Source organism: Rattus rattus, chromosome 9 (assembly GCF_011064425.1).
Source record: "Rattus rattus isolate New Zealand chromosome 9, Rrattus_CSIRO_v1, whole genome shotgun sequence".
Taxonomy (NCBI): domain Eukaryota; kingdom Metazoa; phylum Chordata; class Mammalia; order Rodentia; family Muridae; genus Rattus; species Rattus rattus.
In genome coordinates, this window is record NC_046162.1 from 50443902 (window position 1) to 50732259 (window position 288358).

Below are 288358 nucleotides of genomic sequence, written 5' to 3' on the forward strand. Positions count from 1 at the left end.
TATGCTGTGGCACGCACACGCGCGCACACACACACACACACACACACACACACACACACACACACACCACACACACAAATAAATGTAATAAAACTTGAAAAGAAAATAATGGCTCAATAGTGGTCTGTTAGTCGTAAAACGCGCATCTTATGCTGGGCAGTGGTGGCACAGGCCTCTAATCCTAGCACTTGGGAGACAGAGGCAGGTGGATCTTGGTGAGTTTGAGGTCAGTCTGGTCTACAGAGTGAGTTCCAGGACAGCCAGAGCTACACAGAGAAACCCTGTTTCAAAACAAAACAAAACAAAACAAAACAAAACAAAACAAAACCTAAACCCACATATGTTTCATAAAGAACAGATGTTACCAGTGGGGAAACTGAATTTGAGGTATAGGAGACTGCACACCATCCTCATGTTTTCTTCTGTGCATCTGACACTATTGTAAAAATAAAGCCTATCTTTAAAACTACTTATATATATATATGTATATATATACATATGCATATATACACATATACATATATATACATATGTATATGTATTACTGCAGTGTAGGTAAGGGCTAGAGAAATGGAGCAGTAGTCAAGAGCTATTCCTGCCCTTCCAGAGGACCCGACTCCGGTCCCCAGCATCTGTGTCTTACAAACCCTGCTGGAACTCCAGCTAATGGTGATCTGTTGTCTTCTTCTGGCCTCTGGGGACACTACATGCAGGTGGTGCGCAGACTAATATGCAGGCAAAACACCCACATACATAAAACAAAAATAAATAAAACCTCAAAACAAACATTTTTACAAAAGTTACTTCTAAAGCTACATAGTCAAAAAGAGAAACCCAGAAAAGCTTACTAACTTAACACTGAATTCGTCTGAAGATATCTCTTCTATGGCTAAGCAATTTGCATTTGTGTTCCTTCCTTCCGTACCACAATGACAGTGACATAGGTTGAAAAGGGTCTGGACTCACTGCCAAAAGAGTTTGAAGAGATTTGGCAGTAGCTAATTATCTGTGTGACTTCAGATTCCAGTGTTGGAGACACACATTTGCTAAATATTACAGCAGAAACAACTAACACAGACCAAATCTCTGGACACTTAGGCAGAAGTAGCGTTTGAAGCTGGGAGTTCAAGATCAGTGTGAGCAACACAGTGAGACCTCTCAGAACAAAAATGAAAATAAGGCAAAGAACAAACTGATGTGGGCTGGAGAGATAGCTCAGCGGTTAAGAGCACTGACTGCTCTTCCAGAGGTCCTGAGTTCAAATCCCAGCAACCACATGGTGGCTCACAACCATCTGTAATGAGATCTGATGCCCTCTTCTGGTGTGTCTGAAGACAGCGACAGTGTACTTACATGTAATAAATAAGTAAATCTTAAAAAACAAACAAACAAACAAACCCTAATGTAGGAGATTTGAGAAGCAAAGACAGGAGTTCTGTGTGGGGAGAGAAGAACCCTGGGAGGTACTGAGAGGTTAGATGGAGTGTAGGCTCCACCCCCAACCCTCTCTGAATAACCAGCCAGCAGTATTAGCTGTGGTGGAGGATGGAATTAACACTCTCACTGAGGGAACAACCAGAGTCTAGCTCACTGCCTGAGGTCAGAAGATGTTGAGGGCTGGTCTTGCTGTCTATTGTCTCAGTATGACCTGGAGCCTGCAGGTTGACCTGTGACTCCGCCCCCAAGTTATTTCTCATTGGTAAACTAAGATGCTAACCGTCAATAGCTGGGCAGAAGAGACATAGGTGGGCTTTAGGTTTCCTGGGCTTGGGACGAAGAACAACCACAAGGGGAAGGTTCAGGAAGAGGAAGAAGGAGAAGCCACCATGGGTTAGAAGTCAAGAAACTGTGAGTTAAGAACAGCTAAGATGAAACAGTAAGTAGTAATGAGAAGGGTAGACTGACTCCAGGACAGGCTTCAGATTGGCAATCTAGGGGGGACTCCAGCACAGGCAAGGGCCCTGGAGAGAACTGAGGACTACTTTAAGTCCAGCACAGGCTGAAGGGAGCTACTAAATGAATAAAAAAACAAACACAAAAACACACACACACACACACACACACACACACACACACACACACATACACAAAACCCAAAAAAACCTCCCAAAAAACAGGCTTCAGGCAACTCGTCAGAAACTGCCCAGTCCACAGAGGCTATCCCTGTCACCTGGCCTGAGGCAAGGACGATGGGTCAGCAGCACTTTCCAGACTTCCCCAGCAACAGTTTTCAGTCCCTACTAACAGTTTTCAGTCCCCACTCCCCAGTAATGGAATGTCCCTAGAGATAGAACAAGATATAGGTCATCTATCCCAGAACCCCCTAATGTGTTTTAAATCAGCTGAGCTCACATGGCTGTCTGTCTTGGTAATGGGAGACCCCAGTATGCTGGACTTCTGCAGAATAAAACACTCTTTGCATTTATATACTATTTGAGTTCTCCGGTGAATCATGGACCTGTACAGTAAGTAGTGATTCAGGGTTATCGATAGGAAAGTAGATTCTAATAGGATAGAGGGTAGGTATCTGCTCAGTTCTTATGCTGTTTAAGGCTTATTGTAAATTTAAAGGTTGTGTGTATCTTTTTTTTTTTTTTTTTTTTCGGAGCTGGGGACCGAACCCAGGGCCTTACGCTTGCTAGGCAAGCGCTCTACCACTGAGCTAAATCCCCAACCCCTGTGTGTATCTTTTAGCTGGGAGCTAAATAGTCTACGATGGGGTAGAAACCCAGGATAGGATTAAATGATTTCCACAACAAGAAGGTCCCAGGCAATGCAATGAGATTGGGAGAAGAGGTAGTATGACTGCTAATAATATGGACTCAGTAGGCTGGGGAGATGGTTGTGTTGGGAAAGGGTTGCAAGCACTAGACCCAAGGAATGTCTCATTTCCTTGAACCTATGTTTAAAAAGAAAAGCCTAGCCTGGCAGGTATGGTGCATGACTTTAATCCAATTGCTTGGGATGCAGAGTCAGACAGAGCTCTGTAAGTTCAAGTCTAGTTAGTCTATCAGAACAGCCAAGGCTACGCAGAGAAACCATCTCAAAAAACCAAAAGGAAAAGCCTAGTGTGGTGGCGAACATTTGTAATCTCAGTGCTTTGGATCCCTGGGGCTTGTTGGCTAGACAGTTTAGCCCATCCAGCAAGCCCCAGGTCCCAGTGAGAGACCCTGTCTCACAAAACACAAGGTGAGAACCAGGCATGGTGGCAGATGGCTGTGCTCACAGCTCTCAGAGACAGCTGGGTTTCTTGGAATTCCAGTCTAGTCAGGTTTACATGGTGAATTTCATACAGCCAGAGCTACATAGGGAGACCCTTTCTCAGAAACACACACACACAAAATCAACCAACAAACCAAAACCAAGTTGAGATGATGAGAGAGGAAGCAAACAGATAAAACATTTAAAAATAAATTTAAAAATAAAACAAAAACTAAGGAACACAGGTTCTGATAACAAAACCCAAGGTTGATCTAGGTTGATCTCTGGCCTGCACATACAAGTGCTTACACACACACACACACACACACACATACACACACACACACACACACACACACACGAGAGAGACAGAGAGAGACAGAGAGACAGAGAGACAGAGAGACACAGAGAGAGAGACAGAGAGAGACAGAGAGAGAGACAGACAGAGAGACAGACAGAGAGAGACAGAGAGGGAAGGGGGGAGGGGGGAGGGGAGGAAAATGGGGAGGAGAGAGAGAGAGAGAGAGAGAGAGAGAGAGAGAGAGAGAGAATTTAAACTCAAAAGTATAAGAATGAAATCCAGCCTCGGTTAAAACACTTGGTCACGCTTTTTTTGTGAGAAACTGGGAAGATTCATTTTGCCAAATGGTTTGTAAATGATATTGTTCTGTTTAGCACTAAGTTTGAAGAAGGAAGGAAAGGTTACGCTGCGGGAGGCCGGCCAGGTGTTACCCGAGATCTAATTTAGAATTCAGTTACATTGGCTTGCCTCCCTGATCTCCTCGCTGTCCCTACCATCCAGGGAGAAGGAAGGGATGAGGTTCCTGAGATACTCATCTGTGAGAGCACAAGAGGCTTTTTGTTACATAACCTCGGAGGAATGTAACCTTTAACCACAAGTTCGGGATAGCCAGAAAATTTGTAAAACATATTGATTGTGACAAATTGTATGTGTCTAGTTAGACTACAAAATATGCTTGCTGGAGGCAGCCGGACTCACCCACATGATCCGAAAAGAGTTTAGCGGTTTGGCGACAATTATGGTATTATTTTATAATGAAGTATTTCCCAAGCAAAGACAATCAAAGAATTGCCGGAAGACCTGGAGAGCCAGCCCTGAGGTTTTGAAGTAAGAACCACAACTAACCTTGTGGCCTGCAGTTGCCCTTGTGACCACATCTCTGCTGCCACTCTGCTGTGGTATTGGAAGTGGAAGCTGGAGGCCCCCACTGGCCCTGTTGCGACCTCTAACACCACCTCCACCATCCTATGCTCCACTACCTCTGCTTCCTTCCAAGCTTTAGAGCCCAAACTAGGGACTGTGCATCCAATTGGTGGTGTGGTGGTTTGAATAAGAATGCCCCCCATAGGGGTTGGGGATTTAGCTCAGTGGTAGAGCGCTTGCCTAAGAAGCGCAAGGTCCTGGGTTCGGTCCCCAGCTCCGAAAAAAAAGAACCAAAAAAAAAAAAAATGCCCCCATAGGCTCATATATTTAAATACTTAGGGAGAGGCACTATTTGAGAGGATTATAAGGATCAGGAGGTATGGCCTTATGGGAGGAAGTGTGTTAGTGGGGATGGACTTTGAGGTTTCAAAAGTCCCAGCCAGGCAGCCCTGGTCTCATTCTTTGCCTATGGATCAGGATGTAGCTCTCAGCTACTGCTCTAGCACCTGCCACCATGCTCCCCACCGTGGTGTAAAGTGGACTAAACCTCTGAAACCATCAGCGAGTCTCAGTTAAGTGCTTTATTTCATAGGTGTTGCCTTGGTTATGATGTCTCTTCAAAGCAATCGAATAACGACTAAGAAGGGCCGTAGTAGCTGGTGGTGCTGCTGCATGCCTTTAATCCTAGCACTTCGGATGCATAGGCAGGCGGAACTCTATGAGTTCGAGGCCAACCTGTTCTACAGGAGAGTTCCAGGACAGCCAGGGATACACAGAGAAACCCTGTCTCAAAGAACAAAAAAAAAAGAAGAAGGGGAGGAGGGAGAAGAGGAAGAGGAGGGGGAGGAGGAGGAGGAGGAGGAGTGAGTATGTCCTAGGTGCAGAAGAGTAAAGGAATCTGGGGAAGTAAATACCTAACAATTTTAGACTTTTCTTTAGTTTTTAGTGTGTGTGTGTGTGTGTGTGTGTGTGTGTGTGTGTGTGTGTGTGTGCACATATATCCACAGAGGGCATTGGATCTCCTGGAGTTTTGTGAGTCACTCAGTGTGGGTGCTGGGAACTGACCTGTGGTCTTCTGGAAGGAAGAGCTGTGCTCTTAACTGCTGCACTCCTAGCCCCACAGTCCTGGCTTTTATGCTAGGAGGAGGATTGTGCTAGGAATGTTGCAATGGGGTTTCAAATATAGGGAATACTGTGAAGCGTCTTCAGTACATAAGCGTTTCCAAATATGAATAGCTAATAAAAGTGATGTCAGGCTTGGAATGTAGGTCAGTATTAGGGGTTGGAACATAAAAATCCCTTGTGTCTTGTTAACTCCAGCTATATTCTTAGTCTGTATCTGTGCCCCAAAAAGGTGAAGGTTGGAAGAGAACACGGCCTCACCAACTCACTGGACTCACTTGCAACCCCCTGTTGCAGCTAGCAGTGGTGGCACACACCTTTAATCCCAGCACTTGGGAAGCAGAGGCCGGTGGATCTCTGTGAGTTGGAGGCCAGCCTGGTCTACAGAGTGAGTTTCAGGACAGCCAAGGCTACACAGAGAAACCCTGTCTTGAATGAACAAACAAACAAACAAAAAGAATTTGCAGACTAGTTTATCCACTGTCTTAGTAAGAAGTTCTCTTATTTTCTGAGCTAGCATTATGTTTTTCTCTCTCTTCAAGTCTCTCACATCTCTCCTTCACCAAATGGTGATTTAGTCCCCTGAGAATGCAGACGAAATCAATGGTGTCTGTTGAATGCTTCTCTTCCCACCAGTACAACCCTTGCATTCATCTTCTGTATCTCATCCCCTCTCCCCTACTCGGCTGTGCCTGTGATCTCCCCTTTCACACTGTTCCGGATCATTCTAGTGGAATTAACACATCTCTTAATATATCCCATGACAAACCGCAAACGAAACAAAAGCTTGCTTTGAGCCTGCGTCCTCTTCCACCTTCTGACTCTGTTCCCTTTCCCAGCAAACTTGGCCATTCAACTCTCACACTCTACGTCTCCAACTTTGCCTTAAATGATTTCAATTGAGCTCTTGTTTCACTGTTCAATCAAGGTCACTAATGACCTACATCTTGCCAACGCCAAGGTTTGTTTGTTCTGTTGGCATCTTAATGAACTTCTTAGCATTTGGGCCTGTTGAGTGCTTGGTCCATTCTGAAACAAGTTTGTAGGATCTCAGGGCTACAAGACATGCACACGCGCGCGCGCACACACACACACACACACACACACACACACACACACACACACACTCACAGACTCCTTTCTCTCCTCTTTTTCATCTACATGGCCTCCTGAGAACTCTAGCCAATCACTTCTCTCTGTTGTTTATATTCTGTCTAGGTGATTTATGATCTCTTATTTTTTTTCTCTACAAATTTTATCCTATTTATTTTCAACTTGTTTTGAAAAATTTCAAACTTACCCCAAAACTGAAAGTTACCCCAAATAATACTGAACAAGCCATATGCACTCCAGTAAAGCTCATCAACTGCTAATATCTCCCCAAGATTCATGCATTTGTACCTTCCCTTTCTCCATCCCTTCCCTCTCTTCTGTCCTGCACATTCCAAAACTGGAGAGAAAAGATTTTCCTAACTATTATACTATGTAAGAGATTAGAGAATAAGGCTGGGGAGTAGCTCAGCAATAGTGTGTGTGCTTAGTACACAAAAACCTCAAGTCTGGTGCCCAAGACTACAACAAAGAGAACAAAATGAAAGAAAAGAAAAAAAGGATTAGTAACATTTAATATCCAGTTCATGTTAACATTTTTTTTCCAGTTTCTAAACTGGGTGTCATGGCACACACCTTTAATCCCTGCACTTGGGAGGCAGAGGTTGGGGGCTCTCTATGAATTTGAAACCAGTCTGGTCTATGTAGTGAGTTCCAGGATGACAGGACTATACAGAGTGGCCCCGTCTCAACAAAACAAACAAACAAACAAAAATCTACTTTTCCAAATAGTTTATTATATAATAAATATATAATTTATATATATATTCAACATATATTTGTATATATTCTGAATGGACCAAACACTCAGCAGTCTCAAATGCTAAGGACCTCAGTAAGATGCCAACAAACAAACAAACAAACAAACAAACCTTGGCTTGGGCAAAATGTAGGTCGTTAGTGACCTTGATTGAACAGTGAAACAAGAGCTCAACTGAAATAGTTAAGGCAAAGTGCTGAAAAAGTAGTGGGGAAAAATATATACATACATAATATACATGCATATATACATATACACATACATACACACATCATATATATGTATATATATATATATATATTCTCCTTTAGGATTGGCAAGATGAGTTTAGTGGCTGAAAAGTGCTTATCACATAACCCTGATGAATTCTCAGATCTCTCTCTCTCTCTCTCTCTCTCTCTCTCTCTCTCTCACACACACACACACACACACACACACACACACAGACACACAGACACACACACACACACTAATAATCATGCTGCTATTGTTAGAGGTTCTAACTGTTCTATTGCTGTGAAGAGACACCATGACCACAGCACCTCTTGAAGGCATTGAGTTGAGGCTATCTTATGGTTTCAGTCCATTATCATGGTGGGGAGCATGGCACCACGCAGGCAGACATGGCTTTATATCCATGATCCATAGAGTTTTATATCAGATCCACAGGCAGAAGGAAGAGAGAGAGAGAGAGACACTGGGCATGGCTTGGACTTTTGAAACCTCAAAACCCGCCTCCCAGTGACACACTTCCTCTCACAAGGCCATATTTACTCCCACAAAGCCACACCTCCTAATCCTTCTCAAGTAGCACCATTCCCTGGTGACTAAAGCATTCAAATATTTGAGCCTATAGGGGCCTTTCTTATTCAAATAATCATATTCCACTCCCTGACCCCCATAGGCTTGTAGCCATACCATAATGTAAAAATGCATTTAGTCCAACTTCAAAAGTCCCCATAGTCTATCACAGTCTTAACACTGTTCAAAAGTCCAAAGTTCAAAGTTTCTTCTGCATCTGATCATAGGGGAAAAGCCAACTTCAGCTTAAAACCTTTTTCCCCCTTTAAATCCAGGATTCAACTAAGATTTCCCCATTGTACTTGGTCCCTATCCTTTTACTATAGACTAAAAAGTCATGCTCTCCTCCCCACCTCTCCTACAAAGTAACCTTTGTTTTTCTTTTGCAACATTGTCCTTTTTGAAGAGTATGCTTGTGGTGATTTGAATGTTGAATGGCTCCCATAGTCTCACATATTTGAATACTTGGTCCCCAGTGGTGGAACTATTTGGGAAGGATTAGAAGGTATGGTCTTGTGGGGGTGTCACTGGGAGCAAGTCTTTGAGAACTGAAAATAACTCTCCTAGCTAGTATGGAGATACATGCTTTTTTTTTTTTTTTTTTGTTCTTTTTTTCAGGGCTGGGGATTGAACCCAGGGCCTTGCGCTTCCTAGGCAAGCGCTCTACCACTGAGCTAAATCCCCAACCCCTGAGATACATGCTTTTAATCCCAGAATTCAGAAGGCAGAGTCAGGTGGATCTCTGAGTTCAAGGCCAACCTAGTCTACATGGTGGGTTGCAGACTGGCCAATGCTACCCAGAGTCAGTCAGTCAGTCAGTCTGTCTGTCTCTCTCTGTCTTTGTCTCTCTGTCTCTTGGTTATATTATAGACCAAGATGTATGTGAACTCTCAGCTGCTTTTTCACTCTGCCGTCATGGAGTCTAGCACTCTGAAACTGTAAGTCAACGTAAACGTGTTCTTTATAAGTAGCCTTGATCAGGGTGCTTTAGCACAGCAATAGAAAACTCATGCTGCTCCTGGACGATCTGTGGTGATACATAACATTCGACCTGGGCAATTTTGCCTCCTAGAGAACATGGCAATGTCTGAAGATGCTCTCAGCTGCCACAGCTGGGGAAGTGGCACCTGCACCTTGTGGGAAGAGACCAGAGAGGCTGCCAAGCATTCTGCAGAGTAAAGGAGAATCCAACGAAGCATGACCCAGACCAGAACATTATAAGTTTACATTAAATGAGCTTTAGGAGATTGAATTCAATGTTAGAGTACTTGCCCTGGGTTTGATCCTTAGTTCCTGCAAAACCAAAAACCAATCAACCAACAAACAAAAAGATAAAATTACAACAACAACAACAAACAAAACCAAAACCAAAACCAAAACCACTAAGTAATATTTTTAAAGGTTTATTTATTTTATCTGCATGTACACCTTTTGTGCAGTCCTAGAAAGAGGCCATCAGATCCCATTACAGATGGTTGTGAGCCACCATGTGGTTGCTGGGAATTGAACTCATGACCTCTGGAAGAGCAGACACTGCTCTTAACTGCTGAGCCATCTCTCCAGCCCATAATAGTAACATTTAATGGTTTCTCTTTGCTTAGAACAGTGAGAACTCAAAATGTATCTTATATTAGATCAGAAGCTCAAAGCCCTAAATCTGCCCTAATGCAAAAGGGGAAAAATTGCAGGGACCATTGTTTTGGAACAAGCTAACAATTGAGATAGCTGATCTTCCAAAAACCTCAGGACTCCGGAGATACTAGCCGTATTTTCCAAATAGACTAGTTTCAGTTGGCATGACAACCAGATTCCCTCTCAAAAATCCTTACATAAAAGAAGAAATCCGAGGTGACCTAACGAGTCAGCAATTCCTCTGTTGTCTCTCTAACCTGACTCCACCTTACAAACATTGGCTTTGTGCTGAGGGTCCGCAGCCTAAATCTATCCCCCTTTAACTAGTTCTACAGTATAGATCTTGAAACTACACAGAACCTGTGAGGGTCAGCAGTAATTCGAGGGGACAGGAGAGGTCTGAATTGCACCCTTCCCCCAACCCTCTCCATATTAAGTTTGAAACCGGCTGCACAGACTTGCCCTAGTTTTATCTGTCTGGCAGCTACCACTCCTACGGTTTTTTCTTAATTTGAACTGGCTCAGAACTCACCAATATGAATGGTCCTACCCCCAGGACGTGGAGAGGATAAGCAACATTGTTTGTTTTACATTAGTATCCGATATGGACCTGAAAAGCTGATGAAGGAGATGTCTGTAGAGGGGTTTGATAATCTCTCATTTACATTTGAGATTCTAGAAGGATACATGCCCATTAGTACGCATGCCTAAAAGCACCTGAGGCAGCCTCAGTGCGTCACTTCCGGCTGACCCTGGGGCTTTTCACTTGGTGGAAATGAAGTGCGAGGCGAAGCTGTGAACAGTGTCTGGTCATTGTAAATGTGGCCCTTAGTCAAGACTTAGGCTTGTTGGTTCAAGGTTAAGGATATCATGACCCAATTATTAGCTGGCTATTAAGTTATTTGAGTGGGCATTTCACAGAGTTAGTCCTGGAGACTCATCGAACAGCAAAGGCAGCAACAGCAAAATGAAACGGACTGGTACTGGGAATAGGATAGGGGGATTTGATTTCCAGAGTTTCCATGTTTTATTATTTAGAATAGTTTCCGCCCCGTATAGTAGTAGAAACCTTTATTCCCAGCACTTGGGAGGCAGAGGCAGGAGAATCTTGGGAGTTTGAAGGCAGCCTGGTCTACAGAGTGAAAAAAATGCCAGAACAGTCTGGGATACACAGAGAAACCCTGTCTCAAAAACAAACAAACAAACAAACAAACAAACAAATAAATAAAACCAAACATCACACACACACACACACACACACACACACACACACACACACACACACACACACACACACACACCCGAAAACATAAAGTATACCCAAGGGGCAAAAAAGTCAATGAAAGGTGTAAGGAATTGGACTTACTAAGAGTTTTATTTTAATTTGTTATTTACTGTTTTTTGTCTGGGATTTTGAGACTGGGTAGCCCAGGCTTGCCTTGAATTCACTATGTAGCTGAAAAAGCCCTTGAACTCTTGATTCTCCTGCATTCAGCTTCCAAGTGCTGTCACTGAGGGAGGGTAGGTACTATGTATCTGAGATTACCATTGTGTTCAGTCACACCTGGCTCTATTAAATATTTTAAACCAGCCTTTAGCAGTATGGCCAATGGGGCTGGAGAGGTTTATTCCAGCAGTTCTCAACCTGTGGGTTTTGACTGCTATGTGGGGGTCTAATGACCCTTTCACAGGGGTGCCTAGGACCATGAGAAAACACAGGGTTACAGCACTGGGAGGGTTGGAAACCACTGGCTTAGTGGTTCAGACCAATGACTGTTCTTGCAGAAGACCTGGGTCCGGTTCCCAGCATCCACATGACAACTCACAACCATCTGTAACTCTCGTTTTAGAGGATCCAAGAACCTCTTCTGGCTTTCACAGGCACTCCATACACATGTGGTAAGCATACACTCAAGCAGCCTCCCATGTATCCATACATGCAATTAAAAACTTTTTTTTCAAGACAGGTTTCTCTGTATAGCCCTGGTTGTCCTGAGAGTCATTCTGTAGACCAGGCTGGCTTCGAACTCAGAGATTCACCTGCCTCTGCCTCCCAGGTGCTGGGATTAAAGGCACAAAGAAAAGGAAACAAATATATCCAAATATGACCATTAAGGAAGATACTCACGACTGGTCAAAGTGTCTGTGGAGTGCTCAGCCACACATGGGACATCTAATCTATGTCACATATTTCCCCAAGGCTCGGGGACCACTGTGAAATATCCGGTGGAAAAACCAACAGCCAGAAGTCAGGGAGACTGGAATTGAACAGTGTCCTCAGGACCATTGCACCTGTGAACTCAGTTGTGGAGGCCTTCACAAGATGGAACCAGTCAACATTGCAGTGTGGAGACAGGAGGAACTCACGAGGCCACACTTGTAGCTGAAGAGCTGCTACTGTTAGTTGATGGTTTAGATGGGAGGGTCAGCTTTCTTTAAGGGTGTGATCCCCGGTAGATCTACCACCCTCTAGTGGATGGTTCCACACCCATAGGCTATGGCAGTGAAAATGAATTTGGTGACATACATGCATACATACATGCATACATACATGCATACATGCATACATACATACATACAGAAAAAGGAGAGAGTACACAAAGTGGGGAGGGGATAAGGAAGTGGGGGTGGATCTTGGAAGAGTTAGGGAAAAGAGTGGATAGTAGCTCTGCTCAAACTATATTGTATGTATATATAATATTCTCAAGGAATTAGTAAAAACATATATTTTTAAAAATACCTATGTGGGGCTGGAGAGGCGGCTCAGTGGTTAAGAGCACTGACTGCTCTTCCAGAGGTCCTGAGTTCAATTCCCAGCAACTATATGGTGGCTCACAACCATCTGTAATGGGACCTGATGCCCTCTTCTGGTGTGTCTGAAGATAACAACAGTGTACTCACATAAAATTAAAAAAAAGTAAATCTAAAAAAGATACCTATGTATTTGTATGTATGTACACATGTTTGAGTGTATGTACCTGTACCACAGCATGCCAGAGCCTGCATTGGATCCCTAGGAATTGGAGTCACAGATACTTGTGAGCAGACACCTACACTAAGTAGGTGCAGGGAACTGAAACTGGGCCCCCTGTAAGAACAGTAAGTCCTTCCAACATTAATATATTTAAACATCATTATCAAGCGGTGGTGGGACAGCCCAAGCTACGCAGAAAACCCTGTCTTGGAAAAAAAAAAAAAAAGCACACAGACTTCTGAGTTCAAGGCCACCTTGGTCTGCAGAGGGAGTTCCAGGACAGCCAGGGCTACACAGAGAAGCCCTGTCTTGAAAAACAAACAAACATTATCAAAGTTGGGTGTGCTGGCATGCATTTTAATCCCAGTCCTGGGGGAAAATGCAAGTGGATTTCTGTGAGTTTTAGGCCAGCCTGATCTATATAGTGAATTCCAGGGTAGCCAGGGCTACACAGAGAGACCCTGTCTTAAAAACACAAAACCAAACAAACCATTCTAATAGGTGACACATATTTTAATGACTTGAGTATGACCGAGGACTAGGAAGTGAAATGAACGGTCTGACTTCTTGGCTTGCAGAACTCTTTGCAGCTCTGTTTTAATTTAGTAAAACCCATACCATAAAGTGGTCAATATGAATACTCTGTGGCTGTGGCCTTCCAGAATATTCTATCAGAAGGTGTTTGGTTTTGGATCCGGGAACAAGGAACTGAGGTGCATGTTTTGTGTATCAAAGCGGACCTGGCCCCCAGGTTCTCCCAGCATCCCTTAGTCCCTATCTAGCATGCCCTGCCTCCAACCCTCTGCTTCCAGTTCACCGGTTGCCCTTCCGGAGGGACTCTTTAGGTCTTCCCCACCTCACCCTCTGTGTCCTCTCTCTGCTAGTTCCCTTTCTGTCTTCCCCTCCTCTCTTCCCGATGGTGATTTCACAGGCCTTGGTCCTTGGAGCCAGTGAGCTCACCTGCCCCAGCGCAGCTTCCCAATAAACCTGAATTTAGTATAATCTAATCTGGTTTAAATTGGCTCATTTAACTGGCAGAGAAATCACTTATCAGAAGGGGATCTGAATTTAGCTATTAGATATTTTTTTGGCCTTTGAATAAAAGCAGACCAATGCCTGAGATGTTTGGAAATGTTTCTCAGGACCATTCCTCGGTTGCTACATTTCTTTATTGTTTGGTCTTTACCTCCAGGATTGTTCCCAAAGCGATGAGGTATGCCAAGAGATTCAATGCTGTCTTCTGGCCTCCGTGGGCACCTGTCACACATGTGGTACACCTATATACATGCAGGCAAACATTTACATAAAAAAATTTAAGAAGAATTTGATATTTTTAAAAAATGTCTAAAACCCGACCCGAGAAGCCCCTTCTAAGGCGGAAGCATGAGAATGATGCCTTACAAAAAGATTAACAGGAAGTTAGGGGACAGGCACGGTTGCATACACCTTCAATTCAGGCCTTCTGGAGGCAGAGGCAGGCAGATCTCTGTGATTTTCAAGCTAGTCAGGGGGCATAGTGAGGCCTTGTCTTAAAAACAAAAGGAAACAAAAACAAAATTCCTGCAAAGCAGGGTGAGAGATAGGTCAGTTGGTAAGGCACTCGCCTGCTTGCACTGCCAGCACAGGGCCCCAAGTTTCAACTTCTAGAATTTATGCAAAAAAGCAACATTGTAATCCCAGCAGTGCCGAGGCGGACAAGGAGAATGGGAGGTTGCTGGCCAGCCTGTCTAACCTCCTTGGTGAGATTCAGGCTCATGAGAGGTACAATGAAGGTGGATGGCTCCTGAGCGATGACTCTTGAGGATGTCTGGCTTTACCACATGAACCACATGAACCACCCGCACACACATATACAGACTGATGGGTTCACTACAGAGTTATTGTAGTCAGAACAGTGTAGAACAAGCTAGGCTTCATTATAAAAATCAACAGAATAGACCTGTGCATTATGGTCAATTGATTTTTTGTTTTGTTTTGTTTTTTTAAGATGGGTTTCTGTGGTGGTTTGAATATTCTTGGCCCACGGGAAGTGGCACTATGAGGAGCTGTGGCCTTGTTGGAACAGGTGTGGTCTTGTTAGAAGAAATGTGTCACTGTGTAGCTAGGCTCCTAGTGCTCGAGCTCTGCCAGTGCCAAAGAAACCTTCCTGCTGGATTCCCGTGGCGGATCCTCCTGCCTTTGGATCAGATGTAAAACTCTTGGCTCCTCCAGCACCATGTCTGCCTGGATGTGCCATGCTTCCCACCATGATGATAATGGACTGAACCTCTGAAACCGTAAGCCAGTCCCAGAACTCACTCTATAGACTAGGCTGTCAAGTTCACAGAGATCCACTTGCCTCTGCCTCCCCAGCCCAGGGTTTAAAGGTGTGAGCCACCATGTCCAGCATTTTTTTCCCCTTTGAGAGGGCATTTCTCAGTAGCCTCCTTCCTTGGCTGTCCTGGAGCTGTAGACCAGGCTGGCCAGGAACTCACAGGGATCCACCTGCCTCTATTTTCCAAGTGCTGGGATTAAAGACATGAGCTATCACTGACTGGCCAACAATTGATTTTTATCATGGATATCAATACATTTCATTAGGGAAAGGCACTGTCTCTTTAACAAATGGTGTTACAAAAATCAATATGCTTGTGTTGCAGAATAAAATTGGACTTTTAACTCACATCAAGGAAAAAAGTCACTGAAAATGGGGTCAAAGACTAAAGGAACTATTGAACTCATAGAAGAAGAGATAGGTACAAGCTTGAATCAGTCAGCAGTCTCTCTCTCTCTCTCTCTCTCTCTCTCTCTCTCTCTCTCTCTCTCTCTCTCTCTCTCTCTCTGTCCTGAACTAGCTCTGTAGTCCAGGCCAGCCTCGAACTCACAGAGATCTGCCTGCATGTGCCGTGCTCCCCCCAGCCCCCAACACCTGATCATGGGGTTTTATCTCAGCCATAGAAATGTAACTAAGACGATATATTGGACTTTATCAAATTAAAAACTTTGGTTCTGCAGTGCAGTGCTGGAAGTGTAACTCAGTGGTAGAGCAGGACCTGGAATCAGTCCTCAGTGGAAAAAGCCCATCGTGGGTTGGATGTTCTTAAACTGTAAGCCAAAGTAAATCTCTTCTCCTTTAAGACATTTCTCACACATTTTGTCCTGTGGAATGAAAGGCTGATAGACAGCATTGGTTGAGTAGCGTTAGGGGCATTTTTGTGCACGGCTGTGAAGGTTGGCATATGAGCTTTTATAAGCAATATGCTTTCCTTTATAAAACGTATTTGTATTTTATGTATAGGAGTGTCTTGCCTGCACTTATGAATGGCGCATGTATGCAGTGGTCATGGAGTCTAGAAGAGAGGGTTATAGCCTCTGGCATTGATGGAATAAGGGTAAGTCACTGCCTGGGTACTGGGACCTGAACCTGGGTCCTTCGTAAGAGCAACAAGTGCTTTTAACTGTGGAGTCATCTCTCTTAACCCTGGCGTATATTTTCATTTCACTTGGTATATTCCCGGCTAGAAGCTGGTATATTAGAAAAAATACAGGGCTTATTAGAAAAAATACGTATTACAGATGTTGAATCATTTGACAACTCCATGCCTAACATTTTGAGAAACTGCCAAACCAGCTTCCAGAATATCTGTAAAATCCCTTTGCCTCAGTTCTAGAGTTCCTGGGATTATAGGCACCGTGCTACTAGACCAGTTCAAATGACCTCATTTTCAGCTTGTAACTGGCAAAGATCCCTGTCTGTATCAATTTCTTTTCATTTCTGTGCTAAAACACTGTGACCAGAAGAGATTTATGGAAGAGTGTTTACTTTGGCTTACGGTCCCAGAGGTGGGCTTCACAATGTGGGGGAGGCATGGCAGTAGATGACTGGAGGTCGAAACTGAGATGTCTCATCTCTAATCACACACAGAGAGCAGAGAGAGCAAACTGGGAGTGCTGTGAGGCTAGAAGCCCCCAGCAAGGTTATACTTCCCAAATGTTCTCTATCGCCTCCCCCAAATTGCTCCCTCAACTTAGGCCCAAGCATTCAAACAGCTAAGCCTATGGGGGGCATTTCCCACACTGCCTTTCTTACCTGAGTTACATCAAAACATGTCAGATTTAAAAAAAAAATTATTAATTTTAATTTATATGAGTACATTGTAGCTGTCTTCAGACACACCAGAAGAGGATAGTAGATCTCATTACAGATGGTTGTGAGCCACCATTTGGTTGATGGGAATTGAACTCAGGACCTTTGGAAGAGCAGTCGGTGCTCTTAATCGCTGAGCCATCTCTCCAGCCCCTTGTGTCAGATTTAAAGTCAATCTTTCATATCCCTGGCATTGGCTCCAGAGTATCCCCCATCTTGAGCTGAGGATGCTCAAGATCATTATGTTCAAATCCATAGCGGTATTGTTTGAATGTCCCTTGGACGTTACGTGTTAAAGGCATGGTTGCCAAATCACAGGCTTTTGGGACATGGTTGACTCTTGAGGACTCCGACCTACTGGATGGATTTTGATTGATAGATTCATAATATGATGGCCCTATTGGGAGGAGGTGGAAAACTGGGAGGAGGTAGATCATGGGGTCATGCCCTGGAAAAGATCTACCTTGTCCCTCACCATTTCCTAGTTCTTTTTCTTTTTGATTGTCAGTTATGTGGTGAGCAGTTCTACTTTGCTGTGCCTGTCTACCCCGACGCTCTGCCTCAACAAAAGTCCAGAAAAGAGCCAACCAACCATGGACTGAGGGACATGGTCTTGGAAACCATGAGACAAAAGAAACATTTCCTTCTTTTAATCGTTTCTCTCAGGTATTTGTCAGAATGAAGAAAAACACACACGGTGTTTGTGTATCTCCCATGCGATGCTTCTGTAACAATTAGGGGTAAAATAAATCAGTTCACAATATTTCTCAGGTCAGCCTGGAACTCACTTTCTACCCCGGATGGCCTTAGACTCCTGGCAAATCTACTGCTTCAGGCTTCCCAGTGCTGGAGTTGAAGTGGGAGCCACCACACCCAGTTTTTGAATATACTCTAAGTCAGTGGCTCTCAACATGTAGGTCACAGTCCCTTTGAGGGTCGAATGGCCCTTTCACAGGGGTCACATATCAGGTATCTTGCATATCAGATATTTACATTATGATTCATAATTAGCAAATTTATAATTATGATATGGCCACAAAGGAATTTTATGACTGGGGAGTCACCACAACTTGAGGAAGTGTATTAAAGGGTCTCCACAGTTGGAAGGTTGAGAATCACAGTTCTAAGTCATCTGTAAACTACTTACAGTCCCTAGTGCAATATCAAGGCTATAAAGTAGTTGTTATATCATATTGTTTAGAAAATAATGACATGAGAGAAAGTCTGTTAAACATTCAAAACAGATGAGCTTCCCTTCAAATACTTTTGATAAGAAGTTGGTTGACTTTTAGAAGAATCCATGGTTATAGAGGATCGTTATGCAGAGGATAGGATGTTAACTACCACATTGCCAGCACCCTCGAAGGGTAGGCTTTTAGGAGGAGCCTTTCCAAATGGCATGCCACTGCCCCCTCAGTTCCTAATCATTTTTGTGATTGCCATTATTCTTCTGTACTGACTCTCTTCCTGTCTTTTACTGTTTATTCACAAACTTCCCTTTTTCCTGTTTTGTAACTTTACATAAATTGAATTAGAGGATTTCAGTACATTTTTCTCTTAAAATTATGTTTGTGAGGACTAGGTGCTGTGGCAGGCGCACGCCTATGATCTTGGAAGGTTGATTTGGAGCATTTGAGGAAGGCCTGTGTTACATAGTGAATTCCAGGCCTTCTCATGCTATGTGGTGGGGCTCTGTTGTTAGCGAAATAATTTGCATTGATTACATGACTATATGCTTACTTAATTAAAATAATTGGGGTTCAGAGGTAAGAGCACTTGCTTTAGAAACACGAGGGCCTGAGCCCAGATCTCCACAGCTGTGTAGAAGCTGGCATGGCCATGCATACCTAGAACTCCAGTGCTGAGGAATTGTGGGAGACAGGAGGATCACTGAGCTTGATGGCTGCTGGTGCAGGTCAACAGTAGGGAACTCCAGGTTCAGTGAGAGAATAAGGCAGAATGTGATAGAGGAGGATATCTGATGTCCTCTGGCCTTCACACAAACATGGCAAACAAACCTGTACACATAGATGTACACACACACACACACACACACACACACACACACACACACACACACACACACACACTTCACCAGGAAGATGGTTCAGTCATTAAAGTTCTTGCCATATAAGTATGAGGAACCAAGTTCAGACCTGCAGAACCCATGTAAAATGTATAGTTCTAATCCCAGGTCTGGAGAGGTGGGGATAGGCATCTCCCTGGAGTTTGCTGGATAGCTAGTTAAGGAACTTCACTCACGTTAAGGAACTTCAGATTCAGTGAGAGACCTTGTCTCAAAAAAAATAAGGTTGGACTTTGTTTACAGAAATCAATCTGGAACTGACTTGAAAACTCCCTTCCTCTTGGCTAGGATTGCATTTGAGGCTTGCTCCACAGGAGACAGTTCATGCCTGGTATTATGGGTTGAAAGCCCACAGCTAAGGATGTCAAAAGTCATCCTGTTGTCTTGCTAAGTGGACCTGTGGTCAAACTGCCTCCTCAATACTTACGTTTATATAGAGAGATTATTGATACAGCCAACTTTGACCAGAGAAGCTCTTTGCAGTGGGCAAGAATTAATGCAGCGACTCATAGCTGGCTGAAGAGCTAAGAATACGTAATTATTGAATGCTTAATGGGACATCCGTCTCATACCGTCATCCTCCGACCCTACAAGGCTAACCGGACATCTAGGAAGAGGGGGCAGATAATGCGTAAGAGCCAGAGAATGAGCAGAAGTGCTGTGAAATGCTGTCTTCAGGACCATGGCCACTGCACTCACGAACTCACCTGCACATGATCAAGCCACCAAGAGAAGTCAACACAGGGGTTGGAGATATGGCTTAATGGTTAAGAATACTTGTTGTTCTTCAGGGGAGTTGGATTCAATTCCCAGCACCCATACGATAGCTCACAGCCGACTTTTAACTCCCAGGTACTCACTTGGTGCACATTTACACACATAAAATAAACTAGAAAGGAAAGAAAGAAAGGAGAGAAGTCATATAAAGCAGGGAGGGAGACATAAAGGCCTGCCTGGGCTGAGTGGGAAGGGGGAGGAGGGTTGTATAAGATCAAGATACATTGTTTACATGTATGAAATTGTCATACAATAAAAGATACTCTGTTAAAAATTAGGTGGAGAAAAACTGAGAAAGGTACCCAAGATAGACTTCTGACCTTCACACGAACACAGATATACCTGAGAACATGTGAACAAATGTACAAAAATATATCACACACCACACAAACTTAAAAGTCAGATGTAGTCGGGTATACCTGTAATCACCGTACTCAGGAGGCTGGGAGTTTAGGGCCAGCCTGGGCTACAGTGTTGCTGTCTCAAAACCAAAACAAAACAAGACAAAACAAAGGCATCTCTGTTGATGAATATTTGGTCCATTTATTTATTTGATGTATAATGAAGTATAACACTGTAAATATTCTTGTGTATGTCATATTTCACATGCAATGTAATTGACGATTGATTATTTCATGTTTTATTTCTTAATTTCCTTCAGAATAAGAATTAACTTCTGGGGGCTGGAGAGATGGCTCAGCGATTAAGAGCACCGACTGCTCTTCCAGAGGTCCTGAGTTCAATTCCCAGCAACCACATGGTGGCTCACAACCATCTGTAAAGAGATCCGATGACCTCTTCTGGTGTATCTGAAGACAGTTACAGTGTACTTATATATAATAAATGAATAAATCTTTAAAAAAAAAGAATTAACTTCTGGGGGTTGGGGATTTAGCTCAGTGGTAGAGCGCTTGCCTAGCAAGCACAAGACCCTGGGTTTGGTCCTCAGCTCCAGAAAAAAAACAAAACAAAACAAAACAAAACAAAAAAAAAACGAATTAACTTCTGTTGCTAATGTAGGCTTTGAGCATATGTTAGTTTTCTCCAGCATGTATCTAGGAATGGCATCTGGTTGTTGGGTCTTAGGGTTTAATAGAAAATAGGAAACGGGACTGGGGTATAGATCAGTTCGTAGAGTGTTTGCCTACAAGGAACAAAGCCCTGGATTTGTAATTCTAGCATTTGGGAGGTAGGAGGGTCAGGAATTCAAGGCTAGCTTGGGCTACATGAGAACCTGTCTTTAAAAAAAATGAAATGAATATGAAAATGTATATAACTCTTGGTCCTTCTTGCTTATTTCAAAATTACCTTTTCAACTTTTGACATAGGGGGCTCTGACGGTCCCTAGCAGATGTCTGATCATTGCTGAGTGACCTTAGTCTTGAGGACCAGGCTGCAACCCTGATTACCAGTGGCAATAAATATGCCACTCAGTCAGTGGAAGGAGTCCCATCTGTGGAGGACAACAACATCTGCTATCTTTATGGTTCCTGCCTCCTATTAGTCACTGCAACAGGACAGACGATTACTGAGTTGCCTGACTGGGGCCAAAGGTCTCCCCGGTGTGCAAGGATTTGCTCATCCAGGAAGGTCAGATATCAGGGGTGGGTGGAGACAGGCTTCATTTGCTCTGTCAAAGTCATACCAGGAGATGTTAATTGCTTAAAAATCTAAATATAATCCCCCTTAATGTTAGCGGGACCTCAGGCAAAAGTACAAATAGATGACTACCTATTTAAAACTATAAATCATTTCAAAGAACTGGGAACCTTGCTAGAGTCTAGTCTTCTACTTTGACTAATGTGTACCATTATGGTTTGAAAGTAGACCTTTGCAGTGACTTCGGAGCAGACTTGAATTCAGAATTTTTAGAATCAAAATAAATAAATAAATAATAGTAGGACCTATCCTGAAATTCCAGCTTCTCAGGAGGATGAAGCGGGATTGCAGAAGCAAGACCAACCTGGGCAATTTAGGGAGAGGGTGTTTCAAAATAAAAAAAATAGAACAAGAGTTACCGCTACTGCTGAGCGGTGGAGTGCTTGCCTACTGTGCTTAAGGTTAAATCCTCAGGACTGCAGAAGGGAAAAAAGACTAGCATAGATTCCTGGCCTTTGGGGGTACGTGCACTCGAATAAGCTCATGAGAGGAGCGTAAGCCCTGGCCCCGTTCCTAGCCTGTTGCCATCCTTCTTTCCTCACCTGTCTTGCACCACGAAAGATCCGTGAGCACACACAGCAGCTCAAGTGTGTAAGTGCTATGCTGCCTCCTCCAAAAGCAGCTGCCCTTTGGCACGCTGGGAAATGTCTACACCCTGTCTTATAGAAAAAGTAGAGATCACAGCTTCAGTTACCCAGGGAGGGAATTCTGGGCTCACGGGAAGGAAAGTAGACTTGGTTCCGAAGTGCCAGACTGTGTAGACTCCTTGTCCTAGAGAGACAGCAAGGACTGAATGGGGCTGGAAAGGGATCTTTAAAGTCTGGAGCCCCCGTATGGCTCTCTTGCCCAGGCAGAAAGGTTGTGCTTTCTGTATGTAGTTTCTCCTGTCAAGAGTGCAAGCACTGTGTCTGGCTGTATCTCCAACAGCTTCTCTAGGCTGGGCACGTTAAAGACAGACATAGTGGCTTAACGGAAAAAGTACACTGGCTTGCACAGCAGAAGATCTGGGGTTCAGACCAAGTTCTGGCCATAACAATTCTTCCTACGTTATTGCCTCATTTAAACTTTTCTTAGCCACCGTATTCATCAAGGTTATGAGGTTAAGGGACTTTCTCAAGGTCACACAACTAGGCAAAGTAGTGGCTGGGTTCGGGTGCACCACAGGGTCTCCTCGCTCGTCTTTATTTTTTGCCTAGGTCATGGGAGCTACGAGCTTGTAGAGTCTTTTTGCCTTTGCAGCCACCAGCCTCCAACACCCTTAGCTCTCATCAGCCTCTCTCTAGCTCCCAGGCCTGGACCCCTCCTCCCCGTCTCCCTCCCTCCTGAGGCCCCGCCCCTCCCCTTAGGCCAACGTCACGTGCCAGCCCATCCCCCCGCGCCTGCGCACTGCTTATTTCCCGCTGTCAGGATGAGGAGGCGGAGGTCGGCGCTCCGGTCCGTCTCTGCCCGAGGCTGTGGCGGCGCCGGCGGCTCCAGCCTTAGCGGTTCCTCCCTGGGCGGCGGCGGCCGCGGCTCGGTCGACGCGTTCTCCGCCAGCTGAGTCCGCCGCAGCCCGGGACGCTGCTTCCCCGCCCATCCCCGTTCCCCGAGGCCGCCCACTGGCCATGGCGCAGCCGGGCCCGGCTCCCCAGCCTGACGGTAAGGCGCCCACCATGGCGGGCGCGGCCTGCCCGGCGCTGCGTCGTGGGGGCCCTTGGGGCAGGAAGGGCCCGCGCTCGGGTCCGGGGGTGACCCACGGGCTGGAGGCGGGGGCGCGCGGGCGTCGCTTGCTGGGGCAGCCGGGCTGGGGAGGGGGCGGGAGGCACGCGCGGGCGGCCGCGGGGAAGGGCGTGGGGAGGCTGCGGGGAGCCGGCGGCGGCGGTGGAGCGCGGAGAGGAAGGTGCGGTAGGATTAGCACGTGGGTTCCTCCTGTGGGGAGGATGGAAATCGAGAGCATGTGCTATATTCCTTAAAGAAAAGGCGAGCTCTCGCCTCGGTAGTGGCGGTGTGCCCTCTCGCCCCACCTCCGCCCCCGCCTCCTCAGGCCACGCTCCAGCGCTCTTTGCACTGGACTTGTAAAAGTAACTGGGATCCTAAGGATTTAGCATTCTTTGAGTGGTAGAGTTGCTTCATGGTATGTCCAGGCTCCTTTCTTAGTCTCTTAGGGCCTCAGTTTCTGACGCGCGAAGAGTGCTTTTGATTCATGTCTCTTTATCGAGAAAGATGGACAAGTCTTGGGCCGTGCGATAAAGATGGCAACGTTCAAATGTAAAAGGATAGTTTAGTATTATTTTGGGAGTGTTAGGAATGAAAAGGTGCTCGAGAGGGCCGAAATTGAGGAGTCAATCTTCCTTTCGTCTCTTCCTTTCAGGCGATGGGGGTCTCACTTTGTGGACCTTGTTGACCTGAAACTCCTGAGCTATCCTCCTGCCTCAGCTTCCTGAGTAGCCAAGACTTAACAGGTGCAGGGCAGATTGTCTTAATAGTGCTCGTATTGGAAGGGAAAAAAAGGTCTCGTCCTAAATAAGCCATGATGATGATTATTATTATTAGAGCCTTCATGACCTTTCAAAGGACTGAGTTCTGCGATCACATTGTTTCAGTTGTTGTTGTTGTTGTTTTTGTTGTTGTTGTCGTCAACCTGGAGTTATGTTTGGAAAGAATGTACTCGGTCCTTGGCAAGATCTTACTGTATCTAGTTGAGAAAGTTCTTTCAGGTATATGTCTGTAGTTGGCTTTTGTGCTTAGCATCTTTACCTGTAAGTGGAATGTTGGGATATGGTGGTTGGCACCAGAGGTACTTGGCCTTTTCCAAGAGTAGTCTCTGAAATAACCTTTTGTGAAAACCTGTTTGTTCTTGCCGTAGGGGAATTGGAAACAATGTTATCAGATTTTGAGACTCTTGCTACTCTCTGGGAAGTGTTCTCTGTAGACTGTTAGCCTCTAGTTTTGGGTTTTGTTAGTTGCCTAAGGGGTAATGTCCAGCCTTGATTTTAACTTGCTTGCTGTTCCTATTCCAATACGATAAGGGAGGTGTTTCTGGTGGGCTGTCAGGAAACGAATTTTTTTGGACTTCCTTTTAACTCTCACCTTTTGTATTTTGTGTCAGGGAGGAAAACTTTACAAACTCTCCTTGTTACTGCAGACAGAGGCAGCATAGAGAAAGCTCTGGCTTCTGGTTGGTCTACTTAACTGGCTGCTGCCTTCTTTTGCTTTTCATGGACAACTCAGGTGACATGAGTCTGGACTCTTAATTTCCTGCCTCTTTCCAGATATGAAATGGTCTTCCCTACAAATAGGCAGAAGTGACTAAGCACTTCACAGAAGAGAGGAAAACATTAGCTTTGAGGAATCTCATATTCTCTCAGTGTAGGTTTACTTCCTATTTTTCAAATTATAAGACGGTGGGATGAGATTAAGTTTACATACGTTGTAATTTTTTTTTTTTTTTTCGGAGCTGGGGACCGAACCCAGGGCCTTGCGTTTGCTAGGCAAGCGCTCTACCACTGAGCTAAATCCCCAACCCATACGTTGTAATTTTTACTAGTATAAGTTAATGTAAATGGGCAAAGGTATCTATCAGTTCACAAAAGGAGAGAGAACTTGGTATGTTTGAATTTTGTGTCATTGTCTGCTTATAAGTTCATCTTGCGGAATTAATTTTTCTCTTTAGTTGAGTTCATATCGATAACTTTAATTAAAAGCACACTTTAATTTCTTAGACCTGCTGAGTTAAAAAAACAAAACTATTGGAAAATTCCTTTGCATCAGACCAACAGTAAAACATAACTACTTTGCTTTCACATCATTTTGGAAGCAGTTGCCCACTGTTTTTCTTTTTGACATACTTTTTTTGTATTTTTCATGAGTATTTTAAGACAATATTAAGGTTTATTAAGAGTATATTTGTATGTAATTGGTAAGACAAGATGTAACTATTTAATTTTTTTATTTCATAATTCTTGAAGGTTTTGCTTTTAATGATGCACTTTGATAGATGCCAGTTGATTAAGTTATTTTCCATTGAGAATTCAAAGACAAGTGTAAAAATTTCTCAGATTTCAATTTAAGCTAAACTATATTTTAGAAGTATTTGTCCTGATTTTACTTCATTAAAATTAAATTTTTAAGAATTATATTTATTTGTGTGTGCTTGTATCCATGTCACAAGAATGTGTGTGGCTGTTAGAGGGCAACTTGTGGGTGTTGGTTCTCTCACTTCACCATGTAGTTTCTGGGAAGTGAATTCAGATCATCAGGCTTGACAGCAATCATGTTTACTTGCTGTGTGTTGTTACTGGCCCTTTTATTTTGTTTTTTTATAATCCTGCCATTAAGAAATTGTATGTAGGTCTGGAGAGATGGCTTAGCAGTTAAGAGCAATGGCTCTTCTTCCAGAGGACCTTAATTCCATTCCCAACAACAACATGGTGGCTTCTATAATTAGGTCTGATGCTCTCTTCTGTCATGCAGACATATAGGAAGACAGAACACATGATATACATGAATAAATAATTTAAAAAATTGTATGTTAGAAAAAAGGATTTTGAATGTTTCCCATAAAGAAATGATAAATATTTGATGGTATAGATATATTTAACTTCGTTTATACATTTCATCATACATGCTAGTTTCAAAACATGTACCCCCATTGATGCTTTTACTTTATTTTTATGTATAAGAATGTTTTGCTTGTATGTGTGTTAGGATGTGCATGTCTGGTTCTCTTGGAAGTCAGAAGAGGGCGTCTGCTTCCCCTGGGATTAGAGTTACAAATGGTTGTGGCTGGGAATTTAACCCAGGCAGGTCCTCTGGAAAAGCAGCCAGTGCTTTTAACAGCTGAACCATCCTCTCTCTAGCACTTCATTGATGCTTTAATATATTAGAAAAAATACTTTAAGAAGTAGCAGTGTATCCTCCCCATTTCTCAGATTTGAGGTTTCTGTTCTACTCTTTACTCATAGTTACACAGATGTGTTACTTTTAATCCCTGAAATAGGTAATACATACATGACCTACAACTTTCTTGTCTCACTTAAACGTTATGAATCATTACTATGTGTGTGTAAATGGTCATATGGCTGTGTGATATGCCATAACCATTGTAGCTACTTGGTTATCAGGGAATCTTCATGTTAGTGAGGGGGGTTGCTATTGTAATAGTGGTAGTGCTCCTAGATGAAGAAACCGAAGCACAGAGAAAATGTTTGGAGTTACATGCCTGGAGTTACAGTAAGTTAGAGAGTCAGGAACCAAACGCAACTTCTGATGCCAGGTTTGTTTACTAGATGAGACAGATTGCTGTCTGTTTTCGTATTACATATACTCTGTCTCATTCTTACTATTCCATCAGGTGTGTGGCATGGATGGGGTATTTGCTTGTTTTTTATTGTTTTAATAATTTTTTTTTGCTATTTATGTGTATGCATATTTTGCCTACCTTTGTCAGTCCCTTGTACCCACAGAGACCAGAAGAAGGGATTGAGTCCCTGGGATTGGAATTACAGATGGTTATGAGTTACCTTGTGAGTGGTAGGGATTGAACTCTGTAGAGAAGAGCAATCAGTGCTCTTAACCTCTGAGCCATCTCTCCAGTCCCTATTTTTATTTTTATTATTGAGAAAGGGTCCCACTCTAGTTCAGCTGGACCCCAGTTTATGATGACCTCCTGTTTCATCCTCTGGAATATTGGGTTGCAGGCATTAGACACCCTGCCTGGCTGTGTTTTGAATGGTGGGCTGGCAGGTTGCTTATCTTCATTTTACAAGCAATGCTAAAATGATGTACTTGTAGTTTTTTCTATTGGGATTTGAACCCAGGACCTTGAGCATGCTAAGCAGGCACTTTACTACTGAGCTGTCTGTCTAGTTTTGAGACAAGACCTCATTTTACCACAGGCAGGCTTTGAATTTAAGATCCTCCTGCCTCAGCCTCCTTAGTAGTTGGAGTTGCATGCCTGCACACCAGTATCTTGCTTTTATATCTGTAAAAATACTGGGTTAAAGGACACATTCTGAGTGATTCAAATGTTAAAACTGCTGCTAGATTAAGTTAAAAAAAAAGTATCACTTTACATACCTGCCAGGGTGAGAAGGTAGGTTTCTCCTTTAAAAGCTCTGGATAGTTATTGTTTTAAATTTGTCTTCTGATAGATTAAAAAGAGGCTATTTTTATTTCTGTCTGTTTGTCTATCTCTTTTCTCTCTGTGTGCCCCCTCTCTGACTCTGACAGTCTTTTGCTAGGTAGCTTAAGTTAGTCTTGAATTCACTATATAGCTTTGGTTCACCTCAAACTGCCATTAGTCCTACCTCATCTTCTAAATGCTGGGATTACAGACATGCCCACTATGCCTGAGGAATTCCTTAATTAACACTTTGGTGCCTAGAGTATGCCAACCCCACTGTTAGTCTCTAAGAAATACAGAGATAAGACAAACCCCAGACCTGGTCTCTTCCTAGGCAGTCATTTAGTCATTAATTAGATTATTCCACAGTTGGGTGTAAAACCATTTATTTAACTATTAAAAATGTGTATTACTTGCCAGGCACAATTCTCTATAATTATAATCCATAAGTGGACATGAGAGGTAATAAATAGTCCTGCCCTAATGAAAGGAAAACATACCAGACAGACGCAAGTCACAGTAATAAATGTTCAGCAAAAAGGCAGCAGAAGCAATGGGCTAGTTTTATTTATTTTTATTACTAAGGTGTATATGTGTTTATGGGGTGGAATAGGTTCACATGTATATAGGTGCTCACAAAAGTATATAGGTGTTAGATTCCAAAGAGCTGGAGTTACAATTTGAACTACCTGATGTGGATGCTCAGAACTGATCTTGGGTCCTCTGCAAGAGTCAAATGATCTGCTAAACCTTCTCTTTTGCCCTGGGGTTGGTTGTAAATGAAATGTTCGGAGTAGTGATATTCTGATGCAGATGAAATCTGTGCAGAGACTTGAAGGACACAGTAGAATTAACTGGAAAGATATCTGGAGGAAGAGGAGTATTATAAAGGGATCCATGTTTGCAAAAGCTTTGAGGGAGTGTGTTTGACATATTTGAAGAGGCCATTGTGATTGGAATGTTAGGAGAGTGAGGGGTGATAGTAGTGGGATGTGAGATCTCAGAGATAATAAGGTGAGGGCAGGTTTTGCACGGCCCTAGAAGCATTTTTTTTTTTTTAAAAAAGATTTATTTATTTATCATATATAAGTACACTGTAGCTGTCTTCAGATGCCATTACAGATAGTTGTGAGCCACCATGTGGTTGCTGGGATTTGAACTCAGGACCTCCGGAAGAGCAGTCAGTGCTCTTAACCGCTGAGCCATCTCTCCAGCCCCCTAGAAGCATTTTTAAGATTGGCTTTCTCTTTGGGTCTAGCTCTATAAAAAGTAATAAGTGAGTCAACCCATTTCACTTTGGGAAAACATTGAAAAGGTTTTAAGCAAAAGAGTGATGGGACAAAGCAAAAAAAGGTGCTGGGCATGATGACTGGAGTTTGTGATCCCAGCACTAGGAGGCTGGAGTAGACAGATTGCTACAAAGTTTGAGGCCAAGCTGGGCTACACAGTGAGAAACTGCCTCTAGAAAGAAACAACAAAAACCCAAGTCCTGGGATTGCTGGATTGGCAGTAGGGTAGGGTTTTAGGGAGACAAGAGAGGCCTGAATCTAGGAAAGGTGATGGAGTCTGGACTGAGATGATAGATAACCTGTGGGTTTGCTGATGCATTTGGATGTTTGGCAGCTGATAGAGGAGTCAAGGAATCCCAGAGTTCTGCCTGAGGACCTGTGAGAGGCACACAGCTCTTTTGAGGTGTTGGGCCATTTAGAGGAGGTAGTCCTGGTGTTGCTGTCTCATGATGATTGGGAGTCTCTTTCTTTGAGCAAGGTATGGAGTGAATGAGAAGGTATGGAGTGTTAGTGGGCTGACCTGGGTAGCTTTATCCATAGAGATGAAAGAGATACTGTTGAAGGGTTTGAAGTAGGGAGATGACCTGGTAGCTTTAAAAAGTGTATTAATTCACTTGTTCATTTCCACAGAGCTATGGAGTGAACCCAGGCTTTTTCTGTATACCAGCCCCCTCCTCCCCCCCCCCAAAAAATCCTATTCCCAATGCTTTTATAGTAATTTTTTTGTTTAGTATTTTAATCCACCTGGATCTACTTCCACTCACATCCCTAACAGGGTTTCTTAATATAGCCCTGGCTGTCCTGGAACTCACTCTGTAGACCAGGCTGGCTTTGAACTCATAGAGATCCACCTGTTTGACCTGCTTCTGCCTTCTGAGTGCTGGGAGTAAAGGTGTGTCACCCCGTCCAGCTTTATTATAAAATTTAAAAGGGAAAGTTTAATATAAAGAGTTTATAGGTTACCTACTAGGAGAAAGGAAAACCTTAAAGAAGATAATACTATAACAATACTAGACATGAACAATTTTTGGGGGTTGGGGATTTAGCTCAGTGAAGACCCTGGGTTCAGTTCTCAGCTCTGAAAACAAAACAAAACAAAATAAAAACACCCCAAAACAAACCAAAAACAAACAAACAAACAAACAAACAACAACAACAACAAAACTCAAGGTAACTGGAACAATTTCTGCTTCCGAGGCTGAGGTCAAATATCTAAGGAAGGGATACAGTTCAGTTCCTTTGCAAGAGCAGCATGTGCTCATATCTCCAGAGTCATTTCTCCAGCCTGATAGACTCTTAATGTATAGCCATTAAATTGACTTTAATCTTTATAAGAGTATCTATAAACTTTTATTGTTTATTTTTGTATAGTACGATTGTGCAGGTAATGGGATGTTTGGGGAATATAAAAATGAATGCTACACAGCCTGCCTTCCGAGATATTTTGACTTAGTGAAGCAATACCCTTGGACTGAGAAGATGTCCAAGAAGATAGTGGTAGTTCTAGTTAGTAGTATAAATTTTGTTCCTCTTGGAGAGGAAAGCTTGCTGTCTCCTTATTTTAACTGGATTTGTGTTTTATTTTTCTTTTAAGTGAGGTTTGCTGTAACATAAGTGGCTTTAGTTTTGTTTGTTAGGACCACCCAGAAGAAATCCCAAGCATTCTTTTGCATGTCATTCTGGGACAGTTTGATGTATGGGAATGTTGTGTTCTTTCTAAGTATTTGGTTATTGCTTCCATTACATGACTAGGATCTACTTGCCATTCTTTTTCAGGCAGATTCCAGTTGTTAGAGACTTTTAGTGGAATTCGAGATAATGGTGTTCTTTAGATATACTTAACCTATGGGAAGTAGTAGAAAGTCACATAACTATATATAAAAGGAATCTTGGAGAGTAGTCAACTTTCTCATTTTATAAATGAGTCTAAGGACTGAAGATGAAGTTGTGGACTGGAGAGATGGCTCAATGGTTAAGAGTACTTGGTTGCTCTTCCAGAGGTCCAACACCCACATGGCAGCTCAAATCTGTAATTCCTCTTCTAGGGGATCTAACACCCTCACACAGATGTACCTGCAGTTAGAAACACCAGTGTACATAAAATATAAATTAGTAAGTTGAAAAAGAGAGATGAAGTCACTTGTATTCTGACAGTGTTAGAACTTACAAGTTGAGCTGACACTTTTCTTCAAAGTATTGCTTCTTTGATGTAGAATAAACTTTCTTCAGAAGCCTCATTCTGATGTTTCCCGAAAAGAATCATTAAATTGATAGGTGCTGATTATAGTCAGAACACACTAGAGTGTCTTGATAATTAGCCCCCGTGCCCCAAGATTTCTCTTCTCTAATCTTGGTTGTTCTGGATCTCGCTCTGTTGATAGGTTAGCCTGGAACTACTTCTGCCTCACTGTGCTGGGATTAAAGGCGTGCATCACCTAGCCCAACCTAATGCTTTCATTTAAGGAATTTATAGATAATGCTACAGAATGCTTCTTATGGAACATAAAAAGTCAGTAAATATACTCACCATGAGGAGAAGGCAACTTCTCTGAGTGATAAGTAGTATCTTCAGCATAATGCATGGCATAGAGTAAGTGTGAACAATAGCTATTTATTGAAAGAAACTGACACAAAACAGGTGATTGTGAAAATATGGTCACACTTTCTCATCCACAATATTTTGAATATACATAGCAGAGACATCTTGTACCATTCAGAAAGTTAGGTAACACAGATCTTCCACTCACACTATATTTTATTTTATAGTAGAGAGAGTGGTACTTGAAAAGAATCTTGAGGGTTATGAAGAATTTTTGACAAATGAGTAAGTAAGTTAGTTCATGGATGCATGCAGTTTACCAAGATTGAATTAAGGAGAAATAGCAAATGTTAACAGTCCAGTAAGAAGAGTGAATCAGTACGTCTGTCATAGTATAAAAGCCCAGGACCTGACAACTCTACTGATGACTTGCATCAAGTATCTAAAGTGCTTGCACAGTTTTGCTAAAGCTCCTTAAACATTTGGAAAGCATTCTTTCAAGTTCATTCTATAATGCCTGCCTTACTCTATTGTCTAAATCAGATGTGGACACAAGAAAAAAACCTGACATGGTGCTGCTGAATGACTGTAATCCCAGCATTTAGGCAGAAGTAGGTGGGGCACTGGGAGTGCAAGACCTTGCCTCAAAAACCAAGACAAAAGCCAAATTATTATTCTTTCTTTCTTTCTCTTTACTCATTTTTTTTTTCTTTCTTTCTTTTTGGAGCTGAGGATTGAACCCAGGGCCTTGTGCTTTCTAGGCAAGTGCTCTACCACTGAGCTAAATCCCCAACCCCATTCTTTTTTTATTTTATTTATTTCATGTATATGAGTACACTGTTGCTGTTTTCAGACACACCAGAAGGGGATATCGGATCCCATTACAGTGGTTGTGAGTTACCTCTGGAAGAGCAGGCAGTGCTCTTAACCCCCAGTCCATTACTTTTTTTTTTTTTTTTAAAGATTTTTTTTTTTATTTATTATATATAAGTACACTGTAGCTGTCTTCAGACACACCAGAAGAGGCATCAGATCTCATTACAGATGGTTGTGAGCCACCATGTGGTTGCTAGGATTTGAACTCAGGACCTCTGGAAGAGCAGTCAGTGCTCTTAACCACTAAGCCATCTCTCCAGCCCAGCCCATTATTCTTAAACACAGATGCGGAAATTGTCAGGAAGCTAATACAGAGCAAAATTCAGTGGCATATTAAAAAAATATTATTCACCTGATAAGTGGGATTCATTCAGAGGTGCAAGGATAGTTCACACAAATAGAGGTGACCACATCAAGAGAAGTAAAGGACAAAAACCATAGGATGATTGATTATAGTAATAGATATAGGAAAAGCATTTGACAAAAGTCAGTATCCCTTGGCAGAAACTCAACAAATTAGGTGTAGAATTCATAATATAAGAACCACCAATTTTGACAAAACCCATTGCTAACATCCTAAGTGGGAAAATGTTGACACTGGAAAAAAAACCACAGATGACCATTTTATCACTTATATTTGAGATAAAATGGCAAGTCTTATTCAGAGCAATAGATATGAGAAAGCAATAAAAGGTATCCAAATTGAAAAGAGGTTAAACTATTAGACTCAAGTATAGAATACCCCCAGAGAATTTGGTTCCCCAAATAGTAATATTCAGAGGTGGGGTTTTGGAAGAAACAATTGGTTCAGAGGGCTTTGCCTTTACCAATTACTCCACTGATATGTTCATAATTTATGGTATTATGGAAAGGTGGAAGAACTGGGAGATGAGGGCTATTTAGAGGAAGTAGGTTACTGGGAACATGCCTTTGGAGATTATATCATGTTTCAAGATACTTCCACTTGTGTTCTCCCTTCCTGGTTGCAATGAAGCATTCAGCTCTTCATGCCTTGTGCCATGATTCTGCCATAGCAACATGGCCTAAAACCTGAAACAGCCCAAATCAGTCTATAAATTGTTCCTCTCAGTTGCTACATTGGCAGAAACTTACTTCTACTTAGAAAACTCTGAACATGTGGCTGGAGAGATGGCTCAGCGGATTAGAGCACCGACTGCTCTTTCAGAGGACCTGGGTTCAATTATCAGCACCACATAGCAGCTTACAACTGTCTGTAATTCCAATTCAGGAGTTTGACACCCTCACACACACACCTACATGCAGGTCATAGATAGATAGATTTATTTTGAAAAGGTAAAAAAACTTTGACGATGACACATCTAAACACACAGAAGAAATTCAGGTGTAGAATATAAAATCAGAAGTGAGGGTGGGGAGTTGGCTCAGTGACTGTGCATTTGAGGGACTTTGTACACTCAATCTCTAACACTGCAAAAATAAAACAGTAAATAAGAAAGGAAAATAAAAGTAACTTCATACCCTAAACAAAACCTGTAGTGTTTTTATGTACTAATTTCCCTATATCTTAGAAAAAATAAAATTCCACTTACAATAGCTACACAAAGGAGGTGACCTATCTCAAAGCTAAAAAATTATGAAACATTGTTGAAAAGAGGATACAATTAAAGTATCCAGTGTTCAAGAGGTTGGAAGGGTTAACATTGTTAAAAATGTCCACACTAAAAAAACACAGACCATAGCCTGCTGTTGTAGTTGCGATACAGGTGCAGCAGCACACCTTTAATTCCAGCCATAGGGAAGCAGAGCTCTGAGTTCAAGGCCCACCTGGTCTACAGAGTGAGTTCCAGGACAGCCAGGGCTACCCAGAAACCCTGTCTTGGGGGTGGGGGTGGAAGCAACAGACCAAAAAAACTCTCCAAATATAAGAAACTTAGTAGTAAGAAAAAAATATTTGAAGAGTCCCCCCCACCTCCCCAAGGCATGTTTTGTGTAGCCTTGACTGTACTGGGACTCACTCTGTAGACTAGTCTGGACTCCAATTTAGACATCCCCCTGCCTCTGCCTCCTGAGTGCTGGGATTAGAGGTAGGCACTATCACTGCCAGGAAATGAACAGATTTTTCTTAAAAGAACACACACAAATGGCTGCTAAGACACATGAAAAAATTCTCAGTCTCACTAATCATCAAGGAACGCAAAGAAATCACAGTGAGATAATAGATCACTCTAGTTAGAAGACAGTTCACAACAAAAGGAGGTAAGTATGATGGGCAATGAAGGAAAGAAAGTGCCTATTCACTGGTGATGAAAATGTCCATTATGAACAACAGCATGGAGGTTCCCCACAGTTAAAAATACCATGTGATAACCGTGTGTGGGGTATGTATCCAAAGTACATGTAGTCAGTATGTGAAAGATAGTTATGTTATTTTTGTAACACCTCACCCAATCTATGTATATATTGAAAAAAGACTATTGAGTCTTTAATAGGAAATTATGTCATTTGTGATGACGAAAACCAAGTTGGCATTACGTTAAGTGAATCCAGACGTGATCTCACTCATCGGTAAATTCTTAAAAACGTTGACTACAAAAGTAGAAGGCAGAGTCATCATCAGGGCCAGCATGATGGCTCAGCAGGTTAAGGTGCTTCTAGCTAAGCCAGACAGCATAATTTTCATTCCTAGAACCCATATGTGAAAGAGAGAATTAACTTTCTCAAGTTGTACACACACACACACACACAAACACAGAATAAGTTTAAAAGACTGTGGTTATTAAGAGCTGCAGATGGGAGGAGTTGAAATGCTAGTCAAAGAATACATACAGTCAGATAAGAATTTTGAGAGATCTTTCATATAGCACAGTGACTATAGTTAATGATTTTATATAGTATTTGTCTTAGGGTTTTATTGCTGTGAACAGACACCAGGATCAAGGCAAATTTTATAAAGGACAACATTTAATTGGCACTGGCTTACAGGTTCAGAGGTTCAGTCCATTATCATCAAGGCAGGAGCATGGCAGTGTCCAGGCAGGCATGGTGCAGGAGGAGCTGAGTTCTACATCTTCACCGGAAGGAAGCCAGGAACAGCCTCAGCATCCTTAGAGGAGCTAGGAGGAGGGTCTTCAAGCCCACCCCACAGTGCCACACTTCCTCCAATAAGGCCACACCTTCTAATAGTGCCACTCCTTGGACCAAGTATGTGCAAACCATCACATTCCATTCCCTGAGCCAAGCATATGCAAACTATCACAGTGTTCTTGGAAAATGTTGAGTGTTGGGAATATAACTAATTTGTCAGGATGCTTGTCTATCGTGTACAAATCCTGGGTTCAGTCCCAAGCACTACATAAATGGGGGGAGGTGTTGTGATTCATACTTATAATCAACATTTGGGGGCTGGAGGCAAGAAGATTAGAAGTTCAGGGTCATCCTTGGCTTTATAACAACCATTTCTTAAAAAGTACAAATGGTTGTGGGGTGCCCATTACTAAAGTGATAAATTTATGAGGTCATGAATTTTGAAGCCTAGGTATAGCCGTTTCACAGGAGACACACACACACACACACACACACACACACACACATACTTCATATGGAGACACACTTTCTTAAGAGTATTATGATGTACATAGTAATTTTTATCTGTTAATCTTAAAAAATAAAGATTTTTTTTGATAGTTGGAACTGATACCTGAGAGGAGAAGGAGAATCTTTGTGAGGTAATGTGCAGGGCAGTTAATGGTTTGGTGGCGTGGGACTATGGGTTTTGCTCCGAGGTTTAAAAAAGAAGATGGAACCTGAATAGTGGAAAAGTTTATAACCACCCAAGTAGTTTTGAACCAACCTACCTTCCTTCCCTTCCTTCCTTCCTTCCTTCCTTCCTTCCTTCCTTCCTTCCTTCCTTCCTTCCTTCCTTCCTTCCTTCCTTCTTTTCCTTCCTTCCTTCCCTTCTTTCCTTCCTTTCCTTCCTTCCTTTCCTTCTTCCCTTTCTTCTTTCCTTCCTTCCTTCCTTCTCTCCCTCTTTCCCTCCCTCCCTTCCCTTCCCCTTCCTTCCTTCCTTCCTTCCTTCCTTCCTTCCTTCCTTTCTGGTTTTTTAAGACTGGGTTTCTCTGTGTAGCTCTGACTGTCCTGGAACTCACTCTGTAGATCAGGCCATCCTCTAACTCAGAGATGTGCCTGCCTCTGCCTTCCAAGTCCTGCGATTTAGTTGTATGCCACCACTGCTCAGCTGGAGCTTTGAATTTTCTAGGTAATATGGAGAGGGATGGTTGGCCTAAAGTCAGTGGGAATGAGGCAGAGACAAATACTATACTGGGGAAAGATAAACCTGCTGAACTTTTGGTAGAGGATTCAAATGGGGAGAGATTGACGAGACTCTTAAGAATATTGACATTCTGCTAATTTGGACCACTTAGGGAATTTGGACACTTAGGGAAGGACACATTTAGCAGAGAACTAAGTTAGGTGTCAGATATTTTGATAGAATAGCCATGTAGTTATCCAGTAGATGTACATACAGACTTGGAGTTTGGAGAAGAAATAAGGAGTAAAATGTTTAGAAATCACCAAGGACAAACAGTGTTTGGGGAGAATATAGTCAGCGAAGAAGGTCACAGATAAAACTTGGGTTGGACGAGGAAGAGGAAACCAGTGACCTTGTGTTTTTAAGGTTGGGAGAGAGGGGCTAATAAGCAGAAATTGTAATTAGGGGAAACTTGAAGGGGCAGGAGGATGGTCAGTACAGAATACACCGAGAAGTCAGATGAAGGCAGACGTGGTCGTTGAAGTCAGCAGGTGTAGGTTCTCAGAAGAGTGAGTAAGGAAGAAGCACAGAAGCAGCATGTATAGACACAATTTAAGACTTAGGAGATAAATACACAGATGTTAACACCGCTTGAGGCAGTAGTGAGATTGTGATAAGGACATGAAGTCTGTGCCTGTGGACATGCATGTGTGTGTGTGTGTGTGTGTGTGTGGTGTGTGTGTGTGTGTGTGTGAGTGTGTGTGTATGTGTGTGTGTGTGTGTGGTGTGTGTGTGTGTGTGTGTGTGTGTGTGAGTGTGGTGTGTGTGTGTGTGTGTGTGGTGTGTGTGTGTGTGTGTGTGTGTGTGTGTGTGTGTGTGTGTGTGTGTGTGTGTGTGTGTGTGTGTGTGTGTGTGTGTGTGTGTGTGTGGGTGTGTGTGTGTGTGTGTGTGTGTGTGTGTGTGTGTGTGTGTGTGTGTGTGTGTGTGTGTGTGTGTGTGTGTGTGTGTGTGTGTGTGTGTGTGTGAGTGTGTGTGTGAGTGTGATAAGTGTAAAAGATTTACATTTGGATGCTGGAGAAACTGCTAGAAGAAAAGAAGAGGTTAGACTTATAAAGAAATGGACTAGATTTCAGGTTTTGATGGGCAGTGAGATGAATCAAGAGCATGGAGTTCAATAAGAGATACAGGGCTTCATCCTTCACGAAAGGAAAGGAGGCCAGGGGTGATGGTATGTGCACCCTTTAATCTCAGCACTCAGGAGGCAGAGGAAGGTGGATCTCTGTTAGCTGCTTTACAGTGCGAGTTCCAAGACAGCCAGGGCTCTACAGAGAAACCCTAAAACTCTTATCTCTGGTGGGATGGTGGGGTGGGGTTGGGTGAGGGAAGGAAAGGAAAGGATGAGTAAGACAGGCAGCTGAGGTGGAAGAGGGAACTGACTAAATATATGTGGCATGCCTTCTTTCATTTTTTTTTTTTCCAGCTACATACGATTAGATTTCTGTGAGTAAATAGACCACCTGCCTCTATTCATAGGGGTTACAGTTCTGAGACCTCAATTATATAGTCAAGTAGATTATAATGTTTGTTCTTTTTTGATTCTTCCTGGGTTATCTTAACCAAAGAACAGAGTAATTTGATTTTCCCCCGAATTGTTCTAAAGATAATTTAGCCAGTATAGTTCTAGATATGTAGGAGAGAAGCCAATTCATTTACAAACTGACACAGGCATTAGAATTTAAGTTCCTATGGATATAAATGTGAAAGGTTGGTAGATAATTACCTGGATTCTTGATTTTGAACCCAAATTATTTCCATTCTTTTCCTTAAACAATTGGAACTGGAGCTAGAGATATGGCTCACTGGTTAAGAGCACTGACTGCTCATCCAGAAGTCCTGAGTTCAATCCTCAGCAACCACATGGTGGCTCACAACCATCTATAGTGAGATCTGATGCCCTCTTCTGGTGTGTCTGAAGAGAGTGACGGTGTACTCATACATAAAACAAATAAATCTAAAAAACAAAACAAAACAGTTGGAACTGGAGCATTTTGCTTTTGTGCAAAACATTTTCAGGTATCAAGGTGAGTAGAAGCTGGGCTTGGTGGTGCTCACCTTTAATTCCAGCACTTGGGAGGCAGGGGAAGTTGGATCTCTATGAGTTCAAGGTCTACAGAATTAGTTCTAGGAGAGCCAAGGCTATATACAAAGAACCCTGTCTTGAAAAACCAAAAACAAAACAAACAAACTTGCTTCCCAAGTACTGGGATTAAAGATGTATGCCACCATATACAACCTTATTTAATTCTTGTTTCTTTGTGAGCTGTTTAAGTTACATTTTTTATGTAGTCTTTAAGTTATTTTTATTTCCTACAATAATCAATAGTTTTAGGTAAAATTCTTATTGCCCATAGAAAACAAAATGTAGAAGTGAACTATTACATATATGTATATATGTAACTATATGTATGCATGTGTGTGTCTATTAGTTGTTTGTTTTGCAATTCTGGTGTCAAAACCAAGGGTCTCACACATGCTGGGCAAGCCTGCTGCCACTCCACAGTCCCAGCCGGTACTGTACTTGGACTGTTTTCAGCCATGGTGGTTTGTCATGGAATCGCTGATTCTCTTGCCTCAGCTTCCCAAGCTTTCTTTTGTTGCCAGTTAGTAATATTTCCATCTGAGATTAACTGGAAATACAATTTCTAGTGGTTTAAAATGTAAAAGGTTTAGTTTCTGCATGTACACCTCAAGAAATGCTGTTTGTCTCCTCAGACATGTCAGAGATCCATACTCCTATTTCTACTTTCTTCCGGGGACCAGTTTACTGCTATGGTTTGTTTTTTTTCCTCATGTAGAAAAAAATTGGTTTTGATTTCTTTGGGGGTATATTTGATCTTTTTGCTTTTTTACTGTTTTCTTTTTTTTTTTTTTTTTTTTTGGGAGCTGGGGACCGAACCCAGGGCCTTGCACTTACTAGGCAAGCGTTCTACCACTGAGCTAAATCCCCAACCCCTACTGTTTTCTTTATTACATTTGCTGACTTTAGGCCTGTGAATCATCCTGTTTGGTAATTCCATTTTTTTTCTCCCTCTATTTTTTTTTTTTTTTCCTTTTCTTTTTTTTTTTTTTTCGGAGCTGGGGACCGAACCCAGGGCCTTGTGCTTGCTAGGCAAGCGCTCTTCCACTGAGCTAAATCCCCAACCCCGGCAATCCCAGTTTTTAAAGAAATTTCCTTAATAGCTTTACTTTCCTTTGTAATTCATGGAGCTATCTCACACATTTTTGAACTGTTTAACAAAATGAATTACACTAATGGGTTTCCTAATGCTATACATCTCTAGTGTATATGAGATAAACTCTAGATGGTTTTGATGGTTTGCTGTTCTAGTATGTAGCTACATTCGACTTGCAAATCTTTGCAGTTATATTCTTGAGATTGGCATAGTTTTTTATTCTAATCTTTTATTCGATTTTGTTACCCTAACTAATGTAGAAAAATAGATTGGAATTTTCAAGACAGTTTAGTATAGGAAATACTTATTTCTTTTTGATTGGTAGAATCTGTTCTGTTCACATTCGGGTTTCATCTTGAACTAAGGTAGGTAGAATATTTTGTGGAATATTTTCTTGTTGTTAGGCACTGCAGATCCTTATTCATGGGTGACACATTCCAAGACCCCAGATGGATCTAAACCATGGGGAATACTGAGTCCCATATATTTTATGCTTTTTCCATATGCATATGTACCTATAATAAAATACAAATTAGGCCCAGTATGGGATTAATAATAACTGATTATAAAACACAGTAACTATGTTCTGTAGTAATTGGGTAAATGTAATAGTGGAGCAAATGCAGTCTTTAGCTTTCTCAAAACATCTTTTTGTACTGTAATCTTTTGCCTAAAGGAAGCATTTTACTGCTTCCCTTTTACTTCCATAAATTGTTAGCATTACTATTTTATGCTTTGACACTATCATTAAGTAAAGTAAAGGTTACATGAGCAGAAGCTTGTGATAGTAGCTAGCAAGTTACCAGTGGGTAGCATAAACTGTGTGGATGGGGGACAAAGAGATGATTCACATCCTGGGTAGGCTGGAGTGGGAGGGTGTGAATTCTTTATGCTGCTCAAAAATGTACAGTTTAAAACTTATGAATTATTTCTGGTATTTTTCCTGTGGTACTTTGACCACTGGCATTGGAAACTATGGAAAGTGAGACTATAGACAAGGGATGGGGGAGACCTTAGTCATTTTTCACTGATGTTTTAGAGTCTCAACTGCTCTGCAGTCATTAATATTTCTGGAGCGAGATCTTTACACACATTCCCATAATCTCTTCTCTAGGATAAATTTCTAGTAGGGAAATTGCCTGGGTAAAAGTTACATAAAAATTTAAGACTTTTACTATTGTAGCCATTTGTCATGAAGTGTGCCTTGGAATCGTAGGTTGGAGTAACACTAGTTCTCACTTTGAAAGATGGAGTTAAAGAGCCAGCTTGTAAGAATTGTGTTTTATTCCAGAGCTTGTTTCTTAACCGTTTTGCCACACTAATTGTGAAGTACAGAACAACACTGGGCTATTTGTTTAGTTTAGAGTCTCATTTTTGTATCCCTGACTGACCTGGAACAAACTATGTAGACAAGGCTAGCTATGAACTTACAGAGCTCTTCATGCTTCTGCCTGCTGAGTGCTGGGATGAAGACGCGTGCCACCATTCTAGCAGAGGTGTGATTCTGAATCGTTAGCTCCTGTTGTAAGTCACCGTTTTTGTAACTTTGAGATTTTTTTCTTACCTGGCAAATGTTAACATGTGTATTCTTTCCTTGAATCTTGTTTAGTTCTCATGTTCCTAGGCTTAGATATAGTCTTTACCTACTTATAGGTAGGTTGATAGCTATTTATCAAAATTTCTAATCCTCCTCCCGGTGATCTTGATAGTTCTGAAAAGTTCATAAATAATCCATTCAGTTTCCTTGTAAATAAAATATAACCTTTGTGTTATTACTAATTTATGATGAATGCCTGGTAAGTAACCCCTAATGTAGACTTGATACTATAGTGTTGCTGTAGACAGATGTGGAGAGAATGAAGTATATGTCAGTTTACATTTTCTGTGTTAACTGTACAGGGGAAATTTGATTTGTCTTACAATTTAATCAAACATGGTTCTAATGGACAGTTTATGTTGCATCAAGCTTTGTTCTTATAAATAATAAAACTTTAGGCTATCCTAAACCAGTTATTTTATATTAAAGGTATTAATGAGATTTGTGTTTTTTATTAACAATTCTCCTTTATGAATTGTTTATCTAGAATGATTGAGAAATGATGTTATATGAGGACATTGTTTTTCAGCTGATTTAAATTTACATCCCCCAAACACTGAAATACTGAGTCATAAAAATAGCCTTAAACTCAGGCATTTCATCCCAACACTCAGGAGGCAGAGGCAGAGGCAGGTCTATCTCTGGTTCAGGCCAGCCTGGGTTATATGGTTGACACAGTACCCTGGAGCTAGACCAAAACAACAACATCAACAACAAAAAAATTAGCATGTAGGTGTACCGCTTTCCTTCCATGTGTCATGATTACTAATGCCTGGGAGTTTCATTGATAACTCTTTATCTCCTTTCTTGTATTTTAAATATTCTATTACCACTACTACCACCACTACAGCTACCACTACCACTATTAGCACTACCACCACCTCCACTACTTTTTCTTCAGATGTTGATGATAATGATGGTGTGCACCATGGGGACACATCGTAGGGTCAGAAGACAACTTTTGGGAGTTGGTGCTCTTCTTGAATCCTTCTGAGGCAGGGCCTCTCTTATTTGTGCTGCTCTGTATGCTCAGGCTATCTGGTTAGTTAGTGTGCTTCTAGTCCATTTTCCTGTTTCCATATTTCAGTGTAGGAGTGATAGGATTATGGGTACAGATAACCACATCTGGTTTTTGTGGGTTTCAGGGATCAGACTTAAGTTGTCAGGTTTATGTGGTAAGCATTTATATCCCTTGAGCCATCTCTCAGCTCTGTCCTAGATTTTTATTTTTACTTTTACTTTTTAAATATGTGTGCATGCATATGTGAGTATCTTCCTCTGGAATGCTGCCTGCTTCCTTTGATACAGGGTTTCCTTCCCATTGGCTTAGAGCTTACCAGTTTGGCTGCTAGTGAGTCCCCAGGATTCTCCTGTCTTTGCCTCCCCAGCTTTGGGATTACAAAGCACACTGCCATGTTTGGCTTTCTACATAGGTTCTGAGGGTAGAAAGGCAAGCACTTTACTCACTGAACTGTTCCCACAGCCTGAAAATAGTAATTTGCTAGCTTGAATTCTTGTAGAATGCAGTGTGGAAGCCTGGAGGCTTGTTACCAAGTTGGGCCATCTCATCTGAAAGAGGTGTGAACTCTTGGAGATTTATTTCTCTCTGCTCATTGAGTCTGAAAGAGTGAGATTTTGAGATCATTCTAGTGTACAAGCAGACTGAGCTGGCCAGCAGATAAGGTTCAGGCATCTGTCACCATTGTGGACAGCAATTGGTTTTGTTTTTCAATGCTCCAAAGATAACTGTCACTGTCTGAGGGGCTGTCCTTGCTTGAGTTTAGCCTTTGTCTTTATGTAGAGAGGCTCTGGAGGATTGTGACCTGTGTATCTCGTACTGTCCTGTGCAAAGGTAATAAAAAGGCTGGTACAGCTCTGTACTGATGTATTGCATCTGTTTCCAGAGGCACTGGCATCATTCAAACTCCTGTGTCCAAGGAGTTATTGCTGTCTGGAATTGACAACCACTATGCATGGGGTAAAACAAGAGTATGTTGGATTTATACTCATTGCCACTCTGGGCAACTTTGCCAAGGCCATCTTTGATGCTATCTCCAGCAAGCTGGCCTTTGGAAGAGAGCCTGTTTAACAAGTCTCCCCTTCAGGGATTCACGACTGTTTTGTTAAACATCCATGTCAGGGTCCCTGTGCAGAGGACCCAGGTTTAGCCATGGCTGAAAAAGATAGGTATTATTTTATTTGTCTTCAATTTTTAAAGATTTTGGTTATTTTATGCAGGCACCAGGGATTTGAACTCAAGTCCCCATGCTTGTGTAGCAAGTATTTTTACCTGCTGAGCCATCTTCCTACCCACATTTTTTGTTTGTTTGTTTTGTTTGGTTTGGTTTTTTGAGACAAAATGTAGCTCAGGCTAATCTGGAATTCTTGAGCTTTCTTCAGCCTTTTGAGTATTAGAGTTACCGTGATCAGGTAACTTTTTTTTTTGGGACATAGCTTCTTTCTTGTCATTCATGCTGGCTTTGAACTTGCTATGAAGCTAGGCTGACATTAATCTTGTACTTCTGCCTTCACTTCTCAGAGCCGTAGTTGCAGGCTCATGCTACCACACTCAGTTTATAGGTTGTTGGGGGATCAAATCCAGGGACATGTGCATTTAGACAAGTGCTCAACATGTTTTGATTTTTTAAAAAAATTTTTATGTGTTTGAGTTTTTTTTGCTTAATGTATGTACACCCAATGTGTACCTGACCCAAGCATCAGATCTCCTGCGGCTGCTGTTATAGAGGGGATGCTGGCAACTGAATTGAAGTCCTCTGCAAGAACAGACAGTGCTCTCAATCCCTGAGCCATCTCTCCAATCCTCGAGCTTTACTTTTGATGTGTGTGCGTGGGGGGATATATATGGGGCTCTTTATTTCATGCATTTTTTTCTTGAGCTCTGTGGTCTGCTGAGTATCTTCTGGTTCAACTCTGGTACCTGGTACCTGGTTTGGCTCATCAGAATGCAGCCTTTCTTTCCTAGGGTGTCCTTGGCTATATGAGTTTCCCTTCCAAGTTGCCTAGAGAATTTCTGCTCTTCCAACTCCTAATGGCAGCATGCCATGACCTAGGCTGATGTTGGCAGACAGTTTCTTTTCCCAGTTAGGTGTGGCAAATATGTGGCCTGTCTGCTTTGTCCGCTGTCCTGGCCTGGCATATTTTTTCCAGTCTGTTTTTATTGTATTTTTACATGGTTCATATTGTGCCATACATAATTTTGTATTTTGTTCTTTTCATTTATATTTTCTGGCTTTGGTATCTTATTAGATATACCTACAATAGTTAAAAATTTAACTTTTTGCTTTTTTTTACCTCCTCTCCCTCTGTCCTCCTCTCTTCTCCCTTCTTTCTTACAAGGTCTGTCTCACTCTGTTTCCCAGCTGGGCTTGAACTCCTGGGCTGCGGTGTCTTAGCTGCCTGAGTAGCTGAGTTGTGCGCACATACCCTGTGCCCAGCAGTAGTTTCATTTCAGAATTTGGTGACAACGCAAGGGATTTCAGGAATTTTTTTCTCCCTCCTTCACTGATGCTCTGTGGTTTGAAATGGGTGTCTTTTGGATCTTGAGTAAAATCTTCAAATAAAAGTTTCTGGTTAGAGTAAAATATGGCCCAGACTTCTCCTTTCCTTTTTCTAGCTTTGTGTCATAGAACTTAATAAAGTGTTTCCTTTTTTAGAGGTATGTAGTAGGACACAGCTCAGGGCTGGAAATTGGTTTTAAGTTATTGCACATTCTTTCATATCAAAATTAGGGAAAGCTAAGCTAGGCAACATGGTGTGGCCCAGTCTTTCAGTCCAACACTTGGGAGACAGAGATGACGGAGAGTTGAGACTGTTTCAGTAAACAATAGTAAAACTAGGAAGAGTCAAGTATGTAAGGATTACTGAATCTTTTCCTTATTTATGATTTTACTTTTCTTTCACTATTGGTAGTGCTTAATTTAGACATTTTGAATAAGTGACTTTTTCTTTTTGGATAATAAGCATTAGAGGTAGCCACTATCTTGAAAAACAAAACCAAACAAATAAAATAAAATAAAATAAAGTAAAATAAAATGGACCACAGAGGCTTTATTATATGGTGGTGTGGCAAGCTCCTTTAATCACGGAATTGGCAGCTTGTGGCAGTTGGATCACTGTGAGTTCCAGGCCAACCTTGGCAATTTAACAAGTTTCATATTGGCCTTGTCTTAGGCTGGCTACATAGTGAGACCCTGTTCTTTCTCCTCTTCTGTCCTTGAAAAATAAATTAATAGATTAGCCTTAGCATCCAATGATTTTCCCCCTTAGTACTCCAACAAAGGTAATGACATGTGGACTGTGTTTGTTAAGGCTGATAGACTAAAACTCTGAGCTGCTCAGTTCCGAAAGGCTTAATATTGCTGAAAGCTGGTGTTAAGGCTTGTTAATTGTGTGTTATGGGGAGGGTATGCCCTGGAGATCAGTAAGCATGGACTTGGATGAGAATCCTGAGATCAGGGGTGACTTCTAGTCTTCTGTGGCTACAAAGGGGTTTGATCTCTGTATTTCTTTACCCATTAACTACTCTTAGTTTAAAAATGACAGCTAACATTTACCATTTTTCCTACACTCCATGTTAAGTACTTTTTGAGCTCTTTGCTAATCACTGACTATTGAGTCATCATGTTAGGACATAACACAGCACTTGCATTTGGTGAGCTACTTTCAGTTGGATATCTGCTGCATTATGATACACCTACTTATAAACATCTGTCTATTTGGGGTAAACTACTGACTCTTGGACATGTGATGTTGAACACATGCTTGTAGAAAGCGGTTATTTTGGCCATTCTGCTTTGTAGAAATGCAAAATGCTTGGAGTACTTGAGATTGTTTCAAAAGTTACATAAAAGCAGAGTGAAAATTAGGGAGTTGCTTGATACACCCTCATGGATCATGATTTCTGGAACTGCAGTCTGTCTTAAAGATTGGAGAGCCAGTTGTGGGTGTGGACTTGGATTTGAACTTGTGGGTCAGAGCCAGGATGGAGTAGGGAGGAGTGGAAACACAGTGTTTGGCTGGAAAAAAATTAAAGACAATTTATGTGAATGTATGACTCTATAGCCCAGGCTTGCTTGGGACTACACTAGTCTAGCTTCATACTCATGATAATCCTCCTGCCTCAGGCAAGTGCTGGGCTTAAAAATACAAACTGTCATGCCTCGCTTTGGCTGTAATTTTAGGAGCTGCATTTTTGTTTTTTGTTGATTCATTAATTGTTTGACTTAAATGTAATGATGAATGGCATGTGTATGGTTTGTTGGAAGATACGGATGACATAGGATGTAGGGAAAGGTATGAATAAAGGGCCTTTTAAAAATGTATTTAAAAATTTAAAAGCATGTACATTATAATTTGAAGTACATGTGCATTGTAGAATAATTTCCTTCATTTGTCAGAGGCCTTGTTTATTTTTGTAGTAGTATGTGTCAATAATTTTAGTGTTCTATGGGAAAGCTATTTATTTAATTGTTGGGATGTAACAGTAACTACCAGCAGAAATAAGGCACTCAGAGACTAAATTAAATCCCCTTCATGATTTTAAATGGTAAACCTCCTTCCAATGGTTATCCTTCATATATTCTTCTATATAGCTGCATTCTGATATATTTTTCCCCCTCCACTGTTTAAAAATAAATCAAGGTTTCAATGGTTAGGTGTCATTGTCTGACTATAGAGCTACCTCAGAATAACTCTTTCCTGTTAATGACATGGAGCTCATAGCAGCAGTCTTTCTTCCAGCTGTGAGTTGTACTAATGCTGTCAACTCTAGTGGAGCTAGCCTAGGGGTATGGGGATTAACAAATACAAGGCTTGATTTAGTATAGGTTAGAGAAATATATCCTTATTGCAGAGAACTTTGAAAAGAAAATTAATGAGCCATAGTTCTAACTATTGGTATACTTCTAGCCTTTTAAACGTATTTTATAAAATCAGCTGTGAATTGAGCAGTGGCTTAAGGGTAGAGTGTGTCCTTCAAAGATAATCCTGGTTATAATGCAGGCAGATCACTGTCGTTTCCAGTGGTTTATAGTAGAGAAAAAGGACCCCAGGTAGCTGAGGTAACTAAACAGTGGTTGGCTAGTGTTGATAGATATCTCCTGAAGGGATTATGTTGATAACCTTAAGGCTGAGTCAAGGGTTTGTGTTTTGACCAAAACAGCCCCTGGCCTGGACCAGAATAGACAAACAGTGAGCTCCAGATCTTGAGCCCCTAAGTAAGGAATGTGTCCACTCATTGTCAGACTATGGTCAGTCCTTATCTGAAAACAGATGACCTGCCAGTATTGGAGCTGTGACATAGAACCACAGGTTTGTGTCTTTTCCATATGTAATAATTTCCATGTAATGTAATGGGTCTTTTGGGACTGGAAGGTTAGTTTCTATTGCTGTGGGTGTCCTAGTCAGGATTTTGTCCAAAATAAACCAGAAGTAGCAACATTGACAGTGGGGTTAGCTATGGGATAAATAGCTTAACTAAGTCAATATTTAACTATTCCAACCATGGACTAACATTCTGTCAGTGTACTAAAGGGTGTTAGTAGGAACTCTTTTCTCTTTTGGTTCCTTAAGAGAAGGGTCACATTAAGTCACCTGAGTACTAATTCACTCCATGTCCTGGGCAGCCCCTCTTGGGGAAGCAGAATTAGCATCAAAATACAAACAGCACCAGGCCTGTCCACAACACTTCCCCCTTTTTGTCCAATTAAAAGATTCTTTTATCTCATATAAATTGAGCACAACTATTACCATTCTGTAATGTATAAAGTATAAGATACATTTAACACCCAATTCATTAATTTTTGTCTATTAAATAGAATACTCTGTTATCTATCCTGTCTTAAAAAAGGTTTATAAATCCATATGTTATGTCCCAGTTAGCTTGTATACTATCTGAAAACCATCTTCTCAAATATATTTTCTCAATGCTAAATTGCCTGGGTTGGCTACGAGACTATAACTAGTCTTTCAACCCCATCAGAAATCCAAGAGTGACCAATCTATCTGAAAATTTAGGAAGCCTAGCACAGCTTCCAGAACTAAGACAAACTGTAGAGACATCTGCCTACCTATACAGCCACAGGATGCCAGGGAGTTGGAGCACCAGTCTTCAGCCTTCTGGCCCAGGATCATCTGACAGACCTTGGTGAAACAGGAATTACTAAGGACCAGCTTATTCTGTCTCAGCAGAGCTAAGCTGTTCTAACCTGTAACTGTGTCCTCTCAAGAACAGTGCAGGTCTGTGAGAGAAATGGGCAGTTTCTGCCCAGTGGCCACCGAGCCACAGTGCACAGCCTCACCTGGAGATAGAGATGCTCAGCGGCTTCTCTGAATCCCAGCTGGGGAGCTGTGAGGAGCAGATATGTCACAGCAAGTGAATGACATTAAGTGTCACATTCCGTGGATTTATGACATTTTTGAAAACTGTCTACGTAAAGTAATCTGGGCTGTTGTCTGTTAACTACTCTCACCTATTTCTAAATAAAATATCTTGAAAACACCCTAATAGTAAACTCAGAGCCACGAATTTGCTATCTGGCCCTTAACTCAAAGGCTTAAACATCTCAGATCAGTTTGTAATGACATTTATAGAAGGACTGGGTTCAAGCCTTGTACTTTTAAATTTTTTTGTATCAATAGAAGAAATTTATACCAATGAAAATCTTGAATTTGTATCAAAATAAATTCTGTACCAAAGTAGTAACTATTAAAGATTTATACCAAATGAGATTATGACTACACAGTCAATTCTAGCTATTTCCTCCCTGTTCAAATCATGACCATTTCTAAATTCCCTAGAAAGACAACTTAGAGTAACCACTTCCAGACTCCCAAGTCAGGGTACTGGGGAGACGACTTTTCCTAACTACTTCTAGCTGAATATGGGCACTGAGGCATCTTTGAAGGGGTTGGGGAAGGATGGGGAAAAATGAGGGAGTTGGTTGGCCTTAAGAAGGCCACACCAATGATTGTTATAGTCTTGGATGTCAGTGTCCTGCCTGGATCTGGCTGAAAGTCCAAGAGATGAGGAGTTCAAGCAGGTCAGTTCAGCACGTCTGATGATCAGACTCACCAAAGCTGTATATATAAATAAATCTCAAAACAAAGTTTTGTATCATCAAGATAACCTTTTTGTTCTTTTAGTTCTTCAGGGGGTCTCCCTTCGCCATATCTGATCCATATAACTCTGGAAGGTATATAGACACTAATCACCGTTTCTAATAATGCAAAGACAAAACCTTTCTCCCAAATCAACATATCCTTCAGTCGGCAACCAGGAAAGCTTGCTTCTTGCCTTCTCTTCTAGAGAAATAATAAAACAACCACAAAACTCATAATTCTACTTGTTTTGATAATAAAAACAATTCAAGACAAATGAAGTAAACTAAACAATACTGTATGAGCCTTTTTTAGCCCTGTTCTAATTTGTCATGCCAGGATATTAACCCAAAATTCCCATGGAGCCCACGTTCAAAGAATATGTTATCCTGCAGGACTTCAAAGTTTCCTTAAAGCAATTGTTTTTATACAATCTCCCTACTATCCTAAAAAACTTACTGTATAAACCTATTGCTTATTTTATAATCCTATTCTCAGGCCTTTTTCCTAATCTGTTGTACCAGGATAATTAACCCAAAATTCCCTGTGGAGCCCACATTCAAAGAATATGAGTTTGCTGAGACTGTATTATACCGTCTGTTGTGTTTTCTACCTAGAGCCACAGACTTCTATTTAGTTTATACCATCTACCTGTCATGCTCTCTGCCTTGAGCCATAGACATCTGTCAGTACCTGTTCTTAGCAGGCAGTTATCACTTCTCTACTTAGGCGTTAGTCATTTTCCCTATCCTTGTTCCTAACCGCAGGTGAAATTCCCCGTGTAATTTGGACAAAATCTGTATATAAATCTATTTTAAAAATCAAATAATCCCAATTTTATAAATTCACAGTTCAATCAATATCTGCTCCAAGAAGCAGGCAGCTTCCATTCTCTGGCTCTCTGACCCAGAGCAGCCATCTTGTCTCTTTTCACAGCAGGGGATGACAGAGCCCTCTTTTTTGTTTCAAGGTTCCCCAACCTTGAGCTAACACATGACTTGACCTACCTCGCTAGACAAACCTCCAAGTTTCCAACAAGATTTCTAACTAAAGGCTAAGAATCTTAAATTTCTAGTGGCTTCTTACCTGCCATGTTGAAGGCCATCTGTAGTGTGAAATAATGAAAGGCAACCACACTACCGCTGGCAGTGTACTGGCGATCTGTTCTCATCTCTCCACACGACTTGCTAAGTTCCCATGTGTGGGTTGCTGTCATGCCAGCCCCACACATCTGAATTCACATGGCTAGCTGGGTGCACTTTGCCACCTTAACTTTCTCTCTCGAACCCAGCTGAGTCACTGCATGAAAGAAAGCACCACACAATCTTAGCTTAGAATCAACAGGTAACACAATTGCTGGCCTGAGCAACTGGCATCCTAATCTGTAAGCCACTCTAAGTTAAATCCTCTGGTAGTGGGTCCCAGTGGATGGATCTGCCATTTGAACCGTGGGGGAGGCCTCCCCTACCTACATGTTGGCCTCCACCTGTCTCCGGTCCCCGTTAGGAGCTCTTATATTGAAATTGGCTTTGTTCTCTGTGATTCTTTGTTTCATTATATATGACTCATTCATAGTATATTATGAAAGCCTAATAGAAGTGTCTGGCTCTTTTAAATAAATCACAATTTATTAGAATATGATGGGTTTCAGTTTCCCTACTAGTTTGATGTGTAGCAGTACATAGCTGGGTGATTATTCTTATAACTTACAAACCTATTACTTGTTAACTAGTATTTCTTTTTTCAGTTTCTCTTCAGCAACGGGTAGCAGAATTGGAAAAAATTAATGCAGAATTTTTACGTGCACAGCAGCAGCTTGAGCAAGAATTTAATCAAAAGAGAGCAAAATTTAAGGAGCTGTATTTGGCTAAAGAGGGTAAGTTTGCCAGTTTCTTCCCCAACTTTCCTGCCAAAATGTTAACTGTCTTAAATGTAAATTTCTGATAGTACAGTATTTGTTTGTCATTGAATAAACCATGATAGTGTGTGTGTGTGTGTGTGTGTGTGTGTGTGTGTGTGTGTATGTGTGTGAGAGAGAGGGAGGGGAAGGATGGAGGGAGGGAGGGAGAGAGAAATAATGCTTTTTGGAAGTAGGGTTCTCAATGAAATTGGGGAGCAAATTGAAAATGCACCATTAAGGTTTGTCTGTTTTCTGACCAAAATCATACTTAGTTGTAGTTGGCTGTTCTTAACACTTGAGGTACAATTCCTGGTTCTGTTGTATAGAAACTGACATTTTATGGAATTTACTGAACAAGTATTCAGTTATTTTCTCAGTACACTGTTAGGTACCTGCTCTGTGGGTTCATTTATTTAGGTGCTGGACATGCGATGGGAACATGATTCATGCGGCCCTGTAGGTAGGTTGAACTAAAGGTGAGGAAAACAGATGTAGAGTCATCGTTAAGGATGAACATTGGAAGTAAATCTGGTGGGGTATCTAACTAGGAGGGGCAGAGAAGGTGTTTGCATTCTAGGTGTTGGCTTAGAAGCAGCATAGATATGGCTTCCATTGTGGAACAGCTACAGCAGCATCAGGCTTACCTGGGAAACTTAGAAATGTACATATTTGGGTTGTATTCCACATTTCCTGAGTCAGAAACTGGGATGAGGGTCTGGTGGTCCAATGGTCGGTGTTTTAACAAGCTTCCAAGGTGATTCAGAGGCAGAGTTTCTGATTTACCAGGACTCTGGTACCCCGCAATTTGCATTTTTAGCAAGTTACTAGGTGATACTATTATTAATGGTTAGGCTCACTTTGAGAATCATTAACCTAAGTCATTTATTTATTTATTTATTTATTTATTTATTTATTTATTTATTTTTATGCGAGTACACTGTAGCTGTCTTCAGACACACCAGAAGATGGTTGTGATTTGAACTCAGCACCTCTGGAAGTCACTGCTCTTAACTAGCCATCTCTCCAGCTCAGCTCTTGTACTTTTTAATTGAAAAAATTATTTTTGAAAAACTTTTTTTAACTTTTTAAAAAAATTATGTACATTAGTAATTTGACTGCATGTCTGTGTGACAATTGTGAGCTGCCATGGAGATGCTGGGAATTGAACCCAGGTCCTCTAGGAGAGCATCCAGTGCTATCTCTCCAACCCGGAAAATTTTGTGGAGATAAAATTCTATGTTTCCCAGACTGGCCTTGAACTGGTTACATAGTTGGGGGTAACCCTGAAATTCTGATCCTCCTACCTTTACCTCCTGAGTGCAAGGCATTAGTTTGGTACTTCAGTTTGAACCCAGGCTTCATGCATGCTAGGCTGTATCTTAAACTCCAAAAGTAACATCTTGGGCTTGAAAGTCTTTTTAAAAATAATCTTGTTAATGTGTGGTAACAAAACTATGGTGTGATAGCACACACTTTTAATTCAGCATGACCCTTTCCCTCCTTCTCCATCCTCCTTTTTTTCTTCCGTCTCCCCTCCTCTCCCTTTACTTTCTTCCCTTTCCTTCTTCCTTTCCCTTCTTCTCCATCCTTTGCTTCAGATAGGATTTCATGTAGTTCAGGCTGTCCTTGGACTCTTCCTAATCTCTCTTGCCTTTATCTCGCAAGCACTGGGGTTACAGACATGTAGTCCCATGCTTGGTGTAAGTGGTGCTAGGGATTGAACCCAGGGTCTTGTACATGTCAAGCAGACATTCTACCGAGTTGCATTCCCAGCCCTTGTTCTTTCATATATGCTTATGCAAATTTGTTAGCAAATTTTTTGCTATATAGCACTTATTCCTAAGACATTCAGTCCTTTTTCTTTTTTTTTTTTTTTTTTTTTTTTTTGTTCTTTTTTTGATGGGGACCTAACCAGGGCCTTGTATTCCTAAACCACTGAGCTAAATCCCCAACCCCCAGTCTTCTTTTTCTTAAGTTTATTTCTGCCGTCAGTTGACAAGGTACCACCTTAAACTCTGAGCAATTAATGTGGTGTCAGGATAACCTATTAATACATTTAATGCATGAATACATACACACACACACATACACACACACACACACACACACATATATGTGCATGATCCTAGTATTTTCTCTGATGCTAAGTTCACACTCACTATGGTCATGGTTTATGCTATCTTTTCCTCCTGTTACTTCTCACACTAATATGTTAGTCATCTTTCTTTTTATTTATTATTTATTTTTATGTGCGTGGTTGTTTTGCCTGCATATATGTCTGTGTACCATGTGTATCTGGTGACCATGGAAGCTAGAAGAGGCCATAAGATCCCTCAGGACTGAAACTAACAATTGTGAGGTTATCATGTGGGTGCTGGAAATTGAACCTGTATCCTAGCTTCTCTTTATTCAATAAATTATAGTTAAGCTTTAAAGCTTATTTGATTTGTTTTTCGTTTCCCTCTGTTCTCAAGTTAAAATGTAAGGTTTTCCCATTTTCCTTGAAGTTATTTTTTTGTAAAAACTTTAACAAAAAAATTAAGTGCTCCTTCCTTTCTGTCCCTCCTTTCTGTCCTTTTCTTTCTTTCTTTTTTTAACTTTTGATTCTTTATGAATTTCACATTATGCACCCCAATCTCATTCTTCTCCCCGTCCCTCCATATTTGACCTCTGTCTTTGCAACCTCCCCCTCCAAAGAAAACAAACGAAACAAAACAACAACTTACTTTGGAAGCTTCCGTGTGTCACACAGTATGCCCCTTTGCCCAAACAACTTTTCTTGCAAAGTTTCATTGCACTGAGTTGTTGGTCTGCTTAAGGACTCTGGCCCCTGCCACATTATCAGTTCTAGCTCCTCACTGGGGCTCCTTTCCACTGTCCCCTCGTTGCCTGTGCCATGGAGGTCTTGCAGCTTTGGTTCTGGAGAACCAGCCCCTTCATGTGCTCCTGCAGTTCGTAGAGGAGTAGATGCTGGCATGGGCCAGCCAGAGCCCTGGATCTGGGCCTGGGTGGGAAATGGGGGCTGGCTCACTTGTGCCCAATCACCAGGGTCAGCTCTGCAGTGCTGCCCAGGTAAGTTACTAGGCTGCTCTCCCATGAGGCTCAGGCTAGGGGTGAACTTGATTTTCTTTTTTTACTATGTGTGTGGGAGTGGGTGTTTGTGTTAGAGCTTGTATGTGGGGGTCAGAGGACAACTTTGGAATTAGGTCTTTGTTTTTACCTTTTTTTAGGTTTTTGGGATCAAACAGGTTACCAGTCATGGACAGCAGGAGCTTCTACCCACTGAGCCATTTCACTCACCTATAGCTTCTAATTTTGCATATATTCTCAGTTTTATATCTCTGAATTAAACAACTTGCTATGTTAAAATTACTTTAGTTAACTGTACTTTATTATCTGAAATTGTTAACAAATTTAAGCTGGCCATAGAGAGCGCTGAGGCAGCTTTTTACAAAATGACAGAAGGAATTCTATGATCCTTTTTCTGAGACTTCATAAAGGCAATATATATGATATAGAAAACATCAGTGTTGATTACTTAGTTTTTATTTTGAACACTTGCCTGTATCGTAGTAAAAATCAAATGTGACGCTTTGTTCTCAGGAGCAGCTCATATTATTGTACCTGCTCTGAAGGTGGAAGCCAGACTCTTGATCACTCTAGGGCAGAAGCAGTAGACAGCAGTGTGCTCAGCAGTCTTTGTCTTTCAGCAAAATAGGGCAAGGTGACTCATTAATCCAAACACTGCTTTTCCCCTGGAAGGAACAGTTTTGGTACTTCTGTAATTACTAAGCTTGCTTAGACTGTCACTGTGTTATAAGCGCGTAATGAAGATTATTAATAAAAGATGACGTGTCTGCTTTTTGACTTCTCACTGCCTGTTTTTGTGTTAGTATACATTTTCTTCAAGCTGACATCAGTTGGGAATATTGTAAAATTTTGAAATGTTGTATTAATTTTCTATTCAACTTTAAGGTATTTTTATTGCACCGTTTCCCTTTAAAAAGCTTCAACCCAGCACTTAATACTGCAGCAGTGTTTGTGTTTTAGAAATCCTCAGTCCAGAGTGTTAGTCGGACCCTACGCTCTGAAGCTGCAGAAGAAAGGCTGTGCAGGAAAATGAGAGAAATGGAGGTGGGGTTTTCTAGTGGTGTCCTAAAGGACTTTACACATGGCCATAATTTACAGTGTTCTGATGCTTTTAGACTGTCAAATATGAAAAGCTTGGTTTGACACATTGTTCACTGAGGTATGGATATGAAACAAGGAATATTTTAAATATTTAAATTATAACTATTAAGAAAAAAAATGAGGGCTGGGGATTTAGCTCAGCGGTAGAGTGCTTACCTAGGAAGCGAAAGGCACTGGGTTCGGTCCCCAGCCCCGAAAAAAAAAAAAAAAAAGAACAACAACAAGAAAAAAGATGAAAACTAGTTAGAAAACTTGTATACAAAATACAAAAATAGAGAATAACTCATGCACAGTGGCATCTGCATGTGAGCCCAGCATTTGGCAGGTAGAGTTAGAAGGATCTTGAATCTGAGACTAGCCAAGGGATTGATAGCAAGAGACTGTCTGAACAATAGCTTCATCAATGTCAGCTGATCCCAGGACATTGTATTAGCTCCTCAGATGACTGGAATAACATCATCAGAGTTCATAAGAAAAATGATTGTCAATCTAGAATTTTAATATTTAGTTGAGTTCAAGTGCATCCTTGAGGAACACAAATGCTAAGAACATTTATCACTGCATGGGCACCAAAAGAGAAGTACGTGGGGTATATGACTACTTAAAAACACTCCAAAAACCATTGCAGTTCACATACACAAAAGGTTTAAAAAGCTTTAAGAAATGTCTTTTGGGCTGAGATTGCTCAGTAGCTAGTATGTTCTTGGTGGAGGATCTAAATTTGGTATGCGCTCACAACTATCTTTTAACTCTAGCTAGAACAAATCTGATGCTCTCTTCTGGCCTTTGCTAGCACCAGGCATACATATGTACTTCAAGGCAAAATGTACTCATGTGTAAAATAAAAATAATACTAAAAAAAGTCTTCTGGGGGTTGGGGATTTAGCTCAGTGGTAGAGCGCTTGCCTAGCAAGCACAAGGCCCTGGGTTCGGTCCCCAGCTCCGAAAAAAAGAAAAAAAAGAAAAAAGAAAAAAAAAAAAAGTCTTTTGGAAGAAACCAATAAAAATACAAGCTTAATTACAGTTGTTGGACCACTAATACAATGACAAAAGTAGAAAGGAATGGCATATTTCCTCATAGATAACAAAATAAAAAGAAATTAATTACAAAATTAAAAATTAAGGAGATTGTTCCCTTTTTGAAAAACTGTGTTTATTTAAAGAATTGTTCATTATTTGACATATTGAAATATACGATATTGAATATTGATTATGATCCATAGTATGCAGTATGATGGATTAGTACCAGTATTTTCAAGTTTTTGTAAAAAGTAAACTGCAAGGGACATTGGATAGGTAGTATTATCTAGACCAAGATAAAACTTAGAAAAGATGTAACAAGACATCACAAGAACTTTATGCATGCATCTCTTTGAAATACAGATGTCTAAATCCTCACTAAATGCTTGAGAATCAAACAATGCAAAAGAATCAGATAGTGACCAATTGGACCGCATGTTAGAACTGCAAGGTTGGTCAAACTCATACTCATTGTAATAATATATCAGTAGCATAGAAACCAGGCTGGTCATAGTGGTGCATACCTTTAACCCAGCACTCTGGAGACAGAGGCAGTTGAATTCCTGTGAATTTGAGGTCTACATAGAGAATTCCAGGACAACCAGAGCTTAAATAATAAGACGGGACTGGTTTCAAAAAACAAAAGATAAAAACCAAAGCACACAAACTTCCAAGTTGATAAAGGAAAAGTAATTTTTAAGACTGTACACCTATTCATGATTAAAAACAACAAACTAGAAACAGAAGAGAATTTGCGAACTTGACAAAGGGCATTTGCAAAACACTCATGCATCAGTTTATGTCTGTCTGTCTGTCTGTCTGTCTCTCTCTCTCTTGTGTGTGTGTGTGTGTGTGTATGTATGTTTGTGTGTGTGTGTGCGCGCGCTCGCTCGCACGCGTGTGCATGTGTGCTTATGTGACACACATATGACATGACAGTAGAAGGGGACTGTAAGGGACAAGGAAGAGAGGTTTTAGTGGAGGAAGGGGTTCAAGAGAATAATGAGGATAGAGAAAAAGACAGATTGTATACAAAGACAAAGTTTTCATGCAGAAACTATATAAAATGACACAGCAGAACGGGGACTATTTCTGGTAGAAGAGCTTTGAAGGGATTATGGTTAGGGTTAGAACTAGACCTTTTACTAGGATAAAATATGAATAATGATAAATTTTGGGGAGAATGTCAAAAGGGGTGCCAAGATGGATTTTTAAGAAGTAAAGAGTTAGACAAGTTATTAGCACATAGGAGGCTTCCAGGAGAGTTCAGGCACTAGAAACATACAACGTTGCAGGGTCTTTGAAGAGGGGAGTCATAATATGTACCTGTGGCAGAATTGGCAGTCTCTTATGCCTTTCTGAGTATTTGGGGTTTGGGGTGTTCACAGCACTAGCCTGCAGCCTTTTCTTATTTTCGCGTGTATTATTCTCAAGCAGGGCAGGAGTCAGGGAATGGGGTGGGGAATAGGGCATGTTGCCATCAGTACCTGTTTTGATGTGAACTCACTTTCCCAGTTGAGAGGTCTTGGCACCTGGAAGTCTTTTAGCTAGTGTCTCAGAGGGTGCCTAGTAGAGAGAGACGAAAGGCTGGTATAGATAGGTATGTGGCCTGCACAGTGGCTAGATTCAAATATTACCCTCTTATGAATGGTTTTTTAATCCAAGCATGAGTTGTTCCTTTCCAAACCTCATGAGTACTATCTTTACTATCTGCCTTTCTATTGGATTCTGGTTATCCACACTCGGATCAGAATGAACCACTCTATAGGATACTGAGGGTTCTCTGTTCTAAAACTCAAAAAATTTCTAACATATTCCTGCCATGAGCCATCTTGAAATGCCTGTGAACCATGTAATGAGGTTTATCATAGCCGTGTACCACTTTTAGTACAGTTATTCTATATTAGTTTTCTTATCATTATGGCAAAATACCTGGCATAGTTGGGGAGATACAGGAGACTTAGGTCAGGGATGGCATGGCAGGATGCATGTGAAGTGGGTGATTAGTTACGTTGGATCTGCTGTCATGAAAAAAATGCTGATGCGTGGCTTACCTACTTTTTAAAATTTAGTCCAGGATCCCATCCCATGGGGTGTTAACAGCCCACATTCAAGATGAGCCTTCCCTGTTCAGGTAAACCTCTGGCAACACCAGCCATACATGACCATAGGAGTTCCTTCTGGGTGATTCATTATTAGTCAATAGTGAAGACTAACCATCACAACGCTCTTTCTAAATCAGAAGGAAAGCTCTGTGTTAGAAACAGGTAAGCAGAATATGGTGCATGCATACCTGAAATCCTGTTACTAAGGAGGCCAGAAGGATTGAGAGCTTGTAGCCAGCTAGTGTTAGTTACATAGTGAGAGATTCTGAGGAAAGGAGACCTAGGGAAATTCTAATCACTGATTAATCTTATGAAAAGATATTCAAACTCCCTACAAATAAGGAAGTATAGATTTAAGAGTTGAACATTTAATGTTCATGGTAGTCATGACTTTTTTAATGGAGAATTGGCAGTAAGAGAAAACAGATACATTCCCACACAGGAATAATAGGCTCTTATTTGTTTTCTTTGCAGTGTTAGGGACCAAACCTAGGACCTCGTACATGCTAGGCAAATGCTACCACTGAACTGTATTATCGACTCTACACCTCTATAATTTTGAAAGTCACAACCAAGTATATGTTCTATCTAGGCTTACGTCATGTGTTGTACATCTGATATCAACTTAATATTTAAGAGATTGTAAAGAATGACTGAGAAAGTAATCTTAGCTTTATCAACTCTAATTAATATGTAGTACGTCTTTCTTCCATTCAATAGTCTTGAAGGCTTACTCTTGACACTTACCGTACTTACAGACATTTATAGAACACCATTTTCTCATTGCAACAGCCCTATAAAGTGGCCATCTTTAATCTCCATTTTGTAGATTTGTATACTTATACCTGAGTAGTTAAATAAATTGATTATTAGGGCTAGAGCGATGGCTCAGTGATTAAGAACACTGGTTGTTCTTCCAGAGAACCCAGGTTCAATTCCCAGCACCCACATGCCAACTCATAACTGTGCAACTACAGTCCTGAGAATCTGATGCACCCTCTTGGCATTCAAAGGCACCAAACAAACATGTGATGCACAGACTTGTGTAGTTAAAACACCATATACATAGAAACAAATTTAAAAGAGGATTTGATTATGTTCATTTAGTGAGAGGTAAAAGCCTAAATATAGCACCAAAATTGATCTTTCCCAGTGTTATTAGATAGTTTAAATACTTTGTTTTTGAAACCCAGCATGCTTTGTATTTCTATTAAGGTAGCTCCATAATCTATCTTAGCATTTTAAAATTCAATTTCTTCATTTTTGGGGTCTGATAAAGTGAATTACACATTAATGGAAATCTTTTACTTTTCCCCAGAGGATCTGAAGCGGCAAAATGCAGTATTGCAAGCTGCACAGGATGACTTGGGTCACCTTCGGACACAGCTGTGGGAGGCGCAGGCAGAGATGGAGAATATCAAGGCAATCGCCACAGTCTCTGAGAACACTAAGCAAGAAGCTATAGATGAAGTTAAAAGGCAGTGGAGAGAAGAAGTTGCTTCACTTCAGGCTGTAATGAAAGGTAAAGACAAAGATCAGGTTTTAGACTTTCTAAGATCAACAAATTCTAATGCTTGACACCATTTTCATGACCTTAAAATGTGTTTGTGGTAACAATGCATTTTAATGCACTGGTAGTGGTGGTGCATGCCTTTAATTCCAGCACTCAGGAAGCGGAAGCAGGTGGATAACTGTGAGTTTGAGGCTAGCCTGTTCTACAGAGTGAGTTCCAAGAATTCTCTGTTTATATTAGGCTTTATGTATTGTCATCTTCAAGATGTCAAGTGAAAGGGAAACCAGAGGTGTTGTACTGAATGGGTGGCACATTACTGGTGTCTTTAACCGATCTAATAATGGAGACTTAGAGAGATAATGTATTAAATGAGGGTTGGAGTTACTTGTACAGTTTAAAGCAGGCTTTAATTAAACCTGGATTTTTATTTGTTTAGACTTTTAAGTATAATGTATATTTGTATGTGAAATATTTGTTTGATGGCTAAGAATGTCCTTAAGGCTAAAATGGACTTTATGGAATGCTCAACTTGTGACTCTTGGTCTGAAAGAAGTGTAATAGCGTGTGTTGCCTCTTTCCTTTCAGCACAATGCTTCATTACTTACTTCAGTTTTCAGAATAATGACAGAATGAAATAAGGTGTTACCTTAATTTTTGGGATCTTGGAATTAGTTAATACTTACAAGTGTGCACGAATGGTAACTGCCCTATCCCAGGTGGTCTTTGCATTTGTGTTCTATTTTTACATAGCATTCCTTGAAATGAAGCAATTAGGGCTACCTCTGTTTCTGAGTCCAGCTCACACTAAGGGTTACTCTAGTCTCGTGTAGTAAGTCTGACTGTATTGGTTTATCTGTACAGAAGTTAATTTTTCTCATCGGAATCAAATCCATCTGTAGGTAAGCTAGAAGCAGTCTTAACAGTTCTTTTACCCTACCCATATCCTAGACTTTTCTGACTATCTGTGTTTATATAGTTAACATATTCTTTAACATTTCACCTTTGCTTTGTGGCTGAAAAAATACTTATACCTCCATCAGTCTACATTAAAGAAGGAAAAAATTTCTAGAAATCTCCATTCTCTATCTTCCTCAAACTTTGTTGACAAAGTATGTGATTACCTTTTACTATAAGGAAATTGAAATGGAATTTTAAGCCTCTGTATTTAATTTGTGCTGTGAGGTAGGTGATCCCATTAAGCTACTTTACTCAGCTTGAAAGTGTAGTATTGGGTTGGGGATTTAGCTCAGTGGTGGCGCTTGCTTGCCTAAAGGCCCCTAGGTTTGGTCCCAGCTCTGGAAAAAAAAAAAAAAAAAAAAAAAAAAAAGAAAAAGAAAGTGTAGTATTTATATCTAGACAGCATAAATTCAAAGTTTGGTCTTGCTAGTAATGAAGAAGGAGTAAAAATTAAAGTTGGAGAGATGACTCAGTGGTTAAGAATGAGTGTTGCTTTTGTAGAGGATCTGAGTTCAGTTCCCAGCACCCACAGTGTGGCTCCCAGCTGCTTATAACTACAGTGGGATCTGACACACTCTTCCGAGCTCTGCAGAAACAGGTATGCAGATAGTGCAGTACTCAACGCATATGTAAAATAAAGATAAATCTTTTTTAAAAAAAGAATTCTTACTTGTCAGGTGATGTTTCAAGACTGTGTTAAAGAGAAAGTTATTTTGTAAAGATAGAATTGTCCCAATTTAGAATCTTAGGTTTTGTAGTAAAATATCCCAGAAAAAATACTTATTTTCTTACATGCTCACAGTTATAATGAAATGCTGTATTTGTTTTGGGGGCCACAATACAGTGTCAAAGAAGGTGGACTTGGGAGAGGGTCTTAGGTGTGAGCTGATAGCTTCACTCTGAACCTTCTCTAGGTTTTCTTGTCAACAGCATATGGAAATCCGTTGTGAAGATTGGTGATGAAGCAACACAACCCTTATCTCCACTCATAATGAGAACTAGGATGTTTTTATTGTCTTAAGCCCTTACATAACTGAAGACTCTAATGAACAGACACTTGCCCTGTGATGTGAGCATGGACTGTGTGGTGTTTTGCAGAGACTGTGCGTGACTATGAGCATCAGTTTCACCTGAGGCTGGAGCAGGAACGAGCGCAGTGGGCACAGTACCGAGAGTCTGCAGACCGGGAGATAGCTGACTTAAGAAGAAGGTTGTCTGAAGGTCAAGAGGAAGAAAATTTAGAAAATGAAATGAAAAAGGTATGCAGGAATATCATTCACTTATAGAATTAGAATACTTGAGTCTAAAAGCAAGTGTTTAAAGCAAAGTGTTTAAAGTGTTTAAAGCTGCAGAACTGGAAGTTGAATGCTGTACTCTCTTTGTGCTGAAGGAGTTGCTTATGTGCTAGCTTTCCCCTCCCCCTCCATACTACATGTGACTGACTGCCTAACTGTCTTCAGATCCTTGATGGGGTGTCATCTCTTCATGAGGTTTTCCTTTCCTCTATTTACGCTTGCAGCCTATCTACCTCTTCCCCTGAGCTTCCAGGACTCTCCTGGTTTTCTGAACCCTGCTTCAGGTTTTTCTTTGCACAGCATATTTCCTCATAAAACAGAGGTAACCTTTTAGTGTGTTTGTTTACTGCTTTTTTTCTGTTCAATAGAATGTGAACTCCATGAGAATGTAGTCTTTATTTGTGTATATTAGGTGGGTAGGATGGTATCTAGCACATAAATGTTCAGTGAATTCATGTTGGTTGAGAGATGTTGCTCGGTACTGTGTCTAAACAATATTTTAGAACCCTAGTTAATTTTTTTTCAGCACACCTTGGTTTCTTTGACAAATGCTACATGTATTATATCTGAATAATACCATACAATACCTTAACACAGGCAACTAGATGACAGAAACATTTTATCATTGTGAACATTAAAAATACTTATCTTGTGTGTGGATGTGTGTGCACATGTGTGCCACAGCAAGTGTGTGGAGGTCCGTTTCAAACCAGCTTTAGGAGTGAGCTATCTTCTTTCACCTTGCAGGTCCTGACAGGCCATCAGGCTCAATGGGAGGAGACAGTGTTGAGCTGGCTGATTGGCCCTCATTGAGAACATTTTAAGCAGCCTTTAAATAGTTTGCAGAAATTATTTTGTGAGTTTGTAAACACAATGCATATGTGTTTTTAAGATCATAGAATAATTAAAAATTAAAATTTTGAAAATGGTTAATAATGATCTTTGGCTAGTAATCCTTACTCTGTTCTTTATATAGACATGTAATTATAATCATTATTCTTTGCCACTTTAAAAAAGTTTTAAGTTGGGCTGGAGAGATGGCTCAGCGGTTAAGAGCACTGGCTGCTCTTCCAGAGGTCCTGAGTTCAATTCCCAGCAACCACATGGTGGCTCACAACCATCTGTAATGAGATCTGGTGCCCTCTTCTGGCCTGCAGTCACATATGCAGGCAGAATGCTGTACATAAAATAAATAAATCTTTAAAAAAAAAAGTTTTAAGTTTTAAACTAGCTTTTATTTTTATAAAATTTAGTGTGTGTGTGTGTGTGTGTGTGTGTGTGTGTGTGTGTGTGCATGCGATGCTAGCGGTTAAATGTCAGGAGTCTTCTCTCTTTACCTACTTTTTTAAAAAAGATTTATTTATTTATTTTGTGTATGTGAGTACACTGTAGCTGTCTTCAGACACACAGAAGAGGGCATCAATCCCATTACCGATGGTTGTGAGCCACCATGTGGTTGCTGGGACTTGAACTCAGGACCTCTGGAAGAGCAGTCAGTGCTCTTAACCTCTGAGCCATCTCTCCAGCCCAGCTATCTCTCTATTTTAAAATCTTTTTAAGTTACATTTTTATGCCATGTTTTGATTATATTTTTGCCTCCCCCAACTTCTCCTAGATCCTTCTCACCTCCCTCCCCACCCAGCTTCATGTTTTTTTCTCTCCTTCTGAAAACCAAAACAACTTCTCTCCATCCAAATGAAAATCAAACAAAAAGACAAGAGGACCCAAAATACCAAACCAAAACAAAAGAACACAGTCAGTTTTGTGTTGACTTACTCCTGGGCATAAGACCTGCCTTGAAGTGTGGTTGATATGTGCAGTGATACTCTGTTGGTAAAAGCTGATGTCCTTTTGCCAGCAGGTATCAATTGCAAATAGCACCTTGGTTAGGGTGGGATTTTGTATCCACTTCTTCTCCCTGCTGGGATTTTGTCTTACTTGAGCTTGTACAGTTCTTGTGTGCTGCCACAGTCTCTGTGCATTCATATGTGCACCAGCCCTGTTGTGTCTAAAAGACACTGTTGTCTTAAGTTAACTATTCCATCTTGATCTTCTGCATAGTTACCCGAGTCCCCAGGGTATGGGGTGTGATGAAGACATCTATTTAGGGCTGAGTGCTCCAAGGTCTCTCACCCTGCACATCGTTCAGTTGTGCGCCTCCATGTTGATAACTCTTATCTGAAAGAAGCAGCTTGTCTGCGAGGGTGGAATGATGCTCTGTTCGTGGGTATAGCAATATGTCCCTAAGAGTCATTTTATGACTGTGTTTCTTTAGTAGAATAACAGTAGTAAGCTCTTCCCTAGGCCAGTGACCTATTTAGACCCAGGTTCTTGGCCACTTTAGCAGTGTCAGATGTTGGTTTTATCTAAAATGATATGGGCTTTAAATTCAGTTGGGGCAGGAGTGGGGGTAGGAGTGGGGCTGAGTGGTTACTTCTGTATAATTTGTGCCACTGTTGCACCGGTATATCTTGCAGACAGGTCACTGTTCTGTTCTGTTCTGTTCTGTTCTTGTCTGTCTGCCTGCCTGCCTGCCTGCCTGACTGTCTTTTACTTGTTCACTTTACATCCTGTTCAGTGTGCCCCTTCCAGTCACCCTCTCCCCTTCTCCTCTGAGTGAGTGGGGGCACCTTGGATATGTCCCCAACCCTGGCACTTCAAGTCCATGCAAGGCTAGGTGCTTCCTCTCCTACTGAGGCCAGACAAGGCAGCCCAGCTAGTAGAACATGTCCCACACACAGACAACAGCTTTTGGGGTATCCCCCACTCCAGTTGTTTGGGACCCACATGAAGACCAAGCTGCCCATCTGCTGGGAGGCCTAGGTCCAGGCCATGTCCATCCCCTCTGCTCCTCCCCACAGCTAACTTCTAACCTCCACACTCCCCTTCTGATCCCCTCTCCCATCCAGTTCCCTCCTTCCATCAGCCTTCCACAACCATTCCATTCCCCCTTCCAAGTGAGGGACAAGCATCCTTACTTGTGCCCTCCTTCCTATCCAGCCTCCTTGGGTCTGTGGACTGTAGCCTAGGCATCCTATATTTTATGGCTAATATTCACTAATAAGTGAATACATACTGAGCATGTCCTTTTGGGACTGGGTTGCCTCACTCAGGATATTATTCTCAAGATCAATTATATTTGCCTGTTAGATTCATGATGTCTTTTTTCATAGCTGAATAGTATTCCAATAGTGTTTCATTGCGTAAATGTACAACATTTATTATTATTATTTAAGATTTATTTAGTGTATGAGTACTGTAGGCCAGAAGAGGGCACCAGATCCCATTACAGATGGTTGTGAGCCCCCATGTGGTTGCTGGGACTTGAACTCAGTACCTCTGGAAGAGCAGTCAGTGCTCTTAATCACTGAGCCATCTCTCCAGCCCTATTATTATTATTTAAGATTTATCTTTGGCTCCCTTTGCCCCATCTACTGCGAGAATGAAGACCATTCTTAGCAATCAGACTGTCCAAGGGGCTCGTAGTCATTTTGAAGGGCCTCAGGGGAACTCTGCAGAGGGACTTCAGTCACATCAATGGAAAGAAAAGGAAGAGACTGTGGGCTGACAAGTGGTGGGGACAGAAAGGAACTGGCAGAACCATCCAGAACATGATCGAGGCTGTTACACTGGGCTTCTGTTACAAGACGAGGTCTGTGGATGCTCCTTCACCATCAACATCGTTATTCAGGAGAATGGGTGAGAAAAAGACACCCACAGGGTTCAGATGAGAACAGGTGTTGCTTATTTTGTCTCTCAAGCCCAGATGACGAATTAAAATCCTTGAAGGAAATTATATTGAACTTGTTTCAAACTCAGCAGCTCTGATTCAGTAAGCCACAACAGTTAAGAACAAGGATTTTGGGAAGTTTTTGGATGGCACCTGTGTCTGAGAAGGGAACCGTGCAGCAGGCTGACGAGTGAGACCTCAGTTTCCTGGCTCCAGAAACAAGATCCTGATCACAAGGATAATGTGGGCTCTTTGGGGAGAATAAAAGACTTATATATTGGGAAAAAGAAAAAAAGATTTATCTTTGTTTTGTCTTTCATAGTTCCATACATGCATATACTGTATCTTAGTCATACTAATTTCCAGCTTTAAGTTCCCTTCCTTTCACCATCTACCTTATCTTTTTTTTTTGTCTGTCTCTTTCATTTTTGAGACAGGCTCTCTGCATCCTTGGCTGGTCTGGAACCAGGCTGGTTTTGACATGGAGATCTACCTCCCAAATGCTGAGATTAAAAGCATGTGCTGTAAGAGCCTGAAATCGCTGAGGGAAGACCCCAGACTCAGATACAAAACCAGAGTTCATTCTGCAGGACAACCAGCATGCGGGGCCAGCCATTCTTTGAAGTGGTGACCCCAGATAAAGGCATGCAGCCTTTTTTTTTTTTTTTTTTTTTTGCAGGCCTTATAGGGAACTGGGAAGCTCTAGAGAAGGATTAGATGATCTAAAATTTCATCGGTGGGTTCTAGGGATTCAGTGGTCTGCATTTCTATGTCATGATCATTCAATCATGTGATGGAATAGGGCTACCCAGTGCAGATGGACCATTCTGAGATAAGATATTTCCCATTTTTTGTGGTTATTCTCAGGCTGTTCTTTGGGAGGGGGTTTTATGGTCTTGTTCTGGATTTTATAGTCTGTTCCTGAAGCTGGTGCCTTATAGCCATTTTTGGTCCTCAAAATGGAGCAAATGGGGTCCTTAAATGAGGACAAGTGGGGTTTTATATTGTCTTTTCAGTGCCACCACATTGGATATTTACTTTGTGAGACAAGGTCTCTCATGTGAAGCTCACTACTTGGGCTAGATTGACTAGCCAGTGGACTCCTCTACTCTTGCTCTGCCTCCCAGTGCTGCCATTACAAGTGTGAACAACTGTACTTGACTTTGTACATAGGTCTGAACTCAGGCCTCAGACTGCTTGTGTAGTGAGCCCTGTATTGATTGGGTCAGCGCCTAGGCCTCAGTATAATTGATTTTAGTTTGTATATGTATGTATGTAGGGTACATATATATGAATGCAGGTGCCTACAGAAACCTGAGATAATGGGTCCCTTGGAGCTACAGTTACAGGTGGTGTGAGCTGCTTGGTGGATGTGCTGGAAGTGAGACTTTGTGCCTCTATAAGAGCAATACATGATCTTAGCCTCTGAGCCGTATCTTTAGCCCTAATTTTTATTTTTTAGGAGTTTCTTATTAAGTATAATATTGTACCGTTTCAATACATTCCATGCCCAGTTTTCTTAACATTTTACCGTATAGTATGCTATACTTGTTAGAGTTAACAAAATAATGCCTATTCATCATTATTGACAAAGGTTCATTCTTTGCATTCAGATTGTATTGTTTTCATCCAGTGTCCCCCTCCTCTTCCCTTCCTGTTTGAGCCTTCCATCCAGGAAGCCACACTGCATTTGGTCATACAGTAGCGGCTTCTCAAGTTTTCTTTTGATTTTAATGAGCTTTCTGCTTCTTTTTATTATTATTATTGTGTGTGTGTGCTGTGTGTATATGTGTTCAGACATGCATGCGGGGGCCAGAGAGCCACTTTAGGGAGTCAGTCTTCACTGGAATCTGAGGTTTGAATTCAGGCGTGTACAGTTGGTGCCATCTCACTGGCCACATGTACTTTGTGCCACTGTTCGTGGGTTCCTTAAAAGTTTGTTCATGGGCTGGAGAGGTGGCTCAGTGGTTAAGAGCACCGACTGCTCTTCCAGAGGTCCTGAGTTCAATTCCCAGCAACCACATGGTGGCTCACAGCCATCTGTAATGGGATCTGATGCCCTCTTCTGGTGTGTCTGAAGACAGCTACAGTGTACTCATATATAATAAATGAATAAATCTTTTTTTTTTAAAAAAAAAAGTTTGTTCATATGATACCCAGCAGGGAAATTATGAGGTCTTTTGTATAAGTAAATATGGCATATGCTTTTCTTCCGTCCTTTGCCTGTTGATTCTGTAGAGAAACCTCAGCAAGCATCCCAAACAAGCCTTGACAGTGAAGGTGTTTTAAGCTAACATGTCTTTTCCAAACAGAATTCAGTTCAACACAAAATAAATAGATTTTTGTAAGGATCAGGGAACAAAGTGGCTCTGAAGCCCTCTTAAATTTCTTTTGTGTGTGTGTGTGGGGCAGTATTCCTCACATTAGTCAATATAGTCATTTCTTTATTCTGAACAGTTTAGGGTAAGTTTGAGCTTGTTTGTATTAGGTAATGCAGGAGTTCCAACTTTTTGAATTTTTATCCTTTTTTGTTTACTTATTTTCATTTATTTATTTTGTCCCTCACAGTATAGACAGCCTGGAACTTGCTATCTTTACCAGGCTGGCTTGAAACTCACAGAGATCCCCCTATCTCTGCTTTTTGAGCATTGGGACTGGGACTAAGTGTGTTTGTTTTTGCTTTTTGAGGCAGAATTCTGTAGCTCTGGCTGACCTCGACTTGACATGTAGACCTGAGTAAGCTCTACTTGAGTGAGACCCCCTGCCTCTGCCTCCTGAGGGTACACTCAGCTCTTGATTCTACCTCTTACATTTTATAACTGAATTACTCAGTAGAGAAATCAGCTATGGGGCTGGAGAGATGGCTCAGTGGTTAAGAGCATTGACTGCTCTTCCAGAGGTCCTGAGTTCAATTCCTAGTGACAGTGTACTCATATAAATAAAGTAAATCTTAAAAGAAAAAAATCGTCTATGTTACAGTGAATATTTTTCTATTTATTGTCAAATTCTGAGTGAAATATTTGAGAAAACCATAGTTAGACTTTGACAGTCATGGCAATAAACTATTTAAAATGTAATTGGCCCTGGGAGCTGGAGGTAGAGGCAGATGTTGTGCTAGGAACTGAACTTGGGTCCAACGGAAGTGCAGAAGTACACTGCACTGAGCCATGTACCTGACCACACAGTGAGGTTTTATTCTGTTATAAAGATGAACATCATGTTATTTGCCAGAACCTTGGGCCAAATATTATCAGATATCATCAACAAAATAAGCTGTACTCAAAAAGACAGCTATTGTACTGTCTCATCTTGTAAATGGAATCTAGGGTGTGTGTGTGTGTGTGTGTGTGTGTGTGCGTGTGTGTGTGAGTGAGAGAGAGAGAGAGAGAGACAGAGAGAGAGAGAGACAGAGAGAGAGACAGAGAGAGAGAGGGAGAGAGACAGAGAGACAGAGAGAAAGATTAAAGATAAGGGAGGATCTTGGTAAAGGAAGAGTGAGGAGTGAGGAGAGTGAGGGTGATTGATGGCTCATGCTAATCCGTCAAGTATGTGATGTGATGGACTGGAAAGAAATGAGGTTTGGAGCCTATTATTTTGTAAATATTATGAATACATGCTAATAAAAATTCAAAGAAAAACCTGAAGAAAAGGAGAATTGGTACTCAATCTTATGAATGCTAATACAATATGTACTATAGTTGTTATACTGATTTTTAGAAAATAGACTCGGGTTTCTTCGAAAAGCCATCAATTAGTTACATTTTATCCTTTGTAATCATAGGCCCAAGAGGATGCCGAGAAGCTTCGCTCTGTCGTGATGCCCATGGAGAAGGAAATTGCAGCCCTGAAAGATAAACTGACAGAAGCTGAAGACAAGATTAAAGAGCTGGAGGCCTCAAAGGTTGTGAGACGCTCTTACCCCCTGCTCCAGTGCTGAGAACAAAATTAGTGTCGCTTAAGAAGCAGTGCTGGGAAATCATTTAGCCTTGCATCTTAAGAATCTTAATTTTTGCTTTAAACTCAGAAAAGCAAAATGAAAGTAAACCCCTGTGTGGTAATTTGGCTTTTGGTTATTTAAACCCTCAGTGATGACACCTAATCATGAATGAAGACTAGTGTCTCATTTTATCCAAGTGAGACTCAACTTCTATTTTTTTCCTACTCTTTACCCTGAAACTCCTTTCTTGGTTTACTGAGACAGAGTTGGTCTGTGTAGCCCTGGCTGTCCTGGAACTTGCTCTGTAGATAAGGCTGGTCTCTGCCTCCTGACTGTTGGGATTAAAGGTGTGCACTACCACTGCTTGGCCCTCTTTTTTCTTTTAACAAGTTATCTTTATTGGCTTATTTTTGTAGACAGGGTTTCATGTAGCCCAGGCTGACCTTGAACTTGCTGGGTATTCCATGCCTATATGGCTCTGGAGCTCAGGGCTTTAGGCCAAGAACTCTGACAACTGAACTACATTTCTAGTCTTAGTTTTTTTACTGAGGAAAAGAAGCTGTTTATAGTTGAGTATTTTCTCATCCTAGTTCGAGACATCTTTTAGAGAGGGTGCACCTCCTGTTGGCCATATACACAGCATGGCTGGGATATGGCTCCTTGGTGCAGTACCTTTCTTGCATGCTCAAGGCCAAGAGATTGATCCTCAGCACTGCATAAGCCCAGCATGGTGACTGATGTCTCATAATAGGATGTCGAAGCCAGAGGACCTGAAGTTCAAGGCCATCTTCAGCTCTGTTGTGAGTTTACATTTATCCTGGATTACATGGGATGCTGCCTTTAAAAAGCCAAACCAAACAGAAAATGAAGTGGAAATATTAATGGGGTATTACGTTTTTTATGTCTGTTTTTAGTGCTGGAGATTGAACCTAGGGCTTCACTGAAGTATGTTAGGCAAGTGCTCTACCACTGAGGAAATTCTTCAGTAATGAAAGAAAATCCGAGGTTAGAGGTGCAGTTAAGGGCTGACACTTGACTAGTGTGGATGAGGGTTTGGGTTTGATCTTCAGTACTAAAAGTACTAAAAGAAAATAGGGTCAGCAAGATGGCATGGAAGATAAAGTTGCTTGTCTTCATGCCTGATGACCTGTGTTTGATCTCTGCTATCCACATGATGAAAAGGAGAAGTTGTCTTTTCATCTGCATGTTCCCCAACTCTGCCCCCAACCCCCACTTTAAATAGAATTGTTTGAAAATCTGAGAAGAAGAGTAAGAGAATGTAAGAGGTAAATAGAAGACGGGAGCAGGTGAAATGCTGACTTGCAGCCACGTTGTGTCTATATAATTCTGGAAGCCATAGTAGGTATGATTCCTGTGCAAGATTGGATTGCTAACAAACCCTGTTGCAGAAGCAGAATGGTACATTGTGTTCATACCTCCATGAGGATTTATGTGGAGTTAATGGTTGGTAGACGAGGAAGAGACTTTTTTTCCATTGGTATAAACAGGGATAAGGTGCCCATGTTTCCACAATCAAACTCTCACTCAGGCTCAGGTGAACAACTTACTGGTCACAGGAAGGAAAAAAGACATGAAAATAGAAGAGGGGCTGTGTGGGGAGAAAGGGGTCAACAAGGCCTCAGTGGGACGAGAGGGCAACGGAGCAGATGTGATCAAAGTGCAAAGTGTATATGTAGGAAAATACCATCATGAAACCCATTATTATGTGTGAATAATATATGCTGATAAACTCATTAAAACAAGACACGAAACAAATGGAAAAGATTACAAATGTATAAGGAAGGAATGTAGAAACAAATGGAAGTGTATCAGTATTAGTAACTGTAAGCTAATATAGTCTACAAGATGGTCAGATCAAGTTTTAGGAATCTAGGACCATGAAGATGGCTCATGGCTCAGTAGATAGTGTTTACCACCAAACCTGATAACCTGAGTTCTTCTATATCTTGAACCCACACATTGGAAGGAGAGAATAGACTCATGCAAGCTGTTCTCTGACCTCATGCTCAGAGCACTCATGTGTGCCCACCCCTCCCCCTCACACACACAGAAAAGACGACTCTGTTTTTTTATATGACATATAACTAAACACAAGGTAGGATTGATCATAAAGAAATGGAGAGATGGCTCAGCGGTTAAGAGCACCCGACTGCTCTTCCAGAGGTCCTGAGTTCAATTCCCAGCAACCACATGGTGGCTCACAACCATCTGTAAAGAGATCCGATGCCCTCTTCTGGTGTATCTGAAGACAGCTACAGTGTACTTATAATAAATGAATAAACCTTAAAAAAAAAAAAAAAAAAAAAAAAGAAATGTGGTTTGAGGGTGTGAGTTTAAGCAACAGAGTGAGATCTTGTTTCAAACAGAAAAGTAGAAAAGAAAGGGATATATTTAAAAAAATCACACATGGTGTAAATTTAATGAAATGAAAACTGCTGTAATCAAGTATAAGATAAAAGAGGTGAAGATGGAAAAATAGATAAGAGCTAGAGAGAAGAACCCAGCCCCTGATGGCAGCTCCCAACCATTGTAACTCTGCTTCCTAGGGATCTGGTGTCATTTGTGGTCTCTGGGCACAAGCACACACATAGCATTGCATGGATTTGTGCAGGCACACACAAACATAGAAAAAAGATCAACAACAAAAGAGAGTAGAAATAAGGAGATAATAAGTATTCAGTAGTCAGAAATCAGCATTTAGTAACCTGGATGACTTGGTCAGATTTCTTACTTTTATTATCCTTTGGTTGTTCAGCTGTAAAATTAGAATAATAAGGGAGGTGAGGGTACGAAAAGAAGAAAAATTTATGGACAATATGACTGTTTACCTTACAAGGATACACATTCAAATTAGAACATGCTTCAGGTAATGCATGGGGAAAAGTTATTATTTCCAGATACACTATGTTTTGTTTGTTTGTTTGTTTGTTTTAATGAAACTCACAGTTGGCTGGTTGGTTGGTTTTTTGTTTTTTTGTTTTTATTAAAGATTTATTTATTTTTTATATATGAGTACACTGTAGCTGTCTTCAGACACACCTGAAGAGGGCATCAGATCCCATTACAGATGGTTGTGAGCCACCATGTGGTTGCTGGGATTTGAAAACAGAACCTGGCTGGGGATTTAGCTCAGTGGTAGAGCTCTTGAAGCAAAGCCCTAGGTTCAGTCCCAGCTCTGAAAAAAAAAAAGAAAAAAAAAAAAAAAAAGAACTAAGTGACTTGAACACAGAACCAGCAGTCAGTGCTCTTAACCACTGAGCCATCTCTCCAGCCCATATACTATATTTTATTTCAGCATTATATTTATCTTTTAAAAATAAAGTCATAAGTATCAAATTTCAAAGAATTAGTGTTATATAGTCCAGTACTCTAGTTACAGATTATTTATAATAAAATATCTAGAGATGGGGAAAAATTGCAAACTACTTAGGATGGCGTAAATATTACATGTGTTCTTTTGTTGTGAGCTAGTGAGTTTCTGAGGGTTGCTTCAGGAAAGGTGTCATTTAGTAGTGGTTACACCACTAAAGAAAATGTCGTTTCCTCTTTCAGGCACCACTGACTGCACATAAACCCTCAGGGACAACAGAGGCCCATCACGACAGAACGGTGGCAGGATTAATCTTGTGCAGTAGTCACAGCTCTTCTGCACCTGCCATTTCCTGCCCTGAATCATTTTTACAGCTCTCCCCCACTTCCTCTGGCTCTCACACTCTCTCTATCCCCTCATCTACGTGGGGCCTTGGAAAGGGATAGGGATGTGTGGTTTAGGAGCTGGCACTCAACATTAGCTTCAGCTCAGTCCTTTGCCCAGTTGTGAGTCTACTACCTGCCGCGAAGGAAAGAAAACCTAGAGGGAACATTATTCTAAGGGAGTAAGCATAAATATTCAGAAGGCATTTTGACAATCACATGATGCATACTTAACAAAAGAACATTAGTAGTTTTTCCATTTGGCCTATGACCTCCACAGCCATGGGTACGTTTTGCTTGACTGGTTGGTTGTGTGGTACTTGGGGCCTACAACTTAGTGACAATTTTCTTCCAGCAGCCTACATAGCACCTTTTAGTATTCTGGAAGATGATAGCCAACAGGAAGGAAGCGTCCCTCTTAGCCTCATCTTGATTTCTTTATAAATTTACAACCAAAGCAGGTAGTGTCTTCAGGTGGGATGGTGACATCTACTTCTGATAGGCAGCAACAGCCATGGCCAATACTTAACAGTACACTCTGAAGAGAAAAACAGTAAAAAGTGAAAATAAATGGAAGGAAATACAGAATAGCAGAAATTAGTGAAATAAAATAAAAACTGTGGAGAATGGGGAAAATAAAAAGAACTGTGAAGAATGTCGACATAAAGAGAGAAATTTGTATAGAAAAAAATCAGGAAAGTGAAAAAAAAATCAGAAATGGGGTACGACTCCTGATCTAAAAATAGTAAACACTATAAATAATGTTACACAAGTAAATTTGAAAAAAAGATTTTAGGGCTGGAGAGATGACTCAGCAGTTAAGAGCACTGTCTGCTCTTCCAGAGGTCCTGAGTTCAAACCCCAGCAACCACATGGTGGCTCACAACCATCTGTCATAGGATCTGATGATCTTCTGGTGTGTCTGAGGATAGCTACAGTGTACTTACCTACATAAAATAAATCTTAAAAAAAGAAAAAAAGAAAAAAGATTTTCAGAATTCTGTTGGTAAATGCTAGTAATTCCAGCACTTGTGAATCAGTGGTAGAAGGATTGGGCTGGAGAGATGGCTCAGCCGTTAAAGGCTAGGCTCACAACCACATATATAAGAGTGGTAGAAGGATTATACTGTCAAAATCAGCCTAAACTAGTAAGATGTTTTTGTAAAACAAGACTAAACAAGTTATTATAATGGGTTATACAGTTTTCTTCAAATTAAAATAGAAAAGCTAAAATAGTAATTATTACAGAATCAGCAGCTGAAAGTCTTTTTTGGTGTGTGGAATATGCATGCATGTTGTGGGTGTGTCTGGTGTATGTGCACTCAGGAGGCAGAGTCACTGGAATCTCTGTTTGTGGGCTGAAGGACAGGTAGGGTGATGTAGAGAAACAAAACAGAGTGCAGCCACATAAGGAGTAAAGGAAATGCAGATGAAAGTGGGTTTCAAAGTGTACAAAGCTCTAAAGTCTACAGAAGAGATTTGTGTAAGCACTCATGGTTCAAGTGTACCAAACAGGTCCAGCCGCTCTCACTGCACTAGACATTTGTTGACTGCTGTAGGGTTCTGACAGCTCCTGCTGCTCACTTCCTCTTTCTCCTAACACCATCTGCTGTTTTTGGGAAGGTATCCTTAGAAGTCCGACCTCACCCTGTCTTTGCTGCCACTTGTGTATCTTTATTCTTTTTTTTTCTTTTCTTTTTTTCGGAGCTGGGGACTGAACCCAGGGCCTTGCGCTTGCTAGGCAAGAGCTCTACCACTGAGCTAAATCCCCAACCCCATAACCTTTATTCTTAATTATTTTTTATTTTTCTTTTTGAGGTGTGAGTGTATGGGAACGTGTCTTACAACATAGCCCAGGGTAGCCTGGAATTTGCAGTAGTCCTGTCTCAGCCTCTTGAGTGCTGGGATTACAGACATGATAATCTCTCTTAATATCTCTGTCTCTGTCTCACTGTATGGCCCTGGCTATCCTGGAACTTGCTATGTAAACCAAACTGGCCACATGCCTTTCTTTGCTTCCAGGAGTGCTGGAATTAAAAGCCTTACATATGGTTCTGATTTGAGTTGTTAGGGGTGTGTGATTCAAGGATATTTACATGCTGTGCTGCCATTCAGCACCTTCCTAGTAATAACTTTCAGGTGTTAGAAATTCATCTTATTGTTAATTCAAAGAGGAGTGTTTTCTAAGAAGTAATGTGCAGTGGAATCTGATTATAAGTCATCCTCGTTAGAGCTGTTGCTAACTATGCTACTTTCACCTGGGACAGGTGTTGAAGAGACTGCCTTACGGTGTTCGCCTCTGTCACGCTGGCCAAATGTCAGCTTCCAGCACAGCGCGAAATGAGCATTTTCGTTCCTGACATATAATAGTCTAGGAGTAAATATTACTGAGACCACATGAGCCATGAGCTTGCTGTTTTTTTTTTTGTTTGTTTGTTTTGTTTTTTTTTAAAAAACTCGGGAGTCCCTAGACTCTTTTTTTTTTTTTTTTTAAAGATTTATTTATTTATTTTATGTATATGAGTACACTGTAGCTGTTTTCAGACACCAGAAGAGCGCATCGGATCCCATTACAGATGGTTGTGAGTCGCCATATGGTTGCTGGGAATTGAACTCAGGACCTCTGGAAGAGCAGTCAGTGCTTTTAACCTCTGAGCCATCTCTCTAGCCCCCGAGCTTGCTATTTTAGCTTGAAAAAAGGAGATAGTGCATGAAAAAGATACTGAATTTGAAACTAGGTATAAGCATTTTGAAAATAAAACAGAAAGTTACTCATACATACTGAGTTTAGGACAGACAGTTTATATGACAAGTAAAACAAGTGATACTCTCACCCTACTTTTTTTTTTCTTGAATGGTATTGCATTTTATTTTGGTTGTGCCTGTTTTATGTATGTAGGCTGTGTGGTTACCAGTCTGAGTATTACAACAGGAAATGTATTATGAAAAGATAGGATTTAAAATTTTTCAGCATTTATTTGCCTTCAAGTTTGTGTGATTATTATGAGACCAGTTAGCTTTTACATCATGACTTCTCTTTTGAAAAAAATAGACTGTCATGATGCACATGTGGGGGTCAGAGGTCAACTGTAGGCAGTCAGCTCTCCTTCTGCCATGTAGGTTCTCTGGATCTAAGTCCGATCTTTAGTCTTAGGGGCAAACACCTTTTACCTGCTGAGCCATCTCGGTGTCTTAACTTGTTTAACTTCTATATGTATTGATCAAAATGAATCCACTTTATAAATGTAAAGCACTTGAATTACCTCCCCAGAAATCAAAGAAAAGTTGTAAGAATGTTATGCCATTTCTATAACAGAGGGACTGAGGAGACATAATTAGGGCTGGACTTCAATCCCTGGAACCTATAGGGGGAAAAAAAAAAACCCAGGTGTGGTGGGTGTATTAGCACTATGGAGAAGGAGAGAAGGAGAGAAGGAGATAGGCAGATACTTGGGGCTTAGTGTATAGCCACCCTACATATACTAGATAAGTTCCAGGTCAGTGACAGACCCTATTTCAAAAACAGAATAAAATAGAGCCTCTAGGTAGCTGGTACCTAAGGGATGACACGTATAGTTGTCTGATTTACAAACATGTATGCATATATGTGCACTCTCACACAAATGTGCTTGTATGCATGCACACACACAAGCAAATCATAATTTTGTTGATGAAAAGGAGAAACAAGCATATGCATGAGTTGCTCTATAAGTACAAATTAGAACGACCTTTTTGAAAGCATGATATAAAAGAATTACATATAATTTTACCTATATATTTAACCTAAAGAATTATGGCTAGTGTCTCTCAATTCTGTTATTTTCTAAATTTGTATTCTATTTTCAGGTTTAAAATTCAGCCATTGAGTTGGGGATTTACTCAGTGGTATTTAGCAAGTGCAAGGCCCTGGGTTTCCCCAGCTCAAAAAAAAAAAAAAAAAAAAAAAAAAAAAAAAAAAAAAAAAAATTCAGCCATTGATATTTACCTTATTTGCCATTTCTACCAGGGTTGTAAAGTTAAGCTTCATACTTTCAGGTTAAGGAACTGAATCATTATCTGGAGGCCGAGAAGTCTTGCAGGACTGATCTGGAGATGTATGTAGCTGTTTTGAACACCCAGAAATCTGTTCTACAGGAAGATGCTGAGAAATTGAGGAAAGAACTGCATGAAGGTAAATAAATTTATGTCTTGTATATTTTCACTGTACCCCAACTATGTAAGTAAATTCATATTGATTAATGACAGCATCACACCCTAGCCCACCAATGCAGCGTGCTAGTGATGCAGTCTGAGCTTTGTCGTCAGTTTGAAAGCCTCTGTGAGAGCTGCTGGAGGAGTTCAGATTGTTAAGGAGCCTTTCCTTCCACCACTGTGTCAGCAATAACTTCAAAAGGCGTGAGCTCTGGGCAAAACGTGCTGATGTTAAAGTGCTTTTCTGCACAGTATTCATAGGGAAGTGGATTAGCAAAAGTGAGAGTGGGGTAGAGAGCATCTCATGTCCAGCTGTCTAAGGGATGGTTTTGACTTCACTAATGAAGATAGATGAACAGCGCAATGTACAAGTGAACGCTGTATTTCCCCAAACTTAAAAAATATGAAGAAGCAACTGAATTTGGATGTGGTGCCTATAATCTTAACACTTGAGAAAATGAAGTAGAGGAATCATTAGTTTGAGACCAGCTTGGACTACAGAGTGTGACTCGGTCTCAAAAACAAACAGAAGCAAACAGACATGGATTGGAGAGATGGGTCAGCAGTTAAGAGCACTACTGTTCTTAGAGAGGTCATCCTGTAGAGCTTTGGTGGGCAGCTCATAGTTGCCTGTAACTCCTGCTCCAGGGTTTCTAGTCTCCTCTTCAGATCTCTGCATGCACCTGTACTTGTATGTATAGAATCATACCCACTTATATATATATATAATTGAAAATTAAAAATACAATACTTTGAAAAATTATTTTTTACTTTTTTTTTTAGAGATTTATTTATTTATCTTATGTATATGACCACATGGTCCTTGGCACGCCAGAAGAGGGCATCAGATCCAATTATAGATCATTAAAATGAGGAAGTAAAACCAGTAATTTTTGTTGGTTGGGGTCTTAGTTTGGTGGTGGAGTACTTGCCTAGGAAGCACAATGCCCTGGATTTGGTCCTTAGCTCTGAAAAAACAAAAAATTTAAACAAAAAAATGCCAGTGATTTCTGTAACTGATACATATAGCTCATCAAAAAAGTATCTTGGGGTGGATAAGATGGTTGAGTGGTCACGCCTGATGACTCGAGGATCCATTGGGAGGAGAAAATGACGTCTACAAGTTGTCCTCTGACCTCTACATACATATAACCTACCCCACACACAAAGCAAGAGTGTCCTGAAAAGAGAAGAAAAGAAGAGAGATAAAAATTGAGAAGCAGTATAACAGCCTAACACAGGTTCCGGTCTCACTGGGAGACCAGGTCTGTTCAGCATCATACCTGTTCAGCAGCTGTGGGATGGAGCACCATACAGCTGCCCTGCTGGGAGGTGGACTGAGATGTGGCAGGATCAATAATGGAGGCAGAGGCAGACGGGTCTCTTAAGTTCAAGGTCAGCCTGGTCTACAGACTGAGTTCCAGGACAGCCAGGCTACACAGAGAAAGAAACCCTGTCTTGAAAAACCAAAACCCAAAATAGAGCATATTAAAAAAAAATTGGAGGGTGGGGCATTTAAAGAAATACTAGTTTGGGCTGGAGAGATGGCTCAGCAGTTAAGATTGCTCTTCCAGAGTCCTGAGTTCAATTCCCAGCAACCACATGGTGGCTCACAACCATCTGTGATGGGATCTGATGCCTTCTTCTGGTGGGTCTGAAGACAGCTACAGTGAATAAATAAAATTTTTAAAAATGTTTTGGAGGTAGAACCTGCCGAGACTGTTCCCAACTCTCAAGCTCCCTATTAGCTGGGACTGCAGACTTAGGCCATTATACCCAGCCGAAAGAAGTCATGGTCACGTGGTGCTTTTAATATTTTTGTTGTTGCTTTCTGAAGTCAAGTTTTAAGTGTTTTATGAAGCCTGGAACCAAACTCCTGGCCACAGCTAAGGGAGTGAGTGCAAAGTGGTTCAGCAGGTGTGATGGCACACACCAGAAAATTCCTAGGCTGCACAGTGAATCAGTCCTGTCCCGCGTCCCCACCCTCCAGCTAGTTCAGCAAATCCGTGGACAGAGACAGTAAACAAAATGTGCTGCTAGCGTCGCAGACCTGGGCAGGCCACAGGGCTGTTCAGTAGATAGAGATCATGCGTTACCATTTGGGTTGTGAGTGAGCCTTTGAAGGCTTTCAAAACAATGTGTTTTCTCAATAGTACGTTTGTCCATGGTATATCACGTGTTGTGTCCCAAGAGAACATAGAGATAATTACCATAGCTATAATAACAGCTCTAAGTTCTGCAGTAAAGCAACTCAACATTTTTAAAAATTTATTCAGGTTTTCCAAAACTTAGGAAGCACAGAAGTTGTTTGTTCCTAAGGGCATACTTGAGGTGACTTTGGTTTCAAGGGATGGTGCGGGAATAGTTGTCTTATTCAGGTGTAGATTGCTCCTTGGTGTCAGTCATGAGTAAAGCTCACAGAATAGAATGCTGGACAGATCTGTAGTAGACCTATGCTGAAGAAATTGCCTACCATTAAAAATGCAGTGTGTTTAGGGTTGGGGATTTAGCTCAGTGGTAGAGCGCTTGCCTAGCAAACGCAAGGCCCTGGGTTCTGTCCCCAGCTCTGAAAAAAAGAAAAAGGAAAAAAAAAATGCAGTGTGTGTGATTGGGGGTGTGATGTGCTCCTGAACAGTTTGCCATCTCTTGGAGCAAGAGCGACAACAGCACAACCAGTTAAAACACACGTGGCAGAAGGCCAACGACCAGTTTTTGGAATCTCAGCGCTTGCTGATGAGAGACATGCAGCGAATGGAGATCGTGTTAACTTCAGAACAGCTCCGACAAGTTGAAGAACTGAAGAAGAAAGATCAGGTGAATAGTCCTTTTCTTAAAAGATTGATTTTATTTTTCATTCTATGTATGTACGTCTGTGTGTCTTTAGGAGGGGTGTTTGCTTTAGAGTACATTGAAGGAGGGTCGGGGGTGGGGCTGGGGGAACAAAGGTCCTTTGGAGTTAACAGTTGGTTGTGAATTTCCTGATGTGGCTGCTTGGAGCCACACTCAGGCCCTCTGCAAGAGCAAGAGGCACTGTGGAGTGCTGAGCTTCCCCTCCAGCCCCAGACAGCTGTTTCTTAGACAGAAAAGATGTATTTATTTTTGTTGAGCGTGTCATCACTTGGACTTTGAGCATCCTTGTGATTTTACTTTTAATGCCACTTTGAAAAACTATAGTAGCTACCCAGATGTGGTGGCATACACTTACAGTCCCAGCCCTCGGGGGTACAGTTGGAGAGCGGTGACGATGAGAGCAGCAAAGCTCTGCTCAAAAACCAAGCAAGCCATTGGGAGGACTTTGTCCGCTTACACACTATCTCATATGTGGGACTGGGTTAGAAATAACCTTCGGAGACAGAAGGATGCAGCTCTGCGTATTTCTGGGAACATTTTCTCAGCAGTACGCACTTCTCTCAGAATTCTGAGTTTTCAGAGCAGGCTAGATGTGTGGTATGCTTGCTTCAAAAGTCTGACTAAAATGTGATAGGATGGGAGTAGTGGCTTATACCTGATGTCCCAGCCCTTAGGAGGCAGAGAAAGGAGAATCATGATTTCAAGGCCAGCCTAGGGTAGGTAGTGAGATACTGTCACACAACCAAGCCCACTGGACAATGAGTAACGAAACACTAACACTTTCTTATAGGAAAAAGTGCTTGTTTTAGATACAAAGTGAGGTACTTAAGAGATGGTTCCTTGGTTAAGAGCACTTGTTGCTCTTGCAGAGGTCTTAGGTTCAATTCCTAGTAGTTTATACCATCCACTCTTGTTCCAGGGGATCAGATGCCCTCTCCTGACCTGTGAGAACACCAGCAGTCATACGGCACACATACATACATGTAGGCAAAACACATAAAATAAAATGAATAACTATAAATATTTTTAAAAATACAAATGAAATAGTATCAAGTGTTCAAGCACACTCAGTTTGGTAGTAGTGTCTTCTAGGTTAGTTCTGTGTACTGTGACCAGGCACTTAGTATTGCCCTCCCCATATAACTTGTACAACTCGAGTATTATTTTACACCTGCTTTCTCATAAGCACTATCTTGGGTGTGTTTATATTCCAGTTCTGCCTCACTCTTGTTAACTGGTAGCATAGCGACCATAACTGATTTTATCTTCTTTATAGTGGACATCAAGAGCTGCCTCCACTCTTGGGCCTTCTCCATCTCAGATAGTGTCACAGCCAGTCTTCTCTGGCATAGTGTCTATGTGTACAAGTATTTTCCTAGACTAGCTGTTTAAAGTGCTCTCTGCTTTTTTAGGCATTAAAATATTTTAAAATGCTATATGTGACTTAGGTTAGATTTTGTTTCTTGGTTTTTATTTTAATTTTGTTTTTAAATTCATGCTTAAAATGTAGATTTTTAATTTCATCACTGTCTTTTACTTTTAAAATGATTGTTGAAGCCCTTCATTAAAGGTTATTGTTAGTGGCATTGTGCTGAGGCTTTATGAAGCTTCTCTCAAGCACTTCTCAGCCACCTAAGACTTTGTGAGGCAGGCATTACATAGCCATGCCTGTGGTAGCCTAGGAAGCAAGCAAAGGAAGGTGATGGCAGTGCGCACGCTTGAGCAGGTCAGTCAAGAGTTTAATTACTTGATAACGACTTTCTTGTTCCTGCCTTCACTTTTCATGGACCTGCCCACATGTCAGTCTGGTCAGCCCTTTGCTCTTCTACCAGAAGTCTATTCTTTGAGGCTTCTGTCTTACAAATAGAATAGTTCCTTTCCCCTGGAGCCCTTAGTGGCCTTCTCTCATTCAATGAGCAGGTTCATCTTACTGTCTTTTAGGATTCAGCTCTAGAAGTTATATCCGTTGGGTTCCCTTCGCTGGCTCTTTTAAATGAAACCAAAACTAGTTTGTATTTTTTTCCTTCCTGCAGAATTCTGTGTGTACTTTTCTGTATAATCATGTTTGTTCCTCCTCACTAGACAGAAAAGATGTATTTATTTTTGTTGAGCGTGTCATCACTTGGACTTTGAGCATCCTTTTATGTTTTGTATAATCTCTTATATGCTATCTTTTTCCTCTCCTCACTTCCCTCTTTCTCTTCTTCTTTTAGTTTTATGAAATAAGGTTTCACTGTGTAGCACAACCTGGCCTTGAATTTGTGCATCCTGACTTCAGGTCACTGGGATTACAGTTCCCATTGGTAGTACCAGTATGTTTGGTAGTAGTTTATATATGTTTTCAGTGGGGGTACGATGTTGGAATAACTTTTCCTGCTGTCCTTGATGAGAGAAGGTTTGTTCTGCATAGTCTCCTGTTCTGGATTATCTGCAGCAGGGAGTTGCTTTTCTTTTGTTTGTCTGTCTTTTTGTACAGTGTGCGTTCTTTTTTTTTTTTTTTTTTTTTTCTGGGCTGGGGATCGAACCCAGGATCTTGCGCTTCCTAGGCAAGCGCTCTACCACTGAGCCAAATCCCCAACCCCCACAGTGTGCGTTCTTAAATGTTATTTTCCGATTTGCTTACTTTGTGCTTATAGTAGTGAAATGTTATGACCAGCGGCCCCTTCTCCTGATTACAGAACAAATAATCTGTCCAGTTTTCATTCTCGGAGAGATCTCTGCTCTTGTCTTAAGTGGAAGAAGAACTATATGATGCTTACATATAGATTACCTGGGTGACTCAATGATGCTTTTTCTTCCTAACTTTTAGGAGGAGGATGAACAACAAAGGATCAATAAGGGAAAAGATAACAAGAAAATAGACACTGAAGAAGAAGTAAAAATACCAGTAGTATGTGCTTTAACTCAAGAAGAATCTTCAACCCCATTATCAAATGAAGAGGTAAAGTGAGTCAGTGACTACAGTTAGTTACTGTATGCTGGGTGGGAGAGGCTGAGCTGAGAGACTTTCTTTGAGTCCAAGACTTAAAGTATCTCAAAAAACTTTTATACATAAATTCATAATTTTAGTTTATTTCTACATCATGTTATGTTATGTATGTATGTTATGTATGTGTGTTAGTGAGGATATCGATTGCTGTGATTAAACGCCAAGACCAAATGTCAGGTCACCCCCCATCATTGAAGAAAGTCGAGCAGAAGCTCAGGGCAGGAAGGGAGTGTCAGGAACTCATGCAGAGGGCCATGGAGGAATGTGGCTCTGGCCTCATGGATTAGACTGCCTGCTTTCGTATACAACCAGGACTACCTGCCCAGAGTTGATATAACTCAAAATGGATTGGTCCCTTGTACATCAATTAATTAAAAAATGTCCCACAAGCTTGCCCAGAGGCAAAAGCTCTAGTGGGAGCATCTTTTTTGAGTTGAAGGTTCCTCTTCCTGAATTACTCTAGCTTGTGCTGACTTGATAAAATAATAACCAGGGCACCTTGCTCGTGTGGAAAGTACATAGATGAAAATGAGATAAACGTCAGCTGTTTTCCATTGTAGTTGCTCTTACAGCATCTTAACACTATCTGAAACATACTGAAATTTCATTCGTCATTTAAAATTACTAGCTCTTTCTTTACTGCTATTTTCAAATGTCATACATCAGAACAGGTTTCTAAATGGTCTGTTTTTTGGTTTTGTTTTGAAGAGGAATTGGAGGATTATTGAATTTTTTTTTCAATAATAGATTTAAGCACAAAGTTAATAGAAAGGAGTCAAGGGAAAGGATAAGACATTTAAATGTGGACTTTTCAAAATTGTCTGATGTCCTTTTACATATATATATATATATGTATAATCTTTTATACACACACACATACACACACACACACACACACACACACACACACACACACACACACACACTTGAATGTAGGTGTTTTGCCTGCATATGTGTGTGTACTATGTGCGTGCAGTGGTCACAGGGCCTTAGGTCCTCTGGAACTGGAGTTACAGATGTCTGGGAGATCCCAGTGGGTGCTGGGAATCAAATACACATGGAAGAGTAGTCAATGCTCTAACGAGAACCACATCTCCAGCCCTGGTGACATTTTTAATGTGAATTTTTAATATTGCTAAATACTTGCTTTTTTGGTGGGAGGAATGACAGGGTCTTGCTCTGTAGTTCAAGCCAACCTTTCTCTCAAGGTTACTCCTTCTTCAGCTTCCTGAGCATTTGGGATGATTACAGAAACTTGTCACTTGTTCAATTCTAGTGTTGGGGTGTGAAAACTTGTCACTTGTTCAATTCTAGTGTTGGGGTGTGAGTTCTGAGGGTAGAAGGTAAACTTTGGCAGATGACATTGAAGTTCCGAGGAAGAATGCAGGTGCTGGGAGGGAAGGACAGAGAGGCCCAGAAGTACAGATGTGTCAGATGTCTGTTATGCCTGTAGTCTGCCATCTCACATCTGCTGTGTGGCAGGGCCTCTACACTGAATGTCCGTCCTCCTTAACCTTCCATGCTCTGCTGCACCCTCACATTACTGTCTGGCTCTCTTCTCTTCCTTAATTGTGGTTGTGGTCAGATCACTCTAGTACACAAAGCAGCACTCACCGCCATAACGCGTGTCACTGAGTAGAAATTTGTGTAGACTGTTCAAACCATTTGAAAGAAGAATTTTCTTTCTAATTTTAAATTGGTTGTGTGGGCACATTTATGTGTGGGTGTGACGGTTTGTACATGTGTGTACACTGTCTGGAAGAGGTCATTAGTACCTCTGAAGCTGAAGTTATGAGTGGTCATGAGCTGTCTGACATGGATTCTGGGAACCAAACTCAGGTGCTCTGAGAGAGCAGCAAATGTTTTTTTTTTTAACCACTGGGTCATTTTTTTAGCTCCAAGAAGGTTGGTTTTGTTGTTGTTGTTGTTATTGTTGTTGTTGTTTTGTTTTTTAACAAACAAACATTTGTTTTAGTATGGGGTGGGCGTGTGTGGAGGCATTCAGCATACATGTGGAGGTCAGAGGACTGTTTTTTCCCCCTCTCATTTTGTGGGACCTGGGGATCAAATTAGGTCTTTTGGCTTGGTGGCAAGTACCTTTACCCAGTGACCTATTTCTGTGGGCCAGAAAGAATCTCCTAATAGCCATATTGGTCATTCTCTTGTGCCAAGTTGTCCCCTCACCCGTTGGTTCCTTCATGTGGAATGCTTGCTTCCTTCTTTCTGCTTATTAAATGTTCTCCTGTTCATCCTTCACAGCTCATGCTGACGCTCCCTCTTTAGTAAAGGAAATAACTTCTATACCTAGTGCCTTTGGGGTAAAAATTAATGATCCTCCTTCCCCAGTTGAGTGTCCCTTCTAGCTTTACCTTTTGTTCTTAACTTCACTATAATTAGGCCTGGCTGCTTGTGATCCATACGTGTAAGTCCTGTTCGTGTCGTCTGTGTTGCTGATAGTTACACTCATAAGGACCATGGCCACAGCCCGGGGGTCGAGTGCTGGCTTACTGTGTGTAAGGCCCTGTGTCTGACCCAGCGTTGGAGACGTGGAGACTTCGAGCACACACTGCCCTGACTGTCAGCTCCTTTTCCAGCTGGGGAACAAGTTGCAGTTCAGTTAAGCGTATTTGCCTGACAGGTATCTTGTTTCTGATCAGTTTACAGGTTTACTCTGAGCCATGGCCAGCACAGTTTCAGGTGCCTTGTAATTTCATGTTTATTGATAGCTTGACACCAAAAAAATTCTGGCAAATACTGAAAAGTATAATGCCATTGTTTTTGTGCATTTTTGTTGTTTGTTCTGGAGCACACACCAAAGGCTCCTTGGCTGATTTTGCTCTGCATTTTTAATCTTAGAATTCCAGGAGAATGTCTGTATCTTTGTATTCAGCCAGATATTACATGGTATTAGCGCCATGCAATATTCTACCCAGCAAAGTTTAGAAAACAGGAAAGGAAAATGTGTGATTTATAAAGAAGTATTTTTCTTATGTTTGTTTCTGTTTTTGATAGCTTTCTCCTACCAAGCGTATTATTTCCCAGACTTTAACTTATAATGTTGGCTTTCTGCTGGGGATGCTTTGCCACGTATAAGGTTCTAGGTTCAGCTCTGCAGCCCTCCACTCCACTGAGTGAGTGAGTGTGTGAGTGAGTGAGTGAGTGAGTGTATGTGAGTGTGTATGTGAGTGTGTGTGTATGAATGTGAGTGTGTGAGTGTGTGTATGAGTGTGTGAGTGTGTGTATGAGTGTGTGTGAGTTTGTGTGTGTGTGTATGAGTGAGTGTGTGTGTGTGTATGAATATGAGTGTGTGTGTGAATGTGAGTGTGTGAGTGTGTATGAGTTTGTGTGTGTGTATGAGTGAATGTGTGTGTGTATGAGTGTGTGTGTGTATGAGTGTGTGTGTGTGTGTGAGTGTGTGTGAGTGTGTGTGTTTCTACTTTCAGACCTGATACTTTGCATTTTCAGTGTTGAATATAATTGTCTTATGTTCAGATTCATGATAATTTAATTTGGCTGGTAAACTAAAATCAACATGGAATACTTTGTAGACTTAGATTTATTGCTAAGGATATTTACTATTTTTAAACAATCTGATGTCATCTTTATTTTTGTACTTAGAATGTGCTTTTTCACTATGAAAGGAATAGGAAAATATGGAGTATTTGTGAAGTGCAGGAAGGACTTTACAAATAAAAATAATTGTTTTGATCACCCAGAGACAACTGTCTCTAGTTTTTCGTCATGTGTCAGTCTCCTCTTTCTGTAGCCTTTCCCAGGATAACGTATGTTCCCACTTATTTTGCTTGTTTTTTTTTCCTTTATTTTGTTTGAGACAGATCTTTATGTAGCCCAGGCTGGCCTTGAGCTTCTGAGCTTTTTGCCTCTATTTCCCATGTGCTGGGATTACAGGTATATGTCATCATGCCTGATTGGTACTTTGCAAATATACTCTAATTGTTCCTGCATGTTTATGAGCGTTCTTATTTGCTTAACTCTACTTTAAGAATTGTCACCCTTAAACTTCTTTTAACCCATTTAGTATAATTTTAATATAAATGTTCCATAATCTCTTTGGCAATTTCCCTACTACTTTGTGACAAGGCTTTAGTTTATGAGGTGGCTGACAGCGTAAGGAGGTGACAGCATGGAGGTTAGTATCTTCGGAACAGTTTGCTATTACATTTTCTGTCTTTTTTTTTTTTTTTTCTCTCAAGCCCAGTATGTGTTAAATAAATACCGTGTGTGCCACTGCTGTCTGTCACCATCACATGCCTTCCCTAGAAATGAGAGCCATGACATGCCATGCAGGCACGGAGAGGAACTCAGGCCTGGCGAGTTTCAATAGTTCTGGCAGCCTTTGGGTCTGTCATAGGGATTGCTTTACTTGTTTGGGATCTACTGTTCTTGGTGATGTGGAGCAGCAGAAGTAATGGCTTGGTGAAAGTTGGGGCTATGGGTCTGAGACTGTTCAGTTTACATGTGATGAGTGCTAGGGTACATAGTCTCTGCCTGGCCAGGAAGGACTCCAAGATGCCAAAACACGATGAACTGTGGAATAAACATGGGTAACATACTGCTTATCAGATTCTTTATTTTTTGCTGATGTTAATGTTTTTATTAAATAACACTGTAATGTTATTTGTAATATATAATCTTCCTTGTACAAAAAAGTCATTGTAATGGGTCTTATTCAAGTTCTTGGAAAAGAACAGCTGAGTTTACAGGCATTAATTAACATTTTTAAGATAATATAAAATATTTTGGAATTATATATTAGACCGCAGAATAGTCTTTTGTTTTTATATTATAATTTTTCCGTGTCATGGCACGTCTGTGGAGCTAAGAGGCATCTTGTGAAATAGGCTTTCTTTTTTGACCATGTTTTAGGTAAAGCACAGAGCATCAGGTTTGGAGCAGGTGTCCGTAACAGCTGAGCAGATAAATAAAACAGAACAACTTTCACTTCCCTTATGCTGTTTGTGTCTCTCATGCTGTTACAGCTAAGGTGATCTAGTCTGTCTCCCTCCCTCCCTCCTTCCTTCCTGTTTTATTTGTTATGTGTATGTGAGTACACTGTCTTCAGACACACCAGAAGAGGGCATCAGATCCCATTACAGATGGTTGTGAGCCACCATGTGGTTGCTGGGATTTGAACTCTTAACCACTGAGCCACCTCTCCAGCCCCAGTAGTTTTTTTTTTTAAATTAAATTTATTTTATTATATTATTTTGTGTATGTGGGTGTTTTGCCAAATATGTGTTTATACACCATTTGTGTGCCATGTTGGATTTCTTTGGGACTGTAGTTTAAATATGTTTGTGAGTCAACATGTGGGAGCTGGGAACCAAACCTGGGTCCTCTGAAAGAGCAGTCTGTGCTTTAACCACTGAGCATCTCTGCAGCCTTGATTGTTAGGGTTTTGAAGTTTATTTTCATTTTGAAAGTTTACAGAATGGGTTTTTAGTTTACTTTTGTTATTATTCAGGACAGTTGCCATCAATAGCTTAATTAAACTGGTTTTGTTTTCCTAGCAATTTGAATTTCAAATGAGTAAAAATATTTGAAAGAAAAGAAATGGAGAAATTAACATAAAAAATCAACTTTTTATTATACCAGATAACAGTTTTAAATCACTTGAAAATAAAAAACAATAACATCAACAGGTGTATTCTTCAGTTTTTTTCTAGTTGGTTCATAAAATGATTTTAAAACAAAAAATAGGTCCAACATGGTGGCATAGTACCTTTAACATCAGCACTTGGAAGGCAGAGATAGACAGATCTTTGTGAGTTCTAGGTCAGTCACAGCTACGTGATGAGACTCTGTCTAAAGAGGGTAACATTATCTTAAAGAGTTGTTGGGACTAAAGAGAAGGCTCAGCAGTTGAGAGCACTGGCTGTTCTTCTAGAGGTCCCAGGTTCAAGTCTCAGCACCCACGTGGCAGCTCACAAGTGTCTACATGAAACTGCAGCTCCAGAGGATCTGATACCCTCATACATATATGCAGGTAAACACCAGTGCACATAAAATTTAAATAAGTAAATAATTTTAATCTTTTAAAAAAGGATTTATTTATTTTATGTGTGTGTGCCTAAATGTATGCACATGTACTACATGTGTGCAGGTGCCTGCAAAGAGAAGGGCATTGGATTCCCTGGAACTAGAGCTACAAGTGATTGTGAGTCACCACATAGGTGATGGGAGCCAGACCTGGTCATGCGCAAGACTAGCCAGTCCTCTTAACCACTGGCCCACCTCTCCAGCTCCAGCCCAAGAATGACAATTTAAATTAAATAAAATTTCAAAAAACTTGTTACCTTTCTTTTTTTTTATCATTTCATTTTGACATTTAGCTTGTGTGCATGCATGTGAATACATCTAGAAATTAAAGGACAACTTTCTGAGTTGGTTCTGTCTTTCCACCTTGTGGGTCCTGGGGATTGAACTCAGGTTATCTGATTGCAACAAACCCCTTTACCCGCAGAACCATGACCCTCCTTGATCACCTCCCCCCCCCCCAAAGGCATCTTTGAGCCTTGGCTGGCTTGGAACTCATTCTATAGACCAGTCTAGGTTAGCCTTGAACTCAGTTAGCCTCCTGACTGCCTCTAGAGTGCTGGAATTAAAAGCATGTGCCAGCACCAGCTTCTCATTGTTACCCCTCATGTGTAATTGCATTTACCTCTTATACATTTTTAATAGTTAATATAAGTAGATGCTTAAAATGTGCATATGCAGCGTAGAATTAGCAATTCCAAGTGTGCAGCTCCTAGGCAGTTAATATGTTCAGTGTAGTTACTACCTCTGTCTAGTTGAAAACGTTTCTATCACCCTTCCCCCAAAAGGAGAAGTTCTATACCTCTTCGTCAGCCTCTTGCAATTAGTCTGCTATGTCTTTGTATTCTGGATATTTCCCATGGACAGAGTCATGTGATTTTCACTATATTTCTGGCTTCTTCCCCTTGCTCTGCATGTTATCTTATGCCTTGCTTGACACTTGGCGTCACAGTATGAGCTTCTGCTCTCCTTCCTGTTCTGTCTATGCCTGCCTTTGTTCATCTCCCAGACAGTGGTGTTTCTTACTCACGTTGCTCTTGACTACCACCGTCTGTTACTCTCACTGTAGGGTTTGCCATGGCACCTCTAGTCACATTGATCTTTTGAAGACAGGGTTTCTACATAGCCCTGGCTGTTCTGTAACCCAGTGTGTAGACCAGGTTGGCTTGGAGCTCACAGAGATCCCTGTACTGATCCCTCCTAAGTGTTGGGATTAAAGTTGCATTTAGTTATCTTTGTACAGTGGTTCTTGCCAATTGTCTGTCCAAAGACTTCTCTGTCCATCTGTCTGGTGAATGTCTGTACTTGGGTATTCAACAGACACTTCACACTTGACACCCAGCTCTGAGTTACGTGTGATGTTTGCCAATTCTGTCTCCTGACGAGATGTTTCTCCTTGAAGTCCCAGAGCATGAGTTCATCTCGGTCTTTTATGGTTCTGTACAGTATTATAAGAGCCCATTTACTTGCTTAAACTCTCAGGAAACTTTACACATCTCAAATTAGAAGTTGTATTTTGTTCACATGTCTAGTCTGTGCTTGAGTAGTACACAGCATACAGAAGAGATTTACTTGATAAATTGTTGTTAAGTGATTATATGAAAGCAGCAAACTGATTATGTGTGGGTATTTAATGTGTGGGGAGATATATATATCTTGGTGGTTATTCTGTTTGGGAATTCAGAGAATTATCTAACTTGAAAATAATGTATTTTTCACATTTCAGGAGCATTTAGACAGCACCCATGGGTCAGTCCATTCCTTAGATGCAGACTTGCTGTTACCATCTGGAGATCCATTCAGTAAATCGGACAATGACATGTTTAAAGAGGGACTCCGGAGAGCTCAGTCTACAGACAGCTTGGGAACCTCAAGCTCATTGCAATCCAAAGCTTTAGGCTATAATTACAAAGCAAAATCTGCTGGAAATTTGGATGAGTCGGATTTTGGACCACTGGTTGGAGCAGATTCTGTGTCTGAGAACTTTGATACTGTGTCCCTTGGGTCACTGCAGATGCCAAGTGGATTTATGTTAACCAAAGATCAAGAAAGAGCAATTAAGGCAATGACACCCGAACAGGAGGAGACAGCGTCCCTCCTCTCCAGTGTCACACAGGGTATGGAGAGTGCATATGTATCTCCTAGTGGTTACCGCTTAGTGAGTGAAACGGAATGGAATCTCCTGCAGAAAGAGGTGAGATACTCTGTCCTTGTTTCTTTTGTTCTCTCTTTGTTTTGAGACAAAGTTTCATGTAGCCCAAGCTAGCCTCCAAGTTACTATACAGTGAAGGTGACCTTGAAACTCAGAGGCTGTCTTGGCCTCCTGCCTGTGACTCCTCCTTCAGTGCTGTGACCACAGGTGTGCACCCCTGCAGGTCCTTCTCTCTCTGCAGCAGTCAGTAACTGATACTCATTGCTGATTCAGGACGCAGCTCCCAGAGTCCACGCAGGCCGTGCTGCCAGCAGGACTGTGTTAGCACATACCCACCCCTTGTCACGTCTGCCTTAACTCTTCTGTCTGAGAAACACACAGGAAGCTGGCTAGCCAGTGGTGTTAACAGCATCACAGAGCAGCCTGAATTTGCGTTTTCAGTTTACTGAAGCTGAGGGAATGCCATGACTCACTCACTCATTTTCCCTTTACTTTTAAAATGTAGAAGTGCTCAAGCACCTGATATAGAGCGTGGGTTTAGGGAGGATTGGGAAACGTGAGAGAGGGGGAAAAAGGCACCCTTGATGAAAAGTAATTTTTCTCAAAATATTTTCAGATGTAAAAATTAGGAGTTAAGAATCTCATAGTGTCGGGTGTGGTGGCACACAGCTTTAATCCCAGCACTCAGGAGCAGAGACAGGAGGGTCTTTGTGAGTTTGAGGCCAGCCTGGTCTGCAAAACGAGTCCAAGACAGCCAGGGTTCGGTTACACAGAGAAACCCTGTCTGGAAAAACAAAACAAAACACAAAGCCAAAAAGGAATATAAGTTGTATTTCACACTGCTTTACAGATCCCACGCCCTTTCACATAGCTCATCTTTTTGAGTTTTCTGATCATAAATGAGGTAATCGGTCACAACTGTGCCCAGTTACAGATGAAGACACTGACTCAGAGAGAGCGAGTGGAACCTGGGTTAGAATCTAGGTGTCTGGCCTCAGTGCGTTCCCTTCTCAGGGCTCCGTCTCTGTGAAGAAGCACACAGTAAGTGGAGCAGCCTGCTAACCCACATACATGGTCCTTGAGCCATGCAGGACATGTCACAAACATGGTCCTTCTTGGAGCTTGTGATGGGGGCTCGAGTGCACGGTGTAGCACCTCTTGCTTGCTCTGTGTGTTCTTCAAATGTGGTGGCTTGTGGCCTTTGGTGCTAAGTTGTGGCCCTTGTTTTTCTACCATACTTGTACTAGAGGTTACAACTTTTAGCATCTGACTCTATATTTTGTCTTTTTTCCTGTAAATCTCTGCAGCATTTACTCTGTGCTGTGCATTGAGTAACATTGGTAAGAATGTGCATTCGTTCTTTGAGTATGAGACAGAATTATTATTTTTTTGGTTGATAAGTGGAAATTTTGGTGCCCTTCAGGTACATAATGCTGGAAATAAGCTTGGTAGACGTTGTGATATGTGTTCCAATTATGAAAAACAGTTACAAGGAATTCAGATTCAGGAAGCTGAGACAAGAGACCAGGTGAGTTTCATTAGAGCCACAGAGTTGTCTCTTTTCCCCCCCATGTTTTATGAGGTGTATCTATCTGATTATGGAGTAATCTAGCACATACAATGGCAACAGTGGCAGCTGATTTCCAGTGAGAGCCCAGTAGGACCTTGGGTATCCATTCTTCATTAGCATGCCAACACCGTGCCAGCCAACTCAGCCCTCAGAGGTGCTAACAGCACTTAGCACCGTTCTCTGCACTCCATCACCCTAACCTAAACCTGATGTTGGCCTGATCTCACCCTCACAGTGAACTTAATGGTACAGATACGAGGGAGGCAGAATTCACCGTGGCCTTTAACTGTAAAAGCCATCCGGATGTCATGGTGACCAGAATTTGGATTTGTTGCTACTGCCTGTTTGCTGTAAACTTGTTGACTTGACTAATGGTGATTCATAAGGACAGAAGTTAAGCTCCCTCAGGCTTGGACTACTGGACTTGAGAGGATCATTCTTTTCCAAATACAGAGTAGAAGAGTGGGACATTGGTAACAGTGTGGGGTTTAACAAGAGTAGTCTTGTGGGAGTGTCAGGAAGGAGTATTTTTCTGTGGGTGTTATGAAGATTACTTACTGCCTTTGACATCAGAACTGAAGGAGGTTAGAATAAAGATCTAGAATTTTCAGGTGTCACTGGTATTCAGTTCCTCATCTGTAGTTTTTTTTTTTTTTTTTTTTAATTGATAACACGCAGGTGAATTTCTAAAGCTACTTAAAAACTAAGGTAATATGGTTGGCTTCTGATAGCCTGATGTGGGCAAGGTCCATCTTGGACTCCTTAGCTATTTCTGTAGGCTTCTTGTTTGCCTGGTGTTTTACTGGATCCCAGCAATTCAGATACAGCCGAAAGATGGTTTTGGCCCATAAGGAACTTTCAGCATTAGAAACCAAAGCTAAGTTCAGTCGTCTTGTTTCTAGAGATGAACGACTAGGTTAGAGGAGGGTGTGTAGCTTGGCCGTAGGTTCAGGAAAGGCAGCACTTGGGCTGTATGCTTTACAGCCGGCTTTTACAGTAGGGAAGAACTAGGGAGTGAGAAAATCTGTCCAAGGAGGGAGCTGTACAGGGTCATGAAAGAGAATGTGTATTCTAGGACACTTGGCTGACTGGCCTGTGAGTTTCTGAGCTGGTGTGAGGAAGAGCTGCCCAGGAAGGCTGGATGAGACCTGTGAGGAGAGGAGAGAAGCAGAGGAGTCACATTGAAGCCTAGCAACTTGGAGGCATAATTAAACAGGAGAAGTGTTACAAGTTCACTTTTATAAAATGTATAAGGCTATTCTGAATCCCAGGGGCCTAGCAGAGAAGAGGTGTTCAAATGAGATTATGTATGTGAAAAGCTGTTGGCTAACTGTAAAGCACACATAACTCTTGAGGTCGGTCATTTCCTTCTGGATTGACAAGTCCAAAAAAAAGAGAGAGATTTTTTTTTTAAACTCACAGAAGAATTGTAGGTTGAGGGTTTCGTAAAGTGGTAGAGCCCTTGCCTAGCATGCACGAGGCCTTGGATTAACAACAACAAAAATCCAACTGCTTCCTTCTGGTTGACTTTTTAAATTTTATAGGTGAAAAAACTGCAGTTAATGCTCAGGCAAGCTAATGACCAGCTAGAGAAGACAATGAAAGAGAAACAGGAGCTAGAGGACTTCCTCAGGCAGAGTGCCGAGGACTCAAGCCACCAGGTGAGCTGTGCATGAGAGGACGCGATTGCTAACTACATTTATAGTTTCAAAAAGGATAGTTGCTTTCCTTCTTCTGCTTTGAAGATTTAGCAGTTTTACTTTCTCTGAGATAAAAAGTGCTTACTGATCTTTTCCATGCTATTTTTTAAGGATTTATTTATATTTTAAATGTGTTTATGTGTTTTGCCTATATGTATGTGTACTACATGCATCCTTGGTCCCCTAGAAGGTCAGAGGAGGGGGTCAGATCCTCTGAAACTGGAATTATACATAGTTGTGAGCCATCATTTCTATGCTGGGAACAAAATTCTGGTCCTCTTCAAGAGCAACAAGTTTCTTAACTGTTGAGCTCTCTATCTCTCCAGCATCTTACCTATCAGTCAAGATTTTCCTTTTGAAACAATAAGTTCACAACTGTTTACTTTAGAATTGGTGGTCCTGTCAGAAAGCTGGTTCAGACACTGTGCCCCATATTCTGTGTTAGCTGTCCAGTGCCTTCAAAGAGATACTTTTTTTTTTTTTTTTTTTTTTGGTTGGATCTATGGCTCCAGAGGTAAGAACACTTACTCTTCTTGTAGAGGACCTAAATTCTGTCCTTAGCATCCAGGTCTGGTCACTGACAACTGCCTCTAGCTCCAGCTCTAGGAGGTCTGATACTCTCTTCTGGCCTCTGCAGATGCTGCACTCGCATGCACAAGCCAGACTCAACATATGCGTATATACATAATTGAAAATAAAACTAAAATATTTTGAAAAGGTGCATTTTATATTTTTATACAGCCTAATTGTCAGTAGTTTTGTTCACGTCACCCAACCTATCATCATTAAAAACAAAATTCCTTTTTCTTTTTCTTTTCTTTCTTTTTTTTTTTTTTTTTGAGGAAGAGTTTCTCTGTGTCACCCTGGCTGTCCTAGAACTCACTTTGTAGACCAGACTGGCCTTGAACTCATAGTTCTGCTTACCTCTGCCTCTTGAGTGCTGGGATTAAAGGTTTGTGCCATGGCACAGCTAGAAACAATTCTAACATTCTTTTTTTTTTTTTTAATTTACAAAAGGAGTTTATTTTGTCCTACTGTTCCACAGGAATGAAGAGTCCATCATGGCACTAGATTTCTATAGTCGGAAGCTGAGGGATTACATCTCATTCACATATAGGAAGCAGGAAGTGGGAAAAGGTCAGAAATCCTTAAAGTTCCCCACAATAATTCCTCTAGCCAGGCTCTACAGTGTAACCATTCCATAACCTCCCCAAATCGCACCACTAACCTGGGACCAAGGAGTTAAATAAACAAACCTGAATGAATTTCTCATTCAGACCACGATATTGTTAGAGACAAATTTACTTTAGGTCAGACATAGCTATGAAGTAGTGCGGGAAGTCAAGTTCTAAAAAGTCAAAGGAGGCTCACAGCTGCCACCAGATTATGACAACCTATATTTTAAAAATGTCAGTTAAAATTCTTCAAGTATGTAAAACATGAATCACATTGCCGTAGTCCCATTATTTTTTCTTAACCTTTTAACCTTTTATTTCACAGGGTTCTGCTTTGAATAGGACATCCAAAAATCATAGTTTGTTTTTTTTTTCTTTTTTTTCGGAGCTGGGGACCGAACTCAGGGCCTTGCGCTTGCTAGGCAAGCACTCTACCACTGAGCTAAATCCCCAACCCCTCAAAAATCATAGTTTTAATATGGTATGAAGACAGCTAATATTTCTAACTACTGTTCCTCTCATCTATGATGTACTTTCATTAAAAAACTGATATACAGTAAAAAAGTGAATTAAGAGACACAATATAATACAATACCTTGATACTCTCTATTAAAACTTGAGATCCTTTCCTTCATTAACTATAGAATTCTTCAGAATTATAGTCATAACTAGAAAAATGTAATTGTCAGTTATAGTTTATATTTTTCTTGCTTTATAACAATTTTGTATGAAGGAATTAAAAAGCTATCTATCTACTAAAGACTTTAGGAGAAGCCTAAGAAGGTTTCACATTGGCAGTTCCTATTTAGTCTCAAGAAAACTCTAATCATAGAGGTATAGCTAGGCCGTCTGACAGTGCTAGAAATTAGTAACAAAACCCCACATACACATTAATTCTATGGGTAGAAAACATACAGTAAGTTGTATTGAGGCCCTGCAGAGTCAATGGACTTATTTCTTACTATACTTTTGACTGACACCCAAGAATGCCATTTCAAAGCAGAAAAAAAGAACTCCCAGGGACTAAACCACCAACCATAGAATACACATGGCGGGACCCATGGCTCCAAGCACATATGTATCAGAGGATAGCTTTGTTGGGCATCAATAGGAGGAAAAGCTCTTGATGCTGTGAAGACCTGATTCCCTAGGTAGGGGAATGCCAGGATGATAAGGCGGGAGTGGGTGGGTGGAGTAGGTGGGTGGGGAAGCATCCTCATAGAAGGAGCAGGGGGGGATAGAAGAGGGGGAAATGGGAAGGGGGGATAACATTTGAAATGTAAATACATAAAATACACAATAAAAAAAGCTAAAAAGAAGAAGAAAAAATGATGGAAATGACTCAAGGAACAAATTTGTCTGATTTACTTGGTTTTCTTCTCTCTCTTTTTTAAAGACAGGGTTTCATTATGTAACCCTAGCCATTTTTCAACTCTGGGGCTCAGACTCCTGAGCAGAAGAGACTCATGCCTGCCTTAAAGTTTATTTCTAAAATATTCAAGAATAAGGAAATATTAAAATTAGCCTAATGAGTCAATATATATTTTAAGAGACTTTCTTCTTATGATCAGTCAACATTGCTAACTTGTTTACTTGGAAACTTAAATTCACAAGCACAGTATTCAAACTTTGATTTAGGACAGCTAAAAATCTTACATCTTTTTTTTTTAATGTATTTAGCTGGTCATGGTGGCATATACCTTCAATTTCAGCACTTGGCAGAGGCAGGCAGATTTCTGTGGGTTCAAGACCAGCCTATTTAATTTAGCTAGTTCCAGGACAGTCAAAACTACAAAGTGAAACCCTTTCTCTTGAAAATGGTATTTATTTAGTTGTATAAGTATTTGTACATGAGTGTGTGTGTGTGTGTGTTTCAATGCTTATGCACACATGCACAGGCATATATGGGTGTATAGGGACTGAACTCAGGGTATCAGGGTTGGTGGCAAATTCCTGTACCAATTAAACCATCTCACTGGTCTACAATTTCATTTAATACAGTAGTTTTCAACCTTCCTAATGCTGTGACCCTTTAGTGTTGTAGTGACCCCAATCATAAATTTATTTTCTAACATTCATTTTTTAAATGCATAGACAAAATAATTTATATTTTTGTGTGAATGATTAGTTTTTAAATAATTCACTCCCCAGGATTATTAACACTGATTCAAAACAGTCAAGAGTTACATCGTATTAATTGCTCTTTAATAGCTACCTTAGAAGATTGTAACCAACTTAGAAAGGGTTTCACTTGTCAGTTAAAGGTGTGCGGTCTCCTCTCTCTCTCTTGCAGATCCTTTCTTCCATTTTAAAGAAATACACTTATTTGTTTGTGTGCACACACATACATCATGCATGTGTAAAATATGTGGCCATAACACATGTATGGAGATTAGAGGACAACTTGCAGGAGTTGTTCTCTCTACCATATGGATTCTGGGTTCTGAGGACCAAACTCAGGTTTAGCAGCAGGTGCTTTTACCTTCTGTGCCTTTGCTCCAGCCCCAGGCTTCTAGTTTTTAATTGCTTTTTAAGCCCCTTAAAAAATATCCATAGCTCTGTCATGTGGGTTTCCATCATTCTAAGGGCTGCTATTTGTTGATGCATCAGCATCTGACTTAGTTTGGCTAGTGTCCTGGGTACCGGAAAATCTTGCCATATAGTAAGTGTACACATTGGCTGAATGAAAGGTGAGTGGTTCTCATGGACTTGTGTGAAGTAGTGGGAAGCAGGGTTAGCTTCCAATAGCCAGTTGTAACTATGTTTTCACATATGCATCTTCTATTCAGATATCTGCACTTGTTTTAAGAGCCCAAGCCTCTGAGGCCTTACTTGAAGAGTTACAACAGAGTTTTTCCCAAGCAAAAAGGGATGTTCAGGAGCAGATGGTAAGTCAGTGTTTGAATTACGTGTCACATGCTGTCTTTATTCCTGGTTTGCGTTCTCAACATTACCTTTAATACATCACCCTATTCAGAGTGGCTGCTGGAGTGGCTGTACTCCAGGGCCTACAGAGCACTGAAGATGGTAAACACTGTACAGACACTGCTTCTAAGCAGAGCCTCAGCCTGCCCCATTTCATGGTCACCTTGTCTGACTTGGGAAACCTAACAAAGTACACTGTGATAGACCAGAATTGAATTTTCAGTTTAAAATACAAGCTAAAAGAATAGAGATAACTGTCATCTCCAGTTCACCCAGCTTTTGAATATTTATATTTTTCCTGGGTAACTTTTATTTATTTAAAGTAACCTTATTAATTTCCCAGAATTTATATATTTGCTATAGCTCTGGAGGCCTTCTAGAAGGCCATCAGTTGTGAGGGGCAGAAGGGACCCTGCTTCCTGAGCAGTGGCCACAGGGAAGCCTTGTGGAGTCGTTCTGAGGCTCGGGTTTCCTTGCTTACTGCTGTGGCTGTGTCTGTCTTGTTAGACCCTCTATCTAATGCCCTGTACCAGTTGTGGTGGAGTTGTTCTTTTTGGGATGACTGCAAACTTCCATGTACCGAGCACTTTCACAGGGACCACAGTTCTGAGTATCAGAAGACTCCCAGTGCCTGGTGTGGGAATTCTCAGATCCTAATTATTAACTGGAAGTTCACATTTTCTCTAAGTAGAGAAGACAGCTTTATAATTGTTCAGTTCTGGCAAAGTCCCATGGGGTTGTTTCTCACACCTTTTCCTTCTCTTTATCTTTTAAAGTTCTTTCCCCTCTGCAGGAGATACGCAAATTGATTCCATTAAAAGCAGTGTGTATTAGGTGACATGGGGGAATTGGTGGGGTTCAGACTGAAGTCCTTTGAACGTTTTAATTTTCTCAAAATTACTACAAATGGTTCTTATGCTGAGAAAGTGAAACTTAGTGTCTTAGGCCCCAGCAGAGTGGCTATGACAGGAACGGGCATCTTAACATTTCCCCTTTGTAGTTTAAGAAGCTTCACACTTAACAGAGAAGTTTGTGGAATCAGCTTTTGAAAGACTAACACCTCAGATGAAACAGCTTGCTAAGTAGGTCTGACATCTGACTCACAGTAGAAGGAGAGAGCCAGTTCCAAATGTTGTCCTCTTGATTTCCATATAAATGCTGTGACATGTGTGTACACTCAGACCATCATGTACATAATAATATTGCTTCAGACTGTCACTTTAGTTCAGCAGTTGCTAACATTAGTCTCTTTTGGTCTCACTCTATATAGATATGTCATGTGCATATTCTAAGTCTGGCTTGTGCTGAGCTATTGGAAATTAAATTATAGACACTATAACCCTCCTAAATATTTCAGCATGTATTTCTTAGGGATAAAGATGTTCTACATGACTGGAACATTTCTTTTTACATCCTTTTTTCTTTTCTTTTGGTTCTTTTTTTCGGAGCTGGGGACCGAACCCAGGGCCTTGCGCTTCCTAGGCAAGCGCTCTACCACTGAGCTAAATCCCCAACCCTCTTTTTACATCCTTAAAAGTTAACTAGTTGTCCTTCTAAATTCTTAGTTGTTTTTTGTAATAATTAAAAATTTTAACTTTTATTTTTGAACCAGGAACCAATCATAAATTATATATTGCATTTTGTTGTCATTTCAGCTTCCTTTAAATTAATGTAGTATGATACCCTCACTTTAAAAAGTGCCTTTAGGGCTGGAGAGATGGCTCAGTGGTTAAGAGCACTGGCTGCTCTTCCAGAGGTCCTGAGTTCAATTTCCAGCACATGGTGGCTCATGACCATCTGTAATGGGATCTGATACCCTTTTCTAGTGTGTCTAAGATAGCTACAGTGTACTCATATAAATTAAATAAGCAAATCTTTAAGTTTTTAAAAAATTAAATAAAAAGTGCCATTAATCTCTAGGCAGTTGTGGCACATGCCTTTAATCCCCACACTCGGGAGGCGGAGGCGGTGGATCTCTGAGTTGGAGGCCAGCCTGGTCTGCAGAGTGAGTTTTCAGGACAGCCAGAGCCACACAGAGAGACAAAATGCCATTTATTTTTTTAACGGTTTAGAGAGGTTGGTTATTTTACTCAAAATGTTTTAGGTTAACGTTCTGTAGAGTGTATCTGATTGTTTCCTTGTGATTCAGTAGACGTCTGACATTTTAGACAGATGAAGTATTTCGGTGGTAAAGTTGAGTTGTGCACAGGGTGGATGTTCCTTTATTAGTGATACTTGGTGAAGTTAGGGACAAAATGGCTCCAGAATATGAATATTGCCATTAGCAGTGAACTCACTAACTAGGCTTGGAGGCTTTTTTGTGGTTGCTTCTGCCCTTAGAATCCATCCAGGTAAGATGTGCAGCACGGGAGCTGCTCACGAGTATCCGAGCTGCTCTGTGATTATGTCACTACCAAGGGGTCCTAATCAGACTAAAGGATTAAAATGAGAGAAAACCTTGATCTCTACAGGTAACATCCAGGAAATTCTCAAACATTAAAATGAAATAAAGACATACATTCTTCTTTCACTTTTCTTTTTCTTTTCTTTCTTTCATATCCAAAAGGTAACAGGATGCTAATACTTAGTTGTTAAGTGGGTTTGTTAACTGGAATTAGTGTCAAAACCTGGGCCTTAGTAATCCTAAGAAGTCGTTTGGCCAGCCATTCTCAGTAGTTCAGTTAAATTAACAGTGAGAAATTTGGGCTAGAAGGGTTGCTCAATTGGTAAAGCTGTACTGTACAGTGTAGATCATGGCACCACGTAGATACCCTATACGGTGGTGCATGTGCTTCTGTAACTACAGTGCAGAGAGGGAGCAGTTGGTGTGCACAGAGTCCGGCTGATCTCTGGAACTCACTGGCCAGCCAGCTTAGGTTTAGTGTTTTCAAAACTTGAGTGTAATTAAGGTAGAGAGGTCAACATTGGGTTGACCTCTAAGCTCCACATATGTGCTGTGGCATATGCGTGTGTGCTTACACACATTGTATATACAATGCTATTGCTTAAAACTCAAACACACTCTTGTGCATTTATACACGTACATACATATACACGCACACCGAGAGGCAGACAGAGACAGACAGAGACAGACAGCTAGGTCTCTACCCAGGCCAGAGCATCTTCTTGACCAGGAGTTTTCCTTTGATGATCTTCACTGCTACTTTTCCACAGCCACACTGGGACGAACAAAGAGGTCAAGTGCACCTGTCCATGTCCATCCTCATGCACCTAACAAGAGGATTAAATTTATATTGAAGGGAAGTGTTGTTGTAAAAATATAAAAATAAAAAAGGTATTGTTGGTCTTTTATCCGCTTGGTCCAGCACTATGGTGCCCCAAGATATCTGCTAGATATCTTGGTGGAATCACATCCCAACTCCATGGTGGCCCATTGTCTCCTGCTGCTGCACACTTTCCTACACCCAAACTGTCACATAAAAGAACACACAACACAATAACCTTTGACCCAAATGGTAAGATATAATTGCCCACTTAAACATACAAAGCCCAGTACCATCCATCCCTTAGGAACATTAGTAACAACCTGTAAATACACAGAGCAGAATCTTAACGTCACCTGCCATGGCTTCTCCCCTCCTCTCTCCCTCCTGTCTCTTCCTTTCTGTTCTAGTCTCCTCTTCCTTCAAACTTCTCTCCTGCCCATCCTTCCTTCTCATCCAATGACAGGCCTCCTTCTCTCTTGTGCCTGCCTCACCTGTGACATCATCCTACAGGGAAGAGGTGTGCACAGATAGCTAAGCTATTCTGTCAAGCTGTAGTCCCACCTGTCGTCATTGTCTCTGTTCTTGTCTTACCTTAAGGTGGTCTGACAAGTCAGAATTGTGTGGAGTCCGTTTCTGGGAGATGAGCTCCCTCTGTGACTGCTACCATGATGGCTTTGTTTCTTTCTCCCAGCATGAGGCTCCTGGGGAAATCTTGTTTCCTTGGGGTTCAGTGTATCAAAAGTCTGATAGCCAAAGGGAGAGTCATGGTTGTCTCTGTCGAATGCTCGGTAGGATAGGTACAGAGTGAGATGGTCGTAGGGCTCAGTTCAACTAGCGACGTGAAAATGAAGCTGATAATGTTAGCTACAGTTTGTCCATGACCTGGACTGCCTGTCTGCCTTCAGGAGTCAACTTGCTCATCCCCGCCCTGGGAAGTGATTCTTTAAATCTCTCCCTGACGTTTCCCTAATCTCGTGTCCCTTCATCCTTGTACTGTTCACTAAGCAGTTGTTGTTAATACCACCGTGTCATACCGAGGGGCAGTTTTGGCTTTAGCTCAACTTTCTCTTCTACCTCTCCATGGCAAATACCTTTGTCTGTGTATTGTTCTTAATAAATCTTTTTTATTTTTAAGTTTTTATTTTCTGTGCACTGGTATTTTGTCCTGAATATATGTCTGTGTAAAGGTGTTAGATTTTGGAGTTACAGACAGTTGTGAGCTGCCATGTGGGTGCTGGAATTTGCAGCTGGGTCCTTTGGAAGAGGACTCCATGCTCTTAACTGCTAAGCTATCTCTCCAGCCCTGCCTGTGTATTCTTTTTTTTTTTTTTTTTTTTTCTATTTTTTTTTTTTTTTTTGGAGCTGGGGGGACCAACCCTGAGGGCCTTTTTTTTGTTTGCTTTTTTCAGATCTGGGACCGAACCCAGGGGCAAGCACTCTCTTTTTTTTTTTTTTTCCCCTGAGCTAAATCCCCAACCCCAGTGCCTGTGTATTCTTGATGAACAGAAAATGCCTACTTTCTAGCAGTGGGTGACAAAGGTAGCCTGAGGAGTGATCTGCATTTGTGGGTATAAATTTGCAACAAAATGACTTAATAACTTAATACTAAAATTTAGCAGAAAACTGGGCATCTTGGTGCATCTTTCCATCACTGGGAAAGCATAGGTAGGTGGCTCTAGAGTTCCAGGCCAGCCAAGGCAACAGAATGTAACTTTGTCTCAAAAAAAAAAAAAAAAAAAAAAAAAAAAAACAGAGACAGGGGACTTTTATACAACTTTAGTTTAAACTTGCATTAGCTGGAATAACTTTTACATTATACAAATTAGTACTTGATATTTTAGTTCTTTTAAACATCAAAAGAAATATGAGTTTTAAAAATAAACTTCGTAAGGGACATGTGAACTGAGTGTGGATCTTCTTTTTTGAGTAGTGCTGAGGTAGTGGTGTTGAAGCTTGAGGCAAGATCTCATGTTGTTCATGTTGGCCTTTAATTTTCTATCCATCTGAGGCTTGCTTGCCCTCCAGATCCTATGCCTGGGCCTCCTGGATGCTGGGATCATGGGCATACACCGCCACATTCAACCTTAGATCATTTGGAAGACTTGTAGCCTGAGACTGCCTAGCCATTCCCTTGCTCCTGGACTCAAACACTGGATGAAGCAAGTGTGATGTTGGAGATTCTGCCTTCTTTGGCCTTCTTTGAGAATACTTGTTCTGCTTGGTATAGATCTTGTTTGTGTCAGCTAATTCTCCTGAGCCACAGAATCTGGTTCCTTTGTGATCTGGGAGACAAGAAACTGAATATTTTTGAATTGTAGGAACAGTAGAGAATGAACACCCATATTTGTTTGCGTCATTGCCTCACTCCTTGCTGAATAAATAGACTGCAAAGAAAAAATGAGGTGGGGCTGGGGGGGATAAGATGGCTCTGCAGGGGAAGGTGCTTGACCTGGATATGATTCCTGGAACTTCTGTAAACACAGAAGCAAAGAATGGGCTCCACAACCTTGTCCTCTGGTCTTCACACACATGCTGTAGCACACACATGCCCACACCGCAGTAAGGATAGAAAACAGAAGTTATGAGCTTCTGTGTACATTTTTAGAAGTTTTGTAATGTTTTATTACATGTTCTGTCTTCAAATCTCATTTTGTTTGTCTTTGTTTTTCTCTGATGTGGTTGTTACTAAACTGGGTTAACTTCCCAGTATGTTTCTGTTTTAGGCAGTGCTGATGCAGTCACGTGAACAGGTCTCAGAAGAGCTGGTGAGGTTACAGAAAGACAATGACAGCCTCCAGGGAAAGCATAGCTTGCATGTGTCATTACAACTAGCAGAAGACTTCATTCTTCCAGATACTGTGCAGGTAATGTATTTGCCACAACACCAAAAACACGAGCAAGTGTACTTTGTAAATGGTTGTAAGTTTCTTTAGAAAAGTCTTTATTGATTAATTTTATATGCCAGACAATTCTACTTTTAAAGATGTAATTCATCCTTTACCATATTGATGGACAAATGTCAATTTTAAGACTTCGTTTTGTCTGTGTCTTTTGTCCTGAAATACTGTCTGGGTGTGTAGTGCAGGCCAGCCTGAGTCTCCATCCTGCCTCGTCTCCTAGTGCTGGTATTACTAGTGTGTGCTGCCACACTCCCCCTTTTAGAACATTTCCATTTATGTGGAAAGAAACCTTCTTCAGGGTTGGAAAGATGGTTTAGTGATTAAGAGTACTGGCTGCAGACCGACAGGAGCCGGATGTAGATCGATCCTGAGAGACACAGCCAGAATACAATAAATACAGAGGCGAATGCCAGCAGCAAACCACTGAACTGAGAACGGGACCCCCGTTGAAGGAATCAGAGAAAGAACTGGAAGAGCTTGAAGGAGCTTGAGACCACATATGTACAACAATACCAAGCAACCAGAGCTTCCAGGGACTAAGCCACTACCTAAAGACTATACATGGACTGACCCTGGACTCTGACCTCATAGGTAGCAATGAATATCCTAGTAAGAGCACCAGTGGAAGGGAAGCCCTGGGTCCTGCTAAGACTGAACCCCAGTGAACTAGACTGTCGGGGGGGGCGGCAATGGGGGAGGGTGGGGAGGGGAACACCCATAAGGAAGGGGGGAGGAAAGGGGATGTTAGCCCGGAAACCGGGAAAGGGAAAAACACTCGAAATGTACATAAGAAATACTCAAGTTAATAAAAAAAAAAAAAAAAAAAAAAAAAAAAGAGTACTGGCTGCTTTTCCAGAGGACCTGCGTTTGATTTTTCTATATATCCGGTCCCAGGGAATCAGATATATCTGGCTTCCACAGGTACCACCACCTATGTGGACATACATGTAAACAAAACCCCATACACATAAAAGAAATCCAAGATAACCAACCAACCAAATAAATAAAAATCCCTTCTTATTCTATAGGGATTCGGTCTATTCACTTTTATTTTCAATCTAAGGAACTAATGATCTGCCTTCTGTCTGTAAATATTTCCTTATATAGTCTTTTGTTATCTGTCTTGGCTTTTTTTTACTTAGCACGTCTCCTCCTCCTCCTCCTCCTCCTCCTCCTCCTCCTCTTCCTCCCCTCTTCCTCCTCCTCCTCTTCCTCCCTTCCTCCTCCTCCTCCTCCTTCAGATTTATTTATTCTATGTATGTAAGTACACTGTAGCTGTCTTCAGACACACCAGAGGAGGGCATCAGATCCCATTACAGATGGTTGTGAGCCACCATGTGGTTGCTGGGAATTGAACTCAGGACCTCTGGAAGAGCAATCGGTTCTCTTAACTGCTGAGCCATCTCTCCAGCCCACTTAGCATGTTTTCAAGATTCATCCATGTTATAGCAAATACTGACTTTAGTTGCTTTTCATATGAAGTATAATACTGTATTGTATGGATGTTTTGTTTATTCAACTTTTGGTAGGCATTTAGGTCATCACCAGTTACGAATATCCATGTATAGGATCTAGTAGACATGTTTTCATTTCTCCTGAGAATATGCTCAATAGTACAGAGTTGCTCTGTCATGCGAGAGCATGGGTAATTTTGGTAATATGTTGGAACTAGGTGATTGTTTTATTTATTGAATTAGCATACATTAATTACACAACAATGGGTTTCATGGTGACGTTTTCATCCATGCATGTAATGTGCATTGATCTATTTTGTCCTATTTCATCTCTTACTCCACCTCCACTGTCTCTCTCAAGTAGTCTTCATGGCTCTAAAAAAGGTCTAGATTCTGCTACCTGAGAGACAACGTTCAGTATTTGTTTTTCCCAGTCCAGCGTATTTTCCTTAATGGGATGGTCTTCAGGTCCATTAGTTTTCCTTTAAATACCATAATTTCACTCTTCTTTGTGTACAGTGCCACATTTTCTTTTTTTGTCGAATACCTACCATAAAAGTGTTGCAGTAAACAGGGATTTTCTAGTGTTTGCTGGGCTTGATTCCTCAGGGGTATACAACTGGACTATTTGCAAGTTCTGATTTTGGTGATTTTGTTTTAAAACAAGGTCTTACTGTATAGTCCTGACTGGCCTGGAACCTGGATCCTCTTGCCTCTGCCTTCTGAGTGATTGGATTAAGGCTTTGTCACCATGCCCAGACTAAGTTTTACCTTTGAAGAGCCTTTCTGTACTGTAATGTTTATAGTGGCTAGAGTACAGCTACATTCTTACCAACATTGTTATAAGGGTATACATTATAAATAAATAACTTTATTATATCCCTTATATCTATGCCAACATTTACTGTGGTAGTTTTATTGGTCTTGATTTTTTTTTAACATTGTTTATGGTAATCCTCTAACTGAGGTGAGATGGAATCTCAGTGTAGTTTTGATTTGTATTTTTCTGATGGCTAAGGGTGTTTAGCATTTGTATGTTTTTTGGGTTTTTTTTTTTTTTTTTTGTTTCCCATTTTAACTTCTTGGAAAATAGTCTGTTCAATTTGTTGATTCAATTTTTTTTAAAGTGTGATTGTTTTTGTGTGTGAATTCTTTGTGTATTAATCATGCAATAGTTAGATTTTTTCATTGCTAGGACAAAATGCCTAACAACAGCAGCCTATGGGAGGACAAATTCATTTCACCTGCAGTCTTTCGTGGCCAAGGACAGCAGGACCATGAGGCAGCTGGTCCTAGCGCCTCTTCAGTCAGGAAGCAGAGTGAGAAAAGGAGTGCAGCTGGTCTAGAAACCTCAGAACTTACCCCACGCACCCATTTTGTTCCATGTTGGTGACTCAGTATTCAAACACACGAGCCTTTGGGGGACACTTGGCGTCCTCAGCACGTCATGCCCGTTTCCCACCGTCAGTTCTTACCTCCTGAGCCTTTGGAGCGGCATCCAGACACCTCTGCTGGTGTGGTTAAGCCTTGCACGTCTGCTCAGAACTGCTCTTGCCTTTCTGTGTTCAGTGCTTCCAAATCCACTTCACAATCCCACTTCTCCGTCCCTCTATCCCACGGGGATTTTTATGGAGATTGCATTGAACCTTTAGCTAAATTTTAATAATATGTCAATTTTCAAAACACTTGTTCTACTAAGCTGTCAAGCAATTTTCAGTTTTCTAATGTCTTCCGTTTGTTTCCTCTGCTTTCCTTCTAGCTTTCACGTTAGAGAACTCAGACTCGTGGGCTAGGTTGGTCCTGTTTGTTGTTTCACACCATCATGCATGGAACTGCTTTCCTCATCTCTTTCTCAGGCTGCTGGTTATTGACATTCAGAATATAGAAGAACTACTGATTTTCCTATGTTAAGTTTTAACTTTCTGCTATTTCAAGAAAGAGTGTATTGGTGGTGTCCTTAGAGTCTTTCAAATATAGACTCGTATCATCTGTAGGTGGGGTACTTTGACTTCTCTTTGTCTGTCTGTCTTGCTTTATTGCTGGCTAATCATTAAGCACTATGCTGAGTGCAAGTGGAGTGCTTGCTCCTGTCTATCGGGATGTTACAGTGATGCTTGCAGTTGTCTTTTCATTGGATACAACCAGAGGCATAGAATGGCATGGGTAGTATGTTCATTTTGCCTGAGTATATGTATTTATATATAAATGTGTATGCACATGTGGAGGCCAGAGGTAGATAGCAGGTTAACTTCCTCAATCTCTCTTCTGTTCTCTTGGGACAGGGTCATTCACTGAGCCTGGAGCCTATCACTCTGGCTAGAATGGTTGGCCAGTGAGCCTCATGGACCCTCCTGTACCTGCTTCCCTAGCAGTAGAATACAAAACTTCACCAGCCAAGCTGACTTTTAGCTGAGTTCTGGGGAATGAAATGCTGGTCCTTGCACTTGTGTAGCATGTGTTATGTTTTTAACCCTGTATTCCTAGTTTATACAAGGTGTGTACTGTGAACGTATGTTAATTTTGTTAAACAACCTTTTCTGCAGCTTCATGGGATTTTTGTCTTTAGTTCTCCTCACGTGCTATATTATATGTAAGTGATTTGCATATGTTGTTGGCTAATCTTTTTCAGTTTTGTTTAATTTTATTTATGTGTGTGTGTGTTTTTGTACCATGGAGGTTTCAAAAAGGTGTCAGAGCCTCTGAGACTAGAATTACAGTTTTTAACCACCATATGAGTGCTGGGAATCAGACCTGGGTTCTCTAGAACAGCCATTGCTCTTACTGCTGATCCATCTCTCCAGCCCCCCAAAGGAACTCTCTTATTTTTTTTTATTATTTAATGTATATGAGTATTTCACCTGTATGTATGTATTTATGTATGTGTATCACATACATGTCTGGTGCCTTCAGAGGTCAGAAGAGGGTGTCGGAATCCCTGGACTGGAGTTATTAGGGTTCTGAACTACCACAGAGGTGCTAGGAATCAAAGCCTAGTCTTAACCACTTAGCCATCTCTCTGGCCTTTTGTTGAGGAGTTTTACATTTGTGTTCCCTCCCTCCCTCTTTCCTTTCTTTACCTGGTTTTAGTATCAGGGTAATACTGATTTTTATAGACCATGTTTGGAAGGTTCCCTCCTCTCTCTTGAACAGATAGTTTGTGGAGCATTGATATTTCTATTGTAGGTCTGGTAGAATTCTGCAGTGACTGTCTCATCCTGGGCTTTCTTCTGGGAGATTTGCTGACCTCAGTATTTGTGACAGATCTGCTGGAGTTGCTTTTGTTCTTGGTTTACTTTGAGTGTGTCATATGCCTCCATGAATTTATTCTTCTCTTCCAAACTACTGGAATTTAAGTTAAGTACTTTCTCTGGTGGTCTTCTGGATATTAGCAGTGTCTGTTGTAATATCTCCTTTCATCTCTAGTTCTATAATTTGGATGATTCCCCCCCACCCCCCCAAGAGGATCCTTGGGTTACTTTAGCTAAATGTTTGCTAATCTCATTTTTTTTGTCGGCCCTTCCTTCCTTCCTTCCTTCCTTCCTTCCTTCCTTCCTTCCTTCCTTCCTTCCTTCCTTATTTATTTATTTATTTAATTTATTTTGAGACAGGGTCATTCTGTGTACCTTTGGCTGTCCTGGAACAACTCACTTTGTAGACTAGGATGGCCTCGAACTCACAGAGCTCTGCCTGCCTCTTCCTCCCAAGAGCTGGGATTAAAGTCATGTGCAAATATCGCTCAGCTTCTTATTTCTCTTTTCAAAAAATAGATTCTATTCCATTGCTCTTTTATATTTTCTTTTCTCCCTCTCTTTTAATGATTTATTTATTTTATGCATGAGTGCTCTATCTGCATGTACACCTGCACACCAGAAGAGGGCATCAGATCCCATTACAGATGGTTCTGAGCCACCATGTGGGTGCTGGAATTTGAACTCAGGACCTCTGGAAGAGCAGTCAGTGCTCTTAACCACTGAGCCATCTCTCCAGCTGCCTTACATTTTCTTTTAGTCTCCGTTTCACTAATTTCCACTGTGATCTTTAGTATTTCTTTGCATCTACTAATCAGATTTGGCTGCTGAGAAGAATGTCTACTACAGCTAGAGTATTGTGAAGATTGTCTGTTACGTCTGTTTGATCTGTAGTGTAAGCTAGTGTTGGTGGGTGCTTTTGTCTTGGTGACCTATTGATGAAGTGGGGTGTGAGATCACTTGCTATTGCAGTGTCTGAACTTCTGTGACTTCTGTGTTTCTTCTCTATCTCATGATGCTAAGTGCACCATTGTTTGTCACATACAGTTGTTACATATTTGGGGGAAGCATTCTCCACTCCAAACTTTACTTAATTATGTCGATTTTTTAAAAGATGGGTTTCATTAATAGCCCTGGTTGGCCACTGTACCCAGTTTCCTGAAGTATGTGAATTGATTCTAGGGCCTCGTGTGTACTAGGAAGGTGCTTTACTGCTGAATGATGCCAGTTTTTTTTAATGCATTATATTCATTAATTTTGTGTGTGTGTGTGTGTGTGTGTGTGTGTGTGTGTGTGTGTGTGTGTGTGTATTATGTATGTATGGGATTTTTGAGACAGGGTTTCTCTGTGTAGCCCTGGCCATCCTAAAATTTGCTCTGCAGACCAGGCCGGCTTCTTAATTTACAGAGATCAACCCTGCTTCTGCTCTAGGATTAAAGGCCTGTGTTACCACTGCCCACCTATTAATTTATTTTTGGTTTTTAATTTTTAAATTTACTTAATTTACTTTATGTGCATTGGTGTTTTTCCTGCATGTCTGTTTGAGGGTATTGGATTGTCTGGAACTGGAGTTTCAGAACTGGAGTTACAGACAGTTGTGAGCTGACATGTGAGTGCTGGGAATTAACCTGGTTCCCCTGGAAGCCTGTACTCTTAACTGCTGAGCCATCTGTCTTGTCCTATTTTTGTGTTTGTAAGACAGGAGTTCCTCTGTGTAGCACTGGCTGTCCCTAAACTCAGAGATCTGCTTGCCTCTGTCTACTGAATGTCAGGATTAAAGGAGCGGACTGATATGCCTGGTCTTTTCTTTTTTTTTAAACTTTTTTGTTTCCTAAGACAGGGCCTCACTATGTAGTCCTGGCTGTCCTGGAACTTACAATGTAGACCAGACCGAGCTATAACTCACAGAGATCCACCTGCTTCTGTTTCCCATGTGCTGGGATTAAAGGCGTACACCACTACATCCAGCATTTCATCAATTGATTTTTAAAGATTTTAATTTTGTGTGCTTGCCATGTTTGCAGCTTCTGAGGAAGTCAGAAGAGGGCATTGGATTGACTGGAACTCGAGTTACAGGTACTAAAGATGTGAGTGCTGGGAACTGAGCTCAGATCCTTTACATGAGTTATACGTGGTTTTAGCCTCTGAGAGTCTCTCCAGTCTCCTTTTGGCTTGAAATCTGATTTGTCAAAAAAAAAGAAATGTAGTTGGGATTAAAGGATGCAGCACCATGGCTGGTCTTTTGATTTTAAAAGATGCCTTTGCTGGATTTGTAGTCTTGGTTGGAAGTTATATATCAGCCCTGTGCCCCCAGCCTCTGTTGTCTGCTGTCACTCTGGTAGGTTTGCCTCTGTACGTCGGCACATCCTTCCTGAGGGCCTGGCTTGGAGCGGTGGACTGTTCTTGTCCCTGCCTTGGCTTTCTAGTCCTGTGCCCGGTCTAATTGGCCGTGCCCTTCCTTTTGTTTGGAGCACGGCCTGCTGTTTGTTAGCCTTCTCTCCATTCTCCCAGCTGAGTGGAGGAAGATTCCGTTACACCAGTTCACACTAGCAGAACCATTAAACTCTTTTGTTTTGTTCCCCTAGAACTTGGGAGGCAGAGGCAGAAGCAGGAGGATCTCTGTGAGTTTGAGGTCAGCCAGGGCCACATAATGAGACTCTTGTCTCCAAAAACAAAAACAAAACTTTTCTAAACCACATTCCCATTTTCTCCCCTAGTAGCAGGGCGCCTGACTGAATCTGCACATTTTACCAACATGGTTATTTCCCTTTGGACTAGAGTCGCCCTGGTGGGCATGGAGTGGTAGCTCATTGTGGTTTCATCTCGCATCCCTCTGATGACTGATGGCATTAAGCATCTGTTTATGACTTATGTGTGAGTTCTATATCTTCCTTGGAGAAATTCCCAGACCATTTGCTCATTTAAAGTTGGACTGATTATCTGTCTTACTGATTTGTAAGAGTTCTTCCCATGTTCCAACCAACCCATGGGTTTCAGGTATTTTACTCCAGTAAAGTGGGGTTATTTGAGTCATATTATTATTATTATTATTATTATTATTATTATTATTTTTTTTTAATTTTGATGAAGTGCAGTTTGTCTTTTTTCCCCCCGTTGCTTGTGCTTTTGGTATTGGACTCCATTGCCAAAACCAAGGTCTATCTATGGTTTAGCCATGTAGGACCAGAGTAAGCCATATGCTCAGGTCCACCAGGTTGCTTCCTTGTGATACTTTTTTTTATTGGATATATTTCTTTATTTACATTTCAAATGTTATTCCCTTTACTTGTTTCCTGTCCATTAGCCCCCTATCACCTCCCCCTCCCCCGTAAGGGTGTTCTCCCACATCTACTCCATTACCCCCCTCCCCTGACATTCCCCTGCTCTGGGGGTCCAACCTTGGCAGGACCAAGGGCTTCCCCTTCCACTGGTGACCAACAGGGCTATCCTCTGCTGCATATGCAGTTGGAGCCATGGGTCAGTTTTTGGGTAGTGGTTTAGTCCCTGGAAGCTCTGGTTGGTTGGCATTGTTGTTCTTATGGGATTGCAAGACCCTTCAGCTCTTTCAGTCCTTTCTCTAATTCCTCCAACAGGGGTCCAGGGGACGTTCTCAGTTCAGTGTTTGCTGCTAGCATTCCACTCTGTATTGGACATGCTCTGGCTGTGTCTCTCAGGAGAGATCTATATCCGGTTCCTGTTAGCATGCACTTCTTAGCATCATTAATCTTATCTAGTTTGGTGGCTGTATATGTATGGTCCACATGTGGGGCAGGCTCTGAATGGCTGTTTCTTCAGTCTCTGCTCTAAACTTTGTCTCCATATCCCCTCCTATGGGTATTTTTGTTCCCCTTTTTAAGAAGGAGTGAAGCATCTGCACTTTGGTCATCCTTCTTCCTGAGCTTCATGTGGTCTGTGGATTGCATCTTGGGTAATTCAAGCTTTTGGGCTAATGCCCACTTATCAGTGAATGCGTACCATGTGTGTTTTTCTGTGATTGGGTTACCTTACGCAGGATGATATTTTTTAGTTCAATCCATTTGCCTATGAATTTCATGAAGTCATTGTTTTGATAGCTGAGTAGTATTCCATTGTGTAGATGTTCCACATTTTCTGAGTCCATTCCTTTGTTGAAGGACATCTGGGTTCTCTCCAGCTTCTGACTAGTATAAATAAGGCTGCTATGAACATAGTGGAACATGTGTCTTTGTTATATGTTGGGACATCTTTTGGGTATATGACTATGAGAGGTATAGCTGGGTCCTCAGGTAGTGTAATGTCCAATTTTCTGAGGAACCTCCAGACTGATTTCCAGAGTGGTTGTACCAGTCTGCAACCCCACCAACAAAGAGGAGTGTTCCTCTTTCTCCGAATCCTCGCCAGCATGTGCTGTCACCTGAGTTTTTGATCTTAGCCATTCTGACTGGTGTGAAGTGGAATCTCAGGGTTGTTTTGATTTACATTTCCCTGATGACTAAGGATGTTGAACATTTCTTAGGTGCTTCTCAGCCATTCCATATTCCTCAGCTGAGAATTCTTTGTTTAGCTCTGTACCCCATTTTTAATAGGGTTATTTGGCTCTCTTGAATCTTAACTTCTTGAGTTCTTTGTATATTTTGGATATTAGACCTTTTCCCAATCTGTTGGTTGCCGTTTTGTCCTAATGACAGTGTCCTTTGCCTTACAGAAGCCTTGCAGTTTTATGAGATCCCATTTGTCGATTCTTGATCTTAGAGCATAAGCCATTGGTGTTTTGTTCAGGAAATTTTCCTACATGCCCATGTGTTCGAGACTCTTCCCCACTTTTTCTTCTATTAGTTTGAGTGTATCTGGTGTGATGTGGAGGTCCTTGATCCACTTGGATTTAAGCTCTGTGCAAGAAGAATGGCAATAAGGGCAATAAGAATGGATCAATTTGCATTCTTCTACATGCTGACCTCCAGTTGGGCCAGCACCATTTGCTGAAAATGCTGTCTTTCTTCCACTGGACGGTTTTAACTTCTTTGTCAAAGATCAAGTGATTATAGGTGTGTGGGTTTATTTCTGGGTCTTCGGTTCTGTTCCACTGATCTATCTGCCTGTCTCTGTACCAATACCATACAGTTTTTATCACTATTGCTCTGTAATACTGCTTGAGGTCAGGGATGGTGATTCTCCCAGAAGTTCTTTTATTGTTGAGGATAGTTTTTGCTATCCTGGGTTTTTTTTGTTATTCCAGATGAATTTGAAAATTGCCCTTTCTATCTCTGTGAAGAATTGAGTTTGAATTTTGATGGGGGTTGCATTGAATCTGTACATTGCTTTTGGCAAAATGGGTGATACTTTTTTCCCCCCCTTTGGAGCTGAGGACTGAACCCAGGGCCTTGGGCTTGCTAGGCAAGCGCTATTATCACTGAGCTAAACCCCCAACCCCTGGGTGATACTTTTTAAAGAGTTATGTTACACTCATCTATTTTCTGAATAGAAAGATGGACTTTGTTTTTCCACTTGTACTCTGCTTTTGTAGGGAAATTACTCTTAATTCTTCAAATGTTTCAACTATGTATTTCTAAATCTTGCAATATTAAAGGAAAATACCTTTTTAGGTTTATGACCTTCAGAACTCAATATTGCCTAAGTAGAGACGAAATTTCTTAGACCAAGTTTCAAAGCAAAATAAGAGAATTTTATTTGAGAGAGCCTTTTATTTTTTAGAAAGAAAACCTGGGCTGGTGAGATGTCTCAGTAGATGAAGGGTGCCTGCTGCAGAGTCTGCAGACAGAGTCAGTCCCTGGAACCCCTTTGCTGGAGTCTCCACACGGGCCATATGCCAGGGCCTGTCACTCACTCACATGTGCAAGAATAAAATAGTGAGTGAAAACTCTTCATTGCTTCAAATAATTTAAAAATTAGGTGTGAGCTGGTTTTAATGTCTTGACCCTGTAATCTCAACACTTGGGCAGCTGAGGCAGGAGGATTGCTATGTTTGAGGCCAGCCAGTTCTACCTAGTGTGTTCTAGGCCAGCCTGCACTACATAGTGAGACTCTTGTTTCAAATGAAAAAAATCAAATATAACATAAATTTATCTTTTTATAAGTAAGTTTCTTGTAATCCTACCTAATTTTTCTCTGTGTACATATTAACATTACTAGTAGAGTTGTTTGTTGTTGATTTGCTTTTAAAGACACAGTTGTTCATCACACCCACTGCTGTGGTCTAGCCCAGACCTGGCCCTCTTAGGGAACTCTTGCCCCTTGCTTAACTGGTAATTGCTGATACAGAAAGTTTGGGAAACTTGTGTCTCTGCCGTGATCTTTAAATAACATTGCCACCACCTTCACCTCTGATAAAACTTTGCTTTTAGGTTGGAAATAGTTCTTTGTTCTGTTCTCTAGAGAATTTTTATTCCTAGATTTAAAAGCTATCTAAGATGAGCATGGTGGTGCTTGCCTGCAATCCCAACACTCTAGAGACTGAGGCAAGAGGTTCATGAGTTTGAAGCCAGATGGGCTGCGTAGGGAGTTCCAGGCCAGCCTGGGCAACATAGGTAAGCCCCATCCCAAAACACTAGGAAAATGTATTCAATTAGAAAGCTGCTCGGAAAGCTAGTTTGGGTTGGTTTTCTGTAGGGTATGATTACATGTTCTAAATGATTGAAATTTGAGAGGGAAAAGCCAGATATGATGGCACGTGCTGTAATCTCAGCATTTGGGAGGCAGAAGCAGGTGGATCTCTTGTTAATGTGAGGCCAGTCTTTCTCAACAAAACCAAAAAAAAGTTTACCGCCTGTCTTTGTGTGTGTGTGTGTGTGTGTGTGTGTGTCTGTCTGTCTGCGGTCATTACTTACTTGACATAGTACTTTGCCTAAAGAGATTTCCAGTGAGCATTTGAATATATGAATAGGTAAGTTAAATGTATTTGTTTTCTTAGATTTATTTATTATATATAAGTACACTGTCACTGTCTTCAGACACACCAGAAGAGGGCATCAGATCTCATTACAGATGGTTGTGAGCCACATGGTTGCTGGGAATTGAACTCAGGACCTCTGGAAGAGCAGTCAGTGCTCTTAACCACTGAGCCATCTTTCCAGCCCCAATTAAATGTATTTTATCGAGTTTATTCTTGTTCCTGAATTTATTCTCTTTTTAGCTTCATGAAGGTATTCTTCCTAGTGAATTTCATGAAGAAATTATGTAACGTTTTATTTTTCCTTCTCATAAATCAGCTTTGAGGGGAAAATGTAGTTTACAACACAACTTTTTGGCCATGTTGACTGTTAATGTGCAAAGGCATGTGCTTTCAGAACACTGTGTGGTCATTGAAATTCACAGTCTAAATAACCAAATCATTTGAAACATAAATATTCAGTAACCTCTTGTTTACTGAATCCAGGTGCTCCGGGAACTGGTTTTAAAATATCGTGAGAACATTGTTCATGTGCGGACAGCAGCAGACCACATGGAAGAGAAGCTGAAGGCTGAAATACTTTTTCTAAAAGAGCAAATTCAGGCGGAACAGTGTTTAAAAGAAAACCTTGAAGAGACATTGCAGCTGGAAATTGAAAACTGCAAGGAGGAAATAGGTGAGAAAGACGTGCTGCTGGTGAGCTGGGGATGGAGCTCTGCGGGTGTAGTGTGGTCCCGTCCCCTCCGCCTCCCCCATCCCAGAGCAGAGCAGGAGGCCAGGGCTCCAGGTATGGGTAAATAGCACTGTTTAGATGAATGGATGGTCATAGGTGTAGAGAACAAAAGTATAAAAGAACACCTGTCCTAGGTGCTTAGATGTGCAGTAACTGTGAAAGCCCCAAATCCTCTCTGTCCTTTTATAAGCTTTGATAGTAATGGAGCCAAAGCTATGAGTGCCAGGGCCAGACATTTCTTTACAGAACTTTATTGCTAACAGCATTGCTGTCCTCCAGTTAGATATGGTCTGATTTAGATTGGAACACAGTATGCATGTTACTTGGCCTTTCCCTGAGCTTGACTATAATGTCAGTTTTCTGGGTTAGTTTGAGAGAGAGCACTTTTGTCCATAGTGTATCTCTGACTCTTTGGGGACATTTTATGGAAAAAATATAACTGCTAATATTTCTCCCTTTTGTCCTAGCTTCCATTTCTAGTCTAAAAGCTGAATTAGAAAGAATAAAAGTTGAAAAGGGACAGGTGAGTCACAAGTTTAAAATTAATTCTATCAACACTCAGTAGTTATCTATTAAATCCTGTGCCAGAAGAAAGAAATGAGATAGCTGAGGCATAATCCCTGCTTTTAAGGAGCATCTTCCTAGTGGGAAATAGAGGGGCAGTGGAAGAGAATGTGTACGGAGAACCTCTGTGTGCTGGGCCGTGTGGGGATGGGCACGGCCTGGCGCGGTCAGTCTGACTGCTGCACAGCTAGTGTGCATGCACTTGTGCCCACAGGCGTGGTTTCCTAATGAGCCTCAGCAGTGTAGGAGATGAGCTCACGCCTCCTGACCTCAGTGTCCTTGACCCAAAAGACCTTCACTCCAATGCTGCCCTGCTTCTCATACTGGCCGTGCCTTGTTTCTCTTTCTTCTGTCTCATTTGAGTGCCTCTTCCAGTTCCCCAAACTTGGAACAACAGCTTCCTGGCTTTGCTCTCTTTCCTCCCAACCTGACCTTCTCTGGCTTGCCGGACTCTTTAGTCGGCTTCTCACTCAGCTGTTGCCCAGTTCTGGATTAGGCCTGTTGTTTCAAGAAGCTAATGCTGCCAGGATTGGTGGCATCTCATGCCCTTTCTGTCATGGTCTCAAGTACTCCTAGACAGTCTTTCATTATTCACAGTGGCTTTCAGTCACTGTCATCTCAGTACCCTCACTGCTCAGTCATTACACAGGGCCACTGGAGTCCCAGGTTCCCCAGTCACATGCTCTCCTACTTTATTATCAGTCTTGTCTTTGAAATAATGGCTTGTCTCTCATTACAGTGACACTGGCAATGCTCTCTATTGTTTAACAGCTACCTCTTGATTGATCTTTCTCCCACTGTGTAAAAATGGCCCAGCTGTTTCCCTTTAAGAGGGAGGAAGTGGGATGGGTGTGGTGCTGTCGTCTTAGCACTCAAGGAGCTGATTCAGGTTTGGGGCCGCCTGAGTATAAAAAAGACTGCCTTTCCAAATGAAACACAAAGCCACAAAGTTCCTCCTTGCATTATACTTGTAGGAAGTCATTAGTTTTCCAAGGTTCTTGAAAGAGTGCCACCCTCCACCCGACCTCCCAGGCACTTCTCCGTAACAAGCAGTCTGGGTCTCCCTTCTACTTCTGTAGAGTTCTCTTTAGGTCACACTGCAAGGGCCTGGAGGGTGTAGCTCAGCGGAAGAGTGCTTTCCTCCCACTGAACAGAAGTCCCAGGCTCAGATGCACCACATTCTACCCCACTGCCAGTCCGCGTTCAGACTTCACTTTTTACTTTGCTTTAATGGGTCTGGGGATTGAATTCATGTGTGTGCTGTCCCACTGAGCCACACCCTCACTCTGAGACGTCACGTCTCACTGGCCTGTTGTCATATCTCGGTTTGTTTCCTAAGAAGCCTGAGAACTGGAGCCTGTCCAGTTCACCTCGTGTTGAAGCCAGGCTATCTCAATCTTTTCAACTCTCCAGCACTTCTCTTCAACAAGGAGGGCAAGTCTACGTATAGAGCAGTGGTCTCTCACCTCAGGCTTCCCAGACTCTCCGGCCCCACACTACTGCAGGTAGCCAGAGCACCACCCTTGGGCAGAGCACACATTCTGTTTTTGGAATATCTCTTTACTTTCTTTACCTTGTCACCCTTTCCTTCCCCGGTGAAAATGTTAGTCCATGCTGGCGGTGTAGAGAGGAGACAGAACCACAGGATCGAGGCCTGCTTAGGCCTTAGAGCTCAACACCAGTTCAGAACCAACCTGAACAAAAAGCAAGACCCTGTTTCAAAAGGAGTTGGGGATGGAGACTAAGTGACCACATGCTTGCCTAGCCTGTGAGACCTGGGTTTAATCCCCAGTACTAAAAGCAAAAGTTAGTCATCATCTCTTGTAGAAAATACTGTCCAGTTTTGAGTCAAATGCTGCTGCCTTTGTGTTGATAGGCATTGATTATTTCCACACCTGCTTGTCCTTACTCATCATTCAGGCCTTAGAATTAGAATATGGTAGGTACCTAAGACATAGGTAAAGGCCAGGTCTGGAAGGACAAGAAAATATACATTCTGAAGTTCGAGGACATTCCAGGCACAGCCAAAAGCAAGCCTGACTCTGGGCATGGTACTGTGGGTTACAGGTACATCTAGATAGTGCTGTGTGGCCTTCAAAGTTTCTATGCTTTTGATTTCACAGTTGGAATCTACATTAAGAGAGAAGTCGCAACAACTTGAGAGCCTCCAAGAAATAAAAGTTAATTTAGAGGAACAGTTAAAGAAGGAAACTGCTGCTAAGGTAATTATGTTTGTTGGTCTTTTAATTTAAAAAATGAGGCTAAGACATGGCAGGACACACCTAATTAACCCCAGCCAGTGAAGAAGATACGTGTTCAAGGCCAGCCTGGTCTACATAGTAAGACCTTCTCAAGCAAACAAATAAGGGGGCTAGAGAGCTGGCTCAGTGGTTAAGAATGCTGGTTACTCTTGGAGGACCTGGGTTCAGTTCCTAGCACGAACACATTGTATTACAACCATCTTTTTAACTCTAGTCACAGGGAGATCTAGTGCCACTTCTGGCCTCCATGGGCATTGCAGGTCTGTGGTACACAGATCTATGTATATACAAAACACCCACAATTTCTTAAAAATTAAAAAAAAATGCAGAAAAAAACAAAACTTTGCTGTTTGTAGTTATATTCTGAACATTGGTTCTACTAACAACTTGTCAAAAGAAAATGGATTTAATGTACCTGTGGGTTAAGTCTTCCCTCTGCCAATTTTGTAGACTTGGGTCACAGGCTTTAATGGCTTCAGTTAGTAGTAGATTAGAAATTTCAGCCCAGAGTTATAGCGATAGCTCAGTAGTTATGAGCACTGGACTTGTGTTCAGCTCCTAGCATGCATATGCCAGCTCAGGGTTGTCTGTCACTCCAGCCCCAGGTTTGACAGACTTTTCTGTCACGTGCACATGTGCAAATAATCACCTGCACACACACTGTGAACCGGGTTACTCCAGCGTGGACAGCACTCTGTTGGAAGTGCTGCTCTGCTGGGCAGGTTGACGCTGGCCTGCCTGCAGCTCTGTTCATAGAGGGCAAGGCAGGAGGAGGACTGCTAGTTCAAAGGTCTTCCAGAGGCTACCAAGTAGCTTAACACCAGCTTTGGCCACTTAGCTGGACCCTATCTCAAAAAGTAAAAACAAAATGTTATTTGAAAAGGTGGGGTGGGGGCTGGGGATATAGAGTTTAGTGGTGGACTGCTTACCTAGCATGCACGAGGCCCTAGGTTCATGATTGAAGGAGGAAGGGTGCTTTGAAAACATCACCCCATGCCATCCCTATATCAGATGCTAAGATTTCATTGAAGCAGATTCATGGATTATCTTGATGAGTCTGGATAGAATTAAAATCATATGGCTGATTATGGGGGATATTCCTAGATGTGGTCTTATGAGTTGAGTCAGTGGTGGTCGGTACGTTCTTGCTTTTAGAACAAGGCTATAATCTTTAGAGGAGGCTGGAGGTAGCACTAGCTGCTGGCCTGTGTTAATGTCAAAGGAAATTCCTGTTTAAACATTGTGTGGCTGTGACAGCTGTTATCTTGGGATTAAGGACATAGCACTCTGAATACATTTCTTATTCTGGCTTTCATACCAGCAAAGTAGCCCACCCAACTGGTGATGCTGCCCTACAGAAGGAGAATGGGTGGGGGGAAATGGATCAGCAGGTAAAGGGTGCTTGCTGCCAAACTTGCTGACTGGAGTTTTTCATCTGTGGGGCCCACAAAATGGAAGGAGAGAACCACTTCTCTATGGTTGTTCTCCTGATGACGTCCTGTGAGTGCTTCCCTCTCCACACACAGTACATGTAAAAGGAGATAGGGCTGGGGATAAAGCTGAGCTGGTGGAGCGCTTGCCTAGTTAGCATGCACTTGTCCCTGGGGTTTGATGTCCAGCACAGAACTGGGTGTGTTAGCACAAGCTGTCATCCCAGAAGGGAGGCAGGTGGATCAGAATTTCAAGGTCATTCTCACCACAATAGAGCAAGGTCGGGGGCTTGTGTGGGCTATGGGAGACCCTATCTTAAAACAAACAAAGATGGAAACCAGTGCGAGTAGAAATGCTTGCTGCCAAGCCTGAATTCAATCCTTAGGGCCCACATGGTAGAAGAATTGAGTCCTGCAACTTGTCCTGTGGCTGCCACTTGTGTGCTGTGGCATGCGCCCTCCCCACAAAAGTCAGTGGAAAAAACAAAGATTAATGGAATATGGAGGTATCCTTCAGGTCTCTGCTCTAGTAGTAGGACGAGTTGGGATATGCTTGGCACTGTACAGTGCTTGCCTACCACAAAGCTGTGGTCCTGGGCTCAGTCCTTAGTACACAAAATAAAGAGAAAGGCTGCACCTCCCGCAGTGAGTGATGGAGTTCCTCAGGAAGAGAGGTGCAGCAGCTCTTTAGCATCAGCCTTCACTCAGAACTTGTATTTTTCAGGCCACTGTTGAACAGCTCATGTTTGAAGAGAAGAACAAAGCTCAGAGGTTGCAGACAGAATTAGATGTCAGTGAACAAGTCCAGAGAGATTTTGTAAAACTTTCTCAGACTCTTCAGGTGAGGTATTTAGGGCCCTCTGTGGGAGGGGGCACCAATGTAGCCGGAGGACTCTAATTGCCTGTCTCTACCTCAGATCTTTGCATGATCACTAACCCAGAAACTTGGTCTCTTCTACGAACTTGGCCCCCTTCTCCTTTCCCTTCTACCTTCAACTGAATCATCAGGGTGAGGGGTACTGGATGGGCACTGTTATTTAATTTAATTGATTTGGTGAAGTCTTAAAGTATGGTTTTTTTCTTTGAAGAGCCTAATCTGTTGAACTAATCTGCTGCATGTCAACTGAGTAGTCCAGATAGAGGGCACATAGGCAGGGCATCATCACCTGCGCTCATCTCTTCTTTGTTCCTCCAGGTGCAGTTAGAGAGGATCCGGCAAGCAGACTCCTTGGAGAGGATCCGGGCAATTCTGAATGATACCAAACTGACAGACATTAACCAGCTCCCTGAGACATGACACCCTGATGGCAGGATTCTGACCTGCATTTTGGGTTTTTAACTCATCTTTAGAATAACATTAATTATTATTTAACTCTTAATGGAAGAAGTCACAGCAAAAGGAGGACTGGAGAAATGCAGTTCTGGAGGGAGAAGGCTGCTGTGTGCAGGGACAGCCAACAGACGTTTCAAAGGGAACACTAATGAGACACTGGACTCGATTCCAACAGGCGTGGGATCAGATTGGGTGCCAGAAAAGTGCTGTTTCCTTGCCTGCTTCCTCCAGCGTGGACTCTGGAACATATTTCCTGCCATGAAAGCAACTTCCCAATAGTGTTTGGAATTACGTTTTCTGTTCATACAAACTGGGAGAGAAAAGTTTCTTTTTCCTGTGGTCTGGGGCTCATCAGTAGCAGTGTTCAGCTAGCAGAGAGGTGTAGTGCGCTGTGTGAGTATTTTATATTAAAATGTGGAGTGAGAGCAGGCCATTGGCTATTGATTGTGTTTCCCTTGCTCAATGCATTTTGTTTCCTTTTTACCATTCCTTCTATTGGAAGACCTTAAATGCTATTGTAACTTGCTTGAGAACTATAGGACCATGGCAAACAAAAGCAATTAAAATTAGGAGAATCTGAATCTTTGGCTGAGGCCAATATATATTATATATATATCAATTTATGGAAAAAAGCACAAACAACCTTGGAAGCACTTTGTCTGCACACCATGATGAACTTCCTGGGCCCAAAGGTACCAGGGCAAATAACTGGCACCATCTACCCTTTCGAAGTGTTTTAGTTACTGGATCAGTGGAAAATAATACTAATAAACAAGCTATCTCTGACATCTAGTACACATGTATAGATCTGCTTATTTTCAGCCTGCCTCAGAGGCTTACTATTTAGAGTGTCACATACAGAATGGTGATGGTTTACAGATCTTTGTATTTTTGTTTTGCAGTTTAGACCTAAGGTGTAAGCAACCGTGCTTACAGTGAGGCTGGGAAACTTATCCATCTGTTTCCCCCTTTTCCAAGGGTTGAGATTCCTTTCCTGTTTGGAGAAGCAGCCAGTGGAATAGGCTGTTGAGCAGACAGCTTTCTGAAGTGGTGGAGAAAGTAGAAGTGTGCTCCTGTACTAGCTGCAGGCTACCCCGAGAGCAGCCAGTGCACAGCCAACTATGCTATTTCACTCATGCAGTTTGAAAGTAAAAATGTCTTCAAGTAATTTTTGTGAGTGGTGTTGGCTTACAGCTAGTAAGGAACATTATGGGAATAAGTAAACTGGACTTTTCTGGCTTAACTACCATCACTTCACAGCATAAATGGACTTTGTTAATGAGTCATTATGAATTTGCCCTCAAGATCTTTGCTATTTTCTTATAATAAAACAGGTAAGGAAAGTCTACTTATCCCATACCATAGGTTATTTTTATAGTCATGATTTATGAATTTAAAAGTAAACATGAATTACAGAAATATTGCTAAAACCTTGCCAATGCATGGAAACATTGGCTTAAATGTTTCCCCTTGTATACAGTGCTACTTGGTTTAAAAGGAACATAATACTCTCCTTGAGTTAAGGGGACTCTATTAATTATAACGTGATTAAGTTAGATTTAAGACTAGTCCCTAGGCCCCAAGCTGATTTGTTTGAATCACCCTTGGTCACACTGAATGGATAATTCATAAGCATATTGAACCGTGTCTCTCCCTCCAGTGAACTGTTCTGCCGAAATCAAGTATCTTACAGATCTTTTCTCCTGAAGTTGAGGATTGAACAGTAAAAGCATCATGATTAGGGCACTGTTTACAAGAGTGTGTACTTGTGGCAAATGTAAACTGGTGGGATCCACTCATTTGAGAAACACATCCCAGAGGAAGAGAAACTGAAATGCTAGGTTGGATGAAATAAACTAATGCTACACCACCAGGTAAGAAACAGTTCTTTAAACTTAAGAAAAAGTTTTCTGCATAGAGATCTGGTTTAGGTGAATTCACCGTGAGAGGGAAGGTCAGCCTAGTTTCACACACCTTCCTGTACTACATTCAGTCTGTGTAGACCTGTTCTCTTGCATGTCTGACCTGGCTTAACTCTTAAACTGTAACATACCTTATTATGTGGCTTTTAAATGGTAGTCACTTTGTCATTTCTAGACAGGTACCATACTTAACCTTTCAGAACTCAAATTGGCAGGTATGAAAAGATGACCTAAAGCCAAGGACAAACTGTATGCAACAGACCACAATGTTCCTTTTCTTTTAAGGTGCTAGAATTTGCACCTCCTACCCACCAAGTAGACACAGACATAGCCAGCCTGAGCTCTGGAAGGAAGTGCTGGTGCCCGTGCAGCTGTAGACTGTCAGCTCTGCTCTGAGCAGAGTGCAGGTTGTCCGTGCTGACTGTACCGAAGGCATGCCCCGGACAAAGTGTTCACATTAAAGGAGCTGCTGCTGAGTGTGTGTGGCCTTTTCCTTTGTATCCCAGGGTTCTGGTTCCCTTCAGAGGCACGGTTTTGGTATTGCTACTGAAGATGAAGCTCTTAGCCTTCATGTATGGATGGACCTGGCTGTGCAGCAGGAGCTGAATTAAAATCAGAATTAAAACCAATCAACCAACCAACCCACCCATAGACTTTAAATAAAAGCAAAGTCGAAATTTTGAATAAAAATTTATTCAAGTATTATAAAACAAAAGGAATAACAAAAGAATAACCACACCATAGTTTATCCAAATGCGTCTTTATAAATTAGATTATGCTGCCTGCTTGTTCTGCAGCACAGGCTTGTAAGCCTTCAGCTGTCCTTAACTTCAGGTGGTGTCAGAAGTTGACATGATTTCGGATATCATTGATTTGCTTCACCATTTCTCGTATGTGTTCACCCCTGCAAAGTCATCAAATGACTCAATTTATAAAAATGAGTAAGATGACCTCTTAGTACTGAGCTGCAAGGACCCCCACCATTCTAGATAGGATTTTTCTGTGTAGCCCTGGCTGTCCTGGAACTTGCTCTATAAACCAGGCTGGCCTCAAACTCAGAGATCCATCTGCCTCTGCTTCCCAAATGCTGGGATTAAAGGTGTGCACCACCATGCCCAGTTGTAAGAATTCAAACTCTTAAGTGTTGCAACAGACTTAAGAGTGGCTTTGCTAATACTAAATAACCTGAAAAGGTTTCAGGCGGACAGCAGTGGTTTTCTGTGTGGTGTTGGGGACTAAACCCAGGACATCAGCCACTGAGCTAAAGCACAGCCCCAGGAACATTGCCAGTCATAACTGGGATGTACTTTTGATTATACAAAATTATAGGAGAGCCACTACTTGCCACCCCACCATATTCATCTAAGCCTCTGTCTTTTGTGCCCCCATTCTGCAAGCAAATGCCTCGACTCAGAATTCTTATCTAGGCAGACAGGCAGCTTTTGGTATACTGCCAGGGAAAGCCTGCCTCACAACAGTAGCTGACGGGAAAGCATCGACTTACTCTTCTTTCAGGATGGACTGAATGCACTTTCGCTGGTAGGCACTGAGAGTAATGGTGGGTTTCTGAGGACTCAGCACTTTTTCCATCTTTCGCTGTTGATAATCTTTTTTCATAGTAACCTCAAGTATCAAACAGAACACATATATTTTGATGGAGTTGCCACACATTTTTATAGTATCTGTTTTACTGTTCACATTTTACATAAAACTATTTCCTGGATTAGCCAGCCTGCCCCCATTCTTACCTGTTTGATGGCATTGCCTAGATGTCGAAGTTGGTCAGGTATCAGCTGTAGCTCCTTCTTCATGTCTCTCTCACTGTCCGAGAGGACTGGGAGCTGAGTATGAAAACTATGAAGCACTTTTTTCATCCTTAAGGAAAGGAAGGAAATGTGAGTAAAGACTGCTAATTATAAGAGAAAGTTTGTAATTCAAGAATTTGGTGTGTGAGGAGACAATAGAGAAGGGGTTGGGGACAGTATCTTCTTTCATACTTCAAAGGGTTGGGGATCCATTTTACTGTATAGGTTTACGGACACTACAGTACCCAGGTACTCATAGCATCCTTAACCCTGTGCAGGCAGGGAACTGATGCTTCATGACCCCTGACCTGTTCATGATATCTTCTTGTTTTTCTTTGGCTTCTTCATATTTGTCAGCTAAGCGCTCGGCCATTTCCCGGAGACTTTTTCTAAAGAAATGAGAAATTTTGGGATCCATGATGTGGCACAGCATCCTGAGTGAGATGCGTGCACCACTCTGCGTCAGTCCTCTCCTCTCGGGTTTGATACCCACCTCTCCTCTCGACAGTAATTGAGATCTTCTAGTTGCTTCCTCTTCTGGTCACATAATAATTTGACCCTTCAAAAAGAAGCAGTAGTCAAGTTGAAAGGAAAGCCAGGCTTCCACAGACGATTACTGAGCCAACCCCTAGCAAGGACTAGAGGCTGTTCACCACAGGCAGTACCTCCGCTGAATCTCCTCCTTGGCCAGGTCCTGCTTGAGGATGTACTGTTCTCGGAACACCTGGGTGGCCCTGCTGATCAGCTGAAGACACTCCTCGGGAGGGGGAGCCAAGTCCTTCTCAGATGACCTTGAAGAACAGTTGGTCATTTTCGTTAGCCAGGTAAAACAACCAAATAGACAAGTCCTAGACCAGCTGAAGTCCCCTCCCACCGCACCACAGTAAGGACAGAAATGACCCAAAAGCAATGATAAACACTTGGTAGCAAGCACAAAACCCTAAGTTCAATCCCCATTTTAACCAAGAAGACCGTTCTTAGAAGTTGTGTGCCCTAAATCTCGTACTTGAGAAGTGCCGGGTTGGCAGCGCTGCGCTGCAGGATTCGTTTAATGTGCTTCTCAAAGGAGTCTGGGGCTTCCGCTAGGATGCGCAGTGGAGACTCTGCCACTCCAGCATCTTCTCGGGTGCAGAGCAGGGGAGGAGATGCTGGGTGGACTGTACTTCTGCAAAACAAACAAGTCAGGTCACTACAGAGTTCCCAGCCACATTTCTCCAAAACCTGAGGACCTAGAACCTAAAAGACACACTGTTTTTGGAAAACTACAAGAACATGTGTTCTGGCCTAAAAGGTCATCTTGGGGAACTCTGATCTTGCTATTTGAGCATTCTGACTCAAAATGCATGTTGGACTTAAAATTCTTTTTGAAAAGATCAAGGCAAGTCAAACACCCCTTTTCTTGCAAAGCACTAACCAAGCTGTTTTTGGGTCTGGTTTAGATGAAAGCTGGGGTGGGACCAGAGGACTGCTGTGTACTAGATTTGCTTCTACGTAATTTGCTTTCTAAAAATTACACTCAAACATTTCCAAAGGCAATTTCTGAGAAAGCGCAAAGGTCTGTGGCCTTTGGCAGCAAGGAAGTACCATACTTTGAAGGCACCAATTCATCTTTGGAAGAGCTTTGTAAATCAGTGTTAGTATGTAGACAACTGGTATTTCAGGCAGTTGGCAGAAATATGATTAAAAATTATCCTGATAATTAAAGAGTTTTCTCTTTGGGATTGATGTTTTTATTCAAATAGTGTGACTGACCAGCTTTTTAAAAAACACTAAAGGTAGGTATATAATGGATTTATAAAAAAAAAGTTAATCCCCAGATTTATTTTGCTTTTCCCTATTATCTGTTTTATGTGCATGTGCACAGCATGGTACAGCACATGTACGAGGTCAGAGGACAGTCTAAAGGAGAGTTTTCTCTTTCTCTACATCACATGGGTTCTGGGAATTGAACTCAGGTTGTCAGAGTCAGTGACAAGCACTCTTACCTGCTAAGGCCTGTCTCACCCGCAAATGTTTTCCTAGTATTTCTTTTGTTTAAATTTGCTAGAATTTTAATATCTTTTTTTTTTAATAAAGCAACATAAAATTTATACTTATATTTTTTTTCCTTGTCAAACAGTGTAACTGGTCAATCTCTAAAAAACACATAAGAATAGTAACTGAATGCAAACCCTTCACACTTCTGTCAGTATTCAGAAATACCTGTTCTGAATAGACACCAAGGGACTGGAGGGTCTCATGTTTGACACCCCAGTGACTTGGTTTTCATGTCTATTCCTACATTTATAAGACCCAACCTCCCAAGGCTGTTGGAAAAGGAAAATGGTGACTACAACTTAATCCATAAACTCAGCTTTTTTTTTTTTTTTATCAGAGTTTGCATAGTCTGATGTCCCTCTGAGGCTGGCAGAAAAAGAGACCAGGCAGACCCTCACGTACACCAGAGCTATGTGCAACCAATGACTTGTTTAAGCCTTCTTCTATTACACGGAGATCAGTAGATTCCTTGGGGCTTCTCTTACGTGTCCAGGAGGGCATACAGGAAAACATCTTATACCTGAGCCTGACAAGTAGCAGTCAATTAAATCCAATTCCAACAGTGCAGTTCAGTGTCTCAATCCTCTGTAGTGGGGAGAAAATCTCTAGCTGGGTGCAAGGAATCACAATAGTAATCTCAGATAAGGTAAAACCTGTTCTAGCCAGCATGACTGCAGACTAAAACCCTATCCCCAAAACAGAACAGAAAAGCTATGATTCTTAGGAGGCAAAACAAGTAAAAAAAAAAAATCCCACAATGTCTAAAATGAAACTTTTCAGAGATGAAGAAAACAGAAATACCGACTAAATTCAGAAGCCAAAGCTTATACAGCGTCAGTCAAACTAGGAATTAAGAGCATTTTTCCACCTTTGATTTGGCAGAATTAAAGAGAGCTATGTGACTAATACAGTATGGGACATACAATAAAGGCCTTATGAGACATTCATAGGTACTGGTGATGCAGATCATTGTGGGCCCCAGGATGTCCGGGACGATCCAGAATCCTCGAATTGGAGCTGGCTGCCTGGAGAGAGACAGTCAGAGGTAAGTTACAAAGCAGCAAGTGCACCAGAACCAATAGCAACTGTATGACTGGTCCATGGCCTTTTGGGGCCTATGACGTTCGGACTGTCAATGTAGTAATCACCACAAACATGGTTACTTGGAAACACAATGTACTCTGATCAGTTTAAACCAAGCTCCCACTTAGCAATCTATAAGCTATTTGCCAGTTACCCAGGCATACACAGCCTATCTGTCTTTCTCCCCACTAACATGTAAGGCCCATCTATCTCAGTGAACCTTGTCCAGTGCCAACAAACTGCTCAGAGACCTAAGTGAACAGGGCTTTGGAATCTTACATACCCAGTGACCCAACACCTGCCACAGGACAACTTCATTTCATGTGGTGTGCACAGCACTGTTTCCTTCTATTTCTTTCACCAGAAGTGGGGAAAAAACAAGGGTCTCAAATAGGAACTGTTGTCTCCACCAATGTGCCTTATTAACTGGTCTACATGCCCATTCTCCCTGTGCCTAACCACATTGCTACACCTTAGTGGCAATGCCACCTCTTGTCACTCACATCTGAAGTGTGCCATCAACCGTACAGTTTCAAAGTGTCCCATTATGGATCTCCTCTCAGCTTACAGACAAGCTCATGTTTTGTCCGTCAAACATTCTCTACGGTGGCTTTATGGGAAGCTTCACTGTGCCCAATCTGTCTCCCTTTAACCTGTTCTTTATTTTCTAGCAGCAACCATGTGAGAGAGTGGAGTGTCCACACAACTGCCTGTTCACACACCTGTGTGTAGGCACAGCTTCACTTTGGTCCCTGAGCTAGGGTCTCACTGAACTCGGCTGGCAACCAGCAAGTCATAGTTATCCTCCTGTTCCTGTTCCTATTAGGGAGAGGGAGACATAGGACCTAGCCACACCTAGCTCTTTACGTCTACTCAGAAATTTGAACTCAGATCTTAAGAGTCGCTCAGCAAGTCCTGTCACCCACAGACATCCCCTCCCTTATGTCTCTTTCTAAAGTAAACTTTATCTAAAAAGAAAGAAAAACCTGTAAATAAACATCACACAGTAAAATTAACCAAAGTCTATACTTCTCAATAAACTTCTATTCAGTTGTCAGTATATAATCTATATACAAAAATGTATGTATACAACATGTAGCCAGTATCGGTCAGGAACTAAAAAGAAAACCAAGGCTATACAGTTCAGCCATAGAAGGTGCCTAGCATACACAGGGCCCTAGGCCCTTGAAGAAAAAAGGGGAGGAGGCAGCAGCAGTCACAGAAGCCTCCATGTTCGTAAATCACGAGTCCCATCTCACACTGCCATGTCCTTGCCTTACTCTCACTTTACACAATTATTCATGTGTATGGGTGTCTTGCCTGCATGTCTCTGGACCAAGTGTGTCTGGTGCTGAGAGAGGCCAGGAGAAGGCATCAGACTCCCAGTTACTTGAGTTACAGGTGGGTGTGAGCTGTGGCTATTGGAACTGAGGCTGGGTCTTCTGCTCTTAACTGCAGAGCCTTCTCTCCAGCCTGTAAGTAAGGCTAACCTGGTACATTTTGCTGTCATTCCTCAATCCTTCCAGTACAGTGCTGAGTCTCTACTCTATGGCCTGGTAGTGCTTATCCAATACTACTTTATCTTCTTGTAAATAGCTTCTTGCGTTCGTCACACCTCTGATCTGGGTTCTCTGAACCCTTTCCTCAAGTTTCCTTCTGGGCTCTGCTGCTCCACTCAGTGCTCAGAATTATGTGTTGCTTGTTATCAAGTCTCCTTTTTGACTCCAGATCTTTTCCTGGTCAACATTTGTCAGAAGCACAGCTCCAATGCTGACACTTTTGCTACCACAGACCATTCCAAACTTTAGACCCATACACATAAAAGTGTATTCGACTCTTCTATGCACCTCTCTTTACTCACCAACACCACTGAATATCCGCTAGGCACTCTTATACTCTAAGCAGGCACAAAGCCAACAGAATCCTAATAAAAAGATGATAAACTACCTTCATAGCATATACGCCCATGAGAGGTGGGGTTGGGAGATATGCTACCAAGAAAGCCCCAAATTAGCCTGGAGAATTAAGGGACCCTTCTCTGAAGAATTTAAGACAAGAAAATAAAAATTATCTAAGAGAAAATGACCAGTTGCAGTTGGGGATACAAGAAACTGTAGAGTGGCTCTGAAGCACAAGAAAGCTTTAGGTAAATACCTGATAACCATGACACTCTCACAAGTGAGGAGGGTCTTTACCTGCATGGCAACGGCTTTGTACAAAGAATGTGCTCCACGAAGCATTTCTGCTCAGCAGTGAGCTCCTGTAAACTATCCTTGTCTTCTTCATCTACAAAAGGACACATTATAGAAATTAATATCCTTACACAAAGCTCCAAGTGAACGTGCTGTCATTCTTAAATGTTTCTAAGTTGTCTCAGCCACTGCTATTCGAAGGGCGCACTTTTCAGACAAAGCCAGCTGAGCACTTATTGAGAGCTGCTGGCTGTTGGGAGAGGGTGAGCCAGTTTAAGGGGTGTGGCTCCCAGGAGGTGACATGTTCAAATGCACGGTACCACATACATGAGAGTACAGGCAGTACAGTTTGGACTTAGGCTACTTTAAATAAAAAAAAGACATGAAGTTGGAAGGGGGCTTTGGGCTTGAGAAATGGGTCTGAGAGGAGTTAGGGAAGATGAGCGTGAGGGAGGGGAGTGATGATGACCAAAACACACTTGCACGGGTGGCTCTCAAAATAAACACATTCGAAAGCAAACCGCCTCAGCCTGCCACTCGGCATGGCGTCTGCGGTCAGGTTTGCACAGGTGCTCTTTATTATTTTGACGAAATTCCTTTCTAAAACTAGTTTGTTGATTTTTTTGTTTTGTTTTGTTTTGTTTTAAGTAGTGTGGAGGATCAGAATCAATTTTAAATGCTAGGCAAACGATCTGCCACTGAGCTATATTCCAGCCCTTTTGATTGTTTTTAACATGAAAAGATGTTAAATATTCTTAATTTTTTTATATATGAAAAAAAATCACACTTATCCCTTGTATTCTATTTTATGTTAACTCATAGAGCTGGATGCTAAAGAAAGCCTGAATTTCTGGAATAAATACAAGTCAATTTTTTGTGTCTACATTTGTCAAACATATTTGACTCTAGTTTGTAAAATTGCTTGGCTCTGGTATTACAGGTTGAGGTAAGAAGTGCTGTCTTTTGGGGGAAGCTCATGGAGAATCAGTATTTTAAATGTAAAGTCACTTGGTCTTGGGCAAGTGGTGTCCCCCTCCTCACATTCCAATCAGTTCTGAAGTCCATTCATTTCATCTAGGCCTTCTAATCACCAAGTTCAGTTTTCCCTTAAAAATTTTAAATTTCTACAGGCTTATTAATAATCTACCTTTGTTTTCTGACTATAGTAATTTTAACTTTTTTTTGCTCTAATATTTGGTCTCTGGCTAAAGGTTCATCAGCTCTGATGATGACCCTTCTAAAGAACCTTTAGTTTCACTGATTCTATTGTTTTCTTCTCCACACTATGTTTTGTCAGACTCTCTGAAACTTACTGGGAAACACAGAAACTTAGTAACTCACCTGATCCAAGGAATTTGTGCAGTTTGTGAATCCAAGTCAGCCCAACGCTGTGTACGCCAGCTTCATGGCTACAGTGGTATCTCGAAGGACACTTGGGATCTGTAAGTAGGATCATCAGAGATTAAAGGTAGCAACTAGGAAACCTGAAGAATTTACCCCAGTAAAAACATATGGTGATGGAACTGTCTACAGGATTTCCATGTTTGTGCACTGTTGCCCTCTTCTGGCCTGCAGCCATACATGTAAGCAGAACATTGTATACATAATTAATAAATCTTACACTACCACCAACAGACACAATGTAAATATTACTTTCTTTTCGTAATTCTTTTGAGACAGTATCTTAAGAAGCCCTGGCTGGCCTGATGGTGTGTGTAGACCAGGTTGGCTTCGAATTCACAGTGATCTCTCTTCCTCTTGCTGTGCTAGTAGGTCTAAAGGTGTGCATCACCAGGCCTGGTCTGAAATGTAATTTTCTAAACATATTTTCCATCAGGTAAACCATTTCTTATTTATTTTTAGGTGTTCAAAGTAAAGGATTAAGAATGGGACTCAGCACTGACTGCTCTTCCAGAGGTCCTGAGTTCAGTTCCCAGCAACCACATGGTGGCTCACAACCATGTGTAATGGGATCTGATGCCCTCTTCTGGTGGGTCTGAAGACAGCGACAGTGTACTCATCTAAATAAAAATTAATTTAAAAAGTTGCTTTGGTCATGGTGTCTCTTCATAGCAATACAACAGTAATTAAGACCTATGTTCTTTATAAAACCAAATACCTTACCTTATTTCACCTCACTGTACTCACCTATCAAGCTCTTAATACTTAATTTTTATATTGCTCAAAACACTAACTAGACATGCTTAGTGACTTCTCTTTGCAGTTTTATTATATAAGGAATACTGCTTTCATATATAATCTGAGATGGCCTTGATTCAGCCTTCTGAGTGTTGAGAATAGAGATATGACCACTATGCCAGACTGTGAAGTCAACTTTTGTTAGGATCAGGAAAAAGTCATCATTAAACATATGGGTGGCACCAGTGAGCAACGTGCCCACCATACAGACCTGATCGTCAGAATCCATGTAAAATGGAAAGAACTAGAGAGCTGTCCTCTGATAGCCAAACTTCACACACACACACACACACACACACACACACACACACACACACACACACACACACACACACAAAATTAAGTATGCCAGTGGAGCCACAATGAAGATGAGTATGTTAAAACTTGAGTTTGCCTAGGAAAGAGTGTACTATATAGTAACTAAAAGTCCAAAAAGAATCTAATTAACTTTTTAAAAGTTGTGAGCTCAGAGACAGACTACGTGGTAAGTAACAAACGACAATGATAAATTAGTATAAATACAACGGGTAAACACCTCACCTCTGTGCAGTTTAATTGGACAGGAAAAGTCAGAAGCAAAGGGATCATCCTCTGCAGACGCCAGTTTCAAGGCAAGCTCTAACTCAACACACTCAAACACGTACAGAGAAGGGATGAGGTCGGCCCTGGGATCCCAGGATTTTTCTAACTGTTAAAAACACAAAGACCGGGGTTGGGGATTTAGCTCAGTGGTAGAGCGCTTGCCTAGCATGCGCAAGGCCCTGGGTTCGGTCCCCAGCTCCGAGAAAAACAAAACAAAACAAACAAAACACAAAGACCGAAATTTTGACCTCTTATGAATTTGAAAATGTACACAAATACAGTAACAAAGAAGAAGGGTCAGACAGTCCTTTCAAATGTTTGGTCAGATAGTCCTAACCCATCCTTAAACATCTATCTCCTCTGTTAACCTTCAACAACAACAAAAACATCAGAAGCCTGAGGAAAGGACAGCCTAGTGGTCCAGAGATTTAGTACAAAGGTCCAAACCTTGTTACCAAGGACTACAGAAGTCAGCTGGGTATGGGGCATCCCTTTAATACGTGGGAGGCAGAGGCAGACTCATCTCTGTGAGTTCCAGGTCTGCTTGGTCTATGTAGTAAGTCCCAAAGGAAGCAGGGCTACATAAGGGAGACCCTACCTCAAAAAAACCAAAATAAAAACAAGACTATGGAGGCCCAGAATCACCACTAACAGTGGTGTCAATAAACGGACAGGAAATCGGGCACACACCTGCACTCCCAGCACTGACTGGGCACGGTAAAGCAGGAGGATTTCAGTCACAGACCACCTTAGCCCATAAAAAGTTTAAGGCAGCCTTAGCCACATAGTGAAACACTGTCTCAAAAATCAAAGAACAGCAGTTAGAGAAATAGCTTGCAGACCAATCACTTTTAGTTTCCAGCATAGCCGCCCTTTTTCTAAACAAGTATTTTTTTTTAAAGTAAATTAAAACAAAACAAAAAACACCTTAAAAGTTTTTAAGAAACATGGTCTAACCTTTTATTCAGCACATATCCATATCCACAATAACCTACCCACATGTTTTATCTGCAAGTATGTCTGTGCTCACAGAGGCCAAAAGAGAGTGTTAAGATGTCCTGATACTGGCTTACAATCAGCTGGGGGCTGTGCCTGTTAGGAATTGAACCTGGGTGTTCTTGGAGAGCAGCCAGTGTTCTTATCCTGAGCCCTCTCTCCAGCCCCAAGCAATCTTTTGTTTAGAGAATTCCACTTACTGATGCAGGTGTAAACCCTTAATAAGACAGTCAGAAACAAATAATTTCATGAACTCTAAATTATTCTTATACAAAATATATAATTACCAAAATACCAGAAGTGCCACGTGTAAGCTAGAATTCCTCATATTAAGCAGTCAAACTGGCCTACAAAATACACCTGCTACTAAAGATAGAACTACAGCAACACTAGCCTGTCACTCACCGTTTGATCGTCATCTTCTTCTCCCTCTAGTACAACACAGTGGTACAGCATTCCTGACTCAGTCGCAATGACTAAGATGTTGGGAACACAGGGCAAACAGAGTATAGCACAGGCATCGTAACCATAGTTATCTTCAGCTGCAGGATGCATAGGCAGTGGGCCCAACAGCTTCCCAATATTCCCTGGGCTACAGGAAGAACAAAAACATTATCAGGAAAATGCTCGCAGAAGGCAACTGTCCCTACTCTTCTTTGACTTTTGTCTTCCTTCAGTCACTGCTGCTTCACATGTCATTTTCCCACTCAGACTCCAACAGTGGTGACTCTTGGTCTGAGATCACCTTCCTTGAAAGGAAAACTGCAGTGCCTGCAAAGTCCAGATTTTTGCTTTGTTTAGTTTCTTTTTCCCTTTTAGACAAAGTTCTATGTAATCTAGGCTGCCTTAATTCCTGATCCCCATCTCGTAGCTTCCAGAGCTAGGATTCTAGGAGAATGCCACTATTCCTTTGAAGACACTGTAGACTGTCACACTGTGAGGTTCAGGGGGCAGACTGGCATCTAGTGGTAGTGGTAAGATTGGAGGTCCCATCCCCCATAATTACTAACACTACCAGACAAAACAAAGAGACAAAGGACTGAATAGATGGTTCATCGGTTAAGAGCAGTGGCTACTCCTGGGGATCAGGGTTCCATTCCTAACACCTACATGTGGCTCATAAATGTCTCTAGTTCCAGCTCCAGGGATCTGATGTCTACTTCTGGCCTCTGCCAGCACTGCGTGTGTGCAGTACACACACATAAATGTAGGCAAAGCATTCATATACATCAAATACAGATAAAACTGAAAAAATAAAGTCAAGGTCCCATTACATAGTCTAGGCTAGCCTTAAACTTAGGACTGCTATGCCAGCCTTTGGTGAGATGGAATTACTGACCTGTACCACATCCAGTCTGGTTCCCCTTTATTTAAAAAAAATTTTTTTAAAAGACTTATTTATTTTATTTCTATGAGTACACTGTAGCTGTGTTCAGACACACCAGAAGAATCTCATTACAGATCTCATTACAGATGGTTGTGAGCCATCATGTGGTTGCTGGGAATTGAACTCAGGACCTCTGGAAGAGCAGTCAGTGCTCTTAACCACTGAGCCATCTCTCCAGCCACACTAGTTTCCGTTTTTAACACTCCACTGATAGTACTCTAACAAAAATCACCTATGATTCTAGTTCTGAATCCAAAGATTAACCTGACCTGCATTATCATCACTAGTTAACTGCTGCTGCCTGATCTATTTATTTATTTATTTATTTATTTATTTATTTATTTATTTTATTTTTTTTGAGACAGGGTCTCTCTACACAGCCTTGGTTATCCTGGAATTTACTCTATAGACCTGTATAGACTAGGCTAGACGTCTGTCTGTCTCCCAAGTGCTGGGATGAGACACGTGTGACTCCATGTGCAGCTGCCTAATCCTGTTAATGCTCCTGACAATTTTGTTTCCGGTGTGTTCTCTGCTTCTTTCAACATATCTATCCTTCCAGAGTGTGGTCTCACTTTTCTCTCTTGTTTTCTGGGCTCAATGACTAAACCTGAGATCTAAGGCCAAACAAACAAGTGAAAAATAATCCTCCAAAAGTCCCCCAACAATAAGAAAGCAAATCTCATATAATTTTTAAAAAGATGTTAACTGTCACCCCTGCCCCCACAGCAGGTATAAACATAAGCCACTCTGGTCCCTCCCTGTCCTTCTGCTTTGCTCAGAAACTAGTATTTGTTGTTTTTTTACATGAATTCAGTGCTCTAGACCGAGATGTCAAGTCACTGAACCTTGAGTGGCATCTGTGCTTTGCACACTCTGCTCTAGGATGCCTCTGTGTGACTAAGATGGCCTAAGTGTTCCCTGATGCTTCCTTTAACTCTGCTTGAGACTTGGTGAGTCCTAAACTACATCAGTCATCTCCAAAAACCCCCAACTCCTATACTCAGAATAATGTCCTTCCGTTCAGTACTTACTGCGTTCCACTACTAGGGAATGAATCCTTATGTCTGTGAGTATACGTGCCTTTCCTCCACAATTTCATATCAGATTACATCCAATCATACCCACCCATACTGCTTGTTTACATAAGTGAAACAATGCCTTTTCAGTTAACTAGACTTTGTGAGCCAAATTTAGTCTTATCTTAAATTATACAACTTCCTTAAATACACAAGGAAGTGGATAATCAAGTACACCATACTCATCTATACCTCAGACAGAGGTGTGGATCTTAGTTCAGCAGTGGTGATGTAGACAGCAACAGTGGCTGTCCCTCACCTGTGTAACAGGCTGACGTAGGTGAGGAAGGTCTCCCCGTTCTCATACAGAATGTACAGTGGATACGCCACTGCTTCTCTGTCTTTCTGTTCAAACATATTCTTTGAGACGGTCACCAGAGGCCCGAAGTCAAACGCCACTGCCGTCTCTCCTAGAGATGCTGTATATGCTCTTCTGCAGAGAGATTTAAAAAAATAAGGGTTGAAAACAAACATTATTATGAATAAATAAATAATTATAAAAATGAAAAAATTTCATTTTGAAGTAGTTAAATATGTAGACACAGCACACATATGGAAATATAAGAAATGGAAGGGAACACAAAACTAGATGAATACAACTGTATTCATCCCACAGACATTTCCCACGTACTGTGTACCATGTACTGTTCTGGTTCATAAAATAAACCAGCAAAGTAAACAAAGGCTCTGCTCTCCAGTGAGAGGGAATAACACATCCAGACAATGGCTTTGTTGTTGTTGCTACTTTTGGTTTTATTGAGCAGGTCACATAGAACACGGACTGACTTAACTTCTAACAGTCTTTCTGCCTTGGCCTCTGAGTGCTGAGATTACAGACGGGGTCATTTTTCCTGAAAGAAAGTGGTGATAGAGAAAGTAGGCCCAGAGGTGTTGGTGGGAGCACTATTTAAAGTGACTGCGTGTCTCGGGAGGAGCTTCAGTGTGAGAACTGTCTCAAAACAGCAAGAACTCCGGGGACATTACTCGACTCCCAGACTGACTGTCTATGTTTGATCCCTGTGATACTCATGGTAGAAGTTGGGAACTGAGTCCTTGAAGGAGGCATGAGCACACATGTGCAATGCAACATGAGCTTATGTGTACACACACACACACACACTAAACAAACACAGACAGACAGACAGATGGATAGACAGACAGACAGACAGAAAACAGGTATGAATGCTTACTCTATGCCTATACAAATGCTAAGCAATCTCGTTTTCCTGGTACTAGTGTTGGAGTGATGCTTCTGTATCCTGTGTGAAGATGTGTCTCTGTCCTTCCTGCCCTGCCTATAGCACCTTGTGACTGGTTAAAATAAAAAGTCTGTGGCCTACAGCACAAGGCAGAATAGTAAGGTAGGACTTCTGGATCGAGAGAAGTTACATGGACTCAGAAGAAGTCAGACGTAAGAAACTGAGGAGAGGTAGCAAAGCAGACCCGAGGCAGAACTGAGATTAGTATAAATGAGATGACTGTGTTACAAGCTAGTGGGAAATGAACCCGGCACAGGCCGAGGCATTCATTAGTAAAAATAGACCTCCGAGACATTCTTTGGGATCTGAGGTAGGCATAGAAAAGGTTGACGTAATTACATACTAGGGGTTGAACTGTCGACCTAGTGCATGTTAGGTAAGTACTCTACCTAACTATATTCTGTAACTATATATATATATAAAGCTATATTCGAGGTTGCTGAGCACTTTCTAATGAATGATTCATTTCACTCTGTGCAATACCCTGAGAAGTGAGCTCAGCCGGTTCTTCACATCACGGGTACATTCACAGCTTCACTACAGAAACAAAGAAGCTGAGTGTAACTAGGAAACTTTCTCAGATGCCAAAGCAGGCATGGTGGAAGCTTGATTGGAGCCTGGTAGGTTGACTGATGCCAGAGCAGAGGTTTGCTTTTGTTGTTTTGAGAAAGTGTTTCCCTGCGTACCCTGGCTGTCCTGGACTTGCTTTGTAGACCAGGCTGCCTCTCCCTCCAGAATGCAGGCATCAAAGGCATGTGCTAGAGCAGAGTTCTTATCACTCTATTTTCTCTACTGCCTCATATATATATACATATACATGTGCATATATATACACACATATATATATATATATATGTATATATGTATACTGTGCCTATCATAACCAAATCAAAAACACCTATCTCCCAACTGGGTTAACTCCAGAAACCACAGGACAGAATATGCCCTGACTCAAGACCCAGGTTCTGCCCATTATGGAAATGATGCATTGGGACGTAGGTTGGCACCCTATTTCCTCACAACATCTAAGTAAACTTTCAGTGCTGGGACAACGAGGGAGTAAACAGTTCCAGGTTGTAGCAACCCCTGGTTCCCAGCAGTAGAAGAGATAAACGCATTAAGGGAATTATACCAACTCAGGCTCTCAATATCCCCACATTTGAAGATCAAGGAAATATGTTTATGGTAAACAATCATCAAAGATGAACAAAAAAGCAACATGACTATAAGACGGGAAGAAACCAACACAGACTTAAGTATATCACCATCACTCCCACTAGGACTTCCAAGTACTCAAACTATCAAAAACAATAAAGATGCATAAAATACTCAAGAATCCTGTTCAGAACAAAAACTACACATTAAGACAACTAAATGAAAATTCCGGAAATGTTGGCACCAGCTTTCATTCTAGCCATGTAAACTACACGTGACCATGTGTTGTGCTCATCAGAAAGACTATCAGGAGGCCAGAGGATTTAGTTTTGGAATTCAAAGGATGATTTCATCTGTGGTAGGAGCAGGACATGTAGTAGATAAGGAAAAAAAAGGAGAGAGGGCGGGGGAGGTATTGGTATTCTGTCTAAGCTCCAACCCCATAGCTACCTGGGCCCCCAGTTGCCTGGCAACAGCCAGCTGTGCCTGACTATAAAGGGGGCTGATTGCCCCCTCCTCTCCCTCTTACTCTTCCTCTTCTCGTGCCCTCTTTGTCCCTGTCCCTTCTCTCCCCATCCCTACTCCCCTTCCCTCCATGTGCTCACGGCAGCACAAGATAATCTGAAAAGCCAGGAATAGAGGTGCACACCCTCAGTCCCAGCACTTAGGGGGCAGAGGCAGGTGTATGTCTGTGAGTTTGAGGCTAGCCTGGTCTACACAGTGAGTTCCAGGACAGCCAAGGTTATTTAGAGATCCTGTCTCAACAAAGCAAAGCACCTGTTAACCGGAAGGACTGAGTCTATTCCCATCCAGAGCTGAGAGTTTAGCAATGAGCTTCACCTACACAGCACAATGGTTAAGTCTCCAGCCCAACACTTGGCCATTTTTAGAACTGTTCAAATTTTATTATGTACTGTTTCTGCCAGTCATATTTTAGAATTACCTCAAAAAGAGATCATGCTGTCAGTTATAGTGACATTCAGATTTACAACTTCTTGTTATAATACCCCAAGCATTCTAAAACTCACCTCTGGAAATTCTGGGAGTTACTGGTAAAACTGCATTTATAGTCTCTAAAAACTCAGTATTTTATGACAGGAATAAAAACATACCCTTTATTGAGTATTAAACTTTCCTCTTCTGCTTCCGAAAGTACAATCACCTTAGTTGGCGTCTGAGGCTCACGCAGAGAGTAAATTCTAGAAAAAAAAAAAGAGTTCTCTTTGAAGCCAGGGAGGGTAGCTCACACTAATTCTATCACTTGGGAGGCTAAGGCAAGTTACAAGCTACACAGGTTACAGGTTACAGAGCAGAATGGATTACAGAGTAAGACACCGTCTTAACAAAATAGAAGTTTTCTTTCATTTCCAAGAAAAGGAACCCCTTCCCCCATGCACTCAGTTCTTGAGGATTCTCCTAATGGGCTGGAGAGAGGGCTCAGCAGTGGAGAGCACTTGATGCTCTTGCAGAGGACCCAGGTTTGATCTCCAGCACCTACATGGAGGCTCACGTTGTAACTCCAGTTGTAGGGGATCCTTCCTCTTCTGACCTCCTTGGGTACCAGGCATACATACAGTATACATACATACAGGCTGGCGAAACACTCACACACATAAAATAAATCTAAAATAAATTTTAAGAGAATTTTTACAATCTCAAATCACCAGTTTTTAGCTCACCACATCATTGTCAAACATCTTGCTATTCCCGGCAACGCTTCCTACTTCCTCTGCTTACTATGTCAGAGGGAGGTTTATGACCTGAAGAAATGCTATCTTTTGCAACACTGTATGTGGGGGGAGAGAGGGTAATAGTGTTGGGGGTGGAACCCCAGGCCCCATCCATAAGTATTTGACCACTGAGCTACATTTCCCACCACATTTATCAAAATTCTAAGGCAGCTACTGCCTCCGATTTGCTGCCTATAATTTACTGCCTCTGCTTGCACCTCCATCCTTTCCCTCTGGAGATCCTGGTCTAGTCATCTCGCTGAGCTCCTAGCTTGCCAGCTTCCCTTCAGTCACACCAGGTGTCTTCTGTCTGCTAGACACAAAACCGCAGAGCAGCGGCCATATCTTAGTGTTTTACAGATCAGAGATCAGCAGACTGAGTGGCATTTGTTATAAAAAGACTCAAGATTAGGTCATCCCTATTTTCTCAAAGAGAAAAGTGAAACAGCTAGGCAGAGGCAGTTAGTCCTCACTTCTAGGCCAGTTTGGTCTATAGAATAAGGTCAAGGACAGCCAAAACTACACAGAGAAACCCTGTTTCAACAGCTGCCCCCCTGTACCCAAAAAGAGTGAACTATTTTTACCAAAATAATTTTAATTTAAGACAACTTATTTTAAATTGTGTATAGGTCTGTGCCTGATATCCTAGAGCTGGAGCTTCAGGCTATGTGAGCTTCAAGAAGCAGAGGCAGGTGGATCTCAGTGAGTTAGGGGCCAGCCTGGTCTATATGGTGAATTACAGGACAGCCAAGGCTAAAAATAATGAAATCCTGTCTCACATAAACAAAAACAAGCCAAAAGTCACATAAGTATTTCTTTAGCAAGAGCTCTTTGAAAATTTGGTCTAAATAAATATGTTCACTGTGGTCCACTTAGGCACATACAAACACTGTTGACACAGACAGGTGTTGGTAAAGGAAGTAAGTGCAGCCAAGCATCCAAGGCCAACAAGGCCCAAGGCTTAGGACAAGGGGATTAAGCTTCCGTATTTTAAACAGAACCTTTGCTATGTGGCGCCAGACATCCTCCTTATAGCTCTAGGCTTTATCCTTCACTTCCTTTTCTAGCATACATAAAAGATGCTGAAATAATAGAATATCGAGGAGTCCTTGGTAGTAGGGAGTAATGTTTGAAGTAGGATAATTTTGTTTCTTCTTTGTTAACTCCAACTACAAAGCTAAGCGGGTGACAAGAAGGTTCTAGAAGGAAGAAGAAGAAGATGCAGCAGTATCTGTAATAAGATAAACCGGTGTTCAGGGTCTAACTAAATAAATGGAAGAAACATATTGATCATCAAAGAAATCCTCAGGTGAACCGGCCATGTCAGAGCTGAGGGTCTAAGGCGTCTATTTTTCTAGAAATTCTAAAGGTGGTATACTAAGGCATCGTAAGAAAGCTTGAGAGGACTACTATCTAAATTTCTGCAGCTCTTGGAGGAAATCAAGGGCACTGGTATGGGTCCACATGAAAACTCATAAAACTTAGGTTAAAAAGATAAAAGGACAGTCAGAATGGCTCAGCAGGTAAAGGCTCCTGGCACCATGGCAACCTGAGCTAAATCCTCAAGACCTACATGGTGGAAGGAGAGAATCAAGTTCTGTAAGCAAGCTGTCCTTTGACTTTCATACGTGAGCTATAGTAGATGTGCACATGAGTGGGTGCGTGTGCACACACACACACACACACACACACACACACACACGCGTGCACGTGAACATGCACTCACTTTTAAATGCAATTTTTAAAAAAGAATATAGCAAGTTTGAGAATCTTCCACCTTGAGGACCTAGATTACAGACAACAGACAGAAGACAGTGGGATACAGATGTCCTCAATGATGAGGGAGTTGGGGAGTTAAACAATGTGCCCTAACACACACCATCTGTGCATAGACACCACATTTATAGAGGTCATAAGCAATGGACAGAACTGGATTAAACCAAGGTCAGGTATCACACTCATTGCTAACAGGTAAGGTCTCTTTGCCTCACTTGTCTGCCGTCTCTGCTCATCTTAAAGGAGCTAAGAGGAAGAGTGCAGCCCCAGTCCTTACACTTTGCCATGTACCTCAGAATGTACTGTACATTACTGAAGGAAGATGTCAAACTCAGCTTGCCTCTCCACTCTCAGTTCCCTTAAGACCCAGTTTTGACCCATGAAATGGTCACATACATACATAGTTTTAAATCTTCAGATCACAGTTTTAACTGAATACACTTGGGGTCTTTTTGTTTTGTTTGAGATAGGGTCTCAGTCTGTAACCCAGGCTGGTGGAGAACTCCCAGAAATCTATCTGCCTCTATCTCCTGAGTGCTAGGATTAAAAACTTGTACCACTCTGATGGGCTTCAGACAATGTTAGTTTTTTGTTTTGTTTTGAGACAGCCTCTCTATGTAGCCCTGGCTGTCCTGGAACTCAGAGATCTACCTGCCTCTGCCTTACCTGTGCTGGGATTAAAGGCATGCACCACCTTTACTAACTACAAGTAAGCAGAAGGTTATGAAATCTGTTTAAGATTCCATTGAGGGTTCAACAATCAGCCCTCAATCATTCAGCAGGGAGAGAAATATTAGTAAAAGCTGTGAATAGAAAACAGAAAATTGAGCCTGGCATGGTGGCACATGCCTTTAATCCCAGCACTAGGGATGCAGATGTGTGAGGCAGGAAGGCAGAGGCAGGTGGATCTCTGTAAGGTGAAGGCCAGCCTTGTCCACCAGTAAGACAATATTTCAAGGGGGAGAAAATGGCTTTACAATAGGCAATGAGCTAAAAACATCACTACATTCAGAGACTTATTTGTGATATCCTGAGCAATTATTTAGTACACAAGTAAGGAACAAAGCCTTCCCATTCACAAGGTATGATGAAGTAAGGGAAAGGTCACCTTATCACATTGTCTGACGTCAACAGCACTATGTGGGGATCCAGCATCTCACTGGGATACCATGCAGCATGCTTCAGAGTCAGAGAGGTAGAACTGGTGAAAAATCTCTCAGCAATCGGGATGGTGCTAAAATAGACAATTTTCAAGAACATTTGTTTATAGAACTTGGATGAAACATGTTCTAACCTATTTTAACACTGTTCCTTTCCTTCTCTTAAGACATTCTGAGAGTATTCTAAGAATTTATCCAAGGAATCAAAATGCAAATATTTTCTACCTTATGGTGATATATTTTATAGACTTTGATTTTGCCGGTTCAGACAGTATTTTGCTATACAGCCTAGATGAGGCCTGGCCCTCACAATGTAGCCCAGGCTGGCCTTGAACACTCAACAACCCTTCTGGCTCAGCATCTTGAGGGCTGGGATTACATTTGTGTATTACCACACCCAGTTCACATAGTTACAAATGTGTTTTGATATTGCCTCTGGTTTGGTCCTTTTACTAATTAATGAAGTAAGAAAACTATAATGGCAGATACTATGATGATTATTCTGAAAATTAAGAAACAGTGATCTGGGCCTGGAGAGATGGTTCAGCAGTTAAGAGCACTGGCTGCTCTCCCAGAGGTCCTGAGTTCAATTCCCAGCAACCATATGGTGGCTCACAACCATCTGTAATGTGCTCTGATGCCTTCTGGTGTGTCTGAAGACAACTACAGTGTACTCATATACATTAAATAAATAATATTTAAAGAACAAAAAAGGACAACAATAGTCCTGCAGGAAGCCAGTGTGCAGGACCATACAAATGTTCAAATGTTTCAATAGTAGCACCCTAAATACATTTCAACCACTTCTGGTCTTAGCGACTTACAGAGATAAACACTAAATGAAAATACAACTTACCTACAATTCACAGTTGCTTTCCCACCTTCAAATTCAGAATCCTTCCCCCATCTCTGAGGTAATTCTAATGCCATAAGTCCTTTTGTTCCTATAAGTGCTACATGATGTTGTGTTGGACTTAACAAGACTTGATGAATTTCAAACAAGGGTGGATTAATGCAAAGTAATCTCTGAAAAATTAAAGCCATTTAGTAAACATGGTTAATTTTATTATAAATATATTTGGGAGTTGCTTAAATGCATAATCAGACTTTAATTTCCTAAAGTTAATAGCATTGTACTAATTGTACTAATAGCATTGTACTAATAACATGTACTAATTGTGTCAGTAACTGCTTATTCCCCAAGAAATATCTCTAGGTACCAGATAGATGACTTAAGACTTAAAAGCACTTGCTCCTCTTGTTCTTCTTGCAAAGGACCTGAGTTTGGTTTTCAGCACCCATATTCTTGGCTCATATTGTCTATAATTAACTACAGTTGCAGCAAATGAGACACCCTCTTCTGGCTTCCAGGAGCACCTGTATTCATATCCATTCTCATATTCTCTCTCTCTCCCTCTCTCCCTCTCTCTCTCTCTCTCTCTCTCTCTCACACACACACACACACACATCATCTGTGGCTCACACACACACACACACACACACACACACACACACACACACACACACACCATGAAAATAAAAACCATAGGGCTGTTCTTCCACAGGACCTGGGTATCCCAGACCACACGGTGGTTTTGTAACCTCTGGCTTCTGTGTATACCAGGCACACAGATGTTGTATGCACTCATTTGCAGTGAAACATGTATACCCAGAAAATTAAAAAACAAAAACAAAACCTTAAGAGAGAGAGATTGATTGATTGATTGAGATTACCCCTGATCTTGCAGCCAGGGAACAAAGGAATGTTTTCTGTAGTTCTACAACACAACTCTGGGTAATACCATAGGTCTCAAACATTCTAAATGCTCTTTTAAACTTTCCCCTGACACAACCTATTAGGCACTACTAAATATCCTCTCTGTGTTCCTGGCATCAAGCAAACTCCTGATACCTAGTAAATAAACTCAGAAGTGTTAAAAGCTAACCATCTTATAAACAGCTCTGTCGAGTAGAGAAGAGCCTCAGGCCAAGTGAAACAGTGCACATCTTTATTCCCGCACTGGAGAAGATGCAGGTGGCTCTCTTTGAGTTTCAGGCCACCCAAGGCTACAAGTAAGGCCCTGGATTAGCTTCAGGAGCTTTGCAACAAGCAGTACTGCTTCATCTATGTGGAGTTAATAAAAGAGTGATATTTTAAGGGAGTGTCAATAATTTGTCATAGCATCACATATCCTCAAAAATACTCTGACACTTTCTATTTCTTTTCTCAGGACCATTTTAGATTTCTATTTTCTTTTTATTCTTAGTAAGTAATGATGAGACTGTCAATGTCAATATATTATTTACCTTGGTATGGAGGATTATGTTAAGCCAAAACCGTTTCAAATAAGGCTTTCTTTGAATACAATGACATTTCTAATTGCTTTTCTATCTGTAGGCCCTGTGTCTTTAAATGTCTGTTGTACAGATGGGCAGTGGTAGTGCATGGCTTAATCCTAGCTCTGATCAGGAGCCTCCAGATCTGTCAGTGAGGTCAGCCTGCTCTACAGACTGAGTTCCAGAACAACTAGGGCTGTTAACTCTGTCTCAAGCCCGACCCCCATCTCCAAAGCAAGTCACAAACATTACGGAGCTCTTGCCTGCTCTAGGTTTACGTCAGATACTGGTCATACAAAATAAAGGAGGCCTAGCCTCTGTTTTGGCATTTATAAATGAGATAATACAACAAAAGTTTTAAAGTAATTATTACTGCATCGAATGCTACATAGCAATGAGATTGCTATTAACTGAAACTGAACACAGGATGCTGGATCCGGGTATCTACCTGGACTCTGGCTGGGGCACTGCTTAAGATCAGGAGCTTGTGGTCAGTCTGGTAACATAGGATTGTCACATACAGCCAAGTGTACTCTCTCTGTCTCCTTCTGTCTCTCTGTGTCTCAGTCTCCTTCTGTCTCTCTGTCTCTGTCTGTCTCTCTGTCTCTCTCTCACACACACAAAAGCTGGCCTGACTCTGATCCGTAGACTCAACACTCAGAGACTGAGGCAGGAGTTCTGGCTAACCTGGGCTACATAGTGATTCCAGACCAGTTTAAGCTACACAGTGGGACCATTCTCTAAAAATCAAAAGAAACAATTAACTGAAATAATTTGTGAGTTTCTGATACTTAATGGAAACTTGACAGTAGGTAGATATGTAAATGTTGACAGAGCTTCTCAACAGCACTGGCTGCACCTTACATCAAATCCAGTGAGAACTGGTTCAGGGCACAAAGCAGATCTTGTACATTGGAATGCCACATTTTGGTTTTTTCTTGTTTGCTTGTTCCTTCCCCCCCCCTCTCTCTTTTTGACACAGGGTCTAAGTAGTCTGTGAACTATCTAGATCAGGCTGGCCTCAAACTCAAAAAGATCTTCCTGCCTCTGCTACCGCAGTGCTGGGATTAAAGACCTGTATCACCAGTCCTGGCTTTAAAAAAATGTCTTTACAAGAGAACTACAAATGAACACTTTAGATCTAGCTCAGAGTTCCAACTCCGGTGCGTTCCCTGGGGAAGCCAAAGAGGTGTGTGTGTGTGTGCTTGTGTTTAGTTCCCTGCATGGCAGCAAACGAACCCGTTAGAACCCAAAGGAGCAAAAAGCAGAAACAAAAACAGAACTTCCTTTTTCATGTCAAGCAGGCAATTTGGTTCTTTTAAATCTGTGTTAAAGCTCACAATAGGGCTAGAGAGATGGCTCAGGGGTCAAGAGCACTGTCTGCTCTTCCTGAGGTCCTGAGTTCAATTCCCAGCAACCACATGGTGTCTCACAACTATCCATAGTGAGATCTGATGCCCTCTTCTGGCCTGCAGGCATACATGCAGGCAGAAAACTTTATGATGTATACACAATTAAAAAAAAAAAAAGCTCACAATAACCCAAAATGTTGGTCACCTCTTTAAACATGGTTCTTTTGGCCAAACCACTAAAAACATCTCCGCCAAACTTATCACGCTGTTTTCTTCAGAGCGCCGATCATTTATCATTTCACGGCCCTCTCCTTTCTCCCACTCAGAGCACCAGCACCTCTGAGCGTCTGACAGTGACCGAGACAATAAACTTGGTTCAGAGGAATAATAATGAAGGATGGACCTTTCCACTTGAAGTGGGGCGTTCCCAAAAGACGCCTGCTCAAGTCCGCTAACACACCCACAAGCAGCCAAGATGGGAAGCGAACTAAAAGGTTGAATGCTTTCAAGATAGACTGGCGCACCTGATACTGGGAGAGAGGAGGCTCCACGCTGCCACCACTGGGGCCTCGAAGGCGAACCACCAAAAAGGCACTGCCTTCTGCGTCCCACAGGAACAGTTCTCCTCCCAGGCCGAAGACCAGGTTTCTCGTCGGCAAATGCGGCGGCAGAGGCGGGCATGAAGGTGAAGTCGAAGTCGCTGGTTTCTCCGCTTCGGCTGGACTCTGGTTTTTCAGACCTTCGCGGAGTCGCAAGAACACGACGTGGTTAGGAAGCCAGCTCTGCCACAGCTCCCCATCGCCCACAGGCCCCGCGGCAGCCGCCATCTTGGACCAACAGCTCTCGATTGAGGGGCGGGGGGAACTCATGCTGCACGTAGCCAATCCGTGGTCAGCATTCCACGCTTTAGCCTATAAGAGAGTAGGAATCCCGAGGACTTGACCCAATAAGAAAGCATCGCTAGAGGAAAGACAGGGCTGCAGGTTGACGCCAAAGTGGGCGGGGCGGGGCGGAGTCAACTGCGGGTTTAGGGAAGGCTTTGGTGCTACTGCTGGGCCAGTGTGTAGTAGCATTAAGAATGAGAGAGGTATATCTGATTGTCTACTGGACACCTTCCTCTGGGTAAACCCAGAACTTTCTCTCAAGACTCTCACCTCCCTCAGCCCCACTTCTCAACTGCCACTGCTTCACCCATCCTTGGATTTCCCTAAATCTGTCTCTGTGCGGAGATAAGAGACTAACGCCCAGAAACTATAACTTCCAGAATCCTTTGCGTGCGTCTAGGGGGCGGGGATTTGGGCGTCGCTTAAGGGATGAGATGGCCGAATCCTCGGGGTCTCCGCACCGCTTATTGTACAAGCAGGTGGGCTCCCCCCCCTGGAAAGAAACTTTCAGGCAGGTGAGTCTGAGGTTTGGGTCGTAATCACTTTTCTAACCTGTCCCAAGGACCTCTGTGTGCTCGCTTTAGCATTCGTCGTGGAGCAGGTGCCCTGTGTGATCTTGAACTCAAGTGTTTTGCTTTAGGACTGGGTCCTGGCTGCCGCCCTCTTCCTCCCCGGCTTTTGGCCCGAGTAGGTGTTATTTTATCCCAGGATCCGACTTTGTTTAAAATTTTAAGTGTCATTACAGCAGTAGCAACATCACCACCTAACGTTGGGTTACAGAGGGAAGCACTCCATATGCACACATGGCGTGAGGAGTTATTTCTTTTCTGAAGAGTCAGAAGAACATCAGTCACTGTTAGGAGAGTTGTACGTAAGCTCTGGCATCTTCTGAACTCAAGTAGTATTTCCCTGTTTGAAGCAGTATTTCCCTGTTCAGTAGTCTCTAAAGGAATGGGTGTATTCCAGAAGAACAACCCAGAAAAACAATCTTAATACTGAAAATATTATGTGTAGTAGTGTTTCTCAACAGTGAATGCTGACATTTTGAGGAGAAAGTTCTATTATGGGAGATTGTGCTGTATGATGTAGAATACTTAGATGCAGCATCCTTGGCGCCTCTACCTACTAAGTGGCATCAGTCAATAGCAGTTCTTCAAGCAGAGCTGTGACGACCACTTGGGGACAAAAACTGTCCTGAGTTGGGGGTGGAGAGATGGCTCAATGTTAAGAGCACTTATGCTTTTGCAGAAGACCTGGTGGCTGTAACTGGTGTGGTGCACATAAACTCATACAGGCACACACATATACACGGGACCCCCCCCCCCGGGGTTGTAAAGAACTATTGTACAAGAAGACCATTACTATAGCCATAGGTACAGTTGCAGGAATTTAGAATCCATATAAATGTCTGAAGTTAGTCTGTGGATACAGTTACTATGTATGCAACTGCCTTCATTCAGGATAAAATATGAGATATACGAACCCGGAAATACATGAATGTAATTTTACCCATCTGTGTTTGGAGGAGGACTTGAAGATAGGAAATTTTGCATCTTGAATTTTTTTTTTTTTATGTTTTTACCAACTAAGCATAAACTTGATCTTTTTCTTCTTAAACAATACTGCCCTCCCTTAACCTCCGCAGGGATGTCTTGAGAGGATGAGAAACAGCCGGCACAAGCTCCTGAACAGGTACCGCCAGGCCGCAGGTAGCACACTGGGGACAGCCTCAGACAGACTTCTTGTGCAAGAAGTAATGGAGGAAGAGTGGAATTCTTTGCAGTCTGTAGAGAACTGTCCAGAGGCCTTGCTTCAGGTCAGTCAAGGATCTCTGAGCTAGGGGACTACTCCATGAAGAACTTCTGGTGACCTTTTGGTATCTGTTTATCCAGGTCGTTTCAGTCTACCCACTTCCCAGACCCCAAGCCCAATTCTAACAGTCATTTGTCTCAGGGTTTTCTACTTTCATTTGAAGTATGTTGATGGTTCTGCATTATGGGATGCATATTAGGCCTGGCGCGGTCTTGCAGTATAATAACTTAGGAAATAAAAGAAAATTTCATTCTTGCTTTTTCCATTGGTTTTTAATTTTTTTTTTAAAAAGATGTATTTATTTTATGTACATGAGCACACTGTCACTGACACACCAGAAGAGGGAGCCTGATCCCATTACAGATGGTTGGGAGCCATCATGTGGGTACTAGGAATTGAACCCAGGACTTCTGGAAGAATAGCCAGTGCTCTTAACCCCTGAGCCATCTCTCCAGCCCTGCTTTTTCCATTGGAAATTTTGACTTGCTAAGAATGGGTTAGGGACCTCTCTTTAAAAAGGGTGTCGGGCTGGAGAGATGGCTCAGCCGTTAAAGGCTAGGCTCACAACCAAAAATATAAAAAGGGTGTCTACATTCTTCAGTTTGGAGGTGTGTGTCTGTAGGAAACCCTTTACAGTGTATCAGGAAAGGCTGTGGGTTGGGATCAGGATTTAGGAATTCCAAGTTTAGTTTTACTGACACAACTTTTACTGTGTTTCTTTGAGCCTTAGTTTTTTACATTGACATAAAATAGAGAAGATAACACAAGCATTATGAGAATTGTGTAACAAAACATGAAAAGCACTGTATAATAATGATTCATTTTCAGTAGCATCTATGTGTCCTACACTATGTTAATTTGTTAGCTTAACATCACCACAGTTAGTGCTTACAGTAGGCCTCTCAGGTAGGTCTTTTTCCAGCTTTACAAAAGCTAAAACAGCTTTTCAAAGACCAGACTTTATCACACAGTCAGTCTTAGAAGGACATTTACTTAACTGCTGCCTGATTTTTGTCTCCCTTAAATTTGGTGCTTTTGTACTTTAGTCATTTGTTGGTAGTTCAGCTTGGCCACATTACTGAACTGTCAGCAAGTTCTGCATGCGAGACTAGGCCAGGCTAATTTTGTCGTTGGGGCAGCTTCCAGTTACAAATCCCCATGGGACCCGGTGGCCAATTAATACTTCATATGGAATGGGAAGACACCATTCTCTCTGCCCTGTCTCTGCTTGTGTCTTGCTCAGGGATTGAACCCAGGCTATTGCATGCTAGGCAAGCACTGCTCCACTGAGCTACACCCCCTGCCTTCCACTCTCTTGTAGTTGGAATTGCCATTGAACCTAGCTGTGCTGCAGGACATCGAACAGGAGCTGTGGAATGAAGGTAACCCAGGCAGTCGTTCCTGCTTATGAGCACCGACTAATGCTGGCCCTTGCTTGACTCAGGATTAGTTGTTCTAGGTTGTTTGGGTGTTAGAGGTTAAAGCCAGGGCCTTGGCTGGGATGGCAGACACTAAAGCTGTATCCTAATAACTAGGATTATTAGTTGGTTGGGTTTTTTTTTTTTTTTTTTTTTGAGACAAGCTTTCTCTGTGTAGCTCTGCTTCTCCTGGAACTTGTTCTATAGACCAGGCTGGCCTTGAACTCAGATATCTACCTGCTTCTGCCTCTGAGTGCTGGGATTAAAGGAGTGAGCCACCAACCACCTGGCAGGATTCTTATTCCCTGTTCTTACACCTCCATCATCAGTTAAGCATCTTGGAGTCTCTGTTGAACTCTGAATTGCTGGCTGCTTGTCTTCCCAAAAGTAAGAGATTGTAGGGTTGTAGGTTCTGTGCCAGGAACTTCTTATTCAAGATGGGATCAGACAGAATAGAAAGTGTATCCTCACGGGTCTCATGGCTAGTCAACGGTAGAGTTGGGAAGCAGTTTCCATGTTTATTTTACCCTGCCTTTTGTTACTATATGAAGCTGAACACTGGCTTGTGCCTGTAGTCCAAGACACTTGTGACTTAATGTAGGAAGGCGGGCTCTCAGGAAGATGCTTGAGCCATATAGTTTCAGGCCTGCCTCTTTGGAAAAAACGTTTATAGTAAACTTGTCACTTTGTGTAGGAGTAGACTTCTCCATATACACCCATTCTTCCCCTTTCTCGATTGATTGAAATTTTGTGAGCGACTGCTTCTTGAGGTTCTCATAGCACCGGTAGAGTACAGTTTTGCATCTTATGTTATGGTGACTTATTCCACATAGCTTTATCTTGACTTGGTTTCACACTTATCTGTAAAAGAAAGAATAGACCTGCCCTGTGGATACAAGACAACCTTGGGCTTTTTGCCTTGCAGAAAAGTCCATCATAAGCGAGTATGAGAAGGGCTTACAGTTTGATGAAAGTTGTCTCAACAGCATGTTGGCGGAGTGGGAAGCAAACCCCCTCATCTGTCCTGTGTGTATAAAGTAAGCATTTTAAAAATCCTTTTAGCACTATCCGATCTCATCTACTCCAAAGTGTGTGTGACTCCTCTGCCCCCGAGTTTATTGACCAGAAGGTAAAGGGAGCCAGCTTTTGTTACCACAGTGATCTGGGAATCCTAATTCTGTCTCTAGGTACAACCTGAGAATTATGAACAGTGTGGTCATGTGTCCATGTGGCCTGCACATCCCATCTCACGTAAGTGTCCACACGGATTTCCCCATATGCAGACTGTGGGGCCTCTAGTGGGCGGTTGGAGTCAGTCGTGTAGCAGTCACAATAACTGAAGAGGAAAGGGTTATTTTAGTTATGGTTTCAGAGGGGACAGTCCATCATGGCAGAGAAAACATGGCAGAGTGACTCCATGGCGGTGAAAGCCAGGACTCAGTATCTTGCCTAAGAGATACAAGACCTATCCCTGGTAGCCTGTGTGCACCAGAAAGACCTTAAGACCAAACCTGATGTACATTCACCTTTAGTACTCTGTATGCATGCATATGCATGTATGTCTGTGCATCATGTGTATGTCTGGAGCCCTGGAGGTGAGAGGAGCGTGTCCGATCCCATGGAATTGGAATTAGAGGCAGTTGTGAGCTGCCATGTGTGTGCTGTCACCCAGGGTCCTCTGCAAGAGCAGAAGTGCTCTTAACCACTGACTCATCTCTCCAGATCCACGTTTTTTGTTTTGAGGCTGAGTCAAGTAGTAGCCCAGGCTGACCTCTAACTTACTTGTAGCTCAACTTCTGATCCTTCTGCCCTCACCTTCCAGGCGCTGGGCTTATAGGATTGTGTCACTCCAACTGGGTTTTACACTGCACTGGGAATGGAGCACAGTGCTTCACGGTTGTTAGGTGCTCTCTACCGCCTGAGCTACGTCCCCAGTCCCCAAAGTGTAAAGCTCCAAAGAGTCAAACTGTGTTAGCTGATTGGTGTGAGGATCCAGCTTTTCAGCCTGTTGGTTAAACAGTATTTACCGTCAGTCGTAGTTGCACTTTCTTAGGCAACAGACCTGACAGAGCAGAAGCTTCGTGCCTGTTTGGAAGGAAATGTGAACGAGCACAGTGCACACTGTCCCCACATCCCTGAATTTTCAGTCACCGGTGGAACAGAAGAAAAGCCCAGTCTTCTGATGAGCTGCCTGGTAAGCCTCCATGGGACGTAGGCAATTTTAAGAGCCCACTAGCAGTTGGCTCTGTTCTCCTCTTGGGGGAGGTAATGGCTTCGAAATGTGGAAATGGTTCATACATTTTATTGAGGCATTTACTTCATAAAGTTATCCGCTGGGTGTGGTGGCACTGGTCTGTAATCCCAGTACTTGGGAGGCTGAGGCAGGAAGAGTTTAAGGCCAGTCCAGCCTACACAGTGAGAACCTGTCTCAGAAACGGATGTTGGGCAGGCAAGATGGCTCAGTAGGTATAGAGCACTTGCTGCCAAGCCTGTGTGCAGTCTGAACGTGAGCTCACCCCTTGGATCTCTTGTGGTGGAAGCTGAGAACTGATTCCTGCATGTTTGTTGTGTTCTACAACATAACAGTGTGCTTGTGCACACACACACCAGGATTAAAACACACGAAACGAGTAAGTTCAAACAGCCTGATAAGACAAGGGAGGAATAGGCTTAGAATTGTGCCCAACACTGGTCTGGATGCTTTTGTTAGGTCAGCAGCAATAGTTGGATCTCTGCATCAGGTCATGGTCACGGGTGCCGGATTGCCACCCTGGCACTGCTTTTGCAGAGACAGGACCCGAAGCACAGTGGAGCAACACGTTTTATCTCTCAGGTGTGAGGGACAGGACCACAGGAGCTGCCTGTCTTAGAAACCTCGTCTGCTGTGGGAGCCAGTACCAATATATGACACATTAGCATGGCTTACAGGCCCACGCAGGGGCAACGAAGGTGCTGTGGACTGCTGTAACAGGCCAGATACTAGTAACCTACCCTTTACATAAAGCTGTCCAGTGTGTTTGGGCTTGAGCTCTAGCCTCCCACTTGTTTGCTTATTTTACCCCCACTGTATATTGATTTTTTTCCTCCGGGGGTTGGTACATAATTAGATATGTAATGTGTTTTTGTGAATGCACTAATGTGGGACAGTTGAAGAGGCATGGGCTAAATGGCCTCAGCCTCTGCCTTCCTAGGAAATGGTACAGTGCTGAGATGGCTGTGAGAAATGCCTTCAAGCACCAGGGCCTGTGTTTGGATCCCCAGAACCCATATAAAAAGCCATGTAGACATGGTGGCCACCTATAATCCCCGAATTCATGAGACCAGGGGCAGGGAGATGCTTGAGAAAAGCTGGTTGCTATAGACTAGCAAACAAGGAACTCCAGGTTCAGCTAGTCGTTGTGTCAGTAGAGCCATTGAGGGAGACACCGGTCAACCTGAGGCCTGCATACTCAACATGAAGAGAAATAAGCACACAAGCCATGTAGAACTTCAAGTGGTAGCAAATGTTAAAATCTGCTTTTGAAACAAGGTCTACATAGCCCTGAGCGCCCTGGACAGCCTTGCTACATGTACCTGCCTCTGCCTCTGCCTGTGCAGTGCTGAGGGTTAAAGGCATGCACCAAGTTCTTTAAAAGTCAGTTTCAAGTAGGTGGAGAGGTGGCAGTGGGTAAGAGCACTGTCTGCTGTTGTAGAGCACTCAGACATAAATAAATCTTACAAAGAAAAACGTTCAGTTTCAGACCAGGTCCCGGAGATGGAAGAGGAGCTAGCAGGCAGGCACGGCCATGTGCCGACAGTTCCAGTCACCAGGGAGGCTGAACTAGCATAATTTGAGCCCAGTAGTTCAAGACCAGCCTGAGCAAGATAGCCAGACCCTAACCTCAAAGCAGGTGATTGCCTGACTGCACCTGCTCAGCTTTAAACAGCAACCTGATGGACACTCACCTCTAGTGCCCTGTAATGACAAACAGCGTGTAGCCAATGAGTGGCGGTTTGAGAGGCCAGTGCTATGAGAAGCCACATTTTCATCCCAGCAGTGGCTAGGCTAGAGACCATTGTTGAGTAAGAGCTGTCACCACAAAGACGAGAAACTGGAGGAGGAAAACCTCTATTGAGCAGGCTCCAAGTTCAGTCCTGAGAGGTATGTACACATTTGAAATTTTCAATGTGTCACTAGGTCTCAAAGGCACATGAAGGAAAACTGGGTTCAGATCCAGTGATAGTTGAGACAGTGGGGTAAGATTTCAGATAGTAAGGATGAGGTGATGATGTGGCTCACTTCGGGGCCACTGTGAGGCAGACTAGAATATCTGGTAAATCCCAAGTCTGTCAGGCTGGACAAGCCCCAAGCTGTCAGGTTTTGCTTTCTGAGGGTACTTGGTCCTAGCTTATAAGCTATACTGCTGATGGCGTCAGTATGGCCAAACAGGTCCATGAAAGGTGTGGCTTCTTTGATAAAGTATCCAGTGAATTAACTCAGTGGTTCTTCCTGTAGTACACCTGTCATGACAGCTGACAGCTTTTAGCCATGTAAGACTTAACTGTTCATGTCTAGGATATAATTTTTTTTTTCTTTTTTTCGGAGCTGGGGACCGAACCCAGGGCCTTGCGGTTGGTAGGCAAGCGCTCTACCACTGAGCCAAATCCCCAACCCCTTCTAGGATATAATTTACACTAATGTGTTTTCTGTTTAATCCAGGCTTGTGACACTTGGGCTGTGATCCTCTAGTCATCCTGACCTCATGGCTGAAAACAACTCATTTCCTGAGAGGGCCTTTTGTATATAACTGATTTTATATTAAAACTTTTCAAACATCTCTGCTCTTGTGTTCTGACGTAGGGTGAAAGAAAAGCCGGAACTTTCCTGGAGGAGATAAAGTCAGATTTATTGTTCATCATCACGTTATACAAAAATCTACAAATAATAGATGTGTACAGGAAAAGAGCCCAAAGGAATAGTAAATGGAGGTGTAACGGTGATAATTTAAACTTGCTTTCCCCCATATATTAGGATGACAGCCATTTCAAAGCATAATTGTGATGTCAAGGTAGCTTTTGTTCGCCCACCAAAGCTGGCCATTTAAATTAAGGCCTTCAGTCTCTGACAGTTCTACTGGCTCTTGACAAAACTTTTGAGGTCCTCAAGAAAGGTGATATATTCCTGGTGCTCTAGGGCTGTACTGAGCTCCACCAACTCATCTGCAAAAGTGTTATCCACCCCTCGGTCCGCAAGGAAATCCATTAGGTGGTCATACAAGGCCTGGGGAGAGAAACATAGTAGCTTGAAAAACAACAGAACAAAACCAAAGTGGTTTGGCAAGGTCCTCTGACCTTCCCATGTGGTCCAGTGCATGTGTGCAAACAACAGTTTTCCCTCCTGTAACGCTACTTCCTCCCTTCTCTGCAAAAGCCAAGCACCAGCCCCTCAGCCAGCACTCACCCAGTCCAGGGAGTCTGTGTTGAGTGTGTAGTTTGTATCCCTCCACTCGGAGTCGCCAGTGGTCTGAAAGCTCACTTCCTTAATAGAGAAGATGTCGCTCTCGGCCTCATCTTCGTGTCCGATCTGAGAGACAGCAGAGCTAAGTAAGGGAAGTGCCGAGAGGACCTGCAGTTCCAGCCCTGCTCCCACCCCACTCACCATCTTCCCTCCGGTCTAGATTACCAGACCTTAGGAGACTCCACCCTACCAACCTCGTCCTCAGGATAGTGGCAGTCCAGTACAAGGGTCTTCTTGCCATCAGTCTTTGTAACTTCAACCACAAAATTGGGAGTTGATGTCAGTTCTGGCTGGAGAGACAGGAATAAGTCAGCACATGCCAGTGTTAGGGTGCCTCAGGAAGTTCAGAATGTCCGACAGCCATGCCATTAGGTTATTATTACCCATTTCTTAGCCTTAGGCAGTGGATAAGGCACTCAAATCTTCCAACAGCCCTAAACAGGTTATCAATCACATGGGTTTAGAATGGCATCTCTGCTCCCGAACACTGCTGAGGCACAGACCTAGACCTCCTTCCCCTTTGACTGTTTTGGTACAGGATCAGAGCCTGGAACGTAGGGGCTCTAGCTAAGTGGCCACCTTAACAGAAATGGCAGCACCTTCCCTTTATTGTGACCCAAGGGACGGGCCCAGGCAGTGGATAAGGAGTTGGGTACAGGCTAGGATAGAAGCACAACAGGGAACTCCGCTCTTCATGCTCATCAGTACACAAGACTGCCATCTGCTTGGCCTGGGGATCCTGTGGCCCCCTCAGTGGTTGGCTCCTAGGCTAGGCACACTATTTCTAAAATGTCTGAATACTATCTAGACCCAGTCACGAGGGCCAGCAACTAAAGGAAAAATCTCAACTGATCAAATGTTAAAAATCTCTTAAGGCTGAGCTGGCAAGGTTGTTCACCGGTGTTTGCTGCCAAAGCCTGATGTTTAACCCTGGAACCCACATGGCAGAAGGACGGAATTGACGTTCCTATAAGTTGCTTTTGACCTCTACAAGTGCACGCATAAGCCCCAAACATTCAAATAAACACAATTTAAAAAGTCCGCCCCGGGGTTGGGGATTTAGCTCAGTGGTAGAGCGCTTGCCTAGGAAGTGCAAGGCCCTGGGTTCGGTCCCCAGCTCCAAAAAAAAAAAAAAAAAAAAAGAAAAAGTCAGCCCTGCCCCCAGCCTTCCTATTTTGGTCACATGACTAGTGTTGATTACCCACTTGTCATCTTTCACACTGAAAACACTCCAAACGATAGCTTCTAGATACTAAGTACCCCCACTCCCCAACACTGGCAGGGGTGAGGGCACAGGCCCGTGATAAACCCTAAGCCCTTAGGGGGCAACACTCTACAAACATGGTCCATCCAGAACTCCAGCTAAAACTCACTTGGAGCAACTGCATTACAGGTCTCAGGAGGGGCACCCTTCACCTCACCCTAGCCGGGAGGATTTTAAAAAGAGCGAAAGTGAAACAGTTCTTGCTTTTGGGGACAGAAATCTTGGCTGTCTGCGGTGTCACTGCTTACCTCCTGCTCTTCGGCCTTCTGCCCCTGTGAGGGCTCCTCTTCACCATCAAAGGTTGGAGGGATGCTATTGTTAATGTTGAAAGTGACAGTGATCCTAGAAAGGCAGGTAGAGATACCAAGGTACACATTAACCTAGTGATAACAGGAGAGCAAGGCCCACTGAGACAATGTCTCCATCCTAGCCGCACAGGAAGTGAAGAGAATTTCATCTGAAGTGTACTACAGGTTAAATGACTACAGCCGTGGATGAAGCTGCCAGGTTGGTGTCCTGGGTCTTCCCATGGAAGCTAATGGAGGTGGACAGCCATCTGCCCCGGAAAGCCTCACAGCCACTGCAGAGCAGATTCACTTTGCACAACCACAAACTAGGAACTGAAACACCTAGTGGCTTCTTTCCCTTCTGGGGGATTCTGGAGCTCAAATAAGTACCCTGCCCATGCTTGGCGGAAGTCACAGCTGCTGGACCCTGGCCCTTCTGTGACTGTAAGAATTCTTATGTGATGATAGCACCTGTTCTAAAGGCAGACACAGTTCCTTTGTCTCAACACCTGGAAAAGAAGTTCCGCTTACACAGATTCAGAGGGCCAGCCAACCCAAGGAAGAGAGCACTGGGGGCTGCTCCCTGGAGTCCAACTGGGCAATGCCTTGCTGCCACTTTGCCACCGAAAAAAGAATGGCAAGGTGAACCAAAATGCATGTACAACCTGCGATAGCCCAGATTAAACCCACTTCCTCCTTCCTTCCCTCCCTCCCTCTCATTTTGGTTTTTCAAGACAGGGTTTATTTGTGCAGCCTTGGCTGTCTTAGTACTTGCTGGTGGACCAGGCTGGCTTTGAACTTACAGAAATCTACCTGTCTCTGCCTCCTGGGGTGATGGAATTAAAGGCGGTGACCCCCACCGACACTCAGCCTGGCCTTGAACTTTCTAATCTACACACACACTTACTGCTAGGCTTATAAAACTTTCTTGTACATTGTGCTCCTGAAGCACTGGGGATGGATCCTGGAGCCTCACACAAGCTAGAGAAGTACTCAAGAGTCCAAGTAGACTTAGCCAAGGAAGACTGTGGGTGAATGTGCAACACGAAACAGCACTAACAAGGGTTTAACGGTTTTAGGGGTGCCAGGTATGGTGGCGCATGTCTGCAGCCTCAGCACACAGGCGTCTGAAGCAGCAGGACCCAGAGTCTGAGCCCAGTCTATGCTACACAGCAGCCACACAGAGACCTTGTCTCAAAACCGAATCACTTGAGGAGAGGAAGAGCTAAGTTTGGCTAAGAACCTTCTCCCTTTGTCTGATGGCCTTTCTACACCGTAACTTCTTCCTGTGACTTAACAGTTACACACGTGCACTTTCAACTACTAAAACACAAGCCAGACGGGAGTTCTAAACAAATGATTTACCAGTACTATTAAACAACAACGAAAAAACAACAACCCAATGCTTAATCCAGACTGGCACAGCACCCCTCATTAATAACCCAATAACTGCGTTTGCCCCTCCCACAGGCTTCCCTCTACATACTCTGGAGCTGCTTCAGGTCTCCTTAATAACCGAGCCATAGAAACTTGTATTCATTCAGTGAATGCACTCCCTGGAACCTAAGAACTTTCCCAAGTTTAATGCTTTCTTAAAGCCATTTTATCAAAGCATTGGGCCTAAGCTCAGGCTCTTCTGGGGATGGTCAGAACAGGATGCTGTAGCCAGGAATTTCTGACTTGAGAATCCAGTATACAACCCCTGGGCCAGTACTTACTTTTCTCCGGCAACTTTGCGCAATAATTTAGCCTCCGTGCCGTTCACTTCCAGCTCCCAATCTCCAGACATTTTGGGAAGGGACTTATGCTTCTGGATCTTCTTTTCTTCCTTAATTTCATCAGTCAAAAATTCAACAAAGGCCTTGTCTCCTAAAAGAAAGGCCAAAATGATCCACAGTGAGAAAAGGTAGTTGCTCTAACCGATTGACTCGGACTGCGTCTAATCTATTCTTAAGGCTGTTCTAAGACTGTAGCGTAAATCACGCCTCAAAACGTCCGTTCTTCACTCTATTCACCAGGATATATTTTCACTCTATATGGTTATTTCTCATTACTTATTACTATTACTTCCTGCATAAAACAAAAGAATTTAACTATCTCTTCCACGTCCAAAAGACGTGGACCCAACAACCACACTTTGAAACCACGACCCTACCGACTTTGCTAAGCCACATTTTCAAGACGCGAGAAGGGGAACCTGAGATCATGAGGGCCAGTTCCGAGCTGGATCGCCGCATTCCGACTAGGGTGCATGAACTTTACCTTCCGTGTGCAGAGCGCCGCAGCCGCACGCGCAGGGAACCGGGGGCTGCAGGAGGCCAGAGCGCCGAGCGGAGCCGGCTCGTACGCTGAGCAAACCGAAGGGCCGGAGGCATGGCCGGGGCGCGGGCTGCAGTAAATGCCGAAGCGGCGGGGCCGGGATGGAGGCTCGGAGGCCCGTGGCGGCCGCACCCAGGGCGCGGGGCACGCAGCGCAGCAGAGGGAGCATCGCGGGGTGGACACGTGCAGAAGGAAGGACGACCGGGCCAAGACACCGTGTGACCTCGCGCGCCGCCGGAAGCCCCGCCCTCGCCCGGGAAGCGCTTTTCACGTCGGAGGACTGCAGTACCCGGGCCGGACCGCACCGCGCCCTCTGCTGGGAGCCGCCAGCGCAGCCCGAGAGGCCTTGGCTCAGCTGTATTCTACCCTGGCCATCAAATCTCCCTTGCTGCCCCTTCTCCCCAATTCACCTGCTTTTCTCAACCCAAGCCACACTTTGTTACTTCGTGGAATACGCTCAGGTCTCATCCCAACAAAGACCACTTAGCGGTCTTCTGAAACCGCCTAGTTCTGGAAAGCTCAGACTGACCTGCATGCAGCTGCTGTGGAGTGGGCATCCAGGCCTCACATTAGACCCAGAATCCCAAGAACAGGATGAAGGATTTATGCTGGAAACCTCTGCACCCCCTAACAATTCATGTACCGGTTTTAATGGAACATCTTTTTTTTTTTTTTTTTTGGGAGCAGAAATAGATGGCTTTCATCATCACATTTAGGTTGAGAATCAGGGATGACAGGCTGGAGACAGGGCTCAGTGGTTAAGAGCACTGTTGCTCTTACAGAGGCCTGGAGTTCTATTGCCAGCATCCACATGCCTTCTCACAACCATCTAACTCCAGTTCCAGGGCAGCAGACACCCTCTTTTGACTTTCACCAACACCATGAATGAATGTAGTGCAGACATGCAGGCAAAACTCTCAAGGACATTAGAAACACACACACACAAAACAAAACCAACAAAATCCAAAACCCAACCCAAGAAACAAAAACAAAATTTAACCAACCGAATTCACACACACACACACACACCACACAGTGACAGACAGACAGACACACACACACACACCACACACACAGCGACAGACAGACAGACAGACAGACACACACACACACACCCCAAAAACCCTGCTCATGCACTCTAGTCCTAGCATCTGGGAGGTAGAGGAAAACAACCGAGTTTAAGGTCAGCCTGGTCTACACAGCATGTTCCAGAACAGCCAGGGTTACATAAAAAGACCTCTCAAAACACCAAAAGCAAATGCTGGATACCGAGTCTTACTGAATGAATGGCAATAAAACTACTGTTTAATATTCTAAACAGCATTCTTTAAATAAGGGAAAGGAGGCCCAAAATAAGAGGCCACACAGATCGTGTACAAGATTCAGGTTTTTATGGACTTGATAGTCAAAAGCAATTTTTGAGCATTATATACAAGAACTGTTTCTTATGTTTGAGATCAGAGAGAATAGAGTGCAAGTCCAAATCCACTTCTTATTTTTCTACACTACAGCAATCGATATAAAATTGTTTCCTCACAGGTATAGTCTAGCTTATGTGCTCAAGGAATGGCATCTTAGATGCATGGCCACAGTTCCAAACAGATCCTGGTAGGTAGCTGCAGACAAGGACTGTGTCACAGTAAATATTTTGTTCTGTTTTGGAATTCTGTTACAAGAGAGCAAAGGTTCTCACAGGGGACTGGTAATGAAACTGTTGTCCTGGGTGTCGTGGCCATGGTTACAGAGAAGATAAACACCGGCAGGACGCAGGGCTGCTAACTGAAGTCCAACTGCTTGTTGGAGGCTATTCTGTGCAGACTGGAGTCTTCAGGTTGGAAAGTTTGCCAATTGGAAAAGAAGCTTAGGGTTGTACTGTAGTAAAATCACCAAACATTTCACTTTCTGAAGAAAGCTTGAAGAGTGCTGTCCCTTCGGCTTAGGATAAGCATTAACTTCTTTGTAGTGATCTGTGGAGTCAGAATGGGGTTCCCACCTGATGTAATCCCTGAGCAACTGTGTTGAAAGGTAATTTTTTAAAAAGCTTAATAAAAAACTAAATACTCTATTAAAATTCTCCCACAATGTTTGAGTGATAAACAGATTTCTGTACAGATACATTAGTTATGTAGAAACCGTATCCTTCACTCCTTTTTCTGGGGAGTCCCAGTCCTCTCTGCAGCAGTCCCTCCAGGTTAAGGTCCTAGGCCTCCTCTGGAACCAGCCACTGCAATCTACGTTTCCTTTAACCCAGAAAACACCTCTTAGTTTACTAAGGAACAGAAACTGTCCATTGCTGAGGAATAGATTACCTACTCCTTGTTTTCTTTAATTAGCATAATGAGTGCTCTATTAAAAATACAAAAGTTCCTCTTGCCAAGCAAGGTTAAATAAACCTTGCATAAATACAAAAATACACTTAAAAAGAAAACACATTCTGGAGAGCATTTCAGACAGTTGATAATGTGACCATTTTATCAAAGAAATAGTCGCAAGTACTCAGACAACCCTAAGTCCTGGCTAAAAGCTTGACTAACCATGGCTAGGGTTGTAATAAAGCCTAGACCAGACTCAACAGACACAGCTGTGGACCAATGAGATCCTGGCAATGGAAGTGCCCAGTCAGGCTACGCTCTCTGGAAAGAGCTTGTTGGACCCAGTGAAGAAAGTGGCCACTGTCTTTGAAGTGCCTTGAAGGTAGTTTGGCCCATTGCTTATAAACAGTACAATTCATTGTATAAATGAGAAAATCCTAGTAGTACAGATGTGTTTGGATCAATTAAGCACAATAAAAGGGCTAACTGCACCCCCCAAACCCCCAGGTTCAAACATTCTCTGTGAAAGTGTGCTTCCCAGCTTCCTTTACTTAGATACAAGGCCTAGCCCAGGCTGGCCTAGAACTTGCAGCCCTCCCATCTCAGCTGGGATTATAGGTATGTACCACCATACCGGGGAATGTTTGCTCCTGATAATCAGCTAAGAGGAATATTTTCCAATTGGGAAAAGGATGTAGAGGCTTTTCTTATTCCCTCTAACAAATGGAGAAAACAAAGGTTCGAGAGTGGTGACTGGGTAGGAAGTAGCAAAGCTAATTGTCCCCAGGTCTTCGCAAAGAAGACAGACCACTGAAAATTAATGAGATCAAAAACACAAAGACTGGCCAGGGGTAGTGCACGCCTTTAATCCCAGCACTTGGGAGTAAAAGGCAGGCAGATCTCTGGGCTTGAGGCCAGTGTGGTCTATAGAGTGAGTTTCAGGACAGGCAGGGCTACACGGAGAAACCCTGTCTCAAGTAGTTTACAACCAACTAACCAACCACCAAAACTAAGACTAGGTGTAGGAGGAAGGACAAACTGATGCTCCGGCTTCGGAGCCATGAAGCACCTGTCTCCTCCCTCCTTCCCATCTAGAAGCTGTGACTCGGACAGACTTGAAATAGGTGTGACTCTTCCCTCATGCACACATTCGCAGGTGCTCAGTTAAAGAGAAAATTGCCACAGGGCTTCAAAAGGCCACTGCACTGCAAAGGTGGCTTCCCAGTTTCAGGAAACCTGCTAGTCTCCTGAAAGCGCTGCCGGGAATGTGCAACCAGAGGCCCTGGGGACCAACCAACGAACTCCTTGCTGGTCTCTGCTTGGAGACTGACAAGAGAATGTGCTACACCTGAGCCACAGGTCAGAATATACCTTACTGTCTGTGGGAGCAATATTCCCATTTTCTATTTAAAAGACACACAGGTAGGATTAAAGTAGAAGTAGGGGCTGGGGACTGGCTCAGAGGCAAAGTGTTTTGCATAGCATGCAGGAGGCCCTGGGATCCACAGGGGAAGGAGTAAGAAGGGGGGAGAAACATTTCAACAAATTGGATCTCCTATGACTCCTCCCCCAGCCACAAGAGCTCAAGGGACTGTGCTGTACCTAATTAGTATCACAAAGCACAATGGCTTACAAGTCACTGATTGTCTTATCTTGTACCTGGCAAATCTCTGGGTAATACTCTGTTCATTTTCTCTAAACTTCATTACTCTGAACTTGTAAGTCTTATCCCTCTCTGGCATATGAGGAAACTGAGGCTCGGATGTTAATTCAGTCACCCAAAACTGCATAGTCAAACCTGAAGCGCAGCACAGTTTCTCATGGTCTAAGTAGGACCATGTCTGCATGGCTGAGTCTGAGAGGCCTCATCAGTACTGTTAGGCTCCTGAAGTTGAGAGTCTGGCTGCAAGCTTCTGAGTGTGTTTGGAAGACAGCTGTGATCTAAGCTCCAGGCCCAACTGGGATGGCTCAGTTTCTGGCCGTTCTCAGCTTCCTCCTGAAGTAGTCAGGGGCAGCCTCGTACAGCCACTCGGCATCCACAACACACAGGTCACGCATGTAGCATTTGTTGGTGTAGAGCAGTGAAGTGTATACCACGCAGGCAGGCTTGCAGTGGAAGAGGACAGATGATGGGTGGATGGCCACTGGCTGATGTGTGTCTGTGGTGGCATAGGTGCCATCTGGCTGGAGTTCAGCAGTACTCATAAAGAGGCTGTGAGCCAGGCAACGGCGGACACTCTCCATGTCTCCTCGAGATGACATGATTGGCATTGACATCTGTTTTAGAAGAAAGACAGGAAAGATCTCAAACATTAATTCTCCCCAGCATTGCACACTGCATGCTAACGTGCAGCCAACAGTGAGATCTGATTGGTTTCCAAGGATGTCTTTTTGGATGCCTTAGGCAGCAGCCTGGGTAAAGGATGAGGACCTGGATGAGGGAGGATAGACTGAAATAAAAACTAAACAAAGCAGGAAAATGTTAGCCTAGGACAGTTGAGAATGGGAGCGATATCCACATAGGCTACACGCTATATACAGGTTGGGTGTCTTGCGTAGCAATTTCCTGAGATAAAACCACCCAGCTGACGCCGCTGGGTGGATGGACCTGTGGAGCCACTCACCTGCCATGAGCTCACTGACGGGGACTCCGACAGTCTCTTCACACCCACAGCTGCAGCCCTCCCCCAGAGAGTTGAAGACTTGGTGGGATTTGAAAGCATAGAGACTGGAGATCACAGTGCAGAGCTGCCTTCCCCCTCCTCACAACACACTCAAGACAAGCTCCCTCGATAGAAAAGCAGCCATTCTGGGTGTATAAACTACAGAGACCCTGCAAGGCGGAGAAGCTGCTGGCCCAGACACTGCAAAGCTGGGTGCAGCTGGCAGAGGCATCTGAACATAAAAAGGGGAGCCACTCACATGAAGACACCTTCAGCAGACATGGGACACTCGTCCAGCACAAATACAGGAAAGACAGGGGCAGAGATTCCTTTCTCCTCACCCCACACACTGGGCAGCCTCCAAGTTTCAAGTACACAGTGAAGCTATTACATAAGACCCTGGTGCCTTCCGATTGCTCATTTTATCTTTCTCCTCTACCCCTGCCCTTTGTTTTTTACAGACAAGGTTTTTTTTTGTGTAGCCCTGGCTGGCCTTGAACTCAGAGATCTTCCTGTCTCTGCTTCCCAAATACTAGGATTAAAGGCATACACCACTACCTCCTGGCAAGTTTTTTTTTTTAAACCAGAAAATAGTTATAAAGTTTCTAAAACTTATGCAAGAGGTCCAAGGTTCCCGCCTAGCACCACCCCCAGAAAAGGAATGTAAATCACTGATACAATGTAAACTATGTAAAAGACAAGTTAAATGGCTCAGTGGAAGAATGTTGCCGAGTGGGTTCAATCAACAGTGCTAGGGTGAGATGGGAATTGAGAATGGGGAGAGAAAACAAAACAAAACAAAAAAACCAAAAAACTTAAACTACAATGGATTTTTATGAATAAACCATAATTGTGAGGGAGAGAGAAAGTAGAATTATGAGTAACTTTTATATTCTTATGTATTTAAAGTTTTTCTACAACTGGAATTTTTATACCACTGGTAACAAGCAATTCAAGAACCCCACAATAAAATAAAAACTGTTCCTTGAAAGGGAGGTACTACCTTTAAGCAGATGTCCCTCAGCTGAGCTCTGACTTCAGCTACTAGCAGCATGTTCTTGCTGTTGACAAAATTCTCTTTGCACCAGTCCTGTATAAAAAAGGAAATGAATCTTAATGCTCTCCTGTCTAAGCAGAGGACACATGCACATACCGAAACCTGATGGCAGAGCTGAATTCAGAGGCTAATACCAGTGTCAAAAGGAATATAGGAACATACTTCATACTGACAAGTATGAAGTAGAAGAAATATGAATTATTTAAAGGAAAATAAAACAAAGATTCTTGTCCTAGGGTCACCATGAAAAGCTATGGGCTGAGATGCACGCACCACCATACCCATAAAGAACATGGACCTCTAGAGTCCGAGGTCAACCCCGCTACATATATAAGCAAGACCCTGCTTTAAAGACAAACGAGTGGCATCCTGTCAACCGAACACACACACCAAGGGCAGAACAGTGCATTAAGGAAGGACTCAGAACTTTTTACTGCACCTTTTCTTGTTCATTTAAATATAAATTGAGGGCCGTTGAGATGGCTCAGCTGGTAGATGCTTTTAGCCAAATCTGAATACCTGAATTAAACCTCATGCACCCATATCATGGAAGGAAAGAACCAACTCCTACAAGTTGTCCTCTGATCTCTATAGGTACCATGAGGCACATCTGTGTATGTGTGTGCACACACCCATGCACACACACACCCATGCACACCCATACAAAGTGTAAACATAAACAAACTAAGGTAAATATAGCAAAGTTAAATGCTAAAATTGCTAAATGCTAAAACTGTAGGGCACCTTTTAAAAAAATGCACACTAAGGCACAATTATAGATTTATTAACAAAGAGAGGATATATTCCCATTTTCCATTTTAGTATAAGGAACTGAAATATCTTATCAAAAACCAGAATAAAAATTGAGCAGGTAAGAAAGCAAACCATCTTATATGGTTTGAATCCTCTCCAAAGCTTTAGTGAATCCCTATTGCAAAACACTCAGTGGAAACAATTCAATCATGATACTTGTGGGCCAGTAAGATGGTTTTCGAATAAAGGGCTTGCCACAAGGTTCATGACCCAAGTTCAAGCCCTGGAATACACATAGTGGAAAGCAAGAAGGGAAACTGTCCACTGACCTCCATATATATGCTCCGTCCTCCCTCAGAGCTTTAATCTTAGCACTTCAGGCAGATCTGAGTTTGAGGCCACCTTGATCGACACAGTGTATTCAGGACAGCCGGGGCCACATAGTGAGATCTTGTCTCATAAAACGAAACAAGCTGGGTGGTAGACCTCTGTCAGTTTGAGGCCAGCTTGGCTTACAAAGACAGCCAGGGCTACACAGAGAAACTCCGTTTGATCAAACCAAACCAACTCCCCTAAAAATAAATAGCTAGGCATAGTCGCACACGCCTTTAATCCTAGGGTTGATAGGACTAAGCATACATAGGAAATTCAGCCTATATAGGAAGTTCCATGCCTTTGAGTTACACAGTGAGAATCCATTTAAAAGACACAACAAACTTTAAAAACTTAGGGACTTGAGAGACAGATCAAGGGTTAACTCAGCCTGCTTTACCAAAGGACCATGCCCAACTTTTAGCACTCATATAGTAGCTTACAACCATCCCTGAGAATATGACACTTTCTTCTGTTCTCTTAAAAAAACAAAAAACAAAAAACCCAAAAAAACAGCAAGCATGTGGTGCCTAGATACTCAAAAAGGCATGTGTGTGCGCAATGCACACACACCCCAATTTTAAAATGACATCTGGAAAATGACTAGGTTAAATAAGACCAAAAGATAGAGCCTATAACTGAATTCCCATCGGTCCAGACACACGGATATACACACTGCCTTTCTCTTGCCGTGTGATGCTCTGTTCTACCTTAAAGCATCAGATAAGACCTCTAAGTCTTACCAGTCTAGAACATGAGATAAAAGAAATCTCTTTTCTTTAAAAAATGACCTTCCTCAAGTATTTCTTTACAGTAATGAAAAATGGGCTGTAGCTGGTACTGGCACCTGCCTTTAGTTGCAGTACTGGGGAGGCAGGGGCAGGTGGGTATCTGTTCATTCAAGGCCAACCTCCAGGCCAGCCAGGGACATGAGAGTCCTTGTACCCTTTCCCCCTCCTCCAAAAAAACGGGTTAATTCTAGTGGCTAAGATAGTCTTTAATTACTCAACTAACCTGTCCACAGAGTCTATTAAACACAAGCAGAACAAACACCTGAAATAACATTTCTAGCGATGTCCCAGCACTTACACGTGTGTGTGTGTGTGTGTGTGTGTGTGTGTGAGAGAGAGAGAGAGAGAGAGAGAGAGAGAGAGAGAGAGAGAGAGAGAGAGAGAGCACGCCACCTTATTCCCACCTATGTTTTTGAAGGTCCGATAGATATTGAGCAGGGTGATATGATCCCCCTCACTGGATATGAATTTCTTCCGGACACTCTGCACCTCATCTCTCCGGGCAGGAGGGTTGTAAAGGACACTGTCTACAGACAGCAGGGAGACTATGGTCAGAATCTCTTCTGTACAGTGGAATTTGGAGGACAGGAGGATAGTCTGGAAAGTCAAATGTAAAATGCATGAGTCAAGTTTCCTACCTTCTGAAGAGTGTTTCTGTACACTCTTTTAGCTTCCCTTAAAAGAGTGTGGTGGCTTTAAGACCATAATGCTGTGTCAATGCCTTTCACGTCTTTGTAAAACAGAAAGATGCCATCCCCACAGGACTCCGAATCTTTGTGGGTAGGGTTGTGACTGATGCCTGAATCTCACTCACTACACAGATCAGCACCGTACAGAGCAGGGGTCTGAGTCTCATGCACAGCACAAAGGAGTGTCGATGTGCAGTTAGCAAGTGAGGTTAGCTCAGGAGCACTGGGCTTAGGCATGTCCTAACCTGTAAGGCAGAGAAAAGGCAATGAGGAGGAGGGGTCATTTACTTTGGCAAATTTTGGTTCTAAAGGAAATGCTGCCATCTTTCTTCCGATTGGAGTCAGGGCAAGCTGGTCATCCTTATGTTCAAGAGCACCTAACAGGTCCAGTTGGGCAATGGCCGCCTCAATGTGATCTACGAAGACAGAGACATAAAGAGGAGCCAGAAGTCCACAGCAGGAAGAAGATGCAGCCAGCTGAGTGCTTCTGACTCCACACACACCAGGACCGCCCACCGTCCTCATACTGTTCTAGGCCTAGTGACACACTGAATAGCAAAACATGTATACAGTAGTCATGGGCCAGCAGTTTCCGGGGAGGGGGGATAGGGGTTGGGTGGGCAAATAGCGAGGCAGAGGTCCAGGGCTTGGCTTCCACGGTGTGGGTAGCATCAGATGTTGGCTACAGTACCATTATACTTTTTATTATCCCTTTCTAGGAATTTCAAAATAAAAAAAAAATAAAATAAAATAAAAGAGGTGTAGAACAGTGCGCCCTGTGTGCAGTTCGTAGTTTTAAAGATTTTCACATTTCCACATGCACAGAAAATGCACCACAAAACGTCTCTTTGAGAGAAGAACTGAGCTGAGGTTCAGAGTGGGACCTGGGGCACCTATTGACAGTCTAACAACTGAGTCTCCTTCAAGAAGAGGGACATGGCAGGGTGACCAAGGTCCAGTGCAAGCTGCCACGACTTAGTATCAGTTCTTAAAAGCTCTCCCTCCAGGACGGATTACCAACGAAGGGCAGGGGCCAGTCAAACCCCAGTTTAATGCAAAGAGATCAGATCTCGTTGCCCTTTTGCTGGGCTCCAGGAACATCCATGACGCCTGATAATGTCCCTGGTCCCTGCACAGGTACTGTAACACGGAACCTACATTGCATGACAAATGACATCAAACAGCAAGACAACAGCATCAAAATGCTTTTTTTTTTTTTTTTTGCTTGAGGTACTTTTTCTGGGGTAAGAACTCCTCTGCATTGTCTGCCTGTCTGCCTGCCTGTTTACCTGGAGATGGTTTGGACATGAAGTCAAAGGTGAGCACATTTGGGACTTTCATTGCCAGGAGCTGAAGCATCACACTTGCCAGGTTACATCTGTGAGGAAAGAAATGAGAGCCATTCGTCTGTCCTCACCCCACTGAGTCACGACTCCTCCCAGAGAGCACCAGTGAAAGCTGCGGCCCGAGAACAGGAGCAGGTCAACCTGGACCTACCTCTGGATCTCTGGCGCTGCCATCTTCTCAAACTTGTCAAACTCGTCCTCAGTGTAGAGCCGGTAGCAGATGCCGCTGTCCTCCCGTCCAGCCCGGCCTGTGCGCTGCCAGGCCTGGGTCTTTGACACTCGCTGCACAGCGAGTACCTCAAGACCACTGTCTGCAGGGAGAAAGGGCCATGAGTGCTGTGCTTCTCACAGAAGCACACTCTTTCTAGAATGCTGGCAAGAAGAAATGATGCTGAGTACCAGAGTGCTTCTGCAACACAGGGGGCCAGGAAAACTTGATGCTAAATGAGAAAGCACAAACCCGGGTTGCTCAGCCATTTTAAATCTCGTGGTGAAATTAAACTCAGCAATGAGCCCTGTGTGAAACGTTAGGAAACATCACAACACGCTCTGCAAGTGAGGGAGCAGAAGAACGGCTCTGGAAGTCTAGGCTTACATCACGGGGTGGCCACCTATCCCTGCTGCCTGGCTCTGAGGGTTTCTTGGAGATTTTGGTGCTGAGAGAGTTTCTAGCTAAATGAAAGGGCTGGTCATATATCAATCAACTATGACAGGGCTCTTTATCCTTCCTCCCAGTTCTATAAGAAAACAGATCATGTGACATTTATTTCCTGGAAGGAAAAGACATCAATTCTCTCAAGAATGGGAATATTTTGTGCCAGGAACTAGAGACCCACACTTTGTCACCAGGACGTTGTGTGAAAGCTGACCCCTCCAGTGTTTAGTAGAAGATGCCAATTAAATATTGGGTAGCTTTAATAATTGCAGCGCCCCAATTCCTCTGTAGAATAAAGCAAGGTATGAATCAGAACAAGTTGACACTTGCAGGAGACAGCCAGTGCTTCCCCTCTATGCTTGCTACTCCAGCCCAGAGCACTGTCTCCTTTCTGGGAAACCTCAAAGTCCACACAAGCCACATTACAGTGTCCCTTCAAGAGTCTGTGACTGGTGCCAGGCTGTCCCTGGGTTTCGCCCACCTTTCTCTCCCAGTGGGCTTTCAGATCTCAGTACAAGCTCTGATCTGTCCTTCTCAGGTTCTCTACACCTGAGGTCTTCCTTCTTGACTTCCTACCTCATTAGGTCTCCTTTATGGACATGGGTTGGAACTGTTCTTGTCATTCGAATCTCAGCTCCTCATAAACATGAAATGTCTACTTGGGAGGAAATGGGGTTACAGTTCTAACCACTGCTCTGTGTACAGGAGACATTCATGAGCTCCAGTTTCTCACCAGGGTTATACTTCTTTGCTTTAACCATGCCTGTGTCAACTACGTATTTTATTCCTGTAATGGTTATGGAGGTCTCAGCGATGTTGGTTGAAATGATCACTTTGCGATAGCCCTAAAAGGAGGAAGAAAACGAAAAAGCCATATGACACACACATGATTCAGAAGTTGAAAACATTCTCACCATGCATTTCCACAACTTACTTATGATCAAGAAAAGGTGACTTCATTGTTAATAGTAGTCATATTAATTTCAGTTCTTATACTTGGTAAGGGACAAAGGGAAAGGGGGGACACTGGTCCTTTCACTGAGGTCCTGAAGGTTAATTTGAGGCAATGAGATATATTCAAACATGCTAAAGACTCAAGGCAAGCAGAGACATAGGAGTTGGAATCCTGGCCCTACCAGGATCTTATTGTGTGCCTTAAGCAATCCCCACCTCTCTTCTTGGGGACTCCAGAGTCTCTCACAGCATTCCATGAGGATGACAGTGACCTGTGTGAGTGTCAGCACTGTGTCTGGCACACACCAGATGGCTTATGGGCAATGAGTTTACAGCAGCGCCCAGAGGAGCCACTCACTTACCTTTCAGCCTCTATACCTTTATGCTCTCTGTCAGCCTGACAACTGTTCCCCTCCCCACAGGTCAGCTCTCCCTCTCAGCTGACCTGGTACCGGAGTACTCCTCTTTCCACCTTCTCGGATCACAGTACACACGGACAGATCTGACTTGATGCCCAGCAATATGGCTGGCAGAAAGGTGGCACGCTCACCTTTGGGGCTCCTTGAAAGACTCGAAGCTGCTGTGAATAGGGCAGGGAGGCGTACAGAGGAAGGACGAGCATGGAAGGGCAGCCGTCTGGGAGGTGCTTTGCAATGTCTCGGCAGGTCTTGCTCATTGCTTCGATCTCCTCCTGACCAGTGAGGAAGACCAGGATGTCCTGAGAGGAGGGGGCTTCCTAGAGAGAGAATATTTATGATGGTGATATTTCCAAGAGAGCTTTTATTTTCTGTCCCACTTTTTAGTTACGAAGATGAAGCAAGTCTGACAGTGGTAGCCCCCGGCAAAAGATCCTTACCAGCAATGCACAGAGCTGCTAACATGAGAGTCAGCCAGCTACGATCAGAAACCAGGTAAGGAAGTTTTGAAGGGAAACTCCTTTTGTGAGACAATACAATGAAAGTCCAATCAGAGGTAAGGAAATTTCTGTATAAAACTCTTTTAGGTTGGTGAGATGGCTCAGGGGAAAAGAAAAGGCACTTGCAGCCAGGGCTGCTGGCCTGAGTCTGTTCCCAGGACCCACATGGTGGAGGGAAGGAAACGACTCCCTCATGTTGTTCTCTGGCCTAAACACAGGCTGTGACTGGAGCACTACACCCTACCATACATGCAATGACAAAATAAGTGCAAAGAACTTCTAAAGAGGTTCTTTCCCTTCTTTTTCTTGTGAGTGTGGTGTGTACATGGAGTGTGTTTATGTATCTGTGCTCACGTGGCCAGACGAAGACACCAGGTGACCTCCTTTACCTGTCTGCCTGAGGCAGGATCTCTCACTGAACTGTGAGCAGGTGCAGGGCTAAGGGCACTTGCTGGTCACCTGAATTTGAGCCCAGGGACCCATGTAAAGGTGGGAATAGAAAACCAACTCTATATGTGCTTTGCCCTTCCTCCAACACATATCATGCACACATTTGCACATACAGTCCCCCTCCACAATAAAATTTTAAAATAAAATTCTAAAAAAATTTCTCTTCTGAAGTTGGCTTTTGGCAGTTCAAAGACGCAGACTGGCTTTTTCTTCTCTTTCAAACATTACCGAATTGACAGTAAAAATAACTGTTTCCATCCCTTAGAAGGAAAAAAGAAATCACTGTCTTAAAATGACAAAGATGAGACAAGCAGGTTCAACTCATTTTTGAAAGGTGGAAGACATGGGGGAGGGGTGGTTAGGGGACAGCTGCTAAGGAGAAGAGTGACAAGAAATGTGGACGGAGGCTGTGGCTCAGGGCGGAGCACTGGTCTAGCATGGTCTAGCGTGGGTCTAGCATGGGCAAGGTGCACAACAGTGGGAGGACGTCTGCAAAGCAACTGCTCCACGTGGACGGGAGCACAAATGACCGGAGAGACAGACTGCACACAACACATTCATGACAAACACAGTGCATCATGTATCACTGAGGGCTTGCCCAAACTGACCAGTCCAGGAGGGGACAGAGGGCTGCTAACTGAGTATCCTCCTAATGGTGTAATTACTGATGCTGGACTTGACCATCATTCTGGTACTGCTATGTTGGGAGGATGGTGGACACAGGAGGGTGTGAGAAGGAGTGTCTTATTCCTGGCCTATTATTTTAAGAAATAAGCACATAATGGTGAATCAAGGAACACTAACATACGCAGGGTATTCTAAAATTCAAAAGCAACTTTCACAGCTACTGCTGAGTCTATTTAGGCTTTACTCTTGGCGGCTTGAACTCAGTATGTGGTAGAACTGGGACTCCACACCTCAGAGATACATCTGCTTGGCACATGAGCCATCAGCCTGGCTAGACTGCTGTTTTCTTTTTTTTAGATTATAATCTTTTATTATTTTTTTATCGGATTATATTCTTTCAACATTCACACTCAGTTTATGTGTGCTCTCTGTTGAGTAGCAAGCGAAGTATTATTTTCCTCCCTTGACTGGAGTATACATACAATACATGCATATGGATAAGTAAACTGCCCAGACTGCTACTTTCAATAGAGAATTTTGGGGGGGGGGTAGTCATTCGTAGGGTGGGGGGAGGGGGTAGCACACAGGATCTCTCTATGTAGCCCTACCTGGTCTGGAACTCATTATGTAGACCAGGCTAGCCTCAAACTCAGAGATCTACCTGCCTTTGCTCCCAAGTGCTGGGATTAAAGGCGTGTGCCACCACTACCAGGCTCACTGCTGTTTTAAATTGAGACTGTTAAACTAAACCCTCTGGTTTTTTTGAGTCTAGTCTCAAATAGCCCAGACTGAACTCAAACTGACTACGTAGGGTAGGATGGCCCTGGACTCGATCTTCCTGCCTCCACCGTCCATCAGGGCTCCATACCAGTTTTATGCAGTCCTGGGATCAAACTCAAGCTTCAAGCATGATGGGCCATTATTTATAGATTGAGCTACATTCCAGACCAACTGTTGGCCTTCTAAAACTTTGAACTACATAAGCAATACTGAGGTTAAAATAAAACTTGTTTGCCTCTAGATTTTCTCAGGAAATTAACATAAAATTAAAAAGTCTATACAAATCAAGCTAAAACAATAGGATTTTAATCATTCACAATCTTTTTTTTTTTTTTTTTTGTATACATATGTTCATGTGAGTCATGCTTAGAGGCCAGAAATCAAATCTTTATCTACACTCTCCACCTTATTTTTGAGATAGGAGTTCTCACTGAATCTCGAGCTCACAGACTGTCTAGGTCAGCCAGCTAGTTTCAGGGATCCACTGCTCTGCACCCCTCCCTCCCTGACAGTTACTGAGATTCCACTGCACATCGCCACTTCTCACGTGAGTGCTGGGGATCTAAGCTCAGGTCTTCACACTTCTTTGACAAGCCACTTACCCACCGAACCATTCCCCGGCCTCTGATCAATCACTCACACATAACTGTAAATTTTTAATAAAATAAAAAGGTATTTTGCAATATCTAAAAGTTTTAGAACACCTCAGGACATGTGTGGTGCTGTATATCTGTAATTCCAGAACTCAGGAAACCTAGGCAGGAAGGGGACAGACAAGCTGGAAGCTAGCCTGGGTTACATGACGAGACAAAATATACTTGTATATCATAATGGGCTGCAATATAAACTGTACTCTTCCCCCACAGGTTCTGATATAAAGAAAGGCACATGAACCATTCCTCTTCTAACATATGAGCTTTCTGGCTTAGAGGAGGATGGCTGCTGATTAAAGTTGAGTTATTAATATTCTTTTCAGAGAAAATAAGAAATACCATTAAAAGAGGCAAAAACAGATGCAGTAAATGAACCTTTTTAAAGGAGCATTTGTGTGTGTGTGTGTGTGTGTGAGAGAGAGAGAGAGAGAGAGACAGACAGACAGACAGACATGTGTGGAGGTCAGACGAAAATCGTGTGTGCATCACTTCTTTCTTTGGGCCATGTGGCTCCCCAGGACTGAACTCAGGTCTACAGACTCAGCGCCAAGCACCTCACCTGCCCTCATCTACTGCCCTCATCTACTGCCCTCAAATGAGCCTATCCTTGAAGATAAAATTCACAAAGCTGTTGGATTCAGTGGCTTTTCTTTCAGAGGCTAACTAGTCTCACTATTAACTGTAAGGGCAGACAGAATTTGCCAGGAATTTTCACCCCTCTCCATACCTGGTGGATCTGGAAGACTGAGACAAGAGCTGCATGCAGGTAATCCTGCTGAGGCTGTTTGGTATAAAAGATCTGGATGGGATGCTGCCGACCCTCAAGGTAGAGGACAGGGGCGCCATTGAAATACTGAGAAAACAGGTCAACATCCATGGTAGCTGACATCACAATCACCTACAGAAAAGAATGAGGAAGACGGGAAGTAAGTACAGGGCAGCCTGTCTATAAATGCTTAAAATATGGTTGAGGCCCATGTTGCTCCCACCAAGGTGTCTGAAGCAGAATGGGCAGGAGACACACCCTGGGAAGAAAGGCCTGGTCCTTAAGCACTGCTCACATACTTTGAGAGGCAGCTTCCCTAGCTCCTTTCGCCTCTTCTGTGCAGTCTTCACTACTCCAAAGAGCACATCTGTGTGGATAGTCCGCTCATGGGCCTCGTCCAAAATGATACAGCTATACTTCCGAAGCAAGGAATCTGAAATTGCTTCACGCAAAAGCATGCCATCTGTCAGGAACTTGATCCTGGTATCTTCTGAGGTGACATCCTCAAAGCGCACTGTATAGCCAACCTGTGAGAAGATATGACTCCTTTATTCATTAAGCGCTTACTGAATACCTGTTGACTGTGTATCAGCACTGTCCTCAGCAGTATGGTAAACTGAGACCTACAGCACTCTGGCCTGCTCCCTCAGGAGTGCAGTCTATCTGCAGAGAGAAACACTGCAACGAAACATCACAAAGAACTAAACTAGGGCAAGCAGTATGGGACAGTGGGTAAAGCACTAGCCTGGCAGGCCTGACAATCTAAATTCAGTCCCTAGAGCCCAGAGAGATGTGAATCTAACACCCAAATTGTCCTCTGACTTCCATATGTGACACACTCATATATAATACAAATATGAATCTGTCTCCTACATGGCTCCAAAACTCATTCTATATACCTACATATAATAAGAAAGTTACAAATTTTTATAGAAATGCATATTTATGGGGTTGGGGATTTAGCTCAGGGGGAAAGCGCTTGCCTAGGAAGCGCAAGGACCTGGGTTAGGTCCCCAGCTCAGAAAAAAAGAACCAAAAAAAAAAAAAAAAAGAAATGCATATTTATACATATATACATTTAAATATATAAAACATACATATACATAATAGATTTAAAAGAGGTTTCTGACAGATATGGTAACTGCATGCCTGAAATCCCAGCTCTGTAGGCAGAGGCAGGACTGCCATAAACTCAAGGCCACGTACATATTAAGTTCCATGCTAGCTAGGGATACAAGTGAGACCCTCTCTCAACAAAACAAACCAAACTAACAAACAAAACACCCACATGCCTGAGGTCTTAAACACATTCTAGCTTGCTAGCAGGGCACTTGCCTAGTATGCGAGAAGCCCCGAGCTCAACCTCTAGCACCATGCAAGTGTTTACATGAACACCAGAGAATCCACATCTAATTTGCCAAACTTGCCAATACCTGTGAAATCAAAGCTAATAGCACTAAGAGTCACTGATCTCTTGAAAACTCTGAGATTAGTCTAAATAGCAGTGGCAATTTATTTATTTAGTTAAAAGAAGCAAGCTGCTCGACTGGGTACTGTGGCACACCCCTGCAATCCCAGCATGCCGGAGGCTAAGGCAGAAGGCTTGAGGATTCAGGGTACCAGGCCAGTTTGTGCTACGCTTGACTTCCGAGTCAACATAACAACGTGGGTGGGAGGTGGAGGCCAAGAAAGCACTTGTTCAGAAAAATATAAGGCAAGAACATAGCCGGCACTCATTACTTAAAAAGTACAAGAGTAAATAGCACAGTGAGGTACCAGCTTCCCGAGTTCAGTTCTCTTCTCATCTGAGACTCTAGTGGCAAGAGAGATGGCAGCCACTCGACGGGGCTGGGTCACAGCGATGATGCCCTGCCGGCTAATTCCCCCTTCATAGAGGTACTGAGGGATCTGAGTTGTCTTCCCAGAGCCAGTTTCCCCTAGGAGAGAAAAGAAACTCTTACTCAAAGGAGACTAAGGTAAACTCACTAAATAAACAGCTCAGAGTCAGGAAACAAAACCACAAAAGAAGATACTGAGTTGCTAAGCCTCAGGCAAATGGGTATCCAGGAACACTGCTGGAGAGCAGCCACTACCACTGTTTCCCAGGAGACCCAATTACGTTTGAAAAACTTTTAGAATGGGCTGGACATGGGGACATGTGCATTCAATCACAGTAGACAAGAGAGAGGCGGATCTTTGAGTTCTAGGCCAGCTCGGTCTACGTTCCAGGGTGCCAGAGCTACATAATAGACAGATTGGCAAACAAACAATAAAAATAAGCTAGGCTTGGGTTGGGGATTTAGCTCAGTGGTAGAGCACTTGCCTAGCAAGCACAAGGCCCTGGGTTCGGTCCCCAGCTCCGAAAAAAAAAGAAAAAAGAAAAAAAAATAAGCTAGGCTTTTAGGATGTTTATATGGCTTGGCTCAAAATTCCACTTGCAGAAACAGAATCTAAGAAAAAAAAAGATGTTTTCATTCAATTTGCACCATGATAGCAGAAACAAAATGAAAAACAAAAAACAAACAAAAAAAACTCCAAACAAAACTGGAAACATGTACAATAATAGTCAACTAGTATAGTTACAACAGAAAATGAAATATGACAGTCATACTGCTTGATACATACTGATATAACAAGATGTCCATTCATATACTGCTCACCCTTTGCTCTGGCTTCTTCTTGCTGCTCTCATCAGACCTTCTAACTCTGTCTACCCTATCATGGGTACAATATCTACCTGCCCTCACTAACTGGTCAAGTTAAAGATGAGTCAGTCTGCAGGTTCTCACCTTCCAGGCTGTATTGGGGGGCTCATCTCTGGGATCCTTAGTGCCTGTTAAATCTATCTTCTTGAACTGAGCATTCTAAACAGTACAGAAGTACTTGAGTGTTTTTGCCCTCTAATTCCAGAGGGCAGAGGTTTCTTCAGAGGCTTGAACACTGCATAGAGTGAGCACTCAATGAAGGCTGTTTCCTGTGTATGTCTGTTGGTACCTCTAAGAGCACCTGAGTAGAACTCAGGAAACCTGCACCTCTTTCTTTGCCATGGCTTACCCTTTTTAACCGGCATCCTCCAGGTCCATGAGTCTTGCATTTTCTTCCAGTTCCCAGCCTGCCTCTGACCACTCACCTTTCCAGACTCAGCCAAGGATCTCAGACTAAGAATTTGATTAGCCTGCATTTTTCTGCTCAACCCTCTACATGGCCTCAGGCCTAGATCAATGTTTCTTGTGCATCTTTCCCACTCCTATTCCAAGGCACTGACTATTGCTAAAATAAAATATGCCAGCCATACAAATGTAGGGACGAAATTCACCTGGGCATCAGCTCTACAACCCATCTTGTTTCTGTTTTTGCAGCCTATCTTCTGTCTCCATCTCCCCAAGAGCCTGCTGGAGGCTCTGGGACTTTTGTTCCCCTCAGATCTCTTGGATCTTCTCAAAGGTGACTTCCCTCTACTCCTCTGCTACAAATGAGACAGCCTCCTCTGAGACAGTCAAGTGGGCCCTCTTTAACTCCTGATGCCCGGATCCCTCCCTCCCTTAAATTTCCTGACCTTTTGATACATTAGTTCTATTCTATCTGCAGTGTTCTCTCTGCTCAGTTCAACAAAATCTGCAAATATTTGCAAATTCCTTAGCTTCCTTTGGTTGGTCAAAGCAAAAATCTGTTTCCACTGCCTTCATTCTTTCAGCCTCCTAACTGCTACTCAGTCCAATGCCAGATACGTTCTTTTGAAAAAAAATTCTTAGTAGGAGCTGTAATCAATACTATATACATCTCCAATGTGCACACCACCCCCTATGTCTACATATTATTAGGGGACTTCGCTGGTGCATCTATTCACTCCCTCCTTAGAATAAACTCAATTCCACTCACTGCCAGCACTCCGGTCTCGTCCACTCTATCTTAATCACTGTAGCAAAGCCACTTGAAATCACTCCCTGCCCTCGAACTCTACCAAGCTCTTCTCATACACAAGAAATTGGTTCTCATTAACCGAATTCTTTCTGGCTGCCAGTCTTTCCATCGCTGGATAGAATGACGGTCCCGAGGGACCCGCTCCGCAGCTGCCTTGGTGAGGTCCACCGTGCAAAGGCTCTCAGAGTCTCCAATATGCCCCCACATCTCGTCTCGGAAGGTGAGTCTACCTCGCACGCTGCGGTCAGCGCCAGCAGCATAACTCTGTCCGCCTCTTTCCAGAGGTCCCTGTCCAAACCTGACACTGAAAATCTTCCAAGTTTGTTGAAGAAACCAATGCAAAGAAAGTGGGAAGCACCTAAGAAAACCTGCCCTCGCAGAGCCGGGGATCTAGAGCATGGAAGGTCTACCAAAGTGACTCCTCACCGATGAGGACCGCGTTGTCCAGGTTTCGGAGCTGTGCCAATAGCTGCCCCCGCGCCCGGAAGATGGGCAGACTCCGGCGCTGCAGCTCCAGGGCCTCGCGGTAGGGACTGGCCGAAGGCTGGGCCAGGGGCGGCGTCTGCCTCCGGCCTCCTCCTGCTCCGCCACCGCTGCCGGCCGTCAACAGCATTACTACTCGCCTCCCGGGAGGGCAGGAGCCCGGCCGGAATCTCTTGGCGGGCGGGAGGCCCACCTCCTCCGGCATGTCGGGAGGCCCGCGGAAGGAGGTATCGGCGTCGACAGCTCCGCTCAGCTGTGGACTGCAAGTGCGCACCGCCCCTTTCTCGCCACGTGCAGGCGTGTCGGGCGACTACGGATGACCTCACAGCCGCCTTTTGCCTTGAGGAGAGGAACTGCAATTCCCAGCATGCGTTGTGGGTTTGGGTAGCAAGGTAGGAGGTGCGACCTAAAAAATGGCCCGAGTAACAAGAGGGGACGATAACTGCAGTTCCATAGGATCTTGTTGGGTAATGACGTTGCCCTCCTAGACTCTCACGTTATGCCAAAGCAATTTCTTTCCAATAAAATTGAGTGTACCATCTCGGCCTCCAACGATATATACGTTTTAAGAAAGTTACTTATTTTTGTAAATTCAACGAGGAACACAAACATTTACTGTTCTAAACAATGTAAGTTTTAAGGCACCTACTACAGATAGCTCCAATTTACAAATGTAGAAAGTGAAAATTTCTGAAACCAAAATCATTCTGATGCTGCAAAGAATTTTTAAAATGTTACTAGTGGGGTTGGGGATTTAGCTCAGTGGTAGAGTGCTTGCCTAGCAAGCGCAAGGCCCTAGGTTCGGTCCCCAGCTCCGAAAAAAAAAAAAAAAAAAAAAGAAAAGAAAAGAAAAAAAAATGTTACTAGTGAGTATCTTAAGTTGCAGAAAAGTGAATTTTATGATTCTAATATCATGTAATTTCCTCACAAGAAATTGGTTCTCATTAACTGAATTCTTTCTGGCCGCCAGTCTTTCCATCGCTGCATAGAATGACGGTCCCGAGGGATCCGCTCCGTAGCTGCCTAGGTGAGGCTCAAATAATACAAGCAGAAGAGAGAAAAAAAAAATGAGTGGAACTAAAATTGCCCTCAACTCATCTTCCAATCATATCTACCAGATTCTCATTCTTTACACGGATTTCCCGCCCTATTGTACACACCTCAACCAGTGGGATTATTCATTACTCCCGCAGAAAACTTGTATATAACCAGTTCTTTCCCATTCCAATTACAAGCTCTTAGATGCTTTCCTAATTCGACACAGAAAGACAGGCACGAACTGAATGGTTAGCTTTGCTCTCTCATTTTTGGTGGTGTGCACTACTTGGAGGCCAAAGAGGGTGTTGGATCCCTTAGAATTGCAGGCACAGCCGTTTGTGAACCTCCATGTGAGTGCTTGGGGGACTTGGGTTAAGTCCTCTTAACTGCAGAGCCAGTTTTTCCTCATACGGAATGTGGTGTCCTATAATTCTCAACTCATGTGAAGGATGTCCATCAAATTTGGTGTGTGGACCTGTTTCGTTTTGTTTTTTTAAACCTCAGATGTGGACCTTTCTGTCTGTTGTGGAATCTGGTGTGGCCTGTGACTTTGGTCCTGTTGAGTGAGATGCTTTAAAGCATTTTAAAGAATGTCTGGGGGCTGGAGAGATGGCTCAGTGGTTAAGAGAACTGACTGCTCTTCCAGAGGTCCTGAGTTCAATTCCCAGCAACCACATGGTGGCTCACAACCATCTGTAATGGGATCTGATGCCCTCTTCTGGTGTGTCTGAAGACAGCTACAGTGTACTCATATAAATAAAAATTAATTAAAAAAAAAAAGTCTGGGTCCCCCACAAAACTTTACTACACCCAGATTTACCAGAAAAGTTGGGTAGGAATGGGGCTAATGACCCTCATCTGTTATAAAATCAGGAGTGCTGATAAACGCTTTGTTTGGAAGCCCCAGTCCTGCACCTGCCCATTGCCATCATTGGTCCATGTCCATTCAAGGTGAGTCATGGCAACTGAACTTAAGCTATGTCAGATGGGAACATGGCACTTCTCTGTACACTTATCAAAATGTCATTTACAACATGACCTTAATAAATGTATCTGAGAAGCAAAAAACTACCCCCCAGTCCAGATAGAGTTTTTATTTAGCTTCTGACAGTAACTAGGGGTTACTAAAAAGCTGTCCATGTTTGGTGTGTTTAGGATGTACACTAAGAATATATTGACTTGGGGTTAAGAATGCTTACTGCTCTTTGAGAGAACTCAAATTTGTTCCTAACACCCATGTCAGGCTTCTCACAATCTCCTGAGAGCCCAGCTCTATTAGATCCTGTACCTCTAGCCTGAAGGTATCCCAAACTTATGTGCACATACCTAAATAAAGATACATATAAGTACATATAATTTTAAACAGTAAAAATAAACCTTACAAAGAATATTAAATTGGCATGTTCATCATCCGCCCTGCCCCCCGTGTTGATTCGGGCATGCAATCAAACTCCTACAAAGAAAAATAACTTACGTCAAGTTATGGACTTTGAGTAAACAAAATAATAGAGAGTTGCACATTCCAAGCAACCTAACATGGGAGTATTATATTCCTAAATTACAAGAGTCCAGTTAGGTCATCTAAGTGACCTCGGCAAGCAAAACACCTCTTAAAAATATATATACATTGTGGGGGGGGGGAGAGAAAGAGAGCGGTAAATAGAGGTCAGAGAACAAATTACAGCAGTTGCTTCTCTCCTTCTGCTATGTGATGGCCTAGGGATTGAACTCTGGCCTTTAGGCTTGGTGTTATTACCTCTGGAGCCATCCCACCCCACCCCCAACTGCTCCTTTATCTAGAAGGTCCCACTAATCACATGCGACAGTTACCATGCAAGTCATTCTTTTTCTTTTAGAACAAGAAAAGCGAATCAAAAATTTTGGTGTTTATAAAATATTGGCTCAGAGTTCTATAAAGTGAGGGTATAGAAGGGTTACACTTTTATAAGGGACTCATTCCTGGTAACCCATTTATTCAGAGGCCTCAATGATAAAATAATCAGAGTTGAGAACTTAAGTCTTTCATTACACGCTGCTCACATGCCCTTCAGTGGCAGTCTGAAATCTGCTGCCCCAAAACACCCTCTGTGGTTCAGTGGCTTTCATATCGAGAAGCTAACAATACTAAGTAAGTATTCAAGAGACTACCCTGATTATTCCTCCGAAAGGTGATCTGTCAGCACATTTCACTCTTATCTGAGGTGGTCTCTTTATATAAGTAACTCCCTGGTCTGCCCACGACTATACCAGCTCACAGTCATCTTGGATGGCAAGGCCGTCAAACCATTGCCCTCAATCATGGTCAGTTTTGTCCCATCCTGTTTCCGGAAAGAATATTAAACCTCGGCAACTAGGTACAAGTTTGTATACATACACATTGATTTTTTTCGTAATTAAAAATACAAGATAATAGTTTGCTGATCAATAAACAAAGTATTTATTCAGCACCCATGTGCCAAGCACAGTGCTAGGCACTGTGGTGGATACAAAAATTAAGACATAGTCCCTGCCCTTAAGGAGCTTACATTCTCATGAGGGAAACAAAACTAACATACATGTAGCAGCTAAGAACAGTACAAGACAATATATGATTTGGTATAAGAATTTTAGTACAGATTTGAAGCTTCGTAAGGATTTAAAGAAGACAGTGAAGTAGACCTTAGTTTTAAGATTTTAGTGTCAGGGTCTTGAAAGACTGAAGAAACTTAAATTGACGTCCCTGCTAGGGAGAAGTAGGAGAAGGGCTCAGAGAAAGACACAAAATATGCATTTGATAAGGGCTAAGAAATGATTGCAGACTTTGGAGCAGAGTGGCTCAACGATACAAGCAAGGTTCAAGAGCTTTAATGCAAACTCAAAATACTTAAGTAGCTTAGTCATCCTGAAAAGGATGGAAGGGCAAGATCTTAGCTAACACAGATAGAACTCACCTGTGAAAGGAAAATATAGCCACAAAATAAAATAGTGGCCGAAGGCATGACAACTCTAGGAAGCATGTTATACAACATGCCAATAGCTCCAATGTGTTTCCTAATTCCCAGAGGACCCTAGAGACAGTGTTATGGTTCCATTTCAAGATCCAGGATGTGGACGCTTTGCCTCACGCAAGTACAAAAGAAATATAAAAGACGGGAGGACACAGAATGGCAGAGAAAGAAGTGGAAAAAACAAGTAAAAATTCATAGTGAAAAAAACACACCAAAGTATATAAAATCTATCTCCTATGGAGACGCAATTGGCATGTCCATTCATTTTCAAATGAACATATACTGTATTCCTGTAACAACGAAACAAAACGCCCTATGCTTTTGGTGTGCTTTTCGGTTATTTCTGGTACAGTCAATCTAGGAAATGGTTCAAACTATATTCATGTAAGTTTCAGTGGTCACAGAATCCCATAATCCGATCTCACTTTTCTGTTAACTCACATCACAAAAAGGAAGTTTGTTTTGGAAGAATCAGAATCAAGAGGTTTGTTGGGGAAGTGAGGACTTTTCCTTGTGTCCCAGTGAGCACAGGGATCCTGTCAAACAACCCAGGGCCAGAGATGTGCCAAACTACTGAGAGGCCAAGAGACTGAGATCTGCACTGCCAGGAGACAGTGTGGCACACAGCATGGCCACCACCAGGAATTCACATCCTAAAAATCAGAGACCGCTTTAGGCTATACAACCAAAATACATTTTCCATTTTTCAGTCATTAATATGTACAGGTATTCACTGTTTAAAATGTTTAAAAAGCTGGTGAAGAGATGTTAGAATTAAAAATTGGTCACAATTACTCCATTAATTAGCTACATCTAAAATTAACTAAGGGAAAATAAATAAAACCTCAAAGAAACCCATTTCTGGCTTAAAAGCAAGCAATAATAATAAAAATAAATTCCTAAAAGTTACTGATAAAGCTTTCTTGAACAAAAAAAAAGATAATCAAACTTAAGAATCCCATAAGGATCATACAATCTAGGATTGTCATTACGCTTTAAAGATTTTTAAGCAAAACAAAAGCAGTCCCATTGGCCCTGTCCCATGAATTTACAATGGTCTTCAGTTATTTACTAGGACACAAGCCACACTCGTTCCACTCCTTGTCATATTCCACTTAGTCATTAAAATATGTTCCGCTTCAACTCTATCTGGAACTTTCCACCTCAAATGTTTACTGTAGCTCACTTAGCCTATGTCAACGCTTGAGAAAAATCTCATCTGAAATGCAACTGAGCCTACATAGGAGGCTCCAGTCTGGGGCGTCCTGTGCCTCTTTGATGTTCATGAAACACACTCTCTTAATCATCTGAGTTCTGACAGAGCAGCACGCATGTAAAGCTGTTGAGTTGGACGAGATGAACCATCTTTGACAAGTATTCACTGAACCATCAGTGTGGCTGTTTCCAAAGACCCTGATTTCTACTGGACTGGGAAGGTGAACCAGGCACTTGGCCCTGGAAAGGTTTTGAGCTTTTCCTGAAATGAATGACAAGAGGACTGCATGCCCAACTGCTGCCCACTCTTACTCCTGTGCTTTGACAAAGGGTGGCCACTACTAATCTGGGTATTTCTTAGTAGAGACTCCAGCTCAAAGAAATGTCACAGTTGTTTTTTGTTTACAGCTGGCTTCTCTACAGTCAGATTCCCTGGCTACAAGAAATCACCCGCCCTTCTCCCTCCTTCTGTGGTCTAAACTTGAAGCTTCATAGTTTTCAGATGGAGAACTATCTGAATGGCAGAAACCAATCTTCTTCCCACTGAGGCTAGCACTCTGAACTAGAACTAGTCAGATGTACATAACAGCTGTGCATTTCCAATCTTGAAATGAAATCCAGTTGAAAGCCGTGGAGACGTGAGGGCAGGCACGGAAACTGCTGTGTTCAAACATACGCAGGAGAGCTAGAACACATTAAAAGATCACACGAAAGCTTAAATACAGTGTGAGAGAGATGGAATTCAGTTTTATTTTGTCCTCTCTGTAACTTCCATTTACACCACGGCCTTGTCTATCAAAGAGGAGGAGGAAAACCTTGCCTTATGCCACCAAGCTCAAGTACCCACGTACTTGTTAGAGACACCAGGCAGGGTATCTGTTTCTCCAGTTTTTGGCTCCAAGAGGTTATACTTTTAGTACCAGCATAGTGAGGAACCCCTGGCAAACTGCTGGAAATGTCTTCTGTGTTAGTCAGTGTACCATCCCGTAAAGTGCTTCTGGAGTTAAAAATATGTCAAGCTGTCAAAACTGTCGACGCCTTTGCAACAAGGGATAAAAGATCCCAATGGACATTTCACTGAGTCTTTCTCAGATGGGTCTCGTAATTGGCACAGCTGCTTTACCCTCCAAGGCGCTGGCCCTCACCCCAGGCGAAGCCTCCTGGCCGCTCTTCAGGTAGTGGGTTGTAATTGGGATCCTCATCTGGTGTATCAAAAATAGTCCTCCTAAAACACAGAGACCATTTAGTGCCAGAGCCACCTTAGATTGGAAGTGCTATAGAGCAGTACCCACAGGGCTTCCACAAACAGATAAGTATCGTCTCTGCCTGCCACTAAGAGGTATCATCCCTTGACGGCTCTATACTTACTTATATTACATTAATATTTACCTCTCACACTAATTTTTACTATGGAAATGCTGATGATGTACCTGGAAGAGTCAACTTCACAGTCACATAAAAAGAATGGTTGTTGCTGGATGACAGAAATAGGGAGTTATTGAACGGGTAGTTTTAGGATTACAAGATAAAAACCTAAGGACAGTGGCCATAGTAGCACAACACATATACCACCACCGAACTGCTCATTTCAGTGGCTAGGATGCTGAGTTCCATGTCGGAATGTGTGGACTCAGTTACAGGGACATTTATCACTCCAATTACAGAAGGAAAAGCAGTAACTGATGGCGATGTCCATGATTAAGGGACTAAAATAATTATGTCAAATATGAATCACAGACTATCATGCAGCCACTAAAATTCTGTAGGTCATTTATAGTGGAAAGGTAATTTTCTTTCCTTTTCTTCTTTTCCGAGACAGTGTTTCTCTGTATAGCCCTGGCTGTCCTGGAACTGGATCTACAAAGCAGGCTGGTATCAAACTCAGAAATCCAGCTGCCCTGCCTCCCGAGCTCTGGAATTAAAGGTGTGCACCACTACCCGGCTATGCAAAGTAATTATTGCACATTAAGAAAGGACATTTTAAGAAAATGTATACACAGGCGCTAAAGAGATGGCTCACCAACGAAGCCCTTACTAATCTTGGAGAGGACCCAGGTTCGGTTTCTAGCACCCACACCCGGGGATCACAACCACATGTAACTCTGGTTTCAGGGGATACATTGTCCTCTGGCTTTTGTAAGCATATGCATCATACATACTGTGCACATAAAAATGCAGGCACACAGCGCTGCAAACACATTTATGAAATTAAAATTTTTAAAAAGTCAAAATCATATACTATTAAAAACAGTGTATACAATTACCCAATCCCAAGTGGTCAGCCCCAAACACAGCTGCTTACAAGCAGCACCAGATGGACTAAATAGGCAAATAGCTTTGGGGTAAGTCTGTATAATAATTAAAGAGGAGGTCATGACCTGAAGAGTCACAGAAGGAGTTGAGGGGAAGAAAGGTAGAAGTAGAGATGATGCAGAAACAGTAACCATGTAGGAAATTGCCAAAAATGTATCTAGAGTGAAAGATGCAAGACTGCTTATCAAAAACCCAGTCCAGGGAAACTGCTATGTATAAGTAGAATTACCAAAGACTTACTTCCTTCTGGTTTTTTGTTTGTTTGTTTGTTTGTTTTGTTTTTGATGATGTTATTGTTAATTAAAAAAGTTTTCCCCCCAATATGGCCTCTTGGAATGTTACCAAGGTTGGCATCAAACTTTGAATTCGTCTGCCTCAGCCTTCAGAGTAGATGGGCAACAGACCTATACCATACCTCAGCACCTCGCCAGCTCCTTCTTCTTCTTTCTAAAATTTACTTATTTTCCATTTTATTTCCTTTTTAAGGTTTATTTATTTGTGTATTTTATGTATACAGGTATTTTGTCTTGTCTGCATGGAGGGTATCAAACCCATGGGACTACATTTATGGACTACATTTATGTTAGCAGCCAGTGGGTGCTAGGAATTGAACCTGGGTCTCCTGGAGGAGCAGCTGGTTCTGTTACCACTGAACCATGTCCATCTTTTTCACTTAACCATTCTACAACAGAGAACTTATAGCAAATCATAACCCCTCAATAGAACCCCTTTCATATAATAGTTCCCAAGAACACAAAATTCTAGAGCAGAAAAGGGTCTTATAAATCAAAACTGTAGCTCTAGAAACTGAAGTATACACATGCAGAGATGTACTTCAAGTCATGCTGCTTGCTGGTGGACAAGCCAGTGTAGCTTCGGGTCAAAGCCGTTTCCATTCTGTTCCCTGTGTCTCCCCACCGCCCGCTTTTTGGTCATGAGCTTGTCCTCTGGACTGTGCGCTCATTCTGCTCTTCACGTCTCTCTACTTGGACAGCAGCTTTCGCAAAGCCTGCAGGCTCCTCTCCGGGACACGAGTCCTAGTGCTCATCAGGACAGTGACCGCAAAGTCACTCCATGATGTCAAGAGCTGAGTAATCACAACCCAGGCTCAATCTGTTCCTGGCCAATCCAGAAGCTCCCCACTGCAGACATATTGCTCAATCTGCAAACACTTACTCATGTGAACCAGGTATCGAGGAAGCCCAAACTAAACTGCGATCACGGTTTGTCTGCATGAAATGTGAAACATGGAGTTAAATACTCACAAAATAGATGGCGTTTTCAGAATTCTTATTCCACCAGGCTGATTGGGAAATATATCTTCCAAGAAAAAATATATATGCCCAACTGCAATACCTATAATCAACCAGAAATAAAGGATAAAAAGGAAGATTAAAATTTTAAGTTTAAGTTTCCTATTATCACATAATTATTTAGAATAATTATTTAAAGTAAATCAATGAGTTAATATCTTTTAGCTATAATTATTAAATAATCATGTAATAGCTATATATGAAAACTAAACAGAATAAACATGAACGACATGATGGCGAGTACATTATCAAGTAAAATAGTAGAAAAAGTAGCGGTGAGACACTTACCCAAAAGGTCCACTATAATCGAGTTCCCCAGCAACAAGGAGAACCCCATGAGCACCCAGGGCAGAAAGGGGGCCTGGAAGTTTAGAAGACCAAAGAAGTTCATGCGGACATATGGGTTCCGTCGGCTCCACACGTAGACCAGCATTATTGTAAAGGCCTGGCCTAAAAAAACTAAGCTCACAAACAAACCAAAAAGCTAGCAATGGCATTAAGGAAAATGTCAGCATGAAAGCTTCTAGGGAAGGCTAAGCAAAGAGCCAAAGGTTGCCCTTCAGCTAAGATCTGAGTCAGGAAAGCCGAGTAGTGACATTTTTAAACTAAAAGAAGAAAAGCCTGAAATTAATTGCCCAAGGCATGTAGGCAGAAACCGGCTTGGGCTGAATCATCTGGACTATACCTACTACAAACTAAAATTCTGCTTTTTAAAAAAATTCACCTATTTTATGTATGTCAGTGTTCTGTCTTCAGACACACCAGAAGAGGGCACCAGATCACAGATGGTCGTGAGCCACCATGTGGTTGCTGGGAATTGAACTCAGGACCTCTGGGAGATGTTAGCCAGTGTGCCTAACCACCTCTCCAGCCCTAAAATTCTATTTTGGTGATGCTCTTCCCTTTGACAGTAAGTACAGAGACGCTCATTCACCACTAACACCTGAGGCGTGCAGGCTGGAACAAAGCCTAAGGCAAGCCACCCCTAAGTCTGATGAGCAGAACAAATTCTCTTTTTAAAAACATTTGTATCAGTCTTGACGGTGACTTAATACACGTCTTCTTACCAACCTAGTTGAAAAGTGAAGTCAGCGGTGAAGTTACCGAGATGCTTCAAGATGACCACCTGGGTTGAAACTTCTTACCCAGCAGAGGCTCCTGTCCAACCTCTGGGCTTGCAAGCTGTCCAGGGGGCTAGGAAATGAATAGTAGCTCCTGTGGCTACCATCTTGACATCTCTGTTTGTCTGTTTGTTCAAAATACCTAGTGAATCATGGGAGACAGATGAGAAGCTTGAGGGACAGACAGTCTGTTCTTTAATATTGTCCTATATGCTATTTGTTGAAGGATACAGTCATTAAAAATCCACCAAAAAGGAACATAAATACAAAGTCTGCTGTCCGACCTCGGAAGGAGCCTTCTTCTAGCATTCGACAATAACGATATCTTAAGTTTCAAGTTAAGAAAATATTAGGCATACACATATGAAGAAGATAAAATGTCACAAACCACTGAAACATATTTGGGGTTTATACAATCTGTAAACAGTCAAGCTGCATTTCTCTAAGAATGTCTGAAGGGTAATATGGTTTTTTTTACTCCCTATCGAGCATTTTAGGCAATGTCAAAACTAGCACCATATTTTCCGAAGCCTGACACTGGCTGGAATGCTAATTCAAATACTGCCATGAACACGGTTTCAATAACCCTTACATCCCTTCCAACTCAGTGTTGTCTTTCCCATGCTCAACTACATGTTAATTTGCACCATATTTGGCTTGCAAATTTAGAAGAAATCCCTGCAAAGAAGCCTTGTGTGATAACTACTTCTAGGCTGGCAGGCTAAGCATCTCTATTTCCTAGTCAATAAAAACTATAATGAAAAACCTTTCATTAGAAACTTATCATTCTGATATTCTATGCAGGAAACAAAAGAAGCCATTTTGGGCCGTAAGTCCCATCACCTCTAAAGGCTCTCTGCCTCCCCCAGCTGAGCAGGACTGTCTAGGAGGAATGTCTAGCTCAGCACACCCAATTACCATCTGACTCTTCAACTACCATGGTTCTTCCTGTCTGTAACCAAACCTAAACACGTCAAGCCAGCAGACATTCTGACACTGTCTTTTTAGCCTTACAATCAAAGTCCCCACTCTTAGAAACCCACTCCAAAACCTGGGAAAATCCTCTTGCATTGCCGATGTTTCAGGCTTTTGGACTACTGTGCCAGCTGGTGCTGATGTTATTTTACAAATAAGCCTAAAATAAATCACAATTTATGGACACTAATATCTTTTAACAGTTGGACCCTCCCATATGAACAAGGAGTTACAAACAATTTAAAAACATTATGATGATCTGATTACAAACTACAGACCCAGAAGCCATAACTAAAATTTTATAAAAAGTAAACAAGAGTAATAGTTTCAACTTATAGTATATACTAAGTTTTATATGTATACTATATCTATATTATATACATACTATGCGAGCTAAAGTTTTGCTGTTGACTCCATTTAATAAAGGATACAGAAAAATCATGTTAAACAAAAAATTGAATCCAACTGGACCAAAAAATAAGAAATTGGTGATTAGCCTCCAGATCTGCAGAAGGGGTCAGGTGGGGGGAATCAAGAGAAAGACACATTAAATAAAATACACGACCAAGAAACATTTCTATACTGAGATAAAAACAACATGACTCTGAGGCTCCAAAGTCCTAGGTGGGGCACATTCAAATGGAGCACCCAATCCGATTCTGGGTTTGTTCCGTGCTACACAAGTTTGTGTGTGTGCACATGTGTGCGCATGTGTGCACATATGTGCGCGCAAGGGACTAATTAAGACTGTAAAATTTACATGGATAGAAGAAGAATTCAAAATCATGATTATCTCCTATTAAACAACACAAAAATCCACACTATGTCCCTGAGTAAAAGCTAGGGTAGTGTACAGAACAGAGTGCTTTTATATGTGTAGTCACCATAATCTAAATGAGGAGTTTATAGGTACTAAAAATTTCAGGGATTCAGTATGTAAAGCTGCCAAGAAATGTTTCTGTGTTAGCCACAACATTCTGATAGAAAAGTCCTAGGGTAAACGGCCAGGTTCTGGTTTGAAGTCAACTTCCTTACAAGACAGAATTCATGCTCTAAGAGACAAGGAAAGATGCAGGGCAGTCTCCCACTCAGCATACAACTACTCACAAAGGGTTACATAATTTACTGTCATATGTGGGATAAGCAAGAAAGCTGGTGTGGCCATCCTCATTTGACAAATAAGGGATTTTAAAACTTATGGCTTGCCCAAGGACAAACAGATAGGTGGAGACAGTGAGAGCAAATCCAGAACTCCTAATTCCAAACTTAATGCAAGAATCTAACCTCGGCTAGGGATGGTTGCTCATGTCTATAATCCTAGCGCTACGGAGTCCAGGCAGGAAGACCACAGGATTGTTAAGGTCAAGAGTTGTCCAGGCTACATAACAGACCCTGTCTTTAAAAAAGAAAAAAAGCACAGTGATGGACTCCAAGGAGGCTGAGGCAGGAGGATACCATGAGGGTCATGCCAGCCACAACTACAAGATAAACTATCTCAAAAATAGACAAAAACACACACACACACACACACACACACACACACACACACACACACACACACACACACAAAGACCAAAAAACAAAACAAAACAAAATCCCAAAAACCAAAAAACAAACCAAAAAAACGAAGAACCTCGGCCATTAAGCCAAACAAACCAGAAGGAAGCAATCTTAGCAAAGGTCACAGACATCTCGACTTGGCAAAGTCAAGGTATCAGAGGACTGACTGCTTCATATACCCTTAAGCCCTTGGTCACTGGTAATTTACTTGTGATAATTAATACTGACAGATCTAGTCACTCAAGACAAACTCTGGGTTTGTCTGTGAGGGAGTTTCTAGATTCAGTCACCCAAGGTGGGAAGGACACTAATGAGCACCATTCCACAGTCTGGGGTCCTAGGACAACTAAGTAGGGGGAAGTGAATTGAGCACCCGTACTCTCATTCTCATCCTCCTCCGCAGGGGGACCAACTGCCTGAAGCTCTGGATGTCACAATTTCCCAACCACAATGGACTTTACCAACAAACTGTTAGCCAAAACAAACCCTTTCTTTCTTAGGTTGCTTTGTCAGGAATTCTGTCACAGCGGAGTGAAAAGGAGCCAGCACTCTATTCACATGCAAACAACTCAGAGTTTATAGCATTCTCACGCTAGTGAGGGCACTGTACAGGGAAGATGCTGTCTCTGAGGGTAGATAAAAGCAGAGGTTTGGAAGGCAAGCTGGAGTTCACTGGGTTCAAAGGCAGTGTGACACATCTGGGACAGGGAAAAGCATCAATAAGGACCACTGAGGTCTTGCCTCTATATCACCTAGAGTGTGAATGACCATCCTGCCATGGAAACACACTTCTCTTCAGCATTTTAATCACTGGAAAAAGACTTCCTCAAACTGTAAAACACACTTCTCTTTAGCATTTTAATCAATGGAAAACGACTTCTTCAAACTGTAATATAGAAAGTCAACATTCTGTTTTAGATAATGGTATAAAATTTGATAGTTTAATCTGACTTCTAGAAGACAGACCAGGATAAAAACTGAGTTTATGAGCTGGACCGTGAGGATTAACAACAGTGTTAGGTGTGTCTGGGTGGTAAATGGTCAAAATAAGGCTAACCTGTCAGATTCCCTCGGCAGCTAGCTCAATAGTCTATTCTCAAATCACATTATTATTACTGCTGTTGTTATTGTTGTTTGTGTGTTGAGACAATTCCTTGATATGTAGTTCAAGGTGGGCTCAGGTTCCTGACTGAGATCATAGCCACATTAGTTCTTAACTAGTTGTAGTCAAATATAGAATTTCAACACATCAAAAACACACTAAACAGAGGATAAATTCGAAATTCCCACCCTTAGCATTCTTCTTAACACAGTGCTTCATAGCCCAAGCCTATCTAACACTTGCCATCCTCCTGCTTACTCTGCCTGTCCCTGGCTCCACCTCTGGCAATTCTAATTTGGTATAGGATGAGTTTACAAATACCTAGCAGCTCTTAAATGACTCTGGAGTCCAACCAGGCTGTGGAATTCCCTTTTTACATCTCAACAAGACTTGTAATCAGAGATTCCCCCACTGGGTTATTTTTTGAGACTGTATTTGACAGGATTTACTACTTAGTAAACAATAGAAAAAAAAGATAGTGAAAACATTGTATCATAGTTGCTATAGACCACTTACTTGAAAGTGCTTAAAAATTAATTCAGGATTGAAGTATAACTGAAAAGGTGTGATCAATTCCAACTGCTGAAATGGAAAAAAGAACTTCTTGAAGCAGATCAATCGCAAAACAAAATTCCAGCATGAACAACAAAGAATGAGTAGCTCTAATAATTTCTGTCCCTTGGAATAAATTTCTGTCTTGCTTGTGACAGCTGGTAAGAGATTCTTTAGAATTTGCACAACCGTTTTGTATCAACACACGATGTAAGTTTTATGTTGTAATATTTGAGGATGCTACAAGGCAGGCGAGTAGGAATATTTTAGAGACAAGACAACAGCATCTTTTACAAATCTGTGTGTCACGTGGTCACCACCTCAAACAGCTGGGTGAGATAACTCGGGAATAAGAGATTTAAGACCCTGCTACCATTAGGACTAGGTACAGGCGGCCAGTTACTTATATCCACAGGCCGTCTTTTGAAAGATGTTTCCAGACAATTCGAGATTTCTATAGTCAATATAATAGTCTGTGAACCTAGCGGACCTAACTCCCACTAGTCACCTGGACATAGCTAGACCTCTCAGATACATTTTTGGGTGGGCGGCTCCCGCAGTTCTGATTCACTACAGGTCTGGGCTTCATCTGTCTGAAACTGACCTGGCCCCTCAAGAAGGAGCACACCCTTCTCAGGTCACTGGCTTGGCACCCTTGGGAATATCCCAAACCCTAGAGTCAGCTCCGGATGTCTCCACCCACCCCTGGGACCAGACCCACTGGGCTTCTCTGCGGCCCAAACCCGTTTTCTGAAGACGCAGTCATAGCTAGCCTGGAAAAAAGAGGATGTGGCGCCACAGCTGCTCACCACGGCCGCAGTGGTGAGGACGCAGGCGGTAGTGTAGGCGCGGCTGACCGGCGGGATCTGCAGGTACTCCAGCCGGAGACTCTGGTACGCCATCTTTCCCACCGCGCCTGCCCCCCTTCCCCTTCCGCCAGTATGCCAGGCGGCGGGGCGGACTCAAAGCTGGCCTTCAGCCTACCCACTACTGTCCAATCAGCGCTGTGTACTCGGACAGCCACCAATAGCTGGCGCCTTGGGGCCGCTCACCCACCAATCAAGAGTTGCGCCTCTGCGTCGGCCCATCCTTACTTCTCCGCCTACCAACGCAGAGAGAAAGTACCAGCTCCTTCCGCCAATCCCTGCCGGCCACAGCTAGCTTTCCCTCCTTGTCTCCTTCCTTTTGCCAATTGCAGTGCCCCCTTTCGACCCACGGCTAGCCAATCAGGAGTGCGATCCATCCCGCCTTTGCGTTCGTTCGCAGAGGCAGGTCGCAGTTGATTCTGAGGAGCCGGTGTCGCCGCCTTTTTCCAAGCAGCTCAGTGTAGTTTGAAGGAAGTGGCGGGAAGCCGGTGTGTGGCGGACTACATCACTCCCGGGATCGCTTTGGTAGGGGCTGTATGCTAGCTGAGGAGAAACGGAAAGGGCGGGACCGGAGGAGTGACCTCGGGGCGGCGGAGCGTTCTTTAGGGAATTCCTCCGGTCCGGCCTGGCTGGGCACGGAGACCTAGAGTTCCCGGCATGCACCGCGGCTGGAGGTGGAACGGGAGCTGGAACTGCCGGAAGCGCTCCCCGTTCTGCGGTTTCTGGGCCTTGTCTGTGGCGGTGGTAGGCTCTGAAGTCCCCTACGTTCGTCGAGACAGTGTGGGAACTTCCCATGTTTATTTACAGCCGCAGGAATTCAAATCTAGCAGAGAAGAGGCGGTAGATGAATTAATAGCACTGGGGGGAAAGCGAAGGAGGTTGTGGCTGGCTGGTTCTTCAGGAATGTGTATTCGAACTGGCTCTTGAATCTGCCTCTAATGCGTTGGGTTGGAGCAAAGGCTATCTTGGTCGTGGCAGACATATTCAGTAAGTTATAAAGAAGCATAAAAATCGAGGGACTGTGACTGTCAAGACTGGTAGGAACCAAGTAAAAAGTTGGAAAGAATATAAGGCTGAACGTAGTGGCACCGGCCTGTGTCTCATAGCCACTCTGAAGGCTGAAGCCAGAGGATTTGTTGCATCCTGAAGTTCTAGGCCAGTGTGGACAACGTAGAGGAGAGTGGGAGCAAACACGGGAGAGGTCTTAGCAAATTCTTGTTAAAACTTCATCTTTATAACTATTGCCTCATCATAGCATTGGTAATGTCTAACAGAGAAAAGCAAAATTTTTCTCAGAACTGGAAGTTTGGATGTAGGAGTTTGGTTATATATCATGGTGCATCAATCCAGGAATGTTGAGAACTTTGAGGGAGAGTTAGAGTGCACACTTAAGAGAATTACTGGGTGCAAGTTGTCAGTAGATATACCCATCATTTGGGTAATTTGTAACGGATGACCGTCCTAGCTATTATCTTTAGCTAAAAGATAATGAAAATACCTTTTAGGAAAGCCATCTCAATATAAACAACGAATGTGAAGGTAGAGTAGGGGTGGAGGTGGTTTCAGTGTTCAAACAGTATGTGAAGCCAGATGGTTTTAGTATTTAAAATACGGTGTGGGACTGGGAATCTAGCACTAGAGTGCTTACCTAGTATGTAGAAAGGCCCTCGGCATACCTCTTAGCTCTATAGGAAAGAAAAACAAGTTTATTAACTACCAAATTCACAAAAGTTAGAGTATTAGCAGATCCAAGAAGTTCTGGTCTATTCCAAATGAATGTAAACCAGCTTAGACGTTCTGAGGATGTTTTGGCAATGTTTAGTGACATTATATATGCAAATATGTAACAAGTACCTCAGAAGATATAGAAAGATCTCCATTATCATCAGCTGACATTGTCTCCTATGACTAGAAGCTCAATTAATACCTCTAAGGCTCCTAGCAATTGAAGTGAAAATCAAGAACTGTTTTGAGACCCTATTTTGAAATACAAAAGATGTCTGTCTTCCTGTACTAGTTCTACATATGCAAAATCAATTTTCTAACCCATTAGTTATGAGCATAAAGAATATCCTGTAAACTCAGGCTTCTAACATAGGCCAAACAAGAGCAGATGCCACTAAGGTTGCATCCTTTGGAGGGATAACTAAATATCCACATCTCCCTACTCAGATGACTTTGTCATTGTGTTAGAGCAGTTGGGGAATGGCTTAGTCTCATTGCCAAGTTAGAGTGAAGACACCGACACAAAGTACACGTGCTCTACTTAAAAGAATTTGTAGCCTTGAGTAGCTGTTCTCTTACAACACAGTTTCTAAAAGGTGGTTATTGCGTGGGTGTAGTCATGACTCAACAGTAAAGAGCCCAAGCTGCTGCTTCCAGAGGACCTGAGTTTGCTTTCTAAACATGTTCAGTAGAACTCTGGCTCCAGTCCAGCTGACACCCACTTCTGGCCTTCAGGGGCACCCATATGCATGTGGTATATGCACATATAGGCTTATACACACATAAATAATAAAATCAAATATTTAAAATATTACGGTTTAAAATTGAAAGAGCTTAAGTATTCTTAGATGACCCAGTGACTGAATAGAAAGTAGTAGACAAAAGGCAAAATTAAAAAGATGATGTCTGGTAAGGGAACTGCCAAATAAGAATTTAAAAAGTTTATTCCAACTATAATGCAGACTCTTCTGACTTTAGGGTCATATCTTACGGCATGTTTCTGATTTTGTTCCCAACAAAGTCTCTTAAATATATCTCTAATTTATGGATCTGTGTGCCATGTCTGGCATTAAAGGATCATGCAAACAGGTATCATAAAACAGATTCACAAATGGATAAATTAGTAAATGGTAATTTAGAAATAGTTAAGAGTAGGAGATCATTGATTAACATTACTGTTACTATCTGAGAGCTCTTGCAAATGTCATCTTAGGTGCTTTGAAGGTAGGAGAGTGAATTGCCATAGAATACAGTGCCTTGATGTGGACTGTATTAATCTTGTGGCTCGCCAGCAAAGTATATCCTTAGCTGCACCTGCAGAATCTTATAACGGAGTATCAAGGACCAAGTCAGAAAGAACCTCAGTAATCTGTTTCAGTGTCAGTCTGACTTTTACCTGGTTCCTAACTTTCTTTTTATTTTTTATGCATATGGGTTTTTTCTCTTTATTTTTTCTTTGCCCGCATGTAAATATATTCACCACACATGTGCCTTGTTTCCTTGGTGGCCAGAAGACATTGGATTGTCTTCAACTGGAGGTAGAGACAGTTGTGAGCCACCATGTGAATGCTGGGAACTGAACTTGGGTCTTACACAGTAATAGAGCTCTCAACCACTGAGTCATTTCTCCATCCCCACTATTGTTTCTTTGTTGTTGTTGTTTAATAATTTTATTTTTGAAATGTATGTGGATGAGTGCTTTGTTTACATGTATGTATATGCACTATGTATGTGCCTGGTCTCCTAAAGAAGTTAGAACAGGACATTAGAGCCCCTAGAACTACAAGTTGTGGATAGTGATGACCCACCATGTGGGTGCTGGGAACTGAATCCAGGTCTTCTGCAAGAACAGGTATTATTAACCTTTGAGCCATCTTAAGACATTTTAAATTTTAATTTATTTTTATTTTTTGTTTTGAGTGTTTGCCCACATGTATGTGTGCCATACTGTGTGCAGTGCCTGGAGTGGTCAAAAGAGGGTGCCAGATCCCCTGGAACTGGAATGATGGGTAGGAGCTGTAGGAGGGAGAGTAGTAGGATTGGGGAGTGTCCAGGAGACAGAAGAGCAGGGTCAGAGAAGACAGTTGGTGTAGGAAGAGAGACGATTGAATGGGGGCTAGAGAAGGGAGGATTGAACAGAGTGAGAACAGGACACAGTTGAAAGTGAATCGGGTTAGCAGACTGAGAAGAGAAGACAGTGACAGGTGAGCCAGGAGAAGCTGAACTGAGCAGAGAAGATACTGTTAAGAGACAGATAAAAAAAGAAGAACCCATGAAGAATCCACAAAGTAGCTAGAAAGGAAAAAAAAAAAAAGATTAAAAGCTACGATTATGAGATTTTATGTGGATTCTGGAAACCAAATCTGGGCCCTCTGCAAAGAGCAGCAGTTGACTAACTTCAGCTCTGCTCCTCCTCATTTTGATGTGTGCTCAAAAGTCTGACTTAGTTCCTCCATTATTTGGTTGGTGGGAAGGACTGTCTTATTTTGCACTGTGTTGGTCCTCCTAACACTGCAGTTGCAAACATAGCACGGGTCTAAGAGGAATGGGTTTACTTCCATGTATGATTGACTTTGCACTACCCTTTTCTTTCTCCCTTTTGGAACAGCACCTTACTAAATTGGCCAAAGGTTGGATAGGGCATGGATGTGAGCCATGGGCTGGGAAGGAGGATAGATGATAGCTGAAACCCTTAAAAGGAGCATGTTTTCAATAGCATTTCTGGTAGTAAGATGTTTGATCCAGGGTCAGGGATATACATAGCTGATTGATAGAATTTTACCTAACATGTATGATGCTCTAGTTCAGATCCCAGCATTTAAAAAAGAAGTGCAGGAACCCAATGAAATGTTTGACACAAAGAGCATGGGCACTTTATCTGGGATATATGTATATGATAGAACTGCTATACTTCTGTGGTCAGAGTCAGTCAAGTAAAGGAGCACAATAATATGAAATGACAAGGACATTAAAATGTAATATGTGTATATGAGTCTGTTTGCAGGGGTGGAGAGGTGGCTGTGTAGTTAAGGGCTTTTGCTGCCTTTGCAGAGGACCTGAATGGGATTCCTAGCACTCAACATCTGGCAGCTCACATCTGTCTGTAACTCCAGCTCAGTGGACCTAACACCTTCTGGTTTTTTTGTTTTGTTTTGTTTTTTTGTTTTTTTCGTTTTTTTTTTTTTTTTTGTCTACATCTTCATGAAAGTGAAGATAAAAAGTGAGTTCTAGGTCAGCCAGACCTACTTGTCTAAAAACAACATAATTTTTTCCCCAAAGATTTATTTATTTATTTTATGTATGTGAGTACACCGTTGCTGTCTTCAGACACACCAGAAGAGGGCATTGGATTCCTTTACAAGTGGTTGTGAGCCACCATGTGGTTGCTAGGAGTTGAACTCAGGACCTGTGGAAGAGCAGTCGGTGCTCTTAACCTCTGAGCCATCTCTCCAGCCCCAACAACACACATTTTTTTTTTTTTTAACTTGAGTATTTCTTATATACATTTCGAGTGTTATTCCCTTTCCCGGTTTCCGGGCAAACATCCCCCTTCCCCCTCCCCTTCCTTATGGGTGTTCCCCTCCCCACCCTCCCCCCATTGCCGCCCTCCCCCCAACAGTCTAGTTCACTGGGGGTTCAGTCTTAGCAGGACCCAGGGCTTCCCCTTCCACTGGTGCTCTTACTAGGATATTCATTGCTACCTATGAGGTCAGAGTCCAAGGTCAGTCCATGTATAGTCTTTAGGTAGTGGCTTAGTCCCTGGAAGCTCTGGTTGCTTGGTATTGTTGTACATATGGGGTCTCGAGCACCTTCAAGCTCTTCCAGTTCTTTCTCTGATTCCTTCAACGGGGATCCTATTCTCAGTTCAGTGGTTTGCTGCTGGCATTCGCCTCTGTATTTGCTGTAGTCTGGCTGTGTCTCTCAGGAGCGATCTACATCCGGCTCCTGTTGGCCTGCACTTCTTTGCTTCATCCATCCATCATTCATGGTGGCTGTATATGTATGGGCCACATGTGGGGCAGGCTCTGAATGGGTGTTCCTTCAGTCTCTGTTTTAATCTTTGCCTCTCTATTCCCTGCCAAGGGTATTCTTGTTCCCCTTTTAAAGAAGGAGTGAAGCATTCACATTTTGATCATCCGTCTTGAGTTTCATTTGTTCTAGGCATCTAGGGTAATTCAAGCATTTGGGCTAATAGCCACTTATCAATGAGTGCATACCATGTGTGTCTTTCTGTGATTGGGTTAGCTCACTCAGGATGATATTTTCCAGTTCCAACCATTTGCCTACGAATTTCATAAAGTCATTGTAACAACACACATTTTAAGAATATAGTTCTAGCATCCTGCTTCTTGGGAGGCTAGTAGAAAAATCAAAAATTTGAGGCTAGCCTAGGCGACATAGTGATGCTCTAGGAGCATGTTTTACCCTAGTAGGAACATAATCTATGGTGTTTAAGAAGTAAAACTTCCCAGTTCAGAGATAATGTATGAATAACACTACAAAAAGCAAATTTATTTATATAGCCGTATAGTTATCACCTTCGTGTTTTAAAACCAATATATATGTAAATTTTTAAGGGTGATTGTATCCTGACTTTGCATAAGTTGTCCACACTACTGGATAATACTTTTTTTTTCTAGTTAATTCTTTAAAAAATTCATCTGGTAGTTGAAGTTGGAGCTTGTAGATTATTACATTAAGTGCCCTTACCCAGGAATGCCGAGGTTTAGTAAGCTCCCATGGCCATAAGGAAATGGATATCATGGTTGTCCATGCTTACACTAAAAAGGAATGCCACTCAGATCCTTGAAAGAAATGATGGTATAGGCTTGGCCATTTCATTGGATTTTTATCGGCTGGTTAGGGTAGAAGACAGGGAACTGAGGACATTTATAATGAGGTAATCAGAATGGTAGAACATGGGTCGTAAAAGGACTGGGGGAAGAAGTTAAGTGGAAGGACTGGAAGCAAGAAAGCGAAGGTTGAGGGCGGGGATAGAGGAAGGATTGTGGGAGATGCAAAGTGAATGACAATTAGACTAGCACACAGGCAGTTGAAGATGTAGCTAAGTCAACAGAGTGCTTATCTAGGCCCTGGGTTCTAAACCTAGCACCACATAAAAAGTTGGGCTTGTTATACTCCTAGGATCCCAGCATTCTGGTGGTAGAGGCAGAAGGATCAAAAGTTCAAGACCATTCTCGGCTACATCCCAAGTTCGAGGCCAGCTTCAGCTACATGAGACCCTGTCACAAACGAAAGAGTTTAAGGCCAACCCATAGACTGCACAGCAAGAAATTGTCTTAAGAGGTCAGTGTGATGGGTGTGGGATAGGGTGGGCAGGGAAGGACAACATGTAGATCATTGAAGCTCAGAAGACAAGGTCTGTAGGGCATCGAGGCTGTTTATTTAAACTTTTAAAGTTGCCTCAAGATAACAGAATTGAGAAGTCTGGGCTTGTGCCTAAGTCTTCAGTAGTAATAATTGAAGGAAATGAACAATGAAGAGGATATGGCTTTCCTATATTTGACTCAGATAGGCAAGGGCTGCTTCTGTCTTTCGGTGGACAGTTAAGGCTTTTGAAGAGACTTTAGGTATCAAAGGAGCACTCCTTAGTTTTTATTTGCTTTCTTTGTTTATCAGTAGTGAGGTTTGTTACTTTCCACTGGTGATAATGTCCAAATGAATTTTTTTTTTCTTTTTGTACTTGCAGGTTTTCACAGCTGAAGGCTCAAGGTAAAGCAGGATGTCTGTGGATCCGATGGCCTATGAGGCCCAGTTCTTTGGCTTCACCCCACAGACTTGCTTGCTGAGGATCTACATAGCATTTCAAGACCACCTCTTTGAAGTGATGCAGGCTGTTGAACAGGTTATCTTAAAGAAGCTGGAGGGCATTCCAGACTGTGAGATTAGCTCTATCCAGACTCGTAAATGCACAGAGAAGTTTCTTTGCTTCATGAAAGGACGTTTTGATAACCTTTTTGGTAAAATGGAGCAGCTGATTTTACAATCAATTTTGCAAATTCCTCCAAACATCCTGCTTCCTGAAGATAAGTGTCAGGAGACGAATCCTTTCAGTGAAGAAAAATTCCAGCTTCTCAAACAGGAAATCAAAGAGTTACAGGAGAAATATAAGGTTGAATTATGCACTGAGCAGGCCCTTCTTGCAGAATTAGAGGAGCAAAAAACTGTTAAAGCCAAACTCAGAGAGACGTTGACTTTCTTTGATGAGCTTGAAAACATCGGCAGGTATCAAGGAACTAGTAACTTTAGGGAGAGTTTGGTGTCTCTGGTCCAGAACTGCAGAAAACTCCAGGATATTAGAGACAATGTAGAAAAAGAGAGCAAAAGGCTGGAAACACAATAATTTCTCAGTAGTGAAGAGAGAGCATGTAAATAGGTCGCTTTTCTTTGTTTACTCTTATGTTTAAGGTCTTTTGGGGGCCACGTTCCCCTCCTTTCCTAGGTTACACAAAGCCAGTCAGGAGATCGGTATTGCTGCAGGCTCCCGGTCAGACTTCTAAAGCAGAGTTTGCGTTCATTTGCTTTTCTCCCTCTGAAAGTTGAGTTGACCACCCTCACATTTGGTAATGACTTCAGTTCTTTTGTAACTGTACTCATTTTACTGTTAGGGATGTTATAGTATGATTTCAGGAGGGAATAGAATCCTCATGGAACTGGATGCTTCTGTGTAAACCTGGTCTGGGTATTTATTGAGTATAACCCATGAAGTACATTAGAGCAAAAATGCTAGGCTGAGGCATAGCTGAGTGGTAGAGTATGCTCGGCATGTGGGTCCCTCGGGATTTAACATGGGAGAGAAGCAAAAAGAGGAGCAGGAAGAAGGAAAAGCAAACAAAGGACAGCAGGATACAGCAGAGGTGTGGGGGTCAGGGATATGGGATGGTGTATATTGCAGTATTAGAAAGGGCATGTCTGATTGATTGATAATGTAAGATTCAAGTCAAATATAGAAGGCGTTAGCCTCGTGCTTATGGGATTATCCTAGGCAAAGAAAACAGTAGAAAACCCATAAGGTAGAGCATATTAAGGAATTCACACAGCTGGAACAGATATGGAAGTGTAGGAAAAGGGGATACACCTGTCCTGTTCCAGGCTATTTTTTGTACGACAGACAAGGGCTGATGAGATGGGTCAGCAGGTAAAAGTACTTGTAGTACAAGCCTGTTGACCTGTGTAGGATCCCTAGAACCTACTTAAAGACGGAAAGGAGGCTTGACTCCACAGATTGTCCTCTGATTGCTAAAGGTACACTGGCATGTGCACTCCCATCTCCCACATTGTGTATGCACACACAGTGATTTATATATCTTAAGAGACAAGCAAAACCCCTGTGTATGTGTGAATGTGTGCTATTAAAACTGACTCCTGAGGGGTTGGGGATTTAGTTCAGTGGTAGAGCGCTTGCCTAGGAAGCGCAAGGCCCTGGGTTCAGTCCCCAGCTCCGAAAAAAAGAAACCAAAAAAAAAAAAAAAACAAAACTGACTCCTGGCTCGAGAGATGGCTCAGCTGCTAAGAGCACTGACTGCTCTTCCAGAGGTCCTGAGTTCAGTTCCCAGCAGCTACACAGTGGTTCACAACTGTCTGTAATGGATCTGATGTTCTCTGCTAGTGTGTCTGAAGACAGCTACAGAATACTCATATAAGTAAAATAAATCTTAAAAAAAAAAAAAAACTAGCTGGGTTTCATGTACACCATTGGTCCTAGTACTCGGGAGGCAGAGGCGAGTGGACCGCTTAGAAGTTTAGCCTGGCTTCCATAAAGAGTTCCAGGGCAGCCAGGACTAAAGAGACCCTATCTCAAAAAACAAAAGGAAAATAAAACCCAAATGTGATTGATGGCACTTGTTATATTGATAAAGCAGACTTTATTCAGGACCCTTAAGTTAGATATTGGGACGGTTGCAGCAGGATTTTGCATTGAGGGAGAGACTGGATTCTGAACATAAGAAGGAAGAAGTCGGGAATGTGCAGCTCAGGGGCAGGATGGGATGGGTTGGGAGGAAGCAGGTATCATTGGGTGGGAAATTTCTCAAAGGTGGTGTAAGGGGTTTGAATGTATCCCACAAAATTCATGTTAAAACTCTGACTTCTTAGTGGTATACTGTTGAAGTTTATACTTTGATTAGTGCCATTACTGTGGGAACATGAGTGTTCTTTAGGGAGTAGGTTTCCAATAAAAGTATGAGTTTAGGTCCTGCTCTGTCATGATCTCACCCTGTAACACCTCTACTATGGGAAGAGACCGTCTCTTTAACTTTGGACTCTATACCTATAATAAATAAATACTTGAGTATTTACATATTGCCTTATTGCTTAATATATGGGAAGAGATTTAATTCGGCACTGACTTTGTGGGGGAAAGCTTAAAGAATGGGGCCATAAGCCAGAGATACTCCTACTTTGGTCATGGGCCCTTCATGATCTCAATCCTTTTGCTGACTGAAGATAATGTAAGAGGATTAAGCACCCAACTCCTTTATTAACCAGTCATCTGTGGGGCAAGTGGAACCCTATCACCAGACAGAAAAGCTCTTAAGGCTGAGCACATTAGAAACCCCAGCTATTCTCATAATTGAGAACGGTAGGCATTTCAATCTGCTCCCGACCAGATTTCCTGTCCTGGAGCATGTGACCATGACACCCCACTAAGAGGCCCAGGACAACTGGTTGCATAGCATAGAAACCTAGAGTTCTCCATGCATGTGTAGATGGGCCCAGAGGGTTTAGCCAATTAGTTTCCCTTTCCACACATTCCTGCAAAACATATTTAATCTCTGGTCCATCCTGAGTAAGTCGTATTTCATTTCACCTTGAATAGTTTGGACAAGCAAGGACTGTTCCCTTCCCTAAGGACTACCATCGGAGGGAAGCCTTCATCATACCTAGCCATGCCTAAGTCTCCCGCAAAAGGACCCTCTGCACTTCTGGCAGCCTGAGCTAAGCTGGATTCTTCTAGCCCTGGGGTCATCTCAGGCCTGCAACACACACACCCAACCCTGCTTTCTCAACTCCTCGTGGTTCCTAGCATCATCATCTGAGTGTCCAGGAGTTAGAACCACAGCCTCTGTACCAGCTGTTTTGTACTCAGAGAAACATGGGCTAGGGCCCATCTCACGGGCATCACAGGAGCCTGGCACCCCAACAGGGAGAATGGAATGTAGCCTAGCATCCCTGTGTTTCACACTGGTGTAATTCTGACACCCCAGCGTTGAGGAGAAATTAAGAGCTACAGTCGTCCATCATGGCTCAGCCAGTATAGCACTTTATCAGTAACTTAGCCTGCGCTGGGAACTTGCTAATTGATTGGGATAACGAAGTAGCAAAAAGACAATTCTTGGCTTTGGTACAGGAGAAATGTTTCTATTTCCAGAACAGATCCTTTGCAAGAGCAAGAACTTGGTGGTGGTAAACAGCCCTGGTGTCCAGTAAGAGACCTTGGAGAAAAGCCAATCCCCTTTATGGCTTTTGTTGTTGTTGTTGTTTGGTTTTTGTTTTGCTTCTTTTTTTTTTTTTAAAGGAATATAAAACGATTTATTGACCACTGTTCACCGTTATTTACAATAAAGTAAACATACAGTTGGGTGACATTCTGACACTACAGAGTGACTTTGCTGGCTCATTGAACCAGAATGCAAACACTGAGAAGACTGATCCTACCTAAGTAAGGAACGAGTCAGGGTAAAGGAAAAGCATGCAGGGCAGTAATTGATATTAGCAAATTTTGTTCACTCACTTAGTCAGCAGGTCTTAAATCGCCAACATCAGCTCCAACCATGATTCTATTTCCACATCAAACAGATTCCACGAATCATAACCTTTTAGTACAGATTTTAACTTTCTACAAAGGAATGGTTCACTAGAGGAACCTTTACGCAGACCGGCTGACCTGGACCTGCCTCTGTAGACCAGGGGGCCTCTTAAATCAGAGCTCCTCCTTCCTCCAGAGTGCTGGGATTAAAGGTGCGCACCACCACACTCGGCCAAGTCTTGTTATTAAATCACACACTTTGTCTAATTCCATTTTCTGAAGGGGTGTTGGTATGGACAACGTTCTGTAAATTACTGTATTTACTTGATAATACATCAATTCTGATGGGGTTGGTTTTAAACTATCCAATAAATTACAGACTCTGCTTAATCTGAAAGGTTATGGTTTCAGGAAAATGGTCACAGTGATGGAATCTCATCAACTTGCGTTTTCACGTTCAGTTCTTTTGAGTATTAAAAACAAGGTAAACAGACAGGTTATGTAAGTGTTTTATGCATACACTGCATAAAACAAACAAACAAACAAAAAAAAACCCAGAATGGTCCTTCTGTGTCCCAGTTAAAAATAAGTTCTGACTTGAGTAATGACTGTAAAATCTCCCCAGCATTTAAGGAAAGCTGTTCTCCAAACCTGAGGAAATTCAATATGGTGTCAAGTATTCTACTGTTAAAGGAAGCAACTACAGAGAGCTCTCACTCGCTCAAAGGAATCAGTGCCTTTTGATGCAGAACAAAAACCAAAAATATCCCAACTACTGTCAATACTTTCAAAACCAGCATATCAGACTTGATTTTCATTAGAATGCTATTTTTTCCACACTAGTAATTCAAAACCCAAGATCCAAATTGTGTGTGTGTGTGTGTGTATGTATACACACACACACACACACACACACACACACATATGACAATCTGAGGACACTTCATATTCGCCTCCTTTGCCAGCACCAAGTCATCCTCATCTGAGTCCTTCCATTTCATGAGAAACATTAGCTCTCCACTGCTGTCTGTGGCACCGATTATTCGCTCAGGGTCAAGGCCCCTGGCAAAGCCCCTGGGCTTGTCAGCAGCATCTCTCTTCGATTTGCTATCATCAGATTCACTGTCAGATAAAGATTTCCTTTTTGTACCATCTTTTTACCAGCTTTTTGAGAATTAAGAAATGCTTCAATTAATTCTGGACAATCTAAATTGTCTAAATTTTCTTCTGGTTCCCAAGTATTATCAGCACTGTGAACCCCTTCCACTTCAGGAAATACTCCACCTTCCCATTCAACTACACGACGGTCCAGTACTTTTTCTACCACAAATTCTTCAGGCTCTGCCTCTTCAACTTTTTTACTCTTTCCATTCTGTTTCCCATTTTTTGCAATGTAGTTTTATTGGATGCCATTTTTAAAATTTAATCGGAGAGTTGAGGAGTTCACCGCTCAGATGCTCAGGGCCGTGCGGATCCTGCAGAGTCTCCCGCCTGCGCGCTTCATCTCAGTCACATCCTTGTTTTGCTTTTTTGAGGTAAGGTTTCATGTGCTCAGATTGGCCTCTACTTCCTAAATGCTGAGATTACTACACCTGGCTTACTGTGGCTTTTTACATAGATAAAAATTATCACATTTATTTCCAATGTTGCACATTAGAAAACTAATGTAATTGAATGGGGAATCCCTCAAAGATACATTTGTATTTTAACATTTGTATTTTAAGTGTTGCCTTAAAATAGAGGGTCTTGTAAATACAATTAAGTCTGAAGAGATTGCTCTAATCCAGTGATGGTAAATGTGCTTTCAAATGGAAGATTTGAGATGAAAGACGGTTTGCAGCACTGTAGCCACGAGGTGGAAGAGGCAGGGCACAGGTTCTTAGATCTTCCAGGAGTGGCCCTGAGGACACACTGCAGATCTCTGGCCTTCCACAGCTGTGACAATACATTTTTGGTGTTCTGAGTCACTAAGGTTTTTGTTTTGTTTTGTTTTGTTTTTTTATAGCAGCTGTGGACCTAGTAAGATCGGAGTAAGATAACTGATAAGGGTACAGGGTACCTGTTAGGAAGGTAAAATCGGAGGCCTTTTGTACTGTTCCAGATAGCAAAGTTCTAGTATCTCTTTCAAGCATGATATTGTTTCATAACCAGAAATGGCTTTGTGTGTCCTTACATCTGCCCATCCCCGGCAACTTAGAACAGGACACCTGCCCCAGACAGTTGGCACTGGGTCAATTATGTTCTTCTGGAAGTAGATATCTGATATTTTACTTGCCCACAACATCCATAACACTTCAGTTTTTATTTGAGAGGTTATTTTCATATTGTCTGTTAAGTCGTCCCTTTTTGGCCAAAAATAAACATGTGATCCCAGTTAGGTCAATAAGAATACTGAACTTTAAAAATACATGTTTTTGGTATTAGGGACTGAACCTAGATCGAGTGTTCACACAAGCTGTACCACTGAACCATACTGCCTTCCTGGAATTTGAGTAACATAAAACAGAAGGGTGGATGTAATTTTTATTTTATGAGTGTTTTGGCTACATGTGCATGGTGTCCCTGCAGAGGCCAGAAGAGAGTGTTGAATCTTTAGAAATGGAGTTAGGGAAGCCTAAACCCTGTCCTCTGAGAATCGTGAGTGCTTATAACTGCTGAGTCCTTTCTCCAGCTCATAGGTAATTTTTTTTATGGCGAAACCCTAAAAAGCTATTTATTATTAGGCAGGAAAAGACCCAAGAACTTGGACAAGGCAACCTGAAAGTTGGTATATCGTTGAGAATCGGCATAGAGAAGCGGTCACCTACAAAATAGTTGAGGATGCATGATCACTGTGGGAAAACCTAAGCTGCCCAACAGGAAGGCGGGCCAGACACGACGATACCGGGGCAACGTGTGGATGATGGGAGGGCAGAGGTTAGAAGATACAGCACCAGCGCTTGGGAAGTAGAGGCAGGCGGATCTCAAAGTTCAAGGCCAGCCTGGTCACAAAGGAATGATGATCAAGTATAAGGAACATAGCCCAGTAAGAGACAATATTGGAGTATGGAAGAAGAAGAATTGAATCTTGGGTATGGGTGAGCTGATGTATGGTGGGTGAATGCTTAAGGCTGGAGTACAATGGGGAGTCAATATTTGTGGGACAATAACACATTCTGAAATAAGGGACAATACAGGTTGTTTGTTTTTGCTGTACTGAGTATGGAACCTCCGGTTCATAACATTGAACTACACCCCAGACTGGGGCTGGATATTTGAGAGTTTATGTTTTTATTTATCTTTGTGTATGCCATATGTTTGCTAGTGCTTGTGAAGGCCAGAAGATGGTGTCAGACCCCCTTGGAGCTGGGGTTAACCCTTGATTGGTTGCTGACCAACATAGGTACTGGGAACCTTACCCCAGTTCCCTGAAGAGCTGCAAGCATTCTTTTGTTATTTGATTGATTGGGTTGGTTTGGGATCAGGGGTGGTGTGTGTGTGTGTGTGTGTGTGTGTGTGTGTGTGTGTGTGTGTGTGTGTTATTTTATATTTTAAGGTAACACCCCATACTGAGGGAAGTCAGGGCAATCTCAAGCCAGAAATCAGAAACCGAAGTAGAGACCACTGAATAGAGTACTTATACTCTCTGACTTGCTCATCCAGCTTTTAATTTTTAAAATTAAAATACAATCATAATTTCCCTTTCCTTCCTCTCTTTCCCATGTCCCTCTCTTCAAATTCATGGTCCTTTTCTTAAATTGTTATTGTTTTACACACACACACACACAAATACAGCCTGGGTCTGTTTGGTGTTGTCTGTATAAGCTTCACCCGTGATACCTCAACAATATGGCTGCCTAAATGAGGTCTGAACAAGGACACCACCAAGGCGCTTGGGAACATGAAGCTGTGGAGGGGTGGGGAAGGGGGAATCTCATTGCTCCCACTGGGAGACAACCACAGGTCACTGAGGAAGGCTGAGAAAGAATATGAATATTCAGTCTCCCCCAGGGAAGAGCTCCCTAATTTGACTATTACCATGCAACAAGCATTCTAACTGGCTGAGCCATCCCCAGCCTGGACATTGAAGCCAATGCTAAGATTTTAGAGGTAATAGGGCTAACTGGTGTAGTTGGTAGAATCAGATGCTGGTATTTGGGGTAGAGATATCTGAAAAGTCTCATGATAACATGGAATAATAGCGAATGTTGAGAAATGGGTAATCTGGAGACTAGAGGAAGAAGTGTTACCTTAAAATGATGCAGTCGTACCTAGGACTATAAAGTGAGAGACAGCAGGGAATGTGTGCTGGGAGAGCATTAGCCCGTGTACACCGGGATTCGGTGGAGAGCAATGTTAAGCGTCAGTACTGGATCCAGTATCCACAGTACAATGGGAAATTGACATAACTATTTTGGTACCTTGGAGATGTGATTTGGGGGAACATTGCCATTGATGTTTAGAGGGAATTACTGTAAACAGGCTGTCATCAGGGAACAGTGGGTGTCATTCTTAGGGTACTTAAAGTGCAAAGAAGCAAAATACCAAATCGCATGGTGATGATACAGGATCAGGGAAGGCCAGAACAGTGAGGGGGCGGGGCTTCTATTGGAAACCAATTTATAAAAGCTCAAACTGGGTCCATCATGGAGCCGGTCCAGAGCTTAGCTGAGGGACTGTGCTGGGCCAGAAGCCCCTTGATAAGGAGGCAGTGGGGATTCTATGCTGAGCAATGGGCAATGGTACCACGTGGCAGTCAGACTGCTGTTAGGGGATTGTGGAAATAGGGATCTGGACACAGATGCTGCAGAGGGGCCTGTACAGCTATTTGGTGTGGAGAGATTCTGGACCCAGAAGTGCTGTGTAATCAAGTCAGCTTTACAGGGATAGCGGGGATGTCTCAAAGAAAGGGGAGTGAAATCTGTCAAGGGTCACCCTATAGTTGGAAGTCAGTGGACAAATGAATACAGAGGAGACTGAGCATATGATTTATTCCATCAGACATACTGCAATTACAGACATTTCCAGAGTATAGCAGCGTTGGAGTTTTGCTTTTGAGCAGCTGACATGAATAAGCAGTGGGTAGGCGACTAACCTCCAAAAACAAAACAAACAAACAAACAAAAAACGGGTATTCACTGTTTTGCGTCTCAGCAGGAACTCTTTGTTACCGACAGTCCTCAATCCCAGCCCCTTCATCTTGGTACCACAGCTTCAGAAGGCCTCCAGGCTGAAATGAAGTCACCATGGAATTCTCTAGCACAGTCCTCCTGTGGCCCGCAGCAAAGGAAAGCCCCACAGTCTCATCTCATGGAATACACGCAATTCCAGGCCTCCATCTCTGAAGACCTGTGGTCTCCTGTTCCACACAGTCCAAAAACCCATCTTGAGCGTTGGTTTTCTGGTGGTCCGTTCTGCTTACTCAGGCTGTGGGTCCTTCTGGTAGCCACAAAACCTAAAACGGGAAAAATGCACAGCCCGAGTCAGCCCCAACTCCCGAGGGGGCAGAATCTTCTTGACAAACGCCACTCACCTCCTCCAGCATCCAGCCATGTCCGCTGCTCTCCCGGGTCCGCCAGCTTGGTGATCACAGAGTTCTGACCAAAAGAACTAGGCACAGCTGGCTCATCCCGGTGTGACGCAGCATCATGAGGCTCCAGCACTCCGAGCCAGGGTGCTGGCTCTCCTTGAGGTACTCTCTGAGAGAGGCCGCAGGCTCGGGTCTGGTTCATCCTTTAAACGACAGAAGGTTGAACTCTGCGCTCTACAAACAACAAAAATGCTGGGCCCTCACGTCACAAAGTGGTACGATACAGAGACATCCTAATTACAAACGGGGTTCAATTCAATCCAGGATAATACTAATTGCACTCAATGTACGGATGCAAGCAGCATCACTATTTCATTGTCTGCAGCGACTCTGGACCGTCTGATGAGCAATTAGACAAAGCGACAACAAAGAAAAGAAGCATTGGACGCTAGATGAAGGGGGTGCAACGCGTCTCCGAAACAAAAGGCTACGTTTCTCTTTTCCCTGCCCTCCCCTCCCCTCCCCTCCCCTCCCCTCCCCTCGACTCTGCGCCCACCCCGTCGGGCCCTGGCCGCTTAGGCAAGCTGCAGATGGATATAGGTGAAGATGCAGGAGGTGATGGAGAAGGCGATGGCCGCGTAGATGAAGATGGAGAGGTGCGGGAAGTGGTCGAGGTAGCAGCCCTCTTCCACCGGAGGCTCTTCTTCCTTGGGCTCTGGACGCGCGGCGGCCTTTCGGGGCAGCCCGGCGCGGGTCCCCAGAGCCCTCCCGCCCGAGCGCCGACCAGATTTCTTGCCAGCCGAGGTTGCAGACTTAGGTGCACGCGCGGTGTGGCCCTCCTCCAGGGAAGGCTTATCGAACAGGCCCTCGTACTCAGGGTCAGAGTCGAAATACATCTGCTCTGGACCCCAGGGCTTGCGCGAAAAGGGACCCTTAGCCATGAGCGTAGAGCACGGGCGGATAAGCTGCTGAGACAAACGAAGAAGCTAAGTCCCCACTGGGTCGCAGTGCAGTGGGCGGTGTCCCGGGCTGCAGCTGTATTTCTACACTCTGGCTGGGTGGGGGTGACAGGGGCGGAGCCAGCAGAGCAGGGGGCCTCTACGGGGTCCGGAGCCTCTCTGCCCAGACCGCTCCTCCTTTCCGCCCACAGCCTGTTGCAGAGGTTGGCCAGCCAGCTTCTAGCACCTCTCAAGTCTTGGTGCAGCACAGTCTATCTCCATAGCAACTAGACTGCCGTGCGGGGGAGGAGGTGAGAGACGTTGGGATCTCCCAGCTAGTAAGGGGGACTTAAGAGTCTGGAAGCAGAAATGCGGTGGGGGTGGGGGAGCAAAGCTCCAAGCTATGTGGGGGAGCTTCCCCAGGGTTTTATTTCTTCTTTTCAAAGACATGAATAATGTAAGGTCTTTGATAGACCTTACATTTGATAGACACATTTAATGAGATGAGGCACAAATTCGCAGTTTTATAACCAAAGGACGTTGCACTGTTGCATGAGAACCACGACATGAAAATCAGCGAAGAAAGGCCAACTCACAAACTGTCTGCTACTTAATCTGTTCACTCTATATTTTGTCTTTCCCTCACCGTCTTCATTCCCTTCATTCCTGTTATGGTTTGTAGACGCTTAGCCCAGGGAGTGACACTGTTGGAAGGCGTGGCCTTGTTGGAATAGGTGTGTCACTGTGGGCATGGGCTTCAGACCTTCACCCTAGATACCTCGAAGTCAGTCTCCACAGGAAGCCTGCCCATGAAGATGCAGAACTCCCAGCTCTGGTTGCACCCGTGCCTGCCTAGATGCTGCCATGCTCCCTCCTTGATGATAATGGACTGCCCCTCTGAACCAGCCCCAAAAATATGTTGTCCTTTATAAGACTTGCCTTGGTCATGGTGTCTGTTCACAGCAGTAAAACCCTAAGTAAGACAATTCCCTTCCTTCCCCTTCCCAGGCTGAACTCCTGACCCCTTTCTGGCTCCGGCAGAGGTATGTGTTTGTGTAACGCATGAAAAAAACTGACAGTCTAGTAGAAAAAAAAGGAGGGGGGCAGGAAGCTTAGCTGTGTACGAACTCAGGAGACTGAGGCAGAAGAGGATCATGAGTTCCCATCCAGCCTGGATGTATAATGAGGCTCTGACTCAAAAGACAAAACCAAACAATCTAACAAAACACAACATCACAACAAAACTTTCACAAACCAAGGGCCCAGAATAACACAGGCCGGCTTCCCTTTCCCTCCCTCTGCCTCTCCCCTCTCACTGCTATCTATACAGCCTGGTTTCCCATTCTTCATCTGCTTCCAGCCTGTGGAGCATTTCACCAAATCTCAGGGAGCAGGGAGGTGGCTCAGTAGGTTAAAGGCACTTGCCACCAAGCCCGAGAACCTGAATTTGATGCCTAAGATTGATGTGATAGAAGGAGAGAACTGACATCTACAGGTGATCCCCTGAACTTCTATGTTCTGTGATGGGTGTGTGCACACGCTCACGTATTACACATGAAAACATACATGCACAACACTAAGTATTTTTTTAAAGTGTTGAAAAAAAAGTGTCCTTTCAGAGACTTTCATGAAAAATCTATTTCAGAAAGAAAAAATCTATTCCAAAGAGAGAAAAATTGAGATAAAAATGAGCCCATTTCTCACTTTCCTTCCCAGTCAGACTCTTTGGTACCTTTGGTACTTGATGGGCACCACTTTCTCCTGGCACCTCTGTCGTGCCTGAGATTCCAAGGCTGGTTGTCAGTCCCCTATAGGATTTGGGGAGAGCATTCACATGGGTCCTAGTTGTGTTGGAGAAATCCGTTGGCAAGCCTGTCAGTATCAATAGATCTGACTCTTGCCAGACAACCCATTCTAGTTCATCCAACAGAAAGCAGGATCGAGGTGTTAAGTAATGTGACCAGAGGGCCGTGTCTCCATTACAAAGCTCAGGACTCTGCAGCAGTAGTAAATCCCACTGGGTTGGTGTCATTCTCACGCTTGTTGAGTAAGTGATAGGGCGAATGAGTGACTGGCTGTCAGCAGCAAGAGGTTGCATTTTCAGAATTTAGCAGCTGCAGATAAGAATGTCCCCTAGGACAAAGATCCCCAGCTATCTTGTTGGACAGAAGGGTAGAGAGTCTTTAGAAAATAGTCTCACAGTTTCAAAAAAAGGTTAAGTTAACTTAAGGTACAACCCAGAGGGCTGGAGAGCCGGCTCAGCAGTTAAGAGCACTGGCTGCTCTTTCAGATGGCCCACGCTCTATTCCCAGCACCACATGGTGGCCTGCATGGGTCTGTAACTCCAGTTTCAGGAAACCAAACATCCTCTTCTGACCTCCATGGGCAACAGGTATGCACACAGCGCAGAGGCATGCATGTAGCAAAAACATGCAGATGCATGAAATTGTTTTTGAAAGTTAAAAAGTTCACCTTTCTCTTCTCTCTCCCAACCCCAGAGGATCACAGATCTTCTCCTACAACCTTTTTCCACCATTCGTCCTTTTGTCCCAGCTGCTGAAATCTAGGAGGCATTCCCTGGAAACAGGCTGGCCACGATGGCCAAGGAATCAGATCAGTCCCTTGCAAAGCCAGCCGTCACTAGATGCTTCCTCATTCAGTAGATGGGAACATACACCGAGACCCAGAGCCACAGCATGTGCAGAGCGAGAGACCCAGGAGCACTCCGTCTTAAAAGGGATATCCGGGCCTTCCCTCAGGGCTCAGGGAACCCTGTGGAAGAATAGGTGGAAAGATTGCAAGAGTCAGAGAGTGGGGGTGCCCAGGGAGCCCAGATGAGGGCACTGGATCCCCTGGCTCTGGAGTTACTGGCTTTGAGGTGCTCAATATGTGTGCTGGGAACCAAGCTTGGTTCTTTGGCAGAGTGGCACAGATTCTTAACCCCTGAGCCATCTCTCCAGGCAGAGCCTCACCTTGTAGCTTAAACTGTCCTGGAACTTACTATGTAGCCGGAGAACCATCTAATACATGGGTGATCCTCTTGCCTCAGCCTGCTGCATGCTCACACTACAGATGTGAACCACTGTATCAGGCTGGAAGTACTTTTCTACCTTTAAACACAAACACAGTTCCAAAATGGGTGAACGGAGAAATGTGCTATAGACGTGGGCTGGTAAAGAGGAGCCAGTAGATTTTGAATTCACTAACGGAATTATTGCGATGATGTAATAAACCAGAGAATCATGGTTGGATCCTAGAATCCACGGTTGGTGCTGCCTGTGGTGCTATTCAGATGATCTGTTTCCCAGGCAACAAATGAAGAGGTAACAGTACCATAGCCAATGTGGAAAGATCAATGCATTTGTCAGTCCTGAGAAAACTACCACCACTTACGACGGATGCAGTTTGCCGAAGTGACAGTCATAGATTATTTGTGTCTTTTAATGCAATTGTCTTGTTCCTGGGGGTTGACTCCAAGGCAGGCTCTTTGCAGAAGGATATGTATTGCAGTGCTCTTGACCGGGGCAAGAAATTGAAGCAAATTCACTTTCAGAATGGGAGGAGCCTAGTGAATAAAATGAGACTGCATTTGAGACGGGGGCATGTAGTTCTGTGGCAGGGTGTTCTCCTAGCATGCACAGGGGTTGGGTGTGGGCTGAGGGGGGGTACCAGAGAGGAGTATCCTGGTAAAGTCTAACAGGTTTGTGTGGTTATCTGAACCAGAATGAAATGATTTAAGGTAACACATATTAAAATGATAAGGAAATGTCAAATGCATTTCCAAAGAGGAAGCCTGGGTTGGAAAGAGTGGAGATGGTAATTTTCATCTTGTTTGATGGTAAGATCATGTGGAGGCCTTATTCCCAATTTTCCAGGTCTTGTGCGTCATTGTCATGCTATTTTTGTGTGTGACAAAAGGCAATTAGGAGGTGAGAGAAATACAAGCAACAGGCCTAATGGCTGTTCTCAGGAGTAACAATACCCTGTGATGTTCTGATCAGAGCCCACACACTTTAAGGTTCTTATCCTATTGTCTAGATGGCCCAGTATTGTCTAGCAACCGTTTGCCCAACAACAGTTGCTAGGCAACTATGGACAGGGCTGGACTTTTGAATAACATCATAGCAGCAATGCTTCTGCCTGCCTCTTCCCATCAACTTCTTGTCTACCCAGTCCCTTTCTCCTGCAGGCTCCTGCTTGCCTGGGGCTAACCTACCGATAGCTCGTAATGGATCCCCACCACTGTAGAGCCCACCACAGCACAGTCGCAGGGTCTATAAATCTTCCTATGGACTTCTCAGGATTGTGGGAAGTGACCCTTGGTACTCTGCACATCTCCTTCCCACCACCCCTATCTTGTCAGTCCATCATTACGTTTGTCTAGAGAAGGCCATCTGAAACCTCCACTTACTCCCCCAGCGACTGTTCAGTTCAGGACATGCCTATAATCACACCACTTGGGGTACGGAGGCAGAAGGACCAGAAGTTTAGGATCATTTTCAGCTATCCAATGCATTCAAGATCAGCCTGGGCTACCCTACACCTGGCTTCAAACAACAGAGACAATAACACACAAACAAAGAAAACGGAAGTAGACGAATTAGCATGGATGCAGTCATAGGCCCCTGGGAATAACAGTGGGCCTCCTCTGTAAGTGAGCAAATGATTCTGCGCCATGAGCACATGCATTGGCTCCCTGCCCAGAGGTCTCCCTGCGATATGTCTTCATCACTGGGGCTGTTTTTCCCCCTTTGGTTGGGATAGAAGATAACTGTGGAAGACAATCATATTCAGGAGAGATTAATGCTCATTTCTTCAGAGAGGGCTAGATCTTTTTTTTCCTTTTAAAGGTTTATTTATTTAATGTATATGAGTACACTGTAGCTGTGTTCAGACACACCAGAAGAGGGCATCAGATCCCATTACAGATGGTTGTGAGTCACCATGTCATTGCTGGGAATTGAACTCAGGTCCTCTGGAAGAGCAGTCAGTGCTCTTAACCACTGAGCCATCTCTCCAGCCCAGGGCTAGATCTTTAAAGAGTAGATTTGTTCCCAAGAGTGAACGCTAAAAGCATTCAATCCCCTTGTCTCCCCCCTCCCACCCCATCACTTTCATCTTCTTCACACTGCTGACCTTTCTTACAGACTCTCTCTGTAGTGTTGTAACAGGCCTAGCAGAAGCCATCATTAAATAAAGCTACTCAGCTACCCTCCAGAACAACATGACAAACTAATGTACCCAGCTTCGGGGATTCTGTTATAACAACAGAGAACAGACCAAGGCATCATGGGAAAGCCACTGTGAGTCTCAGGCACTTGGGTAATATGGTCAGTTAATGGGAGGACAAAATTCTTCTAGCATAATTAGGCTCTTCCTGGTGATATCAAGCCCCAGGAAATCTTGGTGGTGCTGAGTCTTAGGTTGCATGCGGTGTTAATGCTGGGCAATCCTACTGTAACACGAGCTGGCACTGGCATGCCATTGCACGTGTGGTCCCAACCACTCCCACAGAAGGAGGGCATGCCCCACTGCAGAGCACTCGGAGTGAAAGCTGCATAGAGATGTGATGAGCTGCCTCAGCAGGGCAAGTGTCCTGTTTTAAAATGTTCAGGAATGGTTTCTGCATTTCGGTTTCATTATATCTTTATATAGTATTGTTAGAGAGTTCTGGAGGCTAGCTAGGTAGCTTTATCTGATAATGGCTTCCGCTAAGCCACTTAGAAGGAGGGAGTCCATATGAAAGACCAGCCATGTAAGGGACATAAATGCGACAGAGGGGATGCTTATAATGGTTCACTCCCAGGAACTTACTCCTCTGCAGAGAATCTATGAAATAGGATTTTTCTATAACTGGAATCACACGGTGGGCACTTATATTCTTTCTAGCTTTTTATATGCCTTTTAAAATATTTATTTACTTTAATGAGTACACGGTAGCTGTCTTCAGACACACCAGAAGAGGGCATCAGATCTCATTACAGATGGTTGTGAGCCACCATGTGGTTGTTGGGAATTGAACTCAGGACCTCTGGAAGAGCAGTCAGTGCTCTTAACCTCTGAGCCACCTCTCCAGCCCATGAGCCAGCTTTCCAGCCCTAGCATTTTAAATGTAACACTTTTTCAAAATTGTTATGCTTTTAACATGAGCATTTATTATTTCCTGTGCATTGGTGTTTTGTCTGCACGTTCGTCTGTGTGAGCGTGTTAGATCCCTTGGAACCTGAGTCACAGACAGTTGTGAGCTGCCATATGGGTGCTGGGAATTGAACCCGGGTCCTCTGGAAGGGCAACCAGTGCTCTTAGCCACTGAACCATCTTCCTAGCCCGTTTATGCCATTTTTCAGTAGTCTATTTTTCTCTCCAACATGTTTTTTTTTTTTATTAATTTTTGGGAATTTTGCCCCGATCACACTCGCTCCCCAGTCCACACTCCCACCCTTCCCCCATCAGAGGTTTATTTTTTAATTGCTAATTCGAATGTAGTATTCCGCCATTTGCACACCACCATAATGCATTTTTCTGCTTACCTGTTAGTGGGTTTTGGGTTGTTTCTAGAGTTAAAATAATTTACTCATTGTTATTTCCCGTGTATTGGAGTTTTGCCTTCAGGTGTGTCTGTGTGGGGGGAGATTTATAGTTTTGAGCTGCCATGTGTGTTCTGGGATTAAATCCGGCTCCTTCTTGATGGCCCTTAACTGCCGAGCCATCTCTCCAGTCTTCTTTCTAGATTTTAACCATTAAAAACTTAGCTTCTAAGCCACTCGTTTACAAGTCTTTGTATGAACATGTGCACTTGTTTCTCTTGGGTAGGCACCAATGCCTTGTGTTATCACACGGGCAGCCAGTACCCTAAGAACGTAATGGAGGAGGTACTCTGTGCGTGCGTGTGTGTGTGTGTGTGTGTGTGTGTGTGTGTGTGTGTGTGTGTGTGTGTGTGTGTGAACGTTGATTCTCAGCGACACCCTCACTCTTCCCAACACAAAGCCTCACTCTAGATCTCAGTTTTGGCTGATGCTCACCCCTGGACTTAGTTCCTCCTCAGTGACAACCCTGCATTCAGCCTCCTTCAGAGTTAAGGGTACAGTGGTGGCTTCCTCCTGAAGGTGGCAGGAGTGGGCAAGACTCCTAGCTGCTCCTAATAGAAACTTTGAGCAGACCCTAAGGCTTCCTTTATGTCCAAGTGGGAGGATGCCCTTTTAGGTTCCCCTCCTTTCCCAGTTTCTAGCAGATCAGCCTGCAGTTCTGGTCAGGTCTGCTGATCTGCTGAACTTTATCCAGTGTTAGATGCTGTTTAAGGAAGACAAGGCCTTGTTTTAGCTTCAGAGGGATTCTTAGTGAAGTGTTTCTGGAGGAATCAGTAGACATCCTAGACTTAAAATACTACAGTAGTGAGAAAGGATGAATGAGGGTGGTTGAAATGAATCTGGCCGAGCTAGGAACAGGATGAGGAAGCATTTGTACTCTTTACTGCTGTCAGTGTTTGAAAACCTTCGCAACTAAGCTTACTTTTCCATTACAAAAGGCACACGCCCAGTATCTCAGGCCTGCCCCTGCCCCCAACCCCAACCCTGCTTTGTAAGGAGGGGGAACATAGAGGAGACTGGGGTGGATGCTGCTGTCGTTGGTGTCCTTTGTGGGGAGCGGAATGGAGAAGGCTGGCTCACTCACTGGTACAGGTTTCTTTGTCAACCACCTCAGTAGCCTCAGGTCCTGTGCAGCCCCAGAAGCCATCTCTAGTCCCCAGAGCCTCCATGAGCTTGTATCGCAGAAAGGAAGAGTAAGGTGGGTGGGAGAGTTTCTTCCTCTGGAATAGGTAGGACAGTGGTCACTCAATATTGTCTGGGCATGTCTCCCCAGCACCCTAGACTGGAGACTAGGCTTTTCTGAGGCCTGGCTACAATGGGGAGTGTGTCTGCCATCTCTGTCCCTGATTCAGGGTTTTTTTTGTTTCTTTTGATTGCTCCCCCATTCCGCCCTCCTTCCCTCACTCACATCCCTCCTTTTCCTTGTTTTCACTGCTTGCCTTCTAAGTGCTGCTGGCCACCAAAGCCCTGCCATCTACTTCTGACTAAGCCCCTGCCTTCTCCCCTACCGGTCCAGAAGTGTTCCTCTTCCCAGCATCTCCCCAGCTGAGAGAAGAACCTAGCTTAAAAGATGGACGGGCAGGGGTAGGGAGGTGATTTCCAGGTCTTAGCACCTGCCCGGGACATGGGTTCCTGATATAGTCTGATGCATGCTTTAGGATAGCACTAGACCCCAATCCTGTGAAAGAAGAAAGCAGAGTACCCCTCCCCTAGATCCTAAGCATGAAGATTTTCTGAAGGGCGTTGCTCTTTCCAATAGGGACCCTGCTTTGCCCCATTCCAGAGACGGGGGAGAGAAATGATGGTCCCATTATGATGCTTTGAAAGATCCCAGTCTGAGAGACACCCTTATTCAAGTCTCGGGAAATCGCGGACCCCAGACACAGAGAGACCATTTTGGATGTAATAAGCAAAGGCGAGGTTTATTATGGAGATCTATTATGGGGATCTCCGGGCCGACATGTACCCCACGCAGGAGACAGAGGTGTCGACCCCGAAACTTAAAAGTCAGGGGTTTATATAGGGAAAGCTAGGGGGTTTGGCGTGGTTACACACAATTGGCTAATTTTTGGCGCGGCTATAAGTGATTGGCTCATTCAAACAGACAACACAGCAGAAGAGTACGTGCTGACTGGGGTGTTCGGGTTTTTAGAAGCCAGGGGCTTATCAGGGTTTGAAAGACACCTGGTTAAGGTGTGACTCTGAGTAAGCTGGGGGAGGCGTCCTTCTGTATCTTAGTGGCCCGTCAGTCTTGGCTGTAGGGCGGGCCCCGCCCTGTCTGGATTTTGAAACTTATTCTTTTAATTTTATATTTTAAACCTTAAATCTGTATAATTTTCTTTTCAGCTTCAAGTCAGCCCCCTTCACAGACCTGACTGTAGTCTGTGCCCCTTGAGTGAGGATGGGCTGTCATTCATTTCTCCTCTATCCAGACCTGAATTAGAGACTGCCACATATGGTTTCCTACACACAGAGTGTTCTTTCCCTGAGATGTCAGGGAAAACTAGAGCTGCCAATAAGATATCCTTACCCACAGTCTAACTCATCTGAATTTGGTTGTTCTTTAGGCTATGTCTCTATGATCTCCTTCACTGCCAGATCTACTCAGGCACCCATGTTACAACACAGATCATCTTGACCCCCATTTTAAATCAATGTGGTTTGAATGTGTCTATCATAGCTCACTATAAAGTTAATCTCTAATGCACCTGTGCCGGGCAGAGAAGGGTAAAATGGTATTCAGGACTTAAGGGCTCTGCCTTTGTCAATGGCTGGTGTCATCATGGGAGCATGTTCCTGGGATCATCACAAAGGCTAGCTTAGCCTCTTGTTCTCTCTGTGCTCTCTGGTTCTTCACTCTTTTGCCCTGGAATGTCCAAAACAAGAAGGACTTCTCTAGATGCAGAGCCTTACCCTTCTCAGTCTTTAGAACTCTAGCAAATGATTTCACTCTTTTCAAGGTATCCAGTCATAAAGTAGCATAAGACAAACTAAGACGATGACCTACCCTGACTGCCCCTCCCAAATGTCTGTCGAATACTTGTTCAGTGAATGGATAAGTTTCCTATGCTTATAGCTTTAGTGTTCATGTCTGGTAAGGCATAATGGACAGGAACTTGGGCAACAGACAGATTCATGCTCGTAACCTGAAATGTGTCAAACTGGGAGGACACAGGGCCAAATGCATTCCCTAGGTGCAGAAGCTGACTCTCCTGTCTGAAAGTTCCCTCATCCAAGAGAGGGTGTTTGTGTGTATTTGTGGGGAGAGATGTAAGGGGGCCATACTGGCTTTTCCCCTTACATCCCTCTATGTCTTTCTTTGCCTTCAGTGGCAACTTCTTCAATATTCCTGTGTTCTGGCTTCACAGTGGAACTCATGGCTATGCACTTTCCCTGTGCTGTGCCCAGAGGTCTCACCACCCATTTACTTTGAAAAATCTTCTGTTTCCCACAAAGGAATTTAGGCAGGCGTGCTATTGGATTCCATTTTCACCCATTAAAAACCATGTGAAGAATACCGAAACAAATGAAACCAAAGCAGCCTACCTCATGCTGGTTGCTATGGTTACCTAGTTTCTTCCTGTCTTGATTTGTCTCTCCCGCCATCCCAGGACTATCTTCCCATCCCCGAGCTCTGGACCGGTCATAGGGTCGGGGATTCTTTTTCTTCAGAGCCTTCAGCTTCCCCACCACCCGGTCACTCGGAGGGCCCTTCCAAGACAAGGGGTAAGCTGAGGGACAAGGACTCAGTCATAGATAGGTTCCTCAGAATTAGGCTCTGAGATGAAGCCAGTGAGGCAGCTTGTTGGGATGTGTCTTTTGGCCAACACTAGGCCAGAGGGGAGAGGGCAGTAACCATGGAGAGAGGCAGATGTAGCCGTGATGTGTCAGTGAAGATTTGGCCAGATTATAGGCAGATCTGAACTGGGATGAGGCCGTAGGCCGTTGGAACTGTCTGAAGTTGGTTTTTTATGCCCCTACATGGACCAGTCACTGGATATGAACCATCCTAGGAAGGGGGTATAACCGTGGATGAGGTGGGATCTTTTGTTTGTTTTTTTTTTTATTTTTTGTTTTAGATTTATTTGTCTTACATATGAGTGCTCTATCTGCATGTACACCTGCATGTCAGAAGAGGGCACCAGATCCCATTACAGATGGTTGTGAGCTACCATGTGGTTGCTGGGATTTGAACTCAGGTCCTCTGGAAGAGCAGTCTATGCTCTTAACCTCTGAGCCTGATGAGGTGGTTCTTACTGGCAGAGAGCATCCTTGCAGCCATCAAACACCTCAGTGATTGGGGGCGTGTCTAGCTTGGTCACAGAAGGGACTCTGGATGGTTGTTTAAAGAGAACACAGAATGTCTGTGTTTTGGGATTTTATAACTCCCCTTTCAGTGTTGGCGATGGAAGATATGTTCTCTCTCACATACTCTCTACTGAGCCCTAACCCAGGTCTTAGATTCCATTCTCACAGGCTTCAAGTCCCAGGATTGGTTTAGGGAGTGGCCACCTTCCCTGGGTCTCCACGTCTATAGCAAAGGGCACTATCACTTCCTCTAAGGCTGCCCTGAAGCAACGGAAAGGCGGGAGGAGGAAGAGTCCTGCACATGAGAGAGGCTGTGCGATGTCACCGTTCCTACCCTATGGGCTGCATTCCCTGTGGTGGGAGAGGAGCCCTTGGAGCTGAAACTTGTCCCTATCTCTGGGAGGGAAGGAGGCAGCTAAGATTGAAACAGTAGCTGAGATGTGCCCTGAAAGAAGACCTGTGGTAGAGGCCAGCACCGGACAAGCTTGTCGGCGTGTGGGAGACAGTCACGGCCTGGGCCAGTTTCCGCAATCGGAGAGGTCAAAATCAGACTCTCCCTTGCCGTATCCTACTCTGTCTATTCCTTTAGGTTTGAGAGTTGAAGTGTGGTCCTGGTGGGGAAAGTCATGGGCCATAGGTTTCCTGAATTTTTTCTGCCAAATGGAAGACCGGGAGAGGTCTGGACACGGGGGTCTAGAGCCTCTGGTGGTTCTCTGAGCACAAAACAGGAGGGCTCTGTGCAGCAGCTGCGGGGAAGTGTTCCTCTAGTCTCAGGCTGGGGAGCTAGAAGGGAGAGGAGGCTGGAAGCATGGAGGTAGAGAAGGACATACACAGGGAGGCGTTCCTGGTTCGCATGCCAATCAAGGGCATGGAGACTCTTCCACTTCAGCCTCACAAGGTCGACCCAAGGCTCTTTTAAGGCCCAATGTCTTTGGCCCCCTTTGTTTCAGGATCCCCCTCAACTCTGCTTTTGTTGGGACTGCTGTCCCCAGGTTGGCCTCAGAGAAGCCCTTGTTGGAGTAGGTGTGTCACTGGGGGCATGGGCTTTAAGACTCTCATGCTAGCTGCCTGGAAGTCAGTATTCTGCTAGCAGCCTTCAGATGAAGATGTGGAACTCTCATTTCCTCCTGCACCATGCCTGCCTGGATGCTGCCATGTTCCTGCCTTGATGATAATGAACTGAACCTCTGAACCTGTAAGCCAGTCCCAATTAAATGTTGTCTTTTAAAGATTTGCCTTGGCCATGGTGTCTGTTCACAGCAGTAAAACCCTATCTAAGACAGTTACCTTGCTACGTTTTCCAAAACTGTTCTCTGTTTAAATATGGCTGAAGTAAAATGATTTAGACCAGACTCTAGAAATCTTGGTCCAGCAACAATTATAATAAAAAAAAAATCTATCTGAGCCAAGTTCCATTCGTTTTTTAATTATTGGTTATTTTATTAATTTACATTTTAAATGCTATCCCCTTTCTCAGTTTCCCCTCCACAATCCCCTATCTCCCCCCGGCCCAACCTGCTCTACCACCCTAGCATTCCCCTATGCTGGGGCATCAAGCCTTCTCAGGACCAAGAGCCTCCCCTCTCATTGATGCCAGATAAGGCCATCCTCTGCTACATATGTGGCTAGAGCCATGGGTTCCTCCACATGTATTCTTTGGTTGGTGGTTTAGTCTCTGGGAGCTCTGGGGGGTCTGGTTGGTTGATATTATTGTTCTTCCTATGTGGTCGCAAACCCCTTTGGCTCCTTCAGTGCTTCCCCTAATTCTTCCATTGGGGTCTCTGTGCTCAGTCTGATGGTTGGCTGCAAGCATCCATCTATGTATTTGTCAGGTTCTGGCAGAGCCTCTCAGGAGAAAGCTATATCAGGTTCCTGACAGCAAGCTCTTCTTGGCATTAGCAATAATGATTGGGTTTGGTGGCTGCATATGGGATGAATCCCCAGTTGGGGCTGTCTCTGGATGGCCTTTCCTTCACAACTTACAGACCATATGAAGTTTAGGAAGAAGGAAGACCACAGCGTGGATGCTTCAGTCCTACTTAGAAGGGGGAACAAAATAACACAGGAGGTAGAGAGTGGGAGGAACTTGGTAGGAAGAGAGGAGGGGGAGAAGAAAAAAGGGGGTAGTATCAGGTATGGGAGGAAATGGGGGAGATGTACAGAAGGGTAAGGAGATTGAAAAGAGGTGTGTACCAATGGGGGATGGGGAACGGGGGTAGCCAATAGAAAGAACCAGATGCCAGGAAAGCAAGAGGCTCCCAGGATCCCATGGTGATGACATTAGCTAAAATACCCAACAAAGGGGAGAGAGAATCTGTAGAGACCATATGGAGAGGTTAGGCATGGCCTCCGGTTGAGGAATGGGGCCACTCACACTTCTCAAAAATTTTAACACAAGTTTTATTCTTGTCTCTTTGTGGATTATTTTCTCCTGCCTGTTGGAGAAAGCCTGCAAGGAGTCTGAAGGGCCCAGCTTAAATGAAGAGCCCAGGTTAACACTACAAACTCCATTTTGCTTTCAGACTCCATTTTACAATTAACATGCCCTCTTAACTCAGCTACTGGAAAAATCTCAAGTTGTTCCAAAAACATGTCAGCCTGACAACAATCACAGTTCTCCCAAACAAATAGCCAATCAGTACTTAAGGGAACTAATATCTTTTTTAAAAAAGATTTATTTATTTATTCATGTATATGAGTACACCGTTGCTGTCTTCAGATACACCAGAAGAGGTCACCAGATCCTATTACAGATGCTTGTGAGCCACCATGTGGTTGCTGGAATTTGAACTCAGGACCTCTGGAAGAGCAGTCAGTGCTCTTAACTGCTGACCCATCTCTCCAGTCCAGTACCTAATATCTTATATTTTTGGTTGTGAGCCTAGCCTTTAACGGCTGAGCCATCTCTCCAGCCCCAGTACCTAATATTTTAAAGTATATTAATAAGCTAGCAATCATTGTTCATACCAAGCTAAAGTTATTACTAGCCAACATAAGTGCACTAAGCAAATGTCAACCAATCATATAACTGCCAAATTGAAAAGTCCCTCACCCTACAACCATGATAAAAGGGCAAGGCTTGCACCAGCTCAGGACCTTCCACACCTTTCACTCTGCTAGGCAGGTAGTAGGTCTGAGTTTGAGCTTAAATAAAGACTTTTTGCTTTTACATATGAGTTAGACTCCTGATGGTCTCTGGTGTTCTGTGGGGACCTCGAGTCCTGGACATAACATCTGGAGGCTTGTCCAGGATTCCCATGACACTAGCCTCCCAACTAGAACCCCTGACCCAAGGAGTTGACAATTGATAAGTGTGCTTTAGATAATGTTTGTCCATTTTTGTTTTAGTAAATATATATACCAGTAAATCAGTAATTTAGTATTGCCATATGGGATCCAAGCAGACACACTGGACCTCCAAGGCAACAGGTGCCAGGAGACTTTCCTGACTCACTAGTAGGGGACTGGATCCCCCTTGTTTCTTTGAAGAGACATAGCAGATTGAGACTGCCATATGGCAATCAGCTATCTCTCACTTTTGCTTTTGATACTGTGCTCAGATTGGCATTAGTGTGTTTATGTGTCTTAGTTAGGGTTTTATTGCCATGAACAGACATGATGACCATGGTAAGTCTTATAAAAGACAACATTTAATTGGCTTACAGGTTCAGAGGTTCAGTCCATTATTGTCAAGGCAAGAACATGGCAGTGTCCAGGCAGGCATGGTGCACACAGAGCTGAGAGTTCAACATCTTCATCTGAAGGCTGCTAGTGGAAGACTCACTTCTAGGCAGCTAGGGTGAGGGTCTTAAGCCCACATCCACAGAGACAAACCTACTCCAACAAGGTCACACCTCCTAATAGAGTCACTCCCTAGCCAAGCATATACAAATCATCACATTATGTTTCTTTAATTTGTTTTATTGTACTTAGTTTTTATTTTTGAACTTAGGATAATGGGACAGACCCAGATGATCCCTTTGACACATTTTTGGATGAATTTAAGGACTTTAATATTAGGGCTAGAGACTTAGGGCTAAAAGTTAGAAAGGATAGACTAACCATCTTTATAGGTTGGAATGGCCAGCTTTCCATGTCAGATAGCTATCTGAGGGGACCTTGCACCCCCTCACAATATGGAAAGTCAAAATGTCATCAATAGTAGGCTTGGCCACCCAGACCAAATCCCTTATATCATCACCTAGCAAGACTTTATAGACAACCCATCAACCTGGGTGAAACTACTACTTCCTCCAAGATACATCCTTACAACAAAAGAATACAAGACAGAGAAACCTAAACAAACTGGTCCTATCTACCCTGTTTTGCAGGATAGCAGGGATACAGATTTCTTTCTCTCCCCTCCTCCCCCTACCAGAACCGGCCACTGGCTGCATATGTCCCACAGCCAGTGCTGGAGGGGACTGAACTGATGGCAATACCAGGAGAAACAGAAAGGGCAACTGCTCCCTTATTAACACTCCACATACCAGGGGTCATGCACAAAACACCTGACACCATAGTATCCCTCCCTTTTAGGGCCACAGGAACACCCAGATGACCAGGGGGACCAATCCTTACAATATTGACCTTCTTCTACCAGTGATTTGTGTAATTGGAAGATGCAGAACCCCAAATATTTGGAGAGGCCAGGGGACCTTACAGATCTTTTAGATTCAATAATCTTTACCCATCAACCTACTTGGGATAATTGTCAGCAACTGCTATAAATTCTCTTCCCCACAGAAGAAGAGAAGAAGTATTATTAATAAGGCTCAGAAATTAGTTCTGGGTAAGAGCAGGGCCCATACTACTAACAAGTTGGTTATTGACGCTTCTTCTCCTTGAGCTAGACTTAACTGGGATGACAACATGGCTAAAGGTAAGGAGAGGCTCTGGGTCTACCTATAAACTCTAATGGGGGCGCCTCTGGGTGACTGCTTGTTACCCCATTAATTTAGCTAAGATAGGAGATGTTAGATAGGGAGTCCCATGTAGGCTTTCTAGAGAAAATTGTGACAACATTCTGGACTTACACCTCACTAGACCTGGAGTCACCAGAGAACAAGTCAACGATGATGATGATGGCCTTCGCCAATCAAACAGAGGCAGACATAAAGAGTAAGTTACAGGGAGTAGATAAGATACAAGAAAAGTCCCTACAAAAAATGTTGGAAAGTAAACAATAACAGAGTCTCCTAAAGACAAAACAGACCTGATCCAATGCCAAACGGGGGATTTGGCTAAAATCTTCCTGGCCATCATAGCTGACACGAATGTGGAAAACCAATAACAACTAACATCTAGTGGATGACAAAGGTAAGAGACCATCAAGAACAGATAAGACCCAGGTCCAAAAAATCCAGTGTACATATTGCAAAAGATAGGACAATAAATCAAAGCTTGCCCTAAAAACACTCAAGAAAACAGGAGGAGGTCAAGCAAAAGTGCTGAAAAGAGAACTAAGTGACTAGAGAAGATGGGGTTCAGACCTCCTCCCTGAACCTAGCTAGGGTAACCATCAAAATGGAAGGGAAGCCTATCAAGTTTCTAATAGATACAAGAGCTCAACATTCAGTCCTCATAGAGACACATGGAAAGTTGTCAAACAAAACGTCATGGGTACAAGGGGCTACAGGCATGAACATATAGATTACCCAAAAAATAGTAGCCCTTGGAGTGGGTTGGTTATCGCATTCCTTTTTTTTTTTTTTGGTTCTTTTTTTCGGAGCTGGGGACCGAACCCAGGGCCTTGCGCTTTCTAGGCAAGCGCTTTACCACTGAGCTAAATCCCCAACCCCATCGCATTCCTTTTTAATCATGCCTAAATGTCCCTATCCCTTATTAGGAAAAGACTTACTAACCAAAATTGGAGCTCAAATTACTTTTGACCCTGAGGGGATTTCCATCATGAGTAGAGATGGATGGCCAATGCAGGTCTTCAGTTTATCTTTAGAAGATAAATATAGACTACACTGAAGAATTGAGCCCATCAGAGAAGAAATCTCCACATGGCTACACGCTAGGTGGATAAAGTTATATAGGGGCAATGATTCTGGGACTGTCTGGGTCTCAGACCTACCTGATGACACTTCAGCCCAATGAGCTGAGTTGATTGCCCTAACAAAGGCCCTCAACTTGGACAAAGAAAAGCAGGTTAATATTCATACTGATAGCAGATAGGTTTTCGCCACTGCACATGTTCATGGGGGCCATTTATTAAGAGAGGGAACTACTTATGCCAAAGGGAAAGACTATCAAAAATAAACGAGAAATTTTAGACTTATTACAAGACATCTGGTTACCCCAAAAGTTGGCAATTATTTATTTCCCAGGCAACTCTGGAGGGGGTCAAAGACAGTTAAAAGTCAGCCACCCTTAACCCTACGCCAATCCTGACCCTTAGATTGCCAATCCTGCATCATCCGCTGTACCAGAAAAACCTAAATATTCTAAGGGGGACATTGATTACATCAAAACCAAACTGCCTATGTCTCACAAGCCTAAAGATTGGTGGCTCACTAGAGATGGTAAGTTGATCCTGCCTAAACACCTCACTAAGAAATTGTTCCGACATATCACCAGACTACCCACCTGGGTACGAGGTAAATGGAGTATCTTATTCAACATGTGGACTTGAAGATTTCTTACCTAAAATCTTTAGTGGAACAAGTTGCCTCCAAATGCCTCACCTGTAAACTTACAGATGTGGACCATCAACACAAAGAAAGAGGCTCTCAATAAAGAGGAACCAGACCAGGTGCCCATTAAGAAATAGACTTTACTAATGTAAAACCAGGCAAACAGGGTAACCCCTGGTACTCACTTTTGGGCCCTACATCCTTAATAGACTGGTTAACTTTGTCAGAGACCAAGCCAATACTGTACAACTCTTGGTCCTTAAGTCTTAATATTGACTATTAAAACTTAAGACCATAGATACTGAGGTTTGTCTTAGGTACTTGTGAAGTGGGGAATAAAGGGTCCAACTTAAATGAAGAGCCCAGCTTAACATTACAGACTCAATTTTGCTTTCAGATTCCATTTTATAATTAACATGCCATCTAAATGAACTCAGCTAATAGAAAAACCCCAAGTTGTCCCCAAAACCATGTCATCCTGATAACAATGACAATTACTCTAAGGAAATAGCCACTCCACTCTTAGCAACAACCAAGGAAAAGTACCTAATGTCTTAAAATAGTAAATTAAGCTAGCAATCTTTGTTTATACCAAGCTAAAATCATTACTAGCCAACAAAAGTGCATCAACAAATGTCAACCAATCACATAATTGCCAAATTGAAAAGTCTCTCACCCTACAACCATGATAAAAAGGCCAGGCTTGTACCAGCTCAGAACCTTCCACACCTTTCACTGTGCTAGAGAAGTTAGAAGGTCGAAACTTGAACTTAAATAAAGACTCTTCATTTTTATATACAAGTTAGACTCCTGATGTCTCTAGTGGTCTATAGAGACCTTGAGATCTAGACATAACATCTTTGTGGATCACTTTCCCCTATCTGTTGTGAAGCCTTCAGGGAATCACCATGATACTACACAGTACCAATGGTTTTAATTCCTCAATAAAAAGACACATACTAATAGGTTCGATTAGAAAACAGGACCCACTTTTTTGCTGCTTCCAAGAAACACACCCATCAACATTACTTTGGCACAAACTGGAATTATCTGGGAGGAGGAACCTCAATTGAGAAAGGGCCTTCATCATATAGATTGTAGGCAAGTCTGCAGAACATTTTTGATTAATTGTTAATATGGGAGAACCCAGCTTACCATGGGCAGTGTTACTCCTGGGCTGCTGGTACTGTGCTGTACAAGAAAGCAGGATGAGCAAGTCATGAAGAACAATCAATAAACCTTGTTTCTCTATGGCCTCTGCTTAAGTTCCTGCCTCCAGGTTTCTGACTTAGGTTCCTGTATTGATTTCTCTTCATGGTGGACTGTGATGTAGAAAATTAAGCTGAAGTAAATTCTTTCTTCCCCAAGTTGCCTTTGGTTTTGGTGTTTCATCACAGCAAAATAAACCCTTACTAAGGCCCACAATAATCTTATAAAAATGAGAATCCCTTTCATTGAGCCATCTTCATGCATGCATGCATGTATGTATGTATGTATGTATGTATATCATCTCTATTTCTATCTATCTATCTATCTATCTATCTATCTATCTATCTATCTATCTATCTAATCTCTATCATCTTCTTTCTTCCTATCCCTTTCCTGTTCTTTAATAGTCACTGTGGTGGTTTGAATGAAAATGGCCCTTATAGATTCATGTGTTTGGATGCTTGGTCCATAGGAAGTGGCACTATTAGGAGGTGTGGCCTTCTTGGAGTAGGTGTGGCCTTACTGGAGAAAGTGTATTACTGTGGGACAGGCTTTGAAGTCTTATAAGCTCAAGTCTGGCCAGTGTGACCCAGAGTCTCCTCCTGCTGCCTGTGGATCCAGATGTAGAATCTCAGCTCCTTCTTCAGCACCGTGTCTGCCTGCAGACTGCCGTGTTCCTGCTATGATGACAACAGACTGAACCTCTGAATCTGTAAGCCAGCCCCAGTGGAATGTTTTCCTTTATAAGAGTTGACACGGTCATGGTGTTTCTTCACAACAATAAAATCCTAAGCTAGTCATTCTATTACTTTATCACCTTTATTTCTTAAAGGTGATTTTTTTTCTGTTTGTTGCTCAGATTATTCTTAAACTATTTTGAACTCCAGTCATTTACCTGCTTTGGCCTCTTGAGTAATGGCCTGATAACCTTCTGAGAGCAAATCCAATTAAAATGTAGGTTCTACCATGAAGAAAAGCTTGAGAATGGGAAAATAGAAGACTCAAGATAAAACGAAATTCAAAACATTTCTTCCCTGAGAAATTTTCTCTTTCTGGTCCACTTGTGTCAACATTCTCTTCTATGGTACCTTGTATGTGGTTGACCACTGCAAGTGCTACGCCATATGGTAATTAGAGTAGAAGACTGTCTTTTCTCCCAAGTTGTGATATCCATAGGGCAGCAACTGTATTTTATGTTTTGTGACTAATAGGGCTTATCATAAAGTCAGTGCTTAGTGAATGCTTATGGAATGACTCAAGAGGAGACTGAAATTGAGGGACCACTGATACTGAGTACTCATATTGAGTAATGACTGCAGCACAGAGTCATGGGCCCTGGGAAGGGACATCCACTATGCTGTTAGGACTAGAGTGTTGAGAAGAACTATTTTAGGTTGAGCACTAAGGGCCTTAGTCACATCATTGACTCAAGGAAATCAGCTTTGTAAAGAAAAATAAGAATTCTAATATAAATATATCCATATGCATTCTGAAGTAATGGGGAAAGATCTCAGGGCTAAGGTCATTGTAATGAGGGAGGGGGATTGTGGTGGTTTGAATAGGTTTGGCCCCCATAGATTCATTTGGTGAATACTTGTCCATAGGGAGTGGTACCATCAGGAGGTGTGGCCTTATTGGAGTAAATGTGGCCTTGTTGGAGAAAGTACATCACTAAGTAGGTGGGCTTTAAGGCCTCCTATGCCTAGGGTCTTCCCACTGTGGAATCAGAGCTTCCTCCTCTGCCTGTGGAAGACAGTCTCTTTTTGGCTGGCCTTAGATCAAGATGTAAAACTCTCAGTTCCTTCTCTAGCACCATGTCTACCCAGACACTGCTATACTTCTTGCCATGATGATAGTGGACTGACCCTCTGAAATGGTAAGCCAGCACCAATGAAATGCTTGACTTTATAAGAGTTGTCTTGGTGTCTCCTCACAGCAATAAGACATTAACCAAGACAGAAGTTGGCACTAGGCACTGGGTTATTGCTGGGATAGGTCTGACCATGCTTTTGTTTGAAAAAAAAATGTGTATTTTGGGACTTCAGATTAGTAAAGCAGTAGAATGCTTTAAATGGGGCTTAATGGGTCATACTAATAGGAACATGGACCATAGTGGTGTTTAGAGTGATTTGAACTTTAGAGACCTGGTTTAAGAGATTTTAGAGGAGAAAAATCTTAGTATGTTGCCTAGAGATCATTTTTATGATATTTTGGTGAAGTGTGTGGCTGGTTTTTGCTCTTGTCTGAAGAGTCTGCCTGAGGTTAAGGTTAATTCATATTAATTACACTGACAAAGGAAATCTCAAAAAATCCTGTCATAGGCTCTGTCCTGTGGTTCACTCTTATGAAGAACATTTTAATCAAGCATAGCAAACTGAGAAATGAAAAATACAAAATGAATGGTTCAAAGATTAAAGGAGCACTAGAAACTAGAATGGAGCTAAATCCTGTTTTCATGGATATTGAATGAAATTAAGGGAGTGGTGACCCTGGGGAAAGATCCCACCCAGCTAAGCTTATTATTTATGTGCTCAAAGTTGAAAAAGGTATAGTTATATCATAGTAGGTGTTAATATGACCTGGTGTTGTTTTCATCTAGACATAAGGAGATATGCTTGTGTGTCAAATTGACAAGTGATGTATTGCGATGGCTATTTTTGGTTATCAACTTGACTATATCTGGAATGAACTACAATCTAGAACCTATACAGATCTTGTGAAGAAGAATTAAAGAAAAGCTTATGTCCAGGAGTGGTGGTACACACCTTTAATCCTAGGAGACAGTCAAGCAGATCTCCAAGTTCAAGGCCAACCTGGTATGGAGCAAGTTCTAGGTAAAGAAAAAGCTTAGGTCCAGGCGTGGTGGCACACACCTTTAATCCCAGCACTCAGGAGACAGAGGCATGCAGATCTTTGAGTTCAATGTCAGCCTAGTCTACAGAGCAAGTTCCAGAACAGTTGAGATTAGACAGTGAAGGAAAGCATTGAAAACAGAAAGCTGGTGAAGATGTATAGAACAAGGGGCCATGTTCTAGTCCCAGAAAGCCATAGAACATGGCTTTGGCCATGTGACTCTGATTCTAGAGTCAAGAATAGAAAGAATACTGGGACAATTGAAGCTGGTTACCTGGAGCTAACAAATTAGCGGTGATCAAGAAAAGACTAGCATTGGCGAGGTGAAATCTTCTGAGAAGTATTTCCTGAGAATACAAAGAAGCTGTGTTCCAGAGATAGACCTCATGTGGCAGCCAGACTTGGTAAAGTGTAAGAATCACCCAGGTAGTACTGGTTTTAAAGGCATGAAGGGTTCATGGAGGGCAGCTGAGGCTTGGCATTGTGAGAGGCTAGGAAAGGTCATTGGTGAAGGTTCGGTCTTAGTGGTGGTTGAAGGCCCAGGACTGAGGGGTTGCGCAAAGAGGTTCAGAGAGAGAGAGAGAGAGAGAGAGAGAGAGAGAGAGAGGTGTCTGCCTGCCATTCAGAGTCAAGGCAGGTCAAGGTTTGTTGACAGATTTCCTGGTCTACAGAGTCATGGAATGATAAGAGGAGATGCACTTGAGGCTCAGGGCGAGGAGTTGAATGTTCTAGTGACCTTGGTGGAAGGAACAGGAAGGCTTCTGGATTAGAATAGAAGTCTTATGTGTATACTTCAGCACTTGTTTCTGTTAGCTTGTGGCTTTGCTTTCCATGGTACTGTGTAGTATAAAAAGGCTAAGAAAAACAAACTTGAGGCTGGTGTGGTATTGACCTGTAGCCCTCCAATATCTGTCTTCTCCCTGCCTTTCTTATCTTTAATCCTTGCTTCCCCTCAGAGGCTGTTCAACCCTGTACCAGCATGTCTGGTACAATCTTGTGATGTTGGAAGTATGTGATCTGCTTTTTAATTTTGATTTTATAGGGAATTACAGTAAAGAGATTGCATGAATCTCAGAAGAGAGTTTGAACTCTTCAACCAACTTACATCCTTTGGCTCTGTATGCCCCAGAATCAATATAAACTTTGGTTCATAGTGCCACCCAGTGTGAAAGCAGCAGAGGTGACCCCAGGCTCACACAGATAGTTATGTGTTTTATAAATTATCTGTCCTTGTCCTTATTCGGGGCTCTGCTGGTTTGGGTGAACACTGGCCATCTTGGGAAGGTTTGCTTGTTTCACGGCAGTTTGGTATGTGGGACAGTCCAATTCAGATTTGCTGCAAAAGTCCACACAGGTCCCAGTTTCTCTGTCTCTCTGTCTCTCTGTCTCTGTCTCTCTCTTTCTCAGGGGAATTCAGAGGTTTGGTCTCATTTACCAGCTGATACACAGCTTAGATCAAACATGGCTGCCACACATTGAAGGAGGCACTGCTCACTGGTTAAAGTAAACCATACTTCCAGGGTGGCCATCATGGTCAACACATCCACAAACCTGTTGATCTCCTGACACTAGACCTTATGGACAAGGTAGAAGATCGAGGATTCACATCGTGATGGGGCGTGATAAAATCGTTGGCATACTGCTAGGGTTTGATGGTTTTGTCCTGTGATGGTGGAAGATGCCACAGATTGAAGTTACACCGGAAGTAAGAAAGATACAAAACTAGCTCTGAAACTGCTAAATGGAAAGAATGTAACAATGTTGATTTTTGGAGGAGAAAGACTTGTCACATGACTGGATTTCCTTTACTTTTGCTACATGCTAGCTCTTTTCAAATATTTAATGTTTAGATTATATAAAACAAAGTTTCCACGAAAAGGAAATACTTCGAAGATACACAGCCATTTTATGCTAATCATGATTATTTTGGAGTAAGAGGAATTTTTTTAATAGATTACAAAAATATTTTTGGTTAAAAAAGGTAAAACAGGGGTTGGGGATTTAGCTCAGTGGTAGAGGGCTTGCCTAGGAAGCGCAAGGACCTGGGTTCGGTCCCCAGCTCCGAAAAAAAGAACCAAAAAAAAAAAAAAAAAAAGGTAAAACATATGAGGTGTCAGAAGTCAAAAGCTTTTGATTTTTTTGTAATGTTTCTTCTGGAAGACATAAAAATGTTAAATAAACATTCTAACTTGGTAAGGAAGGACAGGTCTTGAAAACACAGATGTGCCCTCAGCCTAGACTTCTGCTCCCCCCGCCTCAGCAAAGAAACTGGATCATTCTGCTCTCTGTTGTGACTAGTGGTATCAGGTCACACAGATACACACATTTTGACAGCGAAGCCACAGCTAGTAACTTGGCACAAAACAGACTCCAATTAATGGGCGTTTACAGTTAAAAAAAAAGCCTTTTCCCAGCAGAGTGCTACTTAAGCAGATAGTTGTCATTTTATATTCCTTAATACGTTTTCTTTATGTAGGACATTTAAAAATGATGAACCTTTAATCATCTTAAAGATCAATTTTAAGAAAATTACTGTTGTAATTGGGTTTAATTACCATTAACACAACAATGTAAACATGGCAATAAACTTTTTTTTATTGTATAAAGTATATTTCTTCCAAATCACTGGCTTATGTTAGATGAATGTGTACTCTAAAAATCTCTATTTCTAAGTACTTACCGTCCCGTTGGATTCTTTAAAGAACCTGACACTGACTACAGTGTCAGATGTCTCTCGATGGTCCCACAAGGTGTGTTTGTATTCCCGGGACACCAAGCTGTGTGGGCTGCAGATTATATCTTGAGATACCCAGCCTAGAGAAGAAGAATAACACTTCTGGCAAGAAAACTTAATACTGAGCTGTTCTATTCACTAATACTGTTTTCCCTGCAAATGTGCCATTGTTTGACTGAAGCGACCGGTCCCGACCGCTGTCCATGAGGCTTATCTTCTGGAGGAGCCAAGCTGAGAACCTTGGCTCTGGAGACTGTCTCAGTGCAGATCTGTTGTTGGCCATTGTTCTGTCAGGGCTTGTGTCTCAGCCCATCTTAGCCAAATAAGTATGGAGGTATGGGTAAGACACAGCACTTGCATTGCAATGAGTTGACAGAGAAAGGGATGGGAACTCACTTTAATACACCAGTAATTCATGAAATAAAAATACTTCCTTTTTATAAAATTTAAGATGCTCACTGTATGAAAATATATTGACTATTGATATTTTAGCATTTTAACTTATTTACAAATAAGATCAGTGTGTCATATCTGTCACACAGGTTTAAGGACCTTGATTGACAGCTCAGTGTATCATATCTGTCATAACCATTTAAGAACCTTGATGGACAGCCTGGTGTGTCATATCTGCCACACACATTTAAGAACCTTGACTCGATCTTTAATTATCTTATTTGCCTAGCCTTAGGTTATTTTTAAACATTGGGTGAAGTCAATACAGCAGAAGGGTGGTCAAAACTGAAATTATCTCTTGTCCACTAAATATCCTAGATAATTTTAGATAATAAGTCTGGACAAAAACTACATGCCTGTAACCCAGTGAAGGGCAGGAGTTAGAATGAGGAAAATACTGTTTTCCAAAAGAGAAAGAGAAGCAGGGTGCAGAGATCCACACAGCAGAGCGAGCACACCTGCAGAGTCAAGAGGAAAGATGGACGACACTGAGAAGCTGGCTAACTGCTCTGTGCATGGGTCTGTCAGGGAGCAATGCAGAAGCTTCATCCAGAAGGGAAGCTTGTGGCCTGGGGGAAAGAGACTGGCAGGGCTGTCCTGGGGACAAGTACACAGACTTACAAGCCTCAAGTCCCACTGTGGGTTTTGATGAGGCATTCCTCTGGTAGATTGGTGAACAATGGAGAAGAGTTCCATTTTGTTATTCATTCTTTTATAAAATTAAGATGTATTCTGGGCATGTGAATGGGTGTATGGGTGACCAAGGAGTGGGAAGGAGTCTGTTGGATCCCATGAAGCTGGTGTTATCCAACAGTTGTCAGCTGTCTGAAGTGGGTGCTGGGAGGAGGACTCTGACCATTATCAAGAGCAGCTCCTAACCACTGAGCCTTCTGTTCAGTCATCCATTCTACCACAGCACATCAGTTTCTTAAGCTGTGACTCTCACCTCCATATGGGACGATGTACGCAAATGTGGGGCTTGCAAGTTCATCACAAGAACAGAAGGCTTGTGCATGTGTAACTGCCCAAGATTAGTTCACAATGCGCACTGACTCTGAGGTGTTCCTGGCAGTGAGTCCCATGCTGTGTCATGTGACTTCTCTGTTTCCGAGCACATAGCATGAGTTTAAAAAGTCCCCTTCTCCCATATACAGCTGCCAAAACTAGATAAGATTGATGAAGCTCAAAAAATGTGTGCTGAAAGGGACCGGATATAGATTTCTCCTGAGAGACACATCTAGAGCATGTCCAATACAGAGGTCACTGCTAGCAGCAAACCACCAAACTGAGAATAGGACCTCCTTGGGGGGAATTAGAGGAAGAATTGAAAGAGCTGAAGGGACTTGCAACCCCCTAAGAACAACAATGCCAACCAACCAGAGCTTCCAGGGACTAAACCACTACCAAAAGACTATACATGGACTGACCCATATGCAGGGTTCCAACTGCATATGTAGCAGAGAATAGCCTTGTTGGGGCACCAGTGGAAGGGAAGCACTTGGTCCTGCCAAGGTTGGACCCCCAGGGCAGGGGAATGTAGGGTAAGGGGGATGTATGGGGGGAATACCTGTATGGGGGGGGGGAGGGAGGAGGATGGGGACTTATGGACAGGAAACCTGGAAGGAATAACTTTTTGAAATGTAAAAAGAAATATTATCTACTAAATTTTTTTTTAAAAAAAGTCCCCTTCCCTTCCTGTGAGACACTCACTTTCCAGGGAAAACTATCATCTTTTTGTTTCCATTCCCATGATCCCCAGTCCTGCTTGCATTTATGATGCGTCAGGTTGTCCCTAGGCTGGCTGCTCTGATCTACTTTGAGAACGGGGGTCAAGGCCTGAATAGACTTGCTGCCTCCACTGGATGTTTTCTGAGATGCTCACTCCACATGAATATATGGCTAGGGAAGGCCAAAAGGGATCATGCGGATCACCAAGAAATGTCATGGAAGCACTGCCACAAGAAAGGGAACTCAGATGGCCATGGGTTACACATGGAGAAACTAAGGAAGGCCAGGCAGAGCCAGGACTCTAAGGAGAATGTTCATCCTTAGTCACCAGGATGTCAGAGTCTCACAGAGACCCCTCCCGACTTCTCAAGGAGGTCCATGATCAGGTGAGGATGGGTTTCCTTCAGAGCTTGGTAGAAATGGTCTTTGCAATCCCAGCTCCAGGACCGGCTGCCCCTGAAGAGCTTCCTCATCTTGTCTTGGTTTGTGGCCTCAGCCCTCACTGTCTCATAATCTTCTTCACTCAGCACCAGACCATGCAGCTTGTCCAAGAGAGGGTCCACTGATGTCACTCGGGCCACCAGCTGCTCCCGATGCTGGTCCACGAAGTGTAGCAGGGCAGGAGCATCTAAGGGTAAAGATGAGACTGGCTCTGAGCAAAGAAATGCTCCTTTGGGGTCTCTGATTGGCTGCCCACCTCTGGCTCTTTTCCTGTAACTACTCTTTTCTTCTGCATCCCTGTATCCCTTCTTCCTCTGGAAGGCCATTGGGAGTTTTTCTTCACCTTTCTTGGGGCTAGTTATTAGTTTGAAATTTTATCTGACTAGGGGGAAGGGTTTATGGTTGGGCATTAAGTTTGGGAATGGGTGAACTTATTGTCACTGTGGTAAGCAGCAAGGGTCATGAGAGGAACTCCCTTCTTGGTATGGACTTCTACATCCTGGAGAAATTTGCAAACGGAGGCCCCCTCCTTTCTCTCTGCTCTTTTCTCAAGGGTGAGGTGAAGTACCGGCCAAATATGATTGGCTTCTCTAGAGTCTTACAATTTTACTAACCTTTGGGGGCTGAAGCCATCCTGGGCAGTGCAGGTCTGAGGTCCCCTGGAAGAAAAGGGAGATGAAGCATCTGTAATGGTGCCCACCAACACTCAGTGTATTCTGTGAAACTCCTACCAATGCCTGGGATTCTGAGACTGAACTACAGACATTCTGATATACTGTGGAAGGCAAACAGCTCCTCAGTTATCCAGAGCATCTTAGCTTATCATCATAGAGAGAATAGACCTGGAAACATGCATCTTAGGCCTACCCTATCATCACATATAGTAGATGTGGGAATGAGCAATAGACACTTCTCCCACATGATCTCAGACTCAATTTTATCCTCGACTGAATTCCTTTCGAACAACTAACCAAGTCCTTTGCTAGATGGCTTTGACATTTAATTCTTGGCTAAATAAACAACAAAACAAAGTAAAACAAAAATCCTACTTTTTTGTCCTTGTTTGACTTTGTACATGCGCATATGATAAACTTGTGTCCTGGATTTGATGGCAGGAATAAGGTGAAGGAAGACTGAGCACACGGAAAGAGCGAGTGAATTTCAGTCACAAGTGACGGAGATTAATAAGCTGCAGCTTATGAATAAACCTTAAGGGTATAAGAGTTGCCTGCATTCAATGTTCTCAAACAGTTTAGTGAAGTCAGCCCAACAACGTGGTCTGTAGTATTGGAAGTCCTGCTTGATTAGGGGAGCCTGGCTTTGGGTGTTGTACCAAGACTGTACTGTTACTGCACTCAAGACATTTTAGTATATTTACTTGTCTCTGTCATCTTGAAAATATGGATGAGTTAAAATAGCAAATAAATAGATAAGTAAATAAAATAAATATGCAAATCAACCAATCAAAATGCTGGACAGAAAAACCTAACCACAGGAATGCAAGACCTCTATAACAGAAACTTTAAGATACATTCATGACTAAATGGAGGAAGGCTTTACAAGATGGAAAGACACCTTCAACGCGCTCAATGTTTGGAAGAATCAAAAGTGTAAAAACAGCCACCCTACTAAAAGCATTCTACAGACTCAATGCAGTCCCAGTTAAGATTCCAGGGACATGCTTAACAGATAGTAGGAAAAATTTCTGAAGCACACAAGAGCTATGGACAGCCAAGGTACTCTTGAACAACAGCAGTATAATGGGAAGCATTAACTCGTGTGAGTTCAAACTAATGCTAAAGCCATAGTAATTAAAACAGCACAGCATGGGTACAAACAGACACCCAGGTCTATGGATTAGAATAGAGGGTCAGGCAAAAACCACACAACCATAGCTCCCCAGCCTTTGATGAAGAAACCAAAAATCTACTCTGGGAAAAGACAGCCTATTCAACAAATAGTACTGGAAAACCGAGATGGCAACACATGGAATAATTAAATTAGATGCCTATATTTCACCATCAACATTTCAACACGAAATGATCAAAGACCTAAATGTAAGGTCCAGTCCCAAAACTGGTAGAGGAAACCGTAGGGAGGGCATTTGCACATGGCAGTGTAAGTTAGGATGGTGTGAGTGAGACTCTGGTAGCACAGGAAGCAAAAGCAGCAGTAGGTAGATTGACTCTCATGACACTAAGAAAGTCTGTATAGTATAGGAAACATAAGTGAGTAAAAATTCATGCAAGGAGGAGGCAAATTGTTTTCAACATATTATCTAGCAGTAGATTAGTAGTAATCTGAATGTACATGGAAATAAAAACCCTGAATTTCAAGGAAATAACCCAGTTATAAGATGGGCCAGAGAAGTAACCAGAGAATTCTCAAAGGAGGAAACACATATGGCTAGGAAACATTTTGCTATTAGGAAAATCCAGGTTAACATTACTTATGGTTCCATCTCATCTCTTGAGAATGGAGGTGATGGCAGATACTTATGGCTGTACAGGATGCTGAGAAAAAGGTGTGGGTGAATACTCATCCCTGTAATTAAGTAACTGAGGAAACATGGCTTGGAGCATGTGGTGCTTTGCATATGATGTGTTCCCTGAACAATGATCATGTGTTGAATGACGAGTCCTGCAGCAGTATTCACATGTGACTGGTCCTGAGGGCTGTGAATGGAGCCATACTCCACTGCTCTCATCATGGAGTGAGTACTGAGAATGGAAAGGGAATCACATAAGACTGTACAGCTGGAGGACGCCAGTCACTGGGCATGTCCTGGGAGAGAACGTAGTGCATGAACTTTTCCCCTTCTCCTCCTCTCACTTCCACTTCCTCCTTTTCTCCCCGCTCTCACTCTCTCTCCCTTTATTTCCCTTCCCCTCTCTCTTCTTTGGAGAGAGAGCAAAGATCAGCCTTCTCTCTCACATGGAAACTCCCACTTCCATGATATTCTGTTTCATATCAGGGTCAAACAGATTGAGGCAGCTGACCATGGACAGAAACCTGCTTCTAAGACCTTGAGTCAAAGGAATCCTTTCTTGTTTAAAAGTCTTTTTTCTCATATTTGCCACAATTGTGAAGGGCTGACTAATACAGTTTCATAGTTTAAACTGTGGTCCTACCACCTTTTATTGGTCTAGAAAACCACATCTGATCTGATTTTGTGGCAGCAAGAAATAATGACAATACACCTCTTCTTAATCATTGTATTTCTTCAACTCTTAGGGTCTCTGGTCTTAAACTAATTTTACCTGGTTTCAGCAAGGCCTCCCATATGAGATTCATATACTTCTTGTCTGTTAGTTGCAGATTAATCCCTGAACCAATGTTTCCAACATATATCTCAGAGAAGAGCTGGGATTCTCGAGGGCTTCGGTAGCACAGCTCCAGTTCCTGGAGGGAGGGAGGGAAAGAGAGAGAGAGAGAGAGAGAGAGAGAGAGAGAGAGAGAGAGAGAGAGAGAGCTCTACTTATGTAAATTAAGGCTTTCAACAACCTCATAATCTCTTAATTTTGCATACCATATTTTACACTATCTTTTGCACTGAGGTGACCCACAGCCTTTGAGCCTGCATCTTTACTTGGAAGGCTGAGGACCTAGCATACTGTTTCTTTTCTTATTATTCGACAAAACCTGACAGGAAGCACCTTAAGGAAAGGTTTATGTTATTGTTTAATTTCATGGTAGTGAACACATCAAAGATGGGCTCCATTCTTAGCAGAACAACTTGTGGCACAGCTTGCTTTATCCCAGAGGATCAGGAATGAGCAGACTGAGGTGGGAGCAGGGCATGGCTATAGGCCTCAAGGCTTGCTACCTATGGCTTGCTTCTGACAGCCAGGCCTCACAGGTTTGATTCCACAAACTCTCAATATACTACCACTGTTTGGAGACCAACATTTACTGTTCAAACATTTACACCTGTAGGAGGCATTTGAGATTCAAACCATAACAGCCACAGATGAGTGAGAGCTCATCCTGAAAGCCCAGCTCACAAATCCTCGGCCTGGGCTTCTTCTATGTTACCTGGAGCCTTCTCTGTGGTATATTGAATCGGATTTCTCAAGTCTCCAGGCCGAATCAGTATTCTTTCTGGTTTCCTTAAATGAATTTTCACCTAACTTTGATGTACCCTTGCTCATCCCAAATCTTAATTGTTTTCTCCCCAATTTCAGCGTTCCACAAACCCTTGTAACCAGCCGCACAGGTTTCCCAAGACTGGCATCAGAAACACCTGGATGCTCACCTTCGGGAGAATTTCCACCTCTTTGGAGCTGGACACGATATAGCGGGAACCAACATAAAGAGCATCTACTGGGGGTGGCTTGTTTATGCGCACAAACTGAAACTTCATTTCTTCCTCATCAATGGCCTAGGGAACATTACACACAGTGATTTCTTTAGATTTCTGGGTCACAACGTCTAACTGAATAAAGTGAGGTGCTTGATCTGTACATTTTGTGGGATAGGGTGACGACACCTCATGAGCTCCCTTCTACCATGTGTTCTGACACACTGAGACTTGGATTATTGGCCCTGTTCATGCTCATTTTGGGAGCAGTGTACCTGCCTCAGAAGAAGGGAGTTGCTACAGGTTGTGCATAGAGCATTTCCATCCACTTGGTGGGTAGGAAGATGCTATAGAGGCTGTTGGGGGATTAGTAAAAGGATTAGTAAATTGGCATCAAAGACAGTTGAGTGTTTGGGTAGGGGGTCAAGAAGAATGCAGAATTGTATCCCAATTCTCAGCTCAGAATCTCTCCAAGGGGTTCACTAGCTATAACTCAAATTTTCTGTTTGCCCACCATGGCCCCATATTTGTGGTCCTCAGTGTCACCTTCCGAATAGTGCAGTCATTGGGGACCAGGTAAAGGTGAAAGGTGATGTCCTCGAGATACAGGCGATAGTAGATCAATGTGATGGAAGTGATGGGGATGAAGTGTCCAACAGCAGGAATCAATCTCAGTAGAACTCCCATAGGGGAGAAGCTTGGGTTTTCCAGTACTGCAAAATGCGGTTCCACCCTTGCTGGCGTTTCTAGGACCATCCCATGGTCTTGAAAGTGGGCAACATGGAACAAGGAGCTGTCCACCTTTCCCTCTGTGAAAGAAGAGATTCAAGAATTGTAGGTTTAGCATTTCCATTGATCCACGCTGTGCTGGGAAGCTAGTATCCTGTGATTTAGAATGATTGTGGTGGTTTGAAGGAGAACGGGCTGCTCTGTTTGTTGGAACTGCTTGGGAAGGATTGGGAAGTATTCCCTGTTGAAGGAGCTGTGTCACTGGTGGGGCTTTGAGGTTTGTAAAGCTCATATCATTATCAGTTTTCTTTCTCTCCCATCAGAACGCAAGCTCTCAGCTGTTGCTGTAATGTCCAGTGCCATGCCTGCCTGCTTGCTGCCATACTCCTCCTTCCCATGAAGGTCTTTGGATCATCCTCTGAAACTGTAAGCCCTGATAAAACTTTTCTTCTATAACCTGCCCTGATTATGGTTTCTGTTATGTTTGTATTTATTTTTTGTTTATGAGAAAAACCGACTCAAATTTAAGATTACTAATTAACTTCCAGTGACAACACCACAGACTTATCAACTGTTTTCTCACTACAAATTTATGATGCCAGGGAGGGTAAATGTGACTGCCTCACATTGAGAGACAGCTTTGACTTTGTCCCTGGATAGCTGCTGCATGAATATTCACAGTGGAGTGCAGGTTCACAGTGGACTCCTCTGCGGATGCTATAAAGAACACAGTCTCAAGCAACTGCCAGAAACTTGACAACCCTTAGGTTTACCAAGGTGCTGCCATCACCACCCTCATTGTTTTGGGATTTTTCAGTGTCCTCTAAAGTGTTTGTTGCAAGACAGAGTTTGGCTGTTATCAATGAGACCCAGGGTCCTTTGTGCAAAGAAGACAAAGCTATATGGATCCCCAGAATGGTTAATCTTAAGTGTGAGCTTAATGAAATCTAGTATCACCTTGGATCTAGGTCTGGGGGTATAATAGAAGGAGATTATCTCCATGGAGTTGGGAAGATCTTCTCTAGGTGGGTAACACCATTCCATGAACTAGGATCCAGGACTGTGTTAAATGGAGAAGGCCACATGAGCACAAGCATTCACTAGTTTAGGCTCCCCATTTGCTGGTGCAAGTTTCCCAGGTGCCTCACCTCCATGTGGCCAGACTTCCATGTTGTGATGAACTGACTCTACCTTTGAACTGTGAGGCAAAATAAATCTATTCTCTCCTGAGTTTCTTTGGTCAGGTATTTATTTTTGGTGGGGGCGGGGGTCAAGAGTAAAGTAACCTGGACAGAGAGTTGACACCAAGCATTGGGTTGTTGCTATAGAAAAGCCAGATCCAGTGGTTCTTAGGCCTTTGAAACGGTTTTGTGGATAGAATATAGAATTAGGACTGGAAATACTCTACTATCCTGAGAGTAGAGCTTATGATGACATTCTGGTGAATGCAGGAAAGACAAGAATGCTGGGAGAGGCAGCGGAGGCCAGGTTTAGAGGTTCCAGAAAGTAGAAAGTTTTTTATTGGGAAATTTAAATGGAAAGAATCTATTCATGCTACAGTTTGGTCAAGAATATAGATTTATTGTGTTAATGCCCTGAATGTGAGTGGAGACAAATTTAATTTTAAGGGATTAATTTGGCAGAAGTTTCTTGACAAAAAACATTCTGAATGATTCTTCAAAATCATCTGTAGTTGTTAAAGAGATCGTCACCACAGAAGGGAAAGATGTATTGTACTGTGGCAATAGGAAAGATATCTTGAGGACAAAATCTCACTTTATAGGCTTCATCTTGTGAAGAGCCAAATTCACTTAAAGGCAGAAAGTCTAATAGTTTTCTCTGTTTCAAAAATACTCAAGTAAGTGTCTCCCCATGGCCAGCACATCATACAGCTATCAGTGTGCCCACATCTCAAAGCTGTCAGTAGAACTTGGTAGTATCATTCCTATAGATTTTTGTTGCTTGAGAAATGCTATACTGAAGGGGGTTCATTGAGTCAGGATGCACAGTTTCAGATAGCAGTTGAGGCCAGGCAGTGTGTCTGAGTCAAATATACTTTCAAGAGGTCCTGAAAGGTCAATCTATGAACCTTTGAAAGTGAAGCCTAAGAGGCAATGGAAATCCTAGGATGTAGAAAAGCCAGAATTGCAATTTCTACTGTTGAAGAGAGTTGTAGGAAGAGTAGAGAGGTGACCTAAGAGAGAGGCTATGTGTGCTTCCTGTGTAGAACTTGAGGGGTGGAGGTACATAAGTGTTGGAGCAGTAAATGACATCATGAACTCCATAGGTGGACACAAAACCTCAGAATTTTCTGTTTATGATGGAGTTTTGTCTTGCTGTGGTCTGAGCATTCCTTGCTATGCTTTGATTCTTCCATTTTGGAATGCCCGTGTTTATCCTGTGCCATTGTATGCTGGAAGCATGTAACTGTTTTTTTTTTTTATTTCATAGGAGCTGATAGTTAAGTCATTGCCTTGAGTCTCAGTTTAGAGGTGAGCTTTTAAACTGTTGGAGTTATTAAGATCTAATGGGGCCTTTGAAACCAGACTGCATTTTTCATGATGAGATGAAACTGAAACTTTAGAGACAGGAAGTGGAAAATAATGACTCAATGTGATGTGCTTAGGTGTGAAGTTGACAATGTGAAATGTGTGTGAAATGACAACTGTGAAGATGAATATCACTTTTCAACTTGTGGTAATTGCTGCCCATGGGCCTGCGCCCATGACCCTGGGGTCAGCTTTCTGGACCTTCTCTGCTGATGAGGTTTGAGAGGGCAGAGGGTATCTGCACACTACCTGCCATGCCACCTCACTGCAGATGGCTGTCAGTGCCAGTTCTCCTTGTTCTGTACTCAGGAATGGCTCATCAAGCCTCTTGACTAGGGCTCACACTACTGTGATTCCAAGGCAAAGTGCAGGGCTGGCTCTCCTGAGTGTTGAAGCCAGTGAAGGGCAGGCAAGCTTGCCCACTTTCATGATCCCAGGGCCAGTTCTCCTGACTGCTGCAGGTGGGGAGGGTGGTGTGGGTTTGAGGCAGTCATCACCCCTCCATCCCTACCACCTGCTACTCATCAACTTCATTGCCATCAACCAACACCTTCTTCCTCTGCTGTGTGTTGGATTCTACTGGTGTCTATGGTGATCCTTTTGCTGCCCTCCTTGAAGCAGGAGAGGAAGTAAACCTCACCAAAACTGGTTGCGGCTGCTTTTTTTTCTTCAGTGTTTGGTGTATGGTCTAGGATGATCCTGAATTCTAATTTCTTCTGCCCCAGCCTCCAGAGTGCTAGGACCACAGAGTGTATGTAGTAATGGCTTTCTTTATGAGAGCACTCACTGGGAACCTTGTATTTTTATTTATCTATTTATTATTCTTAATTTTACTTATTCACTTTACATCCCACTCACTGTCCCCCTCCCAGTCACCCCTTCCCACATCCTTCAACCATCTTCTTCTCCTCTGAGTGAGTGGGATCTCCCTGGGTTTTCCCCCACCTTGGCCCTTCAAGTCTCTGTGAGGCTAGGTTCTTCCTCTCCCACTGAGGCCAGACAAGGCAGCCCAACTAGAAGAACATATCCCACACACAGACAATAGCTTTTGGGAATGTAAATCCTAGGATGCTGGAGAAGCCAGAACCACATTTTTTTCTGCTAAATAAAGTTTAAGGCAGGAGTAGAGACATAGTCTAACAGAGAGGCTACTCATGCTTCATTTTAGAACTGGAGAGGTGGATCTGTCTGCCTTTGGAGTCCAGTGAGTTATACCATGAGCTCCATGGCTGGACATGAAGCTGCAGAATTTGTGATGATGGAGTTTGTCTTACTGTGGTCTGAGCATTCCTTGATATGTTGTGATTATTCCATGTTGGATTGTCAGTGTTTATTCTGTGCCATTGTATGTTGGAAGTATGTAACTTGTTTTTTCTTTCATAGGAGCTCACGGTTAAGACATTGCCATATGTCTCTGTTCTGATGCAGACTTTTTTTTTTCTGGAGCTGAGGACCGAACCCAGGGCCTTGTACTTGCTAGGCAAGCGCTCTACCACTGAGCTAAATCCCCAACCCCCTGATGCAGACTTTTAAACTGTTCGAATTATGAAGGTCTAATGGGACCTTTGAAACAAGATTGTATTTTTCATGATGAAATGAAGCCAAAATTTTAGAGCCAGAAATTAGATAGTCATGATTTAAAGTGATGTGCTTGGGTATGAAGTTGACAACTATGGCTATGGTTAGAACTGTGTAGATTAATGTCACTTGTCAACTTGATATGAATGCTACCAATGGGTCTACTCTCATGACCCTGGGGTCAAATTTCTGGATTGCCTCAGGTGGTGAGGAGCAAGAGGGCAGAGGGAATCTCTTCTTCTGCTGTCCCATGCTATCTGATTGCAGAGGGGTAGTGGGGCTAGCTCTCCCACACTGTGAACTGAGGGCTGGCACATACGCTCCTCTTGACCAGGGCCCAGTGTTGTGGCTCGTCAGGAGCAGAGCCAGCTCATTCACTGTGAGGGCCCCAGGAACCTTATGTTTATCAGACCTTTTTCTGAAGGAATCTTTTTTCTTTCTTTCTTTTTTTTGGAGCTGGGGACCGAACCCAGGGCCTTGCGCATGCTAGGCAAGCGCTCTACCACTAAGCTAAATCCCCAACCCCTTTCTGAAGGAATCTTTGGAGATCACTGTGGTTGAAACACGTTATGAGCCTTCTCTATTCTCTTTTGTGGCAATAGTCTTCAAATGGAATGTGATGACATCATTTTCTCCCTGCCTGTAGGAGTGTAATGGCTTACAATGTTGGTTGACCCTGGGTAGCAAATGTTCCTTGTAGTTTCCTAGATTAATTTTGAAAAAAAACAAAAAACTCTTCAAAGTAGTGGCAGGCCACTCCTTCCTGCCTCAGTCTATGGCTGCTGCAGTAAAATATTCCACAGGAACTGTCCAAAATGGCAGCTCCTTTTGAAATGATGACACTACAATACTTTAGATTTCATGTTGCCCTGAGAAGCTGTCCACTTCAGCCACACCTCCTCTCCTCCTCTCCTGCCGTAACTCAGAGCCTTGGTGGAATTTCACTGCAGGAGCTGTCCCATAGGTACTGTGCACAGCGGCAGCACCTCCTCTCCCGCCTTCCCAGAAGCCCCTCAGTGATGGGGCCTGGCAAAAGTCAGCTGCAATCGGGAAAGACTTCCCACCCTAATCCACGAGCCTGATGCAAGGAAAGGGGTGAAAAAGAACTCACCAATCCCTGAGCTTCCTTCCTGTACATACCAACAATCCCTGAATGGGAAAACTCACAAGTCCTAGGCTCCCCAAAGCTCAGGACTTGAAATCCTATCGATCTCCAATCTGGAAATCTCTGTCCTAAAAAGCTCCTCCTCAGTAATCCCATATAAGCCCCTGTCCATAGTCCATTCCTTGCTGTCCCCTCCTGGGAGCAGCAGGCAGCATCCTGGATTTGTCCCTGCAGACCTTGGACCTCCAACAATGATCCTTCATGGGATTTTCTGTCTGCACTGTGACCCTCTGGTTGGAAGATGCCAGAAGAGAAGCAGTGAAGAAGTGAAGAGAAGGAGCAGGGGGTTGAGGCTCCCTGAGCTCTGAGCTCCTGAGCTCAGCTGGGAATCCCCTTTCCTGGGAGCTGCAATGCCTCTGCTGGGGATGCTTCCCCTCCTCAGAGCTGTGTGCTTCTGAGCACCCATGTCTCAGGATTTAACTTCCATTGGGATACCTTCTCCTTCAGAGTTGTATGGTCCCTGAGCTTCCAGGATGCCCTTCCATCTGAGCAGAGATAGCACACCTTGAGGAGCGTAGTTTGTAAAGAGTTCTTGATAATCACCAGCTTCAATATTGCTACTGAGGACATCACTTTCTAATTGGGACACCTCCTAGTAAAACAGAAATAACATCCTAAAGCTGGGAGACATGTGCCTCAAAAGAAGATACATCGACAAGAAGGGATGATGAAAACACTTCACTGTCCACCTCTGCAAACTGTTGTGCCTCATTAAGGAACCTTCAAACACTTATATATCATGCACCATCCTCAGTAGTTCCTATATATGGCCTGATAAGTCCATCCATTATTTACCACCCTCCTCCTTATGCTTCCCTTGATTACCTTGGAGGACACAAAATGAGGGGAGGCACACTGCAGTCACAGCTCCGTGCTCAGCCTTGATGTCAAACAAGGTCCTTCACCATGCTTGACTGTGTTGCAAAAGAGTCTCAGCCAGGGTGAAACCAGGCACAGGAATTCAATCCTCGATTGTCACAGCCCTTGTCCACCACCGAAGTGGGGAGTCCTGTGCTGGACAGTGGTAAGATCCAGCCATGGGCAATCGCACTCTGAAAAGAGGGAGAGGCAGGCACCAGTTAACACCACTACTCATCTGATGTGCCTAATGCAGACCCAGTGCAGAGTTCGGGACACAGCCAGCTTCAAGGCAGCTGGCTCTGAGTTTTTCATTCCTCTGCCTGCCTACATGGATCCCTGATTAGTGATTTAACCTCCAACTTTGTTTCCTCATCTGTACAAGGTTATTGACACAATGTGTCATCTCAGAGAACTCTAGTACTGAGTGATCTAATGCAAGACCTACATGCCAACACTGTAGGCAGCTCTCAACTCTTCCTTGATGGTGATGAGGGGAATGGGATTGGTATGTGTGCATGTGTGTGTGCATATGTGTGCGCTGAAGTTCTGTGTATCAAACTAGGCATTTGCACACTAAACAAAAGGTCTATCAATTGTAGTGAGCCATATTGGATTTGGGCCTGGATAGCTCAAAGTGGCTATGTGACTCTTGGCCACACTACTCTCAGAGCCTCTCCCATGTATTTCTGGCATAGGAAGAAAAGACCAAGTAGTAAACACCCGGTGTCTCCACTGCATGACCCCTGCTGAGCCCGGCTGATGCATGTGGAACACCTGGACCACACCTGGGTGGTGGTCAATTTACTTCTGCCTTTTGCTTCCTCAGCCTTTATCCTTAGAAATTTAGGCTGGTCTTCTCCGGTTCTCCCTAATTGGTCAGGAAGGTCTCTTAGTGTCGGTCAGGGGTTCCTGGCTTCCCAAGATATTTTCTACCTGAGGAACTTGGGTATAGTGGTGAATAAGCTACAGGTCTCTCTCTCTTCCTCTCCTGGCTAGACACGAATAACCTGTGTGTGTGTGCTTCTTTCATCCCGCAGGTTTTCGCCTGATTCTCAGTACCAGGTCGGTGCTGGCGCCGACAGTTTTTGCTATCCTGGGTTTTTTGTTATGCCAAATGAATTTGCAAATTTTTCTTTCTATCTCTATAAAGAATTGAGTAGGAATTTTGATGGAGATTGCATTGAATCTGTAACTTGCTTTCTGTAAAATGACAATCTTTACTATTTTAATCCTGCCAATCCATGAGCATGGAAAATCTTTCCATCTTCTGAGATCTTCCTCAATTTCTTTCTTCAGAGCCTTGAAGTTCTTGTCATACACATCTTTCGCTTGCTTTGTTAAAGCCACACCAAGATATTTTATATTATTTGGGACTATTGTGGTGGGTGTCATTTCCCTAATTTCTTTCTCAGCCTATTTGTCCTTAGAGTAGAGGATGAGTTAATTTTATACCCTGACACTTTGCTGAAGTTGTTTATCAGGTTAAGTAGTTCTCTGGTAGTACTTTTGCAGTCACTTAAGTACACTATCATATCAACTGCAAATAGTAATATTTTCATTTCTTCCCTTCCAATTTGTATCCCTTTGACCTCCTTTTGTTGTCTGATTGCTCTGGTTAGGACTTCGATTACTATATTGAATAAGTAGGGAGAGAGTGGGCAGCCTTGTCTAGTCCCTGATTTTAGTGGGATTGCTTCAAGTTTCTCTCCATTTACTTTGATGTTAGCTACTGGTTTGCTTTTACTATGTTTAGAAATGGGCCTTGAATTCCTGATCTTTCCAGGACTTTTATCGTGAAGGGGTGTTGACTTTTATCAAATGCTTTCTCAGCATCTAATCATGTGATTCTTATCTTTGAGTTTGTTTATATAATGGATTACATCCATGGATTTACATATATTACACCTTCCCTGCATCCCTGAGATGAAGCCTACTTGATCATGATGGATGATCGTTTTGATGTGTCCTTGGATTCAGTTTGCAAGAATTTTATTGAGCATTTTTGCATCAATATTCATAAATCAAATTGTTCTGAAGATCTCTATCTTTGTTGTATCTTTGTGTGGTTTAGGTATAAGAGTAATTGTGGCTTCATAGAAGGAATTTGGTAGTGCTCTGTCTGTTTCTATTTTGTGGAATAGTTTGAAAAGTTTTGGTATGAGGTCTTCTATGAAGGTCTGATAGAATTCTGCACTGAACCTATCTGGACCTGGGCTCTTTTTGGTTGGGAGACTTTTAATAATTGCTTCTATTTCTTTTGGAGTTATAAGGTTCTTTAGATGGTTTATTTGTTCCTGATTTAACTTTGGTTCTTGGTATCTGTCTAGAAAATTTCCTCCATATTTTCCAGTTTTGTTGGAATATAGAGTAGCAGTGAGATCTGATGAGTAATTTCTTCAGATTCTGGTGCTATGCTTCCCTTTTCATTTTCTGATAATTTGGATCGTTCTTTTATGTTAACCTCTGGTTAGTCCTAGTCTATGCGTTTGTCTGTCTTGTTGATTTTCTCAAAGTTCGACTCTATGTTTTGTTGATTCTATATATAGTCCTTTTCATTTCTTCTTGGTTGATTTTCGGCCTGAAATTCTAGTGTTTCCTTGCCTTCTCTTCTCCTTGGAGTTGTACTTTTAGCTGCGCACTTTGTCCCAAAGAGCTTTTAGTTGTGCTGTCAGAGTTGCTGACATATGCTCTCCTCATGTTTCTTCTTGCCTGGGCACTCAGATCTGCTGAGTTTTTCATCTATGTTTCCACTTTCATTATATGTCCTATAAGTTGGGAATATTATAACTTCATTTTCATTAAATTCTAGAAGTCTTTAATTTTCTCTCTTCTTTTCTCCTTGACAAGAGATTGTCATTGGGTAAACGATGATGTCCAACTTCCATGTATATATCATCGGCTTTTCTGTCATTATTATTATTTGTTACTGAGACGCAGTCTTACAGGCATGTGGTGATCTGATACGAGGATGGATAGGGTTTTATTTCTAGCATGCTTCTGTATCTGTTGAGGCCTGTTTGTGAGCTGATTGTACTTGTAGTCAGTTTTTGGAGAAGTTCCGCCCATGGAGGTGCTGAGAGAAAAGGTATATCCTTTTGATTTAGGATGGAATCTTCTATAAATATCTGCTTCAAATCCATTTGGTTTCATAACTTCTGTTACTTTTTCCATGTCTCTGCTAATTTCTGTTTCCGTGATCTGTGCACGACGTGATTGAGTGGGGTATTGAAATCTCCCTACTAGTATTGACAGTGAGGAGTGCAATGTGTGTGTTTTGAGCTTTAGTAAGGTTTTCTTTTTATGAATGCTTTTAGTGCCCTTACGTTTGGAGCATGTGATATTTAGGATGGGGTTCATCTTGGTGCTGGATGTTTGATGAGTGCTGAAGTTTCCTTCACTGCTACGTAGTGACTGGATTTGAAGCAGTCAATGTTTGATATTAAGAATCAAATTTCCATCTTCTTTCTCCAGTGCTCTGCTTGGAAAGTTGTTTTCCAGCCATTTCTCTGAGGGTCTTAGTCCACTCGTCTCTACAGGATGTGTTTCACTGCACATGCAGCAGCAAAATGCTGGGTCCTCTTTACTTATCGAGTCTGTTAGTCCTATCTCTTTTATTAGGAAATTGACGGTCCGTGACTTTGAGATTATTGCTTCCTGTTATTTTTCATTGTTGTGTGTGGAATTATATGTTTGTTTGACTCTCTTTTGGTTTCTATTACCAGGAAATTATATTCTTTCTTTCTCTGAGTGTATTTTCTCTCCTTTTTGTGCGATTGTCACTCTATTATCCTTTGTGGGGCTGGACTTTGTAGAAAGATACTGTATAAACTTGGTTTTGTTATGGAATATCTTGGTTTCTCTCATCTATATTGTGGGAGTTTTCGCTGAAATCCGATAGCTTGGGCTGGCATTTGTGTTCTCTTAGGGGTCTGTACTGATGTTGTCTCTGGGATCTTTGTGCTCATAGTCTCTGGTGAGAAGTCTGGTATAATTCTTATTGGTCTGCCTTTATGCCATGTCACTTGTTGCATCTCCTTACTACTTTTAATATTCTTTCTTTGTTTTTGTGCATTTTAGGGTGTTTAACTATTACATGACAGGAGAAGTTTCCCTTCTGGTCCAATCTGTTGGAGTTCATGTGAGGCTTCTTGGCATTACTGTTTATGGGCATCTCTTTCTTTAGGTTATGGAAGTTTTAATTTGTTGGAATACTGTTTTACTGGCCCTATAAGTTGGGATTCTTCACTTTCTTCTATACCTATTATTCTTAGGTTTGATCTTCTCATTGTGTCGTCCAGATTTCCTGTATGTTTGGACTGGGCATGTGTGTGTACACGTTATCTTTGACAGTTGTGCCGATGCTGCTTTCTATGGTATCTTCTTCGACATTCCTCTTCTTCTACCCTCTTGTGTTCGATTTGTGAAGCTTGTATCTACGCTTCTTGTCTCCCTATATGTTTTCTATGTCCAGGGGTTTGTTTCCTTCTGTACTTTCTTTATTGCTTCTCTTGCATTTTCAGATTCCTTCACCCTGTTTGGTTGTGCTTTTTCTCACTTAATTCTTTCAGGGAGTGTATGCTTTCTCTAAGGGCTTCTACTTGTTTTACGTGTTGTCCTACATTTCTCTAAAAGGGAGTTCTTTCCTGTCTTTCTGGGTCCTCCATCATTATAAAAATGTGATTTTAAATCTAAATCTTGCTTTTCTGGTGTGTTTGGATATCCAGTATTTTCTTTGCTGGGACAACTGGGCTCTGGGAATTGCCAAGTAGTCTTGGTTTCTGTTGCTTAGGTTCCTGCACTTGCCTCTAGTCATTGGGTTGTCTCTCGTGGTGTTTAGCCTTGTCTTGTGTTGTTTCTGAGGAAATGACTTGACCGTGCTCTAGTCTCTGTGTCAGCACTCCTGTAGAACTGTTTTCTCTGTCACTTTTCAGCCTTTTCTGAGAATAGGATGCTCCTGATTTCAGTGTGTCTCAACCCCTCTGGAGACTGTCTTCCAACTCTGGGAGTGCCAGCAGGAATCAAGAGGGTCCTGCCCTGATGATCTCTCTGGGTCCTTGCTTGCACCCAGTGGGCACAGTTGGCACCTCTGCGATTCCTTCTTGGGTCCTGGACTGTGGGCAGAAGCGTGGTCTCCTCTAACTTCTCGTGAGTGTCCACACACTGCACTTTTGGGTCCAACTCTCTCACAGAACTTGGGTGCAGGGCACTGTGTGGCCAATTCAGTTCAGTCCTGGGCTGCAGACCAAAACCCGCAGGGTACGGTGACTGTCTGTTCCTATATCCCAGTGTCCAGAGGCACTGTGCTGTTTCCAAGGACACTGTGTGTTGGACTCCAGGGATGTTGGCAGAGGTGTGCAGAGGTGGCAGTCTGTCCTGCGGTCTCAGGATGTCTGCAGTCCTGGTTGTTTCAGCTCCCCTTCCTCTCATAGGACTTGGGTCAACATGATGTCATATTGAATAGTATTTACATGTTCAAATATTGTCCCCTTTCCCTCTCAACCACCCACCCCTTAGCACCACCCTGCTCTGGCTTTCCCCTACACGCACAGTCCAATGCTTTTATACGTGTCCAATTAGGTCTATTCCTCCAGAGAACCCTGACAAATATATAAGTCAACCAAGCAAGTAAAACTGTTGCCGTGATCTAAGCTGAGTACTTATGCCTCCTTATACCGAGGGACTTGGAGAAACATGAACCTGGAGTGGGGCTAGCAAAACAGAGATATATCTGAGGCTGTGCCAGATGTCTGCTCTACCTTGGGGCATATGTTACCATAAATTTTATATTAGCGTTTCTAGAGGTGTCTGTGTGGGAGATATGAGACTTTCATGCAAGTCCCCATACAAGTAGATTATAGAAGAAGCCACCTATAGGACTTTTTGGAGCGCTACCTATTGTCTTCAGATAACACTCTTGATATGCTTAGGTGTTAGTAGAAACTGAATGCTTAACAATGGACCATCGAGTTGTCTGTCTGAGCTGATGCTGCGTAAATAGCTGCTGTTTGCCTGATCTGAGAAGCCATAAACATATCACAGCAGCAATCCATCATCAAATGAAAGTGGTATGTATGCAACTAGACCAATCTGGTCCACACCGAAGAAAGTTACATGAAGAGAAATCCCCCAATATGTGGCGCTATATGGCGTAGAGAAATCTCTTGATGTTGCCATGCGCTGATTAAGGTCAGTGACAGTTTATAACAACCCATCCTGGCATAAAACTAATGGCTCAAAAGGTCTTTAGAAATGGAGATACAGGTCATCTCTCAGGCAAATAACCAAAGTCCTTCTGGGACTAGCCATGGCAAGTAAGAGGAAATCAGCGAAGTAGATAGTAAAGGAAAGGTAGTTATGAGTTACCAGCTAAAGGCCATGCTGACCAGATTCCAAGAAACAGTGAGTGGCAATTAATAGCAGTGTCTCTGTGTACTGGTTTGACTGGGAGAATATTCACGTAAAGTCTGTTGGAGGTAGCAGTGTAGTGCATGCCTTTAATCCCAGCACTAGGGAGGTATCTCTGCCATGAGTTTAAGAGACAGGAGTGGTCTACAAAGCAGGATTCCCAAGAGCAGCTGAGGCCTACATACGTATACACATATATTAGCAACTGACTATTTGTTTTCTTTCTGCTACTTTTGAAAACACGCTGCAACATAGCAACAATTGAGATATTGCTCAATGTATGACACATGTTGCAAATCTATATTATCATTTCCTAACCCTATGGAATATTGAAAAGATTAAGCCTTTATCAAAGACTTACGACATCTATTCTGGAAAAGAATATAATGTGAGTTGTACACATGTAGTTATCATGTCTCACTTACAATTGCGAGCCTATATATTATTGTTTTCATTTTGAAACAAAGCAGAACATAAGGAAATCCAATTTGGGGTCAAGATGACAAGGATAAATTTGCGAGTAATTAGCCTTGATTGTCAACTTGACTAGCAGTCCTAGAAAGCTATTATAAAGGCGTAATGCCTCTCTGGAAAGCTAGAGATCTGTATGGACATTTCAGGAGGTCTAACCAAAGAGTAGATCATACCTTCAGCCCGGCAGTCGGACACAAAAGGAAGTCAAGTTTAAAACAATGCTCCTTGTTGCCCTGCTTCAAATTTCTTCAGTTTCTACTGACGTAGAGAAGTACCAGAGTGAGCCTTAATGGCTCCTTCGAGTTTATCGTCAAGTTCTGCTTTGGAAAAGGTGCTTACTTACATTGTGATGCATGTGGTCTAAGACATTGTGCAAAGTGCATTACAGCTCTTCCTCAGCTCCTTGTTTCCAAAAGCTCCTCAACTCTGAATCGACTTGCCCTGTAATGTAACATGGTTCCACATCTATAGAACATTATCCCTTTGTGTGCCATTTTTGTGCGCGCTTTCAAAATGTCAGGGTTTCAGGAGTATGTCAAGTAGCTGTCACACAGGCAGCATTTGTGTTTGAGTGTGAAAATCTAGAAGCTAGGAGCTGTAGGTGTTCCTCAGGGCCATACTAACTCATGTTTTTGAAGCATGGTCTCTCCCTTGACATAGATCTACTGAGTTAATCATGTCTACAGCATCCAGTTTTAGATACCCACAGTACTTTCGTCTCTGCTTTCCTGCATTGGAGTATGAATAAGCGTAGCTTTACTGAGGATTATAATGTTGACTGTGAGACCAGCTCGAGTTTCCTGTGTGTATGCAAGGCAAGCACTTTTGCGTTGAGTGCTTCTCTTCTGTATTGTGTGGATTTAGAACCTTGTACCGTGAAAAGTATCTGTAATTAAAACATTAAAAGAAACTTCATGCGTGCAAAGTGGTAGTGGCCAGCTTTATGGTGGGGCACAAGACACTTGTGCGTTTTATTGGCAGCAGACGGCATCTTTCTCTCAGGGTTGTTCAGTAGTTTTTAATAAAGTTATATTGAATGTAGTGAGGCACTAAAACCAAGTGAAAATTTTCTTGATGTGGGAGCTTAATTTACAGAGAGGCTTGAGGTTCTCACTATAAACTCCAAATCCATGTGAGTTTCCCTAGATAAATGCTGGCATGATTCAATCAGCTTTACGAAAACCTCGATGGAAAATTTCAAGCAGTGGGAACTAAAGAGAATAAATAATGTAGCCTTCCATTTAGCTTTAGACCATATTATTGCTGTGGGTTTTGAATTTAGAACTGAACAATTGTGGGTTCAGTTCTACTCACCCAGGAGCACTGACACTTCTGATAGAAAGAGCTTGAAGAAAACAATTTTACTTTGGAAAATGTCACATAAAATGGTTTATGCCATGGGCTCTAGACTTAGAGTCACTATGAAAAGTCATCTGAGAGAGGAATTTGAAGAAACTGAGTAACAGGAGATTGTGCTACAGCCAGGCTGTTTACCTTTTCTAATAGAGAACTGCACACACTATAGAGAGGTGAAAATAATCTTCATAGGAAGACAATGGAAACCTCAGTCATGTTGCTGAATTGAAATGTATGTTTACAGAAAGTAGAGAGGCCTTGCAGAAGCAGAGTGGTGCAGTGGCGTCAAATTCAGCTGAGCCACGTTCCAAGTAAGGAGCTTCTAAGGTCAGTAATAGAATCGTCTCTTCTATCATAGCTTCAAGAGGCAGAAATCTGCAAGAAATGATGGTGTGAGGCTGAACCGGAGAGTGACCACTAGGCTAATCCCCACTAGGCTGATCTGCTCAAACAACGCTTCTACCAAGTGGAAGTGGCTAATTCACATGGCTGAAACACTCTGGTAGTTATATGAACAGTTTTGGTCTTTCCTTTCAGCATCATAAATTTTGATTTCAGGACTATTTCATGGAAAGAAGTAAATCTGTCAGAAATTACACATTTTAGTTAAAACACGTTAGCTTTGGCAAATTAAAGGACGCTTCCTCACAAAGGTATGGAGAGTGAGAGTGGGTCCCACACTGAATCCGATGGATCCAGTGAAAAGAAGCAGTGAGCAAAAGCTTCAGACAAGGGAGTGAGATGAAGAGGAGATTTGGAAATGGAGATTTCCATTGTGGCTCGTATACAAGATTTGGATATCCTCCCCTCCTAAAAGAAACAAGATTTGTGATACAGGATACAGAAATACAGGTGATAGCTTCTAAAACAGATTGCTCAAATCAAGATATTTGAAATCAGTTCTGCTACTTAAAATATAGCCAGATTTCTCACCAAGAGACAGTGAAAACAAAGGCATTTTAAGATGAGTTTGTCCTAACAGGTCTGAAGTTCCATGGGATGTCATTGGAACCAATCCAGCATCATTCTATAGCCAGTGCATCTGGTTTTCAAATAAAACTGGACTGGATTAAAGTTGAGGTGGAGCCAGAGAACTAGCAGGTGAAATTAGTGAAATGACTTTTTAGTTAATCTTTAAGACCCCTGCTCTCATACCTACCCCATGGAGCCCTGTTTGGTGCAGCCATGGTACTAAACCCATTTGGGCTTTCTTAAGTATATTCAGTACAAATACCCAGGGAAACAAATGTCATGTTTCCCTGCAACTTTGACCTATGAATATTACCTTCAAAGACCAGACTTAACCCATCTATAAAAGTGTTGAAAATGTTCAAACCTTTTCAGCTGATTGATTTATATAAGTAAATTGAGGAAAAGTTTGACTTTTGTTTTGTTTTGTTTTAGTTTTAAAATATGTCACCCAAATCCGTGAATTCTTGGTTCATAAATTCAACTATTAAAGCTGAGAAGCTCAGAAAAAAAAAGATTCCAAGTAGAAAGTAACTGAAATAAAAGGTAGACAGAATTGTTGAAAATTCTCCTTTTGAATAACTGAAACTCATAAAAAGAGACCAAAATTCAAAGAAAACTTGTGAAATTCCATAGGTTATACGGACAATCAAATACCAGCCTGCTGTCTGAGTAAAATTGAGCAAAATTTTTATCTCATTTATTCTCAGTTATATTCATCCTTGATTCCATATAATTCCTATATAATATTCATTTTAATAATTTATTTCGTGAAATTATCTGACCTCACAAAACAGAATATTCAGAAATACCGTAAAATCCAATGGAAGAAAAAACAATACACTTCATTGAGCTTCTAGCATGCTTCTCCATCACAGAGCTCAATTACACCTAATTACTTCTTTTTATGTCTGTGTCCTCATGTGTCTTTCTTTATTCTCTCACAACCTCAGTGAGGTCTATCCATTAAGGCCAACCAAACCAAACACACATTCTGTACTCTTGTTCACATTCTGGTTGTAGACTACCAGCTAACCATGGGCCTGAGGCTGTGGGGTGGTTGTGACAATTGTACCCTCAATATCACCACCACCACACACACACACATACTCACACACGCACACACACACACACACTGAGGACTTATCACCTCAGGGCTCCTGAATCCACCCAAGTGTATGTATTTTACCTAGAAACAGGAAGTGTATATTTTAATTCTAGAGACTCAAATATACTGAGAAAAATATTTGTATTTTGTCAATTTATAATGTTCTTAAAATTTATATTCTTGAATTTTATTCTTAGACTACCAAAATAATCAAGTAAAATATTTCACTACTTTGTGTTAATTCCATAGAATAACTACTGTTCTTAAAAACACTCTCTTAAAATTACTTTTATAAGCTTCCTAAGTAAGCCTACCGTATGTTTGATGTGAAATTTAAAGTGAAAAAACTACAATCATTCATTTTTAAAAACAAAGTAAGATGGGGGAACTCTGGGTGGCAGTCAGATCTAAGGACAGGGAGACATGAGGATGAGATGGGCAGTCAGGTGGCAGGAGGGGATCAGCTGGGCTGGCTGAAGTTCAGGCCCACCCACCCACACATGTGCGCACTTTCCTGCAAAAAGAAAAGAGGAGGAAAAAGGAAAAAAGGGAAAAGGAAAAAGAGGCTAAAAGGAAAAGAAGAGGAAAAAAGAAAAAGGAGGATGATATCCTGATACATGGAAGGCCATCACAGAGTGTGGATGCCACAGGCATGGAGCTGAAGGACAACAAAGTACACACTCCCCCATCACCTTCCAGAGCAGCTGGATGGCACTTTCTCTACATCAACTGGCACTGGTAATCCACGTGTTCTGCTTTCCAAGCTAGACAGAGGAAGCTCAAGCTTCTTGGGAAATAGTGAACTTGACAGAATGCCACTGAGACTCCAGGCCGTTCTGGCTGATGAAACTCCTGTATGAACAGAGAGAGGCTAAAAGCATGCACACAGAGAGCCTGAAAAGAGTGTCCAGCAGTGGGTGTCAGTTCCCTCTGCCTCCTTTGGGATCTGGGCATGAGATAATCACTCCGAGTGAAGGCTATATGGATTACAGAATCCCTTCTGCCAGCCATCCTTCATGAAATATGTCTACAAAGTCCTTTGGTATAAGGAGAAAGAAGTTTTACTTTCATCTTCTTACATAAAGCATCTCCCTCATCAAGCCTCTCTGCTCATCTGCTGTTGGAGGAAGGCAGATTATGCTATTTTCTGAAGAATAATCGAGAGTACTTTGAATGACCTTTTCTTTTTTTTTTTTCTTTGCACAGATATGGAAGAAGGATTTTATGAAACAACAAATCGGCCCTTCTAGAGAAAACAAGTAGGGTACCCCATTGCACCATTACTGCATGAAGCGCGATGTTCTTGCTTATGTGTTTGACAATGTGGAATTTCAAAGGTTGTGGGCTGTATGGAGCTGGTTGACTGCTAGTCACTGGAGGATGTGCCTCTCCAAGATGAAGTGAGTAACAGTGAAATTATCAGATTAGATTCAGGAAGTCCCTATGTGCTGAACAGACAGACCTTTGGCCTCAACTCCATTGCGATATGAGGGTGCTGTGTCAATCACCTCAAATCAATGTGTTTTCTGTCAAGCAAGTAGTCATCTAACTGAACATGAATAGTCTCTTTGATTCATGGGATGTCTCTCTCTGAGAATTCTCTCGATGGATAAACTCCTAGATCTTGATTAAGCTACTCACGAGGCCTGGGTCAATTCCATCCTTTCAAACCCACAATTGCCCAAACCAAGCCATGGGCTCAATATTAAGTATGTGGGAGTCTGCCCTCAATCTCACATTCCCTTAATCGATCATCACAAGACACTCACATGCTGGAACACCATGGCCTGCAGAAGAAGTCCTCAGGGACCCTGGGTTCCAGTGACAGCAGATACTCCTCTTCTCTCTCACCAATTACCTTGAATCAGAACAATCTATTTGCCCCTCCAGGACAGCTGAGTAGAACACTAGAGCACCATAGAATTTACAAAGCCAACAAATCATGGTGGAACCACCTGAGGCCAAAGTACAATGGTGTACCTAAGCCTAGCCAGCAGCCCCAAGAGGCTCCTTTGCTGTCTTCTCCAGTAGCTTAACTCAGTCATTGCCAGACACAGACTACATGTCTGTGCAGCTCATGTACATCATCAGGTATCTCTCATCAACAGGCCTGACCTGGCAGGGGGTTCCTGCAGTCCTCTAGTCACATGGGTCTACAAAACACTCAAAGCAGAGGTGATGCCATCTCTAGAACTAGGCAGTTACCACAGGAGCAAATGAGAACCTACAAGGTTGCAGCCCGAGCTTAGAGACACAGAACTTTCATATACCATCACTCCAGGCACCAGATGACACAAAGCTCTCCACAAACAACCAGTGTGATTCCATTAACAGCTATCTTAACACACATATCTGAAGAAACCGATTGAAGTATCTACCAAAAGACAACATGGTAACTGTTCTGTGTGCAGTTACTGTCTTTCAGCTTTAAATTTCCCATTCCATGGGGCACTAAAGGTTGTACCCAAAAGATTTAACAATAAAAAACCACCCCAAATCACTATTCACTTTGTGTAACCAATCACCTGTTCAGTTCTTGTACAATTCAGTGTGATTACTTTTCGGATTCAGATCAGTGGGTTTAGAATATTTCTGCTTATATTAGTTTTGGAGAACTGCACTCAGTTTTAACATATTTTTAGGGAAAGTGCTGCCAACAATCTGAGATATTCATCAAATAAATGTCATTCCTAAACTTTTAAAATAAAAGAACCATAGACATTTTAAAATCATGTGGATAAAGTTTGCAGTAATGTTTCAAGGACTTGGGAGATCACAGTTTTCGGTTATGCCTCCACAGCAACAGTGAGGAAAACCTATGTTGAGTGAAAGTAAACCTACTTTTCCTCCTTTTTAAGATAATCCATCTGTACTAGTTACTTTCTCATGCCTTAACTAACAAAATATTGAATAAAATCAACTTTAGGGAAGAAGGGATAACGTTTCCCTTAAAAGTTTGAGAACAAGGATCCATCATGGTGAAAGGTCTGTTAAGAGGGCATGAAGCCAAGTGAAGACAGACCTCAAGCCTTCGTATATACCCTAAAGGAAGGTCTTCTGCAGTGTCCTGTGTGTTCCTTAATGCAATTTGCTATAATCCACCATCAAAAATATCTGTAAAAATACGATTAGGAAATAAAATACTAGTCGATAAACCATCTCAGTACAATTCTCCTGCTCCATGGCTCTCCAAAAATATCCTAACTAACTGATGCTGATGGTATCTTTGTTGGCCTTTGCCTCAAATGAACCAAGAAATTTGTTTTTATAAAATAAAATAAAATTGTCACCTCCAAGCAGGACTGAAACAAAGGCTTTCCTGCTCTAGTCAATTTTCTCCATAGTTCTTTGCTCTGTCCATTCAAAACTGATCATCAACCCTGGAGTGAATATGAGCAGTATTCAAAGTTCAAAATCCAAACTGGTAGTAAAGGTTCAAGATACATAACTAGGCCATTTCTGTTTGGTGATGCTGCCTTCATGTTCTATTCCACTGGAAGCAGGTCTATATCTCCAAGAATATCTTCTCTATTGACCCTCTCTCTTTTCAGGTGGTAAGTACTTGTCACTTCCATCTATCAAGATCCAATTACGCATCATCAACAATGAGACTTGACATTCACAGAATGTGAAAACAATCAAGGGTCCTTGCTCTGTGCAAGATAGTCCTAAAGCAATTTCCCCATATAAAAATAATAAAACACTTTCAAACATTTTGTACTTATGAGAATTAGGGTTAATGTCTCTGAAATTTGCCAAACACTCTGTTAAGTTTCAAAAAAGATATTAAACTTTGCTGTTGCTATGGTTCCTACTCACTGCAGCTTAGCTGGATTTAAATCACTAAATGATACACACCTGTGGTATGTCTAGAGCACTTTAACTGAGGCTGCAAGGCCTACCCTATTTAAGACCTGTCCTATTGGGTGGCAGTATGCTGTAGGCTAACCGGAATAAAAGGTACAGAGAAAGACTGATCAGTAGGAACATTGGTTAGACCTGTTAACATGAGAGGAGACCCCAGCCTCTTGGTCCTCCTGCTACAAAAAACTGAGTCTTTCCCCATTAAAATATATATATACTTTTTTGTTTTTTAGCTTTTTATCTATTTGTGGGTGGAGGCAGAGTGAGAATCAGGACTCAAACTCAGGTGAGGCTTAGAAGCAGGTTCCTTTGTCCATTTAAGACCTCCTCCCGACCCAGACTTTATGTGAATATGAGAACCAGTATCCTATTGCTTTTCGTTTCATGAGTTAGCTTCTTTATCAAGTATTGTGAGCAACAGCTGAAAAGAGCAGACATTGATGCACTTGCAGATACAATTAGGTCTCGGGCGTGTTGGTTAAATTTAGCACTAATAATGCAGTTATCGTCAAACCTTCCTAGGACCACCAGATTTCACGATGTCTCAACAGAAAATGAACTGACAGGCAGTGGTCACCTGTATATGTCCAGTGAGCAACAAATCTAATCTTTCTAAAACTCCTCTATCAGTCTAATTGGTTTCTGGATTACCCTCTGGTCTGTGAGATCAAAGGAGCACCTTAGCAATTTCAGTAGGCTTTTGCAGCTGCCATCTCTAGCATGATGAGGATGAGGAGCCTTGAGTTCTCAGAACTTCTGATCCATTCTCTCTTTCTTGATGTACACTATGTACTTGGAGAAAATGATTTGTCCTTTGTCCTTGGAGCCCTTTGGAGCACCTCAATTTAATAACAGATTTCTCTAGTTTCATGATCACAGAAGCTCCTCTATGTGGCAGTGGGCGAGGGGGACAGGTGCACCATCCTCCAAATCTATGTAACCCCTAATGGCAGATGTATTTCCGCTTCTTCATGCCTGGGCGCAGTTCTCGTGACCTGTATATGTAGCTTTCAGTCTCTGTCCATGGGTGAAAAGCATGTACTGCTAGTATGCATTTGCAGATCCAAAAGTATCCAAAGAAAGCTGGCTGTAGTCCACACTGCTCTGCCAGTTTGGATTAGCGGGTGAGATGTCTTGCGCCTTTATGGTAGAAGAGTAACTTCAGACTCGAGCTTTCAAAGTGTACACTGCCTCAGATGTGGCAGTAAAAGTGAGGGTGAGACCTACCCAAAGTGACCTGTAGGGGAGGTACTCTAGACCCTTGTGCTGGAAACTACATGAGATCTGCAGTTTATGTGGTTTATGGTTTTGTCAAAGAACATAATCTCCCTTCAGATAACTTATCTTGGTTGCAGACTTTCCTCTGAGAGTAAGTGGAAGTGAATCCTGATTTCCCTACCATAAAAGCATGTCTGTTTCTCCTCCTTATTACTCCTGGCTCTTGTGTGTGTCCGAAGTTATGTAGAGAAACTGCACAGACAGGCTTGACGCACATACACTGCTATGCAAATCGTGACATGACATGGCTGTTATACATTGTTAACCTCAAACACTTCTACTTCTTGTTATTAATGATTGCTGCCATCTGACTTCTAGTCGTGTTTAGACTCTTTGGGAGCTGAGTACTAATTTGAGACACTAGTACTGGTTGTGTTAATATCTTCTGGGTCAGAGCCTGGCTATGGTGGAATAGACACCCTCAGCTATCTCATAGCCCTTCGCCCTTGCAGATGTTAGCATATCCTTGCTCAAAGCAAAAGCAGTGTGCCTTGGCTTGAAACACAGAGAGAGCATTTCCTGGATGTTTTGGATGGTTCTCATATCAGCTTAACTGGCGCTGAAATGTATCTGAGAGGGGCAATTGAAAAGCACCTCCTTAGATCAGGAGCAAAAACATCCAGTGGAAACCAAGACGCTTTTAAAACAAATGGTGCTGGTTCAACTTGAGGTGTATGTAGAAAAGAAAATAAATCAATCCTCTTTCACTCTGTACAAAGCTTAGTATAAGTAGATCAGACCTACATAAAACAGATACACTAAACTAATAGAAGAGAAACTGGAAAACCTCAAACACATGAGCTGAGAAGGGCCCTGAACAGGTGCCCAGAACAAAAGTCAACATATAGGACCTCATAAAATTGCAAGTTTTGGCAAAAGCAAAGTTTTGTCATTAGGAGAAAATGACAACCAACAGATTGGGAAAAGATCTTTTACTGTTGATCCTACCATCTGATAGGGCTATTAGCCAATATGTACAAGAACTTGAAATTAGATTCCAGAGAATCAAATAACCCTATTTTTAAAGGGGCTCTAATGATAAACAAAATTCTCAGCTAAGGGAATATTGAATGGCCAAAGAGGCACCTAAAAATATTCAACGTCATAGTCATGAGAGACTGCAAATCAAAACAACCTTGAATTCCACCTCACACAAGGCAGAATGGCTAAGATAAAAAAACTCAAGTGACAACAGATGCTGGCAGGATGTGGAGAAGAGGACTCCTCTCACTGTTGGTGGGACTACCAAACGGCACTCTAAAATCACCTGGCAGTTCCTTAAAAATTGAACATAGGACCTGAGGACCCAGCTATGCCACTCCTGGGCATATACCCAAATAGATGCTCCAACATATAACAAGGACACATGCTCCTATGTTAATAGAAAAGCCTTACTTTCTAATAACCAGAAGCTGGAAAAACAGGGGTTCTCAACAGAGGAATGAATACAGAAAAAACATGGCACATTTATGAAGTACTACTCAGCTATTAAAAACAATGACTACATGAAATTCTTAGGCAAATGGATGGAATTATAAAATATCATCCTGAGTGGGAAAAGCCAATCACAGATAAACCTTACATAGGTATGCACTCACTGATAAGTGGATATTAGCCCAAAGACCCCAGGAATACAATGTGCAAACCACATGAAACTCAGAAGAAAGACCAAAGTTTTCATGCTTCGTCATTTTTAGAAGGGAACAAAATACTCACAGGGAAATGCGGAGACAAAATGTGGTGGAGCAAAGACGGAAGGAAGCCATCTAGAACTGCTCTACCTAGGATATCCATCCATATACAGACTAAAATCAACAATATTAGATGCCAAAAAAGGTGCTTGCTTTCAAGGAACCCCATAGCTATCTCCTTGAGAGGCTCTGCTGAAAGAGCCCACAGCAAATACAGAGGTGGACTCACAGCCAACCATTGGACAGAACAGGGTTCCCTAATGGAGGAGTTACAGAAAGGACCCTGAGAAAGGGCTGAAGGGGTTTGCAACCCCATAAGAAGAACATATCATCACCAGACCCCCCCCCCGGCTCCCAGGACTAAAATTACCATCCCAAAAGAATACTCAGGCTATGACATCTGCATATGTTCAGAGGATGGGCTTGTTGGACATCAATGGGAAAGGCCCTTGGTCCCTGTATCAAGACTTGATGCCCCAGTGTGGGGAATGTCAGGGCAGTGAGGGTGGGAGGGAGTGGGTGGGTAGGTGAGAGGCACCATCATTGAAGCAGGGGGAGGGTGATGAGATAGCAGGTTTCTGGAGGAATTGGGAAAGGGACAACTTTATTTAAAATGAAAATCAAAAAATCAATAAATGAATATAAAAACAGAAATGATCAGGCTGTAAGCATGCTGGGAGGGCATTATTGGCGATTGAGGTGGAAGGGGCCCCACTTGTTCTTGGTACCATCATGGCCTGGTAGCCCTGGGTTTACAAAACAGGCCAATAAAAGCCCACGAGGAACAAACCGGTCAAATATCACCCTCCATGGCCTCTGCATCAACTTCTGCCTCCAGATTTTCTGCCTTGTGTTCCTGCCTGGCTTCCCGGATGAACAGTGACATGGAGGTGTAAGCCCAAGTCACAGCAACTAGGGCACTGGACTTTGGAGTGTTAGTATTTCCCTATCTCATATATTAGGACTAGCTTTTAATCTTTTTCATTTTGGATGCTGTCTAGTCTTAGAGCAGCGTGGACCCAACAGGTACCTTACCAAAAACCAAGCTGCATCTGTGGAAATGCCTGGAGTCCCACCGGTCAGTTCAGTCCCAAAGAATGACCATTTGGCATCAGTTCAGTCCCATTGACAACCACAACTTTTCACCATCATTGTAATTGTTGGAAATGGTGACAAATTTATTAGGGGTAACCATTACTCATCAGATACAGAACAGGTTCAGGTTCTGAGACACTAATGGGTTATCACTGGATTTGAGTCCATATGTGAGTTCATTGTCCCTCACATAATGTATTTAAATTTCTACATCAGCCCCAAAACACACACACACACACACACACACCTGCCAATATTCATGAAAGGATATTTTGAGGCTCTGATTTCTTCTCTTGCCTCCCATTTTTTTCTTGGTTTTGACGTCTGATCTTTGGTCTTAAACATTTTTGGAGGCATCTCGCTCTGTCTTTGAAAATTGCGCTATGAGTTTTGATTACTTCCTGAACATATGGAAAATCATCAATGACTATACCTGGGCCTTAGTGTTGTTTGAAGAAAAAAAATATTACTATGAATTAAATTTCTTTATATATACAATTGGAAATTGCAAAATAAATCAGATTAAAAAACCTAAACTTAAAATTGGGTGTGTAACTTTTTATAATGTATATGATTGTAGGTCATGGAACTACGAAAATGTATCCTGTTAAATCTGCGATATGAAATATAGACAGTATAGTGAGGCAGGTCCAATCATATTATTATTATATTATTATATAGCCTGTGCTTTCATTTGATCTGTGGTAGCTTCAGGGAATGTCTATTCTCAGGTATCTAAATGTCTGGTCTCCCTATTGCTTAACATCAGTTTGGGTAGGTTTCAGAGGTGTGTATTGCTGGAGAGTATGTGAACAGGGAAAGACTTGATCATTTTATTTTTTTGTTGTTTATTTATTTCTTTTTGATAACTTGAGTATTTCTTATATACATTTCGAGTGTTATTCACTTTTCAGTTTCTGGGCGACATCCCTCCCCTCCTTGTATGGGTGTTCCCTCACCTCCCCATTGCCGCCCTCCCCCAACAGTCTAGTTCACTGGGGGTTCAGTCTTATCAGGACCCATGGCTTCCCCTTCCACTGGTGCTCTTACTAGGATATTCATTTGCTACCTATGAGGTCAGAGTCCAGGGTCAGTCCATGTATAGTCTTTGGTAGTGGCTTAGTCCTGAGCTCTGTTTGCTTGGCATTGTTGTTGGGCAGGCTCTGAATGGGTGTTCCTTCAGTCTCTGTTTTAATCTTTGCCTCCATCTTAACTATTGGGTGGCTGTATATGTTATGGGCCACATATGGGGCAGAGCTCTGAATGAGTGTTCCATGATCTCTGTTTTAATCACCTCTCTCTACTTCCCTGCAAGGATATTTCTTGTTCCCCTTTTAAAGAGGTAGAAGCATTCACATTTTGATCATCAAATCTTGATTTCATTTTTTCTAGGCATCTGATAGATTTCAGCTTATTTAGGCTGTAGCCACTTATCAATGATGCATACCACTTGTGTGTTTTTCTGTGATTGGGTTAGCTCACTCAGGGATATTTTCCAGTTCAACCATTTGCCTATGAATTTCCCTTGAAATCGTCATTGTTTTTTGATGGCTGAGTAATTTCATTGTGTAGATGTACCCATTTTTCTGTATCCATTCCTCTGTTGAAGGGGCATCTGGGTTCTTTCAGGTTCTGGCTGTATAAATAAGGCTGCAATGGTGTATTGGAGCCGTGTCTTTATATGTTGGGGCATCTTTTGGTATATACCCAAGAAGGTATAGCTGGATCCTCAGGCAGTTCAATGTGTCAATTTTTGAGGAACCTCAGACTGAAATTTCAGAATGGTTGTACCAGTCTGCAACCCCACCAACAATGGAGGAGTGTTCCTCTTTCTCCGCATCCTCGCCAGCATTTGCTTTCACCTGAGTTTTTGATCTTAGCCATTCTCACTGGTGTGAGGTGAAATCTCAGGGTTGTTTTGATTTGCATTTCCCTTATGACTAAAGATGTTGAACATTTCTTTAGGTGTTTCTCAGCCATTCGGCATTCCTCAGCTGTGAATTCTTTGTTTAGCTCTGAACCCCATTTTTTAATAGGGTTATTTGTTTCCCTGCAGTCTAACTTCTTGAGTTCTTTGTATATTTTGGATATAAGGCCTCTATCTGTTGTAGGATTGGTAAAGATCTTTTCTCAATCTGTTGGTTGCCGTTTTGTCCTAACCACAGTGTCCTTTGCCTTACAGAAGCTTTGCAGTTTTATGAGATCCCATTTATCGATTCTTGATCTTAGAGCATAAGCCATTGGTGTTTTGTTTGAAATTTTTCCAGTCCCATGTTCCAAGATGCTTCTAGTTTTCTTCTATTAGTTTGAGTGTGTCTGGTTTGATGTAGGTCCTTGATCCTTGGACTTAGCTTTGTACAGGGTGATAAGCATGGATCGATCATTCTTCTACATATTTGACCTCAGTTGAACCAGCACCATTTGCTGAAAAATGCTATCTTTTTTTTCCATTGGATGGTTTGGCTCCTTTATAAAAAATCAAGTGCCCATAGGTGTGCTGGGTTCATTTCTGGGTCTTCAATTCTGTTCCATTGGTCTATCTGTCTGTCTCTGTACCATGCAGTTTTTTTATCCACTGTTTATATATTTTGAGTTCAGGGGATAGTGATTCCCCTAATTCCTTTTTATTGTTGAGATAGTTTTTTAGCTATCCTGGGTTTTATTATTCAGATGAATTGCAAATTGTTCTGTCTAACTCTTTGAAGAATTGATTTGGTATTTTGATGGGGATTGCATTGAATCTGGGTGCTTTTTTGGTAAATGGCCATTTTTACTATATTAATCCTGCCAATCCACTTGAGCATGAATCTTTCCATCTTCTGGGGTCTTCTTCAATTTCTTTTTCTTCAATACAGCTCTTCTGATTTAATTGTACTAATAGAAGTGTTTCATGATATGCACTCATTGAAGGATGTAAATGCTCAAATTACCTAGATGCACAGAACACATGAAACTCAGGAAAGGTAACCAAATGTTGGATGCTTTACTCCTTTAAAGGAGACAAGGGCCGCTTTGGCAGGAATAAGGAGGCGAGGATTTAGAACAGAGCAGAAGGAGCTGCCCATTCAGGCCAGCCCCACATGGCAAGCCCATTCACACAGCCACCAAACTGAATAAGATGGATAAAACAAAGAAGTGCAGGGCTGACATGTAACCGGTGCAAATTTCCTGAGAGTCACAGCCAGAATACAGCAAATACATAGGCAAATGCCAGCAAACCACTGAACTGAGAACAAGGACTCCCATTGAAGGAATCAGAGAAAGGACTGGAAGAGCTTGAAGGGGCACAGAACCCCATATGAACGACAATGCCAAGCAACCAGAGCTTCGAGCAGGTGGTAATAGTAAGATACCAGTGGAGGAAGCCCTTGGTCCGCCAGACTGAACCCCAGTGAATGTGATTGTTGTGGGGAGGGTGGTAATGGGGGGAAGATGGGGAGGGGAACACCCGTGTAGAAGGGGAGGGGGAAGGGGGATGTTGTTGGAAATCCAGAAATGAAGAAATACTCAAGTTAATAAAGATGAAAAAAAAGAATATTGTTTTACCAGACAAAATCAGCAAATGTAAAATGTCTTACCAAATGTATGCTTATTAGCATAGTGGTGGTTTAATAACTGTATGGATAACTATTGACTACCAAATTGTTAAATTCAAAATATAATTTAATCTCATATAAAACTATGAATACACACTGGCTACACCTCTACAGACACAAGAAATTACTTGATTGGGGAGATGGAAGTGTACATGGCAAGCTTTCTCTTAGCATGGAAACCCAAAGTTTATTATATTTAAACACAACTTCACATTTTCAGCCTGCATACATCAGCTTCTTGAACTGTGAGTTTAACAACATTGTAGTGCTGTTGTTTGAGTAATGGTAAACACATACAACCCTTTGATGTGGTTTCTCCACAAAGCAGCCCCATAGTTAAGATAACCCTCTACTTGCACAGAGTGAATCCTGCTACATTCTGCATATGTGTTTTGTCTCAAGTGACCTTGGCACCTTGTCTCGTCAAAGGAGTCATTCACACCACTCCTCTATCTTGCTTACCCATTCTTCAGTTCACCAACCTCAGAACCCATGCTTCTTTCTTCAGTCTTGTTCACTCTCCAGTGAGTTCTTCCTCTCCATCTTGCTCCATTTTCATAATGTAACAGGTAAGTAAAACAAACCACTATCCTTGTGCCTATTGACTGCTCCAGTGCCTTGGGCCATTGTCTTTTAAAACAACTGTTTGGTAGCATTAGGAAGCAAAGATATTCTGACAAAGTGCAGAAAACAAAATAAATGAGCCAACATTTGATATAAATAACTACAACAAGTTTAGCACTATTTCTGCTGCATTAAATTTCCTTTTGTGTTTTTAGTAGATGCCTTTCTTCTCTATAACATAGATTAACACATTCAGTTGGCTTTCCATTGTGGTGTTGACTTTTTGCTTGGTGAACAAAGGCTGGGGCAAGGAGACTTTCCTTACACAGCAGGTCAGGATAACATTATAATGGTACTTAATTTCTAGTTGCTAAACTTACTGAAGCAGGAAATGCAGGTGGCAAGTTTCTATGTTCACAATCTACCCAACTAAAGGGAGAAGACATGACTGTGTCAAAATATAAAATTATCCTGAGCAATCCATAGAACCTAAGATCTAAATTTGCTCATCCTGGATGTGATCAAGTCCCTACTTCTCACCAACTATCATCAACATTTCTCTTGTTTTGCCACTCAGTCTAATAAAATAAACCATATTGTCTCAATAGCCTCCAGTAACGTACAAGGAAAAGCATGACTTGAAGTATATGTCATGGGCGCTGCTTACTTTCCTTCTACCTCTAATTGGTTTTTGTTTCTTCCTTTTCAATGCTGGGATTGAATCCAAATAGCCATCTACATGTTGATAGGTGTTCCACCATTGAGCAAACCCAGTTGCTTTTATTTTAAGTGAAAATATATAATTTTAAAAGATTTTAAAGTAATCTCTGTGGCCAGAAACATTTTATTTTCAAATTAATTTTAATTAATCTTACAGATGAAGATAATATCAATAATTTCCCTATGACAGTTAATACCATTACCTATTTGATATCAATAGCAGTAATCACGAAAAACTTGATGAAAGCAGCTCATCAATTTTGAGAATTAAAAGGCATATAATGGTAGTATCAATAAAATAGTGTGCATGTGTGTTAAGAAAGAAATAGACAACATAACCTTTTAATGACTTGAGCATTCTCTAGTGGTGGATTTGCTTTTATTTTCCTTATAGAAACACATTGGTCAGTTGTCAAAATCCTGAAGAAAAGATCATTAAGTGCCTCTTTGGCTAACAGTGGCTGTGCACCTCCTTAGTTTTGATATCATGGTGCTGTCATGCTCTGAAAGCATAAAAATCCACTTCAAATTTTGCAAGCGCAGGGTAGCTAACCTTGACAAGATGCCCACTTAAATCGTCACATTTACTGAACCTAATAGAACAGTCTATCTTAGACTACTGGGTGAACAACGACATCTGAGTGGTTTATGGTGCTATCACTAGACCAGCAAAAAAATACTAAGCACAAAGTACAATGTCAGAATACCTACCTAAGCATTGAAGAAGCTCGTTTTGCGCGCCCCAACATTGCCACACGCTCTACCTCAGGCAGTACCTTATGAGGAATTATAATTTCCCAGTGATTTCCCTGATTTCCATAATAACATATACAGAAAGAAAGTCACTCTTTAACAATCCTTTCTTACATTAAATAAGCCACCCTTTTGTGTGATTTTTTAATTCTTATTATTTACTTCTTTGACCTGACTTTTTATTTCTGTATAGACATTGTGAATTTCTGAATTTGATAGTGTTTTTAGGGCTGTTGTAATACATGTATAAATACAGCTAAATGTAGTAATATAACAATGATACAGACAGGCAGAGGCATGAGAGCTGTGCACATTTCATCTTCAACTAATCGATTTCATTTTAGGTGTTCCTAGGGTTTTTGTTTGTTGTTTTGTTTTTACACACAGGGCACATTCTGCTCATACATTTTTAGTACATCCCAAGCTTATGGAAATGGATAATAAGGTAAATGGGATTACAGAATTGTTTCTGTCAAGCCATTGCTTGCTACTCAACATTTTCCTATTAACCAAAACATCAATTACATTCTTTAGCTATGTGTAGTTCACTTGAAGCCATCCATTGGACTTTCCCTTTACTCATGTTCTTAGGATGAGCTCCTCATCAGATTCAAAGCTTTCTCCTAAGACTTTGATAAAGGCTCCAGAAGGCAGCTGCCTCCCCTGCTTCAATGAGGTTTTCCTAGCTCTGGTCATCTAGGAACTCTCTACCACTTGGACTGAGATATCCCGCAAATTCTTAAACACACATGGATGAGTATGGGTGGACATCACTGCTTGGAATATTTTATCTCTCCCAAATTAACTGTCAATATCTAGTACTAACTTTTTTCTTTTCTTTCAATGTAAGCTTGTAGAGTAGTCATAAGCAAATACAAGCCCTGTCCAGCGGTTTGTGCATGTGAATGTGCTACTCTCTTCAAGAAATAAAAATGAGCACATTTGACTCTCATTGGGCTGATCCGGCTACAGGCCATAAGCATGATGTTTACATAGACATTCATCACATAATACTTATATGTATAAAGAGGGGCTATAGAGGCCAATCCCCAGGACTGAGCACTGTTGTCCACAGGAAAATATCTCTCATGGTCATGGGAGCCATGAAGACTGCCCTATCTTTAGAAGGCACCATGAAGACTTCCACACAGACATTCATATAATTGCCAAATATAGCATTTCAATGGGCATCTCGCGTCAAGTGTGTAAGCATCTTAAATCAACAGTACCAGCAATTCATAATTAGGTCAACTGGAAGTGTTTTCTATACAGTATGTAGGGTTTCTCTCTGGTACTTTATCCCCCACAAGGCTTCAACCCTCTGTTCCCTCTTCAGCGTTTTCAGTTAAAGGAGGATGCACTTTAAATGGTAGATGTAAATTTTCCCCAAGGAAAGAGGCAACCATAGGCAGCAGTGGAAGCCACTGGAAGTTACCATACACCTTTCATTCTGATATTTATTTCATTCTCTTGTTTTCTTTCTCCCCACACACCTTTCCCTTTTTCTCCTTTACGTATGCCTAAGCTGCTAGTGGAAGATGAAACAGTACAATACCCTGTTGTTATCTGAATCCTGTCCTTGTAACAAGATGACTGAGAGTCCCAGAGGATCCTGCAACTTTCCTTTTGGGGTGCAGTCACTCTCAGGTGAAGCACTATAAGCAGTGTGATTATTATTACTGTCTGCTCTAGTACAACCTCCAGAAATAACTGAGGATATGAATTTGCAAATCTCCATAAGATCCCGCACCTATCTGTCAAGTTGCATTTGTTCTTTTAGGGATAAATTAGAAGTAAGTCATGTTTGTCTAAGAAGAAGAAAGAAGGAAGAAAGGAAGGAAGGAAGGAAGGAAGGAAGAAGGAAGGAAAAAAACATATCATTAGATCCTTTCCCTTGAACCCCCAATGAATACTATAAAATATGTTTTCTACTAGTTTGCCAAGAACAAATCTTCCAATGGATTTTGGAAGAGGTAGATAAGGGTCTAATTGGAGTGGTTAGATATTACTGCTACAGAACCCAACAAACCTAGAAATAATTTGGTCTGGAATTTAATTGTGATAATATCATGTTACCCGTCTCCTTCTGAAAAGCATAATGCAAAATATCCCATTCCACAAACAAGCTATACTAGCGGTGCTACCGAGAACTTTCAGGGCCCTTTTCTTGGCCACCGAATGCTGTGGGCACAGCACCTGAGGAATTAATATATTGTTGACATCACAAAAACCTTGTAAATGTTTTTCTCTTCAAGACACGCTCATAATAGCTTTCCAAGTTTGGTCTCTTTCTGTACCCAGTTTCTCCTTGCAAACCCCAGGAACTTTCAGCGATGCAATGTGACAGCCAATGAGACATCCACCAGTGTAAAAAGGATTCTCCACAGAGCCAAGGCTGGCAGCTCTCATCTAATCAGAGAGAAGGAATGAGAATTAAGGGACAGGTATTATACAGACAATTTACATCTCCATTTTGCAGTCAGGCCCTAAAGGAAAGACAATCTACAGGTTATCTGGTAATAAGTCATGCAGACTTATCCCAAATTAAGAGACATTCATTTGTCCAATAGTGCATACATTTCTAGTCGTTATCATTTATACAATATACCATAAAGTTACTTGCATGCCTTCATGGTCACAAGTAATAAAGACAGCCTCAGTGCCACTTACAGGGGCGATATGTAAATTCAATAAAACTTTATAAGGATCAATGGGGTATAGTATCTTCAGTTGCTCCTGGAAACCAATCAACCTCATAGAACAGAAGAGTTTGTTTTGCTTGGTAAGATTCTTCTTATTTCTTTTAAGATTTTTTTAAGACAAAAGCTTATTCTATATAAAGTTCTTGTAGACTGTGATATCTGCCTCAACAGAAACGGGTAAGAGGTGCATCATTAGCTGTGTTCCTGTGCGAAAAGAAGTTTCAAGTAACATAATGTTAATTAAGTTGCACAAATAAACCATATAAACATGAAAAATGGCTGATTAGGTACAATTGCCTCTATAATTTAGCATTCCTGTACCCATTAGCTTCCACCTGTACTCTTGTTGATTGGAGCTGCATTTTACTAACTGAGGAAAAACAGAGAGGACAAACTAGCAATTTTCTAGATTATTCAACCAAACCACTCTAAATATTGACATGAAGCTAGGGATAAGGATGCATCTTGATCACCATTGAAAATGTGCGAAGGCACTGATGACATTTCTCATGAATTAAAACTGATTTTCCTTCTTATATGAGACTATGAATGAGCCATATTTAAAACTAGCTACAGACCTTAACAACCCAGAAACCATTCACAAAAAAGGTTAGAGGGTCTGAAACATGTCTACAAAATACCCTTAGTGTTTTATGAAACAAGCGTGGAGGCTTCCTGGGTTTCTTTGGCTTCTTCTTTGTAACTCAATTCCACCTGATCTAGGAATATTCTCCAACTCATCAAGAATTTTCTTCAAATCTGTTACGACATTGTCGTGATCAAGCAGCTTTGACTAATTAACAAGCAAAAGAAGCTATTTATGCTACTAAACTCAGCAGCAGGAAAACTATAATACACAAAGTCGATTTCATGCATATACATATACCACTAGAGAATTAAAGATCTGTTCATTTACACAATTTTTTAATGGGGAAATATAAAATAACTTGGTAGAACTAAAGCAAATAGGAAATATGGTCAGTTGTGAGGGTAAGCTCAGGAGCAGACCCAGTGCTCAGTAAGCCACTCTTGGAGGCGGATTAACCAGTAAGAACAAACAACGTGAGAAACACAAAAGATTCTTCTGTAGTGTTTTCAAGGAATAGAATCTAAAATTTGTAGGTGACCTAATGAGGAGCATCAAGAAAAAATGCAAGGTGACTAAGGAGAGAGAGAGAGTTCAGTCTGTAAATGCTTGTCCTGAAAGTATGATGACCAGGATTCAGAACCAGAACCTACTGTTTTCAAAAGAAACAGGCATGGCAGAACACATTTGTAACACCAGATTGAGGAGAGCAGAGACAGACCAGAACCTGTGGACCTCAGCTTACCTACTTCAAATCAATTGAGACCCATGTCAATAAGAAATATTGTCTCAAAATAAGGGAAGGACCCTAAAAGGAACACCTACTATTACCCCCCTGGCTTCTGCAACCTGAAACATGCACCCTCACATATATGCACATACTAAGAAGAAGAATATAGAGAGTCTAAATGTGATTTAACAGGTAAGAAGTGACTGCTGGGGTGGTTCCAGGGGCTGTGTGAGAGGCAAAGGAAGGAGGGAGATTGGCTGCTGCTTGCTACATGCATGACAGCAAACCTTCCATGTGCTGCTGTCTGGGTGACATAGACAAAGAATAACAGAGAGGAAAGATTGACGTTGATATTCCTTATGATGGCAGAACAAGCCACCAGACACAGGGTCTGATTGCACAGTGGCAGATACCTGCTAAGAGATTCCTACTCATATATTAACTTGAAACTTATACAATGCCTTCTATACTCAATGGCTCTAATCAGATAATTATCAGTGTGTCGACTATTAAGCTTATAATAAAAGAGGTTTTTTTGCTCAAAAATTTGTTTTGTTTGGGAATATTTGAAGCATATTTCACTTTTGATCCAGTGGCTGGAACTCAGTGATCCTCTAAAATATATGCTGTGAATATTTCTAAAAAGTAGGGGAAAGGGCTGAGCCACAAGGGGGCCATATTGCAATGGTCTATAATAGTACAAATATATTCCAGAAACAGCATTCCTTTTTTTTCAGAAAGAGTAAGTGGTGTGAAGCATAGTGAGCCTGACACTACCTTAAGTCCTTCTACTTGGCAATGTAAGCTCTTGTAAATTGGGGTTTTTCTTCGGCAAGTTTCTTCAGTTCCAGACTCTGGCATATTTACCAGTAATACGATAATAAAAACATTTTAAAATTAAAAGAAATCCCCCCCTTGTAGGCGCCAGACATAAGGAGCAGTAGGAACATACCCAGGTGAGAGTTCTGGGACATGCTGGCCTGCTGATATGGAACATACCACTGTCTACATAGTTTCCATTGAGAACTATTGAAAAAATCTAACACGATCCAGGACTTCATAAACTGGCCATGGACATATAAGGCAGATCCAGCAAACGCTTTTGCCATGCTCTGTGCCGGACTGCCTCGTCAGAGCTTTCTACTTTTTCTGATGAAGAACAAAACCAAAATAAGTTAACATAAGGAATAATGTTGCTTAGTCAGTTTGTATTACAAATCCACACCAAATACTTAGTGGGAAAAGGAAGACGAATATAAGACAGAAAGTGCTAGGGAGATTGCAGGGGGAGAGACAGGGAAAGGGAGATGAGCAGGACAGAGGAAAGAAAGGGAAAGAAGAGGAAAAAAGAGTGGGGAAAAGAAAAAAGGTATCAAAGGGGAGCAAAGGGAAGAATAGCCGAACAAACAGGTGAGTCATCATTTAAAAAGAAAAAAGTCTAACGGTTTCTGTGTTTTTAGAAGACTTGGGATCAAACACTCCATGAGTGTGAACAGTGCCATCTCTGTCCTTCTAGCCATAACCAACCATGCTGCAAAACACATGCTTCAAAGCTCTGCATTCACCCACCACCGCCGCTGTACCTCACCTCTCCCTGCTCCACCTCCCACCCTCTCCCCTGCTGCACACACCTCACCCCTAACACTGCCTCTCCTCAAAGAATGCCATAAGTAGAGGAAAGCTGGATCACAGCTCAGTTGCCAAAGTTCCCAAGTCAAACACAGAGACATCCTCTCATCCAGCTTCCTTCCTTCATGAAATATATGAACCGATGCCCATCCAGCCAGAGGTGTCAGTCATTTGGATTTCCAGTTCTTCTTTTTGACAACATGTCATGTTTCTCAACTAACCTTTCATCAGTCACCTGTCTATGTTTTTGTCAAGTTTGGCCTTAGAACCAAAAGCTGACAAACTAGATGTGATAGATAAAATATGTCTAGTTGATGCAACTTCTCAGGGACAGATTAGCTGACAACAGATTATTTTTCCATGCACATCCATGAAGCCAAACTCAACAATCCTATTGCCCCCATCTTCTCTTAAGCGGCCCAGCAGATGTAGCAAGTCTCAAAATCGATACAAAACTTTAAGTGAGTCCAGATCTAGCTGAGATGTTTACATACTGCGAATCCTTGTGGTTGCATAAGCTGGGATCATGGAATCCTGGTAGGCTCAGGGTACAAAATGCAGCCATGTGTATGGCATCATCGGCAAGGTCAAGCTCTGAAGTGATACTGCACCCGTGGGTAATACGCTTCCTTCTCAGGCATTAACCACAAATTAAACTATAAAACACACATAGAAAATATAAATATATGGAAATTGGAGAAAGTAACTAAATAAGACATAACATTAAGCGCCAAAGCTTCATCTTCATTATCAACATCCACAGTGGGTGGCATTCTGAATGAAGTCTTTCTAGTCTGTACATTGAACATTTAAACAGACTTGTGTTCCAGATCATCAAACAGCATGACTATGGTTCTTTCTCTCATTTCTCCACCTTATGAATTCCTACACATCCAACCTCAGGTCCAACTCTCAGGTTCTCCTTCCTCCTTGAAACATGCCCTCACCTCCTTTTACCACACCTAAAAGTTGTTCCTTCCTTTACTTCCCATAAAAGCACTAACTGTTCTCTAACTTTAGGCCCTGTCCTTTTTGTATGTAGTTTGCATCTTTTCATTTTCATAAAATATTCTAAGGATGAAAGAACTATGGTGTAAGTTGTAAAGTATAAAGGGCTAGTAAGAGGAAACAATTGAGTATCACTCTTTTCTATAACATTAGCCAACACATAAATAGCCACACTGATACTATGTGATATGAAATACTTAATCTATATAAAGTAGAAGGCTTTTCTCAAAAACTCCCTTTAGATTTCTTGCAATTTAACCACAAAAATTCATTCTGCCTAAATCTTTACTTCATGGTGGAAAAAATCTAGATTTGCCAAACCCCACTTGTGGTTTTGAGGCACAAAACATGCTTTAGCTAGCTCCTTCAAGCTTGCCTTATACTCCTGATGCATGATAAATTATAGTAAGTGGAAATGGGCACATCCCAAGTTTAATTACTCTAGAATGCCCACTGGAAGAAGTCACCAGTACTTAATACAGAGGCCTTCGATATGGATACTGGAAAGTTAACCCAGGATCACAGCTACTCTAAGCTAAAACAAAACAAGTGGAACAACCACTGTCAACACAAAATCACTTATTACACCCACTCTTCTAAGGCATATTTCCAAGTACCACAAAGAAAAAAGGAAGGTGAACCGAGGACCCTTCAGAATCACATTTCCAGTCTGCCTCTTAAACTGTTCTGAAAATGTCAACTGGCTTATTCCACTAGTACAAGGAAACCTCAATATTTTTTATTTTCATTTCTTGCTCAGGTTCTATATTTAATTCAAAATGCCTAAACATATTCATTCCTAAACATTGACAATTCAAATTACTTACAATGAACAGTACATTTTCAAGCAAAGATCTTCTTCTACTTTTTTTTATCAACATGCTTGGTATTTCTTATTTACATTTTGATTGTTATTCCCTTTCCCGGTTTCCAGGCCAACATCCCCCTAACCCCTTCCCCCTCCCCTTCGCTATAGGTGTTCCCCTCCCCATCCTCCCCCCATTACCGCCCTCCCCCCAACAATCACGTTCACTGGGGTTTCAGTCTTAGCAGGATAGAGGCTTCCCTTCCACCAGTGCTCTTACTAAAATATTCATTACTACCTATGAGGGTTTGGAGTCAGGGGTCAGTCCATATGTAGTCTTTTGGGTAGTGGCTTAGTCCCTGGAAGCTCTGGTTGCTTAGCATTGTCGTTCATATGGGGTCTCGAGCTCCTTCAAGCTCTTCCAGTCCTTTCTCTGATTCCTTCAACGGGGGTCCTGTTCTCAGTTCAGTGGTTTGCTACTGGCATTTGCCTATGTATTTGCTGTATTCTGGCTGTGTCTCTCAGGAGATCTACATCGGTTCCTGTCAGCCTGCACTTCTTTACTTCATCCATCTTGTCTAATTGGGTGGCGGTATATATATGGGCCACATGTGGGGCAGGCTCTGAATGGGTGTTCCTTCTGTCTCTGTTTTAATCTTTGCCTCTCTCTTCCCTGCCATGGGTATTCTTGTTCCTCTTTTAAAGAAGGAGTGAAGCATTCACATTTTGATCATCCGTCTTGAGTTTCATTTGTTCTAGGCATCTATGGTAATTCAAGCATTTGGGCTATAGCCACTTATCAATGATTACACATACCATGTGTGTTTTATGTGATTGGGTTACCTCACTCAGGATGATATTTTCCAGTTCCAACCATTTGCCTGAATTTCATAAAGTCGTTGTTTTTTGATAGCTGAGTAATATTCCATTGTGTAGATGTACCACATTTTCTGTATCCATTCCTCTGTTGAAGGGCATCTGGGTTCTTTGCAGCTTCTGGCTATTATAAATAAGGCTGCAATGAACATAGTGGAGCCTGTGTCTTTTTTATATGTTGGGGCATCTTTTGGGTATATGCCCAAGAGAGATGTAGCTGGATCCTCAGTCAGTTCAATGTCCAATTTTCTGAGGATCCTCCAGACTGATTTCCAGAATGGTTGTACCAGTCTGCAACCCCACCAACAATGGAGGAGTGTTCCTCTTTCTCCACATCCTCGCCAGCATCTGCTGTCACCTGAGTTTTTGATCTTAGCCATTCTTACTGGTGTGAGGTGAAATCTCAGGGTTGTTTTAGATTTGCATTTCCATATGACTAAAGATGTTGAACATTTCTTTAGGTGTTTCTCCAGCCATTCGGCATTCCTCAGCTGTGAATTCTTTGTTTAGCTCTGAACCCATTTTAATGGGTTATTTATCTCCCCTGCGGTCTAACTCTTGAATTCTTTGTATATTTTTGGATATAAGCCCTCTATCTATTTGTGGGATTGGTAAAAGATCTTTTCCCAATCTGTTGGTTGCCGTTTTATCCTAACCACGAAGTGTCCTTTTGCCTTACAGAAGCTTTACAGTTTTATGAGATCCATTTGTCGATTCCTTCATGAATCTTCAATGCGGAACCAGACAATAGCTTTTAAACCAGACAGCAATTTCTGACTCTCTAAGAAAAGCATGTGGAGAATTCCCTCAGACCCATAGGCAAATGTCAGTCCCCAGCTACAGTGCAATGCTAGTCACCTTAGAACAGCAACAAGCATTTAACATGAGAACAAGACAGGAAGCAGCCTACACCACATCCAACCTCTCATGCACCTCAATTAGCTCCTTACACAGACACTAAGGACCTCACAAACTGTTCCAGTTCCCCAAACAATCCCGCTTCCATGAGAACAATAAACCAGAAGCTATGAAATCCTGAGGTCCTCTTGCCCTTGCATATGCCACACTGAGTTTGTCTCAAAATAATAATGTCCTTAAATACATAAAATAAAAAGACATACTTTACTGAGGTTATGAATATATGTTAACAAAAATAATACTCATTTTCAAGATACTAATACATACCTTCTTTTAACACATTACTAACCAGCGACAGATCTGGTAACTGCCTATGTAACTATCAAAACATCTCTCAGCCAATTTCTACTGGGGCATATCTGTGATTTCTACTGGTAACAAGAGTCAAATGCATCTACAACTTGGTTGTCTATTATAGTAATAAAAGAAACAATGACTGACTCTATAGGAATAGGCCGAGTTAAAAGACAATTTTATACTGTGTAAAATCATAGCTCTCCCTCTACTAATGGTCTGAGAGTTCAATGGCCATATCGAAGTCCACAGACTTCCTAGAAGCACTGAGAGACTCCTGGAGTTTTCAGACTTTTTAGAGGTAGCACCATGATACTGATAGGGTTTTTCAGTCTTATAACCTCCAGTTATAAGCAAACTTAGAATACATAAACACACTGAAGCTCTAGCTTGACCGCATGATGATCTTAGACCATGAAATCATCTAGGATAATGAAACTTTTTCACTAGTTCATTTCTAAATAATAAATGTTATATAAACCAAACTCTCAGTGTCCTCAGTAGTTATTATGACCAAAGTTCAAAACCCTTAAAAACACACTTCCTTGGCAGCAGTCCAGGAGCCTCAGGTTAATGACCATAAACAGTATATTTTAGGTACTTCCAAAGCCAGCAGGTTCTTGGTTCCTGGGTGGGGACGCTCACAGGTGCAAGCCCTGGAAACTTTCTCAAAGACATACCACTTCCTTCCC

At 42.5% G+C, this 288358-nt stretch overlaps 9 protein-coding genes and 2 pseudogenes across 16 annotated transcripts; 3 read left to right on the forward strand and 8 right to left on the reverse strand.

Moving 5' to 3' along the window:
• The first annotated feature begins 22816 nt into the window (after positions 1-22816).
• Positions 22817-125805, forward strand: Rabep1 (rabaptin, RAB GTPase binding effector protein 1). Of its 4 annotated transcripts, none has more exons than XM_032912499.1 (18): positions 22830-23051; positions 51147-51275; positions 59934-60137; positions 62184-62344; positions 69892-70011; positions 77797-77932; positions 80588-80766; positions 83612-83743; positions 91575-92042; positions 93424-93528; positions 95115-95231; positions 99235-99333; positions 105321-105461; positions 117572-117761; positions 118286-118341; positions 120506-120604; positions 122798-122914; positions 123269-125805. In XM_032912499.1, the coding sequence occupies exons 1-18, from the start codon at positions 23018-23020 to the stop codon at positions 123368-123370; spliced, it is 2589 nt and encodes an 862-aa protein (XP_032768390.1). In that variant the 5' UTR covers positions 22830-23017; the 3' UTR covers positions 123371-125805. The 4 variants fall into 4 exon arrangements, with proteins under 4 accessions (XP_032768391.1, XP_032768393.1, XP_032768390.1 ...); XM_032912501.1 differs by lacking the exon at positions 22830-23051 and adding an exon at positions 47489-47611; XM_032912500.1 differs by lacking the exon at positions 93424-93528 and having other exon boundaries at positions 22817-23051.
• Positions 125806-126001: 196 nt separating this feature from the next.
• On the reverse strand, positions 126002-150304 carry Nup88 (nucleoporin 88). The gene is made up of 17 exons (XM_032912503.1): positions 149982-150304; positions 146625-146794; positions 145717-145842; positions 142215-142301; positions 138948-139121; positions 136628-136814; positions 135185-135332; positions 133787-133885; positions 132449-132539; positions 130094-130195; positions 128140-128298; positions 127799-127924; positions 127627-127692; positions 127442-127522; positions 127077-127203; positions 126833-126951; positions 126002-126232 (listed from the first exon to the last, which is right to left on the reverse strand). The coding sequence occupies exons 1-17, from the start codon at positions 150282-150284 to the stop codon at positions 126169-126171; spliced, it is 2229 nt and encodes a 742-aa protein (XP_032768394.1). The 5' UTR covers positions 150285-150304; the 3' UTR covers positions 126002-126168.
• Positions 150305-150461: 157 nt separating this feature from the next.
• Positions 150462-158388, forward strand: Rpain (RPA interacting protein). The gene is made up of 7 exons (XM_032912598.1): positions 150462-150856; positions 151987-152157; positions 153475-153535; positions 154497-154608; positions 154759-154822; positions 155625-155765; positions 158271-158388. Exons 1-7 carry the CDS (start codon positions 150776-150778, stop codon positions 158298-158300), a joined length of 660 nt encoding a protein of 219 aa, XP_032768489.1. The 5' UTR covers positions 150462-150775; the 3' UTR covers positions 158301-158388.
• A 43-nt stretch (positions 158389-158431) lies between these two features.
• Positions 158432-163178, reverse strand: C1qbp (complement C1q binding protein). Its single transcript, XM_032912597.1, has 6 exons — positions 162882-163178; positions 162338-162488; positions 160581-160674; positions 159263-159358; positions 159012-159134; positions 158432-158831 (listed from the first exon to the last, which is right to left on the reverse strand). Exons 1-6 carry the CDS (start codon positions 163105-163107, stop codon positions 158682-158684), a joined length of 840 nt encoding a protein of 279 aa, XP_032768488.1. The 5' UTR covers positions 163108-163178; the 3' UTR covers positions 158432-158681.
• Positions 163179-164312: 1134 nt separating this feature from the next.
• On the reverse strand, positions 164313-183397 carry Dhx33 (DEAH-box helicase 33). Its single transcript, XM_032912746.1, has 12 exons — positions 183070-183397; positions 180499-180659; positions 179022-179249; positions 178684-178854; positions 175081-175266; positions 174310-174421; positions 173073-173232; positions 172865-172953; positions 171864-171991; positions 171280-171483; positions 168917-169003; positions 164313-167527 (listed from the first exon to the last, which is right to left on the reverse strand). Exons 1-12 carry the CDS (start codon positions 183329-183331, stop codon positions 167219-167221), a joined length of 2097 nt encoding a protein of 698 aa, XP_032768637.1. The 5' UTR covers positions 183332-183397; the 3' UTR covers positions 164313-167218.
• Positions 183398-189086: 5689 nt separating this feature from the next.
• Derl2 (derlin 2) lies at positions 189087-198230 on the reverse strand. 3 transcript variants are annotated; one of them, XM_032911892.1, is made up of 7 exons: positions 198112-198230; positions 197267-197329; positions 194520-194593; positions 193345-193438; positions 192281-192476; positions 191945-192035; positions 189087-189591 (listed from the first exon to the last, which is right to left on the reverse strand). In XM_032911892.1, the coding sequence occupies exons 1-7, from the start codon at positions 198202-198204 to the stop codon at positions 189486-189488; spliced, it is 717 nt and encodes a 238-aa protein (XP_032767783.1). In that variant the 5' UTR covers positions 198205-198230; the 3' UTR covers positions 189087-189485. The 3 variants fall into 3 exon arrangements, with proteins under 3 accessions (XP_032767783.1, XP_032767782.1, XP_032767784.1); XM_032911891.1 differs by having other exon boundaries at positions 197267-197332; XM_032911893.1 differs by lacking the exons at positions 189087-189591; positions 192281-192476; positions 193345-193438; positions 194520-194593 and having other exon boundaries at positions 191970-192035; positions 197267-197332.
• A 228-nt stretch (positions 198231-198458) lies between these two features.
• Mis12 (MIS12 kinetochore complex component) lies at positions 198459-207393 on the forward strand. 3 transcript variants are annotated; one of them, XR_004389005.1, is made up of 2 exons: positions 198459-198946; positions 205039-205079. XR_004389005.1 is itself a non-coding variant. In XM_032911895.1 (2 exons), exon 2 carries the CDS (start codon positions 205637-205639, stop codon positions 206255-206257), a length of 621 nt encoding a protein of 206 aa, XP_032767786.1. In that variant the 5' UTR covers positions 198798-198946; positions 205604-205636; the 3' UTR covers positions 206258-207393. The 3 variants fall into 3 exon arrangements, 2 of the variants coding, with proteins under 2 accessions (XP_032767786.1, XP_032767785.1); XM_032911895.1 differs by lacking the exon at positions 205039-205079 and adding an exon at positions 205604-207393 and having other exon boundaries at positions 198798-198946; XM_032911894.1 differs by lacking the exon at positions 198459-198946 and adding an exon at positions 205604-207393 and having other exon boundaries at positions 205072-205200.
• Positions 207394-210290: 2897 nt separating this feature from the next.
• Positions 210291-211158, reverse strand: LOC116910310 (annotated as a pseudogene).
• Positions 211159-214606: 3448 nt separating this feature from the next.
• Positions 214607-216397, reverse strand: LOC116909882. The gene is made up of 2 exons (XM_032913620.1): positions 215175-216397; positions 214607-215096 (listed from the first exon to the last, which is right to left on the reverse strand). The coding sequence occupies exon 1, from the start codon at positions 216110-216112 to the stop codon at positions 215747-215749; it is 366 nt and encodes a 121-aa protein (XP_032769511.1). The 5' UTR covers positions 216113-216397; the 3' UTR covers positions 214607-215096; positions 215175-215746.
• A 26159-nt stretch (positions 216398-242556) lies between these two features.
• Positions 242557-248066, reverse strand: LOC116908988 (NACHT, LRR and PYD domains-containing protein 1a-like). The gene is made up of 5 exons (XM_032912458.1): positions 247910-248066; positions 247319-247444; positions 246324-246465; positions 243678-243722; positions 242557-243250 (listed from the first exon to the last, which is right to left on the reverse strand). Exons 1-5 carry the CDS (start codon positions 248048-248050, stop codon positions 242958-242960), a joined length of 747 nt encoding a protein of 248 aa, XP_032768349.1. The 5' UTR covers positions 248051-248066; the 3' UTR covers positions 242557-242957.
• Positions 248067-280147: 32081 nt separating this feature from the next.
• Positions 280148-284406, reverse strand: LOC116910311 (annotated as a pseudogene).
• Between the last annotated feature and the right edge of the window lie 3952 nt (positions 284407-288358).

Coding starts and splice junctions, on each gene's coding strand:
- Rabep1 (XM_032912499.1), top strand. CDS start 23,018: ATGGCGCAGCCGGGCCCGGCTCCCCAGCCTGACG. Junction 80,767..83,611: donor AACTGAAGAAGAAAGATCAG/GTGAATAGTCCT, acceptor CCTAACTTTTAG/GAGGAGGATGAACAACAAAG. Junction 117,762..118,285: donor AAACTGCAAGGAGGAAATAG/GTGAGAAAGACG, acceptor CTTTTGTCCTAG/CTTCCATTTCTAGTCTAAAA.
- Nup88 (XM_032912503.1), bottom strand. CDS start 150,284: ATGGCGGCTGCCGCGGGGCCTGTGGGCGATGGGGAGCTGTGGCAGAGC. Junction 127,925..128,139: donor GCCAACCCGGCACTTCTCAA/GTACGAGATTTA, acceptor CTGTTCTTCAAG/GTCATCTGAGAAGGACTTGG. Junction 127,204..127,441: donor CAAGAAGATATCATGAACAG/GTCAGGGGTCAT, acceptor CCTTTCCTTAAG/GATGAAAAAAGTGCTTCATA.
- Rpain (XM_032912598.1), top strand. CDS start 150,776: ATGGCCGAATCCTCGGGGTCTCCGCACCGCTTATTGTACAAGCAGGTG. Junction 154,823..155,624: donor GCCTGCACATCCCATCTCAC/GTAAGTGTCCAC, acceptor GCACTTTCTTAG/GCAACAGACCTGACAGAGCA. Junction 155,766..158,270: donor GTCTTCTGATGAGCTGCCTG/GTAAGCCTCCAT, acceptor TGTTTAATCCAG/GCTTGTGACACTTGGGCTGT.
- C1qbp (XM_032912597.1), bottom strand. CDS start 163,107: ATGCTCCCTCTGCTGCGCTGCGTGCCCCGCGCCCTGGGTGCGGCCGCC. Junction 159,359..160,580: donor AGAAGGCCGAAGAGCAGGAG/GTAAGCAGTGAC, acceptor CTGTCTCTCCAG/CCAGAACTGACATCAACTCC. Junction 159,135..159,262: donor GCCACTATCCTGAGGACGAG/GTTGGTAGGGTG, acceptor GCTGTCTCTCAG/ATCGGACACGAAGATGAGGC.
- Dhx33 (XM_032912746.1), bottom strand. CDS start 183,331: ATGCCGGAGGAGGTGGGCCTCCCGCCCGCCAAGAGATTCCGGCCGGGC. Junction 172,954..173,072: donor GCAGCGCCAGAGATCCAGAG/GTAGGTCCAGGT, acceptor CTTTCCTCACAG/ATGTAACCTGGCAAGTGTGA. Junction 171,992..172,864: donor CATGTCCAAACCATCTCCAG/GTAAACAGGCAG, acceptor CTGTCTTCGTAG/ATCACATTGAGGCGGCCATT.
- Derl2 (XM_032911891.1), bottom strand. CDS start 198,204: ATGGCGTACCAGAGTCTCCGGCTGGAGTACCTGCAGATCCCGCCGGTC. Junction 194,594..197,266: donor TAATTTTTAAGCACTTTCAA/GTAAGTGGTCTA, acceptor CCCCTTCTGCAG/ATCTGGAGGCTAATCACCAA. Junction 193,439..194,519: donor TTGTTTAACATGATTTTTCT/GTATCCTTTATT, acceptor TTGAAACTTAAG/ATATCGTTATTGTCGAATGC.
- Mis12 (XM_032911895.1), top strand. CDS start 205,637: ATGTCTGTGGATCCGATGGCCTATGAGGCCCAGTTCTTTGGCTTCACC.
- LOC116909882 (XM_032913620.1), bottom strand. CDS start 216,112: ATGGCTAAGGGTCCCTTTTCGCGCAAGCCCTGGGGTCCAGAGCAGATG.
- LOC116908988 (XM_032912458.1), bottom strand. CDS start 248,050: ATGGGAGTTCTACTGAGATTGATTCCTGCTGTTGGACACTTCATCCCC. Junction 243,723..246,323: donor GGAGGCCTTGCTGAAACCAG/GTAAAATTAGTT, acceptor CTTTTCTTCCAG/GGGACCTCAGACCTGCACTG. Junction 243,251..243,677: donor GATGGCTTCAGCCCCCAAAG/GTTAGTAAAATT, acceptor CTTTACCCTTAG/ATGCTCCTGCCCTGCTACAC.